The sequence below is a fragment of the Homo sapiens genome, chromosome 1 (genome assembly GCF_000001405.40).
Source record: "Homo sapiens chromosome 1, GRCh38.p14 Primary Assembly".
NCBI classification, from domain to species: Eukaryota; Metazoa; Chordata; class Mammalia; order Primates; family Hominidae; genus Homo; species Homo sapiens.
In genome coordinates, this window is record NC_000001.11 from 198,116,655 (window position 1) to 198,405,012 (window position 288,358).

Genomic DNA, 288,358 nt, shown 5'->3' on the forward strand with positions numbered 1-288,358 from the left:
AATCTTACTCCTATGTAGAATCGGAAAAAATTGAACTTGGAGAAGGGGAGAGAAGAATGGTGGTTGCCAGGGACTGGGGGTGAAGGGAGTGAGGTGGGGGCTCAGGAGATATTGCTTAACGGGTAGAAAAGCTTCAGTTAGCAAGATTAAATTCTGGAGATCTATGGTACTGCATGGTGACTATAGTTAATACCAATGTATTTTATACTCAAAAATTGCTAAGAGAGATCTTTAAGTGTTCTCACAACATCGAAAAAGATAATTATGTGAAGCAATGACTGTGTTAATTAGCTTGATTTTGGTAATCATTTCACAATGTATACATATAATCAAAACATCATGTTATACAATGTTCAATAAAGCTAGGGGAAATAAAGAAACAAAATAATACCCTCCTTGTCTTCTACAGATCAGCTCTCACAAGTAGGATTCTAGAGGTCTCCAAGCCCCAAATAAACTTATTAATAAATTTTCCCAACAAAGATTTCTTGCTAAAATAATCCCAATGCTAGACGATAAGTGAATGAAAAACCTTCAATTTTAGTATAATTTAATTTCAAATTTCCACTCTATAAGCTGATATCTATGTTCTGTTTCATTCACTGAAATTTCTAATGGCATTGATATTAAAAGATAAAATTATTAAATTGGGAATTTTCTTTAAAATCTAGTGTTATCCAATATTTCGCCTTGCATGTCCAGACTCTCTTATTCTCCAGAGAAACCAGTGTACTCCTTCCCCAGCTAACTCCTCTTTCTCAATCTTTGCACATGGCCTTCCTTCCTAAATCATAGATAAAACAGCAGTCATAACATTCCTGAACTTCCTGCTCCTTCTTCTAAAAACTACTTTATATCTGTATCCAGCCTTACCTCTCCTCATCTGGTCTCAAAGGAAGAGGTATCTCTCCTCCTGCTCAAAGCTAATTCTGCCAACTGTTCTCTTGATGCAGTCAACTCCTTCCTCTCTCAGTAGTTTTTTTTTTTTTTTTTTTTTTTTTATCCATTCCCTTTCCCTCTGACATCTTAAGCTTCCCTGTTTCAGCTGTCTTTTCCTTAAAACTCTCCTTCATTCCTACCCTAGTTAAATTTCACTCTATGGTTCTCTCTTGCTTCTTGCTTCTGCAGCCAAGCTTCCTAAGATGATAGTTCATAATCACCATAATGACTGCTGTTTTTGCTGCTAGCTTCCCTTCTGCCTTTTTTTTTGTAAATCAGTACCTGATTCTCTCAGAGGAACCATTCCCTCCTGCCTCCTTGTGAAGTAAACCTCATCTAACCAATATGCGATTTACCTAGGCAACAACGATTGATTCAAGGAAGAACAAGTGACCCAAGTCAGATCCATTAGATCCAATCAGACTCAAATTCAGGAATTTTTTTTGAGTTATAAATAAAGTGTATTTTCACTTGATCTTAGCCAAGAGGCTGAGAAGCAATGAAGAAAGTGTGGATTTTCTTTTCCAAGGGTTTGGAAAATGAAAATGCATAGTGCTGGAGCTGCAACAGTCTGTCTGCCAACACAAACGGGAGGGCCCAGCTGAAAAGGGAGCAAAGAAGAAGGACTAGCAGAGCAATGGAGAGAAACTGGATCCTGGTGACGTCACTGGTGCTGCTGAGTCCAGCAGTGATTAAAGCCAGAAATACTCTTGGGTATTTTAGTTACATGAGCCAACAGATAGCTTTTTGCATAAGTCATTTTAGTTGTATTACTTTTCCTGTCATTTTCAAACAAAAAAAAATCTTATGTGATGCCCCTCACAGTTTCCAATTTCTCAGTTCTCATTTATTTCTCAATCCACTGTAAACTGTCCTCCAGTCTCACCACCCCACTAAAAGTTCTGTTGCTAAATTCACCACCTGTTTGCCAGACATTATTTCACTTGACTTTCTGTCGAATTTAAAAATATTGGCTAATCTTTCCTTGTTTGAAATTATCTTACTCCTTGAATGTCTTCATTTAATTATTTATTGGCTTTCTTCCTGCTTTTCTGCATTTTCTTGTTTCATTCCTCAAACCTTAAATCTTATCCTAACCAGAGTTTCATTCTATTCTTATTCTCTAAATATACATTCTTATCTTGTGTGATTGCATCAACTGTCAAAGTTTAAATTATCATTTATATCCTAATAGTTTCCAAGTTTACATCTATAGCTCTAAATCCTCTGAACTATAGACTCATTCATACAGCCAATGCTGTTAAGCATCCTTACCTAAGTGTTCAAAGCTACATTAACATCTTCCCCTCCAAACCTGATTTACCTCTTTACCATATTTCCTATCTTTTTCTATGTTCCTGTATTTATTACATCAGGCAGTGGCACCACTAACACCACAAATGTACAACTTAGTAACCATCAACTTCTTTCTCTCCTTCCTCCTCTTCTTCTCTGTATCAAATTCATCACCGATTAGTTATATGATTGGGGAAAATGCTCTAGTTTAGTTGTCTCATAACTTCAACAGGTGTTAATAATACTTGTTGAGAAGACTAAATGAGACAATTCACATAAAGCACTTTGAACAGTGGCACCTGTCACATCTTAAATAAATTTAGCTTTTGTATCATTTACCTATGGAGGTTATAAGCCATTTATCTGTTGAGGCCACGCCATAACTTCACGGCTTAAAGCAACGGTGATTTATTTTGCTCATGAATCCATAAATCAAGCAGGGCAAAGGAGAGGACAGCTCATCTTTGTCCCATGCAACATCAGGCTGGAAGGTACACTTTCAAGATGGCTCACCCAAAAGGTTGGCAAATGGGTGTTGGCTATGGCTGAGCTCAGCCTGTGTTGTGGCCCAGAGATCTACATTGTTCTCCATCAGGACTTCTCTGCCAGTTGGGTTTCCTCACAGAAGGAGGAATGAGCACCCATGAGGCAGGAAGTGAATTCCAAGAACAAGTATCCCATAGGACAGGAAGTAGAAACCATTTACTATATGGCAGGTAGCGTTCTGGTCCCAGAAACTGGCACACTGTCACTTCCACTATATTCTGCTGTTCAAGCAGTCACAGAAACCAGATTCAAGGAGAGGGGACAAAACAATTCTCAATGGGAAGACTCAATTTCCAGCTAAGTTACAAAACCACCCCTGGCCTTTTCCCTCCATACCCCCATCCTCCTTCTCTCCATAACCACCTCCAGGACTTTCCTTTTAGCCTTTATTATATTTCCTGAACTGTTGTCACGAGCTACTAATTTATCTCCTTGCCTTTTTTTACTCTCCTCCAATAACTTCCCCACACTGATATTTCTAAGATTATGCTATGTGTACTTCCTTTAAAGCCTTTTAAAGGCTCCCTAAAATATGAGTAATATCCAAATTATTTAGTATAGTATCCACAATTCCCAAACTGTGCACCAAATCGAATCAAACTCACAGTTGTGTGGTAGAATACTTAAAAGTTTCCAGACAAACACAAAGACATCTGTTAGACACTGTGAGTTCTGTTACAGGCTGTCATAGCTCAGGGACATTAACGGTTTCAATAACAGGTCTAGCTACATTTCTTTTGATGACTTTATATCTCTGCAAACCTTGGTTTTGGGTGGTTTCTATGGTTGAAAAAAAGTACTATGTGAAAATCAGTATGGAACAGGAAATGAGGATGATAGTATCCAGTCTAAATCCAGGATTCTAGAAGTTGCTCAGTGCCCAATAGCCATGCACATTCCATTAATAGACATGATTTAAAATGCAATAAGAATGTTGTTTTTTTCAATTTACATATATTATTTTTCAAACAGCTAGTAAATTGTTAGGACATAACTACTTTGTAAATTGTTTGGGCCTATGTACTTAATGAACAGAACTGTTGAGTAGTATTTTTTATCCTAGGACTACCATGAAAAAATATGCGAAGTCACTAAGGTAGATGAGAAAGTTTGGGAAAATTGTGCCATAATGTATGAGACAGAAATGTAAGAAAAGATATTTTAAAAACTGTTGGCCATCTTCTCTTTTTAAAATATCTCCTCCAGCCACTAAGTTACCTAGTGAGGAGGAAAGACGTTTGCTTGAGTTAGTCGGGATTACATTACTCTGTGCCTCACATACTATTTCTTTCATCTTTACCCAAAATGTCAACCCCTCTGGCCAACTTTATTCTTTCCAGTTCTCAATCCTGTAATGCTTTATGCTTTTCTGTAATCCAGATTGTCCTTCCTCACTTTTCATTGTACCCTCTGGAACTTCCTCCACTATCTAATCACTCTTCCATATCCTGAATTTTTTCACAGCACACATCCTATACTTTAACCAAAATAAATTTCTCCCTAGAGCACGTGGCCAGTGGAAGCTCTTGATTTTTTACTATAATGAATATTCCTTCATATATTCTCCTAGTGACTAACTTGCTTGTCATAGACAATACCAGACCTTTACTTTCTAGTCTTTTGAAACCCTTGTGTTCTGGTGAGACCTGCCATCTCCTCTGCTCACCCCAGCCCCTCTCTGTCATGAAGAGCCTTTTGCTTCTCACTCCTCACAGTAACTTCCCCCATTCATCAGTGACTTTGCCCTCTGGCCCTCAGACCTCTTCTCCACCCTGTCTGGTCTCCATCCTGAGTGACTTCAGCAACCATTTGAATGAGTCACTCCACACCCAGGCCTCCCTGGTCTCCTCATCTCCAATTACCGGCTCTTCCACTCCACATCAGCCAGCCCAGAGTCACAATGTAGCCCAGAGGTTTCAAAGTATGGTCATACCCATGCCCTATTGATGGTCTACTCTTCCACAGTTTCAGCATAATTATTTTTCAGACTGCTCTCATGTCATAACAAGACAAAAGCAGAAAACCTCACTCCCTTGCTCTTACCTCTGTTTCCGGAGCCTAATTTCTTGTGAAAAAAAAAATATCACCTAGCCTTCTTTTCTCACCTCCCACTTTCTCTTTAATTCATGCCAACTTTGTTTTTGTCTCAACAACTGCTTGGGCATGGTCTTTACTACAGTCATCAATCACATCACGTGACCAAATCTGGCAGCCATCCTATTGGATCTTCCAGCAGCATTCATACAGTTCATCATTCTTACCTTGTTAATGTCTTTCTTTGCTTCCACCACCCTATCCCCCACCTTTCCTGGCCCCTCCTATTCTACCTACCTTTAAATGTTGGACTGTCTCAGGTCTCTGTTCTACACATTCTTTCTTCTCATCCACATTAGGTTCCTAAGTAATGTCACCTGTTTTCAATTTCCACTTGAGTGTTGATTAAACCACATACTAGGCCAGGCGCGGTGGCTCACGCCTATAATCCCAGCACTTTGGGAGGCCGAGGTGGGTGGATCATTTGAGGTCAGGAGTTCGAGACCAGCCTGGCCAATTTGGTGAAACCCCACCTCTACTAAAAATACAAAAACTAGCCAGGACCATGGTGGCAGGAACCTGTAGTCCCAGCTACACGGGAGGCTGAGGCAGGAGAATCGCTTGAACCGGGGAGGCAGGGGTTGTGGTGAGCCTAGATCACGCCACTGCACTCCAGCGTGGGTGACAGAGCAAGACTCCATCACAAAACAAACTAACAGACAAACCACATACTAGCTGACACCCTGGGCAAGTCACTAAATTCAATTAATTTTCTACGGAATATCTACTTTTTAGCAGGCACTATCCTAGGCACAACAAATACAGACTAACCAACATGCACTTCTTGCACTCAAGAAGATCACAGTCTCTTATTTTTTCTGAATGTTTTTCCTTACTTGGATAACACGGAAAAAATTACTAAAAGGTTAGTAATAGTTCTATAAAAAATACTAATAATATACTAACAGTAAAACAAATATTAAGTTATTTTATTTCATTTTTTTACTCTGCTAAGTACTTGCTATGTATTATCTCATTTAATCTTACTACAATCCTATAAGGTAGATATCATTACCCTTGATTTACAGTTGAGGAAACTGAGGCTCAGAGACCTAAGAAAACTTTCTCAAGGTCACAAGAGTTAGAAGGTGGCAGAAAAAAGTTTCAAGCCCAGGTCTGTATGACTCCAAAACCCATACTCTTACTTCTGTAATAATGATAATTATTATACTTAATTTTACTATTATGCTAAACATTTTTACATTTTATGTTTTTAATACTCATAGTTACTCAAGGAGATAGATCCTAGGCTTATTCCTATTTTACAATGTGAAAACTGGAACTTAGAGAAGGTAAGAAGCTTATCTGACTACAAATGTAGTTCATGGTGGAAGAGATAGCCAGACTGAGTCAGAGCTCTTTGCTGGCAGAGGGTAGGAGGGTACTGCTGCCTCACAATGACCCAAGAGCCTGTGGGTAAGGGATGGGGAAGTTTAACAGGTGAGATTGTCCCTAAGGCCCTAGTTCAATGAGAGCGGCACCACTCCTACCTGCTTTATATATTGATTTGTGTCACAAGATTTCATTTTAAAAATAATAACAATGAAGGAAAAACATTTCATGATCTTAACCATGTGTGATAGACCACTATTATCTCATTTCTCAAGGTCCCTTCATAAAAAGCCACACATAACCCAATTCTCCTGAAGCTAAAACTGGAGGTTAGAAACAGCTTTGTTGATGTGGGGGAAATCTATTCACTTTCTCTTCCTGTCATTGAAAGTTTAAGGCCAAATTCCAACTCAGCGAGAATCTTGTAGCTTACTTATCTGGATTCTTTTCTTTTTGGCATTAACCACCTCATGTTTCCCGTCTGTTGGTCCAGATGCTTTAAATTTTTGTATGTGTTTTCAGTAAGTTGCTTCAGATTTTTTTTTTTGAACAAGATTTGGTACAATCAATGATAATGTATGTGAAACACTTGTGAATCATAACTGTAAATATATAAACATAGGGAAAGAAATACAAGAGTCATAGTCTTTTTAACAACTGCCTTGTAGCCCAGCTATGTCTCTCTCAGATACGGTGAAGTAAAAATTTGAAGAACTAGATAGAGTCCTGCAAGTCCTCACAACATTCTAAGGATGGGAAGACCTACAGAAACTAAGTGTTCATTGTTCAGCAATTCAAGAAAAAAAATGGAATTCCTCATTCATTAAGTGCTTGTTCTTTAAAAAATTAATGTACTACTCTCATATAGAAAGAATTTTATTCTGAGGATTTTCCTCCAAATAATCAGGTTCATCTGATGTGTATATAAGTTATTTAAAAATAATATGTGCCTCTGTACAACTGACTGCTCATAATTTTGAAATGACCAAGTGCAGAGTTATATATTTACTTATACAAATTATATAGTCATACAGAAAATTTCCTCAAAGAAAACAGTATAGAATAATACTTTATTTTTAAAAAAGAAATTTAAAGTGGCATTAAATCAACTATCAAATATTTATTGAGTGCCTACACTCTACAGCAGGCACAGTTATAGGCACTGGGGACACACTGATAAAAACACAGGCAAGGTCTCTGTGACCTATAAACTGGATCAACATTTTGCTCAACTCCAAATATATTCCTGTTTTAGAAGGATGTATCCCATTTGAAAATTAGCTTATGTACATAGACTTATGTATTTAAAAAGGATTTGCCTAGTAAGTATGCCTGTGACAAGAAAATGCTATTAATATTATTAAAGAATAATTAATGCCTTTCAGTGACGTGTGAGATTCTCTACTAATATTCCTACTGGATAGCTCAGTTTTGCCATGTGGATCATTGAGAATTTCCTTCAGTTATTTTTATTTGCTCAAAGGTATACTGGATAAGTTAATGAAATAAATCTGTTTTAAAGAATAAATCAATATTTAAATAGAAAGTATATGAGGCTGTCTTTTTGAAACTGAAGTTTTCTTTTTAAATGATTTATATGAATAAAGGATTGTGTAGCCTTGGAAACACTTGGGAGTGCTGATATCACACATGACTATAAACTAGCTGCAAGAAGAAAACGGGGAAGAACTATTGTAAAAAATATTTCAGATGCAAGACAAGAGAACACATTTCCTAAATACAGAATAAAGAAAACAAGTATGCTTCAGCCACTTTTATCTGAATCACAAGGTTTACTCCTTAGAAGTTTTGCTACTCTATCTCGTTTTTCTAATTTGACTTCACAGTCTTTTCTCTTCTCAATTTTTAGAACTTATTCCCCAACAAAATAAATAATTAAACTATAGATGAACTGTCAAAAGGGAACATTATTTTAATGTAACATTAACATTTTCATAATTAACATGGAAGTTAATGCTTTTAGCAGATGTAACAACATTAGACTTGTAAATTTTAATTAAAGTTAATGGTTCATGATAGCTGTAGGGAGTAGGCATCCTCTCTAGATACTGAAAACATGTCTAATGTGATTAGAAATACTAATTTTAGAAAAAAGGATAGTGCTGGCAATGACTATTCTTTATTTCTTACAAAATCAGTGACTTGAAAACCTTTTAAAATGAGGAATCTGGCAAGCACATAGAAGTTAACAGAAGAGGTGGTAATAATATTTAAGGGACTGAGTAAAAAAGCACCAACTGTTCATGTATACTTCCCTTTCTCTATGTTGCTACCTGAGATAATTCCTAGAAAACCAATGAAGTTATTTCATAATTTTAGACTAGGGACTAATGTTTCATCTTTAATTTTCTCTGGAAAATTTTCTCTGCAAAAATCTTTAATTTTTGGAGGGTTACCCTCCAAAACTGTATGCTCACGGCTCAGTCTAGATTTCTTAAAACAGGAGAGTGAGTTGCTTTGAGCAGCAAACAAACAAACAACTCCTACATAAAAATGTTACTAAAATGATGAACATGATGGCTTTATAGGGAGCCACACGTATTAGCCAGCAGAAAGTATATGGAACATGTAAATTCAGTGCCAATGATAGATGCTAAGTGCCTGTTTATTTACAAATGGGCGACAACATTCTTTTGATATTTTCCCAAGTATCTTCATTTTCATTAAGCCCTTATTAAGGCCACTAATTCAAAAGAATTCACTTAAGTCACTGTATTTCTTCGATTCTAAAACACATCTAAGGCACATCTAAGATACATCTATTTGCAAGAATGTAAGCTCCTTATCCAACTTGTTGAAACAGCACTTAAAACAGTATTTGGCAAAAGTAGGGACTTAATTAATACAAGCTGAATGGATAAACTTAACTCGATGAAATTAGAATAAATGTATAATTAGTATATGCATTTAATAGTGTTTATGAATCACATATTAAATACAGCATATATTTTATATAGAATTAATATTGTCTTGTTGTTTTGTCACCAAATGCTGTCTAAAAATCCCTGGTGTCTTACAATGAGTGGTAGTAGATTCAAGGAAATGTAGAAAGGTAAATGTTTCCATCACCTAAATATTTTTTTGAGAATAAACTGAACTCTCCAAATAATAAATTATGCCCTGTATTCAAGTAGTTCTGAGTAAAAGTTTTTTGCAAATCTTCACTGAGAGTACAAAATGCAGGAGGCTCAAGCAGGATGAGCTTTAAATACCAGAGACTTTGGATGCTGGCACTCAACCAAAGAAATCACAGAGACATCAGAGCTCACTTGTCACTGTCAAATTCCTCATAGTGTAAGGCATGGGACTGGTCATTGCTAAACAAAACAAAACAAAACAAACAAAAAAAACCCTTTCTCATTCTTTACTCATAACAGTGGTGTGATCTGGACTAAAGAAATTATGGATTAAATGGAGCCCATTTCAACTTATTTTAGTGCACAATTCTTGGCTGGGATTCCAACCTGGATGTAGACAAGCTAATTGGCAGGCCTAGTGAAAAGTGGTAGCCTTCAAGTTTATTGTATATTATAAACCTAATGGAATGTTGAGAATTAAACCTTGCTTCCCAATTGGTTATTCCAGTAAGCTTTCTAATTGGTTACTCTTTAAACTACTTACAAAAAAAAATGATGAGAACTACAAGCAGCACAGAATCTGCTGGCAAATGACCATTCAACATTTCACATTTCAACACATAAAACACTGATTATGTAATATTTTGTTATGAATTTTGAGCTGCTTTCAATAATAACAGTGACCCCTAGGTCAGGCATTTTCTGGTAATTAGTAACTAGCCCAGTTAGGAGTCCAAGCCTCATAAAATATTGTTAAGACGATTTTATGTTTTATAATTTAGAAAGGTCAATCGGTGAAGTTAAGTAGTTCTCTTTTTTTTCTACTGCTAAATATGAACTTATATCTCAATATCACTCTTGTCATTTTATAAAACATGGACTCTTAATGTCACTACGGACAGAAACATAATTATAGAAATTAGAACTTTAAAACACAGAGTAGGTAAATAATAAATTTACTGGTGAGCAAGAATTTTAATTCAAAACATGATCTGTTGCCTAATCTAGTATAAACATGGTAATTTTTTCCAACCACCAATGTTCAGGTATCTCCTAGCTCTAAAAAGAGCGATAACAATATCTCATCCCAGTGAATAGTTTTACATTCCAGTTGCCAGATTTAGCAATTTAAAAAATAAATGCCCAATTAAATTTGACTTTCAGGCCGAACACGGTAGCTCACATCTGTAATCCTAGCACTTTGGGAGGCCGAGGTGGGAGGATCATTTGAGGCAAGGTGTTCAAGACCATCCTGGCCAACATGGTGAAACCCCGTCTCTACTAAAAATACAAAAATTAGCCAGGCTCATCACAAATGGTGCACATTTGTAATCCCAGCTACTCGGGAGGCTGAGGCACTAGAATCGCTTGAACCCAGGAGGCAGAGATTGCAGTGAGCCAAGATCACACACTGTCCAGCCTGGATGACAGAGTGAGACTCTGTCTCAAAAAAAAAAATTGAATTTCAAATAAACAATAAAAAATATTTTAATATAAGTATGTCTTATATAATACTCATATTTTAAAAATTGTTCTTTAACTAAAATTCATATTTAACTAGTCAGCCTGTATTTTACATGGCAACCCTACCCCTTTCTCCAGATCCTAGGCTTCTTTCTCCACTGATCCTCTCTTCACTTTCTAGTTCCCCAAGTGTTGGAGTTGGGGCAGGGTGGCTTGTGGCAGGTGTGGGAAGTGTGGGAGATGCTGTATGCATGGCAGTCTCCACACCTTCTCTCCTCCCAGGCCTGCCATACTGCTGTTCACACTTTACTGGTCTGTCCCACGCTAGCACAAAACACTTTGAGGTTCTCTTCCCAGGGCTCCAGACAGGAGGTAAGAACAAGCCCCTGTGCTCTAAGACACAAAATCTATCCAGTGGTCTCTGATAGTACCCCCTCTTAGCATTTACAACAGTGGGGCAAAAGGCAGTTCAGAATCCCTGATCCTCACGAACACTCCACCTGCCATCCTCTTCCCTCTATCTCCCTTTTTTTTCCCCCTTTATCTCCACTTTATCTCCAGGCTCCCATTTCCAACCCAGGAAGGACGTTTCCCTCTTGTAAGGCAGTGCGTAGCTCCCCTTTCAAGATTTGATTCACTCTGTGGTCTAAATTACCTTGCTCTTGAATTGAAAAACCTGGACTTTCCATTTATTGTTCCTGATACAGACTGCAAAGACATATTTTTAAATGGAAAGACTGAATATTGAGGGTTACTTATTTTCACCTTTAATCTACCCTGAGGCAAAGTTAGTGTGTGGTTAAATGTGGGAGAAAATTACCATACAAAAAAGGACAAAAAAAGAAAAAAATACATTATTGTGCTATTTCACAATATTGTGTAGCTGCTCTTAGAAGGTCACTGTGACTGAGTGTTTTGCTCAAAACTACTCTCGTATTTTCAGACTGAACTAGTGGTTATATTCATGAACTTACAAGTCCTTCAGTTATCTGAGTGATCTTGTAAAAGTAGCTTACCTTTCTAGTTCTGCCTTTTTTCCTTATTCAAAAAATAAGTTATGTTGGGGGAGCGTTTATTTAATATTTAATCAGGTGACCATTATTTGTTCGGCAATATGAAGTATTTCATTATACACAATACCAAATACAATTATTCCTAATGTACAGAAAACAAAACACTGCAAGATATGTATTTGAAATATAATGAATGGATACAGTATCTCCAAGGTCATTTCTTATTATAAAGTGTATGATTGTATGTGGTGATGTGATCACATTATGTTGTGAATGAATCACAAGGTTTCAGAGTTACAAGCATTCTTAGATTGCTTATTTAGTCAAATTTCCTCATTTCACAAAAGTACAGCTGCCTTTTCCATTAATAGACATGATCAGGAAGTTTCAGAAATGGTTCCACTGTCCTTTGGAAATGTGTAATTTTACATTTCACATTCATCACACTTACCATTTCATATTTGTCTCATCAGTAGAATGTGTTACCTTTCAGATTGGTAACTAAATAAAAATATTATTTATCTGAGGTTGAATTTATCTTTATCAGGATACTTATGCATTTTTTCCTCTTAGCTCATAAAAATCTTATAGAACAATTTAAAAAGCAGGACTGGAACAGATGATTCTATGGTGAAAATGTATATTAATTATTGATAAACAATATACAATTTTACAAGCAATCAAAGAAGTATGAATGAAAACAATCATGATCCTTTTTTTTCCTTTTAAACTGGCAAAGATTATAACAATTAGGATATTCTGTGTACATGGAAAAATATTAAAGTGAATCAGAAAAATAAACCTTGCTCTAAAATGTTGGCATTCTTCAATGGCATTGTCCTATTCCTGCTTCTCTCCTTCCCTTAGCAATGTTATCCACTCTCCTGGCTTTATTTACCATCTTTACACCTACGTTTTAAAATCAGTATCACCTCTATGTTGTTAAACGAAATTTACACGAGGTCATTGGTTGGGACTGAGCTTCTGCACTAGGCCCAACTGGTCAAACCAAAATGGCAAAATGGAGTCACTAATTCTGAAATTCCAGATCCCAAGATGAAACTAAGTTATCTGACCTTCTAAGAAATCAGGAGAGAGATAATGGCCAAGTCTCCTAACAGATCAGTTTCAGCTGGCATGATAAGGAAGTCCCTTCTGCTTTAACCTTTACAAGGAAAGTAACTTTGAACCAGCCAATCCGCGTTTTGTTCCATTTCTGCTTTTTCAGCTCTTTCCTGCCTGTAAAGTGAAGGGGGCCAGCCCCTCCACACCTGTGGGTATTTCTCATCAGGCAGGACAAGAGACTGAGAAAAGAAATAAGACACAGAGACAAAGTATAGAGAAAGAAAAGTGGGCGCAGGGGACCGGCGCTCAGCATTCGGAGGACCTGCACTGGCACCAGTCTCTGAGTTCCCTCAGTATTTATTAACTACTATTTTCACTGTCTCAGCAAGAGGAATGAGGCAGGAGAGCAGGGTGATAATGGGGAGGAGGTCAACAAGAAAACACATGAGCAAAGGAATCTGTGCCACAAATAAGTTCAAGGGAAGGTACTATGCCTGGATGTGCATGTAGGCCAGATTTATGCTTTTTTCCACCCAAACATCTCAGTGGAGTAAAGAGTAACAGAGCAGCATTGCTGCCAACATGTCTCGCCTCCCGCCACACGGAGGCTTTTCTCCTATCTCAGAATTGAACAAATGTACAATTGGGTTTTATACCGAGACATTCAGTTCCCAGGAGCAGACAGGAGACAGTGGCCTTCCTCTATCTCAACTGCAAGAGGCCTTCCTCTTTTACTAATCCTCCTCAGCACAGACCCTTCACGGGTGACGGGCTGGGGGACGGTCAGGTCTTTCCCATCCCACGAGGCCATATTTCAGACTATCACATGGGGAGAAACCTTGGACAATACCCAGCTTTCCTGGGCAGAGGTCCCTGCGGCTTTCTGCAGTGCATTGTGCCCCTGGTTTATCGAGACTGGAGAATGGCGATGACTTTTACCAAGCATACTGCCTGTAAACATTTTGTTAACAAGGCACATCTTGCACAGCCCTAGATCCCTTAAACCTTGATTCCATACAACACATGTTTCTGTGAGCTCAAGGTTGGGGCAAAGTTACAGATTAACAGCATCTCAGGGCAAAGCACTTGTTCAGGGTACAGGTCAAAATGGAGTTTCTTATGTCTTCCCTTTCTACATAGACACAGTAACAGTCTGATCTCTTTCTTTTCTCTACAGTAAAGCCCAATCGCCTCCGCTCAGCTCATCAGAAGAATCATGAATAAAAGTCAATTAGATCTTTAAGCTAAATTTGTTGTAATTTTGTATTTTGACAATATTCAGACTGTATATTCAACTGGTTACTTGATAGCAACTTGGAGAGCTCACACGTACCTCAAACTCAGAACAACAATGTGTCAGGTCACTGTTCTATAATTTTCTTTAATCTTTTATTGTGTTTTTTCAGGGTGTTACATTTATATCATTAAAAAACTATATCTCAATCTGTCCATTTTCTCTCTCCATTCTCACTGTTAATGCTGTAAATGCTCTAGTTCAGGCTGCCATCACATGTAGCCTGGATTGTTGCTAAGTCTTCCTTACTGGTCTCCTTGTATCCACTCTTGGCTACTTTCAACCTATTTTTTTTTTTCTAATTAGCCAAAGTCATCTTTTAAAAATATGAAATTTAGCTCTTTTAAGTATTAGTTGTATGACCTGAAAGACCTAGTGGTCCCTGGAAAGGAGTTTAAATTTTATTCCAAATGAAAAGGAAAGCTATTAAACAGTCTTGGGGGTAAGGAAGTCACATACAAAGACTCACACTTTCCAAGGTTTCCCTGACTGTTGTGTGGAAAATGGATTGTAGGGGAGCACTAGTGGAATCAGAGAGACTAATGAGGAGGCTTTAGCGGTAGTGCCTAAGAGAGGTGATGGAGGCTTGGGCTGAGGTAATAGCAGTGATGAGAGGTGGATGAATTCTAGAAATATCTTGTAGGTTTAATTGACAAGACTTGCTGATGGATAAGATGCAGAAAGTGAAGAAAAGAGAATAATAGAGAATTATGGATGGTGGGGAAAGAAATGAGTTAAAGAAAGCAATCAGAAATTTCATTTTGAGTATGTTAATTTTGAGATGCCTCCAATACATTCAAGTAGAAATTTGTAAGTAGGCACTTGTATAAATAAATCTGGAGCGGGCCGGGTGCGGTGGCTCACGCTTGTAATCCCAGCACTTTGGGAGGCTGAGGCGGGCGGATCACGAGGTCAGGAGATCGAAACCATCCTGGCTAACAGTGAAACCCTGTCTCTACTAAAAATACAAAAAATTAGCCAGCGTGGGGGTGGGCGCCTGTAGTCCCAGCTACTCGGGAGGCTGAGGCAGGAGAATGGCATGAACCCAGGAGGCGGAGCTTGCAGTGAGCCGAGATCACGCCCCTGCACTCCAGCCTGGGCGACAGAGCAAGACTCTGTCTCAAAAAAAATACAAAATAATAAATAAATAAATAAATAAATAAATAAATAAATAAAATAAAAAATAAAATAAATCTGGAGCTTAGCGAAGGAGTTTAGGATAATGAAATAAACTTGAGATTCAGCAGGATGATATTTCTAGCATAAAAATGGAAAAAGGAGATAATATAGGTAGAGAAATGGACACAGGAATGAGTCTAAGGAATGGCTACATTTATAGACTGAGTAACGGAGGAGGAGCCAGCAAAGTAAACTAAGCAGGAATTATCAGGGAAGTAGGAGAAAAACCAGGAGAATGAGGTATTGTAGAAGCCAAGAAATGACAGTGTTTTAAGAAAGAGGAAGTGCTGCTAATAGGTTGAGTAAACAGGACAGAAAAGTATCTGTTAGACTTGGCAACCCAGAGGTCAAGGATAATTTTGATATGAGGTATTATTACTATTATTTACCAATCATACCACATAAGTCTCCTGCCTAAAACCATTCAGTGGCTTCCCTTTGGCCTTATGATGCTGTTCAAAATACGTCCTATGCTTTTTAAACCACTCCACCCTGTGCCCAGTGCCTTGTCTCCTGACATCTGTCTCTGCAGAAATACTGGAATTCTTCCCGTTGCAGTTCTGGAAACATACTATGCTCTCTCTCCTCTCAATGTTCTCACGCAGGTTTGAACCAACAGTAACTTCTAGACTGTATGATATATGAAAAGCAGCACACTGTTGTGGTTAGGAGTGCAGTCTCTAGAGCCAGCCTGCGTGGGTTTGAATTCTTGCTTTTGCTTTTCTGTTTGTACAATCTTAGGTAAGTTCCTTTTCCTGCTTTTACTTTTCTCATTTATAAATTAGGGACATAAGAATACATATTTCGGGCCGAGCGTGGTGGCTCACACCTGTAATCCCAGCAGTGTTGGAGGCCAAGGCAGGCGGATCACGAGGTCAGGAGATCGAGACCATCCTGGCTAACACGGTGAAACCCCATCTCTACTAAAAATACAAAAAATTAGCCGAGTGGGGTGGCAGGAGCCTGTAGTCCCAGCTACTCGGGAGGCAGGAAAATGGCGTGAACCTGGGAGGCGGAGCTTGCAGTGAGCCGAGATTGCGCCACTGCACTCCAGCCTGGGCGACAAAGCGAGACTCAGTCTCAAAAACAAAAACAAAACACAAAAAAAGGAATACTTATTTCCGCCGGGCGCGGTGGCTCACGCCTGTAATCCCAGCACTTTGGGAGGCCGAGGCAGGCGGATCACAAGGTCAAGAGATCGAGACCATCCTGGCTAACACGGCGAAACCCCGTCTCTACTAAAAATACAAAAACAAAAAATTAGCCGGCGGCGGTCACCTGTAGTCCCGGCTACTCCGGAGGCTGAGGTGGAAGAATGGCGTGAACCAGGGAGGCGGAGCTTGCAGTGAGCCGAGATCACGCTACTGCGCTCCAGCCGGGGCGACAGAGAGAGACTGTCTCAAAAAACAAAACAAAACCAAAAAAAACTATTTCACAGAATTATTATTATAGGAAAAAAAGTTACATTCAAGAGAATGAAAATGACAAGATGTCAAACAACAGATGCTAAAAGATAATTGAATAATGCCTTCACAATTATGAAGGAAAATTATTTACCATCTACATTTCTGTATCCAGAAAAAAAATCAATTCTAAGGGCAAAATAAAAACATATTTTCAGACATGTAATCATTTAGAAAATTATGTCGCACATTACCTTTCTTAGGAAATTATTTGTGTATGTCCTCTTAAAAATAAAGGAATTAAACAAAAAAGGTGGGGCCAAGGAATACAAGAATTAGTGATTATAACAATTAAAAGTGATATAGGAAAATCTGAAAAACAGCTGTGTCTTAAATGACAATTAGTCCTAATTGGAACCAGAGGACAGAAAACTTTGAAAAGTTCCTAGGAAAAAATATGGAACCCAGAGATTTGATCATATTCCTAGACTTAAGGTGTTGGCTGATCATAACAGTGAAATAAATGCTGGTAGTGCAAAAAGTAAACAAGGGTAATAAGACACTCCAGCATAAACATAAAAGGTATATAATATAGTTATGCTACACTAGTTGAATTCGAAATAAATGGGATTTACATGGTTAAATCATAGTTTAAATTTAAATGACTATTTTTACTTCTAGAATTAATTTATAGACAAAGCATAGAAGGTTTGGTTATGATTATAGGATTAAATATAAGTGTTATTGTTATGGGCTGAATGTTTGGGTCATGTGTTGAAATCATAACCCCCAATTTGAAGGTATTAGGAGTTGGGGCCTTTGGGGGGTGATTAGGTCAAGAGGGGGTGGGGCTTTCATGAATGGGATTAGTGCCCTTATAAAAGAGGCCCCAGAGACCTCTCTGATATGGTTTGGCTGTGTCCCCACCCAAATCTCATCTTGAATTTTAGCTCTCATTAATTCTTACGTGTTGTGGGAAGGACCCAGTGGGAAATAATTTCATCATGGGGGTGGTTTCCTTCATACTATTCTTGTGGTAGTGAATAAGTCTCATAAAAGCTGATGGTTTTATAAGGGGAAACCCCTTTCGTTTGCCTCTCATCTTCTCTTGCCTGCTGCCATATATGACATGCCTTTTGCCTTCCACCATGATTGTGAGGCCTCTCCAGCCATGTGGAACTGTGAGTCCATTAAATGTCTTTTTCTTTATAAATTGCCAAGTCTTAGGTATGTCTTTATCAGCAGTGTGAATATGGACTAATACACTCTCTTTGCTTTCTGCCATTTGAGGGCACAGGAAAGTCTGCAATCTACAACCTGGAAAAAGGTTTTCACCAGACCCAACCATGCTGGCACTTGGATCTCAGACTTCCAGACTCCAGGACTGTGAGAAATAAATTCCTGTTGTTTAAAAGCCACCCAGCTCATGGTATTGTGTTATAGCAGCCTGAGCTAAGACAGAATCAACCATTTATTCTCTAAAATTTCAATTTTAGATGGCTGATGTTGGAAGGGAATAAAACTGATGGGAAAGACAGGGACATCAGCATCATCTGACAAAATGAAGAATGAAGAGATACTGCTATGATTTGAATGTGTCCTCCGAAATTCATGTGTTGGAAAGTTAATCTCCAGTCCAACTGTGTTGGGAGGTAGAGCCTTCTGAAGGGTTTATATTATGAGGGTGCAGTCCTTATGAATTGATTCATGCCACCATTAAAAGGGCTTTCAGGAGTGGGTTGGCTCCTTCTGCTTTTCTGCCATGTGAGGACTCAGCACTCCTCCTCTCCAGAGGTGTGGCGACAAGGTGCCATCTTTGAACCAGAGTCCAAACCTGCTAGCGTCTTGATATTGAACTTCCCAGCTTCCAGAACCATGAGAAATAAATTTCTGTTCCTTATACATTACCCAGTCTGTGGTATTTTGTTATAGTAGCACAAAATGTATTAAGATGGAGACTGTCTCTAGTTGCTGGCATTCATCAAAGGTGTTAGTTGCAAGCAATGGACGGTGACTTTGACTTACTAAGTAGAAAGACTACCAGAATTAGACTGGAAAGCTAACAATGAGAGTTTAGCTCTAGCAGAGCTATGAAAAAACAAGTTCAAGGCTGATTCTAAGAAAATACCCAAAAGCATGTTGCAGAACAGGTCTGATGATAAAAAGCCTTGGTGTTTTCCACTGACCACTAGAAGAAATGACCTCTGCTGCCCAAGCAGTTACACTTTTGTGCCAAGAACTTGATCTTACAACACTGGGAAACCACTACTCCTATTGTTGCTACCACCAAAAGTCTCACACCCACTGCCATCCACACACCTGTACAAATGGAATTTCCAGAAGAGCCTGTTTCTTTTCCCTCATGTTCATGTATGAATGAAACTTTGCATAGATTGCCAGAAACGAGGTCACATGCTTCCGTTATAGATGAAATGGAAATGGGACTTGGAGTTTGACTCAAATTGGAGAGGAAGGAGTCACATTAGTTTTTCCCCAAATATGATACTCAATAAGTTACTTGGAGGCAATGACAGATGTCTACTACATTGCAACAATTCATAAAAGTATATTATTTAAAGTTACAAGAATCATTTAAAGAGAGACTAAAATTATTGCAATATCATTTACTCCTTCCTCCTTCTGACAGCTTGAATCCAATTTATCAGGAAATTCTGTTGGCTTTATTTTCAAAATATATTCAGCAAATGACTCCTCAATGCTTCTACTGCTTTCACCTTCAACCAGCTACTGTAGTCTCTGCCCTAAATTATTGCAATAACTTCCTAGCTGGTCTCTCTGCTTCATGTTTTGTCCATTTACAGAATATTCAAACTCAGCAGCCAGAGAGATCTTTCAAGATGTAAGAAAGATCGTGTCATGTCTACCCTCAAAACCATGCAAAGATTTCACAGGCAACTTAGAGTAGAAACCTAAAGCTTTCCAAGAGCTTGCCGTGACTTCATGGTCTGCTGCTGTCTCCTCATCTCACCACTGTAACCTCATCTGCTCCTTCATTGGCTGTTCTCACCACTGTGGCCTCTTATTGGTCATCAGATAAGAGTGGCAAACTTTGTCCTTTATGTTGGTTGGTTCCTCTGGGGAAGAGCACTCTTCTCCCATATAGTTGCATGGCTACTCGCTCATACCTGCAAGAACTCTATTTAACACCATTCACATGGCCTTTAGTATTCCCAATCTCACATGCTGTGCTTTATCTTTTTTCTATAGCATGTATCACCCCTCTAACATACTATAATTTACTTAATTATGATGTTTATTTTCTGTCTCAAGAATGGGAATGATTTTGTCTTTTTTATTAGCTGGCATATCCAGGCACCTAGAAAATCTCCCTGGAATAGGAAAATAATAATTGTTAAATGAATGAGTGGATGGATGAGTGGATAACTGATATAAACATTTTTAGAGAAGAGTGGAGAAAGTTAGTTTACTTAAATCCTTGTTCATTGGACCAGAAAGCTAATAGGTGGAGTCTAAAATTGATCAATAAATATCAACTTATTATTTAGAATTATAGTAATAACTGCCAGAAGAGCTAAAAACAGAAATATTTTAAGATGATTACATCTGTTTTTAACAGGACTGTGAAGGAATAAGTGGGGCAGAGGACTGAGGATTTTTATTGTAAACCTTTCTGAACTCTAATTTATAAAACCATGTGTATGCAACACTTTGATGAAAACTTACTGTGTTTTTAATATAATCAATTAGCAAGGAAAATATAAGTAGATTATGTAAACAATTAAAAACACATAATAAGTAAATAAAAATACATAATAAAAATTTTATTATATTTTTCCTTATTAGAATTTACAATGAGAAATAGAAATTATGAATAATGAAAATAATAAAATGACTTCAATATTCTTTTAAAAAACTTGCTAAATTTATCGATTTTTTTGTAATGACAAATTTCAAGCAGAGAATGCATATACACAGGCATACCTCTTAGCTTTGTCAAATCTTAACGTTAAACTTATTCTTAGGTTCGTATTCTTTGGTTTGCCCTTTGGGTGATGTGACTCCCAAGCATGACACAGTTGATTCATGAGCTGAGAGGTTTGCTTCTGAAATATTGACAGATGACTCTACACATTCTTTAAAATAAATAAATATATATATATAGAGAGAGAGAGAGAGAGAGAGTATGCTAATTGCTGAAATCTCATAGTACTGGTTTTCACTTTTTAAAAATTATTTTTAAATTTTTATTTTTTATTTTCATAGATTTTTGGGGAACTGGTGGTGTTTGGTTACATGAATAAGTTCTTTAGTGGTGATTTCTGAGATTTTGATGCACCCATAACCCAAGCAGTATACACTTTACCCAGTGTGCAGTCTTTTGTGCCTCACCACCCTCCCACCCTTTCCTCCGAGTTCCCAAAGTCCATTGTATCATTCTTATGCCTTCACATCTTTATAGCTTAGCTCCCACTTATGATATATATATCACTATTTCTAAGCTTGTAGCTTAGCTCCCCCATATATATATATACATGAGATTATATATATATGTGTGTCTCATAATTTCTTTATCCACTCGTTGATTGATGGCCATTTGGGCTCGTTCCATATTTTTGCAATTGCAAATTGTGCTGCTATAAATATCTGTGTGCAAGTATCTGTTTTGAATAATGACTCCTTTTCCTCTGGGTAGGTACACAGTAGTGGGATTGCTGGATCAAATGGTAGTTCTACTTTTAGTTCTTTAAGGAATCTCTACACTGTTTTCCATAGTGGTTGTACTAGTTTACATTCCCATTAGCAGTGTAAAAGTGTTCTCTCTTCACTACAGCCCCACCAACATCTATTAGTTTCTGATTTTTGGATTATAGCCATTCTTGCAGGAGTAAGGTGGTATCGCATTGTGCTTTTCATTTGCAATTTCCCTGATCATTAGTGATGTTGAATATTTTTTCATATGTTTGTTGGTCATTTGTATATCTTCTTTTGAGAACTATCTTTTCATGTCCTTATCCCACTTTTTGATGGGATTGGTTTCTTCTTGCTAATTTGTTTGATTTCCTTGTAGATTCTGGATATTAGTCATTTGTGGGATGCATAGACGGTGAAGATTTTCTCCCACTCTGTGGATTGTCTTTTTACTCTGCTGATTGTTTCTTTTGCTGTGCAGAAGCTTTTTAGTTTAATTAAATCCCATCTATTTATCTTTGTTTTTGTTGCATTTGCTTTTTGGGTTCTTGGTCATAAAGCCTTTGCCTAAGCCAATGTCTAGAAGGCTTTTTTCCAAAGTTATCTTCTTGAATTTTTATGGTTTCAGGCCTTAGATTTAAGTCCTTGATCCATCTTGAGTGATTTTTGTATAAGGTGAGAGATGAGGATCTAGTTTCATTCTCTACATGTGGCTTGCCAATTATCCCAGCACTATTTGTTGAATAGGGTGTTCTTTCCCCACTTTATGTTTTTGTTTGCTTCGTTGAAGATAAGTAGGCTGTAAGTATCTGGCTTTATTTATGGGTTCCCTATTCTGTCCAGTTGGTCTATGTGTCTATTTTTATACCAGTACCGTGGTGTTTTGGTGACTATGGCTTTATAGTATAGTTTGAAGTCAGGTAGTGTGATGCCTCCAGATTTGTTCTTTTTTGCTTCATTTTGCTTTGGCTATGTGGGCTCTTTTTTGGTTCAATATGAATTTTAGGATTTTTTGTCTAGTTGTGTGAAGAATGATGGTACTATTTTGATGGGAATTGCATTGAATTTGTAGATTGCTCTTGGCAGTATGATCATTTTCACAATATTGTTTCCACCCATTCATGAGCATGAGATGTGTTTCAATTTGTGTCATCTATGATTTCTTTCAGCAGTGTTTTGTAGTTTTCCTTGTAGAAGTCTTTCACTTCCTTGGTTAGGTGTATTCCTAAGTATTTTATTTTACTTTTTGGCAGCCATTGTAAAAGGGGTTGAGCTCTTGATTTGATTCTTTGGTTGCTGTTGGTGTATAGCAGAGCTACTGACTTGTGTACATTAATTTTGTATTCTGAAACTTTGCTGAATTCATTTATCAGTCCTAGGAGCTTTTTTGGAGCAGTCTTCAGTGTTTTCTAGGTATACAATCATAACATCAGCAAACAGCGACAGTTTGACTTCCTCTTTACCAATTTGGAAGCTCTTTATTTCTTTCTGTTGTCTGACTGCTCTGGCTAGGAATTCTAGTACTATGCTGAATAGAAGTGGTGAGTGGGCATCCTTGTCTTATTCCAGTTCTCAGGGGGAAGGCTTTCAACGTTTCCACATTCAGTATTATGATGGCTGTGGGTTTGTCACAGATGGCTTTTATCACATTAAGCTATGTCCCTTCTATGCTGATTTTGCTGAAGGCTTTAATTATAAAGAGATTCTGGATTTTGTGAAATGCTTTTTCTGTGTCTATTGAGATGATCATGTGATTTTTGTTTTTAATTCTGTTTATGTGCTGTATCACATTTACTGACTTTTGTATGTTAAACCATCCATTCCTGCATCCCTGGTATGAAACTCACTTGATCATGGTGGATTATCTTTTTGATATGCTGTTGGATTTGGTTAGCTAGTATTTTGTTGAGGATTTTTGCATCTATGTTCATCAGAGATATTGATCTATAGTTTTCTTTTTTTTTTTGTCATGTCCTTTCCTGGTTTTGGTATTAGGGTGATACTGGCTTCATACGATGATTTAGGGAGGATTCCCTCTTTATCTTTGTGGATTAGTGTCAATAGGATTCGTACCAATTCTTCTTTGAATGTCTGATATAATTCAGCTGTGAATCCGTCTGGTCGCCCCTTTTTAAAATTTGTTTTGGTTGGCAATTTTTAAATTGCCATTTCAATCTCACTGCTTGTTATTGATCTGTTCAGAGTTTCTATATCTTCCTGGTTTAATCTAGGAGGGTTGTATATTTCCAGGGTTTTATCGATCTCCTCCAGGTTTTCTAGTTTATGCATGTAAAGGCATTCATAGTGGCCTTGTATGATCTTTTGTATTTCTGTGGTTTTGGTTGTAACATCTCTCATTTTGTTTCTAATTGAGGTTGTTTGGATCTTCTCTCTTCTTTTTTTGGTTAATCTCACTAATGGTCTATCAATTTTATTTATCTCTTCAAGGAACTAGCTTTTTGTTTCATTTATCTTTTGTATTTTTTTTTTGTTTCAATTTCATTTAGTTCTGCTCTGATCTTTGTTATTTCTCTTCTGCTGGGTTTGGGTTTGGCTTATTCTTATTTATATAGTTCCTTGAGGTGTGACCTTATATTGTCTATTCATGCTCTTTCAGACTTTTTGATGCATGCATTTAAGGCTATGAACTTTCCTCTTAGCACTGCCTTTGCTGTATCCCAGAGGGTTTGATAGGTTGCATCACTATTATCATTCAGTTCAAAGAAATTTAAATCTCCATCTTGATTTCATTGTTTACCCAATGATCATTCAGGAGTAGGTTACTTAATTTCCATGTATTTACATAAGTTCTGTAGGTTCCTTTTGATTTCCAATTTTATTCCACCATGGTCTGAGAGAGTACTTGATATAATTTCAATTTTCTTAAATTTATTGAGACTTGTTTTGTGGCCTTTTATGTTCTACGTTGGAGAACATTCCATGTGCTGATGAATAAAATGTATATTCTGCAGTTGTTGGGTAGAATGTTCTGTAAGTATCTGTTAAGTCTATTTGTTCTAGGGTATAGTTTAAATCCATTTTTTTGTTGACTTTCTGTCTTGATGACCTGTCTAATGCTATCAGTGGAGTATTGAATTCCCTACTATTATTGCATTGCTGTCTCTCATTTCTTAGGACTAGTAGTAATTGTTTTATAAATTTAGGAGCTCCAGTGTTAGGTGTATATATATTTAGGATTGTATCTTTTCCTGTTGGACAAGTCCTTTTATCATTATATAATGTTAATATATAATGTCTTTTTATATATAATGTTTTATATATAATGTTTGTCTTTTTAACTGCTGTGGCCTTAAAGTTTATTTTATCTGATATAAGAATACCTGCTCTGGCTCACTTTTGGTGTCCATTTGCATGGAATAATTTTTCCCACCCCCTTACCTTAAGTTTATGTGAATCCTTATGTGTTAAATGAGTCTCTTGAAGACAGCAGATACTCGGTTGGTGAATTCTTATCCATTCTGCCATTCTGTATCTTTTAAGTGGAGCGCTTTAACATTAGTATTGAGATGGTTGCTACACATTCTTGATAGTAAAGGTAACAGCACATGTGCTACTCTGGAAGGAATCTTATAAATTACAAGTAAACTAATTTTGCTGAATTTGACTAGGCAAAATAATGGTTCATATTTGTATTTCTGGATATTTTAATGTAATAATACATATCAGTTGAATCCTAAAGACAATTTTGTTTTTGGTAACTCAAAAATATGCATAGAATATATAAGACATATATATATATGTGTGTGTGTGTGTGTGAAAGAGTAAGATCTGAACATTCTTTTATAATGCTATGTACTCTTGTGCATAATTGAAAGTCAACTTATGACTCTGGAAATCTGTTCTTTATGTGTCAAGTTCATCCTTTGAGTAATAAATCTCAGTTGTTTCCATTGAAATTTGCAAGCTTATCTCTAATCTGTGATGTAGAATGCCATTTTGGTAAGAAATATGTAATAATCCTATTCTCACTTTACTGTAAGGTTCAAATTGCTCTCTGATGACTTTTAGAAACACTTCTCTTACCTGGTTATAATCTACCACTCAGTGAAGACAGTGAGTGTCAGCTGACTGACTTGGGGAACAAGAAAGCCACATTACTCTTGAATCTATCCTACTCACCAAATTAATGAGCTGTACTACCACCCGCCTCAGGGGAGAGTGTGTGATCAGCTCTCCTACTCCTGATGATGCTGTCATGGTGATGAATGGCTGAGAGATAGATTCTGGGGAAAGAAATCTAGTTTAGTCAAAAAAGAAGAGCATCGCCTGTTTTAATAAGAACAAAATTAGTATTGCCACCCTTAACCATTTTGACCAACTGTAATTCTTGAAAATATTAACAGGAAAATCTTAACAAGTTAACTCTTTCTACATGTTTATTGTCCTTGCTAATGACTGATTCAGAGAGACAGCCAGGTTTTAACCTGCCAGTCAAATATAGAATTTATATGAACAAAGAAGGTAGTTACTAAGCATAGTGGTCCTGTAGACTGTCCAGTGAGCTCTCAGCAGAAAAATATTAACATAAAATTATTGGGAATTATAATATTTGACCCAAGATTTTACTAAAGTTATATTAAGAACCAAAAATTTGGTTATGGAAATGAGAAAATGTTTATTTTCTTCATGTGGAATCCTTAATGCTTAATAATCACATTAATGCAACTATAAGATTTTTAACATTTACATTTTTTGCCAATTACAAAGCGCAAAGTTTAGGAATTATTTTTATTGAAATAGATGTAAGGACTCCATAGACAAAGATCTATAAAAATGTTTTCTTTTCTAAGCTTTTCATTTCCTGAGGAGAACACCAAGAAAACCAATCAGAATTAACATGAACTAACACAAGTTTTGCAAATATACATTGGTATAAGAGCACATTTTGCAATACTAGGTTCAAATTTCAACTTGTTAACAATGGTAAATTCTGCTTATTCCAACTCTCTTGTAGTTACACTTACACTCACACACACACACACACACACACTCTCTTCCTTATCCTCCTTTTCCTACTCTCCTCCTTCCTCTTCCTCCTCTCCTCCCTCCTGCTTTTGTCATTTTTGTCATTTTCTTGATAACTCAATAATTCAAAGTTCAGTTAGAGAATAATGGAGAAAAATAGGAGCAAATGTTTTAAAAAATAAGGCCTTTTTTCCGTTTTTTTTTTTTTTTTTTTTTTTTTTGGAGATGGAGTCTTGCTCTGTGGCCCAGGCTGGAGTGCAGTGGTGTGATCTTGGCTCACTGCAACCTCCGTCTCCTGGGTTCAAGCAATTCTCCAGTCTCAGCCTCCTGAGTAGCTGGGATTACAGGCATTCACCACCATGCCCTGCTAATTTTTTTGTATTTTTAATGGAGACATGGTTTCACCATGTTGGCCAGGCTGGTCTCAAACTCCTGACCTCAGTCTCCCAAAGTGCTGGGATTACAAACGTGAGCCACTGCGCCTGGCCTTTTTTTTTCAATGTTTTTCTTTAAGTCCAAATCTGTCTCACTGACAGAAATCACAATAAAATTTGGAATGGTACAAAACTTTCAGTTAGGAACTTTGACATATTTGTGGGCCTGAATTGTTTCAGTGCCCCCTTGGCATGTGTTCACAGTGGCACAGTATTTCTGGCTATTAGGTAAAGTATAAAATAATACTTTCTATAACCACTTAAAATTTTCTTATATCTTTATCAGTTTACTCAGGTATTTGGAGTCTCCCTGTTTAAAATACTATAAGTATTATTCAGTTTTTAAAAAAGAAAAAGGAAAAGAAAAAAACTAGTAGAACTTTCCTAAGACTTTATTATCCTGTGGGATAGATTGTTTCTGAAGTTAAATTCTCCTTCCTTGTTTCCCAACACCTCTAGTGGGATCTCTCTTAAAGGTGAGGTGACTAATCTTTTACCCTCGAAAAAAAATGATCATGTTAGTGAATGCTGACTCTGCCTTTCAGTTTCTTAGCCACAAATGTCATTTTGCTACGGTTTCTGAAGCCGTTGCTTTGACAGCTTCAAATTGTCTAGTACAGTGCACAGGAAGTTTTCTTGAATTATTGATAAATCTGCATAACTTGGGGAAGTAGAAAATGGCAACTCAGGAGAATTAACAGTTGTTCTAATTCTTTATTCAGGGATATGGCATTTTTACATGTGTTGCAGAGAAGGAAGATCTCATAACTAAGTAGCTCATTTTGTAGAAAGAGTACTTATTTATATATGGAGATACAAAGGACATTTGGATGGGAAATCTTATTCATCAATGTATGCCCTGGATACTCTGTACTTTACAGTGAGTGTTCAATAAATATTTATTGAACACTCACTATAAAGTACATTTGTTGAACAATATGGCTATCTCTCTCTATATATACATATATGCCTCTCTCTATATACAAATACTTATTGAACACTCACTATGAAGTACATTTGTTGAACAATATGGCTCTATCTATCCATATATATATATATATATATACATAGCTCTCTCTATATATAAATATATTGATAGAGAGCCATATTGCTTGTTTTCAATCTCAGCAGATCCCTAAAATTCAGTTTCAAGATATGATGTCAGCAAAAGGAATGTAGCTTGATCTAATGTTCAAGCTGTAAACTACCTCAACGTAGTAGTTAATAAGATGTCTGCAAAATATTGAGTATTACTGTAATTCTTTCAAATATTTAAAATATTCTTAAATATTCTTACATGAGGCTCTTTTGGCAATCTCATTCACAGTTTGAACAAATAATGTTACCAGCAATAATTAGAATACTGAAGTGTGTTAGTGTGTTTTCACACTGCTAGAAAGATACTACTTGAGACTGGGTAATTTATAAAGAGGTTTAATTGGCTCATAGTTCCACATGGCTGGGGAGGCCTCAGGAAACTTTCAATCATGGTGGAAGGTGAAGAGGAAGCAAGGACCTTCTTCACATGGAGGCAGGAAAGAGAAGAGTGAAAGTGCAGCAAAAACTGCCATTTATAAAATCATCATATCTCCTGAGAACTCCCTCACTATCGCAAGAACAGCATGGGGGGAGCCACCTCCATGATCCAATCGCCTCCCACCGAGTCCCTCCCTCCACATGTGAGAATTAAAATTCTAGATGAGATTTGGGTGGGGACACAGAGCCAAACCATATCATGAAGGTACCAACAATTTTCTTAATAGATGCATTCAGTTATATTTTAGAACAACATCAATCACTCATTGACTTTCTGATATGTGTTTTTGGAGCTGAAGGAAAAGCAATGGCTATAACAATTAAAGATATAGGAATTGAACATAACCAATGCTTATCTAATCTGTGCCCCAGCATCTGAAAATGACTATCATTCATATGTTTGGTAATTATGACTTAAGGCAATATTTTTATCACAGGCAAAATTTATATATGTGTACATTTCAATATCTGGATATACTATTACTCCCTTCCCCCATGTCACAAAGGTGAAGGTGGACATCATCCCCAGAAGGGAAAAAAAATCTGGTCAAGACGGTGATTTTGAACCTTTCTATGTATTACAACCACCTGGGAACTCATTAAAAATGTGGATTTCTGGAATCCTAGGACCAATCTCTGAAATTTTATAGTCTTGGAGTTTTGCAATGATAGTTTTAAAAAGCTTTTCAGATGAACTGATACAGACCATCTTTTGAGAAACATTGATACAAGGGACTACTTTTTTGCACAATGAAACAAGTAACAAGATAGATGAGTTTCTTTTATGTAGGTCTTATCAATGTGCTGTTTGGCATGTGTGTGTGCATACAGAAGGTTCACATGCATTCTTCCAATATCTAAAGATGATGTTATTAAGCCAATACCAGTTGTACAAGCACTTAGCATGATAGTGGTAGAATTTATGGTGGTTCAAAATCATATTATTGAATGTTTTGAATGTTCTTTATATATCTTATTTTTTGTTTTGTTTTTTTTTTTGAGATGGAGTCTCGCTCTGTTGCCCAGGCTGGAGTGCAGTGATGTGATCTCGGCTCACTGCAAGCTCCGCCTCCTGGGTTCATGCCATTCTCCTGCCTCAGCCTCCCAAGTAGCTGGGACTACAGGTGCCCACCACCACGCCTGGCTAATTTTTTGTATTTTTAGTAGAGACGGGGTTTCACCGTGTCAGCCAGGATGGTCTCGATCTCTGGACCTCGTGATCTGCCCACCTCAGCCTCCCAAAGTGTTGGAATTACAGGCGTGAACCACCGCACCCGGCCTATATATCTTATTCTTTATAACCCTCAGAGTACTTAGCTTTATGTCCCTTAACACTTTATATCACCTGGAGTACGTCATACAAAGTGTTAGCCATAAATAAGAACTCAATAAATATTAATTAGTAATGGTTCTTAACCTAGGTGGAACATCAAGATCGCCTGGAAAACATTGAAAAGCTATTAATGTCAAGGACACTCCCCAAACCAACAGAATCAGAATATCTGCAGATTGCGGTCTGGTACAGCCAGGGCTGAGAATCACTGAGCAATACCCTTTCCCTAGATCTCGAGTGTTACCAATTGCATACATTCCAAATCTATATGATTGGGTTTATGAGTGTATGTGTGTGTATGTGCACATGTGTTTGCGTGGGTTTTTTTTCCCCAAAATACACAATGACACATATATAAAACAGTATTTTTTTTCTTTTTCTTGGATGCATGAGGAAAGCTTTCTCCAATTTAGCCAAATATATATTTAAAGTAAAAATTTTGGTCCAGAAACCATGCCTTAGTTAACAGAATCTTAAAAGATCTTTCCTGAAATGCATACATTGTTTAAAATGAAATATACACCCTTCAATTTAGCATTTAAGAAATTAGAATTCATTTTCTTTTTCTTTTCTTTTTTTTTTTTTTTGAGATGGAGTCTTGCACTGTCACCCAGGCTGGAGTGCAGTGGCATGATCTCGGCTCACTGCAAGCTCCACCTCCCCGGTTCACGCCATTCTCCTGCCTCAGCCTCCCAAGTAGCTGGGACTACCAGCACCCGCCACCATGCCCGGCTAATTTTTTGTACTTTTAGTAGAGACGGGGTTTCATCGTGTTAGCCAGGATGGTCTCGACCTCCTGACCTCGTGATCCACCCGCCTCAGCCTCCCAAAGTCCTGGGATTACAGGGTGAGCCACCGGGCCCGGCCAGAATTCATTGTTCTAATAACTGACATAATAATTGAATGAGATGAGTTTACTGATGAAAATATGATGACGGATAAAAATAAATATTAAATTAAAAACACAATGAAATATCACTAGCAAAAATTCTGGGACTGGCATTCATTAAGCTAGCTTGAGTTACAATTGTTTGTTATTCCCATCTGTTCTGGGCACACCCACTAGAGTGGCCAAAAATAAAAAGACTGAAAATATCAACCATTGGTTTGGATGTGGAGCAACATTGCTGGTAAGAGACACAAAAGTGTACACATTGTAAAATCCAGAATACATAACACTAATTTATGGTGATAGAAACTACGTAGGATGAGGGAATTGGCTGGGAAGAAGCTTTCTAGGCTGATGAAATCTATATTTTGGTTAAACCAGTATACATGTTTGTCAAAAATAATCAGTTATAATCTGCACAAGTCTGTATAATATTTGTACCTTTTACTGTAAACAATCATATTTCAATATAGTACTCTTAGACATATTACATGAATCAAGTTCTAACTATTTTATAAAGTAAAAAAGTAATAATCTCCAAGATTTTAAGACTGGGGAAACCCCATACATCCATTTTCTCTTTTATAATCATATTGATTGGGCACTTTACATAATCTCATTTAATACTCTTAGAAATGATTTGTGTTAAATATCATTAAGCCTATTTTAGAGATGAGGAAACTAAGACTTGACAAATGTTCCAGGGGGCCATGAATTGGCTAGAAGGAGGAAGAAACGGAGCCCCTGATTTAACGGTCATGATATTTAGCAGCAGAGGTAGGCAGTAAATGTGATCCCTTGAGTACTCTCAGACAGGCTTAAAAACTTCAGGATATTTTTCTGCTTGGGTCTGCTGCCTAGGCCAGGTGTAAGATGTTGTAGGGCTGTAGGTTCCCTCTGAGGCTTTTGGATTTGGGGAGGGTTCAAGAAACCCTCATCTTGTTCTCACTAGGTCATATTATCAAAGGCTTAAGTCTTAGAACTGATTTTAAGTGTATGAAATTGCCTAAGTACTCCTGCAGAAGCAGCTTTTACATTTCGTCTGAATCTATCTGTTCCAATAGCACACTCACTCTGAAAGCAGAGACTTGCAAGAGGTGCTAAGTACACAGAAGGAACAAGTGGGACCGTCTACCATCTTATTTAAAATGACAAATTAAAATGGAAAACCAGTGTATTGACTTGTGTAACTGAGAAGTCTACTGGAGTCTGACTTCAGGCATGATAGAATCAAGGGTCAGGAATCTGTCTTCCTCCAACTTTCAGCTCTTCTTCCTGTGCATCATGTTGTTTTCAGGCAGGCTTCTCCAGTTCTATGGCCAAGAAGGCACTGAGGAGTTCTGGGGTTACAGTCTATTCTTTCTGGATGGTTCTAACAAAAGTCCTGAGGCCCACATTCATTGAGCTAGCTCAAATGACAATTATTTGTTATTCTCATCTATTTGGGGTATTTACTATTTTTCTCACTTCATCTTTTGGAAATGTGGAGGTACAGTTTGTCTCACTCCCCACTAGTTGCTATCACTTGGAAGACAGTCTGCTTGGCAATTATTATCATTTTGCTTTTTTCCCGTATACACTTTCTCATAATTAAGCTATGCAGCCACTTGGCAGTGAAAGGTGCTTTATTCATAATGACTAAATTACTAGATGTGCTTTATGAAGTGTTATTTTTTCATTAATGACTTTCCATTATTTCAGATTTTTAAAAATTTACTGAAACAATGAAATACAGCAAATATTGAGTTGTAAAGCATATAATTCTAAAGAGAACAGCTTGTACAAAAATAAGTAGATTCAATTTAGTGCCTTACTCACATAATCCTTATAGAAAATTTACTTACAATTTGCATTTGATACCCAGATTTTGATTAAAATGTTTGTTTCTCTTCAAGTGGATTCATTGTTATGTACCAGTGTATCATAGTTCATTGATTCTAGTTAATTGAACATAAAATGCTTTCTAACCTCACAGATGTGAAATGCTAAAAAAAGTTGCTTAGAAACGATGAAATGTTGTATTTGCAGATTCCACTGGATTTGTAATGCATGGGAATAACTCAATAAATATGTCTGGGGAAAGAAAGAAGGAAGGAGGAAGGGAAGGAGATTGTGGAGAGGGAGGAGTAGGAAGGGAGGAAAGTAAAAAAGAAGGCAGAAAAGAATAAACCATAGGCATAATTCTGAGGCTTTCTTGGTGGAAAATTTTTCCAACTTTTCTTTCCACGGATGGAAACTTTATTAGGTCAATAGCAATTTGGCTGCTCCCAAGTTAATGAAAATGAAGCCACTGAGTAGACATATGTGTATTTCCAGGCCTATGAACTCCTGCATGCTTTTCTTCCATGTGGATGGAAGGAAAAACAGATGTAGCTGCCTCTGGACTTCAGTGTAGGTGCTACACCATGCTGGTTCCTTTATACCCTTCAGATATTACTTTAAATGTCACTTCCTCAGAGAAGCATTCGTGGACTATCCTATCTACAGTATGTTCCTTCTTGTTATTTCCCCTTAGAGAAGCTTATCCTTTGTTCTCTTCAGACTGTCTACTTATCCCCATAGGGGGCTCATTAAGTAGGCTTAGAGTGTAACTCATTTCCAAAAGCATATATAATTTGACAGAGATATCAAAGATCAAAAAACATTTAAGAACCAAAGGAATTAAACCTATGTGCAAGTTTCAGATCGAAAAACAAACACATGCACTAACAGTTATTAACCTTAAAAATAGAAAACTCAAATTGTATCATTACTACATGATAGTAAATGAGAACAAAACTCTGTACCCAGGGCAACCAGTGAAGGAAACATGGAGGTCAACTTGACTTACCTACGTTTCCCTGGTGCTGTACTGCTACTAAGTTACATGTAAGATTATGTGATGCTAGCCCATCTTCTTACTTCTGGACAGGTTACTTTTAAACCAGGGCCAGAGAGATGAGCTGTATTCCTCTTAATATTTTATTAGAGAGGGTGAGAGCCTACCCTGCAAATTTAGGAACTCTTTATTAGACTAAATTCGAAGCCATATCTTTTGTAAATTTTTCATGTTTCACTTTAAGACACTTTATTAAACTGTCTTTACTGATGAAGGAGAGGGCTGAGTCTATTAGTACAAAAGTTTGTTCTCTTGCTATCACAGGACATTATATCTGGGAAAACACCCATGTAGTTTGTGATAGTGGGTACTTCTGTTCTCAACTTCAGTTCCACCATCTTTTCCTTTGCATCAGTTACAATCTGTCATCCTAGGTAAAACCTAGCTGGAAAACACTCCTGAAATTCTACCCCAAAGCTGCACTGCCTTTAGAACTAATTCATGAGGTATTGCCTTATCATAGTGTGAACATCTGTACATATAGCAACTGATTATCTCAATATGTGTTAAGAAACAAATGGGGTTATTGGCAGTTATTTTTGTATAGTTTATGTAAACATAATTTTAAAGAATCACGAACAAAAAAATACATAGACTAACCATAAAAGGAATTAAAATACTAGGTACTGAAAGTATAGAAGTAGATTCTAGCCCTCAGGGGCTAAACAATCAGCAGCAAAGATTCAGATGATATGATTATTCTGACTTAATATAATCTCTCTACATATTTATATTTCAAGACAGCATGATAACCTCCCTAATCATGTATTAATAATAAAGGTTTGGTTATGTAGCAACTATAGGCATGTATTTTTTTGAAAAAATTATACAGGAAATTAAAATTAACTGATATGACTTAGTTCATTTTCATGTTTTTTCCAGTCATCTCTATTTACATTATATTTTCAAACATCCTATTGTAAAATAGTGAAACATACCTGACTATAATCTTAGATAGGAGTCATAGGATGTAGACCTGATAAAATATTAATTTCATTTAATTTAGAACATAAAGAAGTAATATTTTTGTTATTTACTTGTCTTCAGAAAAAAGTTATTTTTTACCTCTCAATTTGAACAAGGAGAGGACAAATAAAAACGGAGGCTTAAACAGTTGCATATTTTGGTTGCTCAAATGGTACGTTATATTTATATATATATATACACATATATATAAAGTATTTTAGAAACATATATAAACACCTTTACAATAATTTAAAGGTTCTACAGATTAAACATATTTTACATAATAGGTAATAATTATGTAGTAATAAATAATACTGATTGGCAAACATAACAATATTGTCCAATTAGGATTGTTTGCAGTTTCCATGAAGTGGCATTCTACTGTTTGCCTTCTACCCCTTGAAAGAACAGATTATCCCATAAGCCTATAGATAAATATTGCCTGGCCTTCTCCAGAGCTTGAAGGCCTTATGAATTTAAAGGTTCTTGCCCTTACTTTTAAGGAAGAGGTAGCACTTCATGAAGTTTGTAATCGTATCTCTTACTTTCCCCCACAGGTTATCAAGCTTTGGAAATGACACTGTGTTAATTCTGGAAAATGTTGTTCCAGGTGCTCCTTCCTTTACACAATGCTAACATTTGCATGGAAAAGCTGGATGAGTGATTAAATAATTAAAATATCTCTATAATTTGAATCTTATCTAATGGTGAATTCCATGGCAGAATTATGGAGAATGTCTAGGCTGTTTATGATTAACGAGATTTGTTGTTATAGTGTAGAGCCTGCTTTCAGTATGTGTTTGGATTCGAAGTGGCATGATTCCAAATCTGGTTTTACTCACATCCTTCCTGCATTTTCAAATAGACTGAACATTAACACTGCAAGTGAATTGCTGAAGAAATAATTACTGAGGTATTTTAAAGCACACTTCTGCCATTAAGTGGAACTGAAAAAAAAAATGGAAGAGATATATGTTTTAAGCAATACAGGCTTAAGTATGAACAAAGAGGGTTCAAAAGATGAAAGCAGTACTAATGCAACTTTTCACTTTTTGTATTTTTTGGGATATACTTTTGGCTCTGTAGCCAAAGGATAGCCTCTCGATTTAACTATTAGGAAATACTAAAAGTAAACAGAAATACTTATAATCTTCCATTTTCTTTCCTATTAAGAAATAGACAATTGTTTCTAATGCTCAGACCTGAGTGGATCTGCTGCAACCCAAGACTGAACTGAGGAGCACAAAAGAGGGTATGTCAGAAGAGAGAGACAGAGAGAGAGAGAGACAGAGAGATGATACAGGACTCTGAAATCTTTACATTTAGCTTTGTGAAATCACAAGATTTTTGTAACATCTCTTCCAGGTAGACACATGCACACATACCAAATATTCCAAAGAAACCTATAATTTAAAAAATTATCTTTGGGATTTGATTATTGTATCACCACAGCTCTCTGTTAGCATAGATAATTGAGGGGTGCTTGTGAACACTCGTGACTGAAAATGCCACCATTGTTGAGGAAATTAGGTTCTGCGAAATGGCTTCATGGTTTGGCTCCACATTAAGGATGAGGTGTACAAGAATGAAAAGGGAAATAATTTCTGAATATATTTTCTTCATTGCTGTGACTTATTACTTACTGCATATTGGCCCTTTGGCTTTTATACTATAAAAAAACATAAGTTCGGTTATATTCTGCTGACCAAAGGAAATCATGACATAAACTGCTAGTTGTACTGTTTCTTTCCTGTTTTGCAACCAATATAAAATACTACATTTCTCTACATTAAAAATATACATAGTGAATTTAAATGCTTCCTCAGTTTAATAACCACTATAAAAATAGCCAGGAAAAGCCACTGGTGGTAATGCCACTATTTTTAACCATGAACTGTATTCTCAAAATACCATAACTAGATAATTGGGACATAGGAGAGTTGTCTTTCTGTGATTTTGAATTCTAGGGGTTTGATGTGAGAATGAAATTTAGGCCGATTTTATTGTTTTAATGGGAAGTTCATCTGCATGATCTATTAACAATGAAATGCAAGAGGCCATTAAAGGTGAAAAAGTAACTTCCTACTATTTTTCATGGGTGTTTTCAAAGTAAGATAAAGATTTATTTTCTGACTTTGTATAGTGACCACAGCCAGGGCCAGAGAAAAGTGATCTCCCTTGAGTTGCTTGCAGTCTGCACTCTGACTTCCTCCTCTTGGCCCAGTTGAGTCCAGACATTTCAACAGCTTGACTAAGCCTCATCACCAGTTAGCTGCCAAATTCAGTGGCTGCCAATACCACTAGTAGCTTTTTAAATACACCTGTTGCCAGCACTATGTTTGAGTCAAGAAGGCTAGACCTTTCTGGTCTACCCCAGTGGCTAAGCTCTCTTTCAAAGGAGAATTATTTTTAGTATTACTTCATCATTTTTCCTTAAGAAAATGTTTTTCTAGCAAGCTTCTCTCCTTACAGAGAAATTGCATTTACACTGATCCCAGTACATAACATCTCGTCTGGGTTAGCCTAGGGAGAAAGAGTAGTTTCAATAATTGATATTACCTGTGGGGCCAGCAAGATATATGAATAACAAAACATAAAAACTTGGTGTAACTGAGAGGTTTCAAGTGTAATAATCAAAAACCACTTACAGCAAAGTTAATCTGATAGTTAATGGTATGTATTGCGTGGTAATTAGGTATAAACACTAAGTACTTCATATAAAGGACTATAATTAATGTGTTTCATGAAGCCAAACAAGCATTTTTGGAGCAAGCTTGGTGGGGAGATGAATAGAAAAGCAGTTAAAGCTAGATTCTGTTCTAAAGATCCTGGACCACAGATCCTCTTTGGCCAGGTTTTTCTGCGTTTCCATTAGCATTTGCTCACAGCCAGGAGGCCAGTGGCCAGGAACAACTTTCCCTATCCACCACAAAGCTGATAAAAAGCTAAAGAGAAAAAGTGTGGTGGATTCAGTTCTGACAACCTTCCAATCTTTGAAACACTGTATGACTATTTAGCTGTAGCTTAGCAGTACTTTAAGGTGAAGAAATAGGACATATCAGAGTATTTCAATACTTTGGGCACTATATAGCCACTGATAAGGATTCTTCCTCAACAGTCTTTTCAGCTAGTAGGACTTCATGAGCTCATTTTGATCCATTTGACTATGAGTCAGTGTTCTCAAGGTGTATGTGTTTTGCTTTTACCAATGGAATATTTGGTCATAGATAAATCTGTAGTTTATTAAAAAACAAAAAACACCAAACTGGCTGGGCACAGTGGCTCACACCACTTTGGGAGGCTGAGGTGGGCAGACCATTCGAGTTCATGAGTTCGAGGCCAGCCTGGCCAACATGGTGAAACCCTGTCTGCACTAAAAATACAAACATTAGCCAGGTGTGGCGGCACATGCCTGTAATCCCAGCTACTCAAGAGGTTGAGGCAGGAGAATCACTTGAACCTGGGAGGTGGAAGTTGCAGTGAGCTGAGATCACGCCACTGCACTCCAGCCTGGGTGACAGAGCGAGAGGCTGTCTCCAAAAAAACAAAAAACAAAAAACAAAAAAAAAACCCAAAACAAACAGAAAAAAACCTTACACATACGTCTGGTCTGAGGTTGACATGTCTTTACCCTAAGGATATCTGGTTATTTTTTTCCTGCAATGTGTGCCTGTGTATGACGCCAGTGACACTGTTTCTATTGACTGACAGATTTGATTTGGTGTGACCTGATAAAATGATCTGGTTCAAATGCCAATTTCATTGGCTTTGTTCTTGCCTCCTTTCTTACCTGACATTCAATACATCAGCAAATCTTGTTTGCTCTTAGAAATGGAATCTCACCATTTTTACCACCTGCACTCTGGTCTGTCATCAATGTATTTTACCTGGATCATTACAATAGTCTTCTAACATCTAGTTGCTCTTAGGCTCAATCTGTTCTCCACAGTGCAGCTCTTCTCTCCCAACCCAAATCAGATTTGGTCACTCCTCCAATGGCTCTCCTTTTCATTCAGAATAAATTTTAAAGGTTACAAGATTCTACAACTATACCCTTCTTGTACCCTACTCCCTCTTCTGATTTAGTCAGCTGCTTTCCCACCGCTCACTGAATTCTAGCCTACACTGACCTCCTGCCTATTTCTCAAACATGCCAAGCCCACTTCCACTTAGGGTCTTTGCATTTGCTGATCCTTCTGTGTAAAATATTCTAACCCTGGGTAGCCAAATGGCTAATTTCTCACTTCCTTAGTTCTCTGCTCAAATGTCAGAGAGGCATTCCCAGACAAACATATTTAAAATAGCATCCTCCCTCCCCATGTCTCCCTACCCTGCTTTATTTTTCTATGACTCACCATCTGGCATAGTAGGTATTTATTGGCTTTTTTTTTTTTTTGGCCTTTCCGACTACAATATAAGCTCTATGACAGCAGGCACTGTATATCTCGGTGAGCTGTTGTATCCTCATTCCTTAGAACATTGCCTAGCCCATTTATGAATATTTGTTGAGCCACATGAATCAAGGCCTCCTTTTGAGATCGTGAACGTTTTCATTTATTTATTTATTTTTTTGAGACGGATTTTCGCTCTTTCACCCACGCTGGAGTGAAGTAACGCGATCTCTGCTCACTGCAACCTCCTCCCCGCCTCGGGTTCAAGCGATTCTTTTGCCTCAGCCTCCCCAGTAGCTGGGATTATAGACTCCTGCCACCACGCTCGGCTAGTTTTTGTATTTTTAGTAGAGACAGGGTTTCGCCATGTTGGCCAGGCTGGTCTCGAACTCCTGACCTCAGGTGATCACCCCCCCCCCCACTTGGCCTCCCAAAATGCTAGGCTTACAGCCATGAGCCACTGCGCCCGGCCATTTTTCTTTTTAAAAATAAACTTTCCAGATCTTAATTTCATGGCTTTAACATTTTAAATGTTTGAGGTATAATCTACTCATTCTTGGCTCTAATCTTTTTGTCAGGGAAGTTAAACTAGTGAGAGACCTATGAACAACAGCAACAATTTAATGAGCACGTCTTATATGCCAAGCTTTGTGGTTAAGCACTTTGCTTTATCTCACTTAATTCTAACTATGGTCCTAGAGGTTGGTATTACAACTAATCTCCTTTTACAGAGAGTTACTGAGACTTGGAGAGGTTAAATAACTTGCAGCCAGGTCACAAAATTAATCACTGAGTTGAGACGACAATTAAGGTATGGCCGACTCCATACTGCCTCCTAGCCGTCTCCTCGAGTAGTTCATGCCCTGTTAACTTAAGTCGTGAAGCTGCTGGTGTCAAAGCATTCCTTTTGCAGTTTCGTGTACTAGGGTTCTGGGTGATTTTGCACATATTTATTTCAAAGATCCTCCGTACCACACCAGGGAGTTTACCTTCTGGAATGTTGTTGAAGCCCCTGTCCTCTATGCTGGGACACTTTCATGCAACGTTTGCTTAGCCAGACTCAGGAAAACGCCTTTTTTTTTTTTTCTCATTTCCCTGCACTCCACATTAAACACAGAGGTAGTTTAAATCACCTGGTAAAAGAAGATGGGATCACAAACGCTGTGGTCCAGAAGGGAACATCAGTAAGTCGGTTCACCGCTTGCAAGTGGGGGCACTTACATATAAATGAAGAAAAAACAAGTTCTTAAAAAGCAGCCGACCCTGGGTTCTTAAAAAGCAGCCGGGGAAGAGGGCTCAGGGGACCGGACGCGGTGCCCCGCACCACGCTAGGCCTGACAACCGGAAGAGAGGGGCCAGGAGGGGCTCCTCCAGAGCGACTTCGGCTCCAGTAGGGAAACCGCCGAGGCTCCCCCAGCTCCAGGGAGCGCCGGGGACGCAGGCGGGAAGCCTCCATCGGGCAGCCGGCCTGGACTCACGACGCGGGGTGGGGCCGGCGCCCGCCCCGCCCCTCTCCTCGGGGATGCCGGGATGTTTACACTCCTGACAGCGGCGGCAGCAGGAGGAGGATCGGGAGTCGCGGGAGGATGGGCCGCCGCTAGGCTCGCACTCCGGACGCGCCTCGCAGTGCGCAGGGTGGGTGCCCCGCGCCTGCAGCGTCCGCCGGGGCGGCGCGGCGGGAGGTGGCCGACAGGCTCCGGGCCTCGCAGCCTCAGCCCCCGGCCCAGCGCGCTTTCCGACGGCGGCGCCGCGCCGAGCCACCCGCCCGCCCAAGGTCTCTCGCGGGCGGGAGAACGGAAAACTCCCAACTTCCTGGTGAGTCGCTGCCCAGGGTTCAGGCGCCCGGACCGGGCAGCTCCTGCCGGGAGGGGCCGCCTGCGGGAGTCGGGCCGGGAGAGGGAGGTCGGGACCGCGCGGGGCGGCCTCCGGGATACCCTCGCTCGGGGTAGGTGGGGCGGGGCGCGCTGCGCTCGAGGCGGATGGGGGTTTCGGTCTTGTTCGTTGGCAGCGGTGGGAGGGGGCGGCAGGAAACTTCATACCTGGCCCCGGCTCTAGAGGCCCGAGGCCGCCAAGGGCGCCGCGGTAACTAAGAAACTCCGTGGCCACGGCGGCGGCGGCAACAGGTCTTTGGTTTCGGGACCCGAGGAACTTAAGCGAAGTCCCGCCTTCCGGCGGATGCTCATTGGCGACGTCGGTTATTTATCTCTCGCGGATTGGTGAAGTCCGTCTGTCAGGATTCGGCAGCAGCCCGACTTAGGAAAGTGAAGTGCGCTGGGAGAGAGTGGGTGGTGGGAGCCGGCAGATAGGGGAGAATCCGAAGTGGCTTCAGAAGTACAGGGAGCGTGAGAGGTCTGTCGGAGAATGAACTTGGGAGAGACTCGGGATTACAAAATGTCGGAGAGAGGGATTGCGAGGCAATAGCGAACATTGCTGGTGATGGTGGCAATGGAAAAGAAATTGAAAACTGAGGCCAAAGTCAGAGAAGGGTAGCCAAAGGAAAACAGAGAAAAGTGACAAGACCGTATGACCGCAGAACAGTGTAAGGAAGCGAGCACAACCTAGAGGATGCTGCCTTGAGAGCTAAAGAACTTCTGTTGCCTCTGTTACACTGTAGGCCTTCACTCCTAAAACCGCAGCATCCTCTATTTAGTCTTGCACTGGGAGCGTACTGGGGTCGCGGAGAGATGATGTATCGTGTTCTCACCTTGCTGTAGTCCTCACTGGGGAGAAATGCTAAAAAATATACTTAGTTTACAGTAAGATACATGTTACTGTCCTTGCGCAATTCTGGTGACTGAACTGAAAATCAGAAATACACAGAAATAAAATGATTATTCTCCTTTGAGGTTACTGAGCTCAAGGATGCAATTGAAAACACCACATTTCCATAGTTTGTAGAGCCTAATGTACCCATCATAATGGGAACCACTGTTTCTAGTTCCTCCTCCAAGGAATTTACAGTTTCAAGGCTATGCACACTCCCTCCAGGCGACAGCAGTATGTCTTGTCAGGTTGCATTAGAGAATTAAAGTACAGAGTATGTGTATTATAAATATGTTCTGTTCAGGACCTTGAGCTGCTGGTGGTGTGGTCGAAGAATGGCATAGTCCTTGCACTCAAAAGCTACAGTATGTTTGGGACAACCGGTCAAACCCTGAAAACGGTGAACAGTAAAACAGGAGATACAGTTAACCCTCTAATGCTTTGTGGCAACTCTTGTTGAATGGCCGCTGAGTATTCTTGGTTTGTAACACTTGGTGATGGCCAAGTGCTCTTGAAACAGCTAACTTAAAATCTCAGCAGTTATTTTATTTCCAGAGGAAGGAATTCTCTCTCCCTCGGCGAGATCCAGTCCACAGCTTGCTTCACTCTTAGAACAGCGGCATCCTCTATTTGGTCTCGCACGGGGAACTTGCTGGGGTAGGGGAGAGGTGTTAGAGCTTTGAAAAAGCTTTGCCTCTCGGAGGAGTCAAAGGGGCAGTAACTGTATGGGGTGAGAGGAAGGCCTGCGAAATAAAAAGGCAAAGGAACCGTTTGAGGAGGCTAGTTGCCTTCTCGGGGCCGGTGTGTGTGCGGGGGTAGTGTTAAGGGGGAGGAAGGAGCCCGGGAGCCCGGAGGACCCTCCCGGAGGTGCGGGCCTGAAATTCCGCTGGGTGCCGGGAGGCTCCGCCCTCCGGAGTACTGACGGCCTTCGCAGCCAATGCGCAGCCAGGACCTCGCGTTCGGGAGGGCGGGTACTTCCTACTCCAGCCCTGGGCTCGGAGAAGGCCGCGTTAGTTCTTTTTCTAGGGATGTCTGCGGAAGGGGCGCCAGGCTGAGGGCCAGCCTGGAGAAAGAAAGAAAGGAAGGAAGGAAGGAAGGAGGAGGGGGGCTTCAGTTTTCCCTGAGCCATCCTAGGTGTCCCGTTTCGTGATTCAGCTGCACCTAGAACTTAACTACTACTGAAAGTTTATAGTAGATTAGAAGCGAAGTTGGTCAGCAGACTAAATATAGTCCATGTGACTGAGGCGGGTTTTACTCTGAAATTACCTGAAAATGAAAACCACTAAATGTCAGAATCTAAATCGTTAGGCGTTTTCACAACTTCTTGGGAATCTTTCCATGGTTAAAAATCTTACCAATTTAACAAGACTAACTTTATTTCTAAGCGTACAGACTCATTTTATAGTCTGAACTAGTATTTAGGTTTATTTATTTAGATAATACATGTAGCACCCACCATTGCTTTCCCCCTTTCATATTTTCCTGTCTGGACAATTTCGAGTTCATTTCCATCCCAGTAAAACAGCACTTACCCAAAGAATGAGGAAAGCACATATGGTATGATGGCAGTGTACTAGTAGAGGAGGGGAGATTTGATGCCTCTATAGCTAACATACCTGATTAATAAATTTAAAAAAAAATTGCATCGTAATGACCAGAAGTCCAGTGCAGTTACAGTTTGTGTAAATAAGTACTTAATCTCATAAGGACCTCATGCCCCAAATCTTTCCTGGTGCTTGCAGTTGATAGTTTTGGGCTCTGACTTACTGTAAACATTTAAGTATTCTTTTTTTTTCCCCTCAATTATTGCGCATTTACTGAAATATAGACTTCTTTTTTTCACTTAAATATGTGGTCTGAGATATCATTAGAGACTTTTACAGTGTTTCCAGAACTAAACACTATTTTCCTAGGAACTATCTGATGTTTTAAGAATGTACCTCTGTAGTATTACAAATGTCGCCACCATTCAGGGTACCTGAGAACTGGGCCTGAGAGCAGGGCCCAGTTAAGTGTTAGTGATTACGCACTTTTGGGGAAAAAAAAAGTAGGTAATTCCAAAATTTCTTTCAGGTTTTGTTTCCCTTGATTTTTTTTTTTTTTTAAATAGGCTTTGGTATTTTAAAAATGCACAGTGTAGTATTTAAAAAATACACAGTGTAGCTGCAGCTGCAGCTGCACAAAACAGCACTCTGTCCTCATTCCCGGTTTCATTCACATTTAAGTGTTTACCCCTTCGAATTTTTGTTGGAAAACTACGAGGGTAGGTATTTCAGTGCATCGTCTATAAAACATATTAAACTTAATGTACGACTTAAGGGTGTCTTGGAAATGCCATGTATGATTACTGTTTGCTCCGAATTGTTTTATCAGCACTTCATCAGGATTTATGTAAATATATAGCAAGATGTTTTAAGACGCATTTCTTTACCCTTTTGAGACTTTTTCAATTTAATTCTCCCCCCTCCACCCATTTTTGTAGGGAATATGGATGAATAACATTTGGTTACATAATTGTAATCAAATATATGCATTTGTATAATATAATGGCAGTTCAGAATTTTTAAATTGATACAATTCAATCTCAGAGTTATAAAACTTCTAAACTGCTGAATTCTCCTTTGGTAATTAATAGTTTGATTATTCCTAGGTGTTGTGTATTTTCACAAAATTTTTTTTATTCTGAAGAAAACACTTACAGAGTATATTTCATGCTTTTCAGTGGGCAGTGGGAATGAGAAGGACAGATGATCATGAAGCATTCCTTAATATTTTTGAGCAGGATAACTTCTTTTTTAACCTTTGTCAAAATAACTGCCCTGCCATACTATTTAGGTAATGAGGTTATACAATGAGTGGTTTTGTTGTAATAGCTATCAAAGTGTTAAGCGGAACAATATATAAATGAATAAAACTGATTTTAGTGGTCTATAAAAATTGAGAAATACGTGTTTTCTGTTACATAATGGAAATAGGCCTTTTTGTAAATCTTATTAGTAGTCTTCTGTTGGTAGTGGGTAAGGGCTACTTTTTCAATCCAGTCTGCTTTTTTATAGAATAGTGATTCACAATTTTTTTCTCTGAAGGATCACATGGTAAATATTTCTGGCTTTGTGAGCCCTGTGATTGCATCTGCTGCCATTGTAGCCAAATACAGTATCTGACCAAGTGGGCATAGGTGTGTTCAAATAAAGCTTTATTTATACAAATAGGTTGGTAGCTTTCCCCCACTCTAGAAAATAATACCAGAGGTCTAAATGTGGTGCTATGCCATTGATGTTTGGGTTGATTCGGAATTTTCCACAACAGCGTTTTATAATTATTTTTGTGCTTAGACTCTTGTGACAATTTGTTGATCTTCCACAGTTCCCTCAGAATAATACCCAGCTGTCCATTCCCAAATTTTGTGTTTCATTTCAGAGTTTGTCAGCATAAGAACCTCTTTTAGGTTTATCCATGTTTTCAGGTTTCTTCACCATTCTTTGCTTCTGGAGGATCCCACTCCTATCCTGTGACATTGAATGAATGCCTGTCTGTGGCTCCCTGCTTCTGACTAAAGCGACATAGAATCTAATGTCAGTCATTTGTCTTTACTAAATGAAAACTACTAGACAAAGAAACATACCAAAACTTACTCATATGTTTCTTTGTCTAGTAGTTTTTATTTTAAGCCTACTGGTATGACTACCTTTGTCTACTTTAGAGGGAATTTTTGACATAAGCAAGGGGTTGGGCAAATTTTTTTCTTTTTAGGAAACATTAACTTAGTCTTTCAAAAAAGACTCTCCCCCGCCCCAGTAAAAAATATTGGAAAGAGCCTGTGCTTTAGCAGAGGGCCTACAGTCAAGGTATGTTTGGCCTGGGGTAGAGGTACTTCTGACCTTTGCTCTGAAAAGAATTAGCTGTAGACTTACCTGGGTGTAGCTACTGAGTAGCATAGAGCAGAATGGAAAATGCAACAGCTTTGTGAAAAAATTACACAGTACACTTTCTCAGCTCTAGTCAGGAGTGGGTTTTGTGTGTGCTGGACTTTTGACCCCTTAGCCCTCGGGGAAGCCCAGGTAGGACCTGGGACAATCAGAATTCCTGGCTAGTTGCCACCAGCTACAAGCAGTCTCTTCTCTTTATCTGACCCTGCTGCACATATATTATCATTATCTGTGTTTACCATGATGTGGAAAAGACTAGGCAGAAAACTCCAGGGTTGTCATTGCCTACTTTATGACCTTGGTTGAGTTGCTCATTTTATTCAGACTGTAGTTGTCGCAACTCATAAAGTTGCCTTGAGGAGTAAATGAAAATACCTTTGTAAATGTATGGTAGCAGGCCCAGTGTTAGTTTCATTTCACTTACTTCTCTATTCTTAGGACCTTCAGGGGTGGGAAACACATCTCCTGTTGTCAGTTTGTTCTGATGACAGGCCCTGTCACCCACTCTGCCTTGGCCCAGTTTTGTCTTAATGGGCTGCTTCCCACTTCTGCCATTTCCACTTCCTCTGCTTGAATTCTCCTTTTCCTTTGCCCTGTGATTTCCATATTCAAAATTTAATGGTTCCTACATTTGAGTTAGTTTTTATGACTTTCTTTGGAGTGTGGGGAGAGCCAGCAAGCCATAGTTTCTCAGGCAGAAAAAGGCACAAGAGGCTTGGGGGGTTATATTATGGACTACAAATAATGTGAGTTGCAAAAAGATCTTTAAATACAGATTCAAAAAATTGGCAAAATTAAAAATGTTCTTCCTAGCATGCTTAAAATTGTTTTTTTAAATTGTTGAAATATTTCCCCTATATCCTTATATTTACCTAGGTGAATTACTATACATTTTATTATGGTTATAATCATAACAAAGACATATGTCCTTATATTATGGTTGGAAAAGTTGAATAGATGTGTTTATGAAAAATTGTTATACTTCTAAAATGTAATGAATTCCTAATCTTGTATTGCCTTTATATCTAACTGCTGGACCATATAGTAAAGTGATATGATACCGGCACAGTGGCTCATACTTGTAGTCTCAGCACTTTGGGAGGCCAAGGTGGGAAGATTGCTTGAGACCTGGAGTTCAAGACCAGCCTGATCAATATAGTGAGACCCTGTCACTACAAAAAATTTAAAAAAAATTAGTTGGGCTTGGTGGCACGCACCTGTAATCCCAGCTACTTGGGAGGCTAAGGCAGGAGGATTGCTTGGGCCTGGAGGATGGCTTGAGTCTAGGATTTCGAGGCTGCAGTGAGCTGTGATGATGCCACCGCACTCCCACCTGGTGACAGAGTGAGACCCTGTCTCTAAAAAAAATAAAAAAAAAATTAAAAAAAGAGACACCTAGAATAGGTCATTTGTTTTATGCAAATAGTATATCTTTATTCCAAACAGTTTATTTCTAGGTGTGGTTTGTTAGTCAATAAATACATGTAAATTGAAAGGTCTTATATAAGAAGATTTTTCTGGGGGGAGGATTGGTTTATGGAACGAATTATTTCTTATTTTTCATGGCAACCTACAAATTGACTTCCTTTGTTCTCATCACCGTCTTTGTTGTTAGAATATGTTTAGAGTAGTCTGGTGGTAGGTGTGGTATTCAGTGAAAACTGACATTTTTTTCCATTTTCAAAATGCATTTAAAATAAAGTTTTAATAATGTATTTACTGTTAAGAAATATTTTTTATTGTTGAATGACATATTGTTTTCACCTTCACTTTTATGGCTTTGAGTATTTACAATATCAGCTGTTGGCTGGGCACTGTGGCTCACACCTGTAATCCCAGCGCTTTGGAGGCCGAGGCTGAGCAGACTGCTTGAGCCCAGGAGTTTGAGACCAGCCTTGGAAACATGACAAAACCCCATCTTTACTAAAAATGCAACAACAACAACAACAACAAAAAATCAGCTGTCAGTAAAGATTGTCTTTAGTTACATAGTTCTCCCGTTTACTCCTCTAATCACTTTTTTTAAGTGGAAAGGAATTTGTTACTGAACATTTAATAGTATTTAATGGTTGTGAGGGAGTTTGAGCTTCCAGCAGAATGTCCCAGTACCAGGCCCCCAAGGGAGTTTCTGCCTCTTCTGTGATCAGAAGTCCACCGGTCTAGGGCCATACAGCCACTGCTCTGGTCAAGACACAGTTACAGTAAGAAAAATCCTGCTATTTGGGGGACCCTAGAACCATACCCTGCCTATTGTGGTCCAGGAAACAATGCTGTGGGCCCTAGCTCTATACAGGCATTATTCAGAGATATTGCAGGTTCTAGTCTAGACCACTGCAATAAAGTGAATCTTGCAATAAAGCGAGTCAGATGAATCTTTTGGTTTCCAAGTGCATATGGGAGTTAGAGTTACACTATACTGTAGTCTATACAGTGTGCAATAGCATTATGTCTAAAAAATATACATAATTAAAAAATATTTTATTGCCAAAAAATGCTAACGATCATCTGAACCTTCAGCAGTTCATAATATTTTTGCTGGTGGAGGGTCTTACCTCAATGTTGATGGCTGCTAAATGATTACGGTGACGGTCACTGAAGGCTGGTGGCTGTGTCGTTTTCTTAAAAGTAGACAACCATAAAGCTTGCCACATCAATTGACTCTTTCTTTCATGAAAAATTTCTCTGTAGCATATGATGCTGTTTGATAGCATTTTACCCAAAGTAGAAAATCTTGTACAATTGGAGTCAATCCTCTCAAACCCTGCTGCTGCTTAAAAGTTTATGGAATATTCTAAATCCTATGTTGTCATTTTAGCCATGTTCACAGCATTTTCATCAGGAGTAGATTCCGTCTTAAGACGCATTTTCTTTGCTCATTTATAAAAAGCGACTCCTCATCCATTGAAGTTTTATCATGGGATTGTAGCAATTCAGTTACATCTTCAGGCTTACTTTTAATTCTAGTTCTCTTGCTGTTTCCACCACATTTGTAGTGACTTCCTTCACTGAAATCTTGACTCCCTCAAAGTCGTCCATGAGGGTTGGAATCAACTTCTTCCAAACTCCTATTGACATTGATATTTTGACTTCCTCCCATGAATGACAATCGTTTTTAATGGCATCTAGAATGGTGAATCCTTTTCAGAAGGTTTTCAGTTTACTTTACCCAGATCTATCAGAGTGATCACTGTTTATGACAGCTATAGATTTAAGAAATGTATTTCGTATTCTTAGATAAGAAGACTTGAAAGTGGATTATTCCTTGATCCGTGGGCTGTAGAATGGATGTTGTGTCAGTAGGCATGAAAACAACATTAATCATCTTGTATATTTCCATCAGAGCTGTTGGTGACTAGGTACATTGTCAATTAGTAGTCATATTTTGAAAGAAATCTTTTTCTGAGCAGTCGGTCTCAACAGTGGGCTTAAAATACTCAAAAAACCATGCTGTAAACTGATGTGCTGTTGCCCAGGTTTTGTTTTTCCACTTATAGCACACAGGCAGAGTAGATTTAGCATAATTCTTAAGGGCCCTAGGATTTTCAGGGGATGCTAAATGAGCATTGGGTTCACCAGCTGCGTCAGCCCTTAACCAGAGCCTGTTCTTGAAGCTTTGAAGCCAGGCATTGACCTCTCTCTAGCTATAAAAGTCCTAGATGGCATCTTTTTCAAATAGAAGGCTGTTTTATCCATATTGGAAATCTGTTGTTTAGTGTAGCCACCTTTATCAATGATCTTAGCTAGATCTTCTGGATAACTTGCTGTAGCTTCTACTTCAGCAATTGCTGCTTCAACTTGCATTTTTATATGATAGAGATGACATATTTCCTTGGACTTCATGGACCAACCTCTGTTAACTCCATTTTTTCTTCTGCAGCTTCCTCACCACTCTCAGCCTTCACAGAGCTGAAGGGAGTTAGTGCCTTGCCCTGGATTAGACTTTGATTTAAGGAAATGTGACTGGTTTGATCTTCTATCCAGACCGCTAAAACTTTCTCTGTCTCAGCCGTAAGGCTGTTTCACTTTCTTATCATTGGTGTGTTCACTGAGTATCACTTTTTTCTTTTGTCTTTTTATACAGATGTTTTACTCAATTATAGAAAATTTTAAACACATTCAAAATAAACAAAATAGTGTAATAGACCAGCTCCGAGCTTCAGCAACCACTGATAATGTACCATTTTGGACTAGCACTTTTAATTTCCTTCAAGAACTTCTCTTTTGCATTCACAACTTGGCTGTTTGGCTCCAGAGGCCTAGCTTCTGAGCTACTAGCTTCTGACCTGTCTTGACCTTTGACATGCCTTTCTCACTAAGCTTAATCATTTCCAGCTTTTGATTTAAAGTGAGAGATGGGTGACTCTTTCTTTCACTCGAACACTTGAAGGCCATTGTAGGGTTATTAATTGGCTTAATTTTCATTATTGTTGTGTCTCAGGGAATAGTGAGGCCCAAGGAGAGGGAGAGAGATGGGAACGGCTGGTGCAGTGAAGCAGTCAGAACATTCACACACCATGTATCGTTAAGTTTACCGTTTTATTTGGACATGATTCATGGTGCCCCAAAACAAATACAGTAACATCAAAGATTGCTGATCACAGACCACCATAAAAGATATAATAATAGTGACATAGTTTGAATTATTGCAAGAATATCCAATATGTGACACAGAGATATGGAGTGAGCACATGCTATTGGAAAAATGACACTAACAGACTAACTTCACATAGGGTTGCCACAAACCTTCAGTTTATAAAAAACACAATGTGTGAAGCACAATAAAATGAGATATGCCTTCATTAGTTTTCTGTAACTGCTGTATCAAATTATTACAAACTAGATGGTATAAAACAACAAATTTATTCTGTCACCATTCTGCAGGCCAGAAGTCAGAAGTCAGGGTGTTGACAGTGCCGTGTTCTCTCTGAAGGCTTAAGGGAGAATGTGGCTCATGCCTTTCTCTTAGCTTCTGGTATTGGCAGCAATCCTTGTCTTTCCTTGGCTTGTGGATATATCACTCCATTCTCTGCCTCTGACATGCAGGTTCTTCCTATGTGTTTTCGCTTGTGTCTCTTCTCATAAGGACATCCTCATGACCTCACCTTTGCTGCCTATCACTCTTACACTTAAAATTCAACAAGCAAAATCTATGCTTTTCTATTCAGATTCTTTACTTAGAAAAGATTTTCAAATTTCTGATGTTTTTGGTCTTAACAGCAGATTTTAAGATTGTGCGGAGGTTGTGTCTGAGAGATAAAGGCACCCAAGGCATCTTATATGATATGCACTCATTAACATGATGATGATAATAACAGGAGAGAAAATGCCACTTCAAGCAAGGTGAAAGAAAATAGTACATCTAAGTGTTAGTTTTAGTTCCTTCTCAACCAAACGGTCCCTTGTTACTGGACTGCTTAGGCTGTGTACTGTTCTCACCATTTTTGGCATTTTTACAAAATTTCTCTCAACTGGGTGTGAAAGCTTACCACTTCCCTTGCTCCTGAGGTGTTTTTTTGCACAGGGGCAAAAGCTCTTTGCCTTGCCACTTAGAGATTTTGCCTCTAGTTACCATTACCTACCTGTAGTTCTCTATCTTGTTTCACAGCTCGACTGCACCAGACTTTTCTGTCTTGCATGTCTGGCCACGCTGGAAAGTGTTCAAGAACATTATGATGAGTAACCTGTTCCTTTTTCCATGACTGTCTTATTTCCATCTGGGACTTTGATAACAAGTGACAGGCACTTGAGTCCCATCTAACTTCCCTCCTTGTCAGTAGATACAAGCCTTTGCATTCAAGTGTTGCTCTTTATTCAAAAGCCTGTTTGGCAATTTTAAAACTGTTTTCTATCAGCGATTTGTTTTCACCTTTTAAAAAAATTTGGAGTTTATAAACAGCACAAGCCCTTGTTGTTTATGACCATTTCCCCTTCTCTTTATTTATTATAAGAAGATGCAGCTTGACATAGAAAGTTTTCAAATCGTGGGTCAAGTCCAGGTGTATTTTTTTATTTTTCAAATGCCAAACATAGGTTCTGACACTTAGTGTGAGCTAAATGTAATATATATGGAACTCAGTTTAAGAGTTGAGTGCCTGGCCTAGGGGAGAGTGATTTTGTGGTTAATGATTCAGATAATATAAGAAGCATGGGCTGTAATGATGTACCAACGGTATCTGGTTAGAAAATGTTGAGACTTTTGTCTCTTAGTGTGTGGTCCCTGGCAGGGCAGTACTACCATTCCTAGGCCTTTTTTGTTTGTGTTGTGGGTTGTCATCCCCAGAACGTCAGCATTTCCACATTTTCCAACTTGTGAACTTTGTGGGGTATTTGCATATGCATTTTGAGAATGTTTGAAAGATGATCCTGTTGACTGCACAGACTTGGTGTAAAGTCAGTTTCAAATTGAGGTGAGCCTTCTCTGAACTTGGGAGGCATACTTGCCTGAAATTTGAGGATAGACCGTGTGATCTTTGGAGCCTTCTGGCAGCTGTAAAATGAGTGACTCTGTGATTACATTCCCTTTATAGTTCATCTTTTTGTTTCTTTTTTTTCTTTCCATTTTCCAACTTGGTCTTATCAATCCACAGACCAAAGAAAGATAAATTTGGGAGTTGTTGGTAGGTAGCTGAAAGTGAATGAAATGATTACAATTAAAAAAGGGACCATAGCAGGAGTGAGAGAGAAAAACCTAGATGGCAGTGGCAATTTTAAGAGAGATGTAATGGCTGGAATAAAGTAGGAGGAAGAAAAGAAACCTTTAAAAACAAAGGAGAGGAGTATGCAGAACATATGGGAAAGGAATATGGGGAAGCAGCTTTCTGTAATGTTTACTCATTTGAAAAGATTATTCTGAGATTTCTCTGTATTATAAAATTAGTATATAGGTTGCATAGTTGATTCATGTGCATAATTTATAGTTTAAAAGTAAAGTGGTCAGTACATATGGCTTAGCTCTATGTGTTAGTTTTTAAAAAAATCTACATTGTTTTGAGTGTTTGGTTATTAATAGTTTATGGATATAACTGCTGCACAGTAGTAACTCCTTCATCTACTGGAAGGAAGGTCAATTTTTCAGTCATTAGAAATAGGTAGCTAAATGAGATGCTTCTTATTTTTGCTTGGAGGTGCCAGGTTTATTTGCCAACTTTCCACAGTTAGAAAGCACTTTGGATCACCACTGTCAGATATTTAGATTTCTTTTTGAGTCTGGAGGATTGTATTTCTTATCAAAACAAATATCCAAGTTTATGCTTTAAAAATATTTAAGTTTTTATTAATTGCAGAATATGAGAATAAAGGAACGACCAAATGCTGTACCATATTGCCTGACTCACTCTGCCACTAAATGGAGCCCCACTTGATCCTCACCTGGCTTTCTAGATTATTTATTTCCTGTATATTCCCCTACATTTTAGTCATATCTAACAACTTACTGGGTTTTTTTTTTTTTTTGGAAAATTTTGTACCCTTTCTGGCTTCTCCACTCTATGCTTTTCTCACCACTTTAAATGTCCATTTTCCATATGTCACTGTTCAATCTCAGTGCATTAAAATAATCTTTATCCTTTAAGGCCCTGCTCAAGTACTATACAAAAAAATACAAATAAACCTCTTTCTTCTGCTTCTTTAAGCCGTTAGTACTTATTGAGTCTTGTTGTAGTTATCTTAGCTTCCTCTCTGGAGCATAAGCTTCTGGAAGGTGTGAATCATGTCCTGTACAGATCTGTGTTTTCTGTAGGGCCTAGGACCATTCTTGTCAGAACTTGCCATTTAAAGAATGGCAGATGACTGCTTCCCAGAGACTACACTTGACAGGAGGTCTAGGCAGGTCCTAGCAGTAAGGGAATGCCCAGAACAATTGAGCTGTTGGTTTCAGGAAAGGTCTAGGATGAATGCCAGGCACACGTCTCTGCAAGGCCCACAGAACATGGTATGAAGGAGGTCTTATTGTTTGAAATAGGTAAAGGTCTAATCTGTGAATGGTCACTGTCAGGATATTCAGGGATCTAGTCTGAGATGCTTGGTTTTGTATCTGAATTCTGAATTCCAAGGTCTGAAAGATCTCAGAGTGGGGTGAGATAGGAATCAGGACTAGGAAAAACGAGTGTGTCAGACATGAACTTGGTGTGAGTGGGGAGGAGTGTGTGGAGACCAGACAGAGACTAGTTTGGCAATTAAGTCTAAGTTAGAGGCTCGAGCAACAGGGAATAAAGTGAGAGATAAGTCCTGGAGTTAAGATATGATATTAAAACATGACAGGCAGTTAGATTAAATTGACTTGAAGCTGATTTGCTAAGCTGTTGACTGAGTATACTTAAATTTCCTTTCCTTAGAGCCCAGTTCATTCCTAGTTCTAGGTAAGTCGTTTGGCTTTCTGTAAAGGGGTAGGAACCTTTTTATTCCTTAAAGGTATGACTATCTATTTGCCAATTAATTCCATGTTCCAAGGATCCCCTCATGGAGAAAATGTTGCACTGAGTTAAATAAGGAAATAACTGGACGAATACTTGAGATTATTCCCTTCATAAGAATAATTACTAATTGTGAATTGATGGTTTGAATACCATGCTAAAATGATTGAACCTCTTTTCTCTTGTGAAGTGATTGTGAAGTTACTTGTACCTTTATGTTTTTAAAATTTGATGATAATAGCAATAAAAGCTTTAGTGCTTTTATGATCTCTTTATTTGGTTTGTAGTTATGGCACATCAGAAACTCGCATCAAAATAGAATCAAGATTATTGTAAAAGGGACCTCAAACGTAGATTTCTTAAAAAAAAATGTTTTTTATTTTCAAGATGGAATCTTGCTGTGTTGCTCAGGCTGGTCTCAAACTCTTGGCCTCAAGCTGTCCTCCTCACCTTAGCCTCCTGAAGTGTTGAGATTACAGGCATGAGCCACTGCACCTGGCCAAAACATGTATTAAGAAAAGTTTGGTTTATGAGATATATGAAGGAATTAAGTTCAGACTTGAAAATTCATACTTCAGTGAGACTACAGTGTACTTAAAAATTACCAAGAAAAGGGCTTATGTCTTTTTTTAAATAAATAGAACCCTCTGTAATGTCTTCTTTCTTTTTTTCCCTTCAGATTTAAAATTGAGTTGAATTTATTTATGCTTTTTAATTTTTTTAAAGAAATGCTTCTCTAGCCAGTTCTAACTAGGTTTTTTCCTTGCTTAAAGTCCTTCAGTTACTGCCTTCAGAATAATTTCTAACCACTTAGTCTCTTAAAAATACTTTATGGGCCGGGTGCAGTGGCTCATGCCTGTAATCCCAGCACTTTGGGAGGCTGAGGTGGGTGGATCACGAGGTCAGGAGTTCGAGACCAGCCTGACCAACATGGTGAAACCCCATCTCTACTAAAAATACAAAAATTAGCTGGGCATGGTGGCGCACTCCTGTAATCCCAGCTACTCCAGAGGCTGAGGCAGGAGAATCGCTGGAACCCAGGAAGTGGAGGTTACAGTGAGCTGAGATTGTGCAACTGCACTCCAGCCTGGGCGACAGAGCAAGACTCCGTCTGAAAAAAAAAAAAAATCAAAAACCTTTATGATTTTGGCCTTGGCATTTTCCTCTGCTGCATCCCATGTTCCTGTCTTAGGGCACTGGTTGTAGTTCCCTAGTTATCCCATGATTGAGTCTGGAATGTCCCACCTCTTCTCCTTTGCCTGGTTAACTCCCACATGCCGTAAGACTCACCTTGAGTGTCTTCTCTACAAGGCCTGCCTGACCCTGACAGCTTGCTTGGATAATCCTGACATCCTTCCTGTGAACTCATGTAGTAGCAGTACCCAGTGATGGTGTCTGTCATCATACTTGCTTCCTTATATTGTAAAAGTCTGTTTCTGTATGTCTCCTCTGGGAATAACTTAAGCTATCGGAATTGCCTTAGTTCTTTTTGTATTCCCAGCAGCTCTGTGGTAGACATATCAGTAATGCTGAAAAACAAAACAAAACAAACAAAAACGAGTTAATGAATGAGCTGGAGAAGATAAAGAGACAGGAGTCTAGGTTAGCCCACAGTGTTTTGGCTGGGGTGTGGATTGGTGCTCTGAATAGACCATACCAGCACTCTTTTCTCCCTCCCCTTCTCTCTGAACTTTGAGTAGCTGTGACTTTTTATTAAAATGAAATGAAATAAAGAAACTAGAAACTTAACTTTCTTGCAGACTCTTTGGACACTTAATTTATGTCTAGGTGTTTCCTGCCTTGTTGAGGACAAGGATGTCTTTTCACCAAAGATAAAGAGCTCTGCTCTCTTCTTCCGTTGGAATATTTTCTAATTCTTTTTCAGTTTTGACTCTGTAGTTTTTCATAAGCAGTAGGAGCATGATCATGAGACTTAGGAGGAGCAAACTTTGTCCCAGTATAGTTTAAGAAATCTCATATCTTTATACAAAATATGTTTGCAGCTGAACTTTACATACCATCTTGGTGCTGAGACAGTCAGATAGGTCCTCCTGTGTGTATAGTGCCTACAAATCCCAGGAATATGAAAATTGTATAGATTCCTAGTTGCTGGCTAGAGAAGTGAGAGTTGAAATGTTCTAAGATATAAGGAAATGCAGGTTTTGCCTTAGTTATATATAAAGTTGTCATCATAGAGCCTAGTGCTGAAGAGCAAAGGAGAAGAAATATTAACCACATCAGCTTAGAATTTAGAGTCCTATTTAAGCAAAGAGTTTAGAATAACTCCCTCAATTCTTGATTAAATCTATATTGATCATAACTAAGTTAATAATAAGTAACAGTTTCTTTGTGTGGTGGTGAGAAGATGCATCTGTGATGCTGAATTTGGAATATCATGGGATATGTAGCTAACACTGTCTAATAGGCAATTGGTTATATATCTCATGCTCAGCAGAGAGGTCTGGCCTGGAGTAGAGCTCTGGTGTCATCAGTAGAGAGACTGATATATAGCAGCAGAGGAGTCTGTCTAAAGAAGGTGTGTTGGGGGCCTTGTCCATTCTTTCCCACTTAAAAGTGCAGTTTTTCGGATGTGGTGGCTCATGTCTATAATTCTACCACTTTGGGAGGCCGAAGTGGGAGGATTGCTTGAGACTGGGAGTTCAAGACCAGCATGAGCAACATAGGGAGACCCTGTCTCTACAAAAAATTAAAAAATTAGCTAGGTGTCATGGTATGTGCCTGTAGTCCCAGCTTCTTGGGAGGCTGAGCTGGGAGGATTGCTTGAGCAAAGGAGTTTGAGGTTATAGTGAGCTATGATTGTGCCACTATACTCTGGCCTGGGAGTCAAAGTGAGACTCTGTCTTTTAAAAAAAAAAAAAAAAAGGACAGCTTTTTTGAAAGGTAAATAAATGCCCAATGAATACTGGAGGAAAGTAAAATTTAACTTGTTATTTGCTGCCTGACTTAAGTATAATATGTGAGGTATTTTTCTTGTCAACATAAAATAATATCATTTCCATTCTTAATAAATCTGTTTTTAAAGCCTCTTAGTATAGACCATCTTTATGACACTTTAGCATTCTTTAGTTGGAATATGGATTTTCACAGATTCAGGTTTCTGAAAACAAAATTTAACTGCTGTCAATTATATAATTTCATTTTGAAAGCCTATAGTCAGTATTAATTAGATTTTCATTTATTTGGTCATATTTTTATATAAAAAACTTTATAATTAAAGTTTTTTTTATAGAACATCGTAGATAGCTTTATCAGCATAACATTATGTTATTCCTGCTTTTAATTTTTCTTATTCTTTGGATAGTATTTCCATAAAGTCATAGTTTTACATGTAAGTGTGCCAGAGAAAGTACATTTGTTTCTAGTATATGTTTATGTTTGTTAAAAGACATTCACACAGAGTTTGGCATGATTTTATAGTCTGTGCTCAAAAGAGCAAGAGAGAAATTGCAAGATAGTGCAGGTCAGAATTGAAATAATTTGGCAGAGTTTGGTGAGAAAGCTTGCTTAGCAGCTGCCTAGGTTAACTTTGCACCATCCATTCAAAGCATAGTTCAGTTCTGAGATATAAAAATATATAACCAATTAAATTTAGTTTCCCAGAGGTAAATTTTAAAATGTAAAATATAACTTTGATTTACCTTGTAAGTACATTGAAACATCTTGTTATTAAGTACAAGGATAGTTTTATATTTATGAGGCAGTGGCTTTTATATACTTCCTTTTTTCCTTCCTTTCTTAATTTTACGTTTTTGAAATCTTAATTTGCATTGACGTTTATGCTTGGTAAAAAAAAAAATCTCAAAGGTACAAGTATTATGCTTCGTTTCTTGTGTACGTGGGGAGGTGGGTAGGAGGGGGAGGAAGGCAGTGAGTTTTCCAAGAAGTAAAGTAACAGACTAAATTTCTGTTGCTAAACATCGATTGTGTCCTACTAACCTAATTATACATTAAATAGACTCTTGTTATGACTAACTCAGGTCCTAAGAATGCAGTCAGGGCCTAAGTGGGGCTTAGTGAAAAAGTTCATTGCAGAGGACATCAGAAGACCTGAGCTAGAGTCAGTCATTGCTTTACCACTGAGATCAGGGCCTCAGTTTCCTTGTCCAGTTTTCAGCAGCATCAAGAGGAATAATGGATAGGAAAGCATTGTGTTTTTTTTTGTTTTTGTTTTTTGTTGTTTTTTTTGGGGGGGGACAGGGTCTTGCTCTGTCACCCAGGCTGGAGCATTGTGGCAGGATCATGGCTCACTGCAGCCTCAACCTCCTGGGCTCAAGTGATCCTCCCACCTTACTGACCAAGTAGCTAGGACCACAGGTGTGAACCACCTTACTGGGCTAATATTTTAATTTTTTGTACAGATGGGGGTCTCATTGTGTTGTTTAGGCTGGTCTCAAACTCTGAGACTCAAGTGAGCCTCCCACCGTGGCTTCCCAAAGTTCTAGGATTACAGGCATGAGGCACTGTACCGTGCCTGTTAGGAAAGCTTTTAAAACTACTTTATGGTTTATTGTAAACTGTAGTATGTAAATAAGAGAGGATTTTGAAAGTTCAGGAATAATCAATGCATAGAACAGTGTCTGTAATAGAGTAGGTATGCAAAAAATATTTGTTAAATGAATAAATATGAGCAGTTGATAAGTCTTTCTATAAGGATTAAATGTAAAACCATGTGTTAATTTTGAAAATTCCATTAAATTTTTCTTTTATTTAAATGTGTTTTTCATTTTTTGTGTGTGATTTTTCTGTTATTGAGTACTTGTTACAGACCAAAGGCTTTTAAAAACAAATGACCTTACCATAAATAATTCATACTAATGAAAGTATTTCCAAGTACTAGCCTGTATTCCATAAGGCCTTATCAACTTCGTTATGATAAAATTCATACTATGAATTATTTAGTACAAGGAATTCAGTAGAATGTTTTTTAAATCTGGTTTTGAAGATGGGGCCAAGCTATTTATCTTAGCTCTTTAAATCAGTTTGGTTGTCATGATTTTTCTAGTATTACAGCTGAATGATTAGCTTAGTGAGCATGTGCTTTTGCCAGACTTTAGTTGTTGCTATGTGACTAACTGAATGACATATAAAAACATGAGGGGAATTTGTAATAGCATTCTGTGTCCACAGTTAACCTAAACAAATACAAAGTCTATCAAAAGCTTTTTGGACATACTTTAAAAGGGCCGAATAAGTATCATTTGTCTTTCACATGCTTGTAGGGAAACTCTTCGGTAAAGATAAGCAGAAGAAATAATACTATCTTGCATTTGTGTGCTGCTTAAAACTCTTGAGAACTGTTCTTCCAGCCATTCTTTTACAGTAGAAAGTGCCCTGATTTGATTTGTTGTTTCAGAGATAATGATGTGAGACCTTGCTCTGTCTTCTCATGCTATGTACTCATTATGAACCTTCCTTTAGAGGGGAGGGAACTGAGACACAGGGCGGATATGTTGTCTTTAATCGAAAGCAGGTGCTCATGTGAATTTAAACTAAGGTTTCCTGATGGTTAGACCTGTAGTCTTTTAATCTCTTGTTTTGTTTTCTAACTGTGTTTAGTTATTCAACAAATATTTATTGGATCTTCATGTGTGCCGAAGGTATAAAAATGAAGAGCAAATAGATTCAGCCCTTGAGTAGTAGTTGCTAATACATAGGTAATGGGTAGGGCCTAAGGTGGACAGACAACTGATTCATTTAAATACATGAGACAAATGCTTAAAATACGTATTTTAAAAAAGGCTACCTGAGTACCAAGCAAGGTTGACCAGGCTGACTAGCTGGGTTGAGTATTTCAGTATGATGCCATTGTCTGTGTCAGAGGCACATAGGTATTAAATAACTTGGCATTTGGAGGAAGTATAAGTGGTTCACATTAAGGCCAGAGTATGGTACTTATGTGGGGGAAAGTAGCTGGCAAGTAAGGAGTGAGGTTGAGGAGATTATGTTTTATTCATTAAAGAGTTTTAAGCAGGCTTATGACATAGATTTTCATCTTAGATTTATCATATATATATATATATAATGGGTATGTAGAATAAGAATTTCATTACTAACATCAGGAAGAGCAGTTAGTAGATTTTAATAGTAGCAAGGATCATGAGGGTCTGGGATAAACAGAGTGATGATGTTTGTGAGGCAGAATTAGTAGGAGTTGAGGACTTACGTAGAGGTAAGGGAGTAAAAGTTTCTGGTATGACCTAGGGACCGTAGGGGATGACGGATAACAATGTAGGGGGTGACTGGATGAAAATGCCATTCACTAAGAAAGGAAATACAGAGTAGAAACAGTTTAGAGTGTTCAAGATTTTAGACATGTTAGGTTTAGGATATTAGGCAGAAAGATGCAATATAATTGGAAATGAGATTCTGGAGCTACAGGTTTATAAATCGTCAGTATGTAGGAGGCAGGTTATGTCCAGCTGAAAATGTGTGATTATTGATTTAAATAACCAAGGGACTTACCATTAAAGGAAACTTAAACAAGAGAATCAGCAGACTTGTTTATTGATCACAGAGCAAAAGACTCATTTTGTGTAGAAACGATAAAAGTAGATAAAATAATTTCCTTATTATGCTCTTTATGTAGTGATTCACATTGCTAGCTTGATTTACTTCAAGCAAGTACTATATTAAGTAGTAGTAGGTAAACACACAGTTCTGAACCAATAATTGATGAAAGTAAATTACTGTTCTTCAGCCAAGAATTGGAAGGGATCAAAGTGTTCTCTTCAGTATCACAAAATGCCAGAAGTAATGGAACAATTACTTCAGAGACCTAACAAAATCAAAGCAGAGGATTGTGGCTAAAAAAGGGCATACACAGCCAAATTATTGTTCATGTATGATGGCAATAGAATTACTTTTTTTATTTTCAACGTTCAGAGACAATGTATCACATATGAGCTCTTCAAAAATTATTTGAAAATGTACTATTAAGAGTTTGGGAAAGGGACATGTTTGTACAAAATCATTGAGAAAAAGCATTGAAATGCTTTTTTTAAATGTAGAAGCAAGACTAAATACTTGTTTTGCAAGATGGGAAATAGTACAAAATGTCAGAATAACTTAAAAAGGGTATGGTTATAAAACTTATAATCTGAGAACTGGGAATGAAGTGTTGGGGGAAAGGGAAGAGTGATGGCATGATCAGTTCCTCAGCTAACCTCGGGTTGTGTGCCAGAAGAAGGATTTCAGTTTTACTTTGATAATGAACAAAAAGTCTGGTTAAAGGAGGCCTTTAAATAACTTGGAATCACCATTAGTGGAATTAAGATAAGAAAAGATATGTTTGTTTTCTAAATGGCTAGACAAAATCAAGCAAGCAAACATCGTCCATGTGGCAAGAGATGAAAAAAAATAGCACAGAAACATAAGAATTAAGAATATAAAAGACAAGTGTCAACAAAACAATTTGTATACAGTATATTAAATTTCCCTTTAAAAGGACTCAGATTAAAGAGAGATCCTCAACTATGTGCTGCTTTCAAAAGATATTCTTAGAACGAATCAACCTAGAAAGGTTAAAAATAAAAAGGTAGCCAAGATTTATAAGGAAAATACATCAGAAAACACAGAGGAGTAGCAATATAAATTTTAAAGTAGAGTTTAATGAAGAAAATCACTAAATAAGAGAAAGAACAACTTTATAAATCGACTCAAGCCCTAATAACTAATAGACTAATGACTATGGAAGAATTAAAGTAATATGAGCTGCCTTCCCACTTAGACTTATAGTCCTGTTTTTAACGTTTTTTACTTTTAAATCGAAATGAATAGGAATCTTTCAGTTCATGCTCTTGAGTTACTATATTAATATCAAAGCCTGCAAAAATTTGGCCCAAAGGATGATATGTTGGTCGAATATTGACCAGACTGTGTTCAACAGATTACCAGACTTTTCCAAGATAATAGAAATTCTGTAGGAGAATTTTGTGGCTAGACAAGTTTGGAAAAATCTGCATCGGGTACTCTTTTGGGGTTTACAGTGCACTTTAGTGTAATTGGATCCCTGAGAAGTCTTATAGCTAAGAAACCAACTTGACTTTATTTTGCCCAGTATTTTGCAGATTCATTTGTTCATGGACCCTCTCCCTGCCATTTTTTGTTGTTGTTGTTGTTGTTGTTGTTGTCATGGAATACAGATTAACAACTCCTGGAATTCTAGTGTTTTAAAGAGCAGAGTTTGAAGAGCACTTATGGTTGTAGATACACAAAGCTTCAATAAAATTAAAACTAATGGTACAGTTAAAGAGTCATCAGTCATGACCGATAAAGGTTTATCTGAGCATATAAAGATAATATAATGGAAGAGATCTAGCTATTTGATTCATTATCTCATTTGGTTCAGTAAGAAAATTTGTGAGATAAGCTTAGTAGAATAGAAAAGCATTTGATACCATTTGATACCCCCCCCCTTTTTTTTTTAAGGAAAAGCCTCTTAGAAAATTGAGACTGTCATTTGATATGGGATATGGTCAATATAAAAACATACTGTAATTTCATATGTTTGTCCTTATTTCTTCTCAACTGCTATAATTTAAACTCATTGAGTATAGGAAATATATTAATCTTTACATTTTCTGTTGCCAATTCTAATATAAGGCCTTGCATTTTTAGGCATTCTATATACTATAGTGATTTCTTAAATGAAAACATTATTTGGAAACCTATCCTCATGTAGTTTTCAAGTTACAGTGGATTTTAGGAAATTTGTGTGTTGTGTGTGTAAAACATTTTTTAAAAATGTAGAACATGCATGGCTTTTCAAAACTTAAATAGACATTCTTCATTATGGGCCTTTATGTTTGCTTTATTTTTTTATCCAGTAAGCCCTGAATTCTTAAGATGAATTTAAATTTGGTCTAACAGTTAAGTGACAGAGAATTCATACAGATTCTTGAACAGTAAGGTGGTATAATACTCTAAAAAAAGGATTATTTTTGGTGTACAGCAAGATGCATGAGGATGGCTCCAACAGAATAGAAGTGTTCATGTAGGAAAATCAAGGGACTTTAGGACCTGAGGCTGGGACAGACTCTCCAGGATGTGGTTGGATTTTGGGCTAAACAGTCTTTCTGTGGTCTTGAGGACTGCCTTTATAGTCTGTGAAACCCTATCCTTCAATTGTGGCTTTACAGAGTTTAAGAAAATTTTGTTCGTATGCAGATTTCTGCAGTCTTCCTGTTGCCAGGAAGAACCTACAGTTACACAGGAGTGTGTGTGTGTGTGTATGTATGTGTGTGTGTGTGTATGTGTGCAGACACGTGTGTGTAAACACACAAAGTAGACTGAACTTAAACCTGATTTATAGGAGTCAGGAAACCTGAGTTTCTTTGCTTTCTCCTTGTGTAATTTTGGTTAAGTTGTGTAACTTCTTTCTTTGGAGTTTCTTGTCTGTAATCTGGAAATTATTTCCCACTCACTCCACTGTGATGTTTTGAGAAGATATCTGTGGAAACTTTTTGAAAAGTACAAAATGATAAGTGTAAAATGTCAATAAAGCATATTGATGCTTATTTTGCTAGAAGAGTACATATAAACATAAAATTTAGAAACCTTAAAAATCACGGCCAGAGAGAATCATGATTTCTACACCTCCCTTTTTTTTTTTGGTGGGGGGGTGCTTCCAGTTAAAAGTAAGCATTCAGTTTGTACTAATATTTAAAAGCCTTTGCATCATAGAGAAAATTAATCAATAACGAAGTATCATAATTTAGAATCATTATTGTTACTAACATTTTATTCCTTATTCTAAAGTAATTTATTCAGGATGTGTGCTGAGACCTGTTGTTTTAACTGTATAGCTAGATGAAAATATGAGAGAAGAGGTTTGGATGAGGTTTCTTTCCTTTGTAACAGTTTGCTTGAGGAATGGGCAGGCTTTTCCTCACTTGACAGATGGTATAGGAAGGGCATTGAGAAGCTTGCATTTGCTTGGTGGTGATAGAGACAGGGCTAGAATTCATAATTTTTGTTGTTGTTATTTAACACATTTTCCCCCTTTGGGTACAACATTTTCTTGCTGATAATTTTGACCTTGTACTAATTTTTGATAATTATCATAATCTTTTAGGGAGGTAGTCCAATGATGTGTTGCTTTTGCTTGTGGAAGAATTGCAATGAGAACACACATGGAGTATTTTCAGTAAGAGGACATTTAATTTTTACTTTGAGAAAACAAATTCACAGCCTTATTAAATAAATTATGTTCATATAGTCATTTACTAAAAATAAAAGTGTGAATAAGTAATGGGCTTATAGCTCACACATTTTTTAATGTTGATTTCTAATAGGAAAAACTGTCTATAAAATGCTTTATAAAATGATGCCTTAAATATACATTCATAATATGATTGACTTATTTTCTAGTGTAAGAGAGATATCTATGTGGAAAAGGTCAAAATAGGACAAGTTATCAAACCAAGAAGGTCACCCATTTTCTATAGTTTTCCTATTAACTTTAAACACATGATAATCACCATGCTACTTTGATGAGATAACTAATTATAAATTGGACTCTTAGACCATAGTATCATCTTTAAATAGTTCAGAAAAACAGCAACAACAAATCCAGCAAACTAAGCATTATCTTAGTTTTTTTTGTTAGGTCAACCATATACTTGACATGTAACTCTAAGCAGATAAAAACTTCTTGGTGTTTTTGATTTCAAATTAATTGATCATTGACTTCTTTTCAATAGTGCCCTCTTCCATGAAGATTCTTCAGTAAGGGTGTCTTAGGAGTTAATCATGCATTACTAGTGAGGCTCTGCTCTGGGAGGTAACTAATGCATAGCATCCCAAAGTTCCTGTCAGTAAACTCTCAATGTATACAGCATGACTTGATTATTTATTTCACAAGACGTTAGAATTGAGTGAACTTTTGAGACTGGGTATCTATCATGGAATCTAACACCTTCACTTAGTATTTGAAGTAACTAAGACTCAGAGATTGATTACACATTACACAGAAAGTTATTGGTAAAGTGGGTTAAGACTTTTATCCTCTGTATCATATTCCAGTGCTTTTCCCCCCATGTTATTTATGTTTGTGAGAATCTCCTCAATAACAATGATAAGATTACTGAAATAAATAAACAACAACAAAAATACAAACTTCTAAACTTGTAATGTTGTATGACTTTTAGATTTCATGTAGTGCCATTACTGAAGAAATGATTATTTGAAAAATTTCACTGGATGATGGACTAATCTATGAACCCAATTTAAAATGTGTTTTGTTAACATTTGACAGAGTAAAGCAAATCATTTCTTTAAAAATGACATGTGAGGGTAAGTGGTTGAATTGAAGGAGAAACTTCATTAAACTTTGTCAGTTAATGAAATGATTTCATTTGTTAGGATTCTGTTTTTTCTTGTTTTAATAGAAAAAAGTGATATATATATATAATTTTAAAATGGCTTTATATACTTGATATGTTCAAATATGCGTAGATATTTTCAGGTTTACCTCTGTTGATGGAAATAAAGAGTGAAATAATAAAAAAGGTAGGCAACAGGTAGAAGTGAATAGCAGGGCATCAGAATAATCATCTTCTCAATAGTTGGCTGTAATGAATATTTTTTACTTCAAGATGGTAAATCCAAGAAGAATTAGAGATGTGGATAATGATGGTCAGCTTTCAGTTAGAAAGGTGTTCTTGCACATACATTAATAATGTTTTCACCATTCTTAATTTGTCTCTTTCATTTAGATCATATATTAAATATTAAGTAGGTCGACCTATTTTGGCTTCTGTGTCTAAATGGACAAGGGTGTTTTAATCTCTTAGGCCTTGAACTGGAGAGAGGGAGAATGGATGTGAATAAAAGTGTGTGTATGTGTGTGCGCATGTGAGAGAGAGAGATAGAGCTTTCCTGTTACAGCCCAAAACCATGATTATGGTTCACAACCTGGGGTTGGTTTTCTGGTTTGTATTCTTGCTGCCAGGCCTGTGGCCATTGATTTCTACATGTATGAAAAGTAATTAATCTGGAAAAAAATGCAGGGATTTTGGAATTATTTTTTGGAAACATTACTTATGTATTCTGGATTTTAGAAACTGTTACTTTCAAACTCTTTGTTCTTTGTTTTATTACGTGCTAACCATCTACTTATAATTTTTACATACTTTAATGGCTCAGTAAAATATAGTACAACTGATTACAGTTATTTGTTGTACTCTGAGAAGGCTTATTATGGGAAAAAAAACTGTGTTGGATATAATGGGAGATTCAGAGGAATCTACTACAGACTTTGTTGTTATGGACTTCATAATCCCGATTGATAGTAGTCATTAACAATATAAGAAAGGCCCTTAGTGCCACTAGAGTATACCATAGTATAGGCCTTCTACAGGAAGGGGATGTCTCCTTTGGTTTGAATGAGAACTCATGGAAGCATAGGGATTTGTGCTTGGCTTTGAGAGGAGGCCATTGTGGTAGGTGAAATTATAATAGGATTTCTGAAACTCAAAAATGGGCCAGTTTGGCAGAAATAAGTGGGGCATGAGGTTCTGATTCATTCTCTTTATAGCTGCCAAAATGGTGGTATTTGTGAAATGAAAAATCAACCCTATAACTCCCATCTGGAAAACCCGTCTTTAGAGGTTACATTGGTAGCCTGAAACTTCAGATTTTTCTTGATTTTTCATGTGGCGATGTCTCTGGAAGATGTTTCGGAATACTACTACTTCCACTAGGCCATGAGCTCTTTAATGGAACCATTCTGAGTACCTGCCTGGTTCAAAGGAGGAGTTTAGTAAATTTCCGTTGAATAGATAGGGGCCTGTAATTCCAGGCTAAGGAATTTATTGTAAAGATTGTGAAGAATCATCAGAAATGTTTTTTTAAAAAAGAATGATACAGTGAAAGATACAATGAAGGAGGTATTCTAGGATGATTTAATTGCAGCCAATTGAGTATTATGCATGCTGACCCTCTAAATATTATACTTTGAAATGTTTCTGACTTATAGTAAATAAACATTTTAGTTAATAATGTCCTAAACATGTGTGTTAGTCAGTTGATACAACAAATGTTCAAATTTCTGCTGCTTTTTTTTTGGACTCTAAATTAGCATTTAGAGGCAGCTTTTTACCAATGTTTTTTAAGTTTATCAAGATGAAACAGGGTTAAGCAGGCATTATATTTTCATTCATTCAGCAAATATTTGCATGCCTGCTATGTGCCTATGGTGTTCTGAGCACTGGAAACACAGTGGTGATAAATATAGCATGTGACTCGAGACGTTTTTAATGGTCTAATGTCATTCATAATTCTGAAGTGGTTCAAGAAACAGGTGAAGAAAATGTAAAAACAATTTTTTTTCTTTCCTTTATTCCGTTTTATCCTAACAAATATTGTAAGTGGATATCTTGGAATGTAGGTGCCTACCCTGGGCTTACTTGAACATTATGTATGTTGGTGGTATCTGGTCCATTTAATAGTTGGATGTTTACTTAACAACAGCTTTCTTTAAAATGATTTTATAATGAGATTTGTACATGCCAGATTTTAGAATTTTTGAAGAATGTTTTGTTATTACTGCTGTATAGTGTGAAAATAGTAATTTTTCACACCATATTAGCTACCCTCGTAGTATGCAAGGATTTGACTTTATTCACTGGGCAATTTTCACAAATGACAAACACATTATAAATAAATGTATGGAATGTTTCACCTATTCAGACACAAGAATCCTTTATAACAATTGGTTTATGACTCAGTGCGATTTTTCTTGAAGGGGTAGATTTACAGTTCTAAATATTATCTCTTCAGTTGATTAGCTTAACTTCCTGTCGATCTGTTTGACAGACAAATTTTACATGGCTATTGTTGGAAAATGTAGAATATATTTTTAATTTTAAATAGTCAAACTGCTTACATATTCATATAACTTTCATTTTTCTAGATCATTCAAAGATCTAGGGGATTTATGACTGATGTTTGATTTAATAATTCTTAAATGAAATTGATTTGTGTTTAAGGCATGTTTACCAACATCAAAACACACATGCACACAATGCAACAACCATGGCAACAACAGTAACAGCAAGATTACCCTTACTTCCATTAATGAAATCACAATATATATATTTTTAAGATGGGATCTTGCTGTGTTGCCCAGGCTGGAGTGCAGTGGTGCCATCATGACTCACTGCGGCTTCGAACTCCAGGGCTGAAGTGGTCCTCTTGCTTCGGCCTCCCAAGTAGCTGGGACCAAAGTTGCACACCACTATGCCTGGCTAATTGAAATTTATTTATTTATTTATTTATTTATTTAGCTAGTTAGTTAGTTAGTTAGTAGAGACAAGGTCTCGCTATGTTGCCCAGGCTGCTGTTGCACTTCTGGCTTCAAGTCATTTTCTTCCCTTGGGATCCCCAACAAAATATTTTTAACCAAAATAGAAAGATAGTGGTGATTTTGGGAGTCTTGTGGCAAGACAGTTTTGAAAGGTACTAGGAAAACTTACAGTAAAAACAGTGTCTTACTGTTGTTTTTAGTATACAAGCAAGCATCGAATATAGACACTGGACACATTATTATAGATATCTGCTTTTCCTTTCTGAGGCACTTCTTTTACATAGTAGTACATGCTGTCTATTTTTTTTTTTTTTTTTTTTTTTGGTCAGAAGAGAGGCTTTTTGCTTAGTGATTCTGTGTTTGAACTTTGTTCTTCATAAATAGTGTCCATCAGTTGAGATAAGCCAGATTTTCTGGCAGATATTTGCGTTTTTAAAGAAGTGTTTTCAATGATTGGCGTCTTCTTTTGTGTGTTGTCCAAATTTGTGAAATTGCGTAAGAAATATATATATATTTTTAACTTTATATTCCTCTAGCAGGGAGCAAGTGAATTATCTCATGTCTAAAAATGCCTCAGTAGAGCTTTATTGGTAGATCTATGAAAGTCTTACTCTGACTTGTAGAACTAGATATCTAATTTAAGTTACAGTGTTCTAATATTTTAAAAATTAGAAATTTGTAAGAAACACCTTATTTTGACATATTGAAAGTTGCCAGCCACCTCTGACCATCCATGAAATGTAAGCTTTATAATGAGTGTGAGGACCAAACAGTACCTCCCATCTATAGGTAGTGCTGCCTGGAATGTCCTCTCTGCCCCATTTTCTCTTCTCTTGATTTTATTAAAATTGGGGCAAGGAGTGCTGAGTACCAGGATGGCAAGGAGTACTGAGAACTATGATTTTATTAAAATTGACAGAAGAGGAAATGGGGCAGAGAAGGCATTATTTGTTCAGTTTGATTGGTGATTGGTTGCTGGTTGTCTTCCAGATTAGTTGTCATTTTTATTTCAGTTTCATCAGGCTGTACCAGTAGGCACGTTCTGAAATATTAAAAGTGAAAATGAAAATCTATAAATCATCTTTTTTTGCTAAAACTCATACACATAGTCTTGGATCTAGAAGATAATCTTATCTCGAAGGAGCTATGCTGCAGCCCTTGACTAGCTGGAAGATTTATGTTAGCAGATCACCTTTCTAATGGTCATGTTACTTAACTTATGGCAAATATGTTTAGAACAGTAAAATGATCAACAGAAATTATTTTTACTTGTGAAAGGATGTATTTGAAATTATTTCTTTAGCTACTGAAATATTTCTGCTTACTTATTTTCTGTTTAGCAATGAATTCAAGTGATGTTAAGGCATATCGGTTGTATGTGATGTATGGCAAACTATAATATTGAAACCATTAAATATTTAGATTTATTAAACTTCCCTTTACCTTTAGAATTTCCTTTAAAAGTTTCAAAGGCCAGGATATTGTGTAAAGAGCAAAAGAGCAAGTTTTTGTTTTGTTTTGTTTTGTTTTGTATTGTTATTTGCCAGTTATCATACAGGCTGGCAAGGAATGCTGAGACCTGCTTTGCAGTTCTTTGACCTACTGGATTGCCTACATAACTAGCTACAGAAGTAGCTCAAAGATACAGGATGGCTGGTGCATTTGTTGTTTGGCATACTTGGTAAGGATGTACAAGGATGTGTGGGCCCCATGACAGACAGTCTTTCCTGACAGTCCAACCTTTGCCCATACACATTCTTGGTTGAACTCAAATTTTCATATGAGTATACCACCCCATCAGCAATTCAGATTAGATATGCTGTCAGGTGCTGAGGAAAAATTCATCCAGTTTATCTCATACAACACTTGATGAGGACAATTATCAACAGAATGAGGCCAACCTGCAGTATTCACCTCAACCATGTACCCTAGGATTCTGGACTCAACAAATTAAGTAAAGTCCCAGACAGTACTAGTAGATATTATTTCAGATAATCATTTAGCTCCCTTCCTTATGGGAAGTATGGATTGTTCCATCTGAGCAGTGGTATTAATTCATACATATCTTGGTCAGCCAGCATGTAGTTTAGGCCAGTATGTTATGCATTATGACTTGTACAAAGGAATTTTAAGCTGACCTGCTGATATTCCAGAGTTTGCACAGCCCCATTGCCTGTGGTAACTAAAGTTAAGGATAGATTTCTGACCATTTGCTCTGTGGCATGAATTCCACTGTCAGGGAAAAGTACTTGCACTGCTATGTGGAATGAGAAGCCTGCATGTCCTCTGGGTAGTTTAGCCTAGATGAGGCACATGTTGTCTTCAATATCTAAACAGTCCAATTATGTGCCAGGCTTCCCTTTTGGTAGGTGGGGACTGCAGGGTAAGTAATTTTTCCTTTATTGTCTCAGGGCAGTCAGCATTGCTCCTGAGAATTTGACTCCGATGGCTAGTCCCTATATCTCATCAGGATTAATGAACCACCCCTGGGCCCTCATGTGAGTCAGCATCTCTTCCAAAGCCATTGCCAAGGGAGAAAGGCTTGTTCCACATCTCAGCATTGATGCAAACAGCAGGAGAATTCAGATACTCCCGTGGCTGCTCAGTAAATCTGTTTTGGAACCTGGAGATAAACTGATCTTAATTTTCTGGTACCCAAGGGATTGAGAAAGAGACAGTAGCAATATCCAAGATGGCATACCAGGTGTCATTAGTTTGTGCAGTTGATTCAGTCATGGTCACAATGTCTGGAACACCCAGAGCAACAGGGACAACAACTGAATTCAGTTGGTGAGAATCCACTGTAGGCTGCCAGCTCTCGTTAGTGTCAGTATCTAAAAGAACCATACAAGTTTGGATTGCCCACCTTGACCTTTCTTCCTGAAGTCTTTCCCGTGGGTAGAAAGACTTTGGCTGCATCTCTGGTCCCTTTATCTTTAAAGGATAGCAAATTAGGGTACAAAGGTACAAGGTTATGTAATGGAGGCAATGAAGGAGTAATTTATTCTAAGGTTGCCACTCAGCTTCTTAGTTCCGCTAGTAGAGGGGGATTGATTTCCATGGAGGAATCTGGCTCTATAGAGGCACTTCTGGTTTTAATCAGACTGCTTTGCTTTCAACCAGCTACCTGCTTCAGGGCTCCCATAGCACAATTTCTGGTGCCAATTTTTTGGGTGCTGATCCCATCTGTGTTTGCTTAGGGAATCCTTGTTTTAATAGTCATAGTGACATTGCCTTTTGGCTTTCCAAAAAGTCGTTGTCTATCTCAGCACACTGCTCGCTCTACCTTTTTTTGTTGTTGTTTTGTTTAGGTGAGAACCTGGATTTCATAGAGAATGCAAGGGGTAACACAGTTTTAGAGGAAATGACTAAGTAAGCTGATTAGCTTACCACAACTTCATAGGTGATAAAAGTAGATAAGACTTAGTGATGAAAGCAAGGCAGTTTTTTAAAGCACAGCAAACAGCAGGAGTATCAGCATAGTAGTACCAGTTTTCTTGCCTATAAGTTCAGTGGAGAGAAGTGATGGCCCTTCATGGTGGTTATGCTTGCATGAGTTGTGTGGCAGCTGAGGAGCCCAGAACTAAGGGCTCAGTACTTTTTGTAGCAGCTAGCAGGGAAGCCTGACACCATTGGCAGGGAGTAAGCAGTTGTACTGAAGTCCCTGTAGTTACTTTGACCCGTGCCACTAGCTACATAGAAAGGGCTCAGGGACAGAAGATACTTAGACCTTGTAGTTTTGTCTGCTTCTTGAGGCTGTGCTGCAAACACTTGGCTCTCCTGATATATTATTATCAATATGAAACACCTAAAATATTATAAGAATAGGTATTTTTCAAATAATGTGCATGAAATAGTATAGTAATACTATATCTGAGTTCTGCTTTCAGAGTTAATAAAACACTTGTATAATTTATGTCGCGAAGTCATCCTACTTGGTGAAGTAGGCCAGGAAAGTTGATCATCTCCATTTTGCAGAAAAGAAAACTGATGCTCACAGAGGGTAAGTGGCACGTGGCAGATTATATGTGAAAGTTGTGCAACCAGGCATTGAACCTCATCTGTTTTCTTTTACTATCCTAAATCAAGTGCGCTTGAATGAGTAGAAAGTGATGATTTGTAGGTTATGGATAATATTTACATATCTGAATATTTCAATAAAATTGTTACTCTCTTGAAACTTCAAAATCCTAAGTTAACAGTTTGCCTAGGAAATACATTGGTGTTAAAATTTAGTTCAGTTTATGTGTGGCATGTTACGTATTTTGAATATAAGTCTGAATTAAGATTTTACTGGTATTAGTGTCATATAGGAAAAGAAAGTGGAAAAGAATGCTATTTGAAAGGATTTTTTAAAAACGTTGTTATTTTTGTTTAATTTTCATGTCGTAAGTCCCTAGTTGTATGAACTGACATCTTACAATTAGATAAGTTATATTTAAAGCACAATTGAGAGAAAAAGTTCATATTTATTTGCATCTTTCGAGTTAAAAGAACTAAAGATTCGTTCTAACTCTGAGTGGTATGAACAGTAAGCAGTAGGATACTACTAAGTAGAAGATCATAGTAGTCAGGCTAGTGTTAGGTCAGACTTTCCATTATTAATCCTTCTTTTGGTATATATAACTTTTGGTTGAAAATTCTAAGGAACAATTTGTATACAAATTTTCGGCCTGGGTTGAACAAATATGTCATGACCCACTTACAGGCCTCATTAAACATTTGGATTAATGTTAAGGGCTTTTAAGATGAAGGCAAATTTTATGTTTTAGAATATGTTTTCAAAGTATTTGTTCTTTTGGGACAAACAGCTTAAAGTTATTTTATTCATTCCTTCTGGGGCTGCTTTATTTTTAGTATTAAACTCAGAATAGCTACCAAGCTCAAGTGATAAACTTTAAAAACCTATAAATTGTAATCATTATGAATCAAAACAGCATTTAATCGCAAGAAGCTGTTGGATGTGAATAAAGAATTTGTGTATTAATTGATTAAAAAGTTAAACTTATCTCCAGGTTTCAATGATATTTTTAAAAAGAGAGGAGGGTCATTATTTTGTGGCTACTTAATTATTTAATTTGTATTGCCATATAGGCAAATGTTAAGAATGCAACATCTTGAATAATTCTTTCCTATACTTTGAGTAATTTTATTTTGAAAAATGCTTGCATTTTATTTGAAACACATGAAACAGAAGTATTTTAATGAAAATATTACTGCCACATTAAGTTTTCTGTTCTTGAAGATGTATAAAAATTACCCCATTTTATCTCCCTAACACTATCAGAGTTGCCATCAAAATCCGCTATGAAAACTTATCATTTAGTATATATTAAAGCATTCATCTGGGAACATGTTGTCAGCTTTCAGTCAGTTGCAACAAACAACAGACTTTTAGAGACTCCTCTAAATTTCAGCGTGCCTCCGTCTTCTTAAATCTATACCCCTGATATTTTCTCACACAACAAGTAAACCAACCTAAACTGGCAGAGAGGTGGAATTTTTATGCCAGTATTTTTCTTTAATGCTTTTGGATGACTTAAGCTTTAATAAAATGCATATTTATTAAGAGTATACTGTTTTATGGACTTCTAGAATAAAAATACAGTTTTACTAAATAAAATTGAACAGAATTAATCAGATATTATAGAGAAGACATGCTTCTCTGTGTATTTAGAGGATACTCTCTAAAGTCCCTTGTAACTCTGAATTTTAAAATCTGTGACTCATTCTGGTCCTAGATCATTTTTTTGCATTCTTATAAATGCAAATGTATCTGTAATTAAGTAATTGTTAATGGAATTACAAATTGAGAAATTTAGTAACTTTTCCTAGGAATGGTTTGTTTCTTTTTTATTTCTACCGTTATTAGGAGAGTGGCCCTGAAAGAGAAGGATGATAATTTTTTTTGTTTTATTTCCAACATATGGAATTTGTTATAATCTTCTTAGAATCTTGGCTTTTCTAGACTAGTAGAAGGATTTTGCTATGCTTCCTATTAGATAAATAGTAAAGAGGTGGTCATGAGTTTTATATAGTACTTTGTTTAGTGCATTTGCTTTTATTTCATACTTTGATGTATTCATATCATTTATAGATTTTTTAGAGTGTTTTGAAACAAGTAGTAACATCAACACTTAAGTTTACAAAATATTTTTTTTCTAACTCAGTAGATCAAACAGGGAAACTAACACATCAAGGGGTCCTAGGCCTTTAATCCCGCTGGGTCCTGGCAGAAGTGAAATGCTCTTTTCACTATGTGGCTATTACAAACTGTGCTGTCCTGAACATTTTTGTATGTCTTTGTGCATATGTTAGAGTTTTTTTGGAGTATATACTAGGAGAAGAATTGGTGGGTTGTAGGGATGTTGTCCTTCAAATATTTCTGCCTGTAGTATATGTGAGTTCCAGCTGTTCCATATCCTTGTTTTATTTTGACAGAATTTAATTTTTTTAGCCCATCTGATAAGTATGAAGTGGTATCCTGTTGTTTAATTTGCATCTCCCTGATTTGTGATGAGATTGAGAATATTTTCATATGCTCTTCTACAAATTACTTGTTAATGTCTTTTGCCAGTTAAAAAAAATTAGGTTGACTTTCGCGTATTGATTTTTTTCATAAATCCTAGATATGAATTCTAAGTTGTATGCATTGTACATATTCTTTTTATTGATCTGTGACTTTTCTTTGTACTTTTTAAATTACCTCTCTTGATGAACAGATATTTCTAATTTTAATGTAATTAAATTTGTTAGTCGTTTTTTTATAGTTTGTAATACTTGTCCTGAAGTGTATTTTTCTTTACCTAGATGTTGTGAAGAAATACTTGTCTATTTTCTTCAAAAAGTTGTAAAGTTCTGCTTTTCATATTTAGTTCTTTAATCTGCTCTGTATAGTACAAGGTGGTAATCCTTTGTTTCTGTGTGTGTACGTGTGTATGTATTTATTGATTCAAAATAATTGATAACCAGCTATCCTGATACCATTGATTGAATAGTCTATACTTCATCCACTTGCTTGTAATGCCACTTGTCTCAAAGATTTTTCCTGCATAGTAGTTCCAATGTTCTCCCTGTCTTTTCCTGCTTCAATTGCCCTTTCAATAAGCTTGGATCTCTATTTAGGAAAGGCCCTTTACCTTGGTAAGGGTTTTCAAAAATTTCTTGGCTATTTCTGGCCTCCTTTTTTCATATTTTAGAATTAATTTTTTATATGTACAAATACACATACATACTTTTTTCAGGAAGTTGTTTGTTTTATCTTATGTTTTCAGATTTACTGATGTAAAATTTTTTTTTTATATTCTTCCTTTCTTCCCCCCACATTTCTTATTTGGCTGGATTTGTAGTTATGCTGCTCTGTAATTTTTTATTTATTTTTGCTTTCTCCCTTTTTTTTTTAATTGATCAGTCTCACCATAGATTTGTCTATTTTTATTAATTTTTTTTTTTAAAGAACCAGCTTTTGGTTTTGTTGAATCTGTCTTTGTTTTCTATTTTCTCTATTTCTGCTGTTTGCTTTTTAATTTATTGGTGTGATGTGGAAATTGATTAGATATGGGTGAGATAGGGTTGAATGAAAGATTACTCCAAAGTTTCTTTGGTAGGGACCAGGTAGATGGTGGTATTTACCAGCTGAAGTGGAAATAGTTGGAGGCAATTTGAGGGGAAGATGTGTAGTACTTCTCAGCAAATGCAAAAGAACTGAAATCATAATAAACAGTCTCTTAGATCACAGTCTAGTCAAATTAGAATTCAAGATTAAGAAACACACTCAAAACCACAACTACATGGAAATTGAACAGCCTGCTCCTGAATGACTCCTGGGTAAATAATGAAATTAAGGCAGAAATAAAGAAGTCCTTTGAAACTAATGAGAACAGAGACAACATGTGAGAATCTCTGGGACTCAGCTAAAGCAGTGTTAAGAATGAAATTTATAGCAATAAGTGCCCACATCAAAAAGCTAGAAAGATCTCAAATTGACAACCTAACATCACAACTAAGAGAACTAGATAACCAAGAGCAAACAAACCCCAAAGCTAGCAGAAGACAAGAAATAACCAAGATCAGAGCAGACCTGAAGAAGACAGAGACATGAAAAACTCTTCAAAAAATCAATGAATCCAGGAGCGGTTTTTTTTTTTTTAAACTAATAAAATAGACTGGTAGCTAAACTAATAAAGAAGAAGACAGAAGAATCAAATAGACACAATCAGAAATAATAAGGGGAATATCACCACTGACTCCACAGAAATACAAACAACCATCAGAGAATACTGTAAACACCTCTATGCACATAAACTAGAAAATCTAGAAGAAATGGGTAAGTTGCTGGATGCACACACCCTCCCAAGACTGAACCAGGAAGCAGTTAATCCCTAAATAGACCAATAACGAGTTCTGAAATTGAGGCAGTAATATAAATAGCCTACTAACCAAAAAAAGCCCAGGACCAGACAGATATACAGCTGAAATCTATGGGAGGTACAAAAAGGAGCTGGTACCATTTCTACTGAAACTATTCCAAACAATTGAAAAGGAGGGACTCTTCCCTAACTTATTTTACGAGGCCAGCATCATCCTGATACCAAAACCTGGCATAAATAAAACAAAAAAAGAAAACTTCAGGCCAATATGCCCGATGAACATCAATGCAAAAATCCTCAGTGAAATACTGGCAAACCGAATACAGCAGCACATCAAAAAGCTTATCCACCATGATCAAGTTGGCTTCATCCCTGGGATGCAAGATTGGTTCAACATATGCAAATCAATAAATGTAACCTATAACATAAACAGAACTAAATGATTATCTTAAGAGATGCAGAAAAGGCCTTTGATAAAATTCAGTATCCCTTCATGTTAAAAACTCTCAATCAACTAGGTATTGAAGGAACATACCTCAAAATAAGAGCCATATATGACAAATCCATATATGACAAAAAAGCCATATATGACAGCCAATATCATATTGAATGGGCAAAAGCTGAAGCATTCCCCTGGAAAACTGGCACAAGGCAAGGAAGCCCTCTCTCACCACTCCTATTCAACATAGTATTGGAAATTCTGGCCAGGGCAATCAGGCAAGAGAAGGAAATAAAGGGTATTCAAATAGGAAGAGAGGAAGTCAAATTATCTTTGTTTGCAGATGACATGATTTTATATCTAGAAAACCCCATAGTCTCAGCCCAAAAGCTTCTTAAGCTGATAAGCAACTTCAGCAAAGTCTCAGAATACAAAATCACTTTTGGATACTGATTTTTATGAACTTTATTGGAAATCCGGATGGAGATGTTTAGGAGAGAGGTTGAACTTGAGATGAAGACTCTATTTTTTATTTTTAAGTTAAATTTAATTTCTTTTTGTCTTCTGGAATTTCTAGCTTTTTGCATTTTCTTTTTCTTTCTTTTTTTTTTTTTAAGTTCGGGGCATGTGGCAGGTTTCTTATATAGGTAAACTTGTTTCATGGGGGTTTGTTGTATACATTATTTTGTCACCTGGATATTAAGCCTAGTACCCATTAGTTATTTTTTCTGATTCTCTCCCTCCTCCCACCCTTCACCCTCCAGTAGGCCCCAGTGTCTGTTGTTTCTCTCTATGTGTCTGTTGTTTCCCTCTATGTGTCCATGTGATCTCATCATTTAGGTCCCACTTATAGGGGAGAACAAGTGGTATTTGGTTTTCTGTTCCTGAATCAGTTTTCTAAGGTCAGTGGCCTCCAACTCCATCCATATTCCCACAAAGGACATAATCTCCTTCTTTTTTATGACTGCATGGTATTCCATGATGTATATTTACCACATTTTCTTTATCCAGTCTACCAATAATGGCCATTTAGGTTGATTCTATGTCTTTGCTGTTGTGAATAGTGCTGCAGTGAACATACAGGAGCATGTGTCTTTATGATAGAACAATTTATATTCCTTTGGGTATATAACCAGTAATGGGATTGCTGGGTTGAATGGTATTTTTGTTTTTAGGTTTGAAGAATCGCCACACTGTTTTCCACAGTCGTTGAACTGATTTACACTTCCACCGACAGTGTATAAGTGTTCCTTTTTCTCCACAACCTTGCCAGCACCTGTTATTTTTTGACTTTTTAATAATAGCCTTTTGACTTTTTAATAGTAGCCACTTTGACTGGTGTGAGACGAAGATATTGATATTTGATATTGACAGTGGAGAGTAGCTGGAAGAAAGGGGAAGACAAAAGGAGTTTTTTTGGGGAAGGTTTAGTGGGAAGCTTTTCTGGCTTGTCACCATCTGTATTTCTATTTTATTAAAAAAATTCTGAATTGCTAGGGCGATTGGGCATATATTTACAATAACTGACATGTAAGTACCTTTCAGTAGACTAAAAAAAAACAGGGAGTTGTCACCTTCCCCTAGGGCCTAGCACAGGTGAAACATTTTAAATGCATTTGTGGAATCAACCCTTGACTCTCCACAAGAGTATACATACTGTTCTGTCATTTACACATGATTTAAAAGGAATGTATTATGGATGCTTATTCTAGAGGATTCTAGAAAATACCCATTTAACCATATATCCCCCATTGCCTTGAACTGTTTAATATAAATAGAGAGCAAATATTGACTTTTTAAATCAAATTTTAACTTGTCTTTGAAATTTAACCTGAATATGGGCCAGGCGTGGTGGCTCATGCCTGTGATCCCAGCACTTTGGGAGGCCGAGGTGGCCGGATCACCTGAGGTCAGGTGTTCGAGACCAGCCTGGCCAACATGGTGAAACCCCATCTCCACTACAACAAAATACAAAAATTAGCCAGGTGTGGTGGTGCACATCTGTAATCCCAGCTACTTGGGAGGCTGAGGCAGGAGAATAGCTTGAACCCGGGAGGCGGAAGTTGCAGTGAGCTGAGATTGCGCCACTGCACTCCAGCCTTGGTGAGTGGGACTCCATCTCAAAAAGAAATTTAACCCGAATATGCACTACTATTTTAAATGTATTATGATTTATATTAATTTAATAAATAGAAGACATTTATTAATCTGTATTTAAGGAAGATAAGTAATTTTCTTCCAATGGTCTGAGATATTTCTTTTAATAAAAGGTTATCTATAAATATATCTTCTGTTATTGTTCCTGCTACCAGAAGACATTTTTCTTCGCAGATTTTGGTCTTAGTATGATGATTAAGATAAAGTTAATAATTTATTAATTGAAAGTGAGTCAGACTCTTATCCATTACTATATTCTAGGAAAATTGGAAAGTTTAATGTTATTAATTCTAAAGCTAAGCTTAATGCTTCTGAGAAGCTCAAAGGGCATTATTGCTTATAGACCAATGTCTACAAAGCTGTATTTAAGTCAGGAAAGGGTTATCACAAGCTGATTTAGTGCAGCAACCAAGTAAAAGATGCATGAGAACAGAGTTCTCAGGTGACTTCTTGATGTTTCTGTAAATTATCTGTCTGGCTTTGGAATAAGCACTTATTTGTGGAAAATGTATTATTTACAGTTTGGAGTAAATGTTCATAGAAAAGTTACCCAGTTTGATGCTTTGTCGAGAGCTGGATTTAAGTTTAAATCTTGGTTCCCCACTTGCTAGCTGTGTGACGTATCTGTTAGGAATAGATTTAGCTTTAAGTAGTAACAGTGGCAAAACTACAAAGGGGTTTATTTTTCTCACATAATGAGAAATCTTTTTCAGTGACAGTAATTATAGTAATGTTCAGCGATGCCAGGGCTGGAATCTCTGTGATTCTTCGAACTTTTTCTCATAAAGAAAACCTGGCTGCTTTAGCTTGAGGCGTCATATCCACATGGTGGGCTGGGAGAAAGGAGGGAAGGGCAAAGGCAGCTTTTATCAGGACAAGATAATTTTGCTTATGTCTTTGGCCAAGTCCAGGTTATGTGGTTAAGTCCAGCTGAAAGACTGGCTGGCAGATGAGTAATTAGCTTTTTAGCGGCTGAGGTAGAGGCATGCAAGGAAGAGTTTGGGAATGGACGTGGGGTTGGTCAGTCTACAGAGTCTGCCACAGTGACCATGAGTGCCACTGGTAACCTGAATAAGCCTCACTTTTCTCTTGGGTATAGTAATAGAACCACTGGGGGTGGGACTTGGACTTTTTGTGTACCACTAAATCTCTAGCATCTAACACAAGGCCTGGCAGATGTATTTGTTTGGTGAATTAATACATGAAGATTATCATGAGAATTATATGAGGTATATAAGGTACTTGGCCCGGTACTTGGCACATAGTAGTATATAAATGGTATCTACTTTAGTGTTCAAGCTATGTAGAAATATAAATTTCTGTAATGTAATTATATTTGTTTTATTAGTCATTTACTGTATAATATTGCAGTTTCATTAGTTTCTTGACAGTTAACATTTCTAATAAAGAATAGTTTTTGACTGGTGTGGTCTTTGCCTACTATGTAGATACAGTGACAAAGATAGAGAAAGAATTAATGTATGTGAATACCAATATGATAAGATACTGTGAAGTTTCTTAATAAAGCACTTTTCTTTGAAAATGTGGATTGGATATAATTGCTTTTTTAAGAAATTTTTTATCGAAGTGCAACAAACAAATAGTACATTACATATTTAAGTGTACAGCTCAGCAATTTTTTTTCAAATTTGTTTTCAACATTTAGTTTATCATCTTCAAAAAATAGCTCCCCTGCTTAACTCATTAGCTGTATGATCTATCCAAGCAGCAAGAAGATGGTCATGCCATGGCAATCCTCTTCCCATTTTCCCTAGCCACTCAGGGCTGAACAGCAGGGTTAGGCTCAGGTGGGGGTAGGGGTGGGGAGCCCAAGGGCTACTTTCCCCTGGTACAATATGGCATCTGAAGTTCGATGGGAGAACAGAACTGGTGAGACTTGAGGGTAAGGTCCAGGGCCTGTATTCAGTCAGAGTCACTGATGGAAGAGGAGGAGGAATGCTTGCCATGCTCGTGGTGCTTGTGCATCTTTTTGTGAGCTTTCTTCATTTTCATCTGCATCTTCTTGTCCTCTATCACTCCTAGTCCGAACATGCCAGGAGCCAAGGGATTCACAGGAGGCATCCAGGGGCAGGTGGTGGGTATGGAGGAGGGTAGGGACCCGAGGATTGGCATCCTGGATACCCTGGCTGTGGCACAGGATGAGGGGGCCCACCTGGGGGGAAAGCTGGATTGCCCTGGGAGAGGAAGAAAGGGGCCTTGGGGAAAGGGTGGATTGATAGGTGGTGGGTGGGCAGGATTGGAACCTCCAGGGTACCCTATGGTGGGGGGATATGGATTTGGTCCTGGCTGGCCGGCATTGGGATTCCACATGTTGAGGTGTGTCCTCCAGCCTTTCCACCACCGCCTGGGCTTGATGCATTCTCCTCAGCTCAATACATTTTTAGAAGGGAACCCCCCATGTGACCACACACTAGGTGAAAATGTAGGACATTACGAGCACTGTGGAAGCTTTCCTTGGGCTTCCTTCCCTTGATCCTGGTTACTAGTCCGGTGGCCAAGAGGTGATAAATACTGATGGGACCTGTGTATCCTATGAGGTAGAAGCGCCTGTATTGTCTTCAGGTGAAGGAGGAGTGGGCCTCTTCTGCAGGCCCAGAGAGTTTAAGGTGATCTGGGGTTTCAAGATTTTCAAGCCTGTCGACCCACATGTCGCTATGTAAAGTCTCAGTCTTGGTTCTTCCCAGACAGGATCCTGTGCTTGGAATAGCAGATTTGCCAGGATTGAGTATTCAATGTTAGGTATTCAGGGTTTTTTGGCAATTTGTTGCCCTGATAATTAAATCCTTGGCCTGATTCTCAGCTCTTTCTGCTTTCTAACTGTGAGGAAGATGAGAATCTCTTTCCGTTCTCCACAGAGGCTTTTTAACCTTTCACATGTCACCTCAAATGATTCTCAGTTTTTAATTCCCTCTCCCCACAATTCGTCGGTAGCCCCCAGCAAAAGCTGATTCTGTAGTCCTTATAATTACTACTTCCTGTCAGCCTTTCAGATGCCTGAGATATTTCACCTCCCAATAAATTTCCTTCAGTTGGTATCCTGTGCCCACTTCGTGGTTGGTGAAAGTTTTAATAATTGCACTACTGCTTATGTGGGGGGCTATCCATACTTCCACCTACCATCAGTAATGGGACTCCTCATTACCAACCAGTGATGGAGCTGCAAATTCCCATGTTTGAGTCTGCTTTCTGGTCCACTTTAGTAGCAGCTGTCATTTAGCTGAATTCTCCAGGAAAGATTCAGAGATGGAGATCTGCATATATGGTGTTTATTGTATAATGCTTTTGGGAAGAGCACCATGAAGGAAGCAAGATGGATAGAAGAACCTGAACTGCAATATGGTTGCAGTAGAGGTTGCAGCCAGTCCCCTGGGGGCATTCTGCAGCTAGAACAGCCCTTCAGGAAGTGGTGTAGACCTTTGTTCAGTCACCTTGACCAGTCATTGGATGCAGCTGCTTAGAGAGAGACACAGGTGTGAGCCATCACTCCCTGCAGCTTGGGGAATGAATGCCTTAGTCCTGGAGGGTGATCTGCACAGCACACCATAGTATCCACTGCAGAAGCTTAGATACTGATTTTCAGATTTTCTTTGTTTTCTAGTGCACACATTTAATTAATTAGTTAATTGTGTGGTTTAACTCCTCTCTCTATACTATACTTTTTTTTTTATATTGCTTTTTCTGTTTGCTGCTGGAATTGTTTTTATCCCCTTTTAGTACTATTCGTTTTTGCTTTATATATTCTGGCTATGTTATTCAAATGTGGGATTGTTACGTCTTGCTGACGTGTATCTATTATTTTTATGAAATATTCCTCTTTATTTCTAATTCTTTTGGTCTTAAAAGCTACTTTGTCTAATATAAATAAAGTTACACCAGACTTCTTTTGGCCAGTGTCCACATAGTGTTTCTTTTTCATCTTTCAAAAAATGTTTTTATGTTCTGATATGTAAGACATGTCTTACAAGCAACTTAGAATTAAAAAAAAAGTTAGTTGGATAATTTTTGTTTTTCAATTCGAGCTTTTTGTTCATTCAGTGTCATACTAATATATTTAGATTTAAATCTGTCATCTTATTTGTTTTCTATTGTTCCAACTGCTCTTTGTCCTATTTTGCCTCCTTTCTTGCTCTCCTTTAAGATTACTTAAATTTTTTGCTACTTCTTGCCCCATTACCCTGCTCTTTGTGCATTCATTCATTCTATTGGTGAACACTCTAGAGATTTCAATGCATCTTTGACCTATTAAAACCAATATTTAATTAGGACTTCTATTGTTTTGTGGACAGTGCATTTTTTTCTTTTATAGATTTCAGATTTCTGAGAAATTCTCTATTTTAGTCTAATTTATAGAGCATATTAATCATAATTATTTTAGTTTCTGATTATTCTAAAATCTGGTTCATATATGGGCCTATTTCTGTTGTCCTCCTCCTTATTTTGGTTTCTGTATCCAATTTCTTGGCCAGCTTGCTTTTTTTTCTAATTGTATACCAGATATGTATACGAAAACTTGTTGAGGCTTTAAATGGTACCACCATCTCCAGAGATGATTCAATATTTTTTATTATGAGCATATCTGCTTTAAGTGCAGGCTGATCTGTCTTCAGAGGTCTTGACTGAATGATGAGGGTGTTTACACAGACCTCTGCTCTTTGTTGCTTTCTTTTCTTTCTTTCTTTTTTTTTTTTTTTGGAGATGGGGTCTTGCTCTGTTGCCCAGGCTGGAGTGCAGTGGCATGATCTTGGCTAACTGCAACCTCTGCCACCTGGCTTCAAGTGATTCTCCTGCCTTAGCCTCCTGAGTAGCTGGGACTACAGGCATGTGCTACCAAACCTGGCTAATTTTTGTATTTTTAGTAGAGATGGGGTTTCACCATATTGGCCAGGCTGGTCTCAAACTCCTGACCCCAGATGATCTGCCTGCCTCGGCCTCCCAAAGTGTTGGGATTACAGGCATGAGCCACTGTGCCAGGCCCTTTGGTGCTTTCTATACTCCAGTTTTGTCTCCCTAGCACTGAGTCTGCCAGAAATCTTGGCTTTGCTTTTTATCCTGTTAGCAATGCTTTTGCTTTGGTTTCTTGGATTATTTGGGAGATTACAGACTTAATGGGTGCCCTCTCTGTGGAGATTATGTGTTTATTCATGTTGGCTTGTTGAGATTTATAGGATTTTAGGTAGAGAGTGATTTTTGTGGTACATAATGTGTGGAGTATATTTTCATTGTATATAATTGCTTAATTTCTACTTTTGTTTTTTTAAGTGGAAGAGGGTGCTGTTTTTGTGTGTTGTGTTGACGAGGGGATAACAGAAGCATAAATTAATGAGTCCCACCAGAATTTACTCCATAGGTCATACCTAAATTTATACAGTGGTTGGCCGCAAAGTATTTCAGTTTTATTTTAGGATACACTGAATGGGTCTGTATTCTATGCTGTCTCTTAGAATTGTTTTATTAGTTTCATTTGAAAAGCCAGGAGTATATAGTGGTTTTTTTTAACATATAAAATGTTATGTACTGTGCCTGTTTTTGTAAATAAAGTATTATTGGCACATAGTCACGTATGTCCCTTTATATATTTTTATGGCTGCTTTGCCATTAGAGTTGAACAGTTGGAACAGAGAGCATTTGATGCCTGTGAAGCTTAAAATACTTACTGTCTGACCCTTTACCAAAAGGTTGCTAATTCCTGCTTTAGTTAGCAAACTAAAGTGATTCAGTTCTTTTTATAGAATCCATCATTAATATTCTAAGGAATTGGCTGTAGCTGAAGGAATATATCTTCTCTCTCCTTTTCTTTTGTCCTTATATAATTTTTATGCTCTTCTGCTCCCATTTTCTTCTCTTTCCGGAGCCTCACCCTGTTGATAGTCTTTTAGGAAAATCCAGGTGACACCAAGACACACTTGGAGTTTTTGCACCAGAGATTTGTAAGTATAGAGGAGGAGGCATGTCTTCCGACATAGTGACCATAAACAAGAAACACTTGAAGGTCACAGTCAAGCTTTATTTAAAAATATAGCATATATCGAGATTGGTTTGAGAATTGGGGAACCCTTTGTTCAGCAATGGCTTTTAATAAACTGTGTGGCAATCACAAAGAGCACTGTAGTTTGGATTTAGCACCAAGCTAAAGTTTCATATCTTAGGACAGTTTATTACAATCAATTCATCTCAGGGCATCTAGTCTGCTGACTCTTTTTGGCTTTACCTAAAAAGTCAGAGGTACTTCAGCCACGTCTATTTCCAAACCAGAAATAACTCAGACGTAGCCTCAGCAGCACTAGAGATCCACATTAGTTACACTGGCTTAGGATTTAAATGTTCACAGGCATCAATCATCATATTAATGTTTCAGTGCCGTTGTAGGTGTCGTCAGGAATATTAAAAAAAAAAAATGTGACCCAGCCTTTCTTCACAAGGAGGATTGGAGAGGGCTGGTTTGGCGCTTTCCTCACTTTAGCAATCCCCTGTCAATCATTGAGTAACTTGCCCAAAATCCTGTGTGGAAACTCATTACTGTTAAAGGTGTTATTTTTGGATGGAAGCAAATGATTGTAGCACCTCTAATGCTGTATGCACAGCCTCTCAGGCAGGTGGTGTTCCACGTCCGTGTTCTCCCTTCCAGTTCACTGGTGAGTGTTACCAGAAATCACAGTGGCTACGCTGGTGCTGCTTTTCTCAGAATCTCTCTGTATTAGTCTGTTCTGAAAAAGAAGTCTAATGGAATCATAGTTTCACGTGGCTAGGGAGGCCTCACAATTCATGGTGGAAAGTGAAAGACATGTTTTACATGGCAGCAGATGAGAGAATGAGAGCCAAGCGAAAAGGGAAACCCTTTATAAGACCATCAGATTTTGTGAGACTTATTCACTACCATGAGAGCAACATGGGGGAATCTGCCCCCATGATTCAGTTATTTCCCACTGGGTCCCTCGCACACCACATGGGAATTATGGGAGCTATAATTCAGGATGAGATTTGGGTGGGGACACAGCCAAACCAAATAACTCTCCCTTATCCCAAATGACTCTAGGGTCAGGGATGGGAAGGCTGGAGAAAAAAATGGAAACAATAATACATTGGGAAAACACCTTTCTACCACTTCTTTTTTTTCAGGCTAGAATTGACATATTTGAATTACAAATGCTTTTGGAGTAAAATAAAATACTATGACGTTTTCATGAGTTCTCACATGGCATTTATAACCATCCTTCCCCGCTGCCAGTAATTTCTAAAGTCTGTTAATCTTTGTGATTGGGATGTATTTATATAAAACTGAAGGGGGTGAAATAGATGATATGTCACAAGCCTTTAGATGGAGTGTCACATTAGTTACAGTTAATATTGGCTTAGGGCTGCATTTCTCAAGCCTGGTGCTTGAAACTGTCTTCCTGGATCATCAGTTCCACTGAAGATTTTTTTAAAGAAAAATCTTTTGTATAATGAAGAGGAACATAAAAACAACTCATCTTTAAAAGAAAAAGTAGATTTTGAATGAATTTCTTACTTACATGGACTTGCTTCTGGTTGCACCCCCAGGTACAGGAATAGACTTTATCTTCATTGCTCATGGAAAGGTTTGAGAAGCAATACATTAAGACAAACACACAAGAACTCTGTTACTTTAATGTCTAGGAGAAGTAGAGATTTCTGTCTGTGCGGACATTGGTATCTATTCCAGAGAAGGGAAGCTGATTCTGTTGTGACTCAGACAATCTTACTGAATTTTGGAGAATAAAGCCCCTTTTCATCCAGTGAGGACTGTGAGAAGTAACATCATGTGTTTGAAAACACTTCCTAGTCAGTAAAAACAGGAGCAGTCATGACAGAAATAATAAAACTAACAAAAGAATGAACCTCACCCCCCACATCTAAAGCAGGGGCTGCTAATAAAGAGAGCTCAGAAAAAGACCCATTGGTTTGACCTGTGGCCTAGAAAGTGACAGAGGTTGAATTCATTTTTTTTTTGTGTGTGTGTGTCCTTCCTTCCTTCCTTCCTTCCTGTTTTCTTTTGTAAAATATTTTTTCATAGATCCTTTTTGGGAAAGTAGTAGTCTTTGTATTTTGAGGATACAATGGAAAACTTTAGAGATGAGAGCGGCCAGTTGCAGGGGCTCATGCCCATATCCCAGCACTTTGGGAGCCTGATGTGGAAGGATGACTTGAGGCCAGGATTTGAGACTGGCCTGGGCAGCATAGCGAGATCCTGTCTCTACAAAAAAATTTCTTAAAAATTAGCTGGGCATGTTGGCACGTGCCTGTGAGCCCAGCTACCCGGGAGGCTGGAGCGGGAGGATCTCTGGAGCCCAGGAGTTAGAGGCTGCAGTGAGCCGTGATTGCACCACTGCACTCCAGCCCGTGTGACAGAGTAAGAGTCTGATACAAAAGAATAATACAAAAATAAAAAATAAATATGAGAGCAAGTCATAACACTTATTTTTTGCTGTGCTGTAATGTTGTTACAGTACCTAAAATGGCATATATTGAGATGCTTGATTTCTTTTTGTTTTTAAAGTTTAATGGGTTAGATCTGTATTTGTTATTTTAAAAATGAAACTCAGGGCCCGGCGCGGTGGCTCACGCCTGTAATCCCAGCACTTTGGGAGGCCGAGGCAGGCGGATCACGAGGTCGGGAGATGGAGACCATCCTGGCTAACACGGTGAAACCCTGTCTCTACTAAAAATACAAAAAATTAGCCGGGCAAGGTGGTGGGCGCCTGTAGTCCCAGCTACTCGGGAGGCTGAGGCAGGAGAATGGCATGAACCCAGGGGGCGGAGCCTGCAGTGAGCCAGAGATCGCGCAACTGCACTCCAGCCTGGGCGACAGCGAGACTCCGTCTCAAAAAAAAAAAAAAAAAAAAAGAAACTCAGGTATTTCATTTACAGATATTGGCTGAAATAACTATTCCAAACATTGCAATTTGAGGAATAAAACACATTTTATATAGATTTGTAACTAATGTGTGACTTGAGATCTGTTTTTTAAAAAAAAGGAATGGGGAGATATTCAAGAGACATCCGCGTGTGCCTGGGAGGGATGTTTGTGCTCCCTCCCAATTTTCCTTCTTCTTTTAAAATGTAACATATAATAACAACAATATTAACAACAACTAAAATGCCCCAGGAATAGTCCAGGCCCCTGCTACTGTTGCTGCTCCCCGTCCCCCCTTCCTTCTTCTCCTACTTCCACTAAGTAATCATTCAGTGTCTGTGAATAAAAACCCCATTGCTTATTTTTGTTTGGATCCAATTTATACTCAGAAAGGCACTGAGCATGAGCTGCTTCTTTCATGTTCTTTGCCTGAGTCTAAAACAGCTTTATTAGTGGGGCCAAAAACAGCGGCAGTTTTGGCAGGCATTGCCAAGTGCGCATCACTTTCAATGATACATCTGGATGCAAAGAACTAAACTGAAAATAGAGTGAACCTCCACTCCTATTAAATGAAAATACTGTGCCAGTCTCAAACCTAACTGTGCATGATAATCATCTCTGTACCGTTTTATTTATTTCGAAATACAGAAATGTAGGTCCTACTTCAGACTTACCTAATCATAATCAGGGGTGGAGGTGTTGAGTGGCCCAAGCAGTTATATTTAAAACAAAAAAAGCTCCATGGGTGATTCTGATAGCCAAGCAGGGGTGTGAACTACTTGTTCATAGTATGCACTCAGGATTACTTGGCCCAAAATAATTAGGTTTATATAACTGTATTTGCTCTGGGAGAAACAGATTTAATGTGTAATTAATAAATGAAAAGTATTTACTCATGACATACACTGCACTCACATTTTTTTTTTTTGCTTTCTCATACACATCCTAAGGTACAGTCTCAGATTTGAGTTAATCCTTTTGCCTATTTAATAATGGTACGTGGAGTCTATTTCTTATTAGGTTCACAAAACTACAGAGTAAGAGCGAATAAAAAGATAAGTAAAAAGGCAGCTTACTGTAGCTTTTTTTCCCTTTAAAGTCAGTTTAAAAAAATTTTTTTAATGTTAGGAATATGAAACAAGTTTTTAGAAAGAGGAAAGTACCACTTCTCTTCCATTGTGTTACAGTGGGTTTGGGGGAAAGAGGAGGGAAAGAAGAAAGCAAAATTTTAAGGATTTAGTAAGGATGATATATTATTTATTGTCTTAATTTCATCAGTATGGGATTTGGGGTTTGCTTAAACAAACAAAAGTAGTACCTTGTGTAATATTTTTGAAGACATCATGTTTTTGTGTTTTTGAGTTCTATTAATATGGCCTACTGGTTTTTGCAGTTTAAGTTAAAAAAAAACTGTAACTTTAGTTTCAGAATTAAATGTCAGAATTAAGTCATAAGGCAGAATCAAAATATTAGGTAACAGACTTTGAATTAAGTACATTCATTAGGGAGTGAGTTACAGTAATAACCACAACACTGATTTCAATAAAAATCAGTGAATATGGGAAGTGATTGGCTGATATGTGCTCATTTCGTTTTTGGGTCAGTGGTCCCTTGATTAAAGATTCTGTTTTATGTGCTAGAAGCCTTTGTATTTAGAACTGTTAACGTATCAATATGTAGTAAGGAAGAAGATAAAATTGAACCAGCAGGTGTCAGCAAGAACCAAAATAAAAAATATTAATCCTGATTATCTCAACCTTTATTACTTTTTAGTGATGCTGCAGTGTAAAACAACTTTAAAATGATATTTTAGTGACACATGCCTGCATTCTAAAGTAGAATCTTTCTTTGTCAGTGTATTGCCCTATTGGGAAATGATCAGATATTTTAGAGAATATGTCTGAAATACGGCAACAGCTCCAAAAAGATTTAAAAAAAAAGACAAGTGCTGTGAACTTTTTCTCATTTCAGTGCCTTGAAAAATTTTTTTACATAAATTATCCTATATCCAAAAGCTTATGTTTAACAGTTTTAATATTTCTATGGTTATATGTTATGCATTTTTCAGTATTCCATTCCTATTGATTAGTTAATAACCATAGGCATTTTATAGAAATAAGAGTAGGAATTCATAAACAACTGTCCTCATAGTGGGCTTAATTTTCTGATGAAAATATGGCATTTATATGCTTTCAGCATACAATTTAAGATTTCATTTTAAGTCCATTCTAATTCAGTGAATAGTCAGGGGAAGGTAATGTCTGCTTTTCCAAAGAATTGAAAGGTTCATTACATTTCTCAATTTGTCACAATTTTTATTAAAATCCTATTACTTGTTTCTTCTTTATCACTTGATGAATTGACGAAAATACAAATTCAGTAGGCAAATATGATATCCAGTATTTTTGATAATCTTATTAGAGTAGTAAGCAATAAAATAATGAGTGACAGGAACATCGCCGAGACCACAAAGAAGGTATGTGATAACTCAGGCCAGTCTGAAATACTTTCATTCTCTATGTTTTATTTCTTGTTATGCCAAATAAAGACCTGCTATTTTACATTTATCCTTAACTTATTAAATGTAATACTACCCAGAAATTTGATTCCTAGGTATTTACCAGAGCGTAGAGTGTATTGAAAACTTATGTATGGACTGGTACGCAAATATTTATAATGGCTTTATTCATAATTGTCCTGAACTGGAAACAATGCAGACCCCCCTCAGTTGGAGAATGAATATTGAGATACGTCCATTCAATGGAGTAGTACTCAGCCATAAAAATGAACAAACTGTGTAACCTTGATGAATCTGAAATGCACCATGCTAAGTGAAAGAAGTCATATTCAAAAGGCTTCATTTATATGATATCCTAGAAAAGATAAAACTATAGGGACAGAATACAGATTAGTATTTGTCAAGGATTGGAGGAGGGTTTGACACTGAAAGGACACAGGGGACTTGTATGGGCTGATGGAACTGTTCTATATTTTGATTCTAGTGGTTGATTTCATTACTGAGTTTGTCAAACTTCTAGAAATTGTACATTAAAATGGCAATTTAATTGTATATAAGTTATACCTTAATTTAAAAAGTTCTAAAAATAAATGTTAAAAAGGGACATAGACTGAAAAATAAAAATGAAATAAAGATAATGTTAATATAGTTTTTCTTTTCCCAGACATCCTAATAGAACCCTTAGAACACTTCAACTTCATTTATCTCTCTATTTATGTGTTGGTTGTCATGTATTTCAATTTTAGATACATTTCTAACATGGCAATCACTTTTATCTGTGGTTTCATGTAGATGTTTAATTAAATTTGCCCTGTTGCCATGCTCTTCATTTAACATTTCTTCCTATATCTTTAGCCTTCTATCTGAGGTCATTTTGATTCTGCCTATTCTCTTTGCTATTTTGTGTTCATGTAGTCTTACTTGCTTGAGTGCCTGGCTGTTTTTCATGATGTATTGGATATAGTATGTGCAAAATTGTTTGTACAAATAATCTGGAGCGTAAGATGTTATCTTCCTTCAGATAATTTTTACTTTTTGTCTAGGTAGCTGGGGGCAGTAGCTATCAGAAATCACTTTAATTTTAGGGTTTGAATAAATGTATGAAGTATAATGTGTTTTGTTTGTTTATTTTGGGACAGGGTCTTGCCCTGTCACCCAATCTGAAATGCAGTGGTACGACTGGTGCTGCAACCTTGACCTCCCAAGCTCATGCAGTACTCCCACCTCAGCCTCCTGAGGAGCTGGGACCACAGGCACCTGCCACCACGCCCAGTTTATTATTTTTATTTTTTGTAGAGACCGTGTCTCCCTATGTCGCCCAGGTTGGTAATGCATTTATTAATTAGCTTGATTGAGCTATTGTACAATGTGTGCATATTTCAGAATATGTTTGTATGATAAATATATTCAGCTTTTGTCAATTAAGATAATTTTAGTATTTGAGATAATTTGATGCCGTGAGAAGGCTTGTTTATGATGTTTAAGGCTTTTGAAGTCCTTAGCCAAATCATGGGGATGTTCATTGTAGTCCCTTTTTGAACTCTAGACTACAATTTCTGTTTCTGTGTTTCCAAGAGACTGTAAGAAACGCCATATAGCCTCTTAGCATCTCAACTGCATTTCCACAGTTTGCATAACAGTCAGTGGAAAAAACATGCTTAGATGTTGGGTTCGCTTTTCTTGGCTTCCTTCAGCCCTCAGATACTCTGGACCGCTAATATGTCTCTATTTCATTAGCTCTCTGATGCATTAAAGCATATATGTGTGTGTGTATATATATATATATATATATACACACACACATACGCACATATGTATATATACACACATATGTACACACACATGTAATATACACATATATACACATATGTATGTGTATATATATACTTTTTTTTTTTTTTTGGTAAAACTCTCCTCAGAAGGAGCGCTTGTCTGAACTATTTTGCCACTATGAAAGCAAAGACTGCCTATACTCTTTTTCATACCCATACACACATGCAAATGTGCTTTTCTTAAAAACAGTGTTAAGACAATTTGTACATTTTATTATGCAAAGTGATGTTTTTTATTTAGTAGATTACAGATTCTTAGTAGAATAATTCAGCAAATATTTATTTACTATATGTTTATCCCTGTTCCAAGCACTGTAGGGATAAAGTGATACATAAAAGGATTTCCTAACCTTATTTGGCTTATATTTTGGCAAGGTAGATAGCTTCAACAAATAACTATGCAATTAACTAAATGTAATTTTGATAATGATAAGAATAATATCCTTTGAGTACGTATAACATGGAAATTTGTTTTTGAGTCTTAGTTTTTCATTTCACATTATATTTCATACATTTTAAAATATCACTAAAACATTTAATTTTTCTTTCTTTTACTTTCTCTCTCTCTCTCTTTTTTTTAATAGCAAAGATGGAGTCTCGCTATGTTGCCCAGGCTGGTCCTGAATTCCTAGGCTCAAGCGATCCTCCTGCCTTGGCCTTCCAAAGTGCCTGGGATTACAGGTATGAGCTACCATGCTGGGTCTAATATTTATTTATATTTTTATTTATTTATCTGGAGATGGAGTCTCTCTCTGTCACCCAGGTTGGAGTGCAGGGGCGTGATCTCGACTTACTGCAACTTCTGCCTCCTGGGTTCAAGCAATTCTCATGCATCAGCCTCCCTAATAGCTGGGACTTCCTGGCTATTTTTTGTACTTTAGTAGAGACGGGGTTTCACCATGTTGCCCAGGCTGGTCTTAAACTTCTGAGCTTAGGCAGTCCGCCTGCCTGGGCCTCCCAAGGTGCTAGGATTACAGGTGTGAACACTGCGTCTGGCCTATTTTTATTTTTTTAGGGACAGGGTCCTACTTTGTCACTTAGGCTGGAGTGCAGTGGTGTTATCATAGCTTACCGTAACTTTAAACTCCTGGGTTCAAGTGATCCTCCTGCCTCACCTCCTGAGTAGCTAGGATTATAGGCACATGCCACCATGCCCAGCTGTTTTGTGTGTGTGATGGGGTCTTGCTATGTTGCTTAGGCAGGTCTTGAACTCCTGGCCCCCCAAGTTTTCCTCCCTTGGGCTCCTGAAGTGCTGAGATTGCAGGAGTAAGTCACTGAACCTGTCCTAAAAATTTTAATAAATATTTTCAATCTAGTGTTCTATTTTATGTATTTGCTGTAATTTATTTGGCCATTCTCATATTGTTAGACTTATACTTTGTTTCCAATTTTTAAAAATGATAAATGCTTTTTTAATATGTACCTTCTTATATGTAATCCCAAATTTAGTCACTGATTAATTTTTTTAGAAGAGAATTTTGGGAGTAAGAGTACTGAGTAAAAGTATATGAAAAAATCTTGATATCATTTTTTCTAGAAAGGTTATATACCTATGTAAACATTATATATACTTTGTATAATATTTATTATTTTGATAGGCTATCAACTGTATTATATGTCATTGTCCCTTCAATTTGTATTTCTTTTTTTTTTTTTTTTTTTTTTTTTTTTTGAGACGGAGTCTCGCTCTGTCGCCCAGGCTGGAGTGCAGTGGCGCAATCTTGGCTCACTGCAAGCTCCGCCTCCCGGGTTCACGCCATTCTCCTGCCTCAGCCTCCCAAGTAGCTGGGACTACAGGCGCCCGCCACTACGCCCGGCTAATTTTTTGTATTTTTAGTAGAGACGGGGTTTCACCGTTTTAGCCGGGATGGTCTCGATCTCCTGACCTCGTGATCCGCCCGCCTCGGCCTCCCAAAGTGCAATTTGTATTTCTTTATTAGTGATATTCAACATGCTTTATGGTTATTTCCAATATGTATTTCTTTGTGTCTATTAGGTTGTTAATAAAGTTAAGACAAAATTACTCTGCTTTATGAAGAGAACTATGGGGTTAACATTAAAGTAGGATTAGGTCTTCTAATTCTTTTCCAGTTCTGTGGTTTTATTATTTTATATTTGGATTATCATTTTTAACTTATTTCTTTGTTGAGAATACTTTAAAAAAGCTTTTAGCAATGAGTGTCAGGAAACAGATTCCAGAACCTTATTATTATAGGAAATTATGTATCAGATGAAGAATACTACAGTTATCATTGTTACAAAAGAATGAAATATGAAAACCCTATACACAATTCTCTTTTCCATTGATTACACTCACAGATTACATAGTTTTAAATCTTTGTGAGATCTCAGGCCATTCCTAATGGGTCATTCTGATTTGTGATGTGTGTGTACACATGTGCTTACTTTTCATTATTTTGAGGTGTTTTAATATTTTTAGGGATTTATAGTATCCAAAGTAGCATAAATAATATTTTTAGGAGACAATTTTAGCATAAGATTGAAGAAAGTATAAAAAATAATAGGTTATTGAATTAGAACAGTGATTGAAGAATTTGAAAAATGTTCTATTTTCTGGTGTTAATAATATAGTTCTAATGGAAAAAAAATGCAGTTTTTTTTTGGCAAGATGGCGGACTGGAGGCATCGTTAGCATGCCTTTTCCACTTCGAAAGACAAAACTGTGTGTAAAGGTTCATGCTGTGAACTTTTTTCCAAGAAGCAACACCGGAACTTAACAGGAAAACTGAAAGAAACCACAGACCTTTTGAAAGACGCAGTGGACAGTAGCACCATGAACTGAATGGAAAACTGTCTTCAGACGGTGACACACACTCCCGCAGGGGAGCGGGACAATCCAGGCCATAGGGGAAGGCCTTAACCCTACCCAGTCCTGGAGCTGATGAACTGAGCAATGGGAAGTCTATGAGAAGGAAAGGCATTCGGATGTGTCTTGCGTGCATTCCCAGACTCCAGTGGGATGGGAGCGAAGCCATTCCTGATCCTGTCTCACAGGGGACCTCACGGAAGTCAGCCAGCTAACTCAGGCTCCGGTCACAGGTTGAGAGAAGCTCCCAACTGAGATTTGTGTAGGGATGAACCTCATTGGCTGTAACCGATGAGCAAACGAAAGGTGTGCTGTAGCCACAGGTGCAGGAGCTGGATGCCCCTGTGTCACAGGTGTTGGACCAGGAGAGTCATCGCCTGAAAGCCAAAGGGCATATGGCCTGGGGGCAGTTTTGTGTTCTGAGCACAGGCTGCCTGGAATTCAGCTAGCCGCTGTTAGCAAAACACTGCGGGTGTGAGACCTGCCTTGCCACGTACCTGGGAGCAGAGTGGGACTTAACTGCCGCCTGCTAATCCCCACTCCCAATGGGGATTCTTTTGTGCAGTAGAGGCAGCTGCACTCCTGCCTTAAACATTACCCCGCCAGCAGCCAGGGAACTGCCCTCTGATCCCCACTGGGGCCACTGCTTGTGCCTGCACGTGGGGAGCCAGAGCATGGACTTGCCTGACCCAGCCCACACCTGGTTTTGCTCCTCTATCTGCCCTTGTAGGGTAACACAATGGACAGGGACATTTGGGAGCTCCATGGCCCAGCCCATTGCCTGAAATACCAGAGTACCACCCCAACATAAGGCAAGCAGAAAATCTGCTGTCACCACTACGGCTGATCCTCTTTTGCAAGTGCCACCTCCCGGCTGGAGGCCAACCAGCACAGTCCATTTCAACATCTGCAAGCACAAAAAGCACAGCACTTAGGAAGAAGAAAACATTTGCATGACCTCAGCTATCATCATTGCCTGAGTCATTCTGGCTAACCAGGAGATCTTGAGTCTCTTCACTTGCCCAATACCTTACTGTTACAGCTGGTATTTGACAAAGCCAACACACTAAGGCTCTTTCTAACCAAGGAAATCTCAGTATCTACATCTTCCCGCCCACCCCCATCAGAGCTGGTGTGGTACCCACTGCTGGGAGACTAGAGGACAGGTCACACCTCTGGATTCCTTGCAGATATTCCACAGCACCAATCTGGAGTGGGACAGCATCACTTGACCGAGAGTCATAGAAGGATTCACAGTAGTCTGGCCTTTAGGGACTGTTAATCTTAAGGGAAGGGGGAGTGTACCACATTAAGGGAGCACCCTGTGGGACAAAAGAAACCAGATTGCAGGCCTTGAGCCTCTGAACTTTACACTAGTGGAAAGTTTCAGCAGAGGCACAGATGCAGTGCTGGGCTCAGTGGGGAAAGTCTGCAGCTCTACCCCAACAGTCAGGAAGCCCTTGTGCTTGTGAAGGGTCTTGGAGAAGGGGGCTTGTTCTCCCCTTTGCCTACCACTGCAGAAACAGCTGGGGCTTCTCCCACAGGAGCTCAGCGTAGGTGCATCTGTGGACAGCCTTCCTGGAACACTTCAGGGTTACTCTATCCTCAGAGGAGGAGCACTCTCCTCGTTCAGGCTTGTATGAGAGATAGAGTCACAACCCCTCTCTACATGGAACATCAGCATTCCTGCAGATGAAAAGAGGTGCCTGTCTGATCTCAATAGCCAGAATACTGGGTTAGGAGTGTTACTGGGAGGTGGGTCGCTTTCCTGCTGGCCTGGAAGGACGGCTGTGGTGCCTTCCTTCTTTCCCCTTGAAAGATGTCAGTGGATTTCACTGAGCACTTCCCCAGCCACCTCTGTCAAGGGTGGGACCTCTGCCCACCATTGGGATATTGCATTTATCACTGGCTTTAGCTACAGGCAGTTTTACCCATGGGCATGTCCTACTAGCCTGAAGCCTGAACTGTTCAACCCAGTGTATAAAATATTGGAGAAAAAAATTTAAAAAGTGCACATCACTGGGGACTGAAATAGGCTTCATGAGACCTCTGCTATTCTGGCCCCACAGGAGTCAGTGAATCTGCTCATATACCCGGCACATTGCTACTACAACCACCATCTGAGAAAGCCAGCATCTTGCACAAAGATTCTCTGTAACCAAGGAATTCACACAGTCTTTGCCACTGAAAGCCCCCAGAGCTGAAGCTAGATGACAATAAAGTCACATCCTCAAGGGGGAAATAAAACCCAGTTGAATAAAAAATAAATACGAAAATAATTAGTAAAAATAGTTTACCCAGATGAGAAAGAACCTGAAAAATAATTCTGGCAATATGAAAAAATAGGGTTCTATAACACCCCTAAAAGATCACAGTAACTTTCCAGCAGTGGATCCAAATCAAAATGAGATGTTCGAAATACCAGGCAAAGAATTCAAAAAGTTGATTATTAAGTTACTCAAGGAGATACAAGAGAGAGATGCAAACCAACATAAGTTTTAAAAACTATTCTGGATATGGATGAAAAATGTTCTAAAGAGATGGATATTTTAATGAAAAATCAATCAGAACTTCTGGAAAAGAAAGACACATTTAGGGAACTACAAAATGCTATGGAAAGTTTTAACAATAGACTAGATCAAGTAGAGGAAAGAATTACAGAGCTTGAAGCAAGGCTTTCAAATTAACCCAGTCAGACAAAAATAAAGGACAAAGAATCAAAAGGAATGAACAAAGTCTCCAAGAAGTATGGGATTATATAAATTGGCCAAACCTAAGAATTATAGTTATTTCTGAAGGAGAAGAAAAAACAAAGTTTGGAAAACCTATTTGAGGGAATAATTGAGGAAAACTTCTCCAGCTTTATTAGATATTTAGAAATCTAAATACAAGAAGCCCAAAGAACTCCTGGGAGACTTATTACAAGAAGAATATCATCAAGGCATATAGTCATTAGGCTACCTAAAGTCAATGTGAAAAAAAGAATTCTAATAATGGTAAGACAAAAGCATCAGGTAACCTACAATGGAAACCGTATTAGATGAACAGCAGAGTTCTCAGCAGAAACCTTATAGGCCAGAAGGGATTGGGTTCCTATCTTTAGTCTCCTTAAAAAGAATAACTGACAGCCAAGAATTTTGTATTGAGCAAAACTAGTTTTTATAAATGAAGGAGAAAGTCTTTCTCAGACACACAAATGCTGAAGGAATTTGTCAATACTAGACCAGCCATACAAGAAATTCTAAAAGGAATTCTAAATCTTGAAACAAAAGGTTGATATGCATGAGAATGGAAACCCCTGAAAGCATAAAGTTCACAAGGTTTATAAAACAATAACAAAATGAAGAGAACAAAGTCACTAGGTAACAACATGATGACTGGAACAGTACCTCACATCTCAATATTTATATTGAATGTAAATGGTTTAAATGCTCCACATAAAACAAGCTTGTCCAATCCACATCCCATGCACTACATGTTGCCTAGGATATCTTTGAATGCAGCCCAACACAAATTCTTAAACTTTCTTAAAACATTATAAGATATTTTTGCATTTTTATTTTATTTATTTTTATTTTGCTCATCAGCTGTCATTAGTTTATGTGTGGCCCAAGACAATTCTTCTTCTTCTGTTGTGGCCTAAGTAAGCCAAAAGATTGGACACCTCTTAACTAAAAGATACAGATTGGCAGAATGGATAAAATATCAAAAGCCAAATAAGTATTGATTTCAGGAGACACACCTAACACGTGAGGATTCTTATGGACTTAAGGTAAAGGAGTGGAAAAAGATATTTCATGCAAATGGAAACTAAAAGCGAGCAGGAATAGTTATTCTTATATCAGATAAAACTGTCTTTAAAGCAGTAACAGTAAAAAAATAAAAAAAAACATCATTATAGGATGACAGAAGGGATCAATTCAACAAGAAGATATAACAATCCTAAACATGTATGTGCCCAACTCTGGAGTACCCAGATTCATAAAGCAATACCACTAGATTAAAGAAAAGAGATAGCAACACAACAGTAGTTGTGACTTTAACACTCCACTGACAGTGCTAGACAGATCACTGAAGCAGAAATTTAACAAAGAAACACTGGACTTCAACTGCGCTCTAGAACAAATGAACCTGCACCGTAAACAAATGAACCTAATAGATATTCACGGAACATTCTACCCAAAAACTGCAGAATATACATTTTTCTCATCAGCACAAGGTATAACACATTCTCCAAGATAGACCATATGATAGGCCACAAAATGAGTCTCAATAAATTTATAAAAATAGAAATCACATCAATTATATTCTCAGACCACAGCAAAATAAAACTAGAAATCAATTCCAGAGGGAACCATCAAAACTGTATAAATACATGGAAATTAAACAATCTGCTTCTGAATGATTTTTGGGTTAACCATGAGATCAAGATGGAAATTTAAAAATTTTTCAAAATGAATGATAACAGTGGCACAAGTTATCAAAATCTCTAGGATACAGCAAAGACAGTGTTAAGAGGAAAGTTTATAGCGCTAAATATCTATATCAAAAAGTCTGAAAGATCACAAATTGGCAACCCAATGTCACACCTTCTTCTTAGAGAGACAAGAACAAACCAAACCCAAGCTAGCAGAGGAAAAGAAGTAACGAAGATCAGGGCAGAACTAAATGAAATTAGAACAAACAAACAAGCAGAAGTACAAAAGATCAGTGAAACAAAAACTGGTTATTTGAAAAGATAAACAAAATCGATAGGCCACTAGCTAGATTAACCAAGAAAAGAAGAGAGAAGATCCAAATAAGCTCAATTAAAAGTGAAACTGGAGACAATTACAATCAATATCACAGAAATACAAAAGATCATTTGACATTACTATGAACACCTTTATATGCACAAACTAGAAAACATAGAGGAAATTGATAATTATCAATTTCCTCGAAAACGACAACCCTTCTAGATTGAATCAGGAAGAAATAGAAATTCTGAACAGACCAATCACAAGCAGTGAGATTGAATCAGTCATTAAGAAACCAAAAACAACTGCCAAGAAAAATAAGCCCAGGGCCACATAGATTCACAGCCAAATTCTACCAGACATTCAAGGAAGAATTAGTACAAGTGTACTGAAACTATTTCTAAAGATTGAGAAGGAGAGAATCCTCCTGAACTCATTTTATGAAGCTAGTGTCACCCTGATATCAAAGCCAGGAAAGGACATAACTGAAAAAGTAAACTGCGGACAAGTATCTGTAAAACACAGATGCAAAAATCCTCAACAGAGTGTTAGCAAACCAAACTCAACAGCACGTCAAAAGAAATAAAAATTCACCATGATCAAGTGGGTTGCAGGGATGGTTCAACACGTGCAAGTCAATAAATGTGATTGATCACATGAACAGAATTGAAAACAAAACCATATAATCATCTCAGTAGATGCAGAAAAAGCATTTGATAAAAGCCAGCATCTCCTTATGATAAAAACCCTCAACTAGGCATAAAGAAACATACCTCAAAATAATAAAAACCATATATGACAAACCCACAGCCAACATCATATTGAATGGGACAGAGTTAAAAGCATTCCCCCTAAGAACTGGAACAAGATAGGAATGCCTACTTTCACCATTTCTATTCAACATAGTACTTGAAGACTTAGCCCGAGCTATCAGGCAAGAGACGGAAATAAAGGACATCCAAATTGGAAAAGAGGAAGCCAAACTATCTCTGTATGCTGATTATATGATCTTATACCTAGAAAACCCTTAAGACTCCTCCAAAACACTCCTAGATCTAATAAATGAATTAAGTATCAGGTTACAAAATCAATGTACAGAAATCAGTAACACTGCTATACACCAACAATGAACAGGTTAATAATCAAATCAAGAACACAATCCGTTTTTACAATAGCTATAAAAAAAAAAAAAAAAGCCCCAAGCCTAGGAATATACTTAACCAAGTAGGTGAAAGATCTCTACAAGGAGAACTGCAAAACACTGCTGAAATAAATAAAACAAATGGAAATACATCCCATGCTCAGGGATTGAAAGAATCAATATTGTGAAAATGACCATACTGCCTAAAGCAATCCTATGAAATTCCTATGAAAATACCAATATCATTTTCACAGAATTAGGAAAAACAATCCTCAAATTTATATGGAACCAAAAAGCCCAAATTGCTAAAACAATCCTAAGCAAAAAGCATAAGTCTGGAAGCATTACATTACCTGACTTCAAATCATACTACAAGGCTGTAGTAATCCAAACTGCATGGTACTGGTATAAAAGTAGATGCAAAGACTAATGGAACAGAATAGAGAACCTCTAAATAAAGACAGACACTTAAAACTAACTGATCTTCGACAAAGAATACAAAAACATAAATTGGGAAATAGACACCCTATTTGATAAATGGCGCTGGGAAAATTGGATAGCCACATGTAGAAGAATGAAACTGGATCCCTTTCTCTCACTATATTACAAAAGTTAACTCAAAATGGATTAAAGATTTAAATCCAAGACCTGAAACTATAAAAATTCTAGAAGAAAACCTAAGAAAAACTCTTCTGGACATTGATCTAGGTAAAGAATTTATGATAAAGACTCCAAAAACAAATGCAACAAAACCAAAAATAAATAAATGGGACCAAATTAAATTAAAAAGCTTCTACACAGCAAAATAAATAATCATCAGAATAGACAACCTGTAGAATGGGAGAAAATATTTGCAAATTATGAACCCAACAAAGGACTGATATGCGGAATATACAAATAAATCAGCAAGAAAAAAATCCAATTAAAAGATTGGCAAAAAAAAAAAGCATGAATAGACATTTCTCAAAAGAAGATATACAAGTGGCCAACAAATATGAAAAAAATGCTCAACATCACTTATCATCAGGAAAATACAAATTAAAACCACAATGAGATACCACCTTACCCCAGCCAGAATGGCCCTTATTTAAAAAGTCAAAAAGCCATAGATTCTGGCATGGATATGGTGAAAAAGGAACACTTACACACTGCTGGTGGGAATGTAAAGTAGCACCACCTCTGTGGAAAACAATATGGAAATATTTCAAAGAACTCAAAGTTAATCCACTATTTGATCTAGTAATTCCACTGATGGGTGTCTACCCAAAGAAAAAGAAGTCACTGTATCAAAGAAACGCTTGCACGTGTATGTTTATTACAGCACAATTTATAATTGCAAAGAAATGGAATCAACCTAAGTACCCCTCAACTGATGAATGGATAAAGAAAATATTGGTGTGTGTGTGTATATATGTTTTATATATATCTATTAAATTTATGTATATTTTACATAAAAATGTTTATAATTTTCTATTTTTATATATAATTAATATATTAAAATATGTGTATATATATGTGTGTATGTTTGTGTGTGTATATATATATGTGTGTGTGTAGAATACTACTAAGCTGTAAAACGAATGAAATAATGTCTTCTGCAACAACTTGGATGGAATTGGAGGGCATTATTCTAAATGAAGTAAATGAGGAATCAAAAACCAAATACTGCATGTTCTTACTTATAATTGGGAGCTAAACTATGGGTACATAAAGGCATACAGTGTGAGTTAATGGACATTGGAGACTCAGAATGGGGAAGGGTGGGAGGGATGTGAGGGATGAAAAACTACTTTTTGGGTACAGTATATACTATTCCGGTGACAGGTGCATTAAAATCCTAGACTTCACCACTGTACACACATTTTAAAACATCATTATTGTATAAAATAAGTATATAGAATTTTTATTTGTCGATTAAAATAAGTTGAAGCAATTCAGGGTTTATATTTTTGGCAGGAATATCACAGAGGTGATGTTTTCTACTAAGTGCATTGTATTTGGAGGCACATATCTGCATGTCCCATTACTGGTGATGTTAACTTTTGATTATTTGGCTAATGTGATGACTGCCAGGCTCTCTACTATGAAATCACTCTTTTTCCCTTTGTAATTAATATGTGCTTTTTTGGGGCGGGGGGTGGGGTGGGAAATACTATGAGACACTGTAAACTTTGCTGCACTAATCATCCATTGATGATTCTTGCCTGAATCAGTTATTTCTGTGATGACTGGCAAATATTGATTTTTAAATCCCATTGTTCTTGCTTTATTAGGTGGCATTCTTTTGTAAGAAGTAGGTTCCCCCTTTTCACTATTTATTAATTTATATTGTTATTAACTCATAGGTTCTTACTTTATTCAATGGATTATAATTTGTTACTCTCAAATTGTACCAAATGTGGCCGATGGGAACCCATTCAAGCTGGCTTTTATGTCTTTTTGACATGTCCACATTGTTCTTTGAATACTACCTTGTCTTTGGCACAACAAAATGTTTCAGACTCAGCTTGTTCTTTCTCAGCCTGAGTCCTAGAACCAATCATCTCTCCAAAAAGCCCTAATTCCTTTAAATGGAGAAGGGCTTTAAACACCAAGATTGGTATTAGGTTAGTTTAATGTGTTTAACTATAAATGTTGAGACTGGGATACTAGAAACATTCATGGTTCTTTTCAAAGATCTGATAGTTATCCTAGTAGTTCTTAAAAACTCATTCATCATAACACAGAAATGTTAAGAATGAACTATCAACTCTAAGCACTTATTTTTTTGCATTGTCTGATATCGACATGTCACTTGCTTGATTATGGGAAGTACTGGATGACTCAGTTAAATGGAGGCAGGTGAGTGAGGTCAGGAATATTCCTGCTGAATGGTGACTTGGGGCCAAGAAAAATATTAGTTCTGGATTTGAGTGTTCAGACTCTGCCAAGTATCAGTCACCATCAAGTTTCCATGATACCCTTTCATTTTTTAGGTATCACATGTACATACAGCTCAGTCAATAATTTTCCTTTGGATGGGAGTAGTGTTGCTACTTAAATATGATTGATCCTCTTTTTTTGTTATTTATGAGCTGTAGTTGTAATCAATGAAATGTCTTATTAATATTCTCAGAATATTTAAATGGTACATGTAACTAGAAGGAATATTGAGTTTTTGAATAACCTTGAAGATTGAAAAGACACTTTATTTCAGGAAAAGGAAACTATTAATAAGCTTGGACGAATATGCTTCAACTCTAGAATTCTGAAAAAAATCAGAAAACTAAAAACTTCTGAAGCTCTATTTGAAATCTCTCTTCAAATTGGTAAGCACATATTTTGATATTTAAGATTTCATACTGTGTCAATAATTCATTTTAGGGAAACTTTGATAGCATCATGGAATTATTACTTGGAAGCATAAAGAGGAAGTCTATTTAAATAATCTTTGGAAACATAAAGAGGAAGTCCGTTTGAACAACTAGAATCTATGGATATTCTTGGTTAAATTGGATTTACGTTACATTTTAAATTAAAAGTTGAGTTTGAAAGATTATGAGATTGACCAGTCTTTAAATCTTTCTTCATTAAGTATATATAGAATGAAGTATTTTTCTTTGGTTTAACATTCTTTAATATAATTAATTTTTTTTCTGCCTAAAGACCAATTATAAAGTTTTTTTGACAAAAATTATGATCACAGGTAAAATGCACCAATGATTTTTCTTAAAAACATATTTTTAAGCCTCATTAAAAAAACTTTTATATTACACGTTTTAAAACTATATAATTGGCCAAGAATCAGATTAATGTTTTGAAATGTATATTGGTTTATTTTAGGTCAATTTCTGCAAAATAAATTTTCAAAGATTAAATGCACTGAAGATGTCTACAGATGTAGATTAAAGCTTCTTATTTTGATTAAGATTTTAGCTAAGGTAAATATGTTAGCTGTAGTTTTTCAATTCAAATGATATTTAGGGAAAAGTGTATACTTAGCATGATTTAATTTGCTGATAATTATCTTAGGATTTTAGCTTTAGAAAAATTAACTTATTAAATATGGGAACTAGGAAAGGCATTATTTTCATTTAGGGAACTGTGTTATAATGTTATTTCAGTTTTTAAATGAAGATAGTTATCTAGTATAATGTTATCTAGTATAGTGTCGTTGAGAACTGTATCATTTGTAATATATACAGTATATTGTACTTTGTTTAATAGTTTTCTTATCAGGGTCATATGAATTATGAAAATTCAGTCCACTGGCAAGCAGATCTGATGTCTTAAAACTAAATGGTTCTGTCATTTAATTAGCGCTTGTGTCTGATATTCAGATTCCTAATTTTGTTCTTTTATTTTCCATAAAATATGTGACCATATGCAATAATAGGGTAAGAAGATTGTTTTACTTTAATGTGTATTAGGTTTCTGGATATATGTGAAAATATTTGTAGTACTTAAAAGATTTGGAGTTACCATAATATGCTTAAGAGAACTTTTTTCAATCACATTAAAAAGCTTTAGGTGATAAACAACTAATTGGTTTGAGATTTTCAAGACAATATATTGAACTCCCCTTCCCCCAAAGAAATTTGAATATTATAAAACTGTTCTGTATGGTTTTTCTCCTAATAATTTACAGTTAGGTTTTTCTGTGTGAATCTCATTCTGTACTTTGTCCTTCCTGACACCTGCCCTGTTTTTATTTCCCCTCTATTACCTACTTTTGACGGTGGTACCACCACGTGCTGTTTCCCCCAAGCTAAAATCGTGGAATCATTTTTAACTTCCATTTTCCATCACCCACCATATCTAATCAGTCACAAGTCCTAAAAGTCAAAACAAGCAATGCTAACATCGATCCTCTATTCTCCATTTCCTTTCATGTTTTATTCATTCAGCGATGTTTATCGAGTGTCCATTATATGCCAGGTACTTGCTGATGAATACAGCAGGGAACAAAATGACAGTCTCGCCCTCTGCTACTTATAGCAGAGGAGATAAACACAATAAAAAAGTAAATAATAAGACAATTACAAATTGTTATAATTGCTGTGCAGAAACTAAAGAGTGAAGATAAGAATCAAGCGGGGGGTGGGGGTGGATGGGGGCCGCACACTACTTTGGCGAGGGCAGTTAGGGTAGAGCTGATTTTGAACCAGCCATTCGGGAATTCTGGGCCTAGAGGATAGCAAATACAAAGGCCTGATGCCAGACAGGATTTCACAGGTTTCAAGAACAGAAAGGAGTTCAGTGCTGATGGAAGGCATTCATTGAGAGAGACTGGGCTGGAAATGTGGGAGAGGCAGGCAGGAGATTACTTACAGAATTCTACTGTGTTTCAGAAAGGAGTTTGAATTTTTATTCTAAGAACAATGAGAGCGTTATAATTTGATTTATGTTTTCAAAATATCACTTTGGAGAGAATGGTAGAAAAAGAGAGATCAATTAGTAGGCTATTATGGTAGTCCCAGGTGGAGACATGATGATAACTTGTAGGGTAGTAGTAGTGGTAATGGAGGAACATGAACAAATTTCAGATATATTTTGGAAGTAGAACAAATGATGCATACTGATGTGTTGGATGTAGGGAGCAAGTTTCATTTTAAAATGTCCTTGATGAAGTGGTAAAAGAGTATTATTCTTATCAAATGTCAACTTTTGAGTATATGTCTTTTAATATGATGTGTGAAATGGGAAGTATGCTTAAAGTTCTACTGCAGCAAATCAAAGTTGTCTCAAGGAAAAGCATTTCTGCAGTTGTGCAGCAAGGTGAGTAGCTACCGTTTTCATGGAACACCATGTTTACTTGAAAGCAAGACAATATTCAGACAGGCATTTCATAGATATTTTTAGGAAAACAAACTGCCTATCCTTTAAAGGAAAACAACTGACATTACTTGTTGTTAATGATATTTGAACTTTTAAAGTAAAAATTAGAGTTTTGGGAAACCTGTATTCATCAGTATGACCTTGACATCTTCTTGGTATTTAAAGACTTTTTGGATGAGATTAGTGGTGATGTTGATTAATGTGATTTTTTTTAATGGTATAATGAAATAGCCAACATTTAGAAGATCTAAATAACTCAGTGGACTAAAAATTTTCAGATGACCAATGTAAAAATCTTGTAGAATAAAGATCTTTGCAAAGGGCAAGATAGACCATTGGATTTTAAGAGTATGAAGGCTCATTGAAATAATTTGAGTCTGCACACTGCAGTTTGGGAACCTGCCACCTGTCAAATTTGGTATAGTATGAAAGAAGAATACAATGATATGAAATGGTTATTGAAATACTTCTCTTTTTTTCACCTATACATTTGTGGAAGGACAGATTTTTTAATATATAGCCATGTGCCACATAATGATGCTTTATGGACTGCATATAAAACTTATGGTTTCTTAAGATTATAATGAAGATGAAAAATTCCTATTGCCTAGTGATATCATAGGTATTATAATGTTTGTAGTGCAATGCATTACCTTTTCCATGTTTAGATACAAAAATACTTACCACTGTGTTCGAGTTGTCCATAGTATTCAGTATAATAACATGCTATACAGGTTTGTAGCCTAAGAGCAATAGGTTATACCATATAGTGTAGGTGTGTAGTAGGCTATACCATTTAGGTTTGTGGAAGTACACTCCATGATGTTCATACAATGACAAAATCAACTAAGAATATATTTCTCAGCACATGTCCTCTTCGTTGAGCAACATACGTCTGTACTTCAACCGAAACAATGTGTCTCAACAGATTGAATGCAGAAACGTTTTCTATGAGGATAGACATTAAGTTTGCAAAATGTAAAACAATGCTTCCTTTCTAACTAATTTTTGGAAAATGTAGCTATTTATTTTATATATATATATAAAATGGGCTTATGTTATTGGTAAATAAATTAGTATGTATTTTTAAAATTTCTGAGTTTTAATTTCCAAAATGGAGATGGAGAATATATGTGGATATAACCCACACAAACAAAAGGCCTTTTAGAGACCTCAGGTAAAGAAATGTGGAGACCTAAAAGTTTGAGAATTGTGGAACTGGGTCAATTAAGTAGATGGTGATACATGTAGAAATAAAAAAAAGATTGGAGGAAAAGTAAGTTTTGTAGTGCATGAGAGGTGGAATGCTTTATTCTGGTGGAAACACCAAGTGGACAGTTGGATGTAGGCGTTTATAGTTCAGAGCTCAGGATAGATACCTGCAGTGAAGATACAAATTTCAGAGTAATCATATAACAGTAGTAGTCAAGGTCATGATCCTGGCCAGACATGGTGGCTCACGCCTGAAATCTCAGCACTTTGGGAGGCTGAGGTGGGAGGATCACTTGAGCCTAGGAGTACAAGACTAGCCTGGACCACATAGTGAGACCCCATCTCTACAAAAAATAAAAATTAAAAAATTATAAAAAAATTTAAAGGACATCATTCTGGATGACTTGAGAAGCGTGTAGGTTACAAAAAAAAAAAAAAATTCAGGTCTTGGAGCACTCCAGCATATATATAAGTTAAATAGAAAAGGGAACTTAGAATAGCTAGGAGAGGAACCAGGACAATGGAACACTTCAGGAAAGTGGGTTAGTTGTGTTGAAAGCTGGTGGGGGATGAGTAAGAGGACCCTCATGATGGCTCTCGTCATCTCTTGTCTGTATTGGTGCAGTAGCCTGTTAACTGGCTTTCTTGCTTGTGGTTGTGCCCCTCTGTCCTATTGCTAAAAAGATTGTCTTTCAAAGATAGTGAACTTCTCTCTCTCTCAGCTACTTAAAACCTAACAATACCTCTCTCATATCAAATGGATATCATAATTTTTTTCCATGAACTGACACTTGTCTATTTTTAGATTAATCTTTTGCTACTAACTCCCCACCCACCGTCTCCCACAACTCACCAACTTTAGTTTGAAATTACTTATAAAGTGGTGTGTACTATACTTTTTACTGTTTTGATGTGTTCTTTCCTCTTCTCAGAATTCCTCTCTTCCTTAGCTCATCTTTTCCTATTCATGATTTAAAACCCAATTCAGGCAGCACCTTCTTTGGGGAGTTTTTTTTGTTTTGCTCGAAGATTGGTTGCCAGATTTGTTGAATGTGATGATAGTTTTTTCATCATTGATTTTATACTTAATTTGTAGCAATAATTACTTGATTTTTCTTGACATGCGTACATGCATTCATTCATTAAATAAATATTCCTTCAGCCACCTATTTTGTACCAGGTATTGACGTAAGCACTGGTGATACAGCTGTGGATGACACAAATGTGTCCCTGAAACATGGAACTTACAATCTGGAACATTGAATACATATTAAAATATTTTATATATTAAAATATATTTTTGTTTCATTTTATGAAAGGATTAGTGGTACGAGATACACTATTTGGTGTTCTGAGGGCATGATAAGTAATGGTGTTAAATCAATATGTAAACACTGACATATTCTATAATAACATTAAGAACCCACTGAAGTCTGGGCGTGATGGCTCACCCCTGTAATCCCAGCACTTTGGGAGGCCAAGGCGGGTGGATCACCTGAGGTCAGGAGTTCCAGACCAGCCTGACCAACATGGTAAAACCCTATCTCTACTAAAAATACAAAATTTAGCTGGGCGTGGTGGCACACACCTGTAATCCTAGCTACTCAAGAGGTTGAGGCAGGAGAATGACTTGAACCCAGGAGGCAGAGGTTGCAGTGAGCCGAGATCACACCGCTGCATTCCAGCCTGGGCGACACAGCGATATTGCGTCTCAAAAAAAAAAAAACCCACTTACACATGGAATTATGTTAAATATATTATGCAAATAATTTTTATTCATCGTACTTACTGTAATATGTATATGTTTTCATCCACAGTTCCTGCCTCATAACTCCCATAATGCTTGTTATAGCCTTTTGCTCTAATATTGGGGTGCCTCAGGGCTCAGAAGGAGTCCTTCTAACAATCTCTCTCTGTGAACTTCTCCTGCCCTTTCACCTCCTTCTTTCTCTCCTGAAGGCAGAAGTCTTCCCCTACCTTTCTGTCTTGGAGATGGCCATAAAGAAATTCTCTGACCTGCTTTGTCTGATTGTAGATCTTTTTTTTTTCATTATACTTTAAGTTTTAGGGTACATATACACAACGTGCAGGTTAGTTACATATGTATACATGTGCCATGTTGGTGTGCTGCACCCATTAACTTGTCATTTAACATTAGGTATATCTCCTAATGCTATTCCTCCCCCGCTCCCCCACCCCACAACAGGCCCCAGTGTGTGATGTTCCCCTTCCTGTGTCCATGTGTTCTCATTGTTCAATTCCCACCTATGAGTGAGAACATGCAGTGTTTGGTTTTTTGTCCTTGCGATAGTTTGCTGAGAATGATGGTTTCCAGCTTCATCCGTGTCCCTACAAAGGACATGAACTCATCCTTTTTTACGGCTGCATAGTATTTCATGGTGTATATGTGCCACATTTTCTTAATCCAGTCTATCATTGTTGGGCATTTGGGTTGGTTCCAAGTCTTTGCTATTGTGAATAGTGCTGCTATAAACATACGTGTGCATGTGTCTTCATAGCAGCATGATTTATAATCCTTTGGGTATATACCCAGTAATGGGATGGCTGGGTCAAATGGCATTTCTAGTTCTAGATCCCTGAGGAATCGCCACACTGACTTCCACAATGGTTGAACTAGTTTACAGTCCCACCAACAGTGTAAAAGTGTTCCTATTTCTCCACATCCTCTCCAGCACCTGTTGTTTCCTGGCTTTTTAATGATCGCCATTCTAACTGGTGTGAGATGGTATTTCATTGTGGTTTTGATTTGCATTTCTGTGATGGCTAGTGATGATGAGAATTTTTTCATGTGTTTTTTGGCTGCATAAATGTCTTCTTTTGAGAAGTGTCTGTTCATATCCTTCGCCCACTTTTGATGGGGTTGTTTGTTTTTTTCTTGTAAATTTGTTTGAGTTTATTGTAGATTCTGGATATTAGCCCTTTGTCAGATGAATATATTGCAAAAATTTTCTCCCATTCTGTAGGCTGCCTGTTCACTCTGATGGTAGTTTCTTTTGCTGTGCAGAAGCTCTTTAGTTGAATTAGATCCCATTTGTCAATTTTGGCTTTTGTTGCCATTGCTTTTGGTGTTTTAGACATGAAGTCCTTGCCCATGCCTATGTCCTGAATGGTATTGCCTAGGTTTTCTTCTAGGGTTTTTATGGTTTCAGGTCTAACATTTAAGTCTTTAATCCATCTTGAATTAATTTTTGTATAAGGTGTAAGGAAGGGATCCAGTTGCAGCTTTCTACCTACTGCTAGCCAGTTTTCCCAGCACCATTTATTAAATAGGGAATTGTTTCCCCATTTCTTGTTTTTGTCAGGTTTTCAAAGATCAGATGGTTGTAGATATGCAGCATTATTTCTGAGGGCTCTGTTCTGTTCCATTGGTCTATATCTCTGTTTTGGTACCAGTACCATGCTGTTTTGGTTACTGTAGCCTTGTAGTATAGTTTGAAGTCAGGTAGTGTGATGCCTCCAGTTTTGTTCTTTTGGCTCAGGACTGACTTGGCAATGCAGGCTCTTTTTTGGTTCCATGTGAACTTTAAAGTAGTTTTTTCCAATTATGTGAAGAAAGTCATTGGTAGCTTGATGGGGATGGCATTGAATCTATAAATTACCTTGGGCAGTATGGCCATTTTCACGATATTGATTCTTCCTACCCATGAGCATGGAATGTTCTTCCATTTCTTTGTATCCTCTTTTATTTCATTGAACAGTGGTTTGTAGTTCTCCTTGAAGAGGTCCTTCACGTCCCTTGTAAGTTGGATTCCTAGGTATTTTATTCTCTTTGAAGCAATTGTGAATGGGAGTTCACTCATGATTTGGCTCTCTGTTTGTCTGTTATTGGTGTATAAGAATGCTTATGATTTTTGCACATTGATTTTGTATCCTGAGACTTTGCTGAAGTTGCCTATCAGCTTAAGGAGATTTTGGGCTGAGACAATGGGGTTTCTAGATATACAATCATGTCATCTGCAAACAGGGACAATTTGACTTCCTCTTTTCCTAATTAAATATCCTTTATTTCTTTCTCCTGCCTGATTGCCCTGGCCAGAACTTCTAACACTATGTGGAATAGGAGTGGTGAGAGAGGGCATCCCTGTCTTGTGCCCGTTTTCAAAGGGAATGCTTCCAGTTTTTGCCCATTCAGTATGATTGAAGGTCTTAACACCATTTCAGAAGGCGTTCTGCCCCATACTCTGGGGAAAGGAATGCTGCACAAAGAGGCCAAGAAGAAGCTGAACAGACAGGCCTGGCTGGGTTTTCCCACTCAGTCTGTTAGTATTTGATCATATCTTTTTTGTCCAGTCACATTTCTGTATGGTTGTCAGTCATGCCTAGCCAATGAAATCTCCACAAAAGGCCCAAGTGGCCAGGTTCAGGGTGCTTCTGGATAGCTGAACACATTGGAGGTTCCTGGAGTGTGGTGTTTCTGGGGAGGGCATGGAAGCTCTGCAACCCTTCCCTCATACTTGCCCCATGCATCTCTCTATCCTTATGCTTTGTAATATTCTTTATAATAGACTGGTAAACGTATTTCCCCTCCTGAGGTCTGTGAGCCGCTCTGGCAAATAAATCAAACCCAGAGAGGGGGTCAGGGGAACCCCAACTTGACGTGGGTTGGTCAGAAATTCCAGAGGCTCGGACTGTGACTGGTGGAAAGGGGGCGGTGGTCTTGTGGGACTGAGCCCTTAACCTGTGGGATCTGTTGCTATCTCCAGGAAGATAGTGTTGGAATTGAATTGGAGGAAACCCAGCTGGTGTCCACTGCAGAACTGATTATTTGCTTGATGTGTGGAGAGAAACCTTTACACATTTGGTCACAGAAGTCTTATTGTGATTGTTGTATGAAAGCAGAGGAAAAACACAGTTTGTGGCTTTTTTCACTCTTTTTAAGTTTACATTCAATATGAGAAATTTATTCAGAATTTTATATCTGAGCAGAGTCTCCTTGACCTTCTTTATGGGATACTGTAGAAATGAGTTCTTTATGTAGATTTTTAGAGTAAAACACTTTAAGTTTCTTTGAGTTTTATGTTTCTTTTTTCATTGTTTTATTTGCTTAGACATTGTCACGTATCAGTAGCTATAGCAAAACCACTTTATTATAACCTAGTACAGAATTTCTCAAAATGTCTTCTTTGGATCAGTCAGACTGTGGGATATTTTAAAATGTCACACAAAGAAAGCAAAGCAAAGAAACGAAACTTAAGAAACTTTTACTAATTGCAGGCCTGCTTGGATCTTTTACTGTGCTATTCACTATGACTCTTCAAGAGAGATTCATATAAAAAATGTTATTTCATAGGGGTCTTTGACCAGGAAACTTTTTCTTTTCTTTACGGAATATCTTGTGAAACTGTCTGTGGGACACCGGGTATGAAATGTTGATTTTAATATTGGATTTCATGCTAAAAGGTATTTGGATTCACTTCTAGGATTATCCTTCATCCTCCTCCCGACCTTGAATCCAATACTGCATAAACATGATTATTTATCATGACCAAGTGGGGTTCATCCCACAAATGAATATTGCTTTAATATTCAAAATTGAATCAATATAATTCAACATTTTAACAGATTAAAAAAGAAAAAACATGTAATCATTTCAAGATACACAAATTTTTTAATAAAAATCTAACATCTATTCTTTGTAAAAACTTCCAGCAAACAATAGAAGGGAATTATCAACCTGATAAATCAGGGCATCTATAAAAAATGTATAGCTAACATAATACTTATTGGTGACAGATTTAATACGTTTTTCCTAAGATTAGGAAAAAGGAAAGGATGTCTGCTCTCTACTTCTATTCATTGTACTGGATGTTCTATCTATTGTAGTAAGGCAAAAAAACTACAGAAAAGCTACTTGGACTAATAAGGAAGTTTAGGAATTTTGCAAGATACAGGGTCAATATACAAAAAACGTTTTATTCCTATATACTAACAATCAGAAAATTGAATTAAAAAACCCCACCATTTACAGTAGTATCAAAAAATATAAAACACTTAGGAAATAATCTGAAAAAAGATGTGAAAGACCAGTATAATGAAACTGGAAGCCATTATTGAAAGAAACTTAAATGAGATAGTCTGTGTTCATGGGTTTGAAGACCCCATATTATTAAGATGTCAATTCTCCCCAAATTGATCTTTAAGGTCAACGTAATCCCAATCAAAATCCCAGCAGTGTTTTTTTAGAAAATCGAAATAGGCTGATCGATTTTACAATTCGTATTAAAATCAGACACGTAATTAAGTAAATATCAAGACTTTATAATAAGCTATAGTAATTAATACTGTAGTTTTATATAGAGTAGTAATAGTACAGTGTAGTAGGTACACTGTAGGGCAGTAGTACACTGTATAGTGTACTATTGTTGTTAGTGCAAATAAATAGCCAGTGCAACAGCAAGGAAAGTGCAGATACCTATATGTGTGTGTGTATATACGTGTATGTGTGTGTGTATATATATATATATATATATATATATATATATATAAAAACACATGATCATTTGGTATATGACAAAGATGACCATAGCAGCAGTGCAGTGTGGTAAAGGATAATTTTTTCAATATATCATTTGAGGTCAGTTGGATATCCATAAAGAAAAACAAAGATTGACTTTGCCTTATATCATAAAAAAACTTAATTCCAGATGGTTTGTAGATCTAAATATTAAAGGTTAAAAAATAAAGCTTACATTAGAAAATAATATGAGCACTTAGAGTAGAAAAATAATTCATACATAGTACACAAAGCATTAATCATAAAGAAAAAGTTTAAATACTTAGACCACATTAAAATTATGAATTTCTATTCATTAGTTCATGGAAAGATACCATTGGGAAGGTTTTAGAAAGACAAGTCACAGGGTAGAGGAAGAAATTTGTAATACAAATGAACCATGCCCAGAATATTTGTATTGGTTTTTAAAGAGTATGATGAAGTGAAGATGTGTTTTAGTTGTTCCATCAGTTAATCCCATTTAAAAGGGAAGCTAGTTTTTTGAGTCTTAGATTTTGGTCATAAAATAATATTTATAGAGAACCTAGAAACACGTGGTGTTGAGTAGAATCAGTGCAAATGTAGTTCCTGGAGTGTAAGGGCTGTGTGTCATTAAATATTTCAATTTTTGAGTCTTGTGCAATGCCTGACATGCAATTACCTTCAGCCTATGTATACTGAATTAATGGATGAAATGCTTTATAATTACAAAGTATGCGTAAAAGAGTAGACACTCATATGACGACTGGCCTTTTAAGTTTAAATTTAAAAAATCACAGTAAGCAGTTGGATAAAAGAAAGTACTAACATTTTTAGACTATAAAGATAAGGTGCATTTTAGGGATGTAAAACATTGAGCATAATTTTAGGGAGCTTACTCTGTTACTTAGCTTCTCATAGTGGCAGGGTAGAGGAAAGTATCTTTGATCTAAAAGGCAGAATGCAGAAGAAGGAATTTCATCTCAGGAAACAGGATTTTCTAAGCAAATAATGCTTTTGGAGAAGTGGAAATGGTTGAGACAGTGAATATTTGTGGGAGCTAACTAGAGCTTGGATTTAGCAAATGGCAAAAGAGTGTGGTATATCTCAGTGAATTTTTGAAGCATCAAGTAAATCTCTAGCATTTGAATGCATGTGTCGGTGTATGATGAATGATGTGAATTGGTAATGATTACATTATTTAAATTTCAACTTTACATTTTTGCAGAGTTCTAAAGTTCCTGTTGCTTCAGACAATGGATGAGCAATCACAAGGAATGCAAGGGCCACCTGTTCCTCAGTTCCAACCACAGGTAATTTATCCTAATTAAGATGGGCAGAACTATATATAATCTGTGTTAAATATGTGTAAGAAAGTAGTACATTTACAGTTCCTTTAGGAAATAAAGTAGCACAAAAGTGCTAATTTTGAATTTCCAAGTTTTAATCAGCATTTTTTTTTTTTTTGCTTTGTTTTTCAGTTTTGTTTATGGCTTTTGGTATAATTGTTTTAGGTGTAATTAGTACACTTTTTAGATATAATTATTTATGTGTAATATATTATTTATTTTAATTGATACAGTACAATTGCACATATTTTTAGGGTGCAGTTTGCCATTTTGATAGAAATATTTATTTTAAAATATTGTTTGATAATGCTTAGTTCCCATTTACAAACATGAAAACAAAAAGGCAGCTTTAGCTTTTAACTTTATTTGAATGACCTGTAAGCTCTGAGCGTTAGTATTAGGTTTAGGGAAGGAAGAGGAAAAAAAAAAAAAGGTGAGACTGTGCCTAAGCTTGGGAGTGCCAGTACATTTTGTACCTGCCCCTGCTTTAGTGAGCTGATCTTGCCTTGCCCACAGCTGCCTTCCATGATGGTGACTTTTCTCTCCCTATCACTTGTAGTGTATTTCTCCTGTGATATATTTGCTTGTTTCTTGTATTTAATAACATAAAATGAAATAAAAAAATCTTTTAGTAAAAAATGTACACATATTCATTATTTAGCATCCTGCATTCAGTATGAATACTTGTCATAAAGCTAACGTGTAATGACATGTTTAAAATAACAGTTGCCACCCCATGTCAGGGCAATACCTCATTTTTATTGCTGTTGTTCCTGAAGACTATATTTCTCAGCTTGGTGTTTGAGGCATTCTACAATATGTCTCATGTATACTCTGCTAACCTTGTCCCAATTTTGTTTGGACGGTATTTCTGAAAACATGCCTTTGGGCTACTGATAAGTGTTCTTTCACAAGAGTTCTATAGTCAAATAGGTTTGAGAGACTTGGGGAAAACAGTGACTTTGTGGCAGTACTTCCTCAGAGCCTTTCCTACACTAGTGTGCATTGTGAATGAATTTCAAAGAGTGGTATAGGCTGTAGTGTTTTCCAAACTTATTTGTCTATGGGATCCTTTTTTTTTTTTTTTTTTTTAGTGCATCTATTGACTTCTCATGGAAGCACTGTTTAGAGAATAACCGTCTACAAAAAACGATCTTTTCTGCTTGTATGACTTTGCTGATTTTGATTTTGTACCCTCCATCTTCCCCTCCAATTTTCTAAATCCTGCCCATCCTTTAAGGACCAACAACAAAGCCGTCTCTACCATAAAGCTTTGTCTGATCCTCTGAAAGCAGTCTTTCCTTGGAAATGTGGCGGTATCTTCTTTGCATCTCTCTTCTGGTATTCTGATACTTTGGTGTCATTTTTATCTCTCTTATTAGGTTAAAATCTCCTTGAGGGAAAGGACTGTGTCTTATTTACCTTGGATGCCCTCTGGTACTTCAATTTCTCACCTGTAGCAGGGGCTCAATAAGAATATGTAATTGAAACCAACCAGGGACTCAATGAAATGAGTCCTTTACTTAATTGCACTATTACATTGCTTTTCTTTGTTATACCTGTCTGAATTGTCTATATTGAGTAAAAAGACCCTTTAGCTTAAAGTAAGGCCAATATTTTGATTTCAAGAAGAATTTTTTTTTTTAAGTCCCCATATATATTTATGTTATGATCATAAATTATCAAGATTATAATAAACAAACATATCTATTAAACATAGACCTCTTAGGACTCATTTTACACACATACACAAACATTATTGTTTCATATTATTTCCAGCAAAGGCAATAAAAGAACACTTTTAAAAATTAGGTAGTTCATGTTATGATTTTGAGATTCACAGTTTTAAACAACCTTGTGTTTCAAAGAGGAAAAAAAGTAAGCACTTTCATTTTTGCCTCCTACTGACTCACCAACCAGGAAAGGTCGGAGTGGCAGTAGGAAGGAAAAATAAAAGTGATTGTTTTCCTGTGAGACACTGGGCTGCCCCACAGTATAAATTTCAAAATTATAGCAGCGATTCTGCATTTCTTTTTACACTGTTCCTTTCGTTTATGCCTCCTGCTGCTGCTCCTGTGTGGGTGGACTTCTTTCCCTGTTGGAAACAGGCAAGTGTCGTCCCAGGTTCTAGCTGCCTTGTGGCAGGTGGGGGAAGGGAGAAGGATTTTTTTCCCCTCCTCTCTGCATTCACACTGATGGTGTGAGACAGTGTAAGAAAGATTACCTGACAAGAGCTTATAGGCATTATTGCTTATTAAGTCTTTGAAAAACGTTACTGCTCTCAGTAGCATTATTTTAGAAGACTGGGAAAGGACAGCCTCTGCTCAGCTTTGACAACCTTTTTTTTGTTTTGTTCCACACCACTGGCCTGAATAATGGGGATGATATGGCAACATCTGGTTAGCCCAGTGACTTCTTTCACTTTTGTAATAGAAGTCTGGGCATAAACAGAAAACTAAGGATGTCAAGTTTCTGAGTGTCAAATACCAATTCCCTGTTATAATGATAAGTGATGTATATTGTTGGCATATCCATTCTTTTTCTTGTTTCAAAATGAATACTCTCACCCCATAATGTATAATATGTGGTCTCATTTTTGGTACAGTGTAAGTTCCTTTTGTTTTGTTTTAGAATGTGAGATTTATGTTTCTTTATTAATGTATTTTGAAATTTTTTCTATCAGCTCCACTCCTTCCCACCCTCCCTTCTTTTCCCCCTTTCTTCCTTTCTTGATTCTTTCCACTAACATCTAGAAGGTACTGAAAGGATATTTTGACTAGATTCTTGTTCTGTATATTTTCATTGCCTTTGGACTCTTGTTTTTGGAACAGTGGATTTAGCTTTTTAAAAATAAAAATAAAAATTCAAACTGTATAAAGATGGTGGTTGGGAAATAGTAAAATTTTTACTCTTTACTGTAAGACTAATTTTAAACAATGGAAGTTTACAATTAACATTTTGTGAGTATTTTGATTTATGGTTATTGGGTGAAGATGGCTATGGTAGAGTCACATTTTTTTCCAAAAAGTTAATTATAAACCAATTATAATCAGAGTACAATTTTAAGAATTTTTGCGAGTTATTAGAAGGAGGATTAATTTTCATTGTGATATGATCAGAGGCCTAGGTTATTTTTTTTTAATTTGAAGATAGTGTAATATTTTGGCTACTTATGAAAGAGAAAAGACATGTCACTCAGATCTGTGGGTAGAAAAAACAGATATTCCTTATTCTTACAGTGTGGAAAGTATGAAAATCTTATCTTGGAGTCTTGCAACTTAACCAGTAAGGTAGACTGACCATTCCTTTAAGCTTCATGGCAGTTCAGACTGTAATCCATTTACTATTTTGCATCTCTGTGGAGTGACTGTGGAGGGATGAAATAAAGTTTACCTTGAGTAGCATGTTCAGGGTAGTAATCAGGGTTCATTGTAGGCCAGCCAGAAAGTATCCCTCTCTATTGAGTGGGTATGAATTTTAGACTTGATAACTATATTACCTTCTTTTTTCTCTAGTTTATCTTCTGGAGTTACTTTCTTTGTGAAGTAAGTGTCATTTAACTTGTTTCTTTTGATAAACTGATTTTGCCAAGGTGTTTGTCATAGGCATTGAGTAGAGTGCTTCTATTTTTGGAAGTCTTTACAGAAATTTAGATGTTTCATTCTCCTAGTAACAGTTTCCTTCATTGAATAACTTTATTGATGGTACAGAAAGAGCAGTAGCTTTTTTGAGGAAAGAAGACTCTTGCTATAGGTTAAATTTATGGCCATGAAACTCAAAGCCTAATGCTGCTCAGCAATCATCCTTAGCGCATCCACTCCCTACTTTCCTGGCTCCAAACTCTCCCACTTTGTATATTTTCTGTCCTCAAACCCATAACATGTCCTTTCCTCATCCTAGCTCTAAGCTGATGCCCTTGCTCCTATTTTACTGAAGAAACTGAAGCAGTCAGAAGAGAACCTCCACAGACTCCTACCGTAGTTATCCTCCTCCCAGAATCTGTATTCACTTCATCTGCCTTTTCTGTTGTTACCAGATGAACTATCCACACTGCTCTCAAAGGCCAACCCTCCCATGTGCACCCCCTCTACTGGGTCCGTGCTACTATGCTATTACTTCTCCCATCTAAACAACAAAATGAAACAAAAGAAAACCCCTTAAACAGTCTAAGTTACTCTTCCTTCGAGTTGTTAACCTATTTCTCCGCTCCCTTTTATAGCAAAGTTCCCAGAAAGGTTTTTCTGTAATTCAGTCTCCCATTTCTCCTTTCTCTCTAAAATCTACTCTAATTAAGCTCTCTACCACACTGTGCCACCTAAGCTGCTCCTGTCAAGTTACAGTTACCTCTCCTGCTCCATCCAGTCCAGTTTTCAGGCCTCATTTTACTTAGCAGCTGCATTTGATAGAGTTGATTATGCTGTCTTCTTTGAAACCTATTCTTCACTTGGCTTCCAGGAATCTTATTGTTCTCTTGTCTTAATGGTCCCTCTATTGATTTCTTCTCACCTTCTGAGAAGGTGACACTTAACAGTGGAGTGCCCCAAGGCTCAGTTCCTTAGACCTCTTTTCTATCTATATCCCTTACTTAGTGTTCTCTTCCAGTCTCATGATTCTATGCTGGTGACTCTTTGTATCTCAACCTGGACCTCTGCCCCGAATTCCAAACTCATGTATCCATTTGCCTACTTGGCATCAAATTTTCATGTTTCAACCCTAATGCTGCCCAAACTGAATTCTAAATATTTCCCTCCAGACTGACAGCCCACCATCTTCTCCTTCTCAGTGGCAAGTCTATCCTTCCAGTTGCTGAGGTTAAAACTCTTAGAGCCATTCCTAACTTCCTCCTATTTCTCTGGTCTCATACTTAATGTTAGCAGATACCAGAGGCCGAATCTTTAAAATATATTTAGAATTTGAGCACTTCTTTTCTTCTCCACTGCTGCTACTCTGAAGTTACTTAATCTTTCACCTATTTTATTGCAGTATCTTCCTAATTGATCTCTTTGCTTTCATCCTCGCTCCTTTCCCCTTTAATCTATTCCCAATACAGCAATATTTCAGTCAGTCACGTCTGTTTAAAGCCTTTCAGTAGTTTCCCATTGGCTTGCTCATTCATATTCTTCAAGTATATATTTTAATATCACCTTCTCGATCACTCAATGAAAATGGAATCTTCCCACTCACACAGTATGTCAACCCTGCAATATTTTTCTCCATAGAATGTATCACCTTATCACTTATTTTGTTCATTGTTTTTCTTCTCTTAGGGTATAAGCTCTCTCCCTAGTCCCAGAGTGGTACACATAGTAGGCATTCAATAAATATTTGTTGAGTGAATACAAACTTGGTTTCAAATCAACCTGTCCACTTTCTTTATGAGCCCTGCTTTTAAAATGAACATGAAAATACATAAATATCTTCAGAATTTGTCTTTCATTATGCATGTAACCACCTACATTCTCCCTTTCTTATTGAAGTTTTAATTTTTCCCCACCTCCTTGCTTCAGTTGGAACACACTTCTCCCCCCCAGGACACTGCTTCCCCTGTAACCCTCTCAAGTGGAGGCTACTTATTCTCCCTTGCCCACATACATAGGATCAGGAGGTCGGAACCACAAACTTCTCCATCCACAATGCCTCTTCTAGAACACTACTTCTCCTTTTTCAGAGGGGCAAGGGGCGGGGTGGGGTGAGGAACCACAGCTTTGAGGCTTATTCCATTCAACTAAAGGACTTATACCTTCCTTATTGCAGTCATCTTCTGACCTCCTCATTACCTCTCACATGAATTGAAAATTTAACCCCTGACCCACTCTCTTGCCACCTTCATTCTGGACAGTAGTACTGCTGCTACCATCAGTGTTTACTGATTATTGTGCTCTTAAAATGTACCTACCCCATTACCCCATGCTTACCATTTCAGATAACATTGCCTCATTTAATCCTAACATAAACCATATAAGGCATTCTTTTTTACACATTACAAATGAGGAGACTGAGGCTCCGACTAATTAACTAACTTGTCCATCGTCACATAGCTAGTAAGTAGTGAAGCTGGGATTTGACCCAGGTCTGTTTGACTCCAAGCCAATTAGTTTTTAGCTTTCACAGAGAAATCTCAAACATTCCTTGAACAGTCTTATCTCCTCAATTACTGACTCTTGATATTCTTATAGGTACCTCATACTTACAGTTTTCAAGATGAAATTTATCGTATTCTGTTCAAGGTTACACTTTTGCTTGTGATTAGTACTTATCTAGAGTTGCCCAACCTAGAAACAAGGGAGTCTTATACTCATGTTTAGGCATTTTCAGTGTTCTCTTGATTTTGCCGCTTAAGTAGCTGTTGAATCTGCGAATTCCCTATGTCCTGGCTATAACTCCTCTAGTTTAGAATATTGTCATTTGATGCCTGGATTATTGCAGCAGGTTTGTAACTGGTCTTCTTTCCTCTCATTTTACCATTTCTAGTTCATTCTCTACATTGCAGCAAGAGTTGTCTTTCTAAAGTATACATTTTATTATATTCCTCGCCTTATTTCTTCTGAATTCTTATTACTTTTAAGATGAATTTTACATTGCTTTATATAACTTCAGAGATCTTTATCATCTGGTCTCCTTTGATTCCTCTAGCTGCATTTTGTGCCATTTCGAATTTTGGACTCAGATTCAGCCATTTGTTGATTATAACCATGCTTTTTTCATCTCCAAGGTGGTAATGTGATGGATTTAGGTGATATTCAAGGAGATTCAGTCAATAATGAGACATAATGAACATACAGAATCATTACAATATATATTGCCTATAAAAGTGGTTTTATGACAGAGATCCTAAGAAAAATATTTTAGTAACAGAAATATATACTTTGGAAGACAATAATGAGATTACTTTGAGAAACATTATATGGGTGACTATATTAGCATGCTTCTAATAATATGCTTTGTGAGTATTGTTTACTTTTGTATATCATATTTTATATCAGTGAATACTAGATAAAGGGTAATCAGCAAATGTTTTTTGAATGGATAATCTCTAACTGAAAGTTAATTTCTACTTTTTCCACTAAATATTGATTAGTTAACTGTACAGTCCCGAGTCACCTAACATCAGGGATTCATTCTGAGAACTGCATTGTCAGGCAAGTTCTTTGTTTTGCAAACACCATAGAGTGCACTTCCACAAACCCCGACAGGATAGCCTACTACACACCTAGGCTATATTGTACAGTCTGTTGCTCCTAGTCTACAAAGCTGCACAGTGTGTTACTATACTGTAGGCAGTTGTAACACAATGATAAGTATTTATGTACCTAATCATATCTAAACCTAGAAAAAGTACAGTAAAAATATGGTTTTGTAATCTTATGGCCAGACATTCCTATACTGCCTGGTGTTGGCTGAAATGTCATTAGATGGCGCATGACTGTATTATTCTTATAGTATGTAGATTTCAGTTATTCTAGAGTTATTTTAGAAAATGACTGTGTGACAATATTGAATACTAAGAAAACTGTCAAATTGGGGAATGACTTCAAAATATTTAAAGTGCGTTTGAGTTGTCTTTAAATTTAGATTCATCACACTTACATACTTACGAGTGAGAGTACCTCATATTTTAAGGGAAATGCTTGAGAAATTTACATGATTTTTGAAAAGAATGAGAACACAGTAAGAATTCTCTTGCCTGCTGCTTTCTTGGAAATTTCTATTTGAACAGTCTGTTCAGAGCGATGGGGCAAAGATGAGGATGAGGCTGATTAATCAAAATAGTCTTCCGTCTTCCAACTTTATTTGAAACAGTTTAAGACAGAGTGAGACTCCGTCTCAAAAAAAAAAAAAAAGAAATATGCTTTAATAACCACAATGATGAGATCATTGTTTTTTTGAAGGTGAATTTGATATTTGGAAATATCTTAAAATTCTTTAGACCCAAGTGTTTACTTGGTTTTGAATAAAGTACATAGTCTTGGTATTCTTTTTTTTGACCAAAATGAGATATATTCTTAAACCAATAATTTTTTTGTTGTTGTTCTTGAGACGGAGTCCTGCTCTGTCACCTAGGCTGGAGTGCAAGTGCAGTGGCACGATCTCGGCTCACTGCAACCTTTGCCACCTGGGTTTAAGCGATTCTCCTGCCTCAGCCTCCTGAGTAGCTGGGATTACAGGTGTGTGCCGCACACCTGGCTAATTTTTGTATTTTTAGTACAGATGGGGTTTCAGCATCTTGACCAGGCTGGTCTTGAACTCCTAACCTTGTGATCCACCCGCCTTGGCCTCCCAAAGCACTGGGATTACAGGCGTGAGCCACCACTCCCGGCCAAGACCAATAATTTTTATACAATTCACATGCTATCTCTGATTACCATTCTAAAGAAGAAGTTTCAGACATGTTTTCAGTAGTGGAAGCCTTCCTGGTGTAAAACCATAGCCTCCCATGGTAGCTGTTTTGAAGAGCAATGTTGAATGTATACATTCTAATCTGTTTGTTAGAGGTCAGTGGTATTTACATTTAGGATACCTGTATATTTTGTCTTCCTTTATATTGTTACTATGTGAATATTACGATCTTGTCATATGATTCTTATGTTTCACATAGCTTTCTCACTAAATATTCATAAAACAAACACAAATTTCAAAATTTGATGTTTTTCTTGTCACATTCATATAGAATACATTTAATCATGTCTTCTTTTCCTTTAGTAAATTTCATTCAGTGTTGGGGCACAAGTAAATAGAGGAGGAGGAGTTTCTAGTACAGTTATGATAGGTGTCCCTTAGGGGGTCAGGGGAGTACCTGGAATTAATTTAATTTTAGAACCAATAAATGGAATGATAAATCAGATTACCTGGAGTGAGTGAGCAAAAATTAGAAAAGAATGCTGAGGATGATACCCTGTGGTGTACCAGCATTTATGGAGAGGAATATATAGCGGACCTGGAAGGAAACAGAAGGACATAGCTTAGCATGGTGGGTTAGAGCATGAGCTCTGAAGTCATATTGGCTGGGATCAGTTCTTAGTCCCTCACTTCCTAGCTGTGTGATGGTGAGGGGAAGTTGTTTAGCATCTGTAAACCTCAGTTTTCTTATTAGTAAATGAGATGAATCAAGTTTTTACCTCATCAAGTTGATATGGAGCTTTCAGTATGATGCTTGACACATAGTTAGCATTCATTAAATGTTAGCAAAAATGATGATGATGACTGCAATGACAACAAGCTGCCAATAATTGTCTTGGCCCACATTTCTCTACCCATTGTTTTCTTCCATATCGTATCTTTTATTACATCTTTATTACCTATTTTCTGCCTAGATGGCTTCTCCTTTAGCCTTGTTTTTACCAGTAAATGGCAGCACTATTCATCTGTGTGCTTCAGCCAAAAATCTCAATCATCCTTGATTTCTCTCTCTCCCTCACTCCTCATATTCAATTAATTGGCAAGTTTTTGACTCCATCTCAAATTATATTCTTATTACATCTACTGTCCTCATCTCTCTAACTCCTCAGGCCACACCTACTACCTCCTGTCCAGTCTCCCTGCTTCCATTCTTGCTCTACTCATCCTCCTTCCCAGTTCTCCATGCAGCATCATGAGTTATTTTTGTAAAATGTGTATCAGAACACAGTATGGTGCTACCTTGCTGAAAACCCAGACCCCCTTACTCCTTACTCTTGCTGTCAAAGTGTAATATGATTTTCTCAGTGCTTACCTCTTTTTCTTTCTTTTTCTTTTTTTTTTTTTTGAGATAAGGTCTCACTCTGACACCCAGGCTGAAATGCCGTGGCGTGATCTCAGCTCACTTTTTTTTTTTTTTTTTGAGACAGAGTTTCGCTCTGTTGCCCAGGCTGGAGTGCAGTGGCTCACTGCAAGCTCCACCTCCCGGGTTCAGGCCATTCTCCTGCCTCAGCCTCCCGAGTAGCTGTGACCACAGGCGTGCGCTACTACACCCTGCTAGTTTTTTTGTATTTTTAGTACGGACGGGGTTTCACTGTGTTAGCCAGGATGGTCTCGATCTCCTGACCTCGTGATCCACCCGCCTCGGCCCCACAAAGTGCTGGGATTACAGGCGTGAGCCACCGTGCCTGGCCAATCTCAGCTCACTTTTTGTATTTTATTTTTAGTTTTTATATTTTTAATTTTTTTTTTTGTATTTAATTTTTTTTTTTTTAAGTAGAGATGGGTTTTTGCCATGTGCCATGTTTTCCAGGGTGGTCTTGAACTTCCGAGCTCAAGTGATCCGCCTGCCTTGGCCTCCCAAAGTGCTGGGAGTGTAGGCATGAGCCACCTCGCCAGAGTGCTCAGTGCTTACCTCTTTAACCTCATTTCTAACCATGGTCTCCCTTGCTCACCGTACTCCAGCCACAGTGTCCTTTCCGCTGGTCCTTGAACACATCGAGTTCATTTCTTCCTTAAGACATTTTCTCCAGATGTTTTTCTCTGCTATGGCTTCTTTCCTTTCTTTTCATTTTTTAGTCTCTGTGTAAATGTTACATCCTCAGCAAGATCATCCCTAAATTAACCAACCTAAAATAACTATCCACTGGTTTTCTGTCACATTCTATATCACATCACTTACTTTGTTTTTCTGCATAGTGCTTCAGTATGCAGAATAAATATTAGATATTATTATGTATTTGTTTATTGCCTGTTTAGTGTCTTTGTGCTATATCCTCCCCCAGTAATATTTGTGGAATAAATGAATAAATTTTTAACAACTGCTTTTTACTCTGTCTCTGTCTTTCAGTAAAAGGCTTTTTCTCTCCATATTTAACTTTGCCAGGTGTAGCTGGTAGTGCTCATAGGGAAGTAGGGGAGATGGGAGTATCTTTGACGTTAATTAATTATCTTGCTCATGATAACATAGGAGAGATAATCAGTATTTTTGGTTACATCATTTGGATGTAGTAATTATTATGCTGGTAATTTAACTAATGATAATTAAATGCTACATATGCCAGGGTCTTATAAATGTTTAATTAGATAACTGCTTATATTTGGTCACTCATTTTTCTTACACAATAGTAAAATTTCCTCCTTTGATAAAAGGCCGGTTTTAATGATTAATGGCATATTGTCTAAACTGATGTAAGTCTCTGACACTTAACGAAACTTTAGGAATAGGTTACATTTGACATTTGACATAGTTAAAAAATTTAGGGAGATAATTTTTCAAATAGGAAGAAACACGAATAATTAGGTCTTGGTGGCACATATGGTGTTTTTTTGTTTATTTGCCTTTTTTGGTTTCCAGTGAAGTCTGTAGAAAATATGACAGGAGGTCTATAGAATACATGATAGAAAGGATATTCTGGTTTGTGTAATTTGTAGGTGGGTAACACCTTTTTAAAGATAAAAGATAATAGCATGAGCTTTATTGCTAAATAAAATTTGAAAGATATTTTAAAGTTTTGTTTTAAATTTTGGAGAAATCCAACAATATTAATATAAAATGTAAGGTAGTTTATTTAAAATAATTAAGTGGCACAGGAAAATCAGTAAGAGATGAATTTTCAATAACAATGAAAACCTTATTAATGGTGTTAATTACTGTAATTAATACTGGCTTGTATATTAAATCATTGATAACAATACCTCAAGGAATTATCAGTACATAATTTTCTCTCTGGGGAGACTATTGAGTTCATGCTGTGACTCTTCTAATTTCCCCAGAGAGGATTATCATCATAATGTTATCCTGAATTATCTTATTGCTCAGTAAGTGTCCTTGCCTTCAAATTTAAAGCAAATTAAGAAATTAATTTAGTCCTGGGAAGTTATTGTTTAAGGAGTCTGCACCTGTGAAAATATGAACCCGTGGCAAACAGAAGGAATTTTATTTTCAAATGAAAAGTATCTATGTGAAGGAAGCTCAGTAAACACAGACTGATACGTAGAAGTTAATCCCAATTAGTTAGTAAGATCTCGTGTTAATGTGATTAGAGTGTATTCACATCAAAAAAATGTTTGTTAATAAGAACCCAGAACAGTATACTGATTCTCTACTAGATTCTACTTAGAGCTGGTAGATAATTATAGTCATGCCCTTTGTATTTTGGGCCTTTTACATTCATTTAGTTCTTTCGAATACATTCACTGAGTTAGTATTTATTCTCTACTTCATGGCATTTTGATAAAAAGCTGAAAAAAAAAACCCCCACTTTGGTCTCTACCTTTGAGAAACTCAGTGTGTCTGGAAGGAGAAATGTATATACATAATTGACCCTGGAACAACAAGAGAGTAGTTTGTGCAGCTGAAAACCTGTATATAACTTTTGACTCCCTAAAAGCTTAACTATAAATAGCCTACTGTTGACTAGAAGCCTTACTGATAACAGAAAGTCAATTAACACATGCTTTGTATGTTTTGTGTATTATATAATGTGTTCTTACAATAAAATAAACTACAGAAAAGGAAATGTTAATAAGAAAATCATAAGGAAGAAAAATGATATTTAATATTCATTAAGTGGAAAGTAGATCTTCATCTTTATCCTCATTGTCTTTGCATTGGGTAGGCAGAGGAGAAGGAGAAAGAGAAGGAGTTTCTTGCTGTCTCATGGAAGGGAGAAGTAGAAGAAAATCTACATATAAGTGGATCTGCACAGTTCAAACTTGTGTTGTTCAAGAGTCAATTGTATAAACGAGTAATTAAAAGCCTGTGTGATCCAGGACCCAACATGGTGCCTGCGTTTGTATGCCTCTTTATAGAGTTGAATGACTACTGTCAATTGCTACAGAAATAGAGGTAGAAGCCAGTAAAGCTGCCTGAGCGAGCTGAAGATGATTCCTTAGAAGAGCTGACATGGAACTGAATCCCAAAGATGAGCTGTGGTTTGCTGGGTATGAAAAAGGAAGTTATTCAGAAGGCATGGGAATAAGCAAGTGCAATGCCATGGGCATGAGGCCAAAGTTCACAGTGCACTTGGGAAATACATGGTGCAGCTGATGGAGGGGGCCATAGCGAGGTGCAAAATTGACTTGAAAAGCCTTCTGTCATAGATAAGGCATCATTATCCTCATTTGATAGTGGAAGAAACAAAGTGGGTTTTTACTTCCATAAAAGTTGAAGGTCCTCTAAGTGACTCACCTCAAATCTAAAAGCCATTTTGTGCAGCTTAGAAAAAAAAAACCTGGGTCATTAAGGAACTTCAAGAAACTGAGACTCAGTTTACACTCCAAATTAAGAACAGCGAAACATCAGTTTAAGTGATTTTATTTGGTTTATATTTCATATTGATTTGAATCTCAGTATTTTGCTGAGTTATTTTATTCCCAGTAACTTAAAACATATGGGACATAGAACATCATTCAACAAAGAGAATATAGCTATTTCCTAAAAATAGTTCTTTACTTGAGTGGGAACCCGTTTGATGATACCATTTTTTATTTAAAGCACCTAATGTAATGCTACCTACAGTGGAATGTAACTCAGCAAAATGAAGTATGGCATTGAAAACAATATACTATAATCGCTACCGAAGTATATAGATATATTACCTGCCTGATGATCTCCTAAAGGAGACCTCCTCTTATACAAGCTTATTTTTATACAAATTGCAGTGTGGCAAAGAGACCCAAGGGTAGTTGGAGATGTGCAGCTATGCTCCTTCTCATGTCAGCTCTCCACATCTACACTGGGTGACAGGACATGGGAGCAGATGAGACAAGCTGTCACTCACCCACACTGCCCTTTGAAGAAAGGCCATGGGGGGAAAAAGGTGCCGCAAATGGGCTGTGAAGTTTACATACACTGCCCACTGTTAAACAGATTACGTCTAATGAAGTGTCTAATGCTCAGGCCATATCAACCTAATCCTTGGTGGCAGTTCATCCCTCAACTGCCAAAAAACACCGCCCTCTGGCCCTCTTTCGCCACTCTGGCGGCCAAGCACAGGGAGGTGCCCAGTCTTAATAAACCAAGACAGTGTGTGATCTGACATGCAAATGTAGGTCATTGCATATGTAAATGTGTGATTACAAACCTGCATGCCAAAACACATTAGTAAGACTTTGCTCTCAGCATGCGGTTGTCACACTGCCTTAGCAGTTCACGCTAATATTTGTCAAGTTATTGTGCAGACAGAAGATGGAATTCCCAGTCAAATTTAAAGTATCTGAATTGTTTGATAGTGTTCCTAATGATGAAGCTGTATTTTGCTGTTGAGATTGACAAATCTTCATTAAGTGAAAGAATGGTCTCCGTGTATGGGAGAAGGATTTATACTTATTAGATGACACAGACTATTCCAGTGCATCAATATAAACAATTCTTAGGAAATCATAGACAATTTAAAACATGTTTCCTTTTTAAACAAAACCTTTATTTAAAGTTAAAAACGTAAAAAATTGCCAAATATCCATTGGCTATATCTGAGAAGTGGTACTTTGTGAGTTTCTTTGTTACATATATATCATTTTGTCACATTGACACTTAATTGTAAATTCAATGGCTATGAAAAGAAATCCATTTACAAATGAACATCATGGCAAGTTATCTCCCTTTATTTCATAATTTTATTTTCATTCTATGTTTCTTATTGTGGAATACTTTTTCATCTTCATTTTAAACATGTTTCTATTCCATTTTTGTCTTTATTTTATTTTTTTAGTCAAAAGACTTAACATTGAAAATATCTGTGGATCATCATGTAGGGTCCCATAATGTTGGGTCATACATAAGGTGACTTTGCTTAATAACCTGGCAGTGTGGCATAGGCTATACTTGGGAATCAACTAGACATTCACTTGGTTTGATGACATCTACATGATGGGATTGGTGAGAGAATTGAATTTGATGGCATTTAAAGTCCTGATATACAGTGCCTGTTAAGTTGTGGGGACGAAAATGGGACCTTCTATCATTGTTGTAGTAATTATAAGAATTATCTTATGGACCTATACTTATGAAATGAATTTGCGAAATTTGAAAAATTTCTTGTACTCTGGTTATTTTGCATATTTTAAAGGAAGCATGATCTTTTTCTTGACAGTATTTTGGACTTCTAGAAGAAGAAAACAATGTACAATAACAAATTATTGCTTCTTTTTTTTTTAAGAGAAAACATTGGGTTTGAATTATAGTGACTCTTTGGCAGAATTTTACAGTTAGATGTAGTGAATTTTACATGATAGATGTAGTAAAATTAAAAGATAAAATGTACTAAGGGTTAATGCAAAGTGTTGCCCGTATATCAAAATAGCCTTTCTGCGTAAGTCTAGGATATGGGATCATCAGCCTTATCAAAGGTTTCTTTGAAAGACTAAGAGTTTAAGCTGAATGTAATGTGCTCATGAACCAGTGCCATCTTTGCATTAATAGGTCTTTAATATTCAGTTTCATTAGAGGGTGCACTAGCCTGGCCCCACAAGAATGTCATGTTTGGCTTGGAGAGTACAGAGGGGGTGTGAGGAGAATGGTAAAAGGCACGGAAGAGTGTGCTCATCAGTACTCCAGGAATCTTGAAAAGGCTCAGGCATGCCTAGCCGAAAAAGAGAAGATATGAGGGCATGTGATAGTTTTAAATAGGCTTTTTTTGTTATATTTTAAACAGCTAGAGATGCTAAAATGAATGCCATCAGGAATGTAAAAGGTGATATTCCAACTTTAGCAATAGACAGTGTCTGACTGTAGTAGATGTTCAGGTAGTGTTTACCCCATAACTGAAGATTGAATGAATAAGTCCATGAACAAAAAGTGAATAAAAGAACTAGGACAATCAGTAAAATTTATAACCTGAATTTAGTCTCAAAATAGGGATGGCCCCTGCCCCCAATATCTTATAATTATTTCTCTCATAGCACAGTGAAGAGCCTCTTCTATGTATTTGGGTAAGCCGTTTGAGAGCAGAAAGCATATCTCATTCATCTCTATTTCCCTAGCAGCCAGCATAGTGCCTGGCACATGGTAAATATCAAAAAATGTTATTTAATGATGCGGTAGTAAACTTCTTGACACTGGACATATTCTTTGCAGAAGTTAAATAACTGTCAGGAAGTTAACAGGTGTTTCATGCATTAGTTGACAGTTTGGACTAAATGATTATGTATTTTTGTAAGGTCCATTTCAACTCAAAGATCTTTTCAAAAGAAAAGAAATAGCAGAGAAATACTAGATTGGGTGGGACAAGTTTATATTCTGTGAACTAAAGACAAGTTATAAGGAGTTCTTTTTTTGTGTGTGTGGGTTCTGCAATTGCTTTTATTTTATTTTATTTTATTATTATTATACTATTATACTTTAAGTTTTAGGGTACATGTGCACAATGTGCAGGTTAGTTACATATGTATACATGTGCCATGCTGGTGTGCTGCACCCATTAACACGTCATTTAGCATTAGGTATATCTCCTAAAGCTATCCCTCCCCCCTCCCCCCACCCCACAACAGTCCCCAGAGTGTGATGTTCCCCTTCCTGTGTCCATGTGTTCTCATTGTTCAATTCCTACCTGTGAGTGAGAATATGCGGTGTTTGGTTTTTTGTTCTTGCGATAGTTTACTGAGAATGATGATTTCCAGTTTCATCCATGTCCCTACAAAGGACATGAACTCATCATTTTTTATGGCTACATAGTATTCCATGGCGTATATGTGCCACATTTTCTTAATCCAGTCTATCATTGTTGGACATTTGGGTTGGTTCCAAGTCTTTGCTGTTGGGAATAGTGCTGCAATAAACATATGTGTGCATGTGTCTTTATAGCAGCATGATTTATAGTCCTTTGGGTATATACCCAGTAATGGGATGGCTGGGTCAAATGGTATTTCTAGTTCTAGATCCCTGAGGAATCGCCACACTGACTTCCACAATGGTTGAACTAGTTTATAGTCCCACCAACAGTGTAAAAGTGTTCCTATTTCTCCACATCCTCTCCAGCATCTGTTGTTTCCTTTTTTATGGTTGCCATTCTAACTGGTGTGAGATGGTATCTCATAGTGGTTTTGATTTGCATTTCTCTGATGGCCAGTGATGGTGAGCATTTTTTCATGTGTTTTTTGGCTGCATAAATGTCTTCTTTTGAGAAGTGTCTGTTCATGTCCTTCACCCACTTTTTGATGGGGTTGTTTGTTTTTTTCTTGTAAATTTGTTTGAGTTCATTGTAGATTCTGGATATTAGCCCTTTGTCAGATGAGTGGGTTGCGAAAATTTTCTCCCATTTTGTAGGTTGCCTGTTCACTGATGGTAGTTTCTTTTGCTGTGCTCTTTAGTTTAATTAGATCCCATTTGTCAATTTTGGCTTTTGTTGCCATTGCTTTTGGTGTTTTAGACATGAAGTCCTTGCCCATGCCTATGTCCTGAATGGTAACGCCTAGGTTTTCTTCTAGGCTTTTTATGGTTTTAGGTCTAACGTTTAAGTCTTTAATCCATCTTGAATTGATTTTTGTATAAGGTGTAAGGAAGGGATCCAGTTTCAGCTTTCTACATATGGCTAGCCAGTTTTCCCAGCACCGTTTATTAAATAGGGAATGCTTTCCCCATTGCTTGTTTTTCTCAGGTTTGTCAAAGATCAGATAGTTGTAGATATGTGGCATTATTTCTGAGGGCTCTGTTCTGTTCCATTGGTCTATATCTCTGTTTTGGTACCAGTACCATGCTGTTTTGGTTACTGTAGCCTTGTAGTATAGTTTGAAGTCAGGTAGTGTGATGCCTCCAGCTTTGTTCTTTTGGCTTAGAATTGACTTGGCGATGCGGGCTCTTTTTTGGTTCCATATGAACTTTAAAGCAGTTTTTTCCAATTCTGTGAAGAAAGTCATTGGTAGCTTGATGGGAACGGCATTGAATCTATAAATTACCTTGGGCAGTATGGCCATTTTCACGATATTGATTCTTCCTACCCATGAGCATGGAATGTTCTTCCATTTGTTTGTATCCTCTTTTATTTCCTTGAGCAGTGGTTTGTAGTTCTCCTTGAAGAGGTCCTTCACATCCCTTGTAAGTTGGATTCCTAGGTATTTTATTCTCTTTGAAGCAATTGTGAATGGGAGTTCACTCATGATTTGGCTCTCTGTTTGTCTGTTATTGGTGTATAAGAATGCTTGTGATTTTTGTACATTGATTTTGTATCCTGAGACTTTGCTGAAGTTGCTTATCAGCTTAAGGAGATTTTGGGCTGAGACAATGGGGTTTTCTAGATATACAATCATGTCATCTGCAAACAGGGACAATTTGACTTCCTCTTTTCCTAATTGAATACCCTTTATTTCCTTCTCCTGCCTAATTGCCCTGGCCAGTGCTTCCAACACTATGTTGAATATGAGTGGTGAGAGTGGGCATCCCTGTCTTGTGCCCGTTTTCAAAGGGAATGCTTCCAGTTTTTGCCCATTCAGTATGATATTGGCTGTGGGTTTGTCATAGATAGCTCTTATTATTTTGAGATATGTCCCATCAATACCAATTTATTGAGAGTTTTTAGCATGAAGCGTTGTTGAATTTTGTCAAAGGCCTTTTCTGCATCTATTGAGATAATCATGTGGTTTTTGTCTTTGGTTCTGTTTATATGCTGGATTACATTGATTTGCGTATACTGAACCAGCCTTGCATCCCAGTGATGAAGCCCACTTGATCATGGTGGATAAGCTTTTTGATGTGCTGCTGGATTCGGTTTGTCAGTATTTTATTGAGGATTTTTGCATCAATGTTCATCAAGGATATTGGTCTAAAATTCTCTTTTTTGGTTGTGTCTCTGCCCGGCTTTGGTATCAGGATGATGCTGGCCTCATAAAATGAGTTAGGGAGGATTCTCTCTTTTTCTGTTGATTGGAATAGTTTCAGAAGGAATGGTACCAGTTCCTCCTTATACCTCTGGTAGAATTCGGCTGTAAATCCATCTGGTCCTGGACTCTTTTTGGTTGGTAAGCTATTGATTATTGCCACAATTTCAGAGCTGTTATTGGTTTATTCAGAGATTCAACTTCTTCCTGGTTTAGTCTTGGGAGGGTGTATGTGTCAAGGAATTTATCCATTTCTTCTAGATTTTCTAGTTTATTTGCGTAGAGGTGTTTGTAGTATTCTCTGATGGTAGTTTGTATTTCTGTGGGATCGGTGGTGATATCCCCTTTATCATTTTTTATTGCGTCTATTTGATTCTTCTCTCTTTTCTTCTTTATTAGTCTTGCTAGCAGTCTATCAATTTTGTTGATCCTTTCAAAAAACCAGCTCCTGGATTCATTAATTTTTTGAAGGGTTTTTGTGTCTCTATTTCCTTCAGTTCTGCTCTGATTTTAGTTATTTCTTGCCTTGTGCTAGCTTTGGAATGTGTTTGCTTTTGCTTTTCTAGTTCTTTTAATTGTGATGTTAAGGTGTCAGTTTTGGATCTTTCCTGGTTTCTCTTGTGGGCATTTAGTGCTATAAATTGCCCTCTACACACTGCTTTGAATGTGTCCCAGAGATTCTGGTACGTTGTGTCTTTGTTCTCGTTGGTTTCAAAGAACATCTTTATTTCTGCCTTCATTTCGTTATGTACCCAGTAGTCATTCAGGAGCAGGTTGTTCAGTTTCCACACAGTTGAGCGGTTTTGAGTGAGTTTCTTAATCCTGAGTTCTAGTTTGATTGCCCTGTGGTCTGAGAGACAGTTTGTTATAATTTCTGATCTTTTACATTTGTTGAGGAGAGCTTTACTTCCACCTATGTGGTCAATTTTGGAATAGGTGTGGTGTGGTGCTGAAAAAAATGTATATTCTGTTGATTTAGGTTGGAGAGTTCTGTAGATGTCTATTAGGTCTGCTTGGTGCAGAGCTGAGTTCAATTCCTGGGTATCCTTTGCAAGGAGTTCTTATCTAAAAGTTCAGACTCTTCATCCCTATGTTGTATCCTTCTTCCTTAATTAACTTCCTTTTTAGGCTTTCCTATCTCACATACTATATATATATATATATATATATATATATATATATATATAAAAAGTACATATATACACATATATATGTATGTTTATATATTTATTAAAACATGTATATGTATGTTTTATATATTAAAACATATATGTATGTTTATATATTAAAACATATGTATGTTTATGTATTAAAACATGTATGTATGTTTACATATTTATTAAAACATGTATGTATGTTTTATATATTTATTAAAACACACATATATATATATGTATGTTTTAATGTATTCCTTGTTTATTCCCCTCACTAGAATGTAAGTTCCTCAGGTACAGGGATTATTGTCTCTCTAGTCTGCTACTGTATCGTCAGTGTGTAGGACAGTGCCTGGCATAAGTTCAGTAAATATTTGTTGTTGAGTGAATGGATGTCTGCAAACTTACCCTATGTGTCACCTACATATATGAAAATGATCAGTGATTGTGTGTATTGCGTGTATATTGTGTGATTGAAAATTTTTCTGACATTTTTAATTACAGAAGGCCTTACGACCGGATATGGGCTATAATACATTAGCCAACTTTCGAATAGAAAAGAAAATTGGTCGCGGACAATTTAGTGAAGTTTATAGAGCAGCCTGTCTCTTGGATGGAGTACCAGTAGCTTTAAAAAAAGTGCAGGTAAGATGACTTTAATTATATAAATCAATGTAAAATTATACTATGTGAATTATAGATGAGAAAAGTATATCCTGAATGATTGGGTACTGATAGCCTTAAGTTGAGAATGCTGGGAAAGATTGAACGTTGTATTTTAAAAGCCAGAAACAAGTGTAGTATGGAGTGGAAATATTAGTTTTAACACTATTTCTAGGCTTTAAAAATTTAGCTCGTATTGAACCTCAAAAAGCTTTCACAACTCTAGATTTTAAGAGGCAGATTTGAGTCATCACCATTACTTCTACCTGGACATTTAACTAGATGTTGAATACTCACTGAAGTTCTACAGCTATAGGCACTGTAGTCAGAAACTAGAGTCACAAAATGTACTGCCCGAAGTTAGTAAATGGCAGTTAAACTATACCAGCAAAAAAATGAAAGGAAAATGAAGTGAACTTTATTTACTTGGAAATAAAAACGAGGCAGATAAAATTAGAACATTGATACCTAACTTTAAAATCTCTTATTGTATTTGTGTCATTCTGGAATCAGATTTGCTCTCTAATCCAGACCCTTTCCTGTCTTCTCGAATTCATTTATCTTGCTCCAGCTCCTCTTTCCAAGTCCTGCCCTAACCCTGGAGTTGCAGTCCAACTGAGCTACCCTGGAATGCTCACTTGCCAGAGCCCTGAGTGTTTCACTTGCCCTAATGAGGTCCTCTGGCCTAGAAAGTACTTGTCTTTCTGCCTTCCAGTGTGTATGACATCAAACAGTAAATCACACAGTGAATCATACACTTTTACTTCCCTTTTTCAATTATGGTAATAGTTATTCTTCACCTGTGCTACAGACTATTTTGCTTTGCAACTCTTTTATCTTTTTTCTGCAGATACCTGTGAAATCTAAATGTCTTTTTTTTTTTAAACTTCTTAAGATGATTAGTATACTTGTGACAGCCAATATAGAGATGAACAGTTTTAATTTACATTTAAAAATGAAACTAATGATTTATAAAAGGTTTTATCTGGTATATGTGTTAGATGTAAACAATAATAGAGATACCCGCATATCCACAAGGCAGCTTAAGAAATAAACATTAAAAATATTTTCGACATGTGTGTGCTACTCCCTTCCCTCAGAGATAACCATATCCTGAATGTAATGTTTATCATTCCTTTGTTTTTCTTTATTGTTTTTCCTACATTGGTATGAATTTCTAAAATAGTCTATTGTTTACTTTTGCATTTTTTTAAACTTTACATAAATGAAGCATGTTTTATATATGTATTACACGCACACACACTCACACAGCTTGCTTTTTTCACATAGCTTCGTGTTTGAGCAATTAGTCCGTGTTGGTGCATGTGCTGTAGTTTATCCTTTTTGCTACTGTATAATATTCACTTGTTCTTGTTGATTGTTGTTTAAGTTGTTTACAGTTATTTGCTATTACAAACAATGCTTCTCTGATATTCTCATGTCTTTCCTAGTTTACACATACAAGAATTTCTCTCTTGTTTGTGCTTAAGAGTGGAAATGACTGCATCCCACAGGGGATGCATGTGTACTGCAAGTTAATGCCAAGTTGCTTTCCAAAGTTGCACTGGTGTAAGTTTTCGCCAGCAGCATATAAGAATTGCAGTCTTCTCTGTTTTAATATGCCACTCAGAGCTTAAGAAAACACAATATGGGATGTAGTTATTAGTGTTTATGAAAGAGATTACTTTTGGAACGATTATTCCCTTACAAAAGAACTCTGATTCATTTTTAAAATGGATTAAATTTCTACTGTGATCTCTGAGCACCCAGGGAAATAAAAAAGAAACTAGTGGTATTATTCCTGCCCTCCAGGGGAACAAGAGTCTATCTAGAACAGTTTAATGTTAAACCCTGTGGCATGGGTTCCTGATTTAAATAAGAGTTCACAGAATGGAGATGTCAATTTGAGCTGTTGGAATTGGTGGAATTGGAACTTAAGCCAGGCTATAAATATGAGCCCAGATTGTGGTGAGCATTGGAGCCAGACAGAGGAATTTGAACCGTAGGCAATTGAGGATGCATTGTGGACTCTCAAGTAGAGTAACAATCTTCAAAATCCATTATTTTCAAAGTAAAATTACAAGCTCAACATACAGAATAGAATGGAGAGAACATAGCTGCCAATCTGCCACAGATTGTCAAGATGGGAGGTTGGATGGATTGAGATCCATTTGGAGGTCTCTGGGGACTCTTGGATCCCTTCTCTGATTCTGAGTGTGGAAAACAGGGCTCAATTCTGTCTCTAGTGATTATATTTTACATTGCAGAACCTTCTCATTAGAAACAGAAAGAAAGAAGGGAAGAAAGAAAGAATGGAGGAAGGGGTGGAGGGAGGAAGAAAAAAGCTCTTGCTGCATTTTTCTATTGATTGGGAATTTGAATAAGTGTGAGTTAATTTGCACAATTGTATTTCCATTCAGTATTAATTGGACATTACCCTCTAGCTGCCTCTGTTTTACGCTGTGATAAACCTCAAATTACTGTAGGAAGTTAAAGTTTATTCTTTTGGATTATCCCATTCCTTTCTGCTTTAGTGTGGATATTGTGACATCTAGTTTAAACCTAATTTCTTCATAGAAGACAGAAATGATATTGTGAAGATATTCTTACCTTATTTATTAGGGAGCAACGCCTTAAACCTTTGTAAGGAGAAATATATTTGCATTTTAGACATATTGATTCTTGTGACATATTACACTTGTGCTGAACAGGAAAACCCATGGTTCTTTATTTTTAAAAAGTCATCTCTGCAGCTTAAAATACAAAATTTTATAATATTGCTGACCAATGCTTTTCCTTTTTGAAGAATGCTAACCTAACTCTTTAAAAAAACCCTAAAGAATTAAATATTGAATTTCCTCATGCAACTTGTTATTTTAAGGCTATATTACTTGTCTCAAGAACTGTATTACTGTTCCCAGGTCCACTAGACTCCTTGAATACTTTGGTTGAGTTCATAAAATATTGGTTTTATCATTCATTTCTCTGCTTACAAATTTTTAATGAGATACCATCCAGAATCCTCAGCTTAGTTTTTAAGGCCCTTCCCTACTTTGTGCCACTCCATTTAGTTCACTGATTCAGGGCTATTAACAAAGGATGTGTTCAGCTCTGGCCATTTTCCTGCAGGTTTGCCTGTTACCTGTATGGGAAAGAAGAGTGTGTGCGCTAAATGCATGTTACTTCTTGGAAATCATAAAGGGATCTGAGAGCCTACAGTATATGGCAACATTAACCAATCTTTTTGAAAATTTACCTGTATCCCATCATGGTTCATTTGCAAAAAAATAAGATGGTACCTTAACTAATAAAACAATTTTGAAATTCTCTGTACCAACTTTGCTTTTCTTTCTCTCTTGCCTCCTTCTTCAGTGCTTCCCTTCCTGCTGATCATTGAATTCATTCCTCCAGTATTTATTGGCCACCTAGTGTTTATTGGTCAGTGTCTAAGGCTTTAGGAAGATTAAGATAAACATAATGAGACTCATGGGATTCTAGTGGGGGTACAACAAAGACACCTCTAACATAATGAGATAGGCACTCATGTGATAGGAGCAGCCTTGAAGAGAACAGGTGTGAGGAGGAGCTTAGGAAAGAGGCTTCACAGAGTTCGTGAGCTGGGTCTCAAAACTTACGTTCTTTATGTTGGAAGATTATCAAAAACTTATTTTGATCTGGTATATGCAATCTCTATTTTATTATATTTTGCTCATTGATTAGAGCTATAGGAATGAAGTTGGTTTTTATTTCATCAGTCTGACATAGTGTTACAGTAGTGTGAATTTTGGGTCTCACTGTTTCTTAGTTCTTTGACCATTGTACTCTCATTTTTAAATAATACGTGAGGTATTTTGATCCTTTGTTCATTAATGCTTAATTTCGCTTTGCTTACTCTTAACTATATTTCTAGATAACACTATTTTACTGTGTGGCAGCCATTGTCAGTGAGTTTTTTTTAGGAAGAAAAGCTAAAATAATACTTTATGTATTTATACAAATAAACATAAAGTGATAATATTGTTCAGATTTACCTTTTGATTCAGGTGATCTCAAAAAGTCTTCCCCAAAGTATTCTTTGATATTGAATGCTTACCTTTTATTTACTTATGTTTGTTAGTTGCTTTAAAGTATTTTTCAAGCAAATAACTTTTTAATTTCTATTAATAAGTTACTTTTTATCATCTTAAGTTTAGATTCTGCATGTTTGCATATAATTAGAAATTAGGATTATATATGATCAGAAATTTGTGGACAATGATAGCACTTCCATAATACATAGGCTGATTTTAATATATTCGTAACCTCTGTGGCTCTGCCTTCAATCTCTTTTTCAGTGTTCATTGTGATTAATAAATTTATCTTGCAGCTTTTATGAACTTCATTTAATCTCTATAGACTTCCTTTCAGATTTCCAATTGTTATTTGAATAAATGAAAACTAAGCATTTGTAAGAATAATTCATAAATGACATTTAAAAGATACAGAACAATTTGGTAAATTAATGTTAGTTTTTACTTGTCAAGGTGGAATAGGCTTTTATCTTTAAAATTAAAGCTTTTTAATTTTAATTACTTGTACTTGCAATCTTAAGCATTTCTAAGCAGATAAGAAACAGAAAATTTCCAGTTTTATGGATTGTTTAACATTTTGGGGTTAAACTACTATATGGCAGACACTGTACTTGACAATAGGGACACAATAGTGGGACACAATAATTAAATCCAACATTTTTGTGTGGAAAATAGACAATAAATCAAATAATTATAGCAAAAAATAAATCAAATAATTATAGCCAAAAAGGAAATGACCATGCTGTGGTATTAGAGACAAACTAGAGGAGGAGAGCATTTTAGATAGAGTGTGCAGCAAAGGCCTCTCCGAGGATGTGAAATTTAAGCGTAGGTGGAGGATAAGGAGTCAGTCATCTGAAGGGTAGTGACAGGAAGGTTCCAGCTGTAGAGCCGGGCACGGTGACTCAACGCCTGTAATCCCAGCATTTTGGGAGGCTGAGGCGGGCAGATGACGAAGTCAAGAGATCAAGACCATCCTGGCCAACATGGTGAAACCCTGTCTCTACTAAAAATACAAAAATTAGCTGGGTGTGGTGGCACACGCCTGTAGTCCCAGCTACCTGGGAGGCTGAGGCAGGAGAATCGCTTGAACCCGGGAGGTGGAGGTTACAGTGAGCCAAGATCACGCCACTGCACTCCAGCCTGGAGACAAAGCAAGACTCTCTCAAAAAAGAAAAACAACAACAACAAAAACTTGCTTAGTATATATTTTTAAGTACTTTGTTTTCTGCATTTTAAATGGTCTTTCTTCTAACAATTTGACATATGCCTTTTTAAGGGGATATTTCTGTTAAGTTACTAGAAGGATTTCATTTCCTTTTAAAGAAATCTAGTGTTAACCTTTTCAGTTTCATTAGCTATGAGTAATTTTGGCAAAATTTTAAGATGACAAAAGAAAACCTTTAAAATGATTCAGAGAATACCAAGAATTTATCAGTCATTACTTGCCTAACCACAGCTCATCCCTTGCTCTTACCAAGTATAAAATGAGTTTAAAAACCTGAAGAAACTTTGGTGGAGCTGAATGAAAATGATGCCTCCTAAAGACTTGTTTGTACATATTATATGCAAGATATTCTTACAAAGTCCATATTTTCACCCAAGACATACTGCTTTTTCTTGCTCATGAAATCATCGGACAGCTTTGAATCTGTGTTTGGGAATGATGTAATCTAAATATTCATTATTATTTATTTTTGTCTTGACTTGTTGGCTGAGAGAAAAAGAAAGATAAGATACTTCTGAATTTCCAGTTAAATGTATTTGTAAATGTATTTTGCTCAGAATTTAGTTTTGCTTTAGATGTGCCATCAATGCTTATTTCTCCCTGTGTTTGAGGAGTGACTTTTGATATTATTGAAAATTCAGTTAAAAATAAAAGTCAATTTGTAATTCTAAATTAATTTTTATAACTTGAATTAAAGATTTTCTATGTAGCATGTTTCTATCTTGATATGTTGTATCTTGTTATGGTTTCCTAAAACTCTTATACATCTATTATTCATTCTTATCTCACTCACCCTCTTTTGTTTTTAAAAATGTTGTTCCACATCATAGAGACATTGATTACTGAGAGATTAAATACATATATGTCTCCAAGTTTGTGATTTTCTTCATTTTAATTACTGGTACTATATGGGCATTATTCTTTCTCTGCCTCCTAAAACAAACAAACAAAAATACCAGGAATTACATCAAGATCTGATATACTTACAATTTTGTGCTTTCCAGTATATCTTTGATTTATCTCAAATTCCTTGTAAATAGCATTTCCTGAGAATGGCATCAGCATTTATGATGTGTCAAGAATCAGTTATTTCTCATGCCATTTTGATTTAAAGTGCAAGTAGTCTGTGTGTGTGTGTTTCATACCTATAACTAATATCAAGTTCAAATTTTTCTGTTTCCATTAGTGTTTGTTTTATTGTTTAACATGTTGATATAATAATCCCTTTGGGGGAATGAATGGCATTTCTATGTGAAATTGCTAAATGTAAAGCTTATTCCTTCAGTTCAAGAACTTTCGATTTTACACACACACTCACACACACACACACATATATATTTTCCTGAAGGGCATTACGCATTCCTGCTTATATAAATCAGTTATTGAGAGCCCTTCCAGCCAGCCATGCTCACCCCCATTAAGGTTCTTACATCACTTTGAACAAGTAGCACTTACAAGTTGCGTGTTAATTTTCTGTGTTGCAGTCTGCATTCTGCATCTGACACTGTGCATCTTAAAGGACTGCAAGATGGTTTTCTTATTTGTATCTGTAATAAAATCTGATAGTAAGATGGCATTCAGCATGGATTTTTATATGTAGAAAGGGTGGGCATTAACAGTTTAAGCTTGTCTGTACTCAGGATCAGGTTATTCATATTAATAATTTGTGTGTAGAGTTAAAACTATGATGCTCTTGGAGAAAATTTCTGCAAGGTTTTTCCTTCCTTCCATAAATAGTGTCATATGGTTTGTTCTTTAATACTGGTAATTTTTTTAACCCCTGCTATTGGTGTCCATTTATATCTAGCTCATTTTGTCAAAGCTTAATGTATACAACAGCTTAATGTTAGCTAAAACATATCTTACTAGATAGTTTATGTGAACTTTGTGATAGTGATTTGCCACTCATAGTCCTTTCCTTTTTTTTTTTTAACCCCTTTTCCTTTCCTTGCTGTTGTTTCATCGTGTTGCATTCTGTTCCATTCTGAAATCATGGTAGTTAACATGAGTTTACTGTGGCTGACATGGTTAGAATTACTGCTAATGGAAAAAAGAGAAGTTAACTCTCTTTAATATATGTACCGGCATACATATTTCTTCTTCTGTTATTTGATTAAGTGGGAGAAACTTTGATGTAATCTAGTCTGTCTCTTTTTGTAAACCATCAAGTAAGGTAAGGCTTTATATTTTTTCAAATCTTAAACTGCAGTGCTCAATATTTTACATTAAAAGTTGCAGAACGTAAATTTGATACTTGAAGTTTTCATTAGAAGTAGTAGAACCAAAATAATGTTAGTGAAAAAGCATATATATCATTTTATATACTGCTATTTTCACTATGCAAAAAGCACATGCGTTTGTACAAGAAATAGAAGGGACTGAGCCAAAGCTAAAATTCTTTAAGGCAGTGAGTTTATGGATTTTATTTTTGCTTTATAATCTTATCTAATATCTTCATATGGTTTTTTAAATTAAGACAAATTAGAACTTTGTGTATCTTTGGATATTAAGAATGATATCTAGAAAAAGTTGCCTCTTATAAGCTGTAATTTTACACCCTTATTCCATATTTACTTTTATGCAGTAGATATCTTTTGTTTCTGACTGGCAGAATCCTATAATTCTTTCAAGGTTCACCTCTAATGGTACCCGCCACCCTACATGGAAGGAATTTCTTCCTTAGGTTTCTAATACTACACTTTGTACACACATATATTTTAATACTTATTAGCTAGTTGTGTATGCATTAGACTTTGTGACAGCCTGGCTCATTGAGAAAACACTGACTATGGAGCTAGAACAACCTGGCTTCAAGTCCTGATTCTGTCCTTTACTAGTTTTATGATCATAAGCATATTATTTAATCTTTTTGAGCCTCAATCCTCATCTTGTTATTGTGGCCAATACTACCTGTCTTATAAGATTGCAATGAAGTTTAAAGCATCATGTGTAAAGAGGCCAGCCCTCTCTGGTAGTGTCTAATAACTACTTCTTTAATTAAAAAGACTTGGATTCTGCCACTCCTTTGACATTGTACCTTCTTTTCCTGGAATGTTAGCTGGCTGAATCAGGAAGACTTGATCAAGCTGATTACTAAAAATGTCATTAATTTTTTTATTTGTTATGTAACTAGGGTTTTAATCAGCTTGCAGTACTGACTTAGATTTTTTTTGCAGTCTCTAAGATATTGCTTTTTTAAATGTTATTTTCCACACACTTAGAACCTTGAGAGATTTGTGTTTTCAGAGACACATGAAATATCTTTTTGATTGTATTTTTTATTTTTATGTTTTTAACAGTAGGTTAATATTTTTCAACCTTTTCTTCATTATCCTCCCCCCAAGCTGCCTGTTTAGACATTTCTTCCTAATTACCTCTACCCATGAAATTTTAATTCCACAAATACAGTATATCTGTTTATGTGTAGTACTGTATGTGTATCTATACTTTATACTTAATAGAGTAAAATTTTGTTACCCTTCTCCACAAAGAACCAATTTTCACCCCCTTGGAATGATATCACCCTTGTCAAGAATGCATGCATCAGACCTTTTAGACATGATTTGATGGAACAGATTAATGGTTCAGTGCTTGGGTTCTAGATGGATAACTCTGAGAATGAATTCTGCTTGCTCTGTTGATTAGCTGTGTGACCTTTTGTCATTCTCCTTAGCTTTCTAAAGCTTCTCTTCTTCATCTGTAAAATGGGAATACTACTATTATCATCCTCATAAGGTTGTGCAGTACATTTAGCATATATTAATTGCTCAACATATATTAGCTATTACTTTATCATCTTAATAATCACAACTTTAATTTTGTTCATTGGAACTTAAGACCTGAGTGTTAAGGGGTATCTACCTGTTCTCTTTATCCATTTTTTAAATACTGACTGCTGAAAATGTAAGCAATGTTGGTAACATAAGATACCTACAGAACTCCTTAATAAAGAAAAGCTAATCAGAAAGAAAATTCCTTAGTGTACAAATAATTACATGTAGAGTATTAAAATGAATTTACACAATAGCTTGAACCATAGGTTATTATTTTATTAAGTAATTCTGGGTTCTGTTTTTAGATATTTGATTTAATGGATGCCAAAGCACGTGCTGATTGCATCAAAGAAATAGATCTTCTTAAGGTAATTAATGAACTGTTGACTCTTTTGAACATAACATGGTGATAAAAGTGATTTACTAAAATATCACACTTAAACACAAAAAGGTTTTTAAGACTTATGCTACACTGATTTCAAGTAATATTATATAAGGTTAAATTTCAGTATACTGAAGAATGTAGTTATTTTTTGGATTTATTGTTAAATAACATAATCAGAACATTTGTAGGACCAGCTTTTTTTTCTCATTTCAAAGTAGGAAATAGATAAAATGGGCATAAAACATTGAAGAATTTTTTTTTCTTGACCACCCCAACAAGACATATTCTAAAGGTTAAGTAATATAAATGCAAATTAGCATTATCTCAACATGTATTATATTGAGAATGTGGACTAATCAAAATGGTTCACATGCATTTTCTAATGTTTCAATACTTTTTCCAGACTTAGACAGAGTGCATGTAAAGAGTATGCCAGGAATTAGCTTTTTAGTTTCTCATCTACTAAGAATATGACTGAGATTTCAGTTATTTCTGCACTGCTTCTTTTATAGTGAAGTTTCTTTTGAGAAATACTGCGGCCTATGTTGTATTTTTAACTTTTAGTTAAGACTTCGCTCTTTTTTTATGCCATCCGTTTGTGTTAGTGCCTAAAATGAACCAGATTTATGCAAAAAGGAAGAAAGTAAGGTCAAAACAATGTTTTCTGACTATTCTGTTAGTTGTAGTTATTTCTTGGCACATGAAGTAGCTGGCTTAAATATATGTAAACTTTTACTGTGGAAATAGCATGTCATCATAGAAAATTTGCAGCGAAAACTTTAAGTAGAAAGAAGAAAGTCACCCATACTTTCTGCATAATTTCTCAGAGAAACAATTCATCTTGTATTAATATGTTTAAAGATTGAACAAAAGGATTGCAAATGAGTAGGGACTGATACGTATATTTCTACAAGGTAAAATTTTTCTTAGGGATGATTTTATGAATTGGCTCACATGAATAAGTCCTGTATGTTATTTGATATAAAAGCAATAGTTAGATATAGTATAGTAGGTACCAGCTGTGTTTTGTCTACTAGCTGGAGTTATTCTAGGACCAACCATAACTTCCAAGTAGGAGTAAAAAGGGATACTTTATTTATCATTGAGTGTTCCTAAATGAAAGTTCTCATTTTGAGGATGTAATTTTTAGCAGTTGGCGACCTAATTCTATCATTTACTTCTTGCATCTGTTGATATGCTTATTGGGCATAGCAGTACTTTTAAATTAAGATTTAAACGTAAAATATATTCTTTCTAATAAAGAATATTAAGATAAATTAATTTATACCTAGTTTTACTTTTAATAATTGTAATATTTGTTTCACAATTCACTAAAGAAAAGTATACTGTCATGTTAAGATTTCTGTAATTTAAAAAATACGGTGAAGTTTGTTCTTAAGTACAAAACTATAAGTGACTCTTGGATATTTACAGTAAGAAAACTTTCTGATGCCTGTTTTATTTTCTCAGCAACTCAACCATCCAAATGTAATAAAATATTATGCATCATTCATTGAAGATAATGAACTAAACATAGTTTTGGAACTAGCAGATGCTGGCGACCTATCCAGAATGATCAAGGTAAGTTTTGAAAAAATTGTCTTAATGTTTTGTTTTGTTTTTTTTTCTAATAGAATTGTCTGTTAAACACATAGGGATATTAGATATTTTAAACTAAAGACCTCAATGCAAAGCTTATCTGATAGATATGTAACAAATAGTAGATGGTTAGTGATCATAATTCTGAAACTGGTTTACTTGGTGATGTTTACACTGATCAGCTTAAATATCTAAACACCCCAAAACCAACTTGGAAAGAGGCCAAGATACTTGTCTTCTGTAAGTTGAGTTAAAGTTTTGCTGTTTGATTCTCTGAGCAGACCATGCTTGATCCTGTGTCTCTGGACATGAGTAAAAGGAGGTAGAAAGAGACTCTAGAGCAGCTTGACCTGTTTCTTGGGGGGGAATCCATCAAAGAAAGTGGGATTTGCAGTCAGACCTTGGATATCAACCCCACATAAAAGTTGTTTAACCTTCTTTTCTAAGGGCATATTAATTCATAATTAATATAATTAAGTTGTTTAACCTTCTTTTCTAAGGGCATATTAATTGGGTTTAAGTTCAGCTGCAATTAATAGAAACCCTTAAATAATAGTAGCTTAAAAACTGTTTGTCCTTGGGCCAGTTACTTCTCTGTGTCACATTTTCTAAAAAACACAGTAATAATAGAACCTACTTTATAGGATTGTTGTAATGATTGAATTAATTAGTATTTATTAAGAGCTTAGAAGAATGCCTCACACATTGTAAGGCTATGTAAATGTATCTGCTGCTGCTATTATTATTGTTATTGTTATTATTTCTCTGTCACATAAAAGTCTGGGGCTAGTATGGTAGCTCTGCTCTATCAAGAGTATTTTAGAGACCCAGCCTATTTCTAGCTTATCAAGTCACACTAGGCTTGAAGGGACAAAGAGTACATGCTGGCTTTATCTTAAAGCACATTCCTGAGTGCTGCCTGTCACACAACATTTTCAACTTCATTCCCTTGGCCAGAATGTACTCTCATGAACCTATCTAGCTGCAAGGAAGGCTGGAAAAGAAAGTCTTCATTCAGCTGGCCATATGCCCAGCTAAACTTCTGTTACTATGGAAGACAAGTTGAACCATCTAGAAACAAACAAGAATAACCGAATGAGAAAAACAAAAGCTATTTATTTGAGCTTGCTGTAGCAAGGGAGTCAGCCAGTCATCACTTGCATCTTGGCAGAGAATTAAAAGCAAGCAAAGGAATGAAAGGTTCATAGAGGGAAGAAAAGGGAAGCCTTTGGGTATGCCCTGATGGGAGGCTGCTGACATAGAGAAGCTATAGACCGGCTGACTAGAAACAGGACGTCCTTGTGATTGGTTAGGAGTACATATTTGGCTTTCTCTGGTTGGTCCTAGTTAGAGGCAGAGACAAAATTAGGGAAGCTGTCAGTTATTAATCAATTGTTATAGAAGTTACTGTTTAGCTTCCTAGATTGTCACTAGAGGTAGCAGTCTGGCTTCCTGCAAGTCTAACTTATAGCACGCTGGCTTCCTGCATTGTTTAGTGTAGATAAAGAGTTGATTTCCTGGGCAGGTAGGAAAGATTGATATGTGGTTGGATATATGTACATACATTAGTACATATGCCTTTAAATAGATGGATGGATATGTGTACATACATTAGTACATATGTCTTTAAAAAGTATACATATAAACATACTATATATTATGTTACTTAACCATCATAATAAAACTATATGACAGGTATTACTGACCCAATTTTATTTATATGGTCCTTCCTTTTTCTCCCTCACTCCCATGTCCCAGAAATAACCTCTAACCTTTACGTGCACAAAACCTTCCCAACTTTACTTACTATCTTTATACCCATTTAAATATAAGAATATATACTAATACATTTATTCTTTCTCAGACACATCACGATTTATTTTATTACTTTGTTAATAATTGGATTGTTTTCATTTTTTATTCTTACAGAGAAATCTCAAGTACAAAGCCTTATCTACATCAATACAACTATATCTATACATACTCTATTGTCTATTTCTATTACATAGATTCATATAAACATTGCCGAGTAAGAGTATGCACATTTTAAATGATAATAGCTATTGCCAAATTAGTCCCTTAAATAGTTAGTACCAATTTGTAGCTTTTAAAAAATAGCTCTAGATTTTATTTTTTCATTTATTAGACATTTACTATGTGCCAGGTGCATGGTTCATGGCTTTTTGGAACTCATCATCCAGTGGGAGAAACAGGCATTTGACTAATACTAATATAAAACTATATACCTGCAGTTGTAATGAGTTATATAAAGGAAAAGTGTGGGTTATAAGGGATGATTATAACAGGATCTCTGAAACTACACTGGTGAATTCAGATGGCAATTAAAGGATTTTAATCAGTTGTCCTAGTTATTTAATCTTAATGATTGAGCCAGTTTCTACATCAATAAAATTGGGTCAGTAATACCTGTCTTACAGTGTTGTTATGATGGTTAAGTAATATAATATATAGTATGTTTATATATATACTTTTTAAAGACATATGTACAAATGTATGTGCACATACCCATCCATCTGTGCCTGTATGCATGTATGATATCTGATAGGTATTCACATTTTCTTTATTCCATTTAAACCTCTGATCACTACTCTTCTTCTAGCCCCCTTGCATCATACAAATCTACCCTTTTCTACTCTTCAAAGTTGACTTTATTCCTCCAGTTTTACAGAGTATTTAGAAGTCACTAGACAGGAGCACCCTCACCTTCCCATAACTGAACCTGCTAGACCTACTTGTGTCTGTTACTGTTCTCTCCTCCTTCTCTCCTGTTACCGTATTCTTGTTAGATAGGAGGGATTGTTATGTGTCCCTCCACCTGGGTTCTCTATCCTTTCTCTGCCTGTATTCTCAGAAATCTTAATTCCTATCATTATCTGTTCCCAGTCCTAGATTTATAACCATTGTGCACTTCTGAGTGCCTTTTCTCATCATTTAAATATGCTCAGGTCACTGTTATTTTAAACATATTTACATGTATATACATGCACACACACCTGTTCCTCATTCATTCATTCATTCATTCATTCATTCAAGAAACTTATTTTCCAGTGGGGAAGTCAAATAAAATGCTAAAAGCAAGTAGAATATATGATATGCCAGATGTTGATAAATCAATTGAGAAAAATTAAATAAGGAGTTTGGAGGAGGTGTGTTGCTATTTTATTTTATTTATTTAATTAATTTTTTTGAGATGGAATCTCACTCTGTCGCCCAGGGTGGAATGTAGTGGTGCGATCTCAGCTCACTGCAACCTCTGCCTCCCAGGTTCAAGCAATTCTCCTGTCTCTGCCTCCCTAGTAGCTAGGACTACTGGTGTGCACCACCACACCTGGCTAATTTTTGTATTTTTAGTAGAGATGGGATTTCCCCATATTGATCAGGGTGATCTCGAACTTTGACCTCAGGTGATCCACCTGCCTCAGCCTCCCAAAGTGCTGGGATTACAGGTGTGAGCCACTGTGTCCAGCCTGTGTGTTGCTATTTTAAGTAAGATGATCTCAGAAGACCCTCTTAAGTCCTACCACCCTCACCTCTGCCTGCCTTTTCCTTCAATTACTACCCTAGTTCTTTTTTTTCCTTCACAGTCAGACACTTACTCCTGACCCTCTTTCCAACCTACCACTCGTAATGGCTCTTCAATGACCTCTCTCATGAAACCAGAGGACTTTGTCCAGTCTTCATTCTGCTTGATTTCTCAGCAGCATTTGGCTCTGCTTTTCATTCTCTTCCTAAAACACTCCTCCATCGGCTTATTGAGTCCCACAGTGTCTTGATTTTCTTCCTACCTCTCTGGAGACTATCATTTTTCTTAACTGACTCATTCTCTTCTTCCTGGCCTTTAATGATGGAATTTTAAGTTTCAGTCCTTGACTTTTTTTTTTTAATGTTCTTACGTTATAGCTGATCTCATTCATACCTACGGATTCAATTACTCTCTATACTCTTGTTGACTTCCAATTTTTTATCTTTAGCATGGAGCGCTCTTTAAATTCTGACTCTATATGGCTCAATATGTCTGTAAACAAATTCCTTACAGACTACCCATCCTCCCATGTTCCCTAACTCGAGGCCTGGCACCAGTTTATCTCGTGCACTCTGGAAACCAGGACTTTTTTTTGACATTTCACTCTCCCTTACCTCTTCTTTTCAATCTCACCAGATTCTGTTTATTTTTTCTTCTAAATGCCTTTCAAATTTCTCCACCCAGCTCCCTTTCCATTTCTCTCCCTATCGTCTCTCATTTGGAGAGAGCGAGAGCTTTTTGTCTCCCAACATCCAGCACCCATTCCTTAAATCCGTTTCTCCATCAGTCTTTAAGACGTTAGAAGGGAGAGAAACAAAGAAAAAAGAAAAACTTCCTTTCAATCACATCTTTCTAGGTTTTCACTTTAAGGGTAAAGACTAAAATGTTTGGCAAGATTCAGCAAGCCTTGTGTGATACAGAAGATACGCTCCCTCAGAGAGGATCCGAGTCCGTTTTGTGTATTCACATATCCCAAGTGCCTAGAGCAGTGCCTAGCACAGAGCTTGTGCTCAGCATATATTTGCTATGGAATCTGACTCCTGCTCTTGCTGTGGCTCATTGGCCTTTCATTTCCTTGAATGTGATTTTATTTTACCTGGGATGCTCTTCTTCTCCATTCTTGGCTGACTTTATTTCTGCTGGTACTTCAGTTCTTTACTTAGGTATCACTTCCTCAAGCATTTTCCTTTGACTCGTAGAGTACTTTATGGTATAAGTGCTCCCAGAGTACCCTTCCTACATAGCACTTAGTAATATAATCATGTATTCATGTGTGTAATTATTTTATTGGTGTTTGTATTTCCCATTAGACTTAAATTTCTGTTGAGCACAGAGACCATGCTGGCTTTGCTTGCCTGGCTATCTTCAGCTTCTAGCTCATAGCACCAACTTCAATAAATATGTAGTGAATAGATGTATAGAAGTTGGTTGTTTTACTTCTATTACACTTCTCTGTTCCAGGGCTCAGTAGATAACATGGGTGGTTGTATAACTGTCACAGCAATTTCCTGCTGCTTTATGCTCTCGTTTCATAGAGAGTTGCTGTGATATTCAGTGTATTTTTTTACGGGAGTGGGGTTGGGTAGTTAAGAAATTCTAAAATTGTTTTCTGAACATGCTTATTAGTTCTGTAAGCAGTTCTTTATAAAATAGATTATATCAGGAAAAAAAATCATAGGAACTTCTTTTGTGAAGGAATAGAACAATGCCTTAAAGCTTTACAAAGGACAGCAGTGAATGCTTGAATTGTAATGAACATGATTCATTTCTTTTTAGTGAGTAATATTGTAAATCATTGTGCATCATAACAATATATTTCATTCTCTCAAGTCTTCAGCTTAATTGGGGTACAAGAGGAAATATAGCTTCTGGTCTGTATTCCAGAAATGAACCTCTGGATAGCATTGCATCAAAGATTTTTACAAGTAAATAATTAATTGGTTCAGAGCAGGCTGACAAATATAATTAAGCAATTTATAGTTGAAATATTCAGTATTTCTCTAATTAGTGACAAAGGAATACCTGAGGCTGTGGTCAGATGAAATACTTCCCAGATGAGTTTTAGGATAAAAGGAAATCTAGAATTTTTCATCATAATTTCTTCATTATCAGCAATCAGAATTTTAAAGGAAAATCGACTCTTACAAAACAGATTTCAGTTAAATTGTGCTGTGTATGCCATATATTTTCTTTATTGTAGTTAAATTGGACACATACATGCTCCATTTTGTAGTATGTCTTATTATACTGTTTATTTCACTATTCTAATGTCAAGAAACATATTTGGTGATGAAGACCCAGTGTAGAGGAAATTAATCTCAAAAAATATATAAATAAGAGGATTTTAAAATTTCAACTTGTCAATAGAAATGTTACTAAAATATATTTTAAATTTTCATAGTTCATTTCACAAAATATACTTCATTCATTGAATTAATTTGTAAGTGCCTGTATTTATAACTACCTATTTGAATTAATATAGGTCAATTTGAGACAAATAGAAGAAACTGTAAATGCATGTATTTAATATTATATATTTTTAAAAATTGTTTTGCTAGACTAGCAATAAAACAAAATGTAACCTAATGTTTTGAGAAGAAACTCAGAGGTTTGTTATCTGCCAAGAGAATGTCATACCGTATCACAGTGGCTAAGGAGGAAATGAATATTATTCTTACAATTTTTTTAGTGAAATATGCAATACAAATAATTTAAATGGATGTCTGTTTCCTGCCAGGAGTTTGGTACTGCACAAAATAAATAAATAAGACCATCATTTCTTATTTCTAGGATATTTAGGTATAGGCTATCTTCTTAGATTGCTGACTTTGTATTTTCTACCTTGTTACCACCTGTAGGTCATTCCTTCTAAATTTGCTAGGAGCCTTAAAACTCTTTTTCTTTATACATACATAAGATTAATTTTACATACTGATTTTTCATGTGTTTACAACTGTATTTTGTATTAATTTTTTATTGCTGCATAGCAAATTACTACAAATTTAGCAGCTTTAAGCAACACAAATTTATTACTCTAGATTCCTGTGGGTCAGGATTAGTGGGTTCTCTGCTGAAGGTCTTAGAAAATTGAAATCAAGGTGCCATCTGGGGCTGTGAGCTCACTGAGGTTCAGGGTCTTTCTCCATGTTCACTGGTTTTTGGGGGAATTCAGTTCCTTGAAGTTGTATGGCTAAAGTTCCTACTTCCCTCCTGGTTGTCAACTGGGGGTATCCTTAGGTTCTTGAGGCTGCTGGCCATTTTCTGCCCCATTCATCTCCACAACCTGCCATTGTGTTCCCTTAAGACCAGCAGGAGAGTTTCTCTGGATTCAGATCTCTCTTGACTTTTTTGAATGGCTCACCCAATTAGGTCATGACTACCCATGCTAATGTCCTTCTTGATTAACTCAAAGTCAGCTGATTAGGGACCTTCATTACATCTGCAAAATCCCTTCTTCTTTATAACATCATATGAAATGGGAGAGTAATTCATAATATTCACATGCCCTACTCACATTCAAGAGAATGGGATTATACAACAGGACTTGAGAATTTGGGGGAGTGAGGTACATCTTAGAATTCTGCTTATGACAGACGTTAATAAATTAGCTAGAATGTCAACCATGTTTTGGAGATAACTGTTATCTTCAAATATTATAACTTAAAAATCTTGTTCACATACTTGGTTTGGCTGTTTTTACATTTGCAGACACATCTTTATTTGTCCTTATCCAAATGTAGAGGTTGTATTGGAAATAAAATCACTTTGAAATGTCTTTTACACTCTTGGCCTTTGGATCCTTAAAGCAATAAAGGTTTCCCAGCAGTCCCATCTCTCTTTGATAACTCTGATTTATTGTTTACCAGGATACCCACACTTTCCATTTCAGCATCTGGACAAAGTGTATAGCCCATATCAGACAATTATGAGAACTGCCAGTGATTCCAAATGCAGTTTCCCACTAAGTCTTTTGTATGAGATCATCACCTGTCTTATATTTCATTTTAGAATTATTCTGAAGTCCTAAGGTTGCAAGTTAGCACTATCTGAAAAAACTACCCAGGATTGAATATTATTTTATATATATATAAATTAAAAATTTATATTTTATATATATATATATATATACACACACACACACACACATAGATACATTTACTTAGGTACCTATACATAACATATGTACATCTATGTGTCTATATCTGTATAAATTTATGTCTACATATGGTATGTATATGTAGGTGTGTTGTATAGAATTATTTTTTTAAGAGCAATGTTACAGATAAAATATCACTTGGGTTTTCCTTGATACTTAAGTAGTTTGAAGTCGAAGCAGTATAGAACTTAGAGATTTTAGGAAATTGAACACTTTATACCGTGAAATGACCATTATTTAATTCTGTGAGCATAAATAAAAGGTGATGTACGAACTTTGAACTCTGTTTGCTTGGAAAAAATTGAAGATAATTTTGAAGGAGCTTATTGCTCCTTACATTTGAAGATGATAATGATATAAAGCTCCCTTTTGTAAACCATGTAATACCATCGTGAGCAGTAATTTTGGTAACTGTAGACACTTAAGTAAAGATAAGGGATACAGACACCATTATGCTAAGCATCTTAATTTCTCTCCTTTAGATTTCAATTGAGATACTTTTACTGTTCTGCTGTGTTTTCTTTGTTCATTATGAAAATTAAAATATCTCTTCAACTCTCTTAGTGTTGTCTAGTATAACATAGCAAGAAAATTTATTAAAGAGGGAAATATTTCTGTTTATCTTTGTGACCTTCTATTTCTCCTCGAAGACTGACTGACTGTTCTTTTTAATCTCACTTTATCTATCACTAGTACTCTGATGCAATAGAGAAAACATTTTAAGTATTTCCAAGTATTTTCTTATCAGTTTTAGTAATGTGGAAACTTCTCTTAAGAATTATTCACATGGCAGCAATGCAGGGACCATTCTTTTTAGTAATTCTGATGCATTCATGTGTTTTTATTGTTGATCTTTTAGTTTTTTAATATTCTAAATAAGTTGCCTTGATATTGATGTACCAGTTTTCAGGAGGCAACTGTTTTGGGGAAGTTTTGTGACTTTATGGGTACTTAGTTTTCTTGTTTGCTAAATAATTTAAGAGGTTTTTTTCCCTCAAGGTGTAATTGCTCATGAAAAATATTTTCTGTTTCACATTTTCTACCCTAAGATGAAATATATTTTTGGCTTGCATTAATAACTTGCACCATTTTAACTTTTGGGAATGAATTGATTATATTTATATTCTATTATAATCTAAAAACAGCTTAGCACTCTTAATAGATTTTCCAACATTACAGGAAAAGACAAAGACTAGTAGACCTTGGATAAGAAGATAAAATGAGATGCTAGTGATAAGTATTCTCAGTGATCTCATGACTGTCAGGCCCATCCTACTTTACACCTTCTAATGCAACTTAAGATATCTGAATTGTATTCATTGTGCCAAAAGAGAAAATACTTATGCACTGTAAATTAGTGTTACATACCAAAATTTTAATTTTATATAATTTCCCACAATTATGTATAGCAAATATTTGTGAAGTTTAGTTTGTTGATACCTCATTATGCCTTCCAAAGAAAAATGTTTCCATAGAAAGATTAATAAATGATAAAAATCACACTTAGAACTGTCCATTATACTTCCAGAAGCATCCTATCTTTTTCATCACCCAGTCTCTGTGAATTTAATTCTTTGAAATAACCACGACAAAATATAGTCTTATAAAATTGCATTATAATTACAATGCTGTGTTTGAGAACTTAACATCCCCTCTGATGGTAAATGTTTGACCTAATTACAAACTTATAACAAAGAATTCTAACTGCTTGTCATCTCATGTTAAGACCTTTTATAGTATTAAATGGACCAATAGGGATCTCTGAGGTTTTTTTGTTGTTGCTTTGTTTTTACTAATTGGATATATGAAGGATAAGGCATACCAAGAAACTATTATTTTTAAGTATGAAATGTGCCAAACAGACATTTATTATTTCTGTTTTATTTGAAACTAAGACTGTAGACCCACAGATTATATTTTAGAAGTGGTGGAGACGTCATAGATCATCTCCAAACTCTGTTTATAATAGAGTGAGGAAGCTGAGACCCATCAAGGTTAAATGGCTTGTTCAAGGTCACACAACCAGTTACTGTCAAACCTTATAATCAGGTCTATTATTATAAGATGGATATGGATTGTGTTAGTGGCACATTTAAACATTTGACAACACTCCAAGCAGGAAATGCTTCCTTATATTTAACATAAATCACTTACTTCCTCTTACTAGATACTTGGAAGAAATGGAGAGCAGCTGGTGCCTGTAATTCTAGTTCTCTTATGACTTCATTATTTCTCATCATTTAATTAACATTTTTCCTAATCCTCTTCAAAAACACCTTGCACACCAGGATTGCATTTTTTTGTTTGTTTGTTTTTTATTTTTTTAACCACAGCAGTACATTTCTAAAGGATGCTTAGTGTATGATTCCCTGGGTTGGCTACACAATTGCAAGTCCCTTTGTTAAAAATTAAAAATTTTTAAGATGGCAGTAACAGAGCTTTAAACCCCAAGTGCCAGACCTGCATAACACAGGTTTCCTGCCCATGAAGCTGACCCTGATAGTTCCAGATATTTTGCCTGAAATTTTCTTTTTTAAAGATTAACATGTCAAACTTTATGCTTAAATGTTTTGATATGCCACAGAGAATAGTAATTTTTTTGTAAAATAAGATCATTTTCTATCTTTCTCTGTTGATGAGGTTATGCTGGGTAATATCACTGAAGCTCTTCCTGAGATTTCTTGAGGAAGAATATTAGAATTATATAACTCAGAAATAAGCAGTGTATATTCTACTTGGAGTTGTAATGTCTAGAATGCAGGAACCAAGTTACTCAATGGAGTTCAAAAATGATACTTAGATATTCACTGTCCACTATATAATTGGATTTGGTCTTGGTCATTTAATTTGTAGTGGGATGTTTGGAGATGAATAATTTTAAAAAGAGTGTGTCTATTAAGATGTGACTATTTTCCCAAAATCTTTGAAAGGAGACAGCTTGGATCAGCTATAGCCCTTTTTATATTAATATAAATCACTTAGGTGGTGACGCAGATGGGTTTTACCAGATATGCTGAATTTCACCTAAGTGAAATGATGGTAATCTTCTTACACATAAGTCAGAAATAATATAATCTGATGTTTGTATATACATACTTTTATATGTAAATTGATTAGCTTTTTGTCACATCTGATTTTTCTGTTTGAATAATATCCAGTATTTATTTGAATAATTTTGATAAAAGTGGAAAAGTTACTTTTAAAGTAAATAGTATTTGAAGATTTGCATAGGGAAAAGACTAGCCTACTTAAAAAAAAAAAAGACTAAACAAAATTATGTCCAAGTGATCAGGTATATCTGGGTGTTTATTTTTGCCTGCCCATAAATTTTCAGATACTTTATTTTCAACTATAAAAAAGTTGCAATTCTATTTCATAGCATAAATATTGTAAAAGCGCCCTGTCACATATTCTTTCATTTTCTTATAAATATTTATATTGATACCAACTTTTAGATGGATTGGTTACATTATTTATTGCTATATTAAAAACTTACTATATAACAAATATATGTACATTTTTACTTTTTACACGTTGGCATTAGATTTTTTTTTTTTTAATCAGAGCTAAACATTTATATAGGGCTGCCTTTTTTCAAGGGAAACAGGATTTTCAAACAATAATGCTCTTTGGCTAGATAATTAACTTTTAAAAAGATATGTGTTTATTAGAATAAATTTTAAGAGAAGATTGTCCTTTCTTTTTTTAAATTCTTTGGCTTTATGGAAGTTCCTGCTTTGTAGTGCTAATATACATTTTACCCATAGTAAAAAGAATTCGAATTTTCATTGCCTTTTTGCTGTTCATCCTCTTTTAAGAGATAGCCAACAGTGCCACCATCAGAACAGACAGGCTTTTCTCATTTTAAGTGTTGGTTTTCTCAAAAAACAAAAAAAAACAAACCCCCAAAACCCTATACTTAAGGAATGGTTTAAAAACCACATATGTTTAAACACACACATTAAAAATAATGAGAGATACTAATGGCATAATGAAACTGCCTTTATTTTGTGAAAAAGTCAAATTCATGTCATTCTTTAAAGGCCTATAACGAATTTGGATACTTAACTCTTAGACCAGGTCATTCTGAGTAGTAGTATATTGAATTCAGCTTCTTGTCATCAGGTTTAACTTGTAAGTTACAGTCTCAAAGAATACAAAAACATGAAAATAATCAGATTATCTTGGTCCGGTAACGTCTTCCCTATTGTGCAATTTGGGGGCAATTTTTAAATTATGCCTTTTCTTTTAGATTTGATTTCTTTTTTATAATGGTATTTAAAAAGTAAACTGCCAACTACATTATAATTATGATGATTTCAAAATCCGTATTAAAGCATAAAAATTTGTTTTCATGGTCTGATACACACATGATATGTTATATTTATTTTTGAATGAAAAGAAACCTGGTCCCCATCTTCCTGTTGACATCAAACAGTCCTCTGATATGCTAATCCAGCATCAGGGAGAGCACATATACAGGGTTTATTTGGACTCATTCCAAGTCTGAAAGAAAATTATGTGTAAAGAACTGATTTTGTAGCATTGCCCCCTTTGAATGAAAACTGATGTTGACACAGTCTGCAATTAAAAAGACTTAGTATTGAAACATGATATGGGAGGTTTCTAACATTTTAGTAAGACCCTGATTTGCTTTTTAATTACCTGGTCATCTAATTGTTATTTATTCTTTGGGATGTAATGTTACTGATATAATAACTATTGAAATTGCTAATAAATTTATTTCTGTAATATGTGTTATAAGAAAGATTAAACTAAGATTATTAGCTTTTCCTTAAAGATTTATCTTTTGGTACATACCTTGAGTACATATGAGACAGTAGATATAATTTTTTGCTAAGTATGAAGTAAGGATATCAGCAGATTTCCTTGTACTGTTTTTCCATTCAGCCTGCCCTCAGCTGGTCACAGGTGTAAAAACTGAAAGGTAGCTGTTTTAGAATTTTCTCAAGTATAGTTCCTCCATATTCAATAACAAAAAATCAATTTAGTTGGACTTCTCAAAATGTCTTTGGATAAATTGCATTAAAGTACATATTTAAATTTTAATACCTATATATATTTTAAAACAGTTAAAATTATTAGAAAATTTTATGGAAACCTATTACAATGCAATATTCATGTTGGTCATTTATAGGTATTGTTAAATGGGAAACCAGTTGCATTTTGTTTTTGAAAAATAATTTTTATGTGTTGAATCTTTGTAAGTCTTATGAAGCTAAGAACTTTGTCCTTGAAGTAGTATATTATTAGTATAGTCTTCTAGCAGATTTATTGTAGAAAAAATGAGCATAAATAAGTACCTCTGGTTTTACAATTATTGTAGTATTTGCCCTCTTATGTGCCAGGACCCCTCTCCTAAGTAGCCTATTGGTGCTGTCAGCTTTTTGCCTGGGCATTCCTGTAAGGTTTTTCTTCCATGGAGTTTAGTTTCATTCATTCAAAGCAAAGTACAAGTTTGACTTGCATTGTGCAGTAGAAATATTCATGAAAACTTTCTACATAAATTCCTTTTATTTGTTTAATTTTTAATAAATTATGATATTTCAAATCACCAGGGTGGTTCAATATTTAAAAGGAATTCTGTAGTGAAACCTTCTGCCAGGAGAAGAATTGTCTTTTAATGAACATAATTACCTACTGGTATCTAGACTTTTTTATTCTGGCTCTTCTTAAAATCAAATTTGACATCTTCCTTTTAAGACAAGAAATTGTTTTATATAGATGTTAATTTTTTGAAATAGTGGGACATCACAAAAAGGTACTGTTACACAGTTTCCGCTAACCTTAGTTATAATAGGAAAAAAACTTAAGCCATTATGTCAGATAAAATTATTGGAATAATTTCAGTATAAAGATCATATGCTTTTTAGTTGATAATGGTAGATAAAATTAGCTGTTTTTCTGACTTACGGATTTTTGCTTACCAGAATCCAGTCTTGAGAAATTTTAGTTTTTATAGTTCTTATTTTTAATTTTCAAAAAGCATTTTAAGAAGCAAAAGAGGCTAATTCCTGAAAGAACTGTTTGGAAGTATTTTGTTCAGCTTTGCAGTGCATTGGAACACATGCATTCTCGAAGAGTCATGCATAGAGGTAAGATAAAATCATTAAGTACTTTTAATCTTGTTTTAAATGATGTAAGTTCTTCAAAGTAAATGTCTTCAAGTCAGTACATAATACCATACTTTTTCAGGTAATTATTTTCAAATTATAATTATGCTAGAATGTTAAACCTTTAAATAAAGCACTACTAGGTTTTAAATAAGAATGTAAATTAATCTGCTTGACTCTTTTGAGCATCTTACTAACCAGTAAGATGCTGTTGGTAAAGATAAGACAGCAATCAAATATATATAAGGAAGAGTTTTTTGTTTCTTCAAATAAACAATGTATATCATAACCACTTAGATTTTTAATATTCAGTATTAGCTCAGCATTCTTTTCATTCAAGTGGTTGAGCAGAGTGTGTTAACATTACATCAATAAGTAATTGATCCGCTGATACTGAAGTGTGAAAAATTTTAATACAATTCATTTATGCAATTAAGATTTTTAAAGCCATCTAAGTAAATAAATATGTGCCTTATAGTGTTGTCGTGGTTTTATATTTTATGCAAATCTACCAGTAAGTTAATTTTTATTAAGATATTTTATTTAAAATTGATATCAAAAGGACACGTGTATTTTGTGCTTTGAATTTCACAGGTTTTTTGAAAATGGAAAACAAAATGCATTTGAAATAGAAATTAATAATCATGTTCATCATGCTACATTGATGATTAGCTGTCTAGCAGAGAATCGAGAACTCCTAGGTATTAGGATATATCAGAATTATTCAAAATAAACTAATTGGTTCATAAATCAAACTTTCATGATTAAAATAAATTTTAAATTCTGTCACGAAAAGTAGTTGTTAATTCCTTTAAAATTTCTAAAATGTCTATCATCTTTTACCTGATCCCTTCATTTATTCACAGATATAAAACCAGCTAATGTGTTCATTACAGCCACTGGGGTGGTAAAACTTGGAGATCTTGGGCTTGGCCGGTTTTTCAGCTCAAAAACCACAGCTGCACATTCTTTAGGTAAGAGACACAATATAATTTCATTCAGTTACTTTGTGTATGTGTGATTAAAAGATAAGAGGTATACCAATTACATGCCAGCTCTTACATTCTTAATAAAACTATTTTAAAAATCACCAGGTCCTGAACAGATGCCTGCAACTCTCTATTAGGTATAAGGTTTCCTCTAATATGACAGTTGGATACTTCTGTTAACTTGACCTCAGGCAGACACTGAGTTAAAAAAAAAAATGCTGATAAGTCTGGTTTAACTATTGCCATAGAAAAGTCCTTTTATTGTACATTTAATAATAGATAATATGGTGATTAAGCTGTCTCTTGGAAGAAGACTTCACCTGACCATTTAAAAATACAATAGTAGTTTGTAAATTTTTATTTATTAAAATAAAGTATATGGCTGTGAGTGTTATTGTTTAGAATTAATAGAAATTACTAAAGGAGATCATTTTTAAATTGAGTAACTTAAAAGGAGTGATAGGGCTTATCTTAAAACTCCTCAAATTATATATTCTCCTTGTAAATACAGGACTTAGATCAAATGGTGACAATCAGAATTAAGTAAAAGTTATGTTAAAAATAAGTTTGCTTAAATTTAATGGTGCTCATCTTTGGTGTCATAATTTCATAGAAAGCCTTTTTTTTAATAAAATTGTTTTGAGATATGAAATAAAAACCTTTTAAATGGCCTGATGAGGAACAAATGAGTTATACTAAATAACAAAATAGTGAAATGAGCATCTGAATTAGTTGACTAGAGATTTTAAGTTTTTCTGGCTTTGTTACCTAAGGTTCCGTGTGGCCTTGAACCTGTCATCGAATTTTTCTATATTTCTAAAACAGTACCTAAAACGTAAGTAGGTACTCAATTAATATTTGCTGAATTACAAAATATTGTATCCTAATTTCAAGAGTGTTAGAAAGATAATGCTTTGCATTTTTAACAGGATTTCAATTTTGTCAAATATTTTGAGAAAATGAAATTTCACAGTGATGCTGAATAACATAGTTTTTTTCTCCTTTCACTTCACATTTATTTTCATAGAGCGTTATAATTTTTCCTGAATAAAGAAATTTGACATGAAATTCCATAAGAAATGGATAAGTTTGCCCAGCACTTTAATAAAGTTTTATTGGGGAAGTTACAGTACATGCAATACAAAGAGTGGAGGAGTTCTATAGAGAAAACCTTGGACTGTTCCAAGCCAGGGCCATTTATCACTAGTAGATAGCATGTTTTCACTTTATATTACTCATCTGAATAGAAGAATGTCATAAAAGCATTCTGTCACTAGTTTAGTTAGAAATGCCAGGCTACAATTACACACACACACCTGCACATGCCCCTGCTCATGCACACACGTGTGTTGTTTACATGCTGCTTTGCAGACTGTCTCTGAGCCTGCTGTAGTTATCCAGTCTGAAGGATCCAGCATTATTATATGAAACCCACTTCTTAACCATTTTGTTTGGTTTACCTGATACTGCCTCTTGTAAAAGTTCTAAACAGAATTTAAGAACATATATGCATCTCCAAATTGAGGTGATATGCTAGTAGAAATTATAGAGTAAAATTAATTTGAATAGATTTAATAATTCATTATGAATTTCTCATACCAAGTTTTATCAAAATCAACTTACCTAGGGTCATGTAATTATATATATGTAATATATATACATTATGTATATTTATATAATATATATTGTTTTATATATATAATGTGTGTATATATACACATTATAAATAAACATATGCTCATGCCCATAATTACTAAGCATTCTAAGACATACCTGAAATACAGCAGTGAAAAAATAGAAATGAGACTGTTTTCTTAACAGATGAATCATAGAATATAATTTTTTCACAAGTATTTTTTGTTTTACATATTATTTTGAGAAAAAATATATCCTTAAAATAAGAAAATTTCCTTTATCCCTTGTCTTCTCTGTGAACTGAAGATTTTGATTGTTTAAAACTAAAGTTCACTAAGCATAGTGCATTGAATACAAATAATTAAAATTTGGACTCCAGTCTACTAAGGCTCTTTGGACTCCATAAAAATCCTACTTAGAAGAATCAGGAAAAATTCTCTGCTAACATACAATATGTATAAAATAGCAAGGATAGAAATCCTGACAGACATTCTTGATGACAAATTGACCCTAATTTTTACTTTTGGAAAAGTATTACTCTGCTATGTTGTCATATATTTTTAAGAGCAAATTTAAGTTTTCTTCTCAGAGTTGGCACTGAAAAGTAATTGAAAACGTGGTGACCTATGCAAATTTATTTTGCTTATAGAAAACACAGTAGAACTATAGATTTTATTGTATGTTGATTCATTTTTTAATTTTACTGAGGATACAATCTATAGGTCATGATTCATCCATAGAGCAGGTATAAATTTCAGTGAAACTATAAATAAATGAAATCTCTATGTAGTTCATAAAGAAAAATCTGAGTAAGTTTACTTTAAACAAAGTTTGTACTGGAGCCAAATTTCTTTTAACTTTGGAAAGGAGGTATTTTCAGGAATTTAATTTTAAAATGCAAAGATATATAGGATTTTAAAAACATCTTATGCATTTATATTTTCAAAATACATTTTTGTTGAAAAATCAAGATACGATTTTAACTCATTTTAATTCATTAATAGGATCGTGCACTTCCAAAACTATTTTGTATTTAACAGTCCTTAAGAGATTGGCAAGTCTTTGCATTTTCAATTGTCTATTCATTTTGTGTCTCTTATTTGTATCTTTTCATTCCATAATAAATCAACATACAATAAAACCTGTAGTCTGTCTTCTGTAGCAAATAAAGTTGTATAGGTGGCCACATTTCCAATTAGTTTTCAGAACCAATTCTTAAAAGTATGATGACATAGCATAGTAGTAATTCCTTTAATATAAGGATTGAAAATTACAAATACTAAATCTGATATTGCTGCATGTTCAAACTATGTTCAGATCTTCAAAACAGAAAAATATCCTAACAGGTCTTCACTTGTTTTTCTGCTTCCTCCCTGCTACCACCACATACATTGTCTCAAAATATCTCTACTTTCCGTTCCCTCATCCTTACTCAACAATTACTTCACATTTGGACTAAGAGATTACACTCTTTTGTTTCTGATATTTTTCTTCATAATCCATTCTGTGTGTTTCCACTAGAGTTATCTTCCTCAAAGACACTATCTGATTGTGTTACTTTCCTCAAAATCCTCCTTGGTTCCTTGTTGCCTGAAGAATGTCATGCAAGGTCCTTGGCCTGGCATTCAGCGCCCTTTACAGTTTGGTGTCCTCTAGCTTCCCACTCTGATTATTGACTGACTGTATCTCCCCAGTTCATGATGTGCCAGCCATGTTTTTCCTCTTGCTTTCTTGTGAGCATGAGAAAAAGCATGATGCTTTGGGAAGAATTTGGGATTTGCATGCTCTGTAGGACCTTTATCAAGCCATGTATTAACTTTTCTAAAACCCAGTGTCTGGATTTATAAAACTAGAAATGCAGGTAATAACCATCCTATGTTGTCCCTTAACTCCTAAACAGTCCCTGACCAAATAATATAATGAATGCAAGTGTTTTCTTAACACTGTAATGAACTGTATAAATGTTCAATTGCTTGTGGTGGTGGTGAAGTGATGAAGATGCAGAGAAAGAAAGGGGGAAGTGGAAAAGGAGTTCTCCAGGTACAATTTATTTATTCTGCCTGAACTGATTGATTCAAAAAATAGTTTTCATACCTGTTATATGCAGGTGCTATTCTAGAGACAAGGAATGTAGCCTGAGCAAGACAAGTCCATGTCCTCAGGGAGCTTACCTTATGGTGGGAGGAAATAGATAATAAAGCAAACAAAAAACTAGGATGAATTATTAGTGATATGACAGAAAATGGCCAGTTGGGGAACTAATTTGGAGAGAGTGAGGTGGGGCAAGTCCCTTCTGAGAAGGTGATATTTAAACTGAGATGTAAAGGATATAAAAGAGGCAGCTATGAAATAATGTCCCAGGTAGACTGAAGAGCATTTCATACAAAAGGTGGATACAGGATAAGCTCTGTCTGCTGGAACTGAGTGAAGAAAAGACAGGGCTGGATGTAGGAGCAATTCACATTTTATTCTAAGTGCAGTGGCAAGCTTTCCCAAGGTTAAATATAATGAGAGCGATGTGATATGGGTTGAAGACAGCAGCCACGAGCCTCCTTCGTTCTTCTTTGGGCTAAGCATGCCCAGGGTAGTCTCCTATCTTCAGGGTCTTCTGTGTCCTGCGAGTCTGCATCTTTTCCTCTCAGAGTACCCTTAGTATGTGCTACCCAGAACTGAGCAGAGTACACCACATTGGAACTCATTAGCCCATAGAGCAGAATGTTTACACTGCCTGTGGTCTGTGATCTAAACGGTTGTTTGGTTTTTTTTGGTCTCCTTATCCTCCTCCCACCTTCACTTTTGTTTTTACACGAAGTTATGTTAGGGAAGATTTTCAATTGTTGTTTTTGTATTAATTTGTATGGAGGTGTGGCTAGGGAGACTAATTGTAGGATATTTTGACATAAGTGTAGGACACTTATGAATTTTGCCTTATTATTTGTCAATCTTATAAAAATATATGTTAAGAAACTTATCTATATCTACATCTTTAAAATTTATGATGAGGGCACAACTTTCTTAAGCTTTCTAATAGTATAGGTCAGTGGCTTTCAAATTTCTTGACAATGATGGAACTGCATTACATTCTGATATTGTCTGTTCTATGTTATTTCACTAGAAATCACACTGGTTACAGCCCACTAAATTGATTTCACAACTCGTTAATGGGTTGTATGACCCACAATTTGGAAAACAGTGGTCTAGGTCTGCAGCGCCTTCATGCTGTTTCATTTACTTAAAGGCTAATTCCCATTTTCTACCTACTTTTGGACATTCTCCAGACTTGTTATCTGGCCTGTTGAATTGGTCAATCATAAATTACTCATTTACACAGCTTCTTGTGCTTCTGGAGGGGTATAATAACATTTATCATAGTTCTTTACAGTTTGCAAATCATTCAACTCTCTAAAATCCTTACACATACATGTGAGCTATGCACATGAGCTGTTCGTATTCTAAAGTTGAGAAAACGAAGCAGAGAAAGGTAAACAGCTAGAAGATAGTGAATAGGTCTGTGGCTTCCTAGTCTGGGTTTACTCTAGCATGAAGTCTGTTTTTTCATTATGTCAGTTCCTTGTGACATTTTTTCTTTCTTTATACTGTTTTCTGATTTGTTGTTATTAGATCTAGAAATACTATATTCGGCTTTGTTACATTGCTTAGGAGCCTACATATGAAGACATAGTTTGCTCTCTCTCCTAGAATTGACTACTCTTGCTGCTCCAAGATTCAGAAGTAAACAGGAAATAGGCCGCTAGGATATCAAAATCTGTCTTCATGGCCATCTGTCCACCCTTAACTTTAGCTGATATTTCTAAAGAAGTGGCTATTTTATACTGAAAGCTAAAATTTCACCAAAACTTGTGAAATTGGAACACGGCAATCAAGTAATAAATTTTCTCGTATCGTAAGAGGCAAAATGTACTTTTGGTATATTTCTGTTTCTTAAGTTACTCTGAGGTCTCCTTTCAGCAAATAAAAACATTCTGAACCAGAGGCAGCTTACTAAGAGATAAGTATCTTAATCATTGAATATTTAAACATATAAACAGAGTACCAGAACAATTTTATATATTCCAAATATATACTATTTCTAGGCAAATCATATCAAACTTCCCTTATTTCCTATAATAGTGACCCAGGAGAATCCTCTGTTGCTACTAAATATTAACAATAACAGTAATGGCAATGAATACGAGTACTGTATAGCATTTAAAAATTTCTGAGCATTTTAAAGCACGTTTTCTCCTCTGTTCCTCAGTGTTGTGGGTACAGTAAGTTACAGATGAGAAAACTGAGATCACTCTATTTAAAACTGAACCTGACTGCCCCCGCTTCACTCCCACTCCACCCCTAGAACTCCTAAACCTTACCCTATTTTATTTTTTCTTTTTTCCTTAGGACTTAGTATCTTCTGACATGCCGTGTAATTTACTTATTATGCTTTGTATGTATTGTCTCTCCCAGCGAAATGTAAGTTTTATGAGGACAGAGATCTTTGTGTATTTGGTTCCCTCATGTATCCTAGATACCTAGAAGAGGGGATTGCTCGTAATAGATACTCAATAAATATTGATTAAATGAATGAAGCTTAGAGACAGACTACATACATAAAGGGTGAATTTGACTAAGTGTATCAGTAAGTATAGGTTAGATTATGCTGCAAGAAGAAACAATACAAAAAAGCCTCAATTGCTTAGCAATGAAGTATGTTCTAATCTTTTGTCACCCACAGTGAGTTGTAGACGCTTGTTGGTCTTTAAGGTAGCTGACGTCCCTTCATGTGGTGACTTGGCATTCCAGGCAGCTTCAGTCTTGTGTTATATTCATATCAACATACGTTTTTGTGATCCCATGAGGGGAAGAGAGCATGGAGAATCACTTACTGGCTCTTAATTAAGCCCTTCTGCTTGAATGTAAAAGATTACTTCCATTCACATTTCATTGGCCAAAACAGATCTCATGGCAATGAGTATCTCAAAGGGACAGGGAAATGTAATTCTCCTATTTGTTCAGGAAGAGGAGAATCAGAAATAATGAATATGAGTATTGTTCATGGCTTTGAGATAGAGGAAAAATACCTAATTTCAGTTTTTTTAAAAATACTGCTTGTATCCTTTTTCTACTTGTTTATTTTTGTGACATATTTGTAGCTATTGCAACCAAAGGGTAATTAACTCTCTTAATGGGAATGGGTGGTAGTGGTGAATGAAGAGTGAGCCGTTAGGAAATTTACATCTTTCTAAATTGGAAAATTCTAAGCAGAGAGATTATCTTTAAATCCAGAAAGATTCATGAGGTTCACTGGAGTATTGATCCCTGGTGACTTTTCTCTGGATCAATAAATCTGCAGTTATCCCTGCTGGACTTGCTTTTGATAAGAGCTTATTTTGGTCAATTTAAAACATTTATAATAAAAAATAGTTACTTATCAAGCTTCAAATACTCATATGGACTAAGTGCCATGTAGCACATTAACTGATTTCTATTCTACATCTCTTTGAGATAGGTATGATTATCAAGTTTAGATTTCTGTCAGTGACCAAGCCAGAGTTCATTTAAATTACAAAGGACCATAATTTAAACCTGTATACATTGCCTTATTAACCATATTATTCTTCTTTTGGCAAATGTATTGGCTTCTCCTGCTCCGCCACCCCTGACAAAAAAGAACACCATCCCAAAATGATCCAGTGAGCTTTTAGAGGTCACACTTTTTTTTTTTTTTTGAACCATATGCATTTTTCTCTTACCCCCTCGGTCCTTATGTAATTCTTGGTGTGAGGTAGGTCCATACCACATAGAATTGAGTGTTTCATTCTCCCACTCAATGCATGAATCATTAACACGTTTGTATTTATTTTCAATTGCTGCCCTAACACATTACCAAAAACTTAGTGGCTTAAAACAACAGAAACGTATTATTTTTCTGTTCTGTAGGTCAGAAGTCCAATATGACTCTAACCAGGCTAACATCAAGGTATCTGTAGGATTGCAGGACTTCTGGAGGTTCAGTCCATTTCTTGTCTATTCAGATTATGGCAGAATTCAGTTTTTTGGTTTTGTAGGACTGACGTTCTTGTTTCCTCACTGGCTGTGAGCTGAGGGCCATTCCCAGCTTCTAGAGGCTGCCCTCATTCCTTGGCTCCTGGCTTCCTTCCTCCCTTTTAAAAGTTAGCAGTGGTGGAGAGTCCCTCTCACACTTTGAATCTCCCCTGCCCCTTCTGTTGCATCTCTTACTGATAATCTAGGGTAATCTTCCTATTATGAAGTCCTCAACCTTTATGGCTGCAAAGTCTCTTGCCACTACCGTAACATAAACAGGTATAGCACCAAGAGGCGAAGATCATGGAGGCAAAATTTCTGCCTGTAACGCCATTTTAATAGACTAATTTAATAGACATTTTAATGGACGCGACAGCTAGGGAGACATTCATATCCTCCTCTAAAGCATAATTAGGTGAAATTGTTTAAAAGCTAGAGAGGTTCTAGGCTGGGTGCGGTGGCTCACACCTGTAATCCCGGCACTTTGGGAGGCCGAAGCGGGTGGATCACGAGGTCAGGAGATTGAGACCATCCTGGCTAACACGGTGAAACCCCATCTCTACTAAAAATACAAAAAAATAGCTGAGTGTGGATCACGCCACTGCACTCCAGCCTGGGCAACAGAGCAAGACTCTGTCTCAATACAAAAACAAAAACAAACAAAAAAAAGCTAGAGAGGTTCTGTGGAAGAGGTTCCAAAATTAGAGGAAGTTTACATTTACTGAAAATAAATATTTCTTTTTTGAAGAGATATTTTGACTTTAGATTTTCACATTTTTATTATAGGTCTTTATAGGTACTTTATTGCATTGTAATTTACATTTACTTTTCAAGGGAGAAAATGCCACACTTGGCTTAATAAAAATTTATAAACAAATCATTTTCTTTCATTGTTAGCTTACTGCATGTTTGTGTGTGAGTTTACTTGTATGTGCTTGTTGTACATCCTAAAAATGAGACAGATTTTTGCTTTAAAAAAAAAAAAGCTAACTAAAACTCTCTGATATTGATCCTTGTGCTAAACAAATATTTGAAACCTCTTGGGAGGAAATTATGTTCTTGTTTTTGTTTTTGTTATAGGATTGCTTGAACTGCTGTTTACCTTTCTCAGTGAGACAAATGGTTCTTTGATTTTGTAATATTGCCAGCAGAGTAAATGCATGGCCATCATTCAAGCTCGATATCAGAATTTTCACACTAGAGTCTCTTGAGTGTACAATTCGTGTTGCCCACACTATTTCCAAGTGTGATATATCCTCTGATTTCAACTTAGAAAATTAGTGTTCTTGAACCAGGCATTAAAACAGTTTCATTTTTGGTGCCAGGTGCCACCTGTGGTCACATACTTGTTTTTCCCACACCTTTCCTAGCACCTCTAGATAGATCTTTGGCTTATTCCCCTTCGTTGTTCAGGGTGGTTGAGAGCTGTAAAGGCAGCATATGTTCAGTCAGTACTATAGGCTGCTTTCACTGATTTATTTTTAACTTTCAATCCCTTCTTAAGTAATTGCTCTGGTAAGGAGCTATTATCTAATTTTAAACGGTGTACCTTTAACCTCCCAGCCGCCATAACAGGTATTTATTTAAATCAGCGTAGCTGCAGAGTAGCATAATTTTCACATGTGGCCCATTGAACCTGGACCCTTATTCCTGGTTTTTCTTATGTACATGCTGTGACTTTTAGAAGATTTCTCTGCTTCTTAATTTGGAAAGATACAGATATTTTTTTCAGTTGTATTTCACAGTGGTCAGTTATAATGAAATAACCATCTGCTTAAATGCAAGAGACAAGAACTACTTAGGTTTGAATTCCAGGTCTACAGCTTACCAGTTTTATGATCTTTGGCAAGTTACCTGACCAACTTCCCTATGCCTTCTCTCTAAAGCAGTATAATAATTGAAACATCTTATAAAACTACCTTATAATAGTCCCCGTTTTCACTGGACTGTGAGCCCCACAAGATCAAGGATTTGTCCTGTTTACTTCTGTCACCACAGGACCTAGAATTGTGTATGCCATGCAACAGGGCATGGTAAACTTTTGTTAAAATTCAGCAAGATAATACATAGGATGCATTGAACACAGGGCCTGGAGCACAGCAACAATAACAATAAAATATGCTTAGGTGTTTTTCCTCAGCATTATTAAAGCTCTTAAATGTTATCGGTTGCACTTCAAAGATGACAAATTTTATTTTATAAATGTCTTTTGCAGAAGAAATATTGATCTCCTACTCAGCCATTCTATATTGACCTCAGTTAATACTACTAACAATGAAATAAATTTGGCCTCTCTCCATTCTGTCTGCCAACATAATTTCTGGGCTGACTCATGAGTATGAAGGAAAGAATGGAAATTAAGTCCTATTCCCTGAAGTTGTGTGTGTGTGTGTGTGTGTGTGTGTGTGTGTGTGTTTATATCGAACTGAGGTGTAAGATGACTTGTCTCCTTTTAATTTTCCCAGCAAGGAATATTCAAAGCTTTCTTTTCTGTAGTTTGCTCTGATTCTAGGAGAAAGAAACTATATTTCTAAACTCAGTTCGTTTGTTTGTACTCTCCGACTTAAAACACTCTCACTCAGCTGTCCTAAGTAATAGTTTAAAAAGGACAATTTTTTTTTCCATTTTGTTTTCCAGATGGATTTTTGTAGAGTTTCTGTAAGTGGTACAGAATTTTAAAGCAAAAGGGACCTCAGAGATCAGCTCATCTTTCTCATTTTATCTTACAGATGAGGGAAGGAAATAAAAAGAGAAGTTAAATGGTCCTAACTAGTTAGTGGCAAATGTAAGATGTGAAAGAGATTTATCTTTCACTGGTTTTGTGCTGCCTCCCTTGTTTAAAAAACACACAAAAAAGCAATCCAAAGCTAACTGCATGTGAGGATGCTTCAGTCGTTGTTTTCTTTTTTCATTCAAATTTTTGCAGAGATTACAGTGCTAAATTGTTAGCTAAACTATTCTGTATATAACCTGCTCTGATGAAAATTATCAATTTAGTGATATCTTCCATAATAGCAACATGTTAGCAGAACTTGTTGGTTCACTTAAACATATTGCAGAACTTCTAAATATCAGTCTTCATTTTATTCAGGATAAAGATTAGAATATATTTATTGTTTATGGAGTATATACCATATAAAACTTTTCTCATATAGCTAGAATAAGTCAATGTAATGAAAGGGATTTTTACATATGGATGACTGTCTTAGTATATTTTAATGTAATATTCATATAGAATAAAGAAAGGTCAGGTAAGATTTTTAGTTGTTACCAGTTTTCCTCTAATGTCAGCCTCTGTTTTTTATAATGTTATCATCCATTTCCTACTTTTATTCATGTCCGAAGGTTAAAGTGGCATAAGTATCTGCTATTGCAAAATGTACTTTCATTTTACCTACAATCATAAATTCTTGAAAGATAAGTGGAATTACATGTGCTGTAGTCTTCAAGCTTCTCAATACATAGGACAGTAATTCGCATGATCATTTTAATGTCTAATCATATCACTCCATAACTCTCTTTTCTTGTACAGCTGTTAAAAGAAGTCACAACATTCTTGAGGCAACAGTAATCGTAGACACAGCTGTCATGAATCTCTGAAAAAGGTTTTTGGAAATAATTATATCTTCATTAATTTTGAAATGTTGAAAACATATCACTGCATTTAAATGTACTGCAAATTTTCCTGAGCACTTAAACTTTTAGGCCTCTCTGCTAGATAGAGAGAGGTAAGGACTAATCAGTTTACGTGATGGGGCTGAACCTCTTTGCTCAGTGTCAGTCAGCGTGAGTCCTTGTCCAGAACGGAGGGGCATATGAAGAAGCGTGTCAGGAGACAGTAGACCTCCCTCTTAGGCCTGTGTTCCCTAGTGAATTATGAATTTATCCTATTAATAATTATAGTGCAGAATACAAAGTTACTCATCTTATATAATGACTGTTGGAAATTTGTTGATCAAAGAGGTGAGTAGCATCCTTAGCTTTACATTTTAATATATACTAACGAATATATGTAGTTTAAATATTGAAATAAAACATGCTTATTTAATATAAAGAGGCTTGTTATTTATATTAAGAATCAGTATCTAAATTTAAAGTATCAGTGTTAACTGAGTGTGTAACTTTTTGCAGTGACCTCCAGCAGCTCACTGAAAAAGGATTTTTGTACATTAACATTTTTTACATTTTAAGTTTAGCTTAGTAGAATTCCTAATCATTCTTTTCCTCTGCTCCCTTCACTTGGGTCGTCCTTGAGTTCAGTTTGTGTTGCAGTTAAGGTGTTATGCTGGGGCTAATCTCTGTAAAATGCTAGCATTTGTTCTTCTTTTTCCTTATCATCAATCTTTCACACTCATATCAAACCCCTAATGTACAGCAGGTTTCCCAGAGCTACTGGTTAAAATTACCTTTGCTTTTGGTAAACTCTGAACCTTCAAGCCTCAGTGTTTTCAGTTGCCCCCCTGTGGATTCTGTGAAGCCTCTCTCTGCACATTCCTCACTGCCAGTCACTTGCTTTATGTCCTGAAACCAGGAGCAGAGCCTGTTTATTATTCCAACTGTACCTACCATCCTTCCTTAAATGGAGAGAATGTGTGAATATTTCCAATAATTGGTGTCACTTATGCAAACTACAGGTGAAAGTAGTTAGAACTCCCAAAGCTAGATAGCTTGTGTTTATTTTACACAGTAATAATACAGATTCTTTAAACCTAGCTGTTTTCCAAAGTTCTTTGCTTTTCTGACACTATAGAAATTGGCGTATTTACCTGTTTGTCTTCAAAGTAAATGCTACAATTAAATAATTTATGTCTTAAAGTTTGTCTCATTAATTTTTGTATATTAATAGTTCGTATTTTATTTAAGTTTCTTATCCTTCTGTTTGCATACTTTTTTTTTTAACGTTTCTTCATCACTTTCATAAATACTTTTCTTTCATCCAGTCTGACTAGGGCTATCCATGATTAGTAAAAACGGATTCCGATACAGGTAGGATATCATGGGTCATGGTACATGATGTTTTCACCTTTAGCTTAGTATAGTTTCCACACATAACTATTAGGTTATAACTTTATTCTTTTGGCAAACTGACTCCTGCCTTTGAGTATAGTGCTTTGATTATTGGTGTGAATCTTTTTGTTGCTTCTGACTAAAGACCCCTATTCAGTCTTGTTAGTCTTATTTAAGATTTATAGTAAACACCTGGGGAGGTCTTGAAAATTAATAGAAAAAGGAAAATGCCCTTTTCTTTTTGAGTAGCAACATATTTTTGGTAGCCCTTCCCTCAGGTAAATAAGATTCTAAATATTCTTAAACTTTGACTTTCTATTTGGCAAAAAGCCTTAGACTAATGATGATGAAATAGCCATCTGAGTTTGAAATTAAAGATACTCACTTTGAAAGTCACTTAAATATTTTTACACTTCAAAGTGTAACATATATGCTTTTGTTTATTTTCAAGTGTTTAATAGCATCTTCTAAAACAGTCATTAAAAAAAGAAAAAGTATTAGCACATCAAAGCAAGCAATTAAAACAAAAATTATCTTGAGTGTCTTGTCTCTAAAAAGGTCTCAGTAGTAACAATAACTCAAGACATTTTTCCAGAGATGCCAGTGCCCTTTCACATTTGTTATTATATAATCCTTTGATGTACAAAAGTCTGTGGTATTCTTTCTAAAGTGGAAGTAAGGCATCAAGTGTTATATCATTTGTTAACAGCCACGCTGTGTTCTAAAGGATGTTTCTGTAAAAGTTAACAAATATGATTTATTTACTCATACTCTACTAAATTGTTATATTATTTATTTTTAAATAAATTATCATGCTTAATTATTTGGGATATTCAAGCCATATTTTTTTAAAAAAATAAAGCCAACATGAATCATTTAAGTAGGTATTCTTGGCAGAATTACTTTTTTTCCCTTAGTTATGCTCCGTTGATTCTTCTTGGATTGATCAAAAGGAAATAAAGTTTAACCCACCACATTGTTTAGTGCAGTTGTTAGTGTACTATTTAAGGGTCAAGGAATAAAGAAGAAATTAAAAAGTTTTTAGTATTCTCAAAAACAGCTTTCGATCCTAATGAATTATTTTGGTGATGTTTTTAAATTCAAAATTTTGTATGTAGTTTCTGACCACAGCTGTATCTTTATTTTTATATACCTCTTACTTTATTTGGTTTGTTTTTTTGCAGTTGGTACGCCTTATTACATGTCTCCAGAGAGAATACATGAAAATGGATACAACTTCAAATCTGACATCTGGTCTCTTGGCTGTCTACTATATGAGGTAGGTAATGTTGATAAATTCCAAATATTGATGCAGTTTTACTTAGTATATTTCCTCTATCCTTATAGTATATACTTACTTTTTTCTGGATGTTTAAGAATCACCTTTTTAATTGTGAAGAATTTTCGTTGGGTTAATAACTTTGTATAATGGAATTTAATAACTATACATTCCTACACATCTAATATATTTTTAAATTGTGTTCTTTTGATGAGAAGTTTATTTTTAAAGCATTAACTTTTATGTTAATATAACGCCTTTCTCTATATCTTGCATTTGTAAAAATATACGTTTGAACATCTGTAAATCTTGATCCATGCATTACAGGAGTGGCATAATGGATTGGATTTAATATATGAAAGTATAGTAAATATTTTTATCAATATTTTATTTCACTTTTACACAGGTGTAATTTAGCATTAAGGATAGTATGCAAACAGATAGTTCTTCTAGGTTATCAATTTAGTTTCCATGAGTAACAATTTGTATTGGTAAAGCTCAGTGAAATACTCTCTCTTTTGTTCTACTGGTGATCATTTATCAAAGGAAGATGGAATCATGTAGGTAGGTCCTCTAGAAATGTTGCACTGTAATAATTTGGGTGGATAAAAGAAAGCATGTTAGTAACACATTTTACATCTGTGTTGGTATAAAAGTATCTCAAGCTAGTGACTTCTGTAATTTTGTTTTTTTAATTGAATGATAATTTTCCTAGGAATATAGGCTTCGAGTCAAAGCTGTTAATTAAAAATTAGTCTATATCTAAGTAGGTTTTAATAAAGTGAGGAAATGTAATACATGGAAGCATTTTCATATCCCTGTGTAGGAATCATTTTCATATCTCTGTGTATATGAGAGAAGTCTAAAGAGGATAAATAGAAACCAATGCATTTCCTACTATATATATTTCCTGTCTCTTGTCCTCCAGAATTAAATGAAATATATGATGAAATCATCTATTTTAATTGTACCACCATTACTTGGAAGTAGAGCATTAGGAGGTGTTTTTTGACTCTTTAAAAATGTATGTCATGATCTTTTATTATTTTATTCATTGCAGATTCAAATTTCCTTAATTTAAGGAACCTGAAATTATTTGTTTTGTCCTTCCTACTAAAGTGACTAACAACTACTTAAAATGAAAGGATTTTTAAATATTCTTAAATAAACTCATACTTTGGATAATTTTTGTTATGAAAAATTATGAGTCAGTAATGTAACAAAACATGTTTTTATATGTGCACGAGATTACAAGAAATTACGCTCACTGTGTTATATTTTGTTAATAATTTGGTACAATCCTAAAAAGAACTGGATTGTTTATATTGTTACTATAATGTTTAAAAGTTAGTCACTCTGTACATTTAAAATATTTTATATTTGTTTAGTTAACCTTAGATTCCTTTAGGCCATAGTCTAATATTATCAAAGCAACATATTCTCTTCAAATCCCTAAAAGTAAACAGCAAATTGGTTTCCAATAACTAGATTAAATTTAGCAATAAAAAAGAAAAAGTTCTGTTGAGGTAGTAAGTGGTTTTTGAGAGGAAGTTTGCATAATTCTTTTAGATTTAGCATACTCATGTCAAAACTGAAATAATTTATCACATTTTGAATTTGCCTTTGAGAGACGGTGTCCCATTTTTGTATGGACTTAAAATGCCACAAAAATAAAAATAACATCTTTGGACATTTCTACATCCATGAGTTATATGTATTGTGGATGATTTTGAGTTAAAGTATTATCATGCTAATGTTAGTTTTCATCTCAACGCATTTTCTTGATTTCTCCATGCAAATCTTTTAGAAGAACTAGAATTTTTCTAAAGCTTTAATTTAAATTTATGTTCTATTTCCTTTCAGTTGTGTTTCAATGTACTGTTAATAGAAATAGCTAACAGTTTGGCTTTTAAAAATTGGTCATAACATCACGTATTTTGTATTGTACCCACTAAAAAATTACTATTAACAATGAAGACGTAGGAAGCCTTTTTTGAAAATGTATTTTAAACTCAGAAAATTAGACTTTCAAATATTCCTGAAACCTCAAAAAAAAAAAAAAACTAGCAGTACAGTTTTAATTGATATGCAACAAAGTAGACTTTACTAATTAAAATCAAGATGCTGTGCTTTTGCTACACGGACCTTTACATGGAAAAGTAGGTTTTACACATTTCCTTTATTGTTCAGCGCAGCAATTGCATCCTTACAGGGTTGTAGGTTGGTGGCTTACAGTTCAAAAAAAAAGAGAGCTGCCACCAGCCCCGAAGACAGACAGTGGGCTTTCGTCCCTCCGACACCCCCAGAATACTAATCAGGAAAGTCAGACCCTGGAGGTCAGGGAGTAAGTCAATCATTCTAGCGATCGTCTCAGTGTGGAGGATCAAATTAGCCTGAAAAATTCAGCTGCTGGGAGGAGAGGGCGAGCAGCTGTCAGGGGCAGCATCGAGATGCACTAATGAACCAGATGAATAGTGCAAAAGCTTGAAAATAAAAACAGGACAGTTGACATTTTTCATCTGTCAAAGCAGGAGATGCATGAAAATATACTATTCCTGTTTAACTCCTTAGGGGACATTCAGATTTTTTTTTTTTTTAACACTCTGCAGTACTGAGAAAAAGGACTATAATGAACGCCTAGAATATGATAATGAATATATGTACATTTACTTAAGGTTTTGCAAACACGGAGAGACTATAGTTTATATATACAGTGTATTTTTAAGGTAAGATCTTAAAGTGTCCTTGCATTTAAAACAAAAACCACTATTATTATTATTATTATTATTATTATTATTATTGTGGTTCTTTTAGAAATTTCCTCTCAGAGTGTTTTATATGATTAGGGGCATTCAGATTGTTTTTAACTTTTTTCTCGTCATGTGAAACAACTCTTCCTAAGGTACTTCTATATAGTTGTGTGCACGTTTTATGTAAAACATAGGCAAGATAAAAATGTGTTGAGCTACTTTCCAGTTTTGATTTCCAATCCCATCCCCTTCTCATCAAGGCTCTGAAGGAGTTAAAGCTCTGTCTGGAGCACAGAAGACAGATGAGAGCCATTTTCAGCTTGTCCTGTCCCCACTGACGCTCACTGAGTAGCACAGCATGGACTAGCGTGTTTCACACACACTCTGCCTGTCTGGGGAATGTACACATTGTCCTTCCAAAATCAAACTTATTAGCACATGTAGAAAAGGGTGACTGACTTTGGGGCAGCCTGGCACTCCGTGTTGTATTCTTGCTGCTGTGGTTCAAAGATTTAGAAGGTTTTGAACAGGATGCGAACATTTTAAATTGAATTTTTAGTTTGTAACACTGCTTACCACAGTACTTGCTTGCACTTTAAATGTCAAGTTAGAACCTTGTCTTAAAATAAATTTAAATTCGATAATGTCTTTTTTAAAGTTGTTCATCCTTTGGGTCGTGTTTTTCTGCATAAAAATCTCATTTGGAAGCCTTGAATTACAGCTATGACTCATAGAGCTTTTGAACATATTTAATTTAATGTTTTTGAGACATTATCAAAAGAGTTCTAATTCATTGTAAACTATTTGGGGATCAGTTATTGCATTTAAATTGAAAAGACTGCTTTTTCTCAGAATAACCTTTATCTTCAGAAACTATTATGCAAGAGAAAATGCTCTGCATTCTCTTCCCTATGCTAGATTATAATTCAGTTTTAACTTCAGTTTCATGTTTGTTCTGTATGGTTGAGCTACACCTTGTGATGACTGTTTTGTTGTGAGATATAGTAGTTGTTTTTGTGTCATTATAGGTACAAAGAGTTTTTAAATTATGTGTTATTTTTCTTTATTGTTTTATGTTGCATTTGTATATAAAGAAATATGCTAATTCTCTATTTTAGGGAATTTTAAATGTTGGAAAAAAAATAACCAAAAGTTGCAGTAAGATTTTTAACTCTTAATAAATTTCCTCAGAAGGGGATATTCATAAAAATCAAAATGCCCAGGTATCTCTATTTAAAATATTTGTGATTATTTTCTACCCCCGTATAATATACTTGATGAAATCACCTTTTAAGTTACCATCTAACTATATCAGTTTCATTGGGGGCATTTTACAGATGGCTGCATTACAAAGTCCTTTCTATGGTGACAAAATGAATTTATACTCACTGTGTAAGAAGATAGAACAGTGTGACTACCCACCTCTTCCTTCAGATCACTATTCAGAAGAAGTAAGTCATTTTCAGCCCACATGTTCTTCTGTTGTCCATTTTGCTAACATTTTTATTTTACCAAGAAATTTTACTTTATCCAAAAATGAAAATGAATGGTATAGGTAGCAGAACTAGCACTTTTTAATTCTGTTTTCATTCTCTTGGAGACTTGCTGTCTAAAGAGTTGACTCTGCAATTGATAATGTGTAGTGCAACACAACACAGCATGTGGTGTAAAATTGGCCACTTTCTAGGTGTGATAAGAATAGTAGCTGACTCTACAGTGTACTGAATCGTGCAAAGGGCAGAATTAATGCTCATACTTAGGCTCTAGTTAATCATCATGTCTGATGGCCCTTCCTAACAGGGCTAACTCCTTATTCTCACAGTCCCAGACCAGACCAGCACACAGTTGTAATTTTCTATTTTGGCAGAACTTCCCTTTCGTCCATGTTTTCCAAAACTCGAAACACGCATCTCTTAACTACATATCTCTGAGCCTTATTATTTAAGCTTTACCTTCTCTCCTTTGACAATACCTGTCCTATCATCACCTCACTGCTATACTCAGATTCTACTGGGGAAATGTTTCGAGGTTATCATTGTAGACATGTTTAAAAAGTGTGTTAGTTGTGGCTGAAAATCTTAGAAGGCTACCTTATTAAGATCTGAGTCTGAATGCTTGCTTGCTTGCTTTGGTAACCCATTGAAGTGAGTTGTTTTGGCTCTACCCTATGTCCAGTCTTTCATTGAACAAAACATCTCCCATTTTAGCCTAACGTATCATCATTTTACGAATATTTAAGGAGGATGTATGCAGAATAGCAGTATCTCAGGTCAACTAAAATGTTTCATATTAGCTCTTTATGGAATACTCATCAGGGACCTACCCAGAGAAAATAGTGTGTTGAGTTAGGACATCGCACCTTCTCATGAGCAACAGATTTTTTGCCTCAGGAAAATGGAAAGGAGAAAAGGAAAAATATAAAACAATTATAATGTTCACTTATTAGGTAATCATGTCAGTCTTTCTATTGTGAAACGAATAGCATAGGGTCTTAGTATTATGTAAGGAAATTTGAGTTCGTGTAACTTGAATAATAAATATCTCTAAAGAATTTTCACCACATGTAAAGCATTTGTGTTCCTAGAATATAATAGGCACTTTTTCTTCTGGTAGTTTTGATACTGATAATCAGTGATGCCTGTTTTTTTCTGCATAGCATTTGTATTCAGGTAATTAGAATAAACTGTTACAGAGCAGTGATGATAATTTAAAAGTATTATCTTTATTTGATGTTAATACTATTATGTTAGCCATTTTTAATTACTATTTTGGGTATAGACTATAAATATGGCATTTCACAAAACCAACTTCAGAACTATAGGCCTGGAAATACAGTGGGGTGTGAACAATAATGCAAAATGATAGCAAGAATGTCAGGGGCCTTTCTTTGTTGTGTCATTCATGCTGTCTTCTTTTTTCCATGAAGCGCATGAATATTTCACATATCTGCATCCTCATCCCCTATTCTTCTTGACTAATTTTCAGACTGTCTGAATTTGCATTTCACATGGTAGCTGATTAGGAGATGCCGAGTGCAGCAGTGAAGCCTCAGCAGGCGGTTACCATGGTGACCTTCAGCAGGATTTTAATGATGATACCACTAGTGGTTCGTTGAAGTCGGCCTGCCTGCAGGGCTACTTCACTGCAGCTAAGTGTGAAGTTGGATATGCGGATTCTCAGCCAAGGGGCAAATATCAAAGTCTGGCCCAGATAGAAGGTCTTAGAGTTGGGAAAGGAAAATAGATTCCACTTTTTACTTCACTCTATATAGTTACCAGTTTCGAAAAGAGCTGTAAAGCAAAACACATTATATGGTGTACTTTCCAAAAAAATGTGATTCCTCGTATTGGTAAAATGTGTTGTCATTCCCTGATGAAATAGAAAGCTGTAGTTTCTAGGTAAATGTGGAAAATAATTCTTACTAAAGAAATGAATATAAAAATATGCGGACTGTATAACAATGTTACTTTAATCTATTTAGTTATGTAGAAGAGTTCTCAAAACAAGAGCTTTGAAATGCAGATGTGCTAATAAATATTTTCTCTCCTTAAGCAGGAACTCAATTTGTAAAATAATTATTCAGAATTCATGGTAGCCAAAAATCCCAAATTTGGTAGTGCTATAATGTCTTAAATTTTTTAAGTAAAGTAGGCTTTTTAGATCTTTTAAAAATCTAGAATATCATTTAATTTGTTAGTATGGCAAAATACAGGAACTAATAAAAAGTGAAGTACAGAGTTTTTCAACAGTGAACTTTTAATTAAAAGACAGTTTATTTTGTTAATTTTATAGCTACAATGATAACAGAGTGTGTAACTATTTGAAAAATAAAAAAATTTAAGCAAATCAACTTATCAGGTATGTATTTATGAGCTTACCAAATTTGTGTAGCTACTGCCAAATTTTTAAGGTTACTGCCCAAACAAGATTTTAAGGGAGGATTTCATGAGAATACTAGCCATACCTGCCAGTCAGCCTCAGTTGATAGGAATCCTCAGGAACCCTACACAATTTATTTCTAGATATAGTCATTCTATCTAAGAACCTAGAGTTTAAAAGCTTGGGATTTTTCTTTTAATTTCCTATCTTATATTCTAAAACATACATAACAATTAAGCATTAAAACAAAAAATGAGAAGTTTTAGAAAAATAAGCCTGAATGTCAAATCTTTTCTTTTGAATTATGTGAGTCTTAGTGTGTACAAATAATTAGGGTTCTGGATTGAAATATTTCAGCTACACATAAGTGATATTAGGGAATCTATATTTTATGGCTGACTTAAATATATTTATTTCTGATTTCTTTTGATGTTTTGTATTTTCTCCTTTTCTAGTAATGATCTCATCCATGTATCAATGGGCAATTACTATGTTTAGCAAGAGTCCTGGGTTGAAAAGATAGATATCTTTCCTTAGATGTCTCTTAGTTTAAATGAAACTTGGTATTGTTGGTGACAGTGAAGCAAACATTTTCTTATGTATAAGGAATTGTGACTCAAAAGGCCCGTCGTAAACTGACCTGGGCTCATCTCTCAAGAATTATTGATCATCGGATATTCTTTTCTTCTTTCTCTAACTCTTATCAATGCAAGTTCTACTAGAAGTTCCATAAATTTTCATGCTTTTATAGATGATGTTTCCTCTTTCTGAAATACCTCTTTTTCCTGTTCTTTCCAAAGAAACTCACTCTTTTCCTTTCAAACATAGCTTGGACATAAAGTTTTCCTGCACAGTTTTCCCTGACATCCTTTCTTCTCTCCCCATAGCCTCCTCCCTTGGCAGTTACGCCATGTTGTAGTAGCTTCCTTGCATGGATGCCTCCCCCTGCAGACTGTCAAGCTCCTGCCCTTGAGGATCAGTAACTCTGCTGCTTATCTGTATATCTCTAGGGCCTGGGGCCTGACACATTTTAAAAGGCTTAGTAATTGATTGATTGATTGATTGAGGGAATGTGGCAGGAATCTCAGAGTTAGATTAAAGGATGAACCAATAAATGACAATTGAATGAGTGAGAGAAACTTCTCCAAAGAACTCTCTGTAGAGTAAGGCAGAAAATTACTCACAAGATAGGCCAGAGGATGTGATAGTTTTCTTTTATTGATATTACTTTCTATTTTACATAGGCATCATTTTCTCTGTAATGCCAGGTGTCCATTTACTGGGAAATAAGATAAATAGACTGTTTTCCTTCCATTTCAGTATTTAATTTCTTTGAGAGACATTGGAGTAGTCATCAAAATTATCTATTTGTTCACAAACTTATCTCATGAAACTCTAAAATAGTAAATAGCTATATTGTTAATTATTTTGAAATTTAACTGATACTGTTAAAATGTCAGCATTAATATCAAGCAAAATATATACTTCGTTTCTTTCAATACTTTTTATTTGTTATTAAAAATTCCTAGTTTAAATAGAGAAGGCATAAGAAAGGTTGACACAGTGGTGCCTCAGTGGTTGCTTTAGCATAACATTTATGGGCCGGGCGCTGTGGCTCACGCCTGTAGTCCCAGCACTTTGGGAGGCCGAGGCGGGCGGATCACGAAGTCAGGAGATCGAGACCATCCTGGCTAACACGGTGAAACCCCGTCTCTACTAAAAATGCAACAAATTAGCCGGGCGTGGTGGCGGGCGCCTGTAGTCCCAGCTACTCGGGAGGCTGAGGCGGGAGAATGGCGTGAACCCAGGAGGCAGAACTTGCAGTGAGCCGAGATCGCGCCACTGCGTTCCAGCCTGGGCGACAGAGCAAGACTCCGTCTCAAAAACAAACAAACAAAAAAGCATAACATTTCTTTTCATGTTAGGTTTGAGGAGATAGATTTGGAAGAAAGTTCTGTAAGTTGAGTACAGGGTTTGCAGATGAAAGTTTAAGAAATGGAAATGAGAAAGAAGGATAAAGGGTGCCCTTCATTGAAGAAAATTGAGTAAAGATAAATTGAGGACTAAAAACAATGCTTTGAGTGAAAAAGAAATTTAAGCATTTATCAAACATTGGAAAGACGGTTAAAATGTTTTTAATAAAGTAGACTATTATTACAATAGTGCTTGCCGATCTGAACTAGTGGCTATGGCAGATGTTTATTTAGTAATAATTGTAAATGTATTGTAAATAAGAAAGACTATTGAAGGATACAATATTTGTGGTTATTGTGATTATATTCTGATTATATTTTCAAAAACTTGATAGTTCAGTAAGTCTGATTAACGCTTTTTTAGGTGAAGAAACCAACAAAATGTGATTTTGGAATCGGAATTATTAACCCAGTGATCAGTTTCCACATCACTTAATGTCTCTTTTGTTTCACCTTAAATTTCTGTTCATTTTATGACTTTATACCTCCAGCCCACAGATAGAAAACTATTTGTTTTTTAAAAAGATCAAGTAATGAGCCCACTCAAAAAAATTAACCCATAAAATATCAACCTGAAAGGTCACATTCAATCAAATAACTAATATGAATGAATCATAAACTTTTACCTCATAAATACTAATAAATATATTTTGGTTTTATCTCCTTTCTATTATTTTTGACTTTCTTTCTTAGGTGGACACTGTCCCTCTCCTTTTTTTTTTTTTTTTAAAGTTAGAGAAATGGAAGGCAGGAGGGGAGGGTTCTTTCTGGCTTCTCCTGGAATAGTTTAGCAGTGCAGCCTGATAATATCTTTTCTGCTGCTTCACTCAAATGTTTAAGAATTTCTGGCATCATTTCCTATATTGTTGAAACAAGAAAAGTCTTGATTTTCTGGAGTATTTAAAATGAACACAGGGATTAAAAAGTACAGGTATTTTTTCCTATGGTTGATTATGTATGAATAACAAAAATAAATTTTTAATTGAACTAAACTGATTTCAGATATTTATAGGTTATTGGAGAGTATAACATATTTATGTGGCTTTGAATAAAATTACAATACTGAATTTTTTTCAACTTTTGAAATCACATTTTCTTTAATGCGATTATCAATTTTCCTGCTAAAGAAGGGCAATGTCATCATTCCCACTTTACATATGAGTAAGTAGAGACCTAGACAATGTTTAGAGCAAACACTGGACATCACAGTGGTACCTGTGCGGCATGGCATCCCCCTGTTTGTGTTACAAGAACACAGAGCCCAAAGTAAACTCTCAGGTGTTTTATGAATGAGCATTTCATGATTTTTACTCTTAGACTTACTAATTCTTTATTTTTCTCCTCTCTGTTCTTAACCCTTTCACTCACCATCTTTATCTGGAATCTCCTTCCCTAGAAGCATAGCAGGTTAGAGGGCAGAGGCACAATGAGGTGTTTGCTTAGAATACTCTTCTGGCTCATGGTAACTCAGGGGCAATGTAACATTGAAAGGAAAGAATGAGGAAACGGCAGAAGGGTAGGAATTATTTCCATACATTTGAGTATGAAAAACCAAGCATATATCTCAAGATAGCAAATATGTTGATCCATAATATATTGAACAAAAAAAGTTACAGTTTGTCATAATTTTACTAATACTTTGTTTTCAAATGGCTACTGTTAAGGAAAGGAAATCACTAAATGAAAGCTTTAAAAATATAACTGGGTTTCAAACCGAATATTTATAAATAATTTTTGTTTATTTTAAATTTAGAATAAATTTAAAGAAGATTTTTAAGGGAGTTAAGTCAGTAACAAAAACCATGACCTTTGTTTTGGTTCATGAAAAGAACTGCTTTATGTAAATATGAAAAAAAAACAAGATGAAAGTGTCAGGTAGAGATTATTTTTGCATCTTTGAAGTTAAATTAAGTTTATAAAACTTTTTTATTCATTTGAGCAGTCCAAATATTTTTAGTTTGTAATTGCTAGATTTACAAATTTTAATAGATCTATATAAGTTTTCTGGAGTTGTTGCTGGAAATTAACCACAGTTGTTTAAGTTGGCGTTAGAGGATTTTTTTCTAATACATTTTCCCAAGATTATTTAAAAGAAGGACATTATTTTATATGGCACAAATAATGTCTGAAGGTAATTCTGTACAAATATTTCTGCAGTCTCTGCAACCATGTAATCAAATGCTGAAGTAAGAGTATTTTACTTTAAAATGTAGAGAGAGATATATAATAAAATCAATAATATATAATTGTGCCATTATTTATTAAAATTAACAGTATTATCTCAAACGCTATTAATAACATTTGATTTTCTTTCCTATAAATTGTTTCGGTAAATTTAACATTCTCATCACAGTATCAGTTGGCCACCTTGCTGAAAGTTGCCATGTAAGATTAGATCTTTAAGCTTTGAATGTTCTATTTTTGTTTAAAAAATATAGTTAAGCAGTCCCTTTGTTCACCTATGCTTCTGAAGCAACACTGGGGACTTGCTCCTTGATGACATGAATCCAAAACGGTGTCCTATATTTCACATGTCCTGTGGGATCCTACAAAATCATGTAACTTTCTGTAAGACTTTCACAGTTTTCAAAAGACACTGAATGATCTTCAGCTGTGAAATATAGACATTACATTACCTTATATCTGTGTAAGATTACTTTCTTTTCCCTTTCCCTTTACCCCCAATTCAATCACTAGTGACACTTTGGTGTACAAGTTGGATACGCCTAATCATTTTGTATGAATATCTAAAGCTCCAAAATATAATGTACTTTAATGTATTAGACCCACTTTGGGGTGCTAAAATGTGTCCTTGGGTAGATGGAAATTGGGTATATCCTGGAGGCTGACATAACATAATTGGTCTCAGAGGGATTAAGATGGGGGTGAAAAAGAAACAGTACCAATAGCACTAGTCTTTATTATTCTGTTGAGAATTGTGTTAGTGACCTAAAGCTGTAATGCACAAAGAGCCCTATTGTTATTACCTGTACGTGACTGAACTTGATCTGTAATTGGGTTATCACCCTGACAACAATGACTGTTAACATTGTCTTCTTTTTAATATTTCTGGTATCAACCTATTTGCTTTGATATCTCTTTAGAAATATACAGATCGAAATGTATTAGTATTTTCTCTACTTTATTGAGAACATTCATTAATTTCCTTATGGTTAATGACCTCGTAATCCCTTAGGAATGTTGTAGAGAATCCATTTTATTTTTACTTTATATACTTTGTTTCATTTAAGTGTTTCTGTGTTGCTTTTTAAATTTTTGTGAAGCATCTGAATTAAACAGTTTTCTCTGATTTTGCAAAGGCTTTTGTATATTCAGACCTTTACTTTTGCCTTATTTTTAACATATAAAACAATTTTTATAAAAGCAACAAAGTAGACATTTTTTACAAACAAGTAGAAAGTGATGCAAACTAAATTTTCTGAGATAACATAAACCATGAAATGCTTACTTAGTTGTATTTATTCTTATTAATGTTGTAATATCTACGGATATTGGAATTATTTCTAAAATTTAAAGCAATAAATACAAAGCTAACTCCCTCAATTCCAGGACAGGAAAGGTTTTGAACAAGTGATTGATTAATACTATTAGAAATTGAAACCTGACATGAAGGAATAGATATGAAGTTCTTAATGTTATTGTCTGATCACATTTTCCTTGAACATGGTTAATAATGTAGTACTTAGAATCATTGCACAGTATTGGATAAATGTTAAAAGTTTTTAAAATAACTTTATTCCTTCCGGAGGTTAACAGAAACTTTTAAAAAATGTGAAATAAACAGGGAGATGTCTAAGATCTTTATCTCATTTTGATTATTTGATATCTGGAAAAAAAAAACTTAGAGGTATTTCTTATGTTCATCAGGTCACTATGTAAGTTTGTAATCCGGAGTAAAGAAATTGTTCTGTGACAAAAATTAACTATATTTCATTTGGAGGGAGTTTACTGCCATTTCATGAGTCAGATTAGAAATAACATTAAAATTATCCCTCTAGTCATAATAATCTGAATATTTTGGTGTCATCATTTAAATATATCCCTCACAGATAAAGTAGGCCTGTGTCTTATTGGGAATTTTGCAGAACTCGAGAGAAAATTTTTTGGTTTGTTTTATGATCAGAATTGGCCTATGAAATGTGAAGGCAGATCCATTAATTTTAGAAACCCGAGGAATTGGTGTTAGAGCTAACATTCTTTTGAAAGTCTAATAACCTAACAATCTATCTTTGACTGTGTGGAAGGTCACCCCACCTTTGTGCAGAGGTGGCCGTGAGGGACCCTGCAGATCAAGTTAGAATTTTCCCGGGCAGTATAATATAGTACTGTATATAAAAGCTTGGGCGCTGGAGCTAGACTGCTTCGGTTCAAATCCAGGCTTTGCCCCTTATGCCTTTGTGGCCTTAGGAATGTTACTACTCTATAAAATTGTACATACCAGTAGTGTCCACCCCCATAGAGTTTTTATGAAGATTGAATAAATTAAATCATGTAAAATGCATAGAGTCGTTCATAAATATTACGTATTAGCTTTTAGGAAATAGTTTTTCTTTACTCAAGCATTGGAACTAGCATTTAGTTGAAACCCTAGAGTTATCTCAGAGACCATAAGGAGATATATTTTGATCTGAAAATGTTCAGGGGACTATATTTTCAGTTCTCCATTGGAGTCTTAGAAAAACTAATAATTCCGTGGAATATCTAAGTACTATAACCCCAGGTATGTTCACTAGCTTCAAAAAGTGACCCCTTAGTAACCACGAGTCAACCTATTATGTGTATTTAACATTGTAAAAATGGGTTTTTCTCTTCTTCTAATTAATAAATTTTAAACCCTAGCTCTTCATACAATTCCTGGTTTATAATACACAGGTGACTATTTTATCCTCCTATTCATGATGGCAGGAGCACAAATAACTCTACGATCTTAAAGTGGTATTATAATTTTGTATTCATTAAAAGAAGAAGGTGTGAGATGTGACCTTGTTTATGATTGTTATTTAGTCTTACAAGAGACTATTCATGGATCCATATGAATTCACATTTTTAAACCAAATTATTAACATTAAAGGCATAAAACTTAGTCTGTGGTTGTTTATAACACAAAAGTAGGTTACTTGTGATTTTTCCCCTTATTATAACAAAAGACTTTTGCAACTTATTTTACCCCCACTAGAGTAACAGGTCTATTTAAGTATATCTTTAGAACAACAAATAGTTATTTCATAAATACCAAGGAAGATTACATCAAATTCAGAATTCAGCCTATATAAATCTATTCTGTAATTTACAACCCACTTTTCTTTAAAAATATTTGAGATAATTTATTGCAATGGACATGACTTACCTGTTGTTAAAAGGAACATTTAAGTAAAATTCAGAGCCAGGGATAGAAGGGAATGTAAATGTATACCTGTTATGACCAACAGACTTGCTGTGATTGAGATTCTCATTTAGTTATTGCTTCCTTTATCTCATGGCACAAAGGGAAACATAGTAAGCAAATTAGTTTCTGCTTATAAGGGGGAAATATACTATTAATAGTTCCTCACAGAAGACAAAGTTTTCTCCTACTAAATTATGGTATAAATATCTCATATGAAGATCTTTGAGTAATGTACTAAGCAGTGTCTTCAACATCAATTTTACAGCAAATACCTAAGTGATGTTTGATAAAATCCAAAAGCAAGTATCAAAGCACAGTTTTGGAAAGGCACTTTGTCAGCAGGATAAACAAATGTGCTCCCAGGATGCAGCCTTCTGGTGGTCTAATTTAATTAAAGGATAGAACTTAGATTATCCAAAGTTGTAAAGATAAATTTTATTCATTACAGAGTCTTCCCTAAATTTTAATTCTCAACAAGAATTTCATAGGACCCACTACACGGCACACTATTTAAGGTTATATGCTCTTTGATAAGAATCTATTCTGCCGATTTGCTTAAGGGAAAACAAACAACATGTCAGGTGGACACCCTTAGTGAAATTTGAGCCATCTTACCACTGCGTTCACTGAATAAAACTCAGACCAATCTCTGAGTGGAATAAACTATGTTACTTTCTCCATTCTATGATGACCTGTTAATATCTAGTCACTCATGTCTCCTGACTGGAACTCAGATGATACCTTAAATCAAGTGGCATCCCTTTATAATGGAAATGATTTGAAATTAGTGTTACTAATAATCATCATGTATATATAGCTGTATTAAGCATCATGAGAAATTCAAACCAAAAGACCAAGTAGGTAAAAGTAAAAGTAAACAAGCTGTCAACAATGGCAAGTGGTAAAAGACCTGCCTGGAAAAAATCAAATGCCTTGGGTTCCAACTCAAGTTCCACCTTTAATTTTTTAATTCATTCTTGGATTTTTCATCTATAAAATGAGACTGTTGTGGGAGATTACAGTGCTTTAAAAATAATTGTTAAAATTATATGGAAGGTTTTGTAAAATGATAAGTTCTATATAAATATGAAATATTTTTATCCAGAATGGTACCTGCCATTAAGCAAGACTAAATCAACACATGAGTATTGAAGAGAAGCATACAATTAAAAATAATTGTTTAATATAGGTTACAACTTTTTACTTGAGCTGTCTCCTTTATCTTCATAATCTGGATCTGGTAGAGTCACAAAAGTTATTTAATGTATACAATTCAGTTATCTCGATATGAATGCAGAATTAAACCCAAAATTCAGGCGTTCATATTTCTACTCAAATCTCAATGTGTCAGTATCTCAAATGTGATGACTTCAAAAACTCAAAGTATCCTTCTTGCCCTCTCCAGGCCACACCTCCTTTAGTGTTACCACTTCTGTTATCCCATTTCAGATACCCTGGTGAATATTTCTGATGAATGCTATTTCTTGCCTGAAATCTTAAAGGAACTTAATTGAGCATTCTGCTGGCATTGTTCTCTTTTTGTCTGTCTTTGTACCAAGAAAATATGTGCTGAAGCACGACTCATGATTTCTCCCTCTTGCCTTAAATACTGATTTCCCATTGTCTGTGTGAATAGATTTCAAACCCTTAAATCTTTCTTTTCTTTGACCTCAGCTTATCATTTCATCCCTGTTGCTCCTCAGTCATGCATAAGTACTTGCCATTGCTTTCACACACATCATACTTTCTTTGGCCAAGAATCGAATTCTGTTACCTCTGCTTAGAATTCTCTCCCCCCCTTTTATATATTAAGATTAAGTTCTTGCTTCAAACCTCAGCTCAGATGCCACCTCCACAAAACCTTTTCTTTTTTCCTCAGCCAGAAGTTACCCATTCATTCTTTCATTCATTCAGCAAGCCAGTGAGCACTTACTGTTCATCCGGTATCCATCCTCTAGATCTTGCAGTTTAATAGAAGAAAACAGACATTTAATGAAGTACAATAAAGTGTTATAAGGACTTTAATACAAGTATGTGAAGGGTACACTGGGGGCCAAGTAGAACAGAGTTAAGTTCCACGTAGCAAACACAGTAATGAGGAAGGACTTTAGAGAAGAGATATACAGTGAGCAGATGCATGGGTAAGGCAGACAGGTGAGAGAGCTAGGGGTTTTGAGGGAGGTGTTATAAACAGAGGAGCAGCATAAACAAAGATATAGGGGCATGAAGCAGTTTGGCAAGCACAGAACTACAAGTGCTTTATTATGGTTAGAAAATAGGGTGGGGTGGGGGAAGGGAGAAGGAGTTTGGGGCTAAATAGGAGCCTGGAAAGGGAAGCAGGAGACTGATGTCAGTGGCTCATATTATGCCAGGCCAAGGGCCTTAGCTTTTCTTTTCTTTTTTTTATTATTATTATACTTTAAGTTTTAGGGTACATGTGCACAATGTGCAGGTTAGTTACATATGTATACATGTGCCATGCTGCTGCGCTGCACCAGCTCGTCTTCTAGCATTAGGTATATCTCCCAATGCTATCCCTCCCTCCTCCCCCCACCCCACAACAGTCCCCAGAGTGTGATGTTCCCCTTCCTGTGTCCATGTGTTCTCATTGTTCAATTCCCACCTATGAGTGAGAATATGCGGTGTTTGGTTTTTTGTTCTTGCGATAGTTTACTGAGAATGATGATTTCCAATTTCATCCATATCCCTACAAAGGACATGAATTCATCATTTTTTATGGCTGCATAGTATTCCATGGTGTATATGTGCCACATTATCTTAATCCAGTCTATCATTGTTGGACATTTGGGTTGGTTCCAAGTCTTTGCTATTGTGAATAATGCCGCAATAAACATAAGTGTGCATGTGTCTTTCTAGCAGCATGATTTATAGTCCTTTGGGTATATACCCAGTAATGGGATGGCTGGGTCAAATGGTATTTCTAGTTCTAGATCCCTGAGGAATCGCCACACTGACTTCCACAATGGTTGAACTAGTTTACAGTCCCACCAACAGTGTAAAAGTGTTCCTATTTCTCCACATCCTCTCCAGCACCTGTTGTTTCCTGACTTTTTAATGATTGCCATTCTAACTGGTGTGAATTGGTATCTCATTGTGGTTTTGATTTGCATTTCTCTGATGGCCAGCGATGGTGAGCATTTTTTCATGTGTTTTTTGGCTGCATAAATGTCTTCTTTTGAGAAGTGTCTGTTCATGTCCTTCACCCACTTTTTGATGGCGTTGTTTGTTTTTTTCTTGTAGATTTGTTTGAGTTCATTGTAGATTCTGGATATTAGCCTTTGTCAGATGAGTAGGTTGTGAAAATTTTCTCCCATTTTGTAGGCTGCCTGTTCACTCTGATGGTAGTTTCTTTTGCTGTGCAGAAGCTCTTTAGTTTAATTAGATCCCATTTGTCAATTTTGGCTTTTGTTGCCATTGCTTTTGGTGTTTTAGACATGAAGTCCTTGCCCATGGTATGTCCTGAATGGTAACGCCTAGGTTTTCTTCTAGGGTTTTTATGGTTATAGGTCTAACGTTTAAGTCTTTAATCCATCTTGAATTGATTTTTGTATAAGGTGTAAGGAAGGGATCCAGTTTCAGCTTTCTACATACGGCTAGTCAGTTTCCCCAACACCATTTATTAAATAGGGAATCCTTTCCCCATTGCTTGTTTTTCTCAGGTTTGTCAAAGATCAGATGTAGATACGTGGCATTATTTCTGAGGGCTCTGTTCTGTTCCATTGATCTATATCTCTGTTTTGGACCACTACCATGCTGTTTTGGTTACTGTAGCCTTGTAGTATAGTTTGAAGTCAGGTAGTGTGATGCCTCCAGCTTTGTTCTTTTCGCTTAGGATTGACTTGGCGATGCGGGCTCTTTTTTGGTTCCATATGAACTTTGAAGTAGTTTTTTCCAATTCTGTGAAGAAAGTCATTGGTAGCTTGATGGGAATGGCATTGAATCTATAAATTACCTTGGACAGTATGGCCATTTTCACGATATTGATTCTTCCTACCCACGAGCATGGAATGTTCTTCCATTTGTTTGTATCCTCTTTTATTTCCTTGAGCAGTGGTTTGTAGTTCTCCTTGAAGAGGTCCTTCACATCCCTTGTAAGTTGGATTCCTAGGTATTTTATTCTCTTTGAAGCAATTGTGAATGGGAGTTCACTCATGATTTGGCTCTCTGTTTGTCTGTTGTTGGTGTATAAGAATGCTTGTGATTTTTGTACATTGATTTTGTATCCTGAGACTTTGCTAAGTTGCTTATCAGCTTGAGGAGATTTTGGCCTGAGACATTGGGTTTTTGTAGATATACAATCATGTCATCTGCAAACAGGGACAATTTGACTTCCTCTTTTCCTAATTGAATACCCTTTATTTCCTTCTCCTGCCTAATTGCCCTGGCCAGTGCTTCCAACACTATGTTGAATAGGAGTGGTGAGAGAGGGCATCCCTGTCTTGTGCCCGTTTTCAAAGGGAATGCTTCCAGTTTTTGCCCATTCAGTATGATATTGGCTGTGGGTTTGTCATAGATAGCTCTTATTATTTTGAGATATGTCCCATCAATACCTAATTTATTGAGAGTTTTTAGCATGAAGGGTTATTGAATTTTGTCAAAGGCCTTTTCTGCATCTATTGAGATAATCATGTGGTTTTTCTGTTTGGTTCTGTTTATATGCTGGATTACATTGATTGATTTGTGTATGTTGAACCAGCCTTGCATCCCAGGGATGAAGCCCACTTGATCATGGTGGATAAGCTTTTTGATGTGCTGCTGGATTCGGTTTGCCAGTATTTTATTGAGGATTTTTGCATCAATGTTCATCAAGGATATTGGTCTAAAATTCCCTTTTTTGGTTGTGTCTCTGCCCGGCTTTGGTATCAGGATGATGCTGGCCTCATAAAATGAGTTAGGGAGGATTCTCTCTTTTTCTATTGATTGGAATAGTTTCAGAAGGAATGGTACCTGTTCCTCCTTGTACCTCTGGTAGAATTCGGCTGTAAATCCATCTGGTCCTGGACTCTTTTTGGTTGGTAAGCTATTGATTATTGCCACAATTTCAGCTCCTGTTATTGGTTTATTCAGAGATTCAACTTCTTCCTGGTTTAGTCTTGGGAGAGTGTATGTGTCAAGGAATTTATCCATTTCTTCTAGATTTTCTAGTTTATTTGCGTAGAGGTGTTTGTAGTATTCTCTGATGGTAGTTTGTATTTCTGTGGGATCGGTGGTGATATCCCCTTTATCATTTTTTATTGCATCTATTTGATTCTTCTCTCTTTTTTTCTTTATTAGTCTTGCTAGCAGTCTATCAATTTTGTTGATCCTTTCAAAAAACCAGCTCCTGGATTCATTAATTTTTTGAAGGGTTTTTTGCGTCTCTATTTCCTTCAGTTCTGCTCTGATTTTAGTTATTTCTTGCCTTGTGCTAGCTTTTGAATGTGTTTGCTCTTGCTTTTCTAGTTCTTTTAATTGTGATGTTAGGGTGTCAGTTTTGGATCTTTCCTGGTTTCTCTTGTGGGCATTTAGTGCTATAAATTGCCCTCTACACACTGCTTTAAATGAGTCCCAGAGATTCTTGTATGTTGTGTCTTTGTTCTCGTTGGTTTCAAAGAACATCTTTATTTCTGCCTTCATTTCGTTATGTACCCAGTAGTCATTCAGGAGCAGGTTGTTCAGTTTCCATGTAGTTGAGCGATTTTGAGTGAGATTCTTAATCCTGAGTTCTAGTTTGATTGCACTGTGGTCTGAGAGATAGTTTGTTATAATTTCTGTTCTTTTACATTTGCTGAGGAGAGCTTTACTTCCAAGTATGTGGTCAATTTTGGAATAGGTGTGGCGTGGTGCTGAAAAAAATGTATTTTCTGTTGATTTGGGTTGGAGAGTTCTGTAGATGTCTATTAGGTCCGCTTGGTGTAGAGCTGAGTTCAATTCCTGGGTATCCTTGTTGACTTTCTGTCTCGTTGATCTGTCTAATGTTGACAGTGGGGTGTTAAAGTCTCCCATTATTAATGTGTGGGAGTCTAAGTCTCTTTGTAGGTCACTCAGGAGTTGCTTTATGAATCTGGGTGCTCCTGTATTGGGTGCATATATATTTGGAATAGTTAGCTCTTCTTGTTGAGTTGATCCCTTTACCATTATGTAATGGCCTTCTTTGTCTCTTTTGATCTTTGTTGGTTTAAAGTCTGTTTTATCAGAGACTAGGATTGCCACCCCTCCCTTTTTTTGTTTTCGATTTGCTTGGTAGATCTTCCTCCATCCTTTTATTTTGAGCCTATGTGTGTCTCTGCATGTGAGATGGGTTTCCTGAATACAGCACACTGATGGGTCTTGACTCTTTATCCAATTTGCCAGTCTGTGTCTTTTAATTGGAGCATTTAGTCCATTTACATTTAAAGTTAATATTGTTATGTGTGAATTTGATCCTGTCATTATGATGTTAGCTGGTTATTTTGCTCGTTAGTTGATGCAGTTTCTTCCTAGTCTCGATGGTCTTTACATTTTGGGATGATTTTGCAGTGGCTGGTACCGGTTGTTCCTTTCCATGTTTAGTGCTTCCTTCAGGAGCTCTTTTAGGGCAGGCCTGGTGGTGACAAAATCTCTCAGCATTTGCTTGTCTGTAAAGTATTTTATTTCTCCTTCACTTATGAAGCTTAGTTTGGCTGGATATGAAATTCTGGGTTGAAAATTCTTTTCTTTAAGAATGTTGAATATTGGCCCCACTCTCTTCTGGCTTGTAGAGTTTCTGCCTAGAGATCCGCTGTTAGTCTGATGGGCTTCCCTTTGAGGGTAACTCGACCTTTCTCTCTGGCTGCCCCTAACATTTTTTCCTTCATTTCAACTTTGGTGACAATTATGTGTCTTGGAGTTGCTCTTCTCGAGGAGTATCTTTGTGGCATTCTTTGTATTTCCTGAATCTGAATGTTGACCTGCCTTGCTAGATTGGGGAAGTTCTCCCGGATAATATCCTGCAGAGTGTTTTCCAACTTGGTTCCATTCTCCCCGTCACTTTCAGGTACACCAATCAGACGTAGATTTGGTCCTTTCACATAGTCCCATATTTCTTGGAGGCTTTGCTCGTTTCTTTTTATTCTTTTTTCTCTAAACTTCCCTTCTCGCTTCATTTCATTCATTTCATCTTCCATCGCTGATACCCTTTCTTCCAGTTGATTGCATTGGCTCCTGAGGCTTCTGCATTCTTCACGTAGTTCTCGAGCCTTGGTTTTCAGCTCCATCAGCTCCTTTAAGCACTTCTCTGTAATGGTTATTCTAGTTATACATTCTTCTAAATTTTTTTCAAAGTTTTCAACTTCTTTGCCTTTGGTTTGAATGTCCTCCCGTAGCTCGGAGTAATTTGATCGTCTGAAGTCTTCTTCTCTCAGCTTGTCAAAGTCATTGTCAGTCCAGCTTTGTTCCGTTGCTGGTGAGGAACTGCATTCCTTTGGAGGAGGAGAGGCGCTCTGCTTTTTAGAGTTTCCAGTTTTTCTGCTCTGTTTTTTCCCCATCTTTGTGGTTTTATCTACTTTTGGTCTTTGATGATGGTGATGTACAGGTGGGTTTTTGGTGTGGATGTCGTTTCTGTTTGTTAGTTTTCCTTCTAACAGACAGGACCCTCAGCTGCAAGTCTGTTTGAGTACCCGGCCGTGTGAGGTGTCAGTATGCCCCTGCAGGGGGGTGCCTCCCAGTTAGGCTGCTCAGGGGTCAGGGGTCAGAGACCCACTTGAGGAGGCAGTCTGCCCGTTCTCAGATCTCCAGCTGCCTGCTGGGAGAACCACTGCTCTCTTCAAAGCTGTCAGACAGGGACATTTAAGTCTTCAGAGGTTACTGCTGTCCTTTTGTTTGTCTGTGCCCTGCCCCCAGAGGTGGAGCCTACAGAGGCAGGCAGGTCTCCTTGAGCTGTGGTGAGCTCCACCCAGTTGGTGCTTCCCGGCTGCTTTGTTTACCTAAGCACGCCTGGGCAATGGCGGGCGCCCCTCCCCCAGCCTCGCCGCCACCTTGCAGTTTGATCTCAAGACTGCTGTGCTAGCAATCAGGGAGACTCCATGGGCGTAGGACCCTCCGAGCCAGATGCGGGATATAGTCTCCTGGTGCGCCGTTTTTTTAAGCCCGTCGGAAAAGCGCAGTATTCAGGTGGGAGTGACCTGATTTTCCAGGTGCCGTCTGTCACCCCTTTCTTTGACTAGGTAAGGGAACTCTCTGACCCCTTGCGCTTCCCGAGTGAGGCAATGCCTCGCCCTGCTTCGGCTCGCGCATGGTGCGCGCACCCACTGACCTGCGCCCACTGTCTGGCACTCCCTAGTGAGATGAACCCGGTACCTCAGATGGAAATGCAGAAATCACCCGTCTTCTGCGTCGCTTACGCTGGGAGCTGTAGACTGGAGCTGTTCCTATTCGGCCATCTTGGCTCCTCCTCCCCATCTATGGTGGGCCTTAGCTTTTCTAAGAGGTATGAGGAGCCATTGAAATGCTTAAAGTTGAAGCATCACCTGGCTAGTTAGGCAGTGCTAGAGAAATAGGAAGACAACTGAAAGCAAAGCCGTCAGCTGGAAGACTATCCAAGAGTGTGGCAGTGGAGATGGTGTGGCAGGAGCAAACAAAAGGTTTAAGGAGCCTGAGACCAATAGGACTGGTTGCTGACGGTTAGGCAGGTGGGAAGGAAGTATGATGAGATGTTTGATATGAATTTCAAATTTTTGACTTAAGAAGTTGGAGGTGCTGTTAGGAAGAGCTGGTTGGGGAGAAAAAAATACTAATATTTCAGTTTTAAACATGTTTAATGTGAATATTTACGTGCAGCTCTACTCAGAAGGCAGTTGGAAGTATGGGAACAGAGCCTGCAAAGAGGTCTAGGCTGGAGACAGATAACCTGTGTTCCTCAGCATGTTGGTGGTTATTGAAGGCATGGGAGTAAGTGCAGTTGTTGAAGATAAGAAGGAAGAGTGAAACAGGAAAAGAGTTAAGGAAAGGAAAATATTTAGGGCATACCAACATTTGGTAGATTTTTCAAAGGAAGATAAACCTCCAAAAGAAACTAGGAAGAAAACGTCAGGGAAGAGAAGGTCTAGGCCGGAATTGAATGATGTAAATCCAAAAGGATAGAGCTGACCAGGATGAAAGGGATTGGAAATGGTCTCAGTCAAATCAAACACAACCATACTGGAGGAAGGGAGGGAGAGACACAGAAGGACAGTTGTGTGTGCTTACATTTCTGATGTGACACAGCATTTTAAGAAACAGGCTGTGTCCTTGGAAGACAGAGACTAAATTGGTATGAAGGTGAAGATTACAGTCAGGTAATCAAAGAGATTTATATTGATTCACATCAAATAAATGTGAAAGTGACCCAAGATGAGGGTTGCAGTACTTGGAATGGAGAAGGATACTGTCAGCTGTGTGGGTATCGATACCTCCGTGTACGAGGTGCAACAACTCATAGTTAAACAGATTTTAGAAAAAGAGGAAAGTAATTATTTCCTCCTCTGGGCAGCCACACTTAATCTTTTACCTTTATCTCACAGATATCTCTTGAGATACCTATCACTTTGTAGTTTATAATAGAATTATTTCTGTGATTTCCTCACTTTCACATTTGTTTCTTTGTTCTGTCTATCTTCCGCTAGATTGTAGGCTGTTTAAGGGCCTGTGCTGTGTATTTTTCATTATTGCTTTATCCTTACTACCTAACAAAGTGTCTGGTACATAATAAATACTCCATTGGAAACTATTGAATGAACAATTGAATGAACGGATGAAAATGGAAGAGGGGGCAAAAAGAAAGAACAAAAGAGTCAGATGGTTAGAAAGGAAAATGAGTCATTCTCTCACTTCTCATGCTGGACAACAAGCCTTCCCTTGTGGACAGGTCCTTTGTCTTATCCGGTGCCATCAAGTATCACCAGCATAGTGTCTCTTGCAGAGTAGATCATCTAGAAATGTTGCTGGAGTGGATAAGTGGGAGCATTCCCAAAGCATATTTTAATTTCGTAGGTTTTCTTTCTTTTTATACTTTATTAATTTTTTAATGTAACAAATAATTGAGGAAAAGTTATCAACAGATTGATTCATAAATATAGTAAAGTATGCATATTCTGTATTTCACATATCTGATTTTATATGGTGATAGCCCTTTTGATTCTTCTGGAAAAGGAAACTCTTTATGACAAGATACACTTCGTATTTGGTGGAGATTGAATCAATAAGTGGGGAAGGAAAAGCAAACTCCAAGGTGCTGTGGCTCTGCCTGTCGCAAGGTCACCAATTGACCTGTCATCCCTTTGAAAGGCCATCCTTAAAGGAGCAGTTTAGAAGCATCTGCTCACTGGCACTCCCACTACCTATTTACCTTATTCAGTGTCTTTCTCCCTTTTTGTTATTCCCAATTCTTGTCTTTTTACTTTGGTGAACTAGAGAATCACTGTCTGCTTCAACTAAACGTGCATCATTATATCTCTAATCTTGGTTTTTCCTCATGCCAGGAGAACTTAAGGGCCAGTCATTCATTCTTAGTGGTTGGAAATTCTACCCTATTCTGAATTATTACACAGGAAAAGTTAAGGTTTCTGAACCAGCTTGAAGGATGTGGCAGTGTTAGGAAGTCAAAAAATTGTTTACTGCATGCATCTACTTGTATTTTAGCTAAATATAATGAACTTTTTGTACCATGGTTATCTTTTCCTGCTATTCTTTCTGCTTGCTTTCTTGTTTTTATCTCTAAAGAAAATATCTGACAGCTAGATGACCCATTAGAACACATTATCTTTTAAATTATGTGTCATTATGTAAGTGCTTTTCCCACTTTCTTCTGCATTGTGTATTACTGGATATATTTATTTTTTTTTTTTTTTTTTTTTTTGGTAACCTGGTAAAATGCCAGTCTCTTTCTGATGTAAATTTCTCTTAGATCACCATAATAAAATGCTTTGTGTATTGCTGTACCCCTTAAGGGTTTTAAATGCTGTTCTCTGCTCTTTTGGAAGGAATATAAATTAAAATCTTCAGGCTCTCCCAGTGGGTGTAACATTACTATGAAACATTGTTGAATTTCCAAGTGTAGCTAAAATTGATTCATTAAATTTCATTCTGCTAGAATCGTAAAATGTAAGAGATTAGGATGAGAACAGCCCTTATAGGTCATCCACTCCAACTTCCCTATTTAATAGATGAAGAAATGAACCTCCAGAGACAGTGACTTACCCAAGGGCACAGAGCTACAAAGTGCCTTCAACAAGACTGGTTTCCATTTCACTGTACTCCTTACCAAACTCTGACCCTTCATCTGGCAGACTCTTTGACCCACCTCCTCTTTCAGAATGACATTTCTCAGTGCCATTAGCCTTCTCCATAGCACTAGCAACATCTTCAGCCCAAGCTTTTTAATCATCACTTGTATTTTCTCTGGTTGAAAGTTATTTTATGGTAGAAATTGAGAACTATGAAGAAATTGTGCTAATTTAAAAATTTACTAAGTGCTATATCGTGGCCAGAGTTAATGCAAATTCTCAAAATGTCTAAACTGTTCCTAAAGAGACCTACAAAGCAAAAGAATATAGTTTTTCCTCTTAGTTTATTGTCTATGAAGATCATATACAATGTTATGATGACACATAGTTTCATAAACTGATGGAAATTAGAATTGACAATAAAATGCTATGTTCTTCTACCCGATGGATCGAGGACCATATAGGAGGGTAGTTTCTTAATTTATTGAAATCTGCTTTTATTCTATGATATAAATAGAATAAAATAGTAAACCTCAACTCTCTCATCTATAAAGTGAGGACATTTAAATACTGTGTACACAATTGAGGATTGGAATAACACTTATAACTTCCCATATAATTTATTATAATTAGTTTAAAGGAGTGTTTTTTTCTCTAATACAAAATTTAACATAAAACTTTTAATATATATTTGTACAAAATGGTTCATTATAAATGTATGTCAACTCTAATTGCCTTCCATTTAAACTTACAATTAAGTCTGTTGTAGTAGATTCTAGATCAAATATGTATGTGTGTATTTACAGTTAACTTGGAGACTTATAGTTATAAGACTAGTGTCCTCAGTGACTGCTATCTTCTGATTAAACTCTGAAAAATTAAGAGAGTCCATTTTAAAGCCTCTGATTGTGGAAAATACTTCTTGGTTGACATTAATACTGTCCATTCAATGCACTTCATAGAACATTTAACTTATTGTAAGATCATTGGCAGCAGTCTTATATATATTTCTAGTACAGTGAATGTTTAGTCAGAAAATGTACTTTCCTTGTAAAATCTATAGCTATTCATAATTTCTTCCTCTCAGTAAACTAACCAAAAATAGTTGTCTTAATCAGGTTTTATTGTTTTTCTTTCTTCACAGCTCCGACAGTTAGTTAATATGTGCATCAACCCAGATCCAGAGAAGCGACCAGACGTCACCTATGTTTATGACGTAGCAAAGAGGATGCATGCATGCACTGCAAGCAGCTAAACATGCAAGATCATGAAGAGTGTAACCAAAGTAATTGAAAGTATTTTGTGCAAGTCATACCTCCCCATTTATGTCTGGTGTTAAGATTAATATTTCAGAGCTAGTGTGCTTTGAATCCTTAACCAGTTTTCATATAAGCTTCATTTTGTACCAGTCACCTAAATCACCTCCTTGCAACCCCCAAATGACTTTGGAATAACTGAATTGCATGTTAGGAGAGAAAATGAAACATGATGGTTTTGAATGGCTAAAGGTTTATAGAATTTCTTACAGTTTTCTGCTGATAAATTGTGTTTAGATAGACTGTCAGTGCCAAATATTGAAGGTGCAGCTTGGCACACATCAGAATAGACTCATACCTGAGAAAAAGTATCTGAACATGTGACTTGTTTCTTTTTTAGTAATTTATGGACATTGAGATGAACACAATTGTGAACTTTTGTGAAGATTTTATTTTTAAACGTTTGAAGTACTAGTTTTAGTTCTTAGCAGAGTAGTTTTCAAATATGATTCTTATGATAAATGTAGACACAAACTATTTGAGAAACATTTAGAACTCTTAGCTTATACATTCAAAATGTAACTATTAAATGTGAAGATTTGGGGACAAAATGTGAGTCAGACACTGAAGAGTTTTTTGTTTTGTTTTAATATTTTTGATATTCTCTTTGCATTGAAATGGTATAAATGAATCCATTTAAAAAGTGGTTAAGGATTTGTTTAGCTGGTGTGATAATAATTTTTAAAGTTGCACATTGCCCAAGGCTTTTTTTGTGTGTTTTTATTGTTGTTTGTACATTTGAAAAATATTCTTTGAATAACCTTGCAGTACTATATTTCAATTTCTTTATAAATTTAAGTGCATTTTAACTCATAATTGTACACTATAATATAAGCCTAAGTTTTTATTCATAAGTTTTATTGAAGTTCTGATCGGTCCCCTTCAGAAATTTTTTTATATTATTCTTCAAGTTACTTTCTTATTTATATTGTATGTGCATTTTATCCATTAATGTTTCATACTTTCTGAGAGTATAATACCCTTTTAAAAGATATTTGGTATACCAATACTTTTCCTGGATTGAAAACTTTTTTTAAACTTTTTAAAATTTGGGCCACTCTGTATGCATATGTTTGGTCTTGTTAAAGAGGAAGAAAGGATGTGTGTTATACTGTACCTGTGAATGTTGATACAGTTACAATTTATTTGACAAGGTTGTAATTCTAGAATATGCTTAATAAAATGAAAACTGGCCATGACTACAGCCAGAACTGTTATGAGATTAACATTTCTATTGAGAAGCTTTTGAGTAAAGTACTGTATTTGTTCATGAAGATGACTGAGATGGTAACACTTCGTGTAGCTTAAGGAAATGGGCAGAATTTCGTAAATGCTGTTGTGCAGATGTGTTTTCCCTGAATGCTTTCGTATTAGTGGCGACCAGTTTCTCACAGAATTGTGAAGCCTGAAGGCCAAGAGGAAGTCACTGTTAAAGGACTCTGTGCCATCTTACAACCTTGGATGAATTATCCTGCCAACGTGAAAACCTCATGTTCAAAGAACACTTCCCTTTAGCCGATGTAACTGCTGGTTTTGTTTTTCATATGTGTTTTTCTTACACTCATTTGAATGCTTTCAAGCATTTGTAAACTTAAAAAATGTATAAAGGGCAAAAAGTCTGAACCCTTGTTTTCTGAAATCTAATCAGTTATGTATGGTTTCTGAAGGGTAATTTTATTTTGGAATAGGTAAAGGAAACCTGTTTTGTTTGTTTTTCCTGAGGGCTAGATGCATTTTTTTTCTCACACTCTTAATGACTTTTAACATTTATACTGAGCATCCATAGATATATTCCTAGAAGTATGAGAAGAATTATTCTTATTGACCATTAATGTCATGTTCATTTTAATGTAATATAATTGAGATGAAATGTTCTCTGGTTGGAACAGATACTCTCTTTTTTTTCTTGCAATCTTTAAGAATACATAGATCTAAAATTCATTAGCTTGACCCCTCAAAGTAACTTTTAAGTAAAGATTAAAGCTTTTCTTCTCAGTGAATATATCTGCTAGAAGGAAATAGCTGGGAAGAATTTAATGATCAGGGAAATTCATTATTTCTATATGTGGAAACTTTTTGCTTCGAATATTGTATCTTTTTAAATCTAAATGTTCATATTTTTCCTGAAGAAACCACTGTGTAAAAATCAAATTTTAATTTTGAATGGAATAATTTCAAAGAACTATGAAGATGATTTGAAGCTCTAATTTATATAGTCACCTATAAAATGTTCTTTATATGTGTTCATAAGTAAATTTTATATTGATTAAGTTAAACTTTTGAATTGATTTGAGGAGCAGTAAAATGAAAGCTATATCTATTCTAAACCTTATTTAGACATTGGTACCAGTTACCCAGGTGAAAATATGGAGTAACTTTGTTTTGTATGGTAAGGTTTAGGAATGGTGGATGAAGGGTATCTCTATATAAATAAAGTGCTCAACAATGTGCAATGATTGTAAATTTAGTAAGATATTACAGCCATTTCATGAATGCTTTACCATTCAACATAGTATCTATTACAAAACACCTTTCTTGTATCCATATACTTCAGGTGTTGCTGTTAACATTTACTATGATATTTATTTTAACCAAAATGTTACTCACATTAAATGTTTATTCTTTAAAATGAATGTATTATGTTTTTAACCCACAAATGCATACTTACCCTGTGCCTCATATTTCAATAGTACTGTAATATGGACATCTTTTGTGAAATACTTTTATTTTGTTATGCTTTAAATATACATACAAAAAGATTTCTGTTATTAGCTTTGAAAATTGTATAATATCCTAATATAAACAAAAATATAAAAATAAAAATGAATACAGTAAAATGTCTGGGTATCTATGATTTTTTCCCCTAAAGTCTTCCATTTTTTATTTTACTTAATACTTAATGTACAGAAACAGTTCTTACGCATTTTCATAACTTTGCCATTTTGGAGAAGCTTAAGAATTGGAATAGACAAGGGTGATAACAGAGATTACACAAATCCTAAAAAGTAGTTTTATCAACATGCATTAAACTAAGGACATCTTCAGGACATCATTTTCTGTTTTTGAATGAGAAACGTTTTCTAAAAGGTAAAAAAAAAAAAAAAGGAATATTAATCTTACTGCTTTGAATCTTTAGAGCAGGGGTGTCCAATCTTTTGGCTTCCCTGGGCCACATTGGAAGAAGAATTGTCTTGGGCCACACATAAAATGTGCTAAGACTAACAATAGCTGATGAACTAAAGAAAAAATAGCAAAAAAAAATCTCATAATGTTTTTTAAAAGTTTACAAATTTGTATTGTACTGCATTCAAAGCCATTCTGGGCCGCATGCGGCTCATGGGCTGTGGGTTGGACAAGCTTGCTTTAGAGTCTAAAATTTACATGACAGATTCAATTCCTGTCATTGTAATGGGCTGCTAAGAATGTTACAGATGGTTTATGTTGAGTGTTATCTTCACATAATAAATGAAGGTTACTGCTATACCTGAAAACTGAGTCTGAAAGATCTTAGCGGGATGAAACCTACCAGACTGTTGGTACAGTGAGTGGATATACCTTACACATCAGAATTATATTCCAAATATACCGTCATGAAGAATGACCCATTTTGTAATAATTTTAGTCACAAGACAGTGGGGCTAGTTATGAATTTTTATTTCAAAAAAGTATACTTGTTTTTAGGCATATATGCTTAAATATATTAATTGGTACAGCTGTAAGTACCATTAAATTGATGCAATTACTTTTTAAAATCAGAATGATGACATTATTAACAAAGACAACTGCAGTGAATCCCTTGAGTTATCGAAAGACTTCCATGAAGTTGTTGCGTTCTTTTTAATTACATGTGAATTTCTGGAAAATTAATGATGATTAACAGACAAATATGTGAATGTTTGCAAAGTTTCTATTTAATTGAGAGATTTATTTGAGGGAGTTTTCTTTCTGGTCTTCTTAGATACCAATTTCAATGTTCGCTTGGGTACCTAAATCTATTTTTAAACCTTGAAAAAGTCAAAGGAAATTTTAAAGTTAGGATTCGTAACCAGGGGGTTCGAGTACCTTATTTTTACTATGAGTGTTACAATGCATAGGAAATCATTTTTTCACTCCTTTCTCAAAATGAAATCCTGTATATAAATTAATTAATTGCTCATATCCTCACTTTCTCACATATATTATAGGGATATCATTTCCTAACTCTACAGGATAATTGTAATGCATTTTATAATGACTAAATGCAATGCTGCATATTCTCTTCTACACTCGCGTAATAAAGAGCTACATTTATCAAGCACTAATAGTGATAAATGTAGCAGAGCTACATTTATCAAGCACTAATAGTGATAAATGTAGCTCTTCATACACGAGTGTTGAGAATTTGTGTGTTTCTTCTCTCGCTATATTTCCATCTACTTTTGCCTTGTTCTCTCCATTAGTCCCACTGGCCTAGTTTTTCTTTTTTTTTTTGAGACGGAGTCTCGCTCTGTCGCCCAGGCTGGAGTGCAGTGGCGGGATCTCGGCTCACTGCAAGCTCCGCCTCCCGGGTTCACGCCATTCTCCTGCCTCAGCCTCCCAAGTAGCTGGGACTACAGGCGCCCGCCACTACGCCCGGCTAATTTTTTGTATTTTTAGTAGAGACGGGGTTTCACCGTTTTAGCCGTGGCCTAGTTTTTCTAAGGCCCCAGGCTCTTTCTCACATTAGGAACAGTGTAGCTTAAATGGCTCCTCCCTTTTTGCTAGCAAAAAAAAAATCCAACTAATCTTTCAAAGCTGACTTTAAATACCCTTTTTCAGGAGCCACCAAGTACATTCTGTACTTTTCCATTTAGTGCTTACCCCAACTGTAGCCAAGTGATTGCTTGCGTGATTCTTTAATTTCAATCTCCCTGATAGATAAATGCTAGAACGAAAAATACTTCCTGCGTTGTTCACTATGGTGTTCGACACTTAATAGCACAGTGCCTGATTTGTGGTACTAGTTTATTTTTGCTGAATTAATAAATGAGCATTATCCAAGCACCACAGAGTGTTGAACATAGATGCAAAACATCAAAAATCAGGAAAGACTGGGACAAAGAAACAGGTAAGAGATGCAAAAACAAAGAAGCTAAACCAAAAGAAAATTTTGAAGTTATCATTTTCATGGGTTGCAAAGAAATTGAAAGTGATAAGGAATGAGATTAGGCCCCTGGACTTAATGAGAAACACATCGTAACGTCTTCAGAGCAGCCATGTCAGGAGACTAGAATAGGAAACATTGGGGTAAAAATAGGAATGACGGCATATGGAGAAAAATCAGATGATAATCGGAAGTGGTAGCAGATCGTTTTTTTAAAAATTAAGTTTAAAAGTTAAGAGAATTAGCAAATGAAGAAGAAACTGAAGGTTTTAGAGAGGGAGTGCAAAAGGTGGTAAAGAATGGGATCCACAGAAAGGATTGGTCTATTAACCACAAACAATTATCAAGTAACCTGTGTACTAGACCCACATGTACAGTCTTAAGCAAAATGATTCTGTTTTTATGGACTTAAAAATCAAGTTGGGAAGAAACACATGTAACAGAAATATAAATATATAAATGCAAGTTTTGATGAGTGCTATAAAGGAAGAGAAAGACCGAGAGAGTGACATTTAAATTAAGATTCGTAAAAGGACTCAGCCAAAGAACAAACAAGGGGAAGATCATGCCAGGCAGAGGAAGAAGACCTGTGAAGATCTTGGGGTGAGCGGTAACTCTGCTATCTAAGATGCAAAAGAAGATGAAAGTGGGTGGGTAGGGGGTGGAGTAACGCAAGGTAAGTTTGGAGGTGTACCTTTCCTCTCTACTTGCAATAATCAGCAATTTAAATGGGGGAAAATCATGATAGTTAAAATTATAAAATGCTTAGAAAAATGATCAAGAAAGGTGTACGACTTCTATGAATAGAATTATAAAATCTTGTTGAAGGACACAAAGCAAATCCTGAACAAATAGAGAAAGAGATCATGTTATTGAATGGGAAGATTAATATAAATATCAAGCATTCTATAATATTAGTATTGCAGTATCAATCCGATTCCCACTTTCTTTTTGGAACCAGATAGAATGATGTTAAAGTTCATATGAAAAAATATATTAAAAAGAATAGTGAAGAACATTTTTAAAAGCAAAAATGGGCTGCACTTATCAAATATGAAAACTTACCATAAAAATAATTAAAACAATTTGGAATTGGCAAGGAATATAGGTAGATAGAGTGGTGGGGCAAAAAAGGTCAAACATACACCCAAGTATTATTGGATCATACATGAAAGAGAGGACTTCTGTTTATGGGAAAAACTTCTATGTGCATTTCATTAAAAGGTACTAGTACAACTGTTCACTGAAAGAAAAAAAAAAAAGATTCCTAACTCTACATAGAAAAGTAAATACCAGATGAATTAATGATGTAATTTCTTTCAGAAAGCAGAAATTATTAGGAGAAAATTTAGGAAGCACAACCTTGGGAGTGAGTGACCTATATAAGGTAGACAGAAAACTTGGAAAAAAATGAATAAATGGCAATGGATAGGAAAAATCAAAATACAAGAATAAACTGAGGACTACATACAAGTAAATATCCTCAGATTCGTAAGTGAAATAGGTAAGTAAAAAGGCAAGCAAATAGAAAAAAGGAACAAAAGATTTAAGTGGACAATTCACAGTGGAAGAACATCAATAATCAATAGCAGAAGAAATCAGTCAATAAACATGAAAAGTTATGTCTTCCAAGGTTGGAGAAGATGGAGGAAATGCACTCTTCTGGTTGTTGGCAGTGTGAATTGTGAATAAAAAGTAATCTGGCATTATGTGTTAAATACACGTATTCACTTTGACATAGCAATCTGGAGAATCTATTCTACAGAAACAAAAGCAGCAGCTTATAAAGATTGTCTCTCTGTTTCACTGTTTTTCCAAAGATTGTTATTGCAGCATAGTATACGGTGGAAAAATAACTGGAAGAAGAGGAACGCTGAATGTCTGTGAATAATAGGGCATTGATTGAATAAATTATTTTACACTCCTGTTATTAATAAAAAGATGGATTTGGCTTTATATCTTTTCCTTAAGTCCATGATGCTTCTTTCCATAATAATATGAGTTCCAAGCCAATATATGGTGGTTCCCTTTAAAAACAACAAAACTAAGTGTGCTTATGTTTGAATGTGTTTACATTAACATACAGGAAGGTAAGGATGAACACAAACTAAGCTGCTAACATTAATCATCTTAAGAGGATAGATGGCAAAGAACGTGACCAATATAGTTATATTCTTCTTTATACATCTTTGTAATTTTTTTTTTGTTCAGTACGAAACATGGATTTTTTTTTTTCCTAATTAAAATAACTCTTGCCTGGGTACAGTGGCTCACACCTATAATCCCAGACTTTAGGAGTTCCAGGCAGGAGGATCACTTGAGGCCAGCCTGAGCAACATAGCAAGACCGTGTCTTTTTTCAAAACATAATTTTTTTTTTTTTTCAGTTAGCTGGGCACAGTGGTGCATGCCTGTGGTCCTAGCTATGCAGAAGGATCGCTTGAGCCCAAGAGTTCCAGGTTCAGTGAGCTATGATCACACCACTGCACTCCAGCCTCGGTGACAGAGATCCCAACTCTAAAATAATAAGGAAATTAACTCATTTTTAACTTTCAGTTGAGTCTATGCCTTTAAACATTTAATTTGGGAATATTTGCAAACTTATAGAAAAATCTCAAGACTAGCATAAAGCTCTCCCACGAATATTTTACCCAGGTTCCTAAAATGTTAATATTTGCTTTATTATTGTTTCTTTATATATACATTTTTTCTGAGCCGACTGAGAGCAAGTTGCAAACATGAAGCCCATTACCCCGTTATTTTAGTATTTATTTCCTAAAAGACCAAGATCATGTTTTACATAATCACAATACAACCATAACAATCAGGAAATTAACATTGATTCAATGTTTTTAACCTACGTATTATGTTCAGATTTCATCAACTGCCCTTTATAGCAAAAATCTTTTTTTGTTGTTTGTTTTTCATCCAGAATTTAGCCAAGGTTCATATGCTACATTTAGTTGTCATATCTCTCTAGTCACCCTCAATCTATAATAAATTCTCAGTCTATTTTTTATTTTGCATGACCTTGACATATTTTAAAATTAGAAACCAGTTTTGTAGACTGTCCTTCGATTTGGGTTTGTCTGGTATTTCCTCATGATTAGAGTCGGGCAGGAATATCACTGAAGTGATGATGTTGAGTTTATCTCAGTGCAACCTATCATAAAGAAAGAATGCCAATTTGTCTGTTATTGGTGATGTAAACTTTGATCACTTGGTAAATTGGTGATCTTAACTATAAAGTTACTGTTTATTTCTTTGTAATTAATAGTATGTAGTGGGTTAGATACTTTGAGAATATATCGATATTTTGTTTCTCAATAAACATAAATAAATAGTTTTAAATAGTTCTAAATAGTTTTACCATCTATTGATCATTCTTGCCTGTCTGAAGTATTACTATGATGGTTGCCAAATGGTGACACCAACATAGTCATTCCTCCTACATTTATTGGCTAGCGTTCTATTAAAATTTCTCCTTTCCTCCAATTTATGTTTTATTCCTTTATTACCTATATCAGTGTAGACACAGATTCTTATGTTATTCAATGGGTTATAATCTGTTACTATTATTACTTCTCTGATGCATAAATTGTCCCTTATTTTGTTAATGGGAGCCCCTACAAACTGGCTCCTGTATCTTTTTGACAAATCCCCATCATTTTTTGAGCATTTCCTTACTTTCTGGTACAAATATATATATATATTATAGGTTAATCTTATATCCTCTCTTCCCCAGGCCTAGAATCAGGTTTGTTTTGTTTGTTTGTTTGTTTGTTTGTTTTTGCTTTTTTTTTCCCCAAAGTACCCGATTTATTTTATGGAAGAATGGTATTTAGAAATCGAGACCTGGATGCCAGGTGTGCTCATTTGTACTGGGCTGGCATTGCTTCTGGGCCTTTTCAATAGACAGAACTAGGAAATGCACATACACGTTTGCATATATTTCTGTATCCATCTGTCTATATGAAAAACAAAACTATGAGGTTACCCTAAGACTTTCAGTTCTAATCCAACACCATAAGTTTTTGTTTTCTTGTTTTTATTTTTCTGAATTTTAACTCTCTTTTCAGACAGTGAGAAACCCAGGTCTCGGTATCAATATTTGCTCTTTCCCACTGTACGTAGATGGTCTTCTGACCCTACCGACTGCTGCTTGGCTCGGACAACCTCCTTGGCGCAGACTTGCAGACTTCCACCACCTCCTCTGTCTCAGCCCTGGATGCCCTGCAGGCGCAGCTGCCTCCTCATCTCCAATGTCCTCTGGAGCCGTAGTCCTGCAGACAGCTCCAGCCCTATCTGTCTTAAAGGAAGGGAAATGAAGCAAGAAATTGTGGTTTAAAAGACAGAAAAGGGAAGGGAAAGATGTAAGACCCTTAAAAATAACATTTAAGGGCTGGGCATAGTGGCTCACGCCCGTAATCCAAGCACTTTGGGAGGCCAAGGCGGGAGGATCACCTGAGGTCAGGAGTTTGAGGCCACACTGGCCAACATGGTGAAACCCCATCTCTACTAAAAATACAAAATTAGCTGAATGTGATGGCACATGCCTGTAATCCCAGCTACTTGGGAGGCTGAGGCAGGAGAATCACTTGAACCTGGGAGGCAGAGATTGCAATGAGCCAAGATCGCACCTTTGCACTCAAGTGTGGGCAGCAGAGCGAGACTCCGTCTCAAAAAAATACATAAATAAAATTTAAAGAGTCAAATGTCACAAGAGTACAGTTATTAACTAATCATCCAGATACATGCATATAACTTAAATACCTGGGACCATAAATATTGAATGTAAGCATAAATATTGAATCAGTAGATTTCTCGGAATGAATTCAACAAATGGCGTCTCTTTCAATAATATCTTATTACATAGCTAGATGTTGCTTCCATCCAATATTTTTCCTTAACTTTGATAAGTATGTATTTCATTTAGTAAACTGTTAATGTTCAGCAAATATCAAAAAATGTTGTTCCAGTCTGTTGTATTAGTTACTCTTGACTTTTAGTGTTCCGTTATTCCCTGCATTATTTCACCTCTATGAAATAAGTTATTATTTCACCTCTATGCTAATATTTATTAATCTAATAGAACACTGCATATTAGGTGTTATAGATCATGGAACTCCTGTGGTGTTTTCTAAATAAAACCACCTCTGCAGGTCCAGGTGTGGATCTTACTTTGCAGAACACCTCCCCTTTGCTCACTTCACATCAGCACTGTAACAAGACCGGCATATTATACAAATGGACTTTTTAAAAGGCTATCCTGATGTAAAAGAACAGGACCATTTCATGAAAAATATATGTCACACTAAGAAGCCACAGTCTTTCAAATGTAGAATGCCAAATTACTATTTTATTGTATGTAGAGCTGATAACCTCAGAGTACGGAAAGGACACCAGGTACTCTCCCCATCCTTAAACATATATGCCAGCCCATCCAATCAACAAGGTATCAAATTAAATTTGATTTTAAATCTAAATATTGTTTTGGAATAAAGCCTATAGTTTCCTTGCGCTGCTAGGCTTTCTTTCTCGCCTCTCCCACTGTCCGAGTCTAACCCACTATCATCTGATTCTCCCATTTGTTCTACCTGTTTCCACTCTTACCTTTCTACAGTCAGTTTTCCATGCGACCATCAACATAAACTATTCATAATATAAATCGCATCATTTTTATTTATCTGCTGAAAATCTTTCAATATCTTCTTGTTGTATTTAAAATCCAAACTATCATGGCCTGAAAAGGCCTGGAGAACAAGCCGGTACCTGGTACTCTCTCCTACCCACTATGCTCCCACCATCTTGATGTTCTTTCTATTTTCAGGATACACCTATCTAAGCTGCCTCAAAAACCTTGCCCTGTTTTGAGTAAAGGTAAACTTAAGCCCCTGTCCTCACCTTTTCTCTTAGCCAATTCCTTCCTACCACTGATGTTCAAAGGCTCCCTCTTGAAGAGGACTTCCCAGACTATGCTATCTAATATGATGTCACCAACCACCTTTCCTCCAGCATCCCTGACCTTGTTGACTTGGTCACTCTCTAAAATAGCACACTTTAGAATCATCTCAGAATTTGCCCTTTATTGTGGTTCTAGCACACACACGAATGTGGTTTGTGATTTGCAGTAAGTACCTTAGCCTAGGTACACTCTCACCTCAATCCAAAAGCAGTTTGAGACAAGGGGCTGCCTGCAGGTCATTTATTTTGGGAAGTGATCATATGAAATGAGAGTGGGAGACTTTGGAATTATGCAATAGGGAAGGAGAAAAAGGCAATACAATAGTGTTTCTGCAGTTCATCACAACTGAAGAAACAGAACTCAATCCTACTGGGAATTTCTAGGCTAGAGAAGGCATGCCTGGGATTGTCTACCTCAAGAATGGAAGAGGGAAGCACTTACGCCTTGATTCTTGTCTTGCATTGTTCAAGCATGGGAATGTCACCCCCCTCACTTAGAGGCCATGCATGCATAAGTTCCAGGCCAGTTTCCCAGGCATCCCTTACCCTAGCATCAGAGAAGCCCTGGGCAGACAGGAGAATCAAGTGTAGCAACTGAGGTCAGGTGCTGTGGCTCACCTGGGTGAAGCTGGTTGTCTCAGCAAAGGCTGGAGTAAAATGCAGTCCAAGAGGATGTGAGGCAGGGCTCTTCAAGTACCTTTCTCCTTGCTCTTGTCTACCATCTGGAGAGAATCCAACGAGTTGGCTACTGAGGGATGAGTTGTTTTGATTTCAAAAGGAATTTTGCTAAATGGAATTTTTCAATGAAAGACTGCAGTGTGAAGGCTCAGGAAGAACAAAGGGAGAATGAGGGAACAGGAGGACAGAGATCTCTTATTCTATATCAAAATGAATATTTGTGTGGAAACTCAGTGAATGAAAAAGTGTTAGGAAGACAAGAATAAGGAGATCTTGCAAAGAATATTGAGATATTTATAAAAGCTTAAAGAAAGTCGTTCATTGAGAATAATGGCTCTAAAGTGTTGGTTGTGTCTTAAAGTTATGACACAATTTGTATGACTATCAATTTGAATTCACACTCTATTCCACTAAGATTGTAAAGAGAAGTACAGTTCTCTACTTTTCTACTATTACAACAGGGCTACTTTGAAGCTAGTTGGGTCTGTTTTAGCAATTTTCCAGGTGTCTAGTGAGGGACTGATTTACCCTAATGCATAAAAATAAGCATAATGCATTTTTTATTTGATCCAGATTTAAGGTGGACTATGATGTGGAGATCTGAAAATATTCATAAATGCTATAGATATAATGTGAATTCCTTAATTATAGGCTGCCTTGTGTTGTTTCAGAGAAATTGTGCCTTAATTTTAATCCTTGTGACATTTAGAAACACATCTTGAAAAAGATTTAACTGCTTCATAATTTTACTTGCCAGCACAAAAGCAGTTCAAGGAAATTCAGGAAAATTTAAACATGACATGGATATTCTGAGTTAGGTCTGTCACTTCCCTTTGCCTTTTAACTCTCAAGTGTATGCCAGATACAGCATTTGGGAGGGGTGCCCTGCTGAGGCTCCCCCTTAATAATGAGGCAATAATTAGATAAATTAGGTATAAATCACATCAGTGGATGTTTTTTTTCCCTGCGTCTATTGATTTGTCAAAACACTTTATTATGAAAAAGCACAAATGAAAACAACTATTTTCTCTCTGTAACTAAGGCAGCATGCTTTTGGGTGAGTGTTTGCCCACCGAGCCTGCGATTCCTTGACTATAAAGCCCTCTTAGCAATTCTCCCGGAGTTCTGTGAACCAGACTGCCTTGCACAATCTCTTTCTATCATGTTTGACTCTGTGTTTTGTGCAAGGCTCTCTTCCAGTTAAGGATTTAAAGCTTGCTCTCATGTACACAAAAAAATCAGATTTATATCTTTGTACTGCAAAATGAAGCAATTATTTTGTCTTCCAATAGATTCCGCTTCCTCTGCATTGGCACCAGCGCTACCCACTGTTGTCAGCAAGGCGGTGACACTGGTGTACGCTTCATTAAATAGAGCCCTGCTGATACTGACCATTGATCCAGCAGCTAGCTCAGGTGCATTTAGCCACAATATTTTCTCCCTCTGCTCTTTACTTCTCTCCAGGGATAACCAATCAGAAGAAATGACCCTCATGCCTAGTGTTTTGAGAAGCAGAGAACAGTTTGATTTCAATTGCCAACCTGTCCACTAGCTTGGTAAATCAAATTTCAATCTCTAAGGGCAAAAGAACACACAGCCTGCTTATGTATATCTATGTATGTATGTGTGTGTGTGTGTGTGTGTGTGTGTGTGTGTGTGTGTGCATTGTACTCTAAGATCTGGTCTTTCCATATATTAAGCCACAGGAATTCACCTGGTAATGTAAAAATGAAAGATTCAAAAGTATTCACTCTTTAGAAGTGAGATTAATATTATTTAAACATACCATTGTTCCCTGAAATCGAGAATTACACACCAGCTATGTAAAATGGGCCAACTGAAATCTGATCCAGGTCATTACAGAAACCATTTCCCTTGTTGGGTATTTGGTGGCAATGTGTGAAAAAAAAAAAAGGATGATTTTTAAAAACTTGTATCCCTGCTAAGTTATCAGTCTAGGATGCTGGTTTCTTTCAATAAAATTTCAGATAAAAGCCATTTTTCCCAACCCATGCTAACTTTGATATTCCAGAAATAACAAATCTAGGTACTAATTTTACTGCAATACACCCAGGACATGTGGGTATGAAAGTAGTAATGCTACACCAGTTTACCTTGGGCTTTATATACTTAATTCATTCTCTTAAATATATTATCTGCTCAAATAAGCCAATGTTTTCTCCTTAGCGTTTCACAGGCATAACACAGTTTAGCTATGGAAATCTGTGAGCTCTGCTTCTTTGCTAGGTGACTCTATGGAACGTGTCTTTAGAGAGTTGAAGTAGTTTCCAATTTTATACAATGATATTTTTCATTTTCAGGATGTGTTATTCCGCTTTTAAAGAATTCAGAGACTTGTAAATAATATTTCTTTGAAAACATTGAGAACATGCACTGTTCAAAACCCTTGTCATTACGTGTTGTAAATAAACCCCAAAGTTACTCTGGCTATGGAAGGAGTAGAAATGATATATAATTCAGTAGTTCCTTTAGAAACTCCTTTTTCCTCTCCCTGATCTTCTCACACTGTTCCCCCTCTGGGCATTAAGCACTTTGTAAGTAAACTTACAAAAATAAAAATGGGATTTTCATGTATCTTTAACATTTTATGTGTCATCACACATTTCACATGCCAGGTAATTTAGTCATCAACCTATTTCATGACAAAGGATTAAACTTTCTAAATCTCTCTGCACCTACTGTTCTGTGATTTGTAAAAATCTTATTCTTGATATTATATATAATATTTTTATAATTCTTAGGTTGCTTTTAAGATTTGTCCTGTTTTTGGTCTTTATACATAAATGTCCTTAGATTTAGCTAAAATGATTTGAGAGTGTGGCTGACAGAATATTATATTGTTTATAGAAATTACTAGGATTTTTGAAGCTTTATTTTCTGGCTATGAAGATGAAAGGGGTTGGTTATTTCAAGGAAACGTCTGTGCCTAAAGTTCAATAGGTAACAAACTTAACTCAGAAAATTTCCCCATGACCCACTAATGTGAGCTGTTTCCTTCACCAAGTCAATAATAAATAGGAAGTGCAACCATGAATTACAATTTTTTTTTTAGTTTACATTAATACTGGTCATCACTTAGGCCAGTGATTCTCAACCAGCAATATTTTGACTCCTCAAGGACATGGCAGTATCTGGAGACAGTTTTCATTGTCAAACCAGGTAGAGATGAGTAGGGAGAATGTACTGCTGGCATTGAGTGAATGGAAGTCAGAGATGCTGCTAAATGTTACAATGCACAGGGCATGCCCAACAATAGAGAATTATCCAGTCCAAATGTCAATATTGTTGAGGTTAAGAAATCCTTACGGACACTAGAGAAGTATAATAGAATAGTGGAAATTAGGAACTAAGTTAACTCATACATTAAGATAGTGTCTATGGAAATTATCAGTGAGAGCTATTAATGTTATAGAAGAGTTCTTATAGTTGTCATTTAAAAATATTGTTCATTATTTTATTAAAGCCAGATAGAAGGCACTTTCTCAATATTCCCATTAATATGGGTTTCTGTCTCCTTCCCAATTTATCTTCACATAAATTAGGATGCATTTTCTATAAGGATACATGATATAGTTAAGCATGCTAATCTTCACCAAAAGGGTAGACTGATTATTTAAGTCAGTTATTTCAATTTTTTTTTGTCTTCCCAGCTAAGCCAATTGGATCTGTCAGTGAAAACAAAAAAAGAAGGTATTTTATTTCTCAAGAAATGGCATTCACTTTAATATATTGCATTAAATCCAAATACAAAATATATTTTTGAAGTCGAATAATGAAAGAACGTGCTTCATTTCTTCAGATATTTGTGACTTAAAATCAGTTAATCAATGTGTCATAGGTATATATGTATTTGTATTTCTGTGTAGTGGCTCATAAATAACCAATTTTACTAAACTACACATAAACATTTGTAGCCTTCCGCTTTTAACTCTGTATGTCATTTTTTAAATTTAATATCTCATTTATTGCTGAGATGGTGTAATCATTTCAAATTATTTGATGATTTTAAGTATTTCTAACTAGTTCATATCCTTTTGGCAAACCATGCTCAAGAGTAAAGTCACTCAATAATGTCCTTAAGACAAAATGAAGATCCTTTTTTCAAATTTTATTATTTTTAAATTTAACTTTTATTTTAGGTTCAGGGGTACATGTGCAGGCTTATGATACAGTAAATGTGTGTCATGGGAGTTTGTTGTGCAGATTATTTTATCACCCAGGTACTAAGCCTAGTACCCATTAGCTATTGTGTCATGGGGGTTTGTTGTGCAGATTATTTTATCACCCATGTACTAAGCCTAGTACCCATTAGCTATTTTTCCTGATCCTCACCTTTCTCCCACCCTCCACCCTCTGATAGGCCCCAGTGTCTATTGTCCCTCTCTATGTGTCCATGTGTTCTCATCATTTAGCTTCCACTTATAATGAGAACATGTGGCATTTGGTTTTCTCTTCCTGCATTATTCTGCTAAGGATAATGGCATCTAGCTCTCTTTATATTCCTGGAAAGGGCATGATCTCATTCTTTTTAATGGCTGCATAGTATTCCATGGTATATATGTACCATGTTTTCTTTATCCAGTCTACCACTGATGAACATTTAGGTTGATTCCGTGTCTTTGCTATTCTGAATGGTGCTGCAGTGGATGTAAGTGTATGTGTGTCTTTATGATAGAATGATTTATATTCCTTTGGGTATATACCCAGTAAACAGGATTGCTGGATCAAATGGTATTTCTGTTTTTAGGTCATTTGTTTTTATTACCTCTGCCAAGTTCATTGTTAGCTATTCATCCTCCTCATCCCCTCTGGAAGTTCTTTCTAAATAATGTTGTAGAATTATTTACTCTTTTTTTAAAATTCATTTTTGAGTACTACTTTATCTCAACAGTAAAAGTTCCTGAAGTTACTTATATAAATTCATTAAATTTTTGTGAAACACACACTAAAGAAAAATTGATTCAGAAATTGTCTGTTTTTAAGATATGGAGTATAGTTTGGAGACAATATAACCGAAGGTAAGTGCCTTAACAAGAATCTTCCTCCCTATTTTATACTTATTTCTACTACAGTTTTCACTTGGTTTAGAAACCTTAATTCCCAGACTGTCAGCCTCATTAGGGCAGGAAGGGGTCTACTCTGCACACTGTTGTAGCTTTAGTATTTAGCCCAAGTGCTGGCCCAGGGTGCACTCCATAAATATTTATCTTCATTTTCTATTGGGGCTATAGTAAATTAAATAATACAAAGTTATTATCTTACAGTCCTGTAGGTCAGAAATCTTAGAGGAGTCTCATAAGATTTCAGCAGGGCTGATTCCTTCTGGAGGCTCTAGGGGAGAATGTGTTCCTTTGCCTTTTCCTACTTCTAGAGGCTCCCCACTTTCTTTGGTTCATGGCCCCTTCTTCCATCTTCAAAGCCAGAAACTGCAGGTAGAATCCTTCTGATGCTGCCATCTCTCTGGTTCTCTGCAGTTGGGAAAGATTCTCTGCCTTTAAGAACTCATGTGATTAGATTGGGCCTATCTGTATTATCCACAGTACTCTCCCAATCTCAAGGTCCTCAATCTTAAGCACATCTGCAAAGACACTTTTGCCAGGTAAGATAACATGTTCACAGGCTCTAAGGATTAGGCCATGGACATCTTTAGGGGGACCTATCGTAATGTCTATTAAATGAAAAAAACCCTGAAAACGTCTCATCAATTTTTATCATCAAAACTAGTCATCTACTTCTAACCATCTGTTGAGCTCCACTTCCATTTCCAGTGTGGGCACTGACATTCCAATGGGCATGCCTACCTTTTTTCCTAAGAATCCCTTGCTTTGATGGGTCAGCCTTCTTCTTTGGTGTTCGATTCTGCCTCTGTTCATTATCACTCTACCATGTCAGCAGTCTACCATTAGGGATCACTGTCAATAATGATTGGAAGTTGATATGGTTTGGCTCTGTGTCCCTGCTCAAATCTCATGTTGAATTGTAATTCCCATTGTTGGAGGTGGGGCCTGGTGGGAGGTGATTGGATCATGGGGGTGGTTTCTAATGGTTTAGCACAATCCCCCTCGCACTGTCTTGTGACAGAGTTCTCACAAGATCTGATTGTTTCCGTGTATAGCACCTCCCCCTTCACTCTCTTTTCCTGCTCCACCCATGTAAGCTGTGCCTCTTTCCTCTTTGCCTTCTGCCATGATTGCAAGTTTCCTGAGACCGCCCCAGCATGCTTCTGGTACAGCCTGTGGAACCAGGAGCCAATTAAACCTCTTTTCTTTATAAATACCCAGTCTCAGGTAGTTCTTTATAGCAGTGCAAGAATGGACTAATATGGGAGTGAATCTTTCAAATTCCAGAGCTTCAAGATGAGTGTGTGGCAAAATGGGAGAGAAGTAAAGAAAGGAGAGGTTGCCCATCTCTCCACGTTTTGAGCTATACCTGGTGAGAGGCATTCCAGAGTTTTGTTGCTGACATCCCATTGTAAAGAGTTTCTAATATAGTGTTTTTGATATCAATTTATGGTTCAGTAGATCCCTAACATGAGTCTATGAGACTGGATGAGAGTTAGAATCAAGTTATAAACACAAAAATGTACTGTCAAGCTTAATAAATGACCCAATTTGCTGTTTGATTCATCCTTTCCTGAAAATGAATTTTTTTCTTCATTTCCCTGGTCAAATTGATTTTTGGTGGTGTTTGGACATGTCTGCATTCCAGCTAAGGCTACATGTGGACCCACCCACATTGGATCACTTGGTTTTCTTGTTCTTAGCAGATTACAAGCAACATTTTTGTTGTTTGATGCTGGTAAGCAACCATAATGGCAAAAGCAAAGAAGGGATAGTTTCTTATCCTTTCAAAAATATTTATTAGGTACATATTAAATTCTAAGTTCTACTCTACTATTGGGGCTGTAACAGTGAGAAGAAATTAAAAGACATTTTGACAAATATCCTGACTTATTAAAAAGAAATAAAATCTGCAGAAAGCCAATAGTAGAATTCCAAGAGTATAGCCATCAGATGAAGATGATAGGCCAGAAGCTAAAAACATCTTTTGAATCTTTTATATCATTGTGTATTGTATCAATAATAGTTTAACCATGCATTTTATGTACTGTTTCTCAGTAATAATAAAAGCAAATATTGTTGAGCGTGGATTTTATGCCAGGAACTGTTCTAAGCACATTGATTCCTCACAGCAACCCTATGGAAACATTATTATTAGTATCCCTGTTTAACATATGAGGAAATTGAGAAAGGTTAAGAGAAAGGTTAAGTGTCATGCCTAACAGTAACAGATGGTGGTTGGCAAAGCCAGGATTTGAACACAGACATTCCAGAATAAAGTCTACACTTCTAAACACCATGCAACAATATAAGGAAGTGTTATATATGTTTTAAAAGTGTCTCATAGAATTGTTGGCATATAAATAAATGTCATTACTTTATGATAATTCATTAAACTGTATACTATAAAGATAAATGTACTTTTCTGTGTGGTGTATGCTAAAGTTTTAAGGGTTGGTTATCATAGTACCTAAAAGGCTAAATCTAAATAATCAATCAATTCTATGGAAAAAACATGTTATTATGTTGTTATTGGACTATTACTATACTTATTCACAAGCAGAGGAATGGGGACATAATAAAGGAAGGTACAGAGAAGGGCAGTGAGTATCTGTGAGGAAAAGATGGTAGTCTCTGGTGGGCAAGAAGATCCTGCACTAAATCATGCCTCTTTATTTTCTGTACCTCTGATGTTTTGACATCTGGGGCATTGCTGCTTCTCTCCAGACTAGCCAATTCCTAGAGATTGCCAATGGGTTGGTCTGCTGGTGTACTTTTCATATGAAAACTAACCAATCCACAGTTCATATCCCCCAACTGCCTTCTTTATCCAACTCTTATACTCCAGGGCCACTATTAGCCTGCCCAAATCACCACAGGGTGCCAGGTATCAGACAACTAGGGCCAACTCCTTCATCTCTCTTTCCCTGTCTCCTCTGACACACATTATGATGAAACTATTCCAACTAGCCAATCATAAACCTGCATAGCCTGTCTACCTCTCCCACTCCTTCTTGCTAAGAAAAACAAAATAAAGGCTCTAGCCCACATTTTTCTCCCTCTTGCCTCCTGACTGATCCTGTGCTTCCCTGTGTGGTCCCCCTGTGGTGTGGCATGCCCCCTCCTTTTGGAACTGTGAATAGGAAACAATCTTTTCAATGACAGTTGTCTCCAGGTGTGTTGGCCTCACCATAACTGAATAATAATAAAACCGATGTTTTAAAACAGACCCTTGGTATTTCCTCCACATATTTTTCTAATTTGTGATACACTTGGACAAGTGTCTTACAAAAATAAATTCAAAATTTTTTGAAGACCCACTAGAAACAAATTAGTTCTAGATACTATGGACATTTCAAAAATGAATGGCATGGCATTTGTGGGCAAGGAATCTATTTTTCAACCACAGGAGATAATATAATACATTGATAATATACACTATAAGACAGACTATATGTACTAGTGAAGTGGACCAAAGGCTTTAGAATTATAAGAGGAAATAACTATTAAAACTTGTTAAGAAAGTCAGGGAAGTCTTCATGTAAAAGAAAGTATCTAAATTGAGCTTTGAGGGTTATGGAGCATTTTGACAAATAAAGATGATTTCAGACAGAAGAAAAACTATGAATTTTAATTGAACTATGCAAGGGTCCAGGGACAGGAAGACAGAAACTTTGAGTATTTCCACTGGGTGGAAGAACAGGATGCATGTTTGAGAGACATAGATATCACAGAGATAGATGGTAGAGTTTTAGAAGACCTTGGCTAAAGAATTAGAATTGAATTCAGGAAAATGCCTAGGTTCTTGTTTAAGCATAACCAGGTTATATAATTACTAATTATATACAACTAGTATGAAATATTGGTAAGTGGGAAAACCTCTTCCTCTTTTTGCAGCCAGAGACAGGGGTGCATAATAAGTCAGTCTCAGGCTCTGAAACTGTGCAGAATCTTAGGTCGCAGGTTCATGCCCTCACTACCATTACCCAGAGTTTGCTGGTTCTTCTAGAAGAGAAAGATCTTACCTCATAGAGCCTAGAAATCCTGAATTTCCACTTTATTAGCCATGATATCAAACAGACTTGAGAAATATGAGTTGTATTCTATAGTCTACGAATGGGTGCTAGACTGACTATTGCTTATTTATAGAATTCAGAACAGGTCTTGCATTTGGGCTTTCAACAGAGCCATTGGGAATTTTTCAATGAGAACTATTGAAAACCAGCACAACACTATGCTTTGTTTGATAAATAGGGTAAATTCCCTTCTGAAAGTTTAGGCTGAATTATCATCTTAGTGTGCATAACTAAGCATCAAACCTATATCAAGCTCTCAGAAACAGGAATCTTAATGAGGTTGGTAGTGGTTTGTGAAGAACTTTAGAGGTCTAGACAGTACACAGGATTTGGGGTAGTTAATGTAGAGGAAAGATTATTAACTTTGGAGTGAGAACTATGTGGAGTTGTTTTGTGGCTTAGTCACTGAATTGCTCTCTAAACTTGGCCACTGTGGGGTAATGAACGGGGTTGTTCAATGGTGATTCTGGAAATATTCTGGATTGCCTGAACGGTGAGCTGGGCTGGGGCACCCCCACCTCATTCCGGTGAAAAGGGGTATTCCCAAGACTAACTCCCCATAGTTTCAGGAGCTTCTTCTTCCTGGTAGATGTGCAACGCACCATGAGCCCCAAGTTCTTGAGTTTGCTGGGCAGCTGCCATTCCCAGACTACTTCTGTAAACCGCTGACACCCTTGATGGTGGTGGAGGTGTTGAGGAAGGACGAGGAGGAAAGAACTCTTGAAACCCTGTTTAGGTTTAAATTACATAATGAGTTTATAAAATATTTAAATTTCTGCTGTGGGTCCTGGGAGCTAGGGGAAAGAGGAGAGGGAGAAACAAAGAGGGCAAGGACTGAGGGAATTGGGAACTGGCATCAGGTGGTAAAAATTTCTCTTCCTAAGTGTGAAGACTGAGAGTTTGGAGACACAGATTTAGAACATACTTTCCATGTTCTATAATAATTATGAATGCTGGGCGCGGTGGCTCACGCCTGTAATCCTAGCACTTTGGGAGGCCGAGGCGGGCAGATTGCCTGAGTTCAGGAGTTCGAAAACAGACTGGGCAACACGGTGAAACCCCATCTCTAATAAAATACAAAAAATTAGCTGAGCGTGGTGGCATGCACCTGCAGTCCCAGCTACTCGGGAGGCTGAGGCAGGCGAATTGTTTGAACCTGGAAGGAGGAAGTTGCAGTGAGCTGAGATCATGCCACTGCACTCCAGCCTGGGTGACACAGCGAGACTCCATCTCAAAAAAAAAAAAAAAAAATTATGACTAACATTTATCTTATTTATCGCAATGGTCCCTAACCATTTTGGCACCAGGGACCAGTTTTGTGGAAGACAATTTTTCCACAGACGAGGAGTAGGAGAGCGCTGGGGGGTGGGCTAGTTTAGGGATGAAACTGTTCCACCTCAGATCATCAGGCGTTGTTACATTCTCATAAGGAGTGCACAACCTGGATTCCTCCCGTGCTCATATCACAATAGGATTCGTGCTCCTATGAGAATCTAAGGCAGCTCCTGATCTGACAGGAGTCGAAGCTCAGACAGTAATGCTCACTCACCCACCCCTCACCTTCTGCTGTGCGGCCCGCTTCCTAACAGGCCACTGGCCTACTAGTACCAGTCCACATCCCAGGGGTTGGGGACCCCTGATTTATAGTTCACAAACTTGTACAAATACATCTTCCCATGTAATTCTTCTACGAGCCCTGTAAGGTACATATTATCATCCTTTGAAACTGGAGGAAAAGTAGACTCAGATGAAGTTAACTTTTTTTCAGGGGCACTCCATAGTGAACAATAGGATTAGGCTTTCAACTCATCCTTAGACTTTGCCTATGACTAATGGACACACTGCCATCTCTCTACTAGCTAACATAGACTCCCTCAGTTAGAAGAAGAGTCACTTTTACATTAACCCACAGGTTAGAGCGAATGCCCCTTGTTTTCTACCTGGACATCTAGGTCAAAGAAGCATGGTGTTCTCTGCTCATAAACAATTTTGGTCTAAATGAACACATGCTTGTCTGATTTCTAAGGGAGTTCTCATCAATATTGGGCTGTGTTTAGTGTCTTCTTTTTCTGTCTAGGTCTGGGAAACCAGTCCTCCACAGCTTTTAGTCTTAGCTGAAAATATTTACACAGAAGCAGTGAAACAGCTATAATTCTACCAAATTGAACAAAATATCATGAATAAATTTCATATTTTTAGAGCAAAGGACCTTAACATTTAATTATTTTATCACATCTCTTGTTCCATCTTCAGCAAATGCAACTGGAAAGAAAAGAAACCTTGTGTAAGTTACAGAACAAACTCGTGATGCTACCATTATACAATGCCAGGGATTCTCATAGAGAAAGCTGTGGTGGAAGAGATAAGAGCACCAGAGACTCGCAGAGTTAGTGGGAAATGCTTGCACCTTTGTGATTGGCTACCATGTTCTGACACAGAGTATGCCATCAAGTATATATTATTTAATTTATTTCTGTAGAGAGACTGAGTCTTGCTCTAGTGCCCAGGCTGGAGTGCAGTGGCACAATCTCAGCGCACTGCAACCTCTGCCTCCGGGTTCAAACAATTCTCCTGCCTCAGCCTCCCGAGTAGCTAGGATTACAGGCGCACCCCATCATGCTGGGCTAATTTGTGTATTTCTAGTAAAGAAGGGGTTTCACCATGTTGGCCAGGCTGTCCTCGAACTCCTGACCTCAAGTGATCTGCCTGCCTCGGCCTCCCAAAGTGCTGGAATTACAGGCATGAGCCACTGTGCCTGGCCAAGTATGTACTATTTTAATGAGCACATGTTTGTAAGAGCTAAAGTATATAATGGGCCAATACACATCTATGTATCTGTCCCCCAGAAAATTGACAAGAATAATTTAAATTCATTTGCTAATGTTTTCTCTAAAATAGCAGAGGAAATCCAGTTATTATACTCTGTAAGCAACTCCCTTAAAATATTTGGAAATAGATGTCCTCTTTCTTCCTCTTCTCTTCTCCTTGATAAATTTTCAATCATGGAGTCATCATTCATTTGACCAATTTATACCTGTTCGGTCATTGGCTGTCTTCCAAATCATGCTTGAGCACTTCACAGTTTTCCCATGAAGTTAAAAATGGTCCACACTGCATAATGTAGTAAGAATTGTGACAATGAGCTATATGTTACACACCTTCAGGGGCAGGCATGATTTGTCAATGACTGATGTATGTCACTTACATCTTTAGACTGTGATCCAATTTATTTTCTTTCCAACTCTTCACAGTTTCTATCTTATATTGATGCAATTTCATTGTACCGATTACACAATTATCACAATTACAATATTGTAATAATCATATTGTTATAATTATTACAATTTCATTGTATCTTCATATTATTGCTCTGAATCATCACTAAGAATTTCATGAAGTTTGTTTCTGATTCCAACTCTAACATACCTCAGCCATTGAGATTCAACTACCTCACTCTCTCCTTGGATTTGTTTTCCTTTTTAGATAGAATGAGGAAGCTCTCCTTTCCATCATTTGACATAAGGCATTGATGAAGCTTTCATCATCACTTGCCCTAGTAAGGAGCCATACAGAATACTATTATGTTTCCCCTCAGTGTCTCTTGACTGCATTAAACTACTCACACTTATTTAGATGTAGCTTTCCAGCTGAAACAAGAGCAACTGCAATTTCCCCAAAGGAGCTGTGTGTTCTAGAACAATTTTTTTATTCAACTTAACGAGGGACAATACTAATACCAAAGCTTTGCCAAAGCTGCCTGCAATGAAGAACGAAATAAAAGGAGAATGACTATACATTTAGCTGCCAACACTGAATATGAGAACACATTTTTTTTTTTTTTTGCAGGAAATGCCATGTCTGTACCCAAGAGTAACATTTTCCTCTTCATACAGATTTACAGGTGCAGAGCAATTGTCTCCCTCATTTTTAGTAAAAAAAAAAAAAATTAATAATTTGAAGTTAGACTCAAGTAAATCTATTAATTTTGAAATAAAGAATTATTTAGAGTCCAGATTTAACATTTTTTATTAAAATTTGAGTTGGGACTTAGATTTAAAACATAATCTGACAGAAAATAAAAGATCAGTTGTATAAGCAGTGGCTATTTGCTTTGGTGGCTGGTTTTATTTGAAAGCTTCTGATAGCTACAGGCTGGGAGAGTCTTTGGCAACAGTCAAAAATGATTGTTTATTTGGTTGAATAACCTGACAACATATAAAAATAACTGCTAGAAATGCTATCTTCCCAAATTCAAAAGAGAGCCAAAGATTTCCTGGCAAACAAGTCTGGTTGTTGAGACGCTTGTGTGCCTCCTCTCCTGTGTGATCAGTGATCACCACGATTCTGGCCCTCGCCTGCATCCCAGGCAGGCAATGTCAGAGCCCATCATGACATCCCCCTCACTGTGCCATGTTGCTAAATCATCCTGTACTCAGCCACAGGGAATAGGAAAAGAAATAACGAAGCTTCTGAAGAAAGAAACGCTTTTCTACCCATCTACCCTCCCCTTAGCTGTTAGAGCCAGCATGGAAAGGAGGTTTTGAAGTGACTGTATACCAAATTGCAATAAACAAACAGAAGAAACTTTATTGATTTCCTTATTCTTTGAAGGGCTAAGAAGCAGTATAGAAAATTGTGAAACAGCAATATCACAGAGCTCAATAAGGCTGCTCTTAGAGCAGAACCAAACAGACGAGGGAATTTACAGATCACCTGCTGCCCAGAGACCACTGGGCTTTGTGTATGTATTCCTGAATACAGAAAAGTTGAGCAAACAGGTATTCATCTTTTGCATTGCTAGGTAGGAGGCTGGAATGGACTTGCTTTCTTCTTTAATTCTTTCACCCATTTATATCTGAGGTGCCATGCTGGCTACTGTCATTCCAAAGAACTGCCCATGACCAAAGTCAACATCCCCTTCTTGCTGACCACATTTTTTTCTTTTAGTTTTACTGACTGTAAAGAATTCCTTCACTTAGAGAGGTGATCAAGTTGTTAGCCAAATACTCTGCTACAGATTACACTCCTTGCTGAAGCATAGATAATATTGTGATAATGAAGCTCACTGATGTAAATCCTTTAAATTTACAAATGTGGTCTGATTTCTTGGGATATCATCATTACGTGACATTACCTGAAGCAGAGCTCAATCTAGGGGGCCAAGTCATGCATTTTATTAAATCGTTACCAAAAATGACTGGCCCTTAGAACTGCAGTGGTATAAGTTGCACCTTATAGGACTCTTAATTATTGTCTTCATATCTTTTCCAAAAGGCCTATGAAGTTGAAATGCAATATTTCGTTTTTGACACTTAATCCATGAGGATGTCCTTGGAGATCTATTATGCCTTTAAATTAATTTATGTACATTCTGTAATGATTGTGCTATGCTGAAGATGCTACAAAATGCTTTGGGTTTTGTAAATAGGTTCAATGGGAAAGTTACAGTAAAACTTTTATAGTTATAAGTCAATGTAGAACTAGAGTTAATCAGAAAAAAAAAGCAGCTAATTCAAATGTTTAAAAATACTGTCAAAGTGTTATGGATGTATGAATGCTTCCCTTTTTATCATTAACTAAACATTTCTGATAAGATGTAAAGGAAACAGCATGGCTTTGTAATCATATAAGCTGTTTTTATTTCTTACCCTGCTACCTAGAAGCTATTTGGCTTGGGTCATCTCGGCAAGCCTCAGTTTATCTCTAAGATAGGAATAAAAATACTGATTTCAGTTTGGTTATAATGGCAAAATAAACCCCTAGCACGGTACCCGTTACATAATTGGCAAAACTGGAAATTTGTTTACTTTCAATTAGGTTAGGGATCAGAGTTAACTTGCTCCTCTCTCAGACTCTTTATTATGTAACATTTTCAGGACATGTCCAGGCCAAGTTCCTACACTGGTCTTTAGACTCTCTCCCAGGGACAATCTGTGGGCAATTATTCCACCTATAGTGCTTTCTAGCCAATGAAGATGGGATAATTGGCAAGCCATTTTTCTGAAGAAGTAGAAAGCTCAGTAAGCTACTATGGTCAAACTGTCCTGTCTTGCCTGATGCTCATTTTGTGGTTCCTTAAGAAATCCTGAAGCCTGCATAAAAGCTTCAGGATGGCAAAAACCATGATTCTTAGGATCCAAAGTGGAAATGGTTCTCTCTACATGTAATGATTGTTAACCTGAAGTTACACCAAGGCAATTTGATCTTTTGGTGCTTTTGTAATTTTCCCATAGTAGACAATCATTTGATCTGAGAGGGCAAATGCCAGAATGTCTAGAACAAGTAGGACCTCGAACAACCAGGGGAAATAACAATGGTTACACTAAATTGGAAGATAAAACTGTCACCTGGACATTTTGGGCTCCTTATGCTCTTAACCAATAGGCAAAAAATGGGTTCCTTTAATGAAGTGGACAATTATTTGGAAAGCCACTAATTTCTTACCTTTAGGAAGCCCAGATTTTTAGTTACACTTGATGCTGGCTATCCCTATCCTAATAACCTGGGATGGCAAGCCACCAGGGCCTGTCTCATAATAGCAGAATGTCAGAAAACCAATTGCAAATAAGATTAGGTTTAACTGGAATTATTTATTGTCAGCTAAATACAACTAATTCTTATTTGTTCAAATATATAGAATTTCAGATACTCTTGAGTTCAAGTTTCTACTTGATATCAACAATAACTTTGCTGTATTTTGCTAATATATATTATCTTTCCTGTAGTTGAGCAAGGCTAGCATGATTGTTAATTTTAGCATGTCAGCTTGACTGGGCTAAGGGATGCCCCCATAACTGACAGAACATTATTAATGGTTGTCTGTGAGACTATTTCTGGAGGAGAAGATAATTTCAGGAAGAGGTATAGGTCTATTCAAAAGGTGCAAAACATAGAAAAGGCATAGCCATTGCTTCAGTGCAGTTAAAGCAAGGACATCTATGGGATAACATAGTAGATGAGCTGTTAGACAAAGCTGAAATCTGATCAAGAAAGATGTAGTATGTCAAATTAAGAGCTTTCAATTTCTTCTTGCAGATGAGGGGAGCTACTGAATAATTTTCAGCCAAAGAGCGACTTGACCTGACGTGAATTTTGGAAAGATTGCTTTTACAGGCTGTGGAGGATGGATGGGTAGAAGCCTGAAGTTTAATATCTGAGAACATATCAGAAGCTTTCAAGTAAAATGAAAGTACTGAGATAGGTTTGCCACCATTTACAAAGAGACAATGACACTCCTCCTTCTTCTGACTCCAGGTCAAGTAAAACAGAATGATTAGGAAATAAAAGGGTGGAGGAAGCTAGGTGAAGCTCATTTGGGGCCTCCTGGCATTGGTAGGACCCTGCCAAGTCCTACGCAGCTACCTATATTCATTTAGTAAAATATTCTCTGCCATGGCAAGATCTACGAGGAAACAATCTAGGAAATCTCAAACAAAATAATGATGGCTTCCTTTCCCTACACCTTTTCCCCCAACATGTCCCCAAAGACCCACAGTCTGTTGTGGATAACTTTCTACCACCCCCAAGAGTTCAAATATTTTTTGTCCATGCTTTTGAAATCTCTTTTCTCTCCTGCAACTCATCTTTGTAATGGTTCTCCTCAGTCCTAGATTACTCATTTAGGGAGCAACTTATTTTTAATATAAATTTATTTTAAGATAAATAAGTAGATAATTTACTAATTAAATTACTAATTGGAGTCCTCTTACCCCTATTTAGCACAGTGATCAGACGTTCCAGCCTTATGCTTGTCTCTATTTGCATTCTAAGCCAGTGGGTTACTGTTTTCTCTTCCCTGCTTATATAGACTATATTTGGTTTTATTTTTCTCCATTCACATACCCAAATGTGCTTGTTGAATTTTTTTTTTGAGTTGGTAACTGTTACTTAATAGCACCTGGAGCAGATTGCATAACTTTCTGGTATTTTTCTGTTGTGAAAAATTCAGTCTAATTCAGTTTGAATACTACTTTTATATTTGATTCAAAGTTGTATAAGTTTTCTTAACTCTATCAAGGGCCAGGCTGGAGATATAGTAGATTTAAAGGAGGCAGGGAGGTCTATTCTTTCTATCCCCTCTCTACTTCTGCCCCTTGAAGTAGACACAGGTTGATGGAGCCATGGTCAGGTTTGAGGATCTCTCTTCCTTATCAAGACCTAACTCTTTTGATGTTGGATGCTAGGAAAGGGAACAGGAAGGAAAAACAAACATCATTTTACTTAATGATGCATGGTGGTGGCTTTCTCTGTTGATTATCACCTCCCCTCCAACACTCACAGACCATCAGTTATTTTACAAATCATCAGTGGTTTACCTGGATCCCCACAAGCAAATGCGAATCCAGGTTTAGTGAGGCCTCAGCTGAAACAATTTCAGAGACCTTATTTAAGGAAAATGATACAAAGTAAAAATGCAAAATTAGGTAAGGGAGTAAATGCTATTTAAGGTGAGGAAAGAAATCACATATTGTGACAATTAAGAAGCTGACAAATACCAAAAACATGATAGAATTACAAAAAAAAATTTATTATTAATTGTTTAACACACACTTAACACTGTTTTTCACAGCCTTTTTGGTTTTCTACTCTTTTTTTCACTTCTCCACATGAAGACAATTTTATAATTTCATTTCATTTTCTATAGAAAAATGTTTGCTCAATTTTTAAATTATAATAGTACATAAAAGCTTTCTGTGGCTTCATAACTTGTATTTAGTCACATCAAGTAAATTTTTAGGGTAGTCATTCTATTCGTTTTCCTTCAAATATGAGTTATAATATTTGAAAAGAAATTCTACATCTAGCTCCTGGCTTCAAATATTTAAAATTTTATTTCTCTTCCACGGATTACAGACTTTCTATGATGAGTTTTCAGGACACATTCCTATTATGACATGACCTTTGGCCCATACCTTCATACTATAGCTTTGCAAAGTGGGCACACTAGATGCTAGGAGTATTTATGGAAGCCATTCTTATATTAGGAGAGCCAGCAATAACCTAATTGTGAACAGAAATGGCTGAGACCCACATAAATGTATCTCACTAACCCAAAACTAATTATATCCCTAAGTTTATTTCCTCTCAACTGCATCCCAACATGCTACCCAACCTGAAAGGAAATGTGACGGAAAGGAAAATGAAGTACAGAGACAGTGATCTTAAGACATTTTGGTTACAATAGCTGTCTTAGTCAGTTTGGGCTTCCACAGCAAATACCATTGACTGGGTGACTTAAACAATAAACATTTACTCCTCACAGTTCTGGAGGCTGAAAAGTCCAAGATGAAGGTACTGGCATTTGTGGTGCCTGGAGACAGCCATCTTCTTGTCATATCCTCACATGGCCAAGTGGGATGAGAGAGTGGGGACAGCCATCTTCTTGTCATATCCTCACATGGCCAAGTGGGATGAGAGAGTGGGGACAGCCATCTTTTTGTCATATCCTCACATGGTAAGTGGGATGAGAGAGTGGGGATGGAGGTGGGATGGGGTGGAGGGGAGAGAGACTGAATCTCCTAATACATCCTTGAAGTGATATTGCTCTTCAAATGTTAGTGTTTAGTTTATAATATGTCTTTTATTTGGGATTCTTAGTTGTCAATTGGAAGGCAGTAGGAGAAAATATAAGTCAATGTTTTCTTTTTCAACCCAATTTAGCACATCAATTAGGAATTGAGACACCTACTCCTCTCAGTTTTTTTTGTTAGCTCCACAGTTTGTTCCACTTCAGTCCAAGGTACAGATTGCTCACCTTTCCTCTTCTATGTTCTCTTCCTCTTTTCTCCACCTCTCCCGCCTTATGTCTCCTTCCTTTAAGTTAGGTCATATTGCATTCCAAGGGGTTCCTCAATAAAAAAAGAACCTTAAATGTCATCTGGTTCAGTAGTTTCGTTTCAAGCAATAAAAAATAACTCTCCTATGCAGACAAGTATTTTTGAAAGGACCCTTTCTTGACCTCTGGTACACTGAGCAACCCCTTGACTTCAGCCCTTTCTTACCTGCCTTTAACAAGCAGCCCTTTATTAAATTGTTCTTTTATTTCAAAGTTTTTTCTAAATATCTTCATTTTCTTCTTTTATCCTTGACCCTCCCCTGTCTACTGGCACACAGGATGTCACTTGCATTTATATTTCCAACTGCACTGCCCCCTAGGTGGCTGAACATTCATGAACTGAGATTTCTAAGGTAATTTTACATGGATAACCTTTTATTTGTTGGGTAAGATGGGACTACACTTTAATAGGTAGTAGATTTTGGAGGGAAAATATGTTTATTTACAACCACAAATTCTGCCTGGTTTAGTAAAGTCCCACATATGGCTGAATTACTTGCTTCAAATAAAAAACCCAAACAAAACAAAAACAACCTTTTCCAGAACCCCAAAACACACGCATGTGCACACATACACATACACACAAACAACATATCCTAAAACAACAACAAAAAATCACACTGAGTATGCACAATAAGACTATGCTAATGGGAGGGATGGATTATTTAGGAAAAAGATGTTTCAATATTTAAGGATCCTGTGTGGGGTAGAATCACAAAACATCAGGAGAAAAGAGAGCATTTTCCAAAGAAAGGCTACCTTATTGGTTGGCATATTGAATCAATGGCAAATAGATTCTTCAAACTTCTAAATTTTTTCCATCAAAGATGAAAATTAAGTACAAGCAGTCTAATTTATACCGTTCTTAGAATTTAAGGCATAAGGAAAATGGCTTAATAAGGAGGCACTCCCCTGTCAAATACCTTTAATGTGTATTATAGAGCTTTTTGGTTGGAAATAAGACTTTTTAGTCTAATCTGTCAAGTATGACATGTCAGCAAAACTTGATCAATTATGTGAGTGTTTTATGCAGCTAAAATAATAAAGCAACTGATACTAATCTTCAGTTAAAAATGACTGATCCTGCACATCCATTCATGGTCTTTTAGTTAGGCTGATGTCTGGACTTCATTTTCATTTCTCTTTGCACTTGATGTTATTCTTAAAGCTCTCAGCCGCACGCTGCTTTTAAAGTCTTAACCTGCAAGCCATTTCTGCTGTTTGTCAGCTTTGGTTTTTCACTCTTTTGTTCTCCAGTACTGACTTCATTATTTATAACAACACAGGACCATATGCAGACTAATTTTTATAGAGCCACCCACTCACTTTTGGCATATGAAAATTCTGGGTTTCTGAACCACCTATCTAATATCCATAATACATATATAATCATACACCTATATATGTTAAAAGACTAGAACTTTAAATAATACCAATGGCAGGTTCAGACTGATATTGCAGTTAAGTCATATTGTCTTGAATATTTTTAACCCTATTCAGTGAATGTTTTGGTTGAGGGTTACCAGTCATTAGAGTTTAATGGATTATTTCTTTTCTAAGATTTGTATTTACTTAATACAGAAAAATACCCCTTCACCAAGGACACAGCAAGATCCTCTGTGAAGAAGTAATAAGGTGATGACAATATGTGTCCCCTCTCCCCATCCACGGTGTAACCAGGATAAGATAGATTATCCCCAACTCCAGGTAGCTTCACAAGTTGCCAACCTTATAGAATTAATTTGCATGTGAGTTTTAGGATAAAATTATCATGTAACTGAAGCAGTTTAGCATGACCAGTAGCTCATATAGCACAAGCACCTCTGTGTAAGTCAGTTTAGGTTTTAGTAAAGTTTAAATTTTCTTTTTAAGAAGTGTACCACTGTAAGAGAAGGAACTTAGAGAAAGCCAAGACCTTTCTTTTGTGGGGTGGGGGTGGGGGGAACTATCTCAGGGAAGAATGTAGTCATTGCTGATGGAGTATTTTCATATTAATTAGAAGCCTTAGATTTGTTTTTGTTGCCTTAGGATAAGCAAAGCATACATCTCAGACTGGTATGTAAATATCTATATAAATAATGTTTGATTTTCAACATGTGTGAGTATTAAAACATCAAGTTTATATGTAAGTTACAAGACCAATCTTTGCATGTCTTGTCACTATAGGGTTAGATTCAAATATGGATGGTCCTGAACCTTCTAAAATTTTGGAAAACTTTTAAAGAGTAATACACAAAATTATCAATATACCATTAGATAAAAGTGAATATGTACTGAGAATGAGTAAAGAAAATGTAAGAAATGAAAAATGTAAAAGGCTGACAAATCTCATATCACAAATTCTAGAAAAATAACAATATTTTAATTAATTAGCTGCTTGCATACTCCTAATTTTCATCTTCAAATGATAAGAATTTTGTTATAATTCTAACTGAGAAAATGGAACCATAAATTTGGTCTTTTTCCCTATGTGGTTGATAAAAATTTGTTTTTTAAAAATTATTGTTAGATGTGATTTCATAGACATTCTTGCCATTTGTGGGATTGTCAGGGGTTTGTAACCTACAAATAAAGGAATTCTTGTTTATTCTATTTCACTTGATTTTTATAAAAAAGAAGAAAATTCAGTGTACACTTCTATATGCTTCATCATCAAATATGGAAGAGAACTTTCATCTTGACTAAGCATCTATGAAAGCTGAATCATCTACTTACAAATATACATGTTTGATAACCGCAGGGGGTTTCTACAGATTTGCTTCTGCCTTTGCATATTTTACACTTTGTTTCTTCTTCATTGCTCACAGCTAACTTACTTCCAGTACTGGTTGCCAAAAGTCACACTTTGTGTGATATCTGGCCAGGTAGGTTTGTGTTACAATGTTCAGTGAGTAAGCAAGGTAAGTCTTGGAAGTTATTCCTACACAAAAATGATTAGTGATAAATCCATTATACATTGAAGTGATGAAAACCACATAAATGTATCTAGGTATTTCATGAAACATTATCTGTCTTATGCAGAATGGATTTGATGAGCAGGAAGTAGCAAATACTTCAGATGCTTTCATGATACATTTGCGAATGATGGAGTGAAACCCTGCAGAAATTCAGGGGCCTGCCACCTTAGTGAAGTTTCTGAAAGTTCAATAGTCTGCAGCATGCTGAAACGTCCACTTCAAAGTGAAAAACAAATTACTATATCTTGCATCACCTATGAAAAACAGAAGTGTTTCTTGAATTTTGGGGGCACTCTATACCACATTTGAATGTGCTTCTTAAATTACTTAATGGGTACAATGCGTGCTATGCTGGTGACGGATACCCTAAAAGCCCTAGTTTGACCACTATGCAATCTATGCATGTATTAAAACTGCACTTATATCTCATACATTTATGCCAAAAAAATCATTCATAAGACTGCCAGTTTTGAGTGGGTAGTGAAGAAAAAACTGAGCTCTGCATGTTTAGAGTTCTTAGTCCTTGACGTGGAAATGTTTCCACCAGAGGACATAACAATTGTTCCACTAAATCAGATGATGAGACTAAGACCTTGGCATACAGGGCTTGTTATGCACGGAACCAACAGGCAAACAAAAATGGGTTAATTCTTAAGTAACTTCACCTGATCACCAAGAACAAATTAGGTTGCTGCTGTAAAATGTGGTCAAGGAAGACAATGTCTGCAACCCATGGGAATGTCTGGGGGTCTTTTAGACTTTTCGTGTCTAGTAATAAAGATGAATGGAAAACAACAGCAACCAAAAAAGACAGGACAATTAAGAACTCAGACCCTTTGAAATGGAAGTTTGAATGATTCCACCAGGTAAAGAACCCAGAGCAGCTGAGGTTTTGCCTGAGGTAAAGGAAAGTATGGAATGGGCACTGGATAAAGAAGCCATAGATAGCAATTGCAACCTCATAACCAATTATAGCAACTAGAATTGTAGTACCTTTCAAAATTTTCTTTTCTTTAAACATGTGTTTGTTTGCATGCACTTAACGTTTTCTTCTTTCTCCTTCCCATTTTTACTTTATGTTCAAGCTGGTGGATTATTATCATTATTCTTGAGACAGGGTCTTGCTCTGTCATCCATGCTGGAGTGCAGTGACACAATTATAGTTCACTGCAGCTTCAAACTCCTGGGCTCTAGCAATCCTCTCACCTCAGCCTCCCGAGTAGCTGGGACCATGGGTATGTGCCACCATACCTGGTCGATTTTTATCTTATTTTATTTTATTTTTTGTAGCAAAGCAGTCTCACTATTTTGCCCTGGCTGATCGTGAACTCGTGGGCTCAAGTGATCCCCTGCTTTGGCTTCCCAAAGAGTTGGGATTATAGGCATGAGCCATTGTGCCTGGCTTAATTTTATAATTTAGTCTCTAGGTGTTAGGATTTTCAGTGGGACTATGAATAGAAAAGAGAAAACTTTTAATATATAGTCTTTAGGTGTCAGGATTTTCAGTGGGACTATGAATAGAAAAGAGAAAACTTTTAATATATAATTTGTGGATAGTTCAAATTCTCAAAATAATTCCATGCCATAATGGTAATGTTACCTAAAACGGAATACTGCTACCTGCATATGTGGAAATGATCAGAAGGTTTGCTTCATTAAAGAAAAAATTGTGTATTTAAATTTGCTTAATTGTGTAAATGTTTAATTACAAATATTTTTTCTGTAATAAACAATCACAAAAAAATCTAGATTAAAGAGATAAGTATTAATTTCTAAGAAAATGTTTTCACAACTAAGTTAAATCCTAAACTAATTTACTCATAGGAGTTAAGAAATTATTTTTCTTTACATACCTTTCAGAGTTGTAAGGATTAGAAAAGTAGGTAAAGTACCCAGCACACAGACAAGCTCAATAAAGTTATAGCTATTATAATGGGAGCTGGAAGGATAAAAGTTGTAAAAAGAAATAAAAGTTTGAGTGATATTACAGTGAATAAGATAAGTATGTGATTCTTGTATATGCAATATTCTATTTACGAGCATGTTAGAAAAGGGATGGGCTACTTTTATTTATCATAAGGAAAGAAATGCTGTATTCATAGGGATGGTGATATGGTTAGGCTTTGTGTCTCTACTCAAATCTCACCTTGAATTGTAATCCCCATAATTTTCAGGTGTTGAGGGAGGAACCAGGTGGAGGCAATTGAATCATGGGGGTGGTTTCCTCCGTGCTGTTCTCGTGATAGTGAGTGAGTTCTCATGAGATCTGATGGTTTTATAACCGTCTGGCATTCCCGCTGCTGCCTTGTGAAGAAGGTAGCTGCTTCTGCTTTGCCTTCCGCCATGACTGTAAGTTTCATGAAGCCTCCCCAGGCACGCAGAACTGTGAGTAAATTAAACCTCTTTTCTTTATTAATTACCCATTCTTGGGTATTTCTTTTTAGCAGCATGAGAACGGACTAATACAGACAGGAACCATACAAATGTGAAAGGTAGAAGTATGGGTCATGAACTCCTAAATGAGACTAGATGGCGTCCTGTACCACCTCGCATCTGCCCACTATTGCGAAGCGTCTGACTGTGATTATTCAGTAACGCCAAAGGGTCCACATTTCTCCAGAGGTGAATTAAGTCTATGATCGGATGTTCCTAGGACAGGTTGCAGTCTTTGAAAGATATTTTTGTACTCATGTTCTGGTGGATTAAAAAATTTTTTCCCCCAAAATCCATTATTTCAGATTCAGACGTCATATCTATGGGGCATATCTTCCCCCCGAGGATAAGGAAAAAGGAGAAAAGATAGCCAGAGGTACAGTTATTGGTGTTCACCTTCTCATCCAAATATCAGGTTCCCGCTGGCAGGAGGAAGAAGGCTTGGGAGTGTGCAGGCACCTGCCTTTGGGAGTGTTTCAAGTCATTTCTTTGTGGGGGATGTAGCACTGTAAGGTGGAAAAGCAGAACAATTTGTATCAAGCCAGACCTGAATTTGAATCCTGTCACAGCTCATAATAATTGCCGCCTCAGCCGAGCTGCTTGATAACTTTGGCTTTAGTTTCAGTTGCATAATGGGGACAACATTACCTATATTTAAAAATTATAATCTGTAAAACAGAGATCATATAAAAGTACCATATACTAAAGTATGTTCTGGAGATCACTGGACTCCAGGAGATGTAAATCTGTGCTCAACAACTGAAATCTCTATGGTCAAATAAATGTGGGGAAAGCTACTTTACTAAACCCCCTTCTTGGAGGTTCACAGCATACACACTGGCAAATACATTAATAGTTCCCGGAAATTCTGCAGTAAAAAACGAAACCTAGTTAACAGTTAAACATATCACTTTATTTGTTTGGGAAAGACTTGTTTTTTCTTGGATTATCTAATTACATCCCACAGAACATTTTTACCTTAATATGGTTTGGGAAACCTTGGGCTCATACAGCACATGGAACGTGACAGATTTCGACAAAGGATAGCTATTATCTGTGGATTTATAAATGTGTAGCTGGAGGATAACCAAGGATAGAAGGGGCGTCTTTAGTCCGATATAAAGCTAATAATTAAGACGGAAAGTTCCTGTAGGGAACAAGGCTAACGTAATTAGGTCAAGTTAATTTATGTGGCTATTTTCTTTTTGTCTGTTTATAGTGAAGTAAATCAATACTGGAAGTGTAAGAGTTTGAATATATATTTTGGACTCACATAAATGGCCTTTGACAAATTACATACATACTCACAGGCACACACATCCTTCTTAAGTTAAAGACAATATAAGGTATTCTCTGTATTGATTAATTTTAATATAGGCTTGTTTAAGAACTCACTTGAAGCTTATTAAGTAATGCCTTTAGTTCTTTAATGATGAGTTCTTCTTCCTGTTTTTAGGAGAATGGTTATCAGTTTTCGAATTAAGAGTGGGGGCTGGGTTGATACTCACTTCCACAGTTTATCAGCCACGTGGCCTTGAGCAAGTTATTTAATATCTCTAATCTCAGTTTTCTTATCTGATACCTACTTCAGAACTTTATTGAAAAGATTAAATAAGTTAATCCACATATTTACTATAGCAGTTGGCACACGGTAAGAAGGAAATAAGTTTTAGTTATTAACTGTAATACAAATATTTCTATTTAGATATGCAACTAAGCTGGGCACGGTGGCTCACGCCTATAATCCCAGCACTTTGGGAGGCCGAGGCGGGCAGATCATGAGGTCAGGAGTTTGAGACCAGCGTGACCAACACGGTGAAACCCTGTCTCTACTAAAAATACAAAAATTAATGGGGCGTGGTGACACATGCCTGTAATCCCAGCTACTCAGGAGGCTGAGGCAGGAGAACTGCTTGAATCCAGGAGGCAGAGGTTGCGGTGAGCTGAAATTATGCTACTACACTCCAGCCTGGGTGACAGAGAGAGACTCTGTCTCAAAAAAAAAAAATGCAACTGAAATATTTATTTATCAAAAACCGAATCTACTCGGCTGAGAGTTATTCTAAATGCAGTGCAAATCATTTAACTCTTATTGAGGTTAAATTAACTTACCCAGAATGACACATACTTAGGGAAGAGAAGGGACCACTATGTTCCTTCTTATGTAAGACAAGATTGCTGATTTAAAAAAAGGAGAAATGCAGTGACTCCTCAATTTCCAGCGTAAAATGAATGTTTTTATCCCATTCCTTCTGTTCAAGTCTTGAAATACAAAGACTTTGCTATCTTAGGTTATAAGATCAGTGATAGCATTACCTTTCTTTACCACCTATTCACTTCAGTGGGTGAAGTTTCACTCACTGATGTTAACAACTAAGAGATTTGTCATTATAGATCTATGATTTTGATGAATCTTTAGTTTCAAGCATATTATGGTTGTTGTTATGACATTCTGAAGGTAAGTTTAGTTTTTTTCTATCCCCATTCTTCACATCAGTGACATGTATTCTTGAAACGAGTATTTCATTCCTCTAGTCATTGTCTATTGTGTTTACAAACTTAACTGCACATTTTCAAGTTTTTCTATTTTCCATGTACTTATGTATCTTTGCTTGTGGTACATAGAATTGTGGAGATGTATACACTGTGTCTTCCACTTTGTGGGAAAATTCCAGATACTTTTTTCCAAGAAAACAGTTTTTTGTAGATTTCTGATTGTTCCAATTTCACAGTGCCTTTAAAAAAGCTTTGATTTCAGAGACACATCTTAGACTGAGGAGATGCCTGCTTTGTAGTCAGATAGATCTGATTTGAGATTCAGGTTCTTTATTTCTCTTTATAGCTGTGAGATTTTGTGCAAATAATTAACCTTTCTAAGCTTCTGTTTTCTTCTGGAGTTCTGAGAATTCAATAAGACAACACACAAAAAGCACTTAGCATGTGTCAGGCACATAGTATGTGTTCAGAAAACATGGGTGATTATGTTATATTAATAACAATAAAACACAAATCTTTTTCTTTGTACATAAAACCTATTCAGATAGATTCCTTGCTTTCCTTTCATGTGAGTACTGCATAGAACACTTTGATGATAGCAACATTATTTTTCCGTAAGATTTTTTTAATGGTTTTTATTTAGCTTTGCTTTTGAAAAGGTGTTAATTCTCTTTCTGACCTGTAAGTTGTTTCCATAATACCACAAGCAAATCAGATATAGCCACAAATTTTTAATCAGAACATTTATTGAGCATAATCCACCTAGTCATCCAGAAAAGTAATTTGTGCTTCTAAGTCTTTGCTTAGTAATTTATTTGTATACAGAGGCTTCTGAGCAAACAAATGTTTCACTTTAATGTTATATAGCCCTTGTCATATATACATCTATCGTGTGTGCATGTGCGTGTGTGTGTGTGTATGCATTTTATTGTCTTTCTGCTCAAAATTTATAAGGCAATTACAAAATATTTTCTGTCAATTTAAGCTTCATACACTGCCCCCTGCAGGAATAACAAGAATCATGACTGTTTATTGAGCCCTGTTAGGTGCCAAGCAGTGTGCTAGTTGTAATTCACAAATTATCTTAATTCTCATATCTTACAGCCCCCGTTTTACAGATGAGAAAATGGTCGTTCAGTGTTTACAAAATTTAAGGAGGTCTCCACAATTTATAATTACCAGAACCAGAACATAAATCTGCATTCTTGTGTCCACAGCCTGTGCTGTCTTCACTGCACTGCTCTGTGACCACTGCTGCCTCTGTTAAAACGTTTCTGCTCATTCAGAATGTACATGCCAAACACCCTGGGATGACTCTGTTCAATGGTCCCCGAGTTTGAACATATTAAAAGTTTGCTAGTAATATTTAACATGTTTGTCTTTGAATATCACACAGCCATAAAAGATTGTTGAAAAACTAAATTGACAAGTGATAAATGCAGTCTGATAAAAGATAGATGTAATTGGTTGATTACGAGGGAAAAGTGATTCCAGTGAAGTAGCAAAACTCACAGCCTTTCCATAACTAAAACATTAAAACAACAGCAGATTTCTCTCTATGCATTAACACAGTATAGGGGAATAGTTGTATCCCATTCTTTGCCATTAAGTTCTCCCTAAATTAATTCCTAGAGAAATTATAGGCAAATAGCACCTTCCCTGCAGCACTTTTTTAATGCAGTAAGATAAGGATTAAGAAACCCTGTGGCCCAGTAAGAAACCTATTTTGTAGTCTCTTTGTACTGATAAAATTTCTTCTGGCACTGAACTCCCACTGTCAAAAATACTACAACATTTTACTAGTTTGCAAAAGATGAAAATGTTACCAGATGTTAAATTCAAGGAGCAAGTTAACAACTTCTGTTTTCAAATGGGTAGGTTTCCATCTTAAAAAGAAATAAAAAGGGACTCCATTCACCAGCCACAGTATAAAAAAGTCAAGTCATTTCTGACTTGAATTTTATAATTATTTAGTCTCACAGGATTGAGCTTTTGAATAATGAGATGTGCGCTAATTACCTTAATTCCCAGTAGGCTTTATAAATGCCTTCTTTTGAACCAGAAAGGTTTGAGTTTCCAGAACAAAGTAATTAAATAACTTTCACTCAGCAACATTATGGCCATAGATAGCACATGCCTTAATGCAGGAAATCTTACCATTATTCATGTGTTATGTATCTTTTGCTCTTCCATGATGATGTCTCTCCCACCCTGACCTGGCTCCTTAGCATAAAAGGTTTATTGAAATGAAAGCATTTCAGAGGTCATTTTCTCACCTGACTCGTTAATCAGGGCTGGCATTTTTATTTAGTCCAGCTATACTCCACGTGAGAAAGATTAGTAGATCAGCAGCCACACAGAAAATGTGAGAAAAGAATAGGAGAAATGAATACACTTATCAAGTGAGTGTAGGCCTGTGTTTTTATTAGTCTTTTGATGGATCGCACTGGATACTTGGGGGAAACACACATGTGGTATTTTTCATCTGTATCCCAGAAGGATTTTTCAATGTTTCACCTTAGGTTCTTCAAAGAATAACTCTTTGATTCAGTAATAGCTATAGAAACCTTCTCCTTTGATATCCAAGGGTGGTGTGGAACTCTTCTTTTGATTAAGAAGCGCTCAGGCAATTGAAGAACATTACAATAGATGAAATAGGGAGAGGTTGTCAATCATCTTACATTAAGTCAGGCCTATACTAAAGACAAAATTGAGTTAAGTGTGAAAAAATATTTGATGCTACATATTCAAATATACAGAGTGATTTTTATTCACCCTGTGCAATTCATCCTTTCCCTGTTCTTCCTTTATGCTAATTTCAATCCTCATTCTAAACAGTTGGTAGAGACAATATCAAAATTATGAGAGATGAACTCAATATTTTAACATCAGATTGGCAAATTGATAGTTGTTGCTTGAATACGGCATGTATGCTTTTGTTGTAAGTCCTGAAAACTTTAGTTTCAGGGATCCATCTTTCTGTGTCCATTAGACTGTCTGTGGTTTTCCGAACACTTGTCCCTTATTACTTGAGATGGGACAGTGAAAATGTATTGTTGAAGATGTTCCAGTACTCCATATGGGAATTCAAATAAAGACCGGTTAGTTTGCAAGTATGATTTCGGGATTCTTTAAAATTAACATAGGATACTATTTCAATTACAGATGCTACCTGAAATATTAACAATGTTGATGCAGCTCTACTAGCAATAGATACAAGCTTATGTAAAAAATACCCTGTAACCAGGAAGCAATATGTTGATTTTTAAAAAAAACTATATTGGAACAGAGAAGTTAAAGCTGCAATTATGCAACACCACTGATGCAATGATTTTCAAATCAAATATGGGTTTTATGCCAGTGATTCTACATGCAGACCTGTGCACTTCTCTGCTGAACTCCAGACCCTCTACTACTGTGTCACGATTGTCTCCTCCTGCCCTTCTTCCCTTCCTTTTCTCCCTCTTCCTCCCTCTTCTCTCCTTCCTGCTTTCTGCTTCTCTCTTCTTTCTTTCTTGCTTTCTTCTCTAAATAAAAACTGAACTCTTAGTTTGTACCCATAATTATGCTATGGGATATAAAACAATAAATAAGGCATTCCTGGAATTTGAAACCTAAAGGGGAGCCATGTTAAAGTTGATTTTGTCCATACATATACATTATAATAGGTATAAGTGGCAGACACAATTTTCCCACAGAAACCTGATCCTTTTGTTTTCTTTTTCTCTCCATTATTGGAACTCCCATCCGTCAAATCACACAAACATGAAATCCAGGAGTTCTAGGCTCTTTCCTCTCTCCTTAAACATCCAGTCTCTAAACTAGTTAAGTCAATTATACCACCTTAATGAGTGTTTGGTCAGTTTTTTTTTCTGTTTATTTCCCCTGCTCCTATCTGTAGGCTGTCATTATTCTTTCATCCATATTTCAATAATTATAAAACTAGCCTCTCTTTCTTCAGTGTGTCTTTCTCCAGTACAACCTTCATATTCATTTTTCATTATCAAATACATACTGAGTGCCTATTAGTGCCAGACACTGTGCTGGAATTCTTTTCAACACACATATCTTATACTGTCTCCCCTTTTCCCAAGCTTATAAACTTTTGATGGGTTGTCATAGCCTTTGGAATAAATGTCAGACTCTGAAGCATGGTATATACAGTCCTTCAACACAGGCTTCAACTTCTTCTTTTTCTTCTTATTTTTCTTTTAGTTTTTTTTTCTACCTCTCACTAGTCAGCCTTTACCACAATTTCTTACCATATCAAACCTTTTCATTACTCTGAATCTTTTCAAATACTGGCTCCTGTGATTCTCACCTATTCTTCAATTGACAAATTTCTCCTTATTCTTTAAGACCTAATTTTAACTCTTCCATCCTCATTGAAGCTTATCCTGACTTTTCCACCATGTTTATACCTCTGTTTTTCACTCTTATGTTTACCATCATTAATGTCACTTGCATTAGATACTGGGCTCTTTGAGTCCAGAGATCGTGCCTCATTTATTCTTGGGTCCCAATGTCTATGTCATTACTACTGCATACTAGATGCCCGTAAAAAACCGAACACATGGCTCAGTGACTTAATTAACCAACATTTAGCTTGTTTTCATTTATCAAACAATCAATTGTCAAATGTTCCTTCACAAGATGACAGTTTAACTGGTAAAAGATATTATTTTATTATTGATTTTAAAATAAATACCTTATGAAAGTAGAAACATAGAATCAGTGCCACACATAAACTGTTAGGTTATGGAAGTTTATCAGGGGAGACTTTTTTTTTTTTTTTTTTTTTTTGTCCCTTCTATCCTAGTTGGAAGGGATTAAGCTGTTAGTGAACATCTGATGTCTCTGGGAGATACAAGATGAAGACAGACTCAGGTTAAGTAGTAGTTTTACTTGTCATGCTAAATGAAAAGATGATCTCTGGCTACATAGTATTTAGAATTCATATTTTCTTCCCTTCGGGAATACCTTCCCAAACTTGCCTGTTTTCTCCTTCAAAACTTGGCACAATATGCTTACAGGTTAAGTTGACTTGTGGAAGTTTTCTGTCATGACTCTATTAAAATTTAATTCACATTATAATATTAGGTATGTACAGTTATGCTGCCTTGATGCTGTTTTCATGATACCTGCGTGCATGCATGTGCTTTTGAATTGGCAAAAGAGACCCACAGTTCCTTCTCCTTTGAGATACATGGCAGAGATTCAGTACCTATGGAAGAAGGAATGTGATCTCCCTGCTCTCCAAAGATTAGCCACCCAATTGAGGATGCATTTCTATTGGTCTATCTGGATAGTCTCTATAGCTTTTTCACTTAGTTGAAAAATTACAATTGTTTGCTGTCTTTTAGAATGTAGGACATAGATTTCATTAAAAAGTAAATGTAGGGGATGCAGGATTACATTATTGTTGCTCAGAGCCATTCCTATATCACTTGATTGGTATATTACATGTATCTGGTTCATTCAAAAAAAGGTGGTTGGCCAGGTTCAGGATAAGTGTGTGGTTGAAGCACAAATACGCAGAGCAGGAACAATCTCTCTGTCCTACAGGATTGCTCTCTAAGGTCAATATTGCATTTGAAAACAGCTTTGCTTTGAATATGACAGATAGGTTACCCAGAAGACCAGAGGGAATCAGTTGGTTCCTGGAATAAGTAATAAGAACTGAAACAGTAATCTTTTCAAGTGCAAATTTGACAACTGAGCTATGTCTGACTAATATCGAACATCCATATCGACCTGTTGAGGTCAATAGTTGGGCTTAGTTATGCTCTGTATTGACTGCTTACATTTTCTAAATGAGAGAGAAATGGCCAAATGGGAAAATTCAATTGCAACTAGAGAAAGGTTTTTTTTTTTTTTTTTAAAGTGGAATTTAATTTTATATGGTAAATGAAGGCTATCTTTTGAAAATTTGGCATTAGTTTTATTTTGATCTTATGAATTAATCCTATAGAAATCAATGTGTGTTTAGAGTAAGTGAGGATAGATAAATAGGTATGTATATACAACTATAATACTATGGCCTAAGTTGTTTTTATAAACCAAGAGACAGTGCAGCATAATGACAAAAGCCTTTGGCTTTGGATCCATAGAGATCTGTGACTAGGCTTTGACTTCTTTTGTTCCAGATTCCATCCTTGGATAAGTGCCTTGAGCTATTTGGTCCTCATTTTCTTAATTAATAATAATAATATAGTAGAAGCTCTTTAATCCAATGCAATTAGGACTGTTTTTTGATTAATGAAAAACGTAATTTAAGTGAGAAATCATAAAATGACATCTGTACAACACAATTTTAATCTTACCTAGAATGTCTAAAAGTACATTCATTCATTTAGCAGTTTTTTGATGCCAAGCCAATGTCAATTCTCTAGATAGAGTCTGCAGTCAGCATGAAATTCCTTGACCTAAATAGCCGCAATGTTCTGTATATATTTCTAGTTTTTGTTTATGTAAAGTGGAATAATAAAGAATCTTGCAAAAGAAACTCAATACAGTGACCTTTGAGATATTTTGCAATTTGTCTCTATTTTTTACATTTGTCATATCTGTACCTAATTCAATAGCAATTTATTTTAGCAACCAGCCTTTCTCAAGTCTTATTTAGAAATAAGCCCCTTTTTGTTCTCATATCTTAATATTTAACCAAGTTACACAATGACAATAACAAGTAGAATGGATAATAAGCAAATATGTAAAGAAATGCAGCTGATTTCTTGCTAAGCACACATCACCGCTGCTGGGAGCAGAAGACCCTTTCTAGAACAGTGCTGCCATCCCATAGAATATGTGAGCCACATATGTAATTTTACATTTTCTGGAAGCCACATTAAAAAGGAAAGACAAAAGGTGAAACTAATTTTAATAATATATTTAGCTCAATATAGGATATTACTGCAATAGGCAATCAATATAAAATTTATTGAGATACTTACACCCTTTTTTCATAAGAAGTCTTCCAAATCTGGTGTATATTTCACACTTGCAACGTATCTCGGTTCAGACTAGCACATTTCAAGTGTTCAGTAGTCGCATGTGACTAGTATCTACCATACTGGAAAGCAACATTCTAGAGATTAACCTATTCAAAAGTGACATAAGCTTTAGCCCCTATTTGTGCCAAGGGAATAAACAATATGGTTAATTCCATGAGGCAGATAAGGGAGTATTTACAGAGGTAGGTTACACTGGACCTACCTTACGGGCTTGTTATAAGGTTTGGTAACATTGAGAAGCTACTAGGCATCACTGCACTATATGCATTCCATATGCCTTGTCATTTAGTCCTCACGAAAGCATTGAGAAACAAGTATTAGGTTGGGGCAAAAGTAATTGCGATTTTTGCCATTACTTTAAATGGCAAAATAATATTAGTCAGATTTGGAAAACTGGGACTCAGAAGGGTTAACTGGGAGATAGCTTCTCCCAGTTCTGAGAGGCTGAATATATAAAATGAATCAATCTCTCTATCTGTCTAATAAACAAATGAGGGGTCTAGATAAGATGGAAATAAGAAGAAGGGGTAGATATCAGCCTGGCAAAGCCTATGACAAAAGAGAAAGAGTTGGTAGAACAACGCTCCAGGCAGAGACAACAATTTCCTGTGCAAAATTTGAAGACGAAAGAATCTGCCAGGGATAAGGCAATGCAGCAGCTATCAATGTTAGAGATGAGAGATTATGAGGGTGAAATCATGATATAAATGTTTATATTTGAAGCTTTTAACCTAAGGCTTAGCATAGAATAAACATAACCATTTAATTCACAAATAAACCAGTATATAAAGAACGAAATATACATAACACATGGTATATTTTATTGCTGTTGATATTTTTGGATTTTTCCAAAAGTTTTTGAATGTATGTGACAATGAATTATATAAAGTTTTCGCTGAAAACATCCAGGGAAAACTTATTATCAAGGAATTAGGAGCATCTTTGTCAAACTGCACTGCATGATCTTTGACTACTCAGACAGCAGTCCAGGAACTTGCAGTAGCTCAGGCCCATCATTATGATCATAGATTATCAGTGAACTGAAAAATGTGCAAGTCCTTGTTAACAGAAATTCCCAGCTGATAGATTCCTGGGTGATAGTTTACTATTTTGTTTTGTTTCTTTCATTAAATAAAATGCTTTCTTTTTAATATCCATATCCAGGGCTGCCTTGGAATCAAGAAAAGTTCTTGGAATCAATTTCTAAATGCAAAGCACAACAATTAAACATAAAAATAAGATATGCTTGGGGGCCTATTTTGGTTTGTTTTTAGCCGCAGCAGTAGCTGATTTTTTTTTCTTTTTTTGTGCTGTCAGGAGACAGTGAATGGTGAACACATGAAAGGTGGCTTTTAAAGTTTTCCTTAAAGAGCCTCAGCAATGTCATGAAATTGCTTCAGAAGAGGATGGCTCTCTTCAGAAAGCAAGAAAAAGGTAAAAGGGGGATGAAATCAAAGTAAGGGAGAAGGGAAAACTTTATAATAAAAGGCTCATATGTAAAGGAATGCCATTTGGATTTAGGGGATGGAATGTGAATAAAAAGAAGAAATGAAGGAATACTGAAGACTATATAAAACAAAAGGCCTTTGAAGAAGGGACTGACATCCTGAAGAGTGCATAGCTATTTGCTTAAGAAGGAGGCATTGCATTCCATCTAAATGTTCATTTAGACCACATAGTAAAATAAAGATAGTAAAATAAAGAATTTACTTCCACTGTGTTTAGTGGATATAGACTTTTGCTTTAGCTCAGAATCTCTCTGTCACACAGAAAAAGCTCAACCTTAAATTATAGTTTAGAAGATCTACCATGACCATGGCCCTGAATTCAAACCCTAGAACTGACTTTCTGAGAGACCATATGTAGAATCCATTTGTATTTCTCCCTTTTTAATTCATTGTCACCTTTGGAAAATGGGACTTGTGTTGATGCATTAATTCAAAACCAAGCTCAAGAAAAATGGGGAAAGTTTCATAAACATTTTGCAAATGGAAATTGGAAAATAACTCTGGCCTTAATTCCACAAAGACCATATAGGAATGTGGAAATGTTTGAGGTAATGAGAAAAGAAGTTTGCATTGTACATACAATATGACTACAGCTCAGAAAAAAAGAAGGAATAATTGACACAATAGAGACAATGACTAATTTCTTTCTTTGTGATATAATTCATACAATCTTGAAAAGGCAATAGAGTAAAAAACAAATTGTTACACAGTAGTGTCTTCCACCTTCAGTTCGTCAAGTTCTCACCCAACCTACAGTTTGAAAATATTGAGGTGGCAGCTTTCTTGTACTCACCATACATCAGAGGGAACCTCTGCTCTGACACAGGGAAGATGAGATGCTGCTTTTTTTTTTTTCCTTTTTCAGTTCCAGCTCAAAGAAGAGATGAGATTCTTCAGAGAAGAAACTGGGGGCAATTTCATACATTAACATGGCTTTATCCCACTTGTATATACCCATTTCTATTAATAACTCCTTTAACCCCAATTTCGGTATAGAATTAAAGCCCAGATCACAAAGAATCTCCTAAGGAGTATGTTTTAAGTAGCTCCAGGAAGATATGCTTCCCAGTTATTTCAGTTGTTGAGAAGTTATTCTTTTGTCCTAAGAACACCCTTTCCTAAAAGTCTTCTTTTAAAATGTAAATAATCCTAAAGTTATTTACATTTTAAGGTTATTTAAGAGTGGCAATCTGATGTTAAGAACATTCTGCTTCTTCCTCTCTTAACTCTAGATCTCTCGCCCAGACTACTGCACCCACTGTTCTAACCAGACTTCCTGCCTCCAGTTCCTCCACTTTCTAAACTATCTTCTACTATGTCACTCATTCTCTTTCTAAATCTCAGATTAGGTGTAATATTCACATGCTAAAACCCATTGCCTAGAGCAAATTTTCTTTCAAATTGAGGTCACAATCCTCTTGGCAGATCATAACGGACACAGAATAGAATGAATGGGAATAGAAAATATCAGTGTTTCACATATTGAAAGAGTAAATGTTTCATAAATATCAGTGTTTCACAAATTGAAAGGGTAAATGTTTCACACATACCAGCATTTTACAAATTGAAAAGACAAGTTTTATGTGAAACTTTTTTATTTTATTTTATTTTATTTTTATTATTATACTTTAAGTTTTAGGGTACGTGTGCACAATGTGCAGGTTAGTTACATATGTATACATGTGACATGCTGGTGCGCTGCACCCACTAACTTGTCATCTAGCATTAGGTATATCTCCCAATGCTATCCCTCCCCCCTCCCCCCACCCCACTATTCACAATAGCAAAGACTTGGAACCAACCCAAATGTCCAACAATGATAGACTGGATTAAGAAAATGTGGCACATATACACCATGGAATACTATGCAGCCATAAAAAATGATGAGTTCATGTCCTTTGTAGGGACATGGATGAAATTGGAAATCATCATTCTCAGTAAACTATCGCAAGAACAAAAAACCAAACACCACATATTCTCACTCATAGGTGGGAATTGAACAATGAGAACACATGGACACAGGAAGGGAAACTTTTATTTTAATATATGTACCTTTGTATTGGGCTGCATGTAGAAAGTATTTTTTTTTTTTGTGCACTGTGATAAAAATTCTGAAAGCCATTGGCTTATAAATCACAGTTGTATGCCAAAAGTAGAATTCTAAGGCCCCTTCCCAAACCATCTGAATGGACCCCTCCTCTCTGGCTAAGGCATTCCAAAGTTAACCTGAAAAACTGGTTCAGACCCTGACAAGAAGGGAGGATCCTACATGCCTCATAATACCCTCCTTCCTTATGGAATTCAGGAAAAGTGGACCAGCACTTAACATCAACACAGACCCTAAATCTGATAAGAAACATATTCAATCTATTCTCTCTGAAGTCTACTACCTGGAGGCTCCATCTGCATGATATAAACTTTGGTTTCCACAACCCCTTATTGTAACTCAGACATTCCTTCCTATTGATAATAACTCTGTCAAACAATTGCCAATCAGAAAAATTTTATAAATCATCTACTTATAACTGGACCAAACCAGTGTATATCTTATATGTATTAGGTTGGTGAAAAAGTAATTGCAGTTTTTGACATTACTTTCAATGGCAAAAATGGCGATTATTTTACACCAACCTAATATTTGATTGATGTCTCACATCTCCCTAAAATGTGTAAAACTAGGTTGTGCCCCAACCACTTTGGGGACATGTTCTCAGGATCTCCTGAGAGCTGTGTCACGGGCCATTAATTATTCATATTTGGCTCAATAAATCACTTCGAATATTTTACAGAGTCTGTCTCTTTTTGTCAACACAGTTCATGTTGAGTGTGGCTTAGAGGTCCTTTCACCATTGGCTTCGTCTCTATCATCCCAGCCTGTCTTCCCTTCTCCTCATTCCTTTAAATGTTATCTCCCTGAACGTATTTTTATGCCTTTGTGCCTTTTGTTCATGTGTCTACTGCATTTCTTTGCTTGATGAACCTTAGAGGCCCAATTCAAAGATTACCTTCTCTGTGTTCCTCTGAGGCAGAATTAAGCGCTTCATGTTGTATTTTAAATGTATCTCTCTCAAAGAACTAAACACACACTGTTGTATTTAGTATATCATCTCTCTACAATTAAAAACTCCTCAGAGAACGGCCTAGGAAAATGTGAAATGCTCAATGTCCATTGAATAAATGAAACAGAAACACAAATGAAATAATAACTTTTGTCAAGTATAGAAAAGGTATTTTGACTACAAAATTATGGGACACTGAGGAAATCTGGAAAGAAGCAACATGATGAAGGCAGGAGATTAGGAGGGAACTTCCACCAGCTAATAGTGGTTGAGAATTCCATGAAGGAGTAAGGTGTGTAGTAAATAAATCATAGACTGTTAATTCTGAGGGTAAACAACTTTTACATAAACTGATCATTTGTTTAAAAAGTCCAACTCAAGAGTAGTTCATTGCTTTTCAATATTTTCACTGATCAGTAACAAAATTATCTGTGGCATAATCAGTAATAATTACTGATGGACCAAAGACCACCCACCCAATGAATCTTATTATCTCAAATATTTTGGCAGTTTCATTCTCAGTGATTTTATGATTTCTTGGAATTTTTTCCTTCAAGTTACAAATGTGTTTTGTTTCCTTCTATTTTCAATTTTTATTAATTTTGGTATAGAACATTAATTTCCATATAAAAATGTAGAATTTTTCTGAATTCCACAGTTAATTTCTCAGGAGGAAGGAAACTGTTAACATAAGGTTAACCAATAATCATTTCTACACCTGACAAACTTACTCCACATCAGAACTTTAGTTCACTAATATCTGCATTTATGCTCATTAACACAGTTCACTAGAGATTTATGTTTATGGGTTTTCACTGTCATTGAAATGTGTTATTCTTTCCATTCCTTGCATATTGATACTCATCAGACCTATGGTTTATCTAATTTGAGTTGAGTGAAGCAGAACTAGATTAAGTCCAGAGGGAATTAGAATTAATAAGGACAAAAACCTTGTGTTCAAATATTTTTTTTTAAAAAAGCATGACATAGAATATAAGTATTGCATACTGCTCAGTTCAAACCACTTTGAGGGGAAAAAATAACTTTGAATCTTTGGTAGAAAAACGGATCTCTTTATCTTTGTTGACATAATAAACATTGATAAAATATGGCTGATTTTTGTTTCTATTTCCTTTTGCGTTCTTCAACTCTGGGTTCTTTCTTTCCCTAGTTTGTAGATGTAGTTCTTAAATGTTCCCCATTTCTTTCTGATACTTTTTGTTTACCTTCAATTTTCTATCTTTTTCCCCTTCCTGTTTCCTCTGCTCTCCTCCTTTTTTCTTTTCTCTCTTTCCACCTTACAACGTTGTTTAAGCATGTTGTAAACTTATTCATTCCCCAAAGGCAAAAACAGCTATCTGAGCAACACTTTGTCAGCATAATACATTTACAGAATGCATATTTATGAACCTTTGAGCTTTTATTGTTGCAGAGGGCAAATAAAAAACATGAAAAGTAGCAATATAGTGTTTCAAAGGTCCCTCAAGGAAAACAAAAGTAGCTGGAAATAAATTTGGAAAAAGGTTCTTCTGTAAAAACAAAACCTTGAATTTGTACATGCAAAAGGTTGAATAGTAGAAACCATTTTTGCTCTTCCTCCTAAACTAAGACTTAGGAAATTTTAAACTTTTTAATAGGTCTAGCCTCTTAAAGTCTGGAAAATAATAATTTTAAAAGGGGATTGGATATAAATGTTTATAATCCACAGAATCTTAAAACAGCATGTTGCATTTGGCTGTAATAAAAAAAAAGAGGAAGGAGGGAGACTTAAATTGAAAAGCCCATCTTACTTCCAATTACAAGTTTGGCTTCCAGCATGGAGTCTTATACTAAATGAGCCAGATTAAAGAGTTCAGGACTGGAAATGAAACTCTAATAAAATGTCTTTTGAAAGGCTTATTTTAATTGATGTTAGCAAATTTAATTTCTCATAATTAAATTCTCATTGTATTCCATAGCTCTCTAAAATGAATAGTTGATTAATATTTAATGCTTGGTGGGGAAGTGGCCAAATACACCACTGTCCAGACAGAATGGGGTAACCCAGAGCAAAAGAGAAGCCTAGAGGTGAGAATTCTGAAGCATTTTGAGGGAAACCTGTGAGCCTCAAATCTTCATATGTACATGAAGGGCCAGGGGTGTGGTTTTTTCAGGGTCATCTTTGTCCTTCAATATATTCCATTTATCAATGCTGTCAGTTTCAAGCTCTCAGTAAACAAATAGCGTATCTCCAAGGTCTGTATCTAAAAAGCATCAAAATGGACCTTCCAACTTTGAAGTTCTGCAGTTTGCACAGTTAGGAATGGAAGATTATCTGTAACCATTACCCTAAAATCAACCTTTAATCACTGGGCAGTTTCTGGCAATGAGCTGAGCCTAAATCAGGGAGTTTCAAACAGAATAAATTGAAATTAAGCTCCAAATCCTATTTGCAGTGGAAAGCAGTGGATTTCTTAGACTGAGAACTATTGTAGTATTCAATTTCCATTGAAGAATGTGTGCTAGAGAGTGGTACATCCCTAAAGATCCTATTCATCCTGTCATGTACACTTTAGATGTAAGTCCATAATAACACTTAGAAATTTCTTCTGTAGAGAGAAAAGAAGCCCTAGTCCCCAGCTTATTCCACATTTCTCTTCAACAATAGAGTTTTCTTGGCTCCACTGAATTTCAATCAAGTTATTGCCTTCCATTCTTAAGAAACTCCATCCAGTTACAATGTGAAAATCCAAATCACAATGGAACCAAGCCAGGTAACAATGAACTTTTGATGAATTCTTAAGTTTTCCAGGGAAAGTTGCATTCCACCTCTCTGACTTTATTAGTGAGAAAATCAGGTATTGGCAATGAATCATGAGGTTTCTATGAAACACTAATTGGGAGAAGAATGATAAGTACCAGAGAGCAGAAAGAGGTCTATTTCATTTATCATTGTGTATCTAGTGTCTACAAATGATAGTTGGTAGATGATGGATATTTGGCTATATTAATGAACGTAAATAGAACTGTGGTCTTTATGCATTGCCCTCCTGATTACCACTTGACTGTCTCTACTGCACATACAATGTTTATTCTGCTGGGGTGCCAAATAACTGTCTGTTTATTTCATTGAGCAGAACAAATAATTTGATTTTTATGTTTTTGACATTAAGACATGTTACATTTCCTTTTTCTCTCAATTTTGTCTGCTTCTTCCACTTTTTAAATTAACCTCCATTGCACCAATTCAGGTTCTTTGTGGGATATTAATAATCCTAACACTGCCTCCAGAAAAGCACACACACTAGGCCATTGCACATAAATATTTATAGCATCCCCATCATGTAAAAAACAAATTTAGGAAAAGATTTTAAATAGCAATAATTAAATGATATTATTAAGTACCATGTAATATGTTAACTGTTTGTAGTGCTATTCGTTATAGGGAGACCCTAGAACTAATAGTGCATGGAAGAAAGAAAGAAACCATGATTTAAATAAGAGTTACTTAGAAATTCTTTTACTTAAGTGTCTCCTTATCTACACTGGTTAAAATACAGTATCCTTAGAATGACATATGAAGTCCTGCTTATATCTCTAGCTTTTTCAACAATTTATTTCGTACACATACTATCCGTGTACCTACTGAACTACTCTCATTTTTCTGGGTACTAAAATTGTTTATTGCCTTCATTACTTTGTATAAGTTTTGTGTACCCAGTAAGCTCCTACTCATCTCTCAGGATTGACTCATGTTCTCTCTAGGAATCTAATCTAACACCATGCCCTGCAGAGGCTGAGCTAACAGCTCTCTTTGTTACATCACTCCTTTGTTGTAATTACAGATTTTTGAGTGTTTTGAAAAAAATGACTGTGTATTGTTCATTTTTATATCACTGGGGTCTAGCACAATATCTGTCATATAAAACCCGCTTAAAATATGTATAGAATAAATGAATATATGGATGGAAGGGTAAATTAATTAATGATTAAGGACCCAGTGGCATATTGTCACTAGGGTGAGAGATTATAATATTTGATCATGATGAATATATAAGACAAGCAAAGTTAGAGATAGCTGGAAATGCATGGTTTTATCTTCTCTGGCATATACCCTATGTGTGCCTTTCACCTTTTTTCTTTGGCCTCACACATGTCACCATATCTTTGCATGAAGTTTCTCTCCCTTTTATTTATAAATATTGCTAAATCAATTTTTGAAATCATCAGTTGGTTAGCATTTCAGAGAGAATATTCATCAACACTGATGGTTACCATTTTCCAGAGATAATAAAGTATACCATTTTCTTTCAAACCCCAGGTGGTGAATTAAAGGGGGCCACACATTCTTTCTAGCTCTTCTCATCTAGAGATAAGGTCTATTTCCCACCTCCTTGAATATGAGCTGAATTTTTAACTTGCATTAACTAGTAGGAGGTAGTGAAAGAGGATGTACCAGTTCTGTGTCTAGGCTTTCAGAAGCCTGACAGCTTCCAGATGCATTCTCTTGGAATCCTAGGCTACTATGTAAAGAGTTCTGACTACCCTGCTTGAGAGCCCATGTGGATAGAGAGAGGTTGTCAGCACATTCTCAGCAGTTTGAGCCATCTGGGTAAAGTGATAGACATGTGAATGAAACCATTTTGGATTTCCAGGCACAGTCAGTAATCCCAGATGACTGCAGCCACATGAGTGATGCCAAGTGAGACTAGAAGAACCACCCAGCTGAGCCCAGCCTAGATTGCAGAATAAATGTGGTGCTAAACCACTGAGTTTTGAGATAGTGTATCACACAGCAGCATATATTCCAGATAACTGGAACATTGAAGAACCCATTTGTGAATACTTAAGCTAGCCTTAAAATGATGTCCTAAATGACATATTCCTCAGCAATGAGTTTGCTAACACCAAATGCCTGTGAAATAGTCATTATAATTAAAAATCCTATTATCAGACACATTTCAGAGTTTGGTCTTACATGCCTGGAGATGTGTTCTTTTTTCCCCACTGCTCTACTCAGCAGCCCTCTTTTAAGGTTGTGTCAATGCTTCAAACATAATGTTTTTCTGAGATTTATAACTTAGCCATAAGACTTTGACCTAGGCTGCACTTTGGTATTTTAAGTGTCAGAAGGGGACATTTTTATGTTTATCTTTTAATGGGCTCAGAGAAGTGTGCAGTAACCTTATGTCTTTTTCAATGTGCACTTTGTCAGTAGAGCAGCTTTCAATGTCTGAGGGCATGTCAAAACATCTGAGTTTTATAGATCATGGATCTATTTGTTAGCCACTCAACTTTTCCATGATAGTTCAGCTCATACCATCTGGTAGATTAAGTTGGACATTTTGATGAAGAAGCAAGTTACAATTGATATGATTTTCCAAAGTTAGTGTGCAATGTCTTCTAAATAACTACCTTAAAAGTGGCTTCACATTTCTTGGTCTGCATCCATCCCAGGGGAATAAAATGTTTTAGTTGATTGAGAAAGATTTCATATAAAAAACTTAGGCAGAGGGAAATGTGCTATGAGGTCTTCTGACAAAGGGAAGGGTAGGACATCTTTCCCTCTACCTGCCTACCACAGTTAGGGAGGGAACTTCAATGGGACACTTGGAGAGTGTGGGATGTATTCCCTGCAGTCACTGGGGACAGTGGAGCCTGACTCGTGTTAGGGCCTGTGACCACAGAGTGAGGGCTACTTCTGAGAGTGTCCAACACAACCTTCTAATAGCAAGTTACATGTGAGAATGTCAGGGACTAGATGCAAAACTCAGCTAGATTGTCAGTCCGTTTTGAAGGAGATCCTGCCCAGTAGGGAAGATTTCTAGGTGCTGGTCTTCAGAAGTAAGGGATGAGGGTGTCTCAGTAGGGGATGAAACAGAGTGAATGTCAGGAGCAAGCACTTGAAAGAGTCACTGTGCTCTGCCTGCACCAGGGGCTTGGGCTTCAGGGAAACTAAAAGAACTTGGGAGCACCTGGCAGAGAAAGTCAACTGTGAAAGCTGTAGCTCAAGAGCACGAAAAGGCAAGCTCTAACAGTCCCAGTCAGGTTAGAGGTGTCTTTACTTTTCCTACTTTCCCTTCCTCCACCCCTGGCTGGGACAAAAACAGCTGTCAGTTGGGATGAAGTGAGAAGAAAGAGGGAAATCGTATCTTTTTCCTCATGGAAATGACAAGCCCACAGCAGGCCCCAGCTGAAAAGAGAAAAAAATTTTATTTAAATCAAGTATAAAGTTTTGCTTATTACTAGAGCATGGACACTTTTTCTTGATTTTTGACTTACGGTGACTATCAGATGTTCTGTTACCCAAGACGAGTCAGAAAAGCCATGAGAATCAGAGCAGAGGAGAGACTGTTTCCACTAAATACATTTTAAAGGAGTAGGGGGAGACAAAATAAAATTGCATTGTGATTACATTCCAAGTAATCAGATATATCGTAATCCAATACATTGATTACATCACCCAATTGGTTCTTTTTAAGATTTACTAGTTTCAAGTATTTAAAATGTAATTAAAATATTTTCTTATATCCTTTCACAGAAACATAACCTCATTTATTCCCTACATCTTTACTTTTCAAAAAAAAATACAATGAATGCAGGGAGGAGGACACACTGGAATTCATCTGAACAATATATTTTTTTAAAGCTACTGTTATTTATTAATACTAAATAATATGCTAAAATATTTCCTGGAATAACTTTGATAAAAAGTTATTTAGATAGATTTTTAACAAAATCTATCATGATCTCATGTCCTGACTTCTTATTTGATATGATTTATTGGTACATTATCATCAGTGATGAATTCTACTTTTATGTATTTTACATCATAAACTGGTAAACTGTATATAGACTATAGAGACAAGAGAAGCTCATTATCTTTTCAAGAAAATTAGTAGTGATTATCTATTGATCTTGTAATAAAATGTGACTGTAATAGTAAAACTTCATGAGTACACACATTTTCTGTGCAAATATGAAGTAATACAATCAAGAACGGCTGTTTGATAAAATTCTTTAAATTTTCTATATAAACATGACAAATAATATTTTTTAATAATATTTTTTCTCTAAGAATTTCTAACTTCTTACTCAAGACATATTATTTTTACTTACAGGAAGAAGAAAAGAGTTATAGCAAGGCTAACTGACTTGCCTAAGGTTAGATACCAAATCAATGAAAGGAAACCCATAATCCCTACCTGAAAGCCTCAAACCACCAGACTAAATGCAAGGTCTGGATAAAACATAAGGGAGTAATACAGCATTTAGGGAAAATGAGGAAGGAGGTATATACCCCATGGGTGAACTGTTAGGTCTTTTCTATTTCTTGTTTTTCAGCGTATTTGAGTCTTTATGGAGCTCTAAAAATAGATATATCCGATATGTATCTAATAAAAGAGTCCCTGGTTACACATTTTGGCATACCATGCCTTGCTTACAGTGTCTATAATTGAGAGCACAGAACCTATCCTGAATTTTGCCAACAGAAGTAAAGGAAATAAAAACCCCTCTTAGTAGTAAAACACAGATTGATGTCACAAAAAGGAGGTTTCAAAATAAATAGAAAATATGCAGAAAAATGGAAGTAATGAGGAAAATAGTTCTCAAAACTAGCTTTTAAAACACCATCAGCAAAGTTGTCTGTGGTGAGGCAGAAAAAACACTTGGGTCCTAATCCTGATGCTTTAGTCATCTATAGATGCTTAACAAATTACTGTAAAGTGAAGTGACTTAAAATATTTATGATCTCACAGTTTCTGTCAGTCAGGAATTCATACATAGCTTAACAGAGTTCTTGTTCTCATGGTCTTTCAAGAAATTGTAGTCCAAGTGTTGGTTAGGGTGATGGTCTCATCTGAAAGATTGACTGAGGGAGGATCTGCTTCCAAACTCACTCATGCGATTGTTAGCAACTCTCAATTTCTTGCAGGCTGTTGAATTGAAGGCCTCAGTTTCTCACTGGCTGTTGTACAGAGGCCTCTATCAGTTGCTTTCCATATAGGTCTCTCCATAGGGAACTCACAACATGGCAGCTGGCTTCCATCAGAGTCAGGTGACAGAACAAGAGAGGTGAGCAAGAGAGAATGAGTAAGATAGAAGACAATATTTTGGCAGCCTAATCTCAGTAGGGACATCCCCTCACTTTTACAGTATTTTATTGTTAGAAACAAATTACTAGGTTCAGGCCATACCTGGGAGGAGATCACACAAGGGCATGAATACCAGAAGGCAAGGACCTTAGAGAGCTGCCTACCACACCTAATCCTGCAAACTAATGAGTTACATAAGTTTAGGCAAGTCACTTCATACAATAATTTTAGCTTCTCCCTCTATAAAATGAGGGGTTTGGACTAGGTAATTCCTGAATTTATTTCTAATTTTTTAGTTCCATTGTTCTGATTTGCAGTTTAGTAAAATATCAGTTATATATTGAGGACCAACTACATGGTAGGCATCATGCTGGATCCTGTGAAATTAGTCATTGCTTCTGCCCTCAAGTAACCCAGAACCACTTAACATGGTACCCTTCCTCAGCATACTGGGGATATTGAGTCTGCATTTTAAATTTAATCACAAGCTCTCGATCCAGCATATGTTCTGGGACATTTGGCTTCATTCAGAAACACTTTGTTGCAGCAGTATGAGACAGATTTTATAACTGATAATAAGCAGAACAGGGATCAAATAATTCAGGTGTGTCTTACTTTCTGGAGTAAGTACATTTCTGATAATATTGAATGGACAAAATTAGTTATTCAAGCTAGAAATTTATTAATACTGAAAATGCTATGCTCTAACTTTTAAGGAAGTTAAAAGTTACTCTTTTTTAAAAAAAATAAAGACAGTGAATACATCTGTGGAGTGAATTTTGTACATAAATACCACTTATGTGTGGGTGCACGGTTTTTAAAAAAATAGACAGTTTCATTTTCTGTGTATACTTAAAGGAGAGAAACAAAGAACAAGAGACAAAATTATTCTGTGGAAGACTCTAATGTGGAGAGAAAATTTCTGGGGTCTATCCTTTTAAAATTTCTATAACTGTTTTTTACTCTTACTTCATCTTTCTGAGCTGAACGTCAGCCACTTTTATCTCTTTAGTTTTTTTTTTTCCTTATTCAAACATAAAAGCTCCCACTTCCAAGAACTACAGACTTATTTCTTCGGACCATCTCGGCATTCATGGCTACTGATTAGATTGTCATGATACACTTGGTCCAGAGATTGCCGGAGAGAAAAGTACAGTCTGAGAAGCTATAGAAGTAGTGGAAGCTTGCTGAAATGGAACCCAGGCAACAATAATAGACATTCATTAAGGATGTGCTGTGTGCCACACATTATACATGCATCATCTCACTTATTTCTCATAAAATAATCCAATAAGTAGCTACTAATATTATTCACATTTTACAGAAGGGAAAATGCAAACTTAGATTAAGTGCTTTGCTCCTTAGTGACTGACCCAGATTTGGAAACGAAGGTCTGAATCCAAAGCTTTGCCCAATACTGAAATGACAGACTTTCAGTCAAAACACTCATTAAAGACATGAAGTATTTGGTGATAACTCTGCTTTCCTCCTCCCAGACTTTTGGTAAGCATTGTATCTAAAACTTATCTGTATCTCTATTGTTGAAAACTTGAAGCATTTATTGAACCCCTGTTATGCATCATTACATTATTTTGCTCTAATCCTAGAGGAATTCATTCATTCATTTGACAGGTATTTACTGAGTGCCTGCAATGGGCCAGACACTGTGGCAAGCACTGAGGATATAAAGTGAAGAAGGTAGACATAGTTCCTGCTTGGGGTGCAAATAGAGAAGTGAACAGGCATTTGTAATACTGTGTGATAAATGCTATGATCAGCAAGGCCTGAATGCCTAGGAAACATGGAAGAAAAAAGTGCCACATTGGGAAGTAAGAAAGGCCATTAAAAAAAAAATCATGTTTGGTTTTGTTGTTGTTGTTGTTGTTGTTGTTTTTTGCACATCTGCAGATGCAAATTATCTGACCTGGTTTCCTTTGCATGGTGGGTATATTAGGTTGCAATATCAGAATACCTAATGCAAATCTTTAAGAATTGATCCAATAAGGCCAGATGCCACTTGTTGAAGTTGTGTGGTCATTTATTCCGTACATCTGGGACAAGAGCCTTCATTTTATTTTTTTTCCTTTGGAGAATGATAGAAATTATATCTACTCTGGATAATTGTCAAAGCACATAGATTTTCTTTTAATTGGCACAGAAAATGCCTATACTTCAGATTTCACCTAGGGAATGTAACTTTGTGCTGTCTCTTTCCTGTTTTTAAGACATTTGTTTGTGAGATTATAAGCGTTTCCTAAAAGATATACAATCTATTAATTCTTGATAGTTGACAATTAATTTTTAAGTCAATCCAATTAATAACAAAGTTACTACTAGGATGATATAAACTTGCACTTTGACATTGTAACATTGGCTCTTGTTGAAAATGTTGACATAATGGGACTTTTGTGACATTATGATTTTACTATGTCCCATAATGTCCCTTTATGAGGATCAGGGAAGGAATATTTTTTGGAATTTGGAAAATATATCCTCCTGAATAGCTGGGTAAATTTCAGCTGATGCAACTTTGCTTTGGATGCTAGGAAGCTCAGAGTCAAATTCACAGTATGGTTCTCAAAACTACATAAGACCTTCCATGATTCACAGCATGCATTACTCTTGATACTGGTTTCATCTTATTTTTCTTTCATTTTCTGTTTATCCAACTTTGTAAAATTATTTTTTTCAGCCTGTTTCATTTTTAAATTATATCTTCTTTGAAAAAATGTGAATCAACTCATGAGAATGATTGAACATTTAAATTTTGGAGACAATTTCCTGATTTTTTTAATATGTGCAAAACTTGCAATGCTTTAAGTTTGTTACAGGCATTCATAATGAATTTTCATTTACTATCCGAAATGACACGATCTTCCATAGTAATGCAAAGGGAGAGTGTACAGAGTTATCCCAAATTACAAGCAGTTCAAAAATAATTTATTTTTATTTGGCTTGAAATAAAATTTGACATTTACTTATGACTATGACATCTGAGTTCTCATTTAAAAATTTTCAGAAAACAACCTTTAAGTCAGTATGCAACCCTGGCTTAGGAGGACCTGCAAAATTATTCCAGTAATTTCTATTGCCCTTTGCTTAGCACTCTATCATTTTTCCTTCAAAAGAGAGGAGTGGCCTATTATTTTAATCTGATGTAGAAGAGTAGCCTAAACTAAACTGCTGTCTTCTCTCTTTTTTTTTTCTCTTTCTCTCTACTTATTATTGGTGTGGTTTAAATCATTTCCTGCTTTATCAGAGAATATTTTGGCTTCAAGTTCTTGCTGAACTGCAAATTGCTTGCAGCAATCAAAGTTAAAAAGGAAAGTATCAACAAAGAACAAGCTTACTTAATTACACCAATGAGAACTTGAAAGTATCAAATTCAGTTTTAAAAGGTATATAAGCAGAAAAATTATTTCTCCAGAGTGATTATATTATATTTGCTGTGTGTGTGTACTGTTATGTATATTTAGCAGTTTTCTTCCCATGTCATCCAAATGTTTTTAGATATCAAAATGGAAGTAGAATATAATATCCATGGCTGTGTGACCAATAAATTGTATACACAGCATGTTTTCTCTCTATTTTCAAATTGCTTTAGTTTATTTACCTTTTTTCACACAGAGTTCATATATTATAAATCACAAGGATGTTTCAGGGCATGACAGACCCTCGTTCCTGAATAGAATGGTCTCTCATGCATAACTTTCTTTGATCAACCATTCAAGCCAAATGAGTTTAGGGTGAAAAGAACATGGAACATATTTAAACCAGAGAAGACAACAGCATATGGACTGTCATTTAGATTAAAAGATATCTATTGTTAGCCTGGTGCTTTGTTTCTACTCTTTATGAAAACAAATGGATTTCTCAGTAGTACATTCCCTAATAGATTTTAAATCTTGTAAGACTCAGTCATTCTTGTGGCTCACAAAAATAATGTTTTGACCTGGTTTTTAAAAAGATAATGGTAAAGACTCTGAATTGCTTTTTTATTTAGTCCTTGGCAAATAAACCAAATTGATATCCATCTATAATTCTAACTCAAAGGGTGAATTTGTTTTGATGGGACCATCTTTGGTAAGATAAGTGAAAATTCATCTACAAAGAAATCTTTGTCTGGATATGATGAACTCTACTTTTATAAAAATATTATGAATAATCAAATCATTGATGCTTGAAAATTAATTTCAGCTTGAAATAGAGTGCTCTACCTTCATGTTATTAGAATATACTTTCAAAGGCTAAACCAAACTCTAAAATAAATATAAGTATTCTAGATCGATCTGATATTTTTATGCTTTTGAGAAGAGATTTATTTTTACTTCATCACCAACTGCATAATGCTTTTGATTTATCCAATAAATAAGTCTTTTTGCTAGTGAGTCTTTTTGCTAGTAAAGATAGTTGATGTAATGTTTACCAGATTCCCATTAGCCTAAACCTAAATGGCATCTCCTGTGTGTTTTCAGTACATTTAATATGAGTTTTGGCCAGAATTTTATTGGAATGTCTACGGTTTGGTTATATATTGGCATGATAAAACAGACATTTTCTGTTTGAGTACATGATCCTCATTTAAAAAAACCACCTAATTATGTAATTACATGGAGAGTTTTGGAATAATTCCAACTTTTAAGATAAATAATATAGTATACATGTTTAACAAGGGTGGTGGTGCTAATTACATATTTATTAGAGAGGCAACGTTTTATTTACAATTAATCTGTTGGGCACCTTAGATAAAATGTTTTTTTGTTAAATAAGCTTCAAGAGTTGAAAATGAAGATAATTCTTAACTTGAATAATAAGTATCAAATGAAGACTGTGTCATTTCAGGAATATTAAAGCTAATTCTCTTGCAAATAGAAAGCTATGATTTAATCTGTTTGAAATAATTCTACTGCTCTAATACATTCAAGATCCAAAAATATTTGAATGCTTTATTGTCACAAAACTATTTCTTCAGTTTTAGTTATAAATTCTATTGAAGGACAAAGCTGCTTTCACCATACCTTTAATATATTTTATTAAATATGTTTACATTTAAATTTATTTATACTTTTTGATCAATACATGTGTGAATTATAGGATCCTTAATTTAAAAATATTTTATGTGGCTCTACAAGCAGCGCTTTGTTATTTCCAGTGATTCACTTATATCGTGGTGAGTTCTGAATGTTCTTATGCATAAATATTTACCAAAATAGGTTGAGACTATAGCAAACTCCTAATCATTCAGAAATTGATTTTCCTGGTTTTGGATTCTTAAAATCCTTTGGGCTAACTTCTCATCTCTCTTGATGGCTGCTTTTAAGCTGTCCATGTATCCATCCATACATTTGATCATTCCTTCTACATTTACAGTGTACCTATTGTGTGCTAGGTACTATACCATGCTGCAGATACATTGGTGCCCAAGGTAGAATTATTTCCTCTCTCATGGTTCTTTTGTCTAGACACATGCATTAAATAAGCAATTATGTAAAGTTATGTGATCACCATTGGGGTAGATGGGGCAGAATGCTCTAAAAAACATTTAATGGGAGGAACTAGCTATCCAGGGGGAAATGTAGAGATGGGGTCAGAAGAGAATCCTAGAAGACCGGTGTTGAAGTTTAGACCTGAAGGAAGCTAGGAGTTGGCCCAGAGAAGATGGATAAAAGGTTGGCAGAAGAGCATTCCTGATAGAGGGAACAGTATGTGTCAAGGTCCAGAAATGGAAATAAAAATTGAAATTGATGTACAGAACATACTAGAATGGGGAGAGTAGCTGGAGATGAAGCCAAAAAGCTTGATAGTGGCTATCAAGCCAGAGAGACAAGGAATGATGGTGACTTCGAGTGTCTGTTTGTTGTATTTCTTACAGCAGCTCTTTCAGAAAGCTTGGAGGAGAGGGAAGGAAGAAAACATTGAGGTCAAGAACTTTACTAAGTATTTTCATAAGTGTGAGACAACTGTTTCAAACTTTTACCTTATCCTCCAATGGCAATGGAATTTCAGCCCCTCCAGTATAAGTCTCCTTCTCCCAACTCACTATCTTGTGCGGATGTCTCTGTCAGAGGAAGCTTTGAACAGTTGGCTCTAGAAATACCTGTAAATGGGTTGTGGTTGTCTCCATCACCTTCACATTTGCCTGTCAACATCTCTCTCTCCTCTCTCAGTGCCCACCTCCAGGACCTGGTTTGCAGTACCCAGACCTCTATGGTCACCCACCTCAATGGCCCCACATTCTCTTCCATTAATTCTTACTTCCTATGATGCACTATGTCAAAGACCTACTCTCACATGGTCAATAATGGCTTAAAGCAGCAATTATCAACTGTTGTTTGTTTCCAGGAGACATATACCCAGTGATGTTTGAATGAATGACATATACCTATGTATGTGTGCTAAGATATTTTTCATTCAGCACTGAGGCTGAAGTGATGTAGGCTTCATGTTATGGTCAATGTCCAGTGTACTCACTATAACTCAGTCCTCTGCTTTCTACTCTTGCTTTATAGAATTTCTGTAAGTCTCTATGAACATCTAAAATGCACATACCCTTCTACCCAGCAATTCCATTTTTAAGAAAGTGTCTTTCAGAAATCTTTCTACATGTGCCCAAATATATGTGTGCTAGAATATCAATTGCAACTTTTTTTGTAAGAGTAAAAAATCACAAACAAATGAAATGCCCACCAATAGGGGGCTGCACACCTTAAAACAAATTTGCTACCTATTTCAATTCATAGAAAAATACTTTAGAGAATACGCTGTAATCTGTTGATAATAATTATCTCAGAAAATGCCTAAGGGTTGAGGGTGAAAAGATGATGAAGTAAACTTGCATCCTTTATTCCATAGATTTCTGTATTTTTAAATCTCTTTTTCAGTGTGTATTTATTATTTTTGTAATAAAGGTCAATAAAAGATTCCTCCCTTGTCCCTCTAAAATGATAGCATTTTAGACACTGAAATGAGCCAGTGAGAGAGGTATTTTTGGAGTAAGGGATCTTGCTGGCACCACTTGTTTTAACTTATGTGGTGGCCACCTGCTTCACCCCTGTGTAAGGTTGGCCGTGGCCAGGGACATGTTGTGGGGGAACACAGAGTAACTGGAATGGGAATGAAACAGCAGCAAGGCTGATTTGCAGTGTTGAAATTATGGCCACCTGGACAAATAAAGACTGCATCCAATGGCCTTGCTGTTGCCTCCATTTCTGAGAGGTAACCACGCTTCTGTGGTGCTCATCACTGAAAGGTAGACTGGCAAATTTTCAGCTTCATCAGTGTAGTGAACCACATGAAACGTGGCCAGGGGTCCTGGGAAAAGAGTTTACAGGTTCAACTTGGTTATATGGGATGGGGCTAGTTCTGGGAAGACTGGCTTAGCCTTAATATTTCCCTGGAAAATAATTTTTTAAATTAAAACAAACAAACAAACATAATTTTTATTAACTTTAAGTGGGCCAATGGGAATTAGTTTCAGGAGGACCAGAAAGTCTTTTCAGGAGCCCTAGTAGGCTGCGACCCTTCATTCTGCCTGTGTGTCTGCCTTCTTCACTACATGGTAATTTACGCTTCTTAAAAGGCTGAAACTTTCTTATTCACCTTTCTGGCTCTAGCCCTGTGCTTGACATAGGACAGCAGGAGTAAGAGTGAAATACCTGGAACTGGTGGAAATAACCTAGTCTAATTTAGCCTAGAGCAGACTGAAAATATGGTTAAAATAACTTAATGATCTGGCCAATGTGGTGGAATTGAGAGTGTGTGCTTTGCCATCAATCAGACCCAGTTTAGAGCCCATCTCTGACGCTTCCTAGTTGTACATCCTTGGTGAAATCAAAACTCCCAAGACTCAGTTTCCTCAGACATAAGGTGGGGACATTAATTCCATCTCATAGCATTGGAATAATTATCCAAGATTATATATATAAAGGACCTGGGACCTGGTGGAGGCTCAATAAATGGGACAAATGGGACTTGTCATGGAGCAGAGAGTTGTGGGGCAGAGACATCATGAGTTACTGGGAAATTACAAATAATGTCCCTTAAGATTGTAGTACAGAGCCTGACACTTCCTCCTCCCTCCTCCATGACCATATGTAGTGGAGTGCTGTTTTATTTAAATCAATCATTATGGTTTACTACTGAAAATTTGGTTTGTGGCAGGATATATACAGTCTGATGGAAGAGGTAGGCCTGGTGTGGATGAGTGATTATTAAACCCTTGAAGATAACAAAATGGCACTTTGAAGGATTTCTTTACATCCAAGGTGTGATCTCCATCATGGGCATCCCCTGTCTGCCAGGACTTCAGATCTCCAAGGGACCTTGGACTAATTTCAATTTCATAAATGTCTGAATTGAGAGTGACCTTTTGATGCAAAAGAAACATTAAAGGAGATTATAGGACCAAATCCTCAGAGCAGCTACATTCTAAAGTCCCTATTCTTTAAAATGGCAAAGCTGCTGGAATTTTGCCAGGAGAACCCCACTGAAGCAAGGGGCATGAATAAATAATAATTATGGGCATCTCTTCTTCCTTTGTTTGAGCTCTTAGGGGCAAAGACAGCATCATTGATTATAATAGATTCTACATTTCTTTTTACTTTAAAAATAATTTTGTTCTTCCCTATTTCTTTTCAACTACTTTCCTTTCGTGTATTGTCTATCCTTTATCTTTTCGAGGCTCTACTGTTTTAAATTTCCCCATTTCCATCTATGTTGTTCATTTTTTCATGTTGAAGCATTTCCCCCTTGGTCCTGAGTTAATTTTCATTCTGTTTAACATTTGCTAGTTCCTTAGTTACTGTTCTCCTTCACATTTGTTTTGCCACAAATTGTTCCTTGTGTTTAATGCATTTCTGATGCCACCTATGCTTTCTATCTCTTATCTAACTCTTCCTTTTTTTTCCCGTCTTAATGTTTTTGTATTGAAGTAAAGTTGTAGTTTGAATTGAAGAGATCTTAAGGATGCAACTCTTATTATTTCTTGACCCTTGGCATGTGGACTGTCTCCTGTTTAGCTGAAGATGTCAATCCTGTACCCATAAAAGTTGTGTGTGTTTGAATATTAAGGGTATAACAAACCTCGGGAGCAAGGATACCCTATAAATGTCAGAATGTGAAGCGATTTCAGGGTGGTCTGAAATGCCTGTGTGTGGCTCCCCGATGACGAGTTTCCCTCCTGTTTGTGAATATTTCTTAGAAAAATAGGGGATTTGCCTCCAACTCCTGGTATTCTCTTCAATATTTTTAAATGAAAGACTTTGTGTACTTTCCTCAGAATCTTGGTAAAATTGTCGTTGCTTTTCTTCACTTTTGATAGTTCAAAAAACAATTTGGTCTACCAACATTGAAGTAGATTTTGTCTTCAGACAGCTTCTAAGCATGAAGAATGCCCTGGGAGAAGCTGGTGTTTACTGCCTTGCTCCCAATTAACCTTGAGGTTTTGTGACACCCCTCATGCCTGCCAAACAGATTATGGCTTAGTGGTGGGATGAAACCCTGTCAATGCCAATGTGTTCCATAACAAAGTTGTGTTGGCTCGGTGGGAGAACCCCCTCTAGCCGATGACATGTTTTAGCAGAGCATGTGTTGCTGAGTGCATGGGCTCACACTTGCATGAATGCACACATGCACACACCTGTGGGCATATAAGCGTGAAGCTTATCTGCACTGTTCTTTGCACTCCCCACAATTATCACAAAATGCTGCCCACTTTGGTGTGATTCAGGCATATGTTGAGGCTTTTGTGAGTGAATGAGAGGACCTTTCTTTTCTTGGCAAAGCATTTAAAAATTCCTACTCAGACATACTGAGACATCCATCTAGAACTAGGCAAGAAGAATATACACTACAGCAGAAGGCATTCAAATGCCTAGAATTCCAGAACTGGAAAGAGGCTTAAAGGTCAGTCCCTGTCTGATGTTGGAGTCCCGTCCCCTCTGCAAGCTCCCCATGTAACCCTTCTCATGCTTTGCATACCTCCGATGTCTGGGAACTTACTGAATTGCAGTTCTAACAGAATCTCCATCCGTCAATCATGGTCTCTAAACTTTTCCTTGGTAGCAGGTTGTTTTTTATTCTGAGGTTAACTCAGCAAAGTAAAGACTGGAGCTTAAAGTTCTCTAAGCACCCTTTGTTGTTGCTGCTCCTCTTTTGTATTCCTCTAGACCTTGATTGTGTGGTCACTTCAGTGTGTTGGTGAAAAAAAATTCCCTTTTACAGGAGTAGGGCAGCCACAAGGTCTTCTTGCATGGGGGCCTTGGCTGTGTGAGGCCAATGCCCTCCCTTCCTAGTTCTCTACTTCTCTGTGGAGAATTACAGAACACTTTCTCTCAGGTCTTAACTCCAACTTCACTTTCATAATATACTCAGCTAATGGCCATTCTAATGGCATCTTCCAATGGGGTTTATAGAGGTGACATTTTTATATATGTGCTCTCATGTATTCTGAATAATACAAATATCTTCTTAATATATAATTGTTACACAAAACTCATAAAGGAAATCTCTACAGCACTCTTGAAACAGAGGTAGAGTGTTTACCTTGTGTAGTAGTTAAAAGGATGGCAGAGAGGAGACAATAGCAAATTGGAGGTTTCCCTCAATTCCTTCTTCCACACTTACCATGTCCCAAGACTGTCTATTGAGACAGCAACTGGAAAAGGTCATTCTTGTAGTGAGCTAAAATGTGTCTTCTTGAATTTCCCAACATATTTTTTGACTTATACAGAGCAACTTTTATCCCTCTTCCACAGCCCTCCAAATAACTGAAGACAATGCCTGTGTTCCCTGTTTCCTTTCTTCCTCAGGCAAACGACCTCAGTTCTTCCCATCCCTCCTCTTAATGATATAATTTGGAGTCCTTTTGTGTATATCTGGTTTCCGTTTCCTACATGTACTCTTATGAGACCATATCTCTCCTTAAAAAGTGTGACATCTGCAACTTGGTTCAACACTTTGTTTTCTATTGCAGCACATCTATTCTGGATACTGGGCTAAGATACACACACACACACACACACACACACACTCTCACACACTCACATTAAATATACTCAATATAACACATTTTCCTAGTCTACCCTCACAAAATTGGTTGGGGACATTCAAACCCAGGCGTCTATATTTCATCCTGTGAAATTTCACTATCCTAGATGCAGTTCATCATTTCAACCTAAGAAGTTCCTTTTGAACCCTAATTTAATAATTCGAGGAACTAACTATATATGTATACCACAAACTGGATAGGCATGCTCTACAGATCTTCATCCAAATCATTGAAGATGATATAGAACAGGCCAAGGATGTTGAAAGGTGAAGGACCAGTCTTGTGGCCCTGGAAACCTACCTTAAGACTGGCATCAGCACACTGATTGTTCAGTGCCCTTTGAATATGGTGATTTAGCTTGTTAGCTTCTTAACTAATTCTTCTTGCATCCAGTTCGTATCACTTCATCTTTCCACCAAGGATATTACCTAAGCCAAAATGAATGAACTGCTCAAATATTAAGTATCTACCAGATTGTGAAGTTCTTGAGGATAAGGAATATGTGTTCGTTATCTTTGTGTCCATAGAAACCAGCACATGGTCTGACACCCAGTAGATGCTTAATAAATTATTATTCAGTAAATATGATGAGAAAGGACACGGGCTAGAGTATATGAAGAATTTCAATGTATATAAGACACAATGTCTGTTCTGAAGAATATTAGAAAGATAAATCTTATATATGAATATTGAATTATCTAAACTATTATTTAACTATCCAAAAGTAGGACAGGCAATATAATCAATGGAGAGAGAGAGAGAGAGAGAGAGACTGATCACTTGGGGTTTATTGGAATGCCAGGCAGGCTTTTTAGAGGAAGGGAACTTGAGAAAATTAAATCTGACCAAGTTTAATGGGTACAAAAACATAGAAAAAATAAGATCCAGTATTTGACAGCACAGCAGAGGGACTACAATCAACAGTAATTTATGGTATATTTAAAAATAACTAAAAGAGTGGAATTGAAAAATTCCTAATACAAAGAAATTATAAATGCTTGAGGTGATGGATTCCCCCAGTTATACTGATGTGATTATTACACATTGTATTCCTGAAACGAAATGTCACATATATCCCCTACATATATATACCTGCTATGTACCCATAAAAATTAAAAATAAAACACTAAAAAAATCTTGACCAACTTGAAATTCCCTTCCAGCTCTAAACATTCCATAATTCTAGACCACAACACATGTCTAGGAATAAAATAAAGAAAGAACTCCATCTAGATGGAAAGATAATGGGAAAAAAATATAGAGGCAAGTACAAGTTGTCAGGGCAACTGATGTTAAGTGATTAAACAGTACTTGATAATTTGCACGTACTTGAAAGACCAGAGAATAGATTTCTTTCTTGGTACCAAGAGCAGGGAAAGATTCCCTCAGAATTCACTTTTTGAACATATTTTAGGCTCTGACTTTTTTCTTCTCATGGTCACAACAGGAGTGGGGTACATAAATTCTTTTAACATCTATTATGGGTGTTAGAATTTCTAACATGGATGTAGATCATTTTCACCTCCCTCATTTTAAAGGTGGGATAACTAAGAGTTAGAGAAGTTCAGTAGATGTTCCAGGTCACCCAGTACCTGCAGAGCCTGAAGTAGACAGACTCATGGCTTTGAAGCTCTTATTTTTTAATCAACTGGAAGATGAGCTGCTTCAAAGCATTTCTCAGACAGTTGTGGTATTAGTGTCTGGGTTTGCAGTGGTGCATTACAAAATAAGTACTTTTCCTGTTTATTATTATTATCAGCTCATTTAGGTAGAGGCAATGTCTTTTTTTTTCTTTTAAATTTTCTGTAGTCCTGAAACAATTTAGAGACTCAGAAAATGTGTGAAGAATGGGATGGGAGCTAAGAAGTGAGTCTACGGTAGAACACAAACAAACACACAAACACATTATCTAGTCTTTGGCCCTTGAAACCTGGGAAGAGATTCAAATAAAAAATGAAAGAAGCATAGGTTACTTTTCTACTTCATTCAATTAAGCAATGTTTTCCAGAGACAGTCAGTCAGATGACCTTCCTTTTCCAATACAACTTGGGCATCCCGGAAGCTGGTAACCAGAATGTACTGAAATGGTTGCCAAGATAACCTGGAACCAGAGCATCAGCTCTGAAGCTGGCTCTGCTAGAAGGACTGGGCTAACTCACAGTTTTAGAAAATGATTTCCACTAGGTTAGGATGTGTCTGAGTCCCATTGTTCCCTCTGTCAGATCAGGGATACCCTTTGCTCCTCTGTTGTCTTTAAGCCACCTTCCTTTGTTTCAGCTCACATAAATTCTGAGGCTCACACAAGAGCAGCTACACTGAGAAAAGTGGTAGAATTCATCCCTCCAAACCCCAAATATCTTAGTCATAAAAGACACTCATATTTATATACTAGAAATTTCTTACTGGCTAATGTTTTGACACTAGACTCTTGTTTTAGGGTGACAGTAAAATAGATGATTGACATTAAACTTTTTTTTTTTAATAAAGGGAATCTAAAATCTGTTTCGTCCACTTTTCCTGCTGTAGACATACACGGCTTCATTCCTGGTTCTTTATTACCACCCACAGGCTAAAACTCAGACTGTAAAGCTTGGCTCTATAATTAAAGGAGAACCTCACTTCAATCACAGATTCAGCAGAGGCTCAATTGGGCAGGCCCACCAGCTGCGGATTTGCTAACCCAGAGAGCGACTTCGATTGTGGTGCACAGAATTTCTCCCAGTCATTCCCATCTTATTAATGCTTTGGTGTAGCATAAAGCTTCATTCATTATTCATAATAATCCAGTCAGAGGGCACTTGGAGACCTGATAAATTCTCACCTAAGTGACAACGGCTGACAGGGCCTAGGGTTTTATAGCCCTTCTCCTGCCATAGCAAGGAGCTGTGAGCAAAGGTCCAGAATGATCCTCCACTAATGACCAGTGTGATATACGAGCAGCTGCTGATTTCCTGACACCAAGGCTCCTCAGCTGAGGCTCCCACCTGCAAGCTGTGAGCTGGAGATGAATATCTGTCAGACTATAAAATGCAGGAGCAGACCACAACGTGGTATATTCTTGGGCACGAAGAGGTTAACTCCGAGAGCAGGAACATAAGCATTAAGCCTGAGAAGAAAAGAAGAAAAACCACCAGCTCAAATCCCACAACAGAATAGGTGTAAATTTGGGATTGTGTCAATGGGCTCAACTGATGGAGGGCTTCAATTCTGCAAACTCTACTTTGTGACACCCAGGGGGCTGAATAATCATGATTTTTTTTAAAGGATCTGGTAAATTGGTTTCTAAAAATCAATAATCACAATAATCAGATTTTGAAGGACATTAATTGTAATCTTCACAAAGGTTAAAAACTTTGGAATATGTTGTTAGTTTTTGGAGCCATCTTTGCTATCATAGGATGTGAGGGAAAAGCTATTTTTTTGTTGTTGTTCAAACCAGTCCTACTTTTTGAAAAGTGCAGGCAACTTCCTCTCAATGCTGCAAACTCCAATGAGGTGTAGATGCAGTTATTAGCATTTTCCCTTGGCTTTTTAAGTGTGCTGAACACTGTGAAGATGTTCTTAATTTATAGCTTTTTCTTTTAATTTTCACATGTGTGCTTGTTTGGCTCTATCTCTCAATTTTAAAACTTCTGTAGATTTTTCTTGACTTAGAAAAGTGATGGAAGAAAGTAAATAATGGAAAGTAGTTGTCCCAGTAGGCATCTATTCAATTCTGGCTGACATCCATGCATACATACATACGTATGCATGTATGTCAGCCAGACATCCATGCATACATACATATGTATGCATGTATGTCAGCCAGACAGCCATCTATCTATCTATCTATCTATCTATCTATCTATCTATCTATCTATCTATCTATCTGTATGTGTGTGTATGTGTGTGTGTGTCTGTATATATTAATCTCATTAATCAGATTTCTGTTAGAAGGGAGTTTCTCCAAATATTCTTGGCTTCTTGATCTACCTTCCCATTCACTTACCCCTGGAGAAGAAATAGTAAATTTACTGGTATAATACTTGGGAGGAGGAAGGTATACATTACTCAGTCCTGCCTTCTTCTCTCCTTCCAGGATCCTGTCCTTCTCAGAAAGCTGCTATCTGGTCTGGTCTCCATGCAGAAAGTTTTGCAGGCCATGCACCCGAGGGAGGCCCAAAACTGGGCAGGTTAATTCTATATTAGGAAGCCCATGATTGCTACAAACTGTGCTATGCATTCTGACTTCATCTCTATGTATTATAAAGCTTGTATTTTTATTTCTTTGGTTATTACTTTTTGTCTACCATTGAGCTGATTAGAATTCAAGAGGGGGCAAATAGTAGTAGTATTTTTTGTTTCTCCTTAAAACCCAACTGCATCTTTTTAAATTATGACAATTTAAGAGAATTGGTGAGGTGCCGGGCAGAATATATGGGACATAATTTTGCCCATGTAGTTGATAATCTAGGGTTGCCACCATAGAAGTGTGTTCCTGACAGCTGGTAGACACATACTCCTAGATTTAAATGATACTGAAATTATGGTAAACAGACCTCCCAAGGAGAGCAACTGAACTTCTAAGTAAAGTCCTCACACCGGGGCTTGTCGAGGGGGTGGGAGGCTAGGAGAGGGATAGCATTAGGAGAAATACTTAATGTAGATGACAGGTTAATGGGTGCAGCAAACCACCATGGCACATGCATACCTATGTAACAAGACTGCATGTTCTGCACATATATACCAGAATTTATAATAAAAATTAAAAAATAGAAACTTTAAAACTGAATCTATCTATAGTCCTCTGTATAGCATTCTAAATGCCATTGTTTTTCTACTTGTCTATAATCTTCATGTGTCAGACATGGTTTATGTTCTATTCTTGAAACTACTTGAGTAGCAAAGGCTTATTTTCTGGTTATTTACATACGTATTTTATTTGGAAATAAGAACCAATGTGAAAAACACTCCAGGGCCACAACAATAACAAAATGAGTGAAAGCTCTTTGAATGCTGGTGCTAAGCAACAGATTTCTTTTTTTCCTATGGTTAGCATACTGCTTGGCACATAGGAAACCTCTTAGAAATGAAAATTGGTTTTGTGTTCAGAGGTCAATATATGAGAGGAGCTATAGTCTACCTCCTCTTTTTCTCTTTGCTTCATGGTATTTTCAGAAAAAAAATGGCCACTATCAATTTATTTCCTTTTGTTAATTTCAATGAATGAATAAGTAGAATCTACTTCCTCTCACCTTGAATCCAGTATAGCTTTGTGGCTTGTTTTGACCACAGAATGTGGCAAAAGTAAAGCTGTGCCATTTCTGGGACTAGCCTTAAAGTAGACTGGCAGTTTTCCCCTCCTTACTTTTAGAAGCCATTCATGTACATACTGCAAAGCCTCTCTCTGAGACCACTGTACTATGAGGGAGTGCATGCAAGTCCCGTGGAGAGGCCACATGAGGAAGCACTGAGGCATCATCCATGGGAAGGAAGAATTCTTGGACTTTCCAACCCAGTCCATTGACCAGTGGAATGCATCTCAGTGACTCCAGCTAACACTAAGTGGAGCAGAAGAACTTACTAAATGAACTTGCTCAACCCACAGAATTATGGGTTGTTATTTTAAAAATAATTATTATTTTAATTTGCTAAATTATGGGGTAGTTTTTAAAAGAAAAGAGACAACTGAAGCGATGCCTAACTTATGCCTGCTCTGTTTTTAAAACCTAACTCCGATTATTTTTCCTATATAAAACATTCCCTTGCTGAGTCCAGGAGGAGGAAAATCTTGCTCTCTTGAAATGCACTTGAAATGTATCACACTTACTGTTAGCATGCCTTGTCTGACATTATGTTCTACAAAGGTTAGTTGCCTTTCTAATGTGTTTAAGTTTTAAACCACTAACTAGGTTATATACTTGTTAAAGGGAAGGCCTATTTGTTTTTCCTCTTTCTGTACTTCTTTTTTTTTTTTTTTTTTTTTTTTTTTTGAGACGGAGTCTCGCTCTGTCGCCCAGGCTGGAGTGCAGTGGCGCCATCTCCACTCACTGCAAGCTCCGCCTCCCAGGTTCACGCCATTCTCCTGCCTCAGCCTCCCAAGTAGCTGGGACCACAGGCACCTGCCACCACGCCCAGCTAATTTTTTGTATTTTTAGTAGAGACGGGGTTTCACCGTGTTAGCCAGGATGGTCTCGATCTGCTGACCTCGTGATCCGCCTGCCTCGGCCTCCCAAAGTGCTAGGATTACAGGCATGAGCCACTGCGCCCGGCCTCTTTCTGTACTTTTTAAAGCCTAATTAGAAGTTTGAATATTGTAGATATTCATTAAATATTACTATTGATCATTGATTACTGGAAGTCTTTAATAATTTTTTTCATTGAAAAAGGATCTCATCGGTTACTGATGAGAAACTGAGAGCAAGCATTTCAACCACCTTATTTAGTCCTCTAGTACCCCAAGCTTCCAAGATGTTAACATATTGAACTAATAATACTTTTAAGTATACTCAAATCTTAGTCTCAATACCCACTTGTCCTTAGCAGTGTTCAAAGATCTGGTCTGAGAGTTTTGTTTCTGCTTGTCATTTATTACACCAAAAAAAAAAAAAAAAAAACCCACAAAATTATGTACTGTAGAGAGAGAAGGGGCTATTTAAAGTATATGGGCATATTCTTGACAAGGATATATTACTGCTTTTTTTAAAAAAAAAAAAACAACAACAAATGAGACACTGCAATGGAGAAATAAATGATTTATTCAAATAGCTTCTCCATAGGTTAATGTTGTATATGGAATTCTGGAGGCTTCTGGTCCTTTGGAGGAAAAAGGAAACCACACAGCACGTTGTTGGTGCACATGTGTTTTTATTTGCTTAAGAATTCCATAGACTCCCTGTTTCCGCAGGACCTGAATAGATGCACTTAACAGGGATAATTCTCTTTCTCATTCTGTCCCCTTCATTTACGAGACTGATTAATTTATTTTAATAAGAAAAACTGCATTCTTTTTCTTTCAGGGACCCTGAGCCCTTGTCGCTGGGAATCCTTATTTTGAGCTATTTCCCTGAGATTTGCTGGCTTGGCAGCAGTCTCTTTGGTCTTTTTCTGGGCAGGAGGAAACAACATTTTGTTTGGAGAAATTCTATTATTTTACAAGGTTTAAGTAGAAGAAAAATGTTCCTATTCTGAAAGTAATAGCTAAAAATGTCCTAGTAATAATTTTTACCAGGGATGTTTTTGAGAGAAGGTGGTGCTTTTCATATGTTGGAGTTAGCCCTGTACCTAACAGTCACTATCATTTGGAGAGAGAAGCTTTTGAGTTGAAGCTAAAATTCTGCAGCAGTGTCATTTTATTCCCTAAAATCTCAAAGCATAATAGCAATATAGGAGGATTCCAACTGGACAAACAAATTCTCAATGGTGTATGAGTTGCTTTCTTGACATGTGTCCCCAAAGGAAGGCTGTTTTGGTACATGCCTACCTTTGATAAATGGCTGAAAAGTGCCCTGAGCACAGTGTGGGCTGCATGGCCCTGCCTCATCACAAAGCATCTTTGGTTTGCTGTGTTTCCTCTCCTTGTCTTGTTTATTACGATCCAACATTCCAAGCTCATCACTGATGGCAGAAGATATTCTTTTGTGGGCATTGAGTAGACACAGACTTTCATTTCAAATACCATAACACAAAAAGATAAAAATAATAGAAATATTTCTTTGTGAAAGTCCCTGGGCCTGCCTGCAGGTGCAGAAGGTGCTGGTTTCATTTTACTTTATCAAATCAACTGCAATATCTGAACATAAATCCCAGCTTCAGTTCCTTTCATGGCAGACCATAAGTACAGTTGTTCACACTTTGTGTTTGGGGATGGGGGTCACTTTTTCAGCAAATTCTCATTTCCCCAGTCCTTGCCTTGGGCTAATAGTTAGTTACAAAGCTCAATCTCAATGTCAAACCTAATAAAAAGAAAGAGAAATCATAAAAGAGAAAGATGGCTGCAGTTACCACCCTGGGTCCCTCTCATTCAGGCTTCACAGATCTATCACCCAGTGAGAGAGGCAGGCTACTGCCTCCCCATCCCTGGCTACCATTGCCTCCCCAGTATCACCTGGGTACTATTAGTCAAAGAACACTTCTGGAAGAGCAATATAGCAATATAGAAAGACCTGGCTGCTGAGTAGCAAAAGAAATTGAACCATGCTTCCACATTCCTCAGTCTATTCACAGCAGCATTTATGTCAATCATGAGTGTTAAAAGATGTGAACTTTTAATTTATAAAGCAGATGGTCTTTTTCTTCTTTGCTGTGTGGACTGGGATACCTGGATTTAAAAGATGTTCAATGCAATAGGATTGGGAGAAGGATTATGAGAGCCTGTTAACATTTTAGGCAGACATTTAACTTTCGAACCCAAACTCTACCATAGTGATGAGGCTGTTACTCAGGGAAAGAATCCCATGGAGATCATCTCTGAAACTTCAAGAAAATTAGCTATAGTGGTCTCTGACAAGAAGACAACGGGGGCATAAAAGATCCTCCCACTCTTCCTCCCTCCCTCCCTTGCTTCCTACCTTCCTTCTCTCCCTCCTTCCTTTCCTCCTTCCATCCTTCCCTCCCTCCCTTCCTTCCTCCCTTTCCTTCTTTCCTTCCCTTCTTCCAACACATATTTTCTGAATATCTTTTATTTACCAGGTACATAGTAGGTATTTGTTCTATAATAGTGAGCAAAGTAGACAGTCCTTGCCCTCATGGGGCTTCCATTTCAGTTGGGGACACACATTTAGGAATACACAAATAAATATAAAACCATTGTCATGGTTAGTGATAAGGAGAACATGGTTCTATACAAGTACTTAATAAACCTGGACTTGCTCTCTGGCTCACATTTGTTCCCTAATCCAATCTATTTTGAAACTTTTTTTAGCTTATTTCTGGAGATCATGCCTTTCTAAGATGTAATTGGGAAGGTAAGGATGATCTGAAAAATGTAATAATCAGAAATAAAGAATAGATACGAATTGAATTGGGAAGGTAACGATGATCTGAAAAATGTAATAATCAGAAATAAAGAATAGATACGAATTGTAGAGATTAAAAATAATCCTAAATTGTGACAAAATAAGGGTTTAGCAAACCTGATTTATTTTGCTAGTCTCAACTCTTCTTTATTTCTGGTTAAGTAGACACAACCCTAAAAGGTTGTTAGTGACTTTAGGAAGTATAATAATCATTCTTTAATATTCAAGTTCAGAGAGGAAGGCTAGAAGAAAAGATTTTCTAATATGACAGCTATGGTGAACACTACCCTCTTTATGTTGCGTCCTTACATGAATACACTTCACCTGGTGATGATTAGGTTGGTCCCCTATAGGCTCAATGTGGACAGGTGGAGACCCCACTGGACCTGCTGACATGTGACTCAGTCCCAGGCTAATCTCCTGGACATTGGTAAGCAACCCCTTTGCAAGAAATTCTTAAGTTATTCAACAAATTAGTATGAGCATCTCCTATGTGCCAAGCAAAGTTCTAGAATTTGGGGACACAGCAGTGAAAAAAAAAAGACAAAAACCCTTGCCTTCATATAACTTATATTCTAGTTAGACCATAAACAAGAGAAGTGAAACATATATAATATTTTAAATGTTATATACCGAGAAATAGCACTCCATAAATATTTTCATGTTTCTGTATGGTCAGGGCTTTCTGAGCAAAAGTTAGTGGCAACCGGGTTAAAGGATGATGGAATTACAACCCTAGCCAGGCGCTATGGCTCATGCCTGTAATCCCAGCACTTTGGGAGGTAGAGGCGGGTGGATCGCTTGAGGTCAGGAGTTCAAGACCAGCCTGGCCAACATGGTGAAACCTTGTCTCTATTAAAAATACAAAAATTAGCTGGGCATGGTGGTGTGTGCCTGTAATCCCTGCTACTTGGGATGCTGAAGCAGAAGAATTGCTTGAACCTTGGAGGCGGAGGTTGCAGTGAGCCAAGATTGTGCCACTGCACTCCAGCCTGGGCAACAGAGCAAGACTCCATCTCAAAAAAAAAAAAAAAAAGAGACTTCTGGAAAGATAGAGCTATTTCTTTTCTCTTTCCTGGAGCCATTATTTACATTGTATGGACAACAAAACCAACCGTGAGCCATTTGCTTATACTCCAGGGTAATAAATACCTAGAGATCATCCCTTCTGCTCTCCAGAGAAGACTTTTTTACACTCCAGAGCAAACATTACTGTTTCTCCAGAGACAAATGTGCCCACCATCTTATATTAGCTCCTATTTTCATGATCTCTGTATACATGAGGAGATGACAGGTTCTCATCATGTCACCCCATGGGGAACAAGAACAGTATCTGTATGTATATTGGGCTGAATGGTGGTCCCTAAAAAATAATATTTTATTCCTATGACCTATGATTATTGTCTTATATGGCAAAAAAGTGAATCCGACCTTATATGAAAAAAAAGATGTGATTAATCACAGGCCAGATAATTAATCACACCACTCCAGAGCAAACCACATTCCTCAAATATGTATGAATGATGCTCTCTGCCATTGGACAATAAACAAGCATCTTGAGAGCAGGTGTTTAATCCTTGACTTTCTGAATGAGCCAGAAATGCAATCACATGTATCCTTAGAAGAGAGAGGCAAGTAGAGTTTAGAGACGGACACACAGAGGAGAAGAGGAGGAGGGACAATGTGGCCACAGAAGCTGAGATTGGAGTGGGGCAGCCATGAGATAAGGAACACTTGGAGCCACCAGAAGCTGAAAGAAGCAATGAACAGAATCTCCCTACAGCCCTCCAGGGAGTGTGGTCCTGCCAATACTTTGATTTTGGACTAATTTCTTTTAAAACTGAGAGAATAAAATTCTGTTGTGTTGTGCTAACAAGTTTATGGCAAATTGCTACAGCAGCCACAAGCAACAAATATAGTGGGTGATTGAAAGTCTGTCTCTAAGCCAGAGTTTCAGTATTCTGTTAGTGTGTGTGTGTTTATAAAATTGTATGTATATTGCACACACACACAGTTATGTGCTACTATAGGTGTTATATATAGGTTCTATGTAACTGTGCATATGGTAACATCTCAAATCCTTCACACTTTTGGAATTAATATTAGTAAGCTATGGAGAAAAATAAAGTAAGAAAGGAGACTAGCTTTTTGAGGGTTACAATTTTAAAGCAGGGTGGTCATGGAAGCCCTTCTTGAAAAGATGGCATAGAGACCTGAAGAGTTTGAGTAGACTTCCTATAAGTGACATCATGCCAGGTTGCTCTGATGCCAGAACATTTTAGTCCCAATCTGAGTACGCTTTGTCCTCAAACTCTCGGTCCTACAAGCAAATCCTTTTTTCTAAATCTTTCAGCAGTGGAGAAAGTACATGCATATCTTTTAGCTGTCAGCACAAGATAAGTTGTCACTAAAGGTCGGTAATAACTATTTGCTTAAGACATCGCATTTTCAGCATCCAGAGTTGCCTGTATAATTGCAGCTACTCCTAAGGGGTAGCAAATTAAATATTATCAGTCATTGAATAAAATAATTGGTAAAACTTCTTTCTACAGGTCAGAAAATTCATTTCTGGATTGTAGTAGAATATAAATTGTAGTTTATAAGTTTTGATATTGGGAGAGAGAAACAAGATGTGCTTGAAGCCAGGAGACAGCTCAGCAGACTCAGCACATGGATGGGGCAGAAAAATGGCACTGAAATGAATGGGGAATGATTCCTTAGTAGAAAGAAAAGTCATCGAAAGAGGATGATGTCAAAAGAGAAAACTGTTGATTACACAGCTTTGATTTGAGCGAGTTCTTAGTTGTCATAATTAACACTACGATTTTAAAAAGTAGCTCTTGGCATAATCTTAAGGGCAGTTTTCCTGGAGGGGGGGTGGTGTCTGTTGAATGGATGACTTACAGACTTGCTTTAGATTTTTAGCCATATTAGTAACAATTGCTAGTGTTGCTAGTAGGATTATTAGTAGGATTGCCATCTTTATATGCTTAGGACCATGGATTGGAGACTTAGGAGAACAACTGTGATTCTGTGGTAGACTTTGGGAGATAATCATATTCAGTATACACAAATGCTAGTGACTTATTGAGAAGGAACTTTACAGAGTTCTAGGACCAGATCATTTGAATAATTACACTTGCATATGGGTTTTCCCTGTCCCTACATCTATAATCTGGTCAGATAATCAAGTGTTCTTCATTTATTTGTAATAAAATGCTATTATCTACTACATTGAGTTCAGTTAAGAAGTGGGAAAGATATAGCTGACGTATAGGCACATGGACAGAAGGGTTCCTTTCTTGTTATCCATCACCTTTACAAGAAAAGGACTCCATTTATTAACTCACTTATTTATCACAAAAGCCTTCTGAGCTGGGTATCTTTCTAACTAAATCATCCCCATTTTATAGATGTGAAAACTGAGACATGGGAAGGTTAAATCATTTGCCCAAGACCATACAACCAGTTAGTAGTGGAGCCAGGATTTGGATGTGAATTGACACTGTTAACCACAGCATTATTCTACCACTCTAGTAGGTACACAATATAAATATGTGTTCAATGCATTAAAGAGTTCTTGTGCTGAGTTTTTTGGTTTCTTTTAGATCTGTCTCTTATTCAACAATCTTATTAAAGTTGATTATATAGGAATGGACATTATGCATTATGATAAAAATGAACTATTAGGCATTTCAAAATTAAAGTTTAGTGTAGTCCTGCTGTATTTATGTACAATGAAGATGGCATTACGTAATGTATGGGGTTCTTGTGAGAATACACAACATTACAATGTTTAACCAAGTGTCTGACATAATGGATGTTCAGTAAGTGTTTCTTTTACCTCTCTTTTCATAAAGAAGATCCAGGAGACTATAAAATACACTTAAAAGAGCAATATATGAAGAAGAAATCAGTACATTTTATTAATACTTTCTCATAAATGATATTCATTTTATCTTCACCTCTGCTAAATACTAAAGAATATGGGTTTGCACTTAATCAACAACCTAAGATATGTGTACTCCATGCCCTTATCAGAGAGTTTAACTTTGAATTCTCTGACACACAGCTCTTAGTAAAAAGCTCAAAAGGCAATTGTATAGAATAACATTTAAGGGAATTACCTGTAAAAAATTCATTAAATATTCCAAATAAAGTTATCCCATATATTTAGCCAGATTAGAAACCTTCATTCTTCAGCTATCTCGGATGTATCCTTATAAAATTAAAATATGCTTAGATGTTTTACTTCAGCCTATATTTTGGGATATTACAAATAACACAATGAAGATAATTATTGTTTTTTACAAGCTAACTTTGTTGGTATATAATTTACATATAATAAAATGTACTCATTCTAACTATACAGTTTGAGGAGTTTTGACAAATATATAAACTTTTGTAACTACCAATGTAGTCAAAATATAAAACATTTACATTGCCCCCAAATGTCCCTTTGCAGTCATTTTCTTCTGTCCTGAGTCCTGGTCTTCTTTCCGATAATATGGGTGAGTTTTACCTTTTTTGTAATATCATATAAATGGAATCATACACTATGCATTTTTTTGGTGTCTGGCTAGTTTTTTTATGTAGCACATATTTTTTAGATTCATTAATATTATTACATGTACCAATAGTTGATCCTTTTCATTGTTGAGTAGTATTCTATTGTATGGATAGGTCACAATTAGTTTATCGATTCACTAATTGATGGAGGATTGGGTTGTTCATAGCTTTTGACAATTATAAATGACACTGATTAGAACATTTGCATAGGAATCTTTGTGTGGCTATATATTCCCAATTTTGAGGGTAGGTACTTAGAAGGGAAATTGCTGAATTACACGGTAAGTGCATGTTTAACTTTACATGAAACTGCTGAACTCTTTTTCTGAAGTGGATGCATCATTTTACATTCTCATCAGCAGTTTGTGAGAGTTCCAGTTGCTCCACATGTTTAGGGATACTTGGGAGTGTCAGTCTTTTAAATTTTAGCCATTCTAGTAGGTCCATAATTGTACTTTTTGTAAGGTTATTGAAGCCATTGTCTACTATATCACATAGTGCCTCCTTTATGAAGAGCCATAAAAGAAAATTTTCTGTTTCCTTTCTAAAAATAGATATGTTCTTGAGCAAATGGTTCAATTTTTTAAAATGGACATTGAATCATGTAATCATTTGTTGCTGTTGACAACTTGAGCCAAATTGCAACCCATCATTTGGAAATGTAGTGAATCTTACACAGCTATTTTGTGTATGCAACATAGCTTAATATTATCCTTTCCTTAACCTCAAACTTCTATTGATGTTATCTTGTTGTGTCTTACACATTTTTTTCACCAAATGTTCTCAATTTAAAAATCCTTTTGTATACTATGAATTCTTACAATTTACCTCAAGCTAATTTTTATGAAATCTTATATGATTTACAAAATCTGAAAGTATATCATAATTTTCAAAGTACAGCAATTCAATTTAGCAAACACTTACTAGATTCATTCTAAGTGCCAGCTCCACAAACTAATAACAAGGACTTTGAAAGAGTTAAGGAACTTTGTCAGATAATATGTAACAAAATATTGGGTTGAATGTAGGTAGAGCTTGAGATGTATTTTGAAGGAACAAATAGTTTCATAAGTGAGGAGAATTTCAGATGGCAAAGAAGAGTCAATAATCTTCTTATTGCAAGCCCCTTTTAGAGAATTCAGACATTCTTTTCTCCAAATCATTTTCTAGGATTTCATTTTGGTTTGGGTTTTCATTTCCACTTGAGAAAAGCATATTTCCCTTCCACACTGTGCAGATATATAATACGGGGAACTGAGAAATAAACATGAAACATGTAAGAACTTAAAATAAAAACTTAAGCCCAAATTAGGTTACAACTCTTAATGGTAATGGCACTTGCTTACAGTAGATTCAGTTTAATTTAGCTGATATCTATTAAATGTCTGCTACATATCAGGCACCCTAGTGGACACTGAGGGACCAAAGATGAATGGTCAATGGTGCTTAGCCTGTAACTTTAAAGAGTTTACTTTGTAGAAGGCAGAAAGAGATAGGTAGATTAGCAAATGAAATGTAATGTTACCAAAACTGTGATACAAGTCTGTTTAGGGAAGGGTAGACTTATAAAGAGGGGTGGGTAAGTTCTACCATATTATCACAGTATATTAAAATGTTTTCGTAATTAATACATCAATATGATTAATTTAAATACATACTATGTATTTGGCACTGAATCTTGTCGTGTGGAAAGTATGGTAAAAGTATAGACATAATTTTTGCACTGAAGGTGTTTAGAATCTTGTTAGAAAGATGAATACTATAGACACATGATAAAACAGCAAACTGCATCCTTAAAACTACTTATCACCATATGCAATGAATAGACTGCTTGAGTTCTGACTCAATAAAACAACTATAAACATAGATTTATAAGAAACAGAAGAGTCTATATAGAATGCTATATTTTATGTTAGAAAAGGGGGCAAATAGGAACACTTATCTGTATTTGTTTATTTCAAAAGGAACAACTACATGTTAAACCAGACATCAATAAAACTGGTTATCTACAAATGTAGAGAGAGAAAGTGGGAAGCTAGAGCTCTCTGTACTTTGTTTTATAGCTTTGAATGTGGAGCCATTTAATATTTTACAGAGTTAAAATCAAATCAAATCAAATCAAAACCAAATAATATTTCTCAAATAAAAAATGAATGGAAACAAACGAACCTAACTGTGAGAGGTGAAGCCAGCTGGACTTCCTGGGTCCAGTGGGAGCTTGGAGAACTTTTCTGTCTAGCTAAAGGATTGTAAACGCACCAATCAGCACTCTGTAAAAATGCACCAATCAACGCTCTGTGTCTAGCTAAAGAATTGTAAACGCACCAATCAGCACTCTGTGTCTAGCTAAAGGACTGTAAATGCACCAATCAGCACTCCGTAAAATGGACCAATCAGCGCTCTGTAAAATGGACCAATCAGCAGGACGTGGGCAGGGCCAAATAAGGGAATAAAAGCTGGCCACCCCAGCTAGCAGTGGCAACTGGCTGGGGTCCCCCTGCAGGCTGTGGAAGCTTTGTTC

The 288,358-nt window shown here is 36.3% G+C and overlaps 1 protein-coding gene and 1 pseudogene across 17 annotated transcripts, besides 13 other annotated features; one reads left to right on the forward strand and one right to left on the reverse strand.

The window, feature by feature from the left end:
• Positions 15,881 to 15,940: an enhancer, noted in NCBI's record as "active region_2277". NCBI's record gives its function as "activates an Ori minimal core promoter by ATAC-STARR-seq in GM12878 lymphoblastoid cells {active_cell/tissue: GM12878}" and the evidence as "EXISTENCE:reporter gene assay evidence [ECO:0000049][PMID:35858748]".
• Positions 16,031 to 16,130: an enhancer, noted in NCBI's record as "active region_2278". NCBI's record gives its function as "activates an Ori minimal core promoter by ATAC-STARR-seq in GM12878 lymphoblastoid cells {active_cell/tissue: GM12878}" and the evidence as "EXISTENCE:reporter gene assay evidence [ECO:0000049][PMID:35858748]".
• Positions 39,530 to 39,589: an enhancer, noted in NCBI's record as "active region_2279". NCBI's record gives its function as "activates an Ori minimal core promoter by ATAC-STARR-seq in GM12878 lymphoblastoid cells {active_cell/tissue: GM12878}" and the evidence as "EXISTENCE:reporter gene assay evidence [ECO:0000049][PMID:35858748]".
• Positions 40,180 to 40,779: a silencer, noted in NCBI's record as "silent region_1665". NCBI's record gives its function as "represses an Ori minimal core promoter by ATAC-STARR-seq in GM12878 lymphoblastoid cells {active_cell/tissue: GM12878}" and the evidence as "EXISTENCE:reporter gene assay evidence [ECO:0000049][PMID:35858748]".
• NEK7 (NIMA related kinase 7) lies at positions 40,344 to 205,766 on the forward strand. 17 transcript variants are annotated; one of them, XM_017000345.2, is made up of 11 exons: positions 40,344 to 40,622; positions 104,345 to 104,456; positions 115,899 to 115,983; positions 136,386 to 136,526; positions 145,921 to 145,983; positions 147,471 to 147,581; positions 161,283 to 161,415; positions 162,300 to 162,407; positions 176,291 to 176,385; positions 180,473 to 180,586; positions 202,758 to 205,766. In XM_017000345.2, exons 3-11 carry the CDS (start codon positions 115,927 to 115,929, stop codon positions 202,866 to 202,868), a joined length of 933 nt encoding a protein of 310 aa, XP_016855834.1. In that variant the 5' UTR covers positions 40,344 to 40,622; positions 104,345 to 104,456; positions 115,899 to 115,926; the 3' UTR covers positions 202,869 to 205,766. The 17 variants fall into 17 exon arrangements, with proteins under 17 accessions (XP_016855834.1, XP_047302518.1, XP_047302516.1 ...); XM_047446562.1 differs by having other exon boundaries at positions 161,307 to 161,415; XM_047446561.1 differs by lacking the exon at positions 40,344 to 40,622 and adding an exon at positions 93,029 to 93,125.
• Positions 41,020 to 41,069: an enhancer, noted in NCBI's record as "active region_2280". NCBI's record gives its function as "activates an Ori minimal core promoter by ATAC-STARR-seq in GM12878 lymphoblastoid cells {active_cell/tissue: GM12878}" and the evidence as "EXISTENCE:reporter gene assay evidence [ECO:0000049][PMID:35858748]".
• Positions 42,609 to 42,828: an enhancer, noted in NCBI's record as "active region_2281". NCBI's record gives its function as "activates an Ori minimal core promoter by ATAC-STARR-seq in GM12878 lymphoblastoid cells {active_cell/tissue: GM12878}" and the evidence as "EXISTENCE:reporter gene assay evidence [ECO:0000049][PMID:35858748]".
• Positions 49,367 to 49,466: an enhancer, noted in NCBI's record as "active region_2282". NCBI's record gives its function as "activates an Ori minimal core promoter by ATAC-STARR-seq in GM12878 lymphoblastoid cells {active_cell/tissue: GM12878}" and the evidence as "EXISTENCE:reporter gene assay evidence [ECO:0000049][PMID:35858748]".
• Positions 59,271 to 59,330: a silencer, noted in NCBI's record as "silent region_1666". NCBI's record gives its function as "represses an Ori minimal core promoter by ATAC-STARR-seq in GM12878 lymphoblastoid cells {active_cell/tissue: GM12878}" and the evidence as "EXISTENCE:reporter gene assay evidence [ECO:0000049][PMID:35858748]".
• On the reverse strand, positions 80,932 to 81,587 carry PRR13P1 (proline rich 13 pseudogene 1; annotated as a pseudogene).
• Positions 82,749 to 82,808: an enhancer, noted in NCBI's record as "active region_2283". NCBI's record gives its function as "activates an Ori minimal core promoter by ATAC-STARR-seq in GM12878 lymphoblastoid cells {active_cell/tissue: GM12878}" and the evidence as "EXISTENCE:reporter gene assay evidence [ECO:0000049][PMID:35858748]".
• Positions 85,990 to 86,049: an enhancer, noted in NCBI's record as "active region_2284". NCBI's record gives its function as "activates an Ori minimal core promoter by ATAC-STARR-seq in GM12878 lymphoblastoid cells {active_cell/tissue: GM12878}" and the evidence as "EXISTENCE:reporter gene assay evidence [ECO:0000049][PMID:35858748]".
• Positions 148,365 to 148,659: a silencer, noted in NCBI's record as "tiled region #4677; HepG2 Repressive non-DNase unmatched - State 15:Elon". NCBI's record gives its function as "represses a minimal TATA promoter and a strong SV40 promoter by Sharpr-MPRA in HepG2 cells {active_cell/tissue: HepG2}" and the evidence as "EXISTENCE:reporter gene assay evidence [ECO:0000049][PMID:27701403]".
• Positions 177,778 to 179,958: an enhancer, noted in NCBI's record as "VISTA enhancer hs1322". NCBI's record gives its function as "enhancer in: hindbrain (rhombencephalon)[9/9] | midbrain (mesencephalon)[6/9] | dorsal root ganglion[6/9] | forebrain[5/9] | branchial arch[5/9]" and the evidence as "EXISTENCE:transgenic organism evidence [ECO:0001131][PMID:17130149]".
• Positions 197,843 to 198,499: an enhancer, noted in NCBI's record as "OCT4-NANOG-H3K27ac-H3K4me1 hESC enhancer chr1:198283627-198284283 (GRCh37/hg19 assembly coordinates)". NCBI's record gives its function as "activates a minimal SCP1, AML or CMV promoter by ChIP-STARR-seq in naive H9 embryonic stem cells {active_cell/tissue: H9 hESC(naive)}" and the evidence as "EXISTENCE:reporter gene assay evidence [ECO:0000049][PMID:30033119]".
• Positions 205,767 to 288,358: the final 82,592 nt, after the last annotated feature.

Excerpts from the sequence above, each read along its gene's own strand:
- NEK7 (XM_047446560.1), top strand. The coding sequence starts at position 115,927 with ATGGATGAGCAATCACAAGGAATGCAAGGGCCACCTGTTCCTCAGTTC. Across the intron at positions 115,984-136,385 it reads TTCCTCAGTTCCAACCACAG|AAGGCCTTACGACCGGATAT; the intron begins GTAATTTATCCT and ends TTTTAATTACAG. Across the intron at positions 161,416-162,299 it reads TCGAAGAGTCATGCATAGAG|ATATAAAACCAGCTAATGTG; the intron begins GTAAGATAAAAT and ends ATTTATTCACAG.